General features: G+C 45.9%; 1 protein-coding gene across 1 annotated transcript; it reads right to left on the bottom strand.

The window, feature by feature from the left end:
• Positions 1-3706: 3706 nt before the first annotated feature.
• Positions 3707-197432, bottom strand: ME3 (malic enzyme 3). Its single transcript, XM_065409015.1, has 14 exons — positions 197250-197432; positions 98907-99040; positions 96827-96976; positions 80406-80481; positions 72325-72486; positions 65226-65329; positions 31515-31624; positions 16021-16118; positions 13135-13248; positions 12339-12444; positions 10957-11099; positions 9490-9663; positions 8529-8627; positions 3707-3868 (listed from the first exon to the last, which is right to left on the bottom strand). The coding sequence occupies exons 1-14, from the start codon at positions 197430-197432 to the stop codon at positions 3707-3709; spliced, it is 1815 nt and encodes a 604-aa protein (XP_065265087.1).
• Positions 197433-234239: the final 36807 nt, after the last annotated feature.

Raw genomic sequence — 234239 nt, 5'->3', positions numbered from 1 at the left:
GTAAATAAGAGAGACCCAATGCAGGCCTCCTTTGGGGCTGCAGGGGCTCTTGGACAGCGAATAGCAGTGTTGCATAGCAGGCTAGGACAAGCACTGAAGAGTATCCTATCCAGTTGAAGCTGTAGTGAGGCATGTAGGTGGGCAGGGCTGCAGGACTAACATCCGTAAGGTGCCATGGGATACATAATGGTCACAATTGTTCTGGTCTAGACAGGTTCTTAGCCCGTGCTCATCACCGAGCACTATGCAGGAGTGCATTAACCGCTGTGACTACCCATCTGTCACGTGTTTCTCTCATGCTCTCCACAGGTGGAGAAGTGGCTGGTGTGTTCTGTTTTGGAATTGAGTTTTCTATACAGTGAGACGTTGTGAGGCTCATGGCTTGCTGTCTGAAAGATGGGCGCTCCAACAGCACTATGCCCCTAATGCACAGGTTCAGTCCTGACTAAGCAAAGAACTTGAACACATGAACAGTCCCATTGACATTAATGGGAACCCTCACCTGCTTTGCTGGATTGGTGCCCAAGAGGACAGGCAACACCGCATTAGCTTCCATTTTCAGGTGTAGTCTGCATGCCTGGCTCTCACTGACACATGTCTCGTACGGCATATGCAATTAATTTAAAATATCCTTCAGAAACCATTTGGCATACATGGTTTTTAAAAGAAGGGATGGTGTTGCACTTTTTAAGTAAGCTTTAATTGATTATACAAATGAAACATACACAGTACAGAAACCTGTCATTGCATTACAAAAGCACTGCATGTACAATCACTTACAGGAGCTGTTTAATGCTCTCTAATAAAATGGCCAGCACATTCAGCTTGTCTGAGGTCTTCATAAAGTAACACTAAGAATTACTGAGGCAGTTTAACACAGTTTTACGGACAAAGTAACAATGAAAGGGTTCCATTGGACCTGTACATGGGAAAGCAGAAGAATATTGAGATTAACCTGTCATTATAGCACCTGATGACTGGAGGGGAGAATAAAGACAATGACAAACTCCAGGTGGTGTTTTGGGCTGGAAGTGTGCATTGTTTTGGGAGTGCTTTCTTCTCCTGCTGCTTTAGTCACTGACTGAATTCAAAATGTGGTTTATGTTAGCTCATGAGCAGAGTGGGGTGGGAGCATGCCACCTGGGGTGTTCTGAATGCTCCTCACAGATTGTAGGCACTCATGCAAGGTATGCAAATAGCTCAAAGTAAGGGAGAAAAATCATTAGTGATTTCAGTTCAGATACCGACTCTTGTTTAGAGACGGCTACAACCTCCACCCTCCGTCCCAGTGGGATGCTGAATGTTTTCCTCCAAAATTTGGGGGTGATCAGCTCGGATTCTGGTGCATGCCCATTTCTACATCACTGGAGCTGAAAGTAAAGCTTTTATTGAGCCAAATACTGACTGAGGAGAACCTAAGGTTAAACCCTGAGAAGCACAGTAAAGCTCACTGCTTGCTGAAACGTGAAGTCAATGGACTCAATGTAGAGTCAGACAGTCCTAATGGCTTAGGCCCTGATCCTGCAAAGACTTGCACACACACACTTAACTGTACCCACTGTGAGTAATTGATCCCATTGATGCGAGTGGGACTACTCAGTGTGTAAAGTTAAGTCTGTATGTAAAGCCTTGCGTGACTGGGACCTTAAAGCAACTAGAAAGCGCTCAATTTTGGCTTTACATGTCAGATATGTTGCCAGTTTTCATTTTAACTGATATTTTAATTGGGACAAGAAGTTAGAGGTCTTAGCTAATCAGGAAACAAACATTTACATTGCTGAACTGGTTGCAGCAGTTCAGAGAAAACTATTTGACTGCTGTGATATCAATGGGGATGAATCAGATGTGATCTAACTGGTTCATCAGCGTTGCACATGGCAGCATTGCTGACTTTTGATACGGTCATGCTGAATTTCATTATGTGATGAGTCTGTTTTCAGCCAACCATGATCTAAGACTTTTTGTTTATGCATCAATTAATAACATTTTAAAATAGATCAGATTCTGTTTTCCTTTTTTGTGTGCTAGTCTGAAAATAAACAGATGTCCATCCCTTTGCATTGGCAGTCAGATTTGATGAGGCAAGACTTGTATGGTTAAAGCCTGTATTTAACCCAGCAGCAGAAACATAAACTTGATTTATTGGATATGATGCTTTGGGTGCTATTTTATGTTAAGTAAAAAAAGACCCTATTACTATTCCCTGAGACCTTTCTTGGCCATATTGGAGCCAGGTAAGGAGAATGTGTTAGGAAAATCAAATACTCTTAAATCTGTGGAGTGTAGGATCTTGATTGTCATTATATAGGTTACAGACATTTGATGATATGAACCAATAGAATAAGGCTTTAAATAAACAGAACAAACTTACACAAGGTCGGTGAAGTAATATATTATTGGACCAATGTCTGTTGGTGAAAGAGACAAGCTTTTGAACTACATAGAGCCGTTCTTCAGATGTGGGAAAGCAGAATGTCACAGCTAAATACAAGGTGGAACAGATTGTTTAACGTAAGTAGTTAACACATATTTTAAGAAACCATTCAAGGTGAAGTGGCCCCATTAACATCTCTCAGTCATAGGACAAAAAATGAGGAAGAATTTCTGGACAAATGCACCATGAAACCAACTATATGCCCCATCTTGTATTTAGCTGTGACACTGAGTACCTTTTCCAGACCTGAAGAAGAGCTCTGTGTAGCTCCAAAGCTTGTCTCTTTCACCACAGAAGTTGGTCCAATACAAGATATTACCTTACGCACCTTGGCTCTCCAATATCCTTGGACCAACATGGCTACAACAACACTGCAAAGGACAAACTTGGAACTTCAAGTTATCATCTCTTTCTGTTAGTCTTAAAGGTGCCACAGGACCCTCTGTTGCTTTTTACAGATTCAGACTAACACGGCTACCCCTCTGATACTTGACATCTCTTTAAAAACATCTTCAGGTTGGGCTGATATTATTCCCTTTTAGAGGAATCAATAGGGAAAGGATACTCCTCACTAATACATTCAAACTGATTGTTAAGGGACATATGCAGTGTTGTTGTACCCATGTTGGTCCCAGGATATTAGACACTCAACGTGGAAGATTTTTGAAAGGTCTTCCTAAACTTACAGCAAACTCCATTGGCTCCAGTGCAGCGCCTTCTGATTTCTGCTAGTGTCACTGAAAGGAGACTAGAGCGCCAAAACAGTAGTGATGCCACAGTGCCTTTGATAGCAATTCTTTTTGATTACTAATAAAAATAAAAAAATCACTGCGGCACTCTGTGTAGCAAAGAAATGAAGCTTCAATGACAGTTTTGGCCTCTACCATCATCGCTTTGTAGAAGAGAGCACCCAAGCCAGTAACTTGGGAGCTATGTTTCCTGTGTGATTTGCTACTTTACAATTCATTCTTTTGATACAGAAGTGAGACAATTTGTTTAGAAGAGAATACTGTTTATGCAAGGTCACAGGAGTGCTTTGAAGGAAGGTGGAAACTACGGTGCAGGACTTCTTGGGGTAAGCCTTTAGACATATATGTCTCTGTCACTGCACATGTTGGCTCTGGCCTGTTCCCTAGTCAGGTACTTACAAAGTAAAAAGGCAGCTGCAAGTAAGAAAGTGCTTGTTTCCAGATACAATACAATTTTGCAAGCCTGAAGATTGGCAATGATGGTAACAACCACGGAATATTAAGGAGCAGAGTTTTAAAAAAATTATACATCTTGAATGTGCATGGCTGCTTGTGGCCACCTGTAGTTATCGATAGCAAATGACTCATATTCAGTGCTATAGATGAGGGCTTTGACAAAGGCTTCCTTGTCTTCTGGTTCTGGGTACCAGGAAGCCAGATTATGTTTGTAGGCGTAGTCAACAATCTGCAAAGAAAAAAAACCCAAAACAATAATGAATAGCTCAATCTCTACTGCTATTTCTCCCCAAGACCTGGTCTACACTATGAAGTTCGGTTGACGTAAGCCATCCTGCGTTGACGTAGTTGTGCCTGTATCTACACTTTAATTTGTCTCACACCGATGGAGCCCCATTATGGAGACACGGTAACCCCATCTCCCTGAGCAGTGTTGAGCCAGAGTTGATGTACTGAAGTCGACACAGTGCAAGTGTAGACATTGCATTATCTATATCGGCTCTAGCAGTCCTCCAGCAGCCATCCCACAATGCCTGACACTGACTGCTGTGGTCACAGTTGTGAACTCCACTGCCCAGAGGTCACAGAGACTGAAAGGCCCCTCTCTCTCTCTCTCCCTCCCCTCCACCCCCGCCACCATAAAACCCTGCAAATTTTTGAAATGCCATTTTCTGATTGTCCAGTTTAGCAAGCACACCTAGCAGCTCTCCACTGTTGTGTGCAACTGCCTGGGTGACCAGGCGGGCTACATGCTCCAGACTCGCTCTGGCCAGAAGTAGATGGCAGATCTTGGATCTCCTGAGCCTGCGGGGAGAAGAGCCTGTGCAGACATAGCTACGGACAAGCCATAGAAATGTAGACAGCTACGAGCAGCTTACGCAGAGGACGCAAGAGAAGGGGTATGACAGGGATCAGCAGCAGAGCCGCGAGAAAGTGAAGGAAATGCGGCAGGCCTATCAGAAGGCCAGGGAGGCCAACAATCGATCCAACGCCGAGCCGCAGACCTGCTGCTTTTCCAAAGAGCTACATGCCGTACTTGGTGAAAACCCCACCAGCATCCCATGGATACCTCTGAGGAGCCTAAGACACAGACTCATGGCATGCACAGCGAGGAGGAGGGAAGGAGACTGGGGGACATGCAACCGGGGTTCCAGCTATGTCGCGAGCCAGGACCTGTTTGAGACTCCACCACAGTCAAGTCAGTGCCAGCAATTGAGCATCAGTGAGCCCAATGCAGGGGAAGGAACCTTGGATAAGTGTGTAAATGTATTTCCCAGTACCATGATGTCCCCCAATGTAACAGGCCACAGCTATTGACTTTTCATTAGTTTACTCATCCTAGAAGAGGTAGTGGCACAACAAGGAGAGGTAGAGTTGTTAGCTGCTCTTCATTCCCCTGTAGAGTTAGGCGGGGGAGTGGGGGTTTGTGGAGAGGTTTGTTTATGTACACAGGGATGTTCCTTGAATCTGCCTGAGAGATCTCAATGAAATGTTCATGCTGGTACCCTGCAATCCTCTCCCGAAGGTTTCTAGGGATGGCAGCCTTAGGTCTTCCTCCGCAGCAGAACATTTTCCCACGCCAGTTGGTGATGACTTTGGCAAGCACCATTCCAGTCAAGAGGCTAGTGGCATACGGGCCCGGGCGACTTCAGGACACCAACAGCAGCTGGGCTGTCCATGCGTTTGTTACCCTCAGGAGTGAGATATCAGCTAAGATCACCACCGCCTGTGGAAATTGGTGCCAGTATTCAATGCCACTGCCCTATACTCAGTCCTTCAAGCAATTCCCTTCTTATTTCTCTCGCCCCTGGGGGGCCATGCTCACATGGCTGGTGCCAGTAGCATAGCTAGGGGGGTTCAGGGGAAGCAGCTGCTTCCCCTCAGTAAATTTTTCAAAAGTGGCGCCTGCCGGGCCGCCGCTGGGGTCCTGCAGGCAAGTGGCGGGGCAGCACGGCCGGACTCCGGAGGAGCCATTGTGGGGGACAGCGGGCGCGGCCAGAGGAGCAAAGGGGCCGGCTCCTCGGCCATCGCGCCCCACGCGGCCCCAACATCGCCGCCGCAGCTGCCTCCTGCGGCGGCTCAGGGCTCGACAGCCGAGCGCTCCGCAGTTGGCGGGCAGCTTCCCTCTCCCCGGCAGCAGAAAGGACAACAAGCATGTCTTTTTAAAACTTTAGGGGAACAAGGGAAGGGAGTTCTGAATCTTAATTTTTGCTGTCTGTTGTGACTATTCTGACAACATGCGTGTTTGTTAGGGGTAGCTTGAGGGGTTTCCCCTCCATACGTGCAGGGTGCCTGAGCCAGATATGGAGGAGAAAGAAGAGGACTTAGGGTGACATGTTCAGCAAGATCCAGCAAGCCAGCGCTGCATCAGACCATGAACAGAAGGCCTGGAGGGTGAATACTGCAGGCTGTATGGACAAGGAAAGAATGGACAGGAGACAGGCCCAGGAATCCCAGCAGGAAAAGGAGAGGGAGATGCACCAGGACATAATGGGGCTTCTCTGGCAGCAAACACAGATGCTGCAGCCTCTTGTGGACCTACAGATTCAACAGCCACTCCCTTTGCCATCTATGGAGAACTCCACTAGAGCACCTCCCTACACACAACCCCTTCAACATTCCACGTGGCATCAGGTGCTGTACCTACCTCTGCTACTCCACACCGGGGGACAGTAAGGCCAACCACAGCTTCACATACACTGACCTATGAGAGCCAAGGTTGCTGTATGTGTGTAGCCAAAATGGACATAAATGCATGACAATGGCACCCACCATGGATTTTCCAACTCCAAAATGATTTCCTGTTAATCGGTGGCAATTGGACATTGCAAGTTTCCACAGGGCGGTTGTCACTGGTTTTTCCACTTCAGGGCAGCTCTCATTCTGGTGTCCCTGCGATGGAAGGCTGCAGCAAGCTCAGCACATGGAGCCAGGAATGTGGCCTCCCTTGCACATCGAAAAGTTCTGCCGCGACTGCTCGTCATCCCAAACCTGCCTTATGATGCGATCCCACCTGTTAGTGCTTGTTTCTTGGGCCCAGAAGTGGCGCTTCACTGTCTGCAGCGGCTCTGTGAATGCCACCAACAACCTTGCATTGGTTTTCACTATATCCCATGAAATCTGCCCTCCATGAAATCATCGTGTTCCCTGCTGATGTGGTTCTTTCTGAGGTTCTGCAAATACCGGAGGATCGTGTGTCCGGGGTGCTTGGAACACTCATGACAATAGTGCAGAACTGTGCGGGTTCCATGCTTCTGTCAGAGATGGTGGAGAGCAAGGAGGGCCACGTAGGTTCGTAGGTTGTTTTTTTTTTAAAAAAAGGCACGGAAATTATGGGATAAGGATGACATTACAGGAGGGAGACAGATATACGCTGGGACGTTGTTCCCTTGCTCCCAGTCACCCCTGCATGACTCATTTCTGCCCCATCATGCATTGCCAAAACTTTCCAAAAGACAGTGCACTGGATGGTGGCGAGTTGCACCCTGGAATACCTACCCAGGAGGAGGGAGATTTCATTATCTGAGTTGCACTAAAATGCGGAAGAGAAGACTAACTGTTCAAGATCAGCCAAGACTTCTGTGCTAGAGGCTGCACCACTAGTCTGTGAAGCAAGATGTGCTGTTGTATGTTTTGCACAGAAAGCGAGTGGTGTTTTCTGCTTCATTTTCAAAAATCTATTACTTGATCAGTTGTATATAGCACTTTACAGACTGCCGGATTCTCAAGATACCTCTGGGGGCAGCTAAGTATTAACATCCCATAGCCTGAAAAGGTGAAACTGAGGCATGAGGTAAATTTTCAGTAGTGGTCTCTAAATTGGGGGTACTATAGACACTAAGGCCAAGTTATTCAACCGTGGGTGCCTACATGTACCCATAAATCCGTATTTAATCACTGGCCTTGACTCTTCGCGGAACACTTGCAGCTCCTATTAAGGATGATGGAACACGCCCTGGGTGCTCAGCACCTCTGAAAATCAGGCCACTTATTTAGGTGCCTAAGTTTAGACACCCAAAGTCTGACCATAAGCTCACTGAAATCAGTGAGCTTATTACTTCAGGCATCACTGGATCAGGCCCCCAAAGTCTGCAAATGTTGGCCCTGATTTGCCAAGGTGTTGATCACTCTAAGCTCCCATTGACTAAGAGCAGTTAGGGATGATCTACAACTCTGAAAATCCAGCTGCTTGCACCTGAAGATGGGCCACTTTTAACATTTGGGTCTCAACCATTTGCCCAAATACAGAAAGAACCATTGGAAATCTGGGCTGAAACTCAGGAGTTTGTGAGTACTATTGCTTTGCTCACATCACACAAGAAAGCCACACAACTTAGGACAAGAAACAGAGCATGGAGCTTTAAACCACATGGGATTCATTTTCTTAGCATTATTAAGACTCTCTTCACCTCAACATCCTGATTCAGTATTTACAATGTCAGTAATTTGGAATGGACAAGGAGGCTTCACCGATGTGTGACAGAGGCTAATTTGGAATTAATGTCAGGCACATTGGGAGCCAACTGGGAGTTACACAGCGTGGGGCTACCTGGAATTGTGATTGGCCCATGGCACTGAATCAGCTCTTCCACACCTGAAAGATCTACTCTATCCCGTGGAAAGTCACGGGGGGAGGGGCTGAGAGCAGCGAGCGAAGGTGTGGCCTCGGCTGGAAGAGGCGGGGCTTCGGCCAGAAGAGGCGGGGCAGGGGGCTAACCTCCCCAAGGGGAAGCGTCACCTACCGCCCATGTTTCTGGGTCTAATATAGCCAGTGCATTTATATTGGTAGTCATAACCACATCAAAGATGAGGGCAAGAGAAAAATCCTTGCCAACGTTACGAGAGGTTATATATAAACAAAAACTTCACAAGAATACTCGAATTCTTACTTCAACAGCAATTTTGAAGGACACCTCTCTGATGGTACTCAGGGGAGGATAGAGTCTCCCTTCAGCAAGATGCTCCTCCGTGACCTCTTCAGCAATAGACTAGAATGAAGAGAAGGTAGGTTATAGATGATGTTCTCAATCAAGTACAGCATGCACCCTCTTAAGGCTTTAACAAGGCAGTGCGGAGCTGAGACTTCAGTTGCTACAAGAGCCAGGAGAAGTCCTTGTAATCAAAAGCAAAACCACTCAAAATTCAAATTTGCATACATTTCATTCTGAGCTTGAAAACGCAGCCCTTTCAGCAAAAAACGTGTGCGCGACTAGCTACCATTTTTGAAAGAAGTGAGTCCATTTCTGAGAAAAAGTTGGCTCTGCCTCCCAAACATGCCGCTTGGCTATATGTTATGATCTGAAAACAGACATTTTCCTAAAAATACAGCCTACAACAAAGGCTGAGGAAAATGCAAAGTGGCAAAAATGTCTTTGTGAGAGCTGCTGGCGTGGCGGGGAACCCTGGCTGCTTGCTTTTCCCTCCGCTGACGGGAGCCAGGCATCTCCTGCAGCAAGGGAAAGGCTATGGAATAAATTCAGCTGTTTCAAATATGATCAAAGGCTTTGGGGGATTTTTGTTTTCTTTTGGATTTGTTATTTTTGCCTGTAAGTAAAAATACCCAGGACTCCAGAGGACATGTCCCCTCGCCCCCCCCCCCCAGCTCCCTCCACAGAGGGGAACCAAATACTGGCTCATGCAGAGGACTTCTGTTGGCACAATGGAAGCTCTAGCATCCTGCTGTGTTGGGAAAGTCTGCAGCCTTTTGCTGAGGGGTTGAAGTTCACATGATACACATTGCCCTGGGCCCGTTCCTAGCCAAGGACTTAACTAGACTCCTGGGGCTCAACAAGCCTCATTCAAGCTGCTTTTTTATTTTTTAAAAGCACCAGTTAAATATAGATCTGAAACCTCTGCCGTGGTGAGGAAGATATCATCGGAGATATGCCGGACCCCGCAGGCAATGACTCCCAGCGCCACTCCGGGGAACACGTAGGCATTATTTCCTTGGCCGGGGAAGAAGGTCTGTCCACTGGCCAGGGTTACTTTAGGGAATGGACTCCCACTTGCAAATATGCCTCGGCCCTGTTGAGAGAGACAGACACACACAGATATTGGAGAGGCAATGTCTACAATTGAGGGGATCCCAGAACCCAGCTCTGGGAGTACAGTGACTGTGATAGCAAATTCATTGCTCATTCAGCAACAGCTCCACCACCATTAGGATCTGACTGCTGTTTAAACTGACATACAGTTTGTTTGCAAAAGGGAAAGAGCCATGTGGCATTTAGTTTCCATTTGGCCTGGTACCAGACAACGTCTCATTCTAACCTATTTATCTAGATACATACATGGCTCCTGTCAACACAGTGTCCTGTGATGCAGGAAAATATTCCCATTTTACAGAGGGGAAGGAGATGCGCAGAGATATTTAGGCCCAGATCCTCAAAGGTATTTAGGCTTAACTTCCACTGAAATCAATGGAAGTTAGGAGTCTAAATACCTTTGAGGATCTGGGCCTAAATGACTTACCCAAGGCCCCCCAGAAAGGCTGAGGTAGACCCTAGACTTGAATCCAGATCTCCTGAGTTCCAGTCCAGTGCCTTACCCACTCTCTTTCCCCTTGCCTGATCCAAATCCCAAAGTTGCCTCCCATGAATACCTGAGCTAGGGCCCTCATGCATTTGAGGAGCTCACTGAGGAACACAGCTCTGATGGGCCAGCCTGAGAAGGGAGTTTGGGGTGGGATCAGGGCCTCCCTCCTCTCCACCCAATAAAAAGATTCAACCCCAACAAGGTTGTGTAGCTGGGCCCTGGAGGGGAGGAGGGTCTCTGCATCAGGAACGCCCCCCTCAGCAAATCACCACCATTAACGCTAAGGGTATGTCTCCGCTGTGCCAGTGTAGATGCTTCCTACATCGAAGGGGGTTTTCCATCGATATAGTTAAGAATTCTTCTGTCAACCTAGCTGCAGCCACTCTGTGTGTGTGTGTGTGTGTGTGTGTGTGTGTGTGTGTGTGCACGCGCATGTACCGGGGGTTAGTTCAACCTAACTATGTCGCACAGTGTGCAACATGTTTCACAGCTCTCTGAGGGGGGTAGCTAGGGTCGACCTAATTCTGGGGTGCAGACTAGGCCTGAGAGTTTATGAACGGAAGTTGCCCCCGTGGGACTGATCAACTGCAAGAGCCCCGCAGGCTGCCATTTTACTCGACATGAGCTGTACGTCAGTGGGGCTCTGCCAGGAGGTTACATTCATCTATGACCCACCAAAGAGCCCCCTGATCACTGTAGTACACAGAGGGGTTGCGCTGTGTGTTAAGTCTCTTTGGCTGTTCCACTCAGCTGCTGTGCTGGGAGAGACAGTCGCACATTTACCTCTGTTAGGTGATAGCACTGCTCGGCTGTGCACTCTGCTTTACTCGTGGGGTTACTTAGGGCAAATACGATGGGCCTGTCATTGAAAGACGCCATGTCCTTCAAAATCTTCTCCGTGAAAGCTCCTGCGATGGCGGCTACACCTAAGAAGTGAACAATTAATTCCTGATTCACTCTATGACTTCCAATGGATCGGGCCCATGTTTCCTTAAACCTCAGCTCTTGTTAGTGCTCAGTAAATTGAACTGTATGACTCTGAGGGAGAAGGCCACCCCTTTCCAGAGACCCCATGCAAGTCAGATTTACAGCGACAAAACCACCTTCAGGATAAAGCCCTCCACGCCATCGAGCAGAGGGTCAGCAAACAGCCCAAGCCAAGCGTTTGTCTGGGTTGGCTTTGTGGCTACGCTCAGCACTATCCTTCAGGAGGCCTGGCACTGGTAACTTTGGGGATAGATAGGGCCCTACCAAATTCATGGTCATGAAAAACGCATCATGGATCATGAAATCTGGTGTACCCCTGTGAAATCTGGTCTTCTATGTGCTTTTACCCTATACTATACAGATTTCATGGGGGAGATCAGCGTTTCTGAAATGTGGGGGTGCTGATCCAAAATGGAGTTGCAGGGGGGGTCGCGGTATTGCCGTCCTTACTTCTGCATTGCTGCCTTGAGAGCGGGGCAGCCGGAGAGTGGTGGCTGCTGACTGAGGGCCCAGCTCTGAAGGCAGCAGTGCAGAAGCAAGGGTGGCAATACTATACCAGGCCATCCTTACTTCTGTGCTGCTGCTGGCAACGGCTCTGCCTTCAGAGCTGGGCTACCGGGCAGCAGCCACCGCTCTCCAGCTGCCCAGCTCTGAAGGCAACGCTGCCGCCAGCAGTAGTACAAAAGTAAGTGTGGCAATACCGCAACCCCCTCTACAATAACCTTTGCGATCCCCCCACAGCTCCTTTTTGGGTCAGGACCCCTACAATTACAACACCATGAAATTTCAGATTTAAATAGCTGAAACCTTGAAATTTACAATTTTAAAAATCCTATGACTGTGAAATTGACCAAAATGGGACTTGAATTTGGTAGGGCCACAGGGATATACATGCTCAGCCTCTAGGAGCAGCAGAACTCTGCTTAACTCAAGAGTGCCCCCCCTGTGGCCAATTAAGGGCAGCGCCGATTGGCTCCCAAGGGATCCCTATTCAACAGAAGGAGGGAGCTTGTGCTTCATAGCCTCAAGAGATGGGGCATGCTGGGAAGTAAAGGGAAAAAATGCAGGCAGGGAGGCCTTGGGAGTCGGACTGGACAACAGAGGAGCCCCTGGAACAAAGAAAGAAACCCCCCAAGAACTGGACAAGTGAGACGGAGCTCCCTTTTCCGTGACTCTACCTATAATAGCTGTCGGCTTCACTCTTTGCACTACCTCCTCCAGAGTTCTCATCTGGGGGTGATCTTGGGCAAACATTTCCTTCTCGTGGTTCAGGTGACTCCTCCCCTGCAGGGAAAAAGGAACAAACCAGCCTCTGGCAGGTGAGAAAAGTCTAGATCGATTATTTGCAAAATCTTGTTTGCAAGATTTCAGTGCCTCACCCTATTCTATATTCTGCTATATCGCACTTATCCCTGTAGTATCTGCGCACCTTCCAGTTGTGCATTACGTGACTAACATCTGTCACGTGTGGTTTGTTCTCCCATCCTCTCGCATGGGGGAGGATTGTGTGCAGTGGAGTGGTTTGTGTTGGTAAGTTTCTTTTTTGATGTGCACCTTGCACTTCGTGTGGAAGGCGGTGAGGTTTCTGATGGCCCTTAGTTCGGGTGGAAGTTCATTCCAGTGTCTTGGAGCAAATCTCAAGAAAGCTCTGTCTCCTGGTGAGGAGATTTACAAAGTCCTCTTGGGCCTGAGAAGCAGAGTGGTCCCTGACCCTGCAGCTGTAGGTAACCCCAGAATGTCCAAACGCTGCTGGAAAGGGCATCAAAAACAGGAAAGCAAAGTCTACCCTGCTGTGTATAAGCAAGTGCAGCTCCATTGACTTCAACAGAATTGCAACCACTTACTCCAGGGCTGCCTGTGGCGCACTGGATCTGCTTGCTCTGGGTTAATGAGTCAGGCCCCATTTTACCCTGTGCCTGTTACATTGCATCTATCATGCACCACAGCACAGTAGTGCAACAGAGGCAGACTTACCTTGACAATTAGTCCCTTGGAGTCCACCATCCAGATTTTTTTGATGGCGTCTTCCCTCGAAATTCCTTCCTTTTCCATGGCCATAACGATGAGCTGGGCTATGCCCATGGCAGCCTGAAACCCATAAGCAGAAAGCAAATTCCGATCATTTCCTCAGAGGAACGTGCCTCATTTTGGAGAGCTTTAAAAAGATGACAGTTCCCCCCCCCCACTCCTCCCAAAAAGCACATGGATTGTAAACTCTGTGGGGCAGGGACCCTCTTTTTGTTCTGTACAGCACCTAGCACACCGGGGCCCTGGGCCATGACTCCAATGCACACAGTAATACAAGTCATCATCATCTAGCTGAAACGTGTCAAGAAGGAGGGAGTGATTGATGGCTTCTAACACAGCAGACTGGTCAAAGAGGTTGAAGGTGGAGCATCGCCCTAGGATCTGACCAGGAAGAGGTTGTCTGAGACCTTCGTACTAGCAGTTACTAGTGGAGAGAAGAGGGTAGAAGCCAGACTGGTGCGGCTCCAGGATGAAGCCAGCAGAGAGGAACTCTAGACAACAGTGGTAAATTTGAAATGTTGAGAGGGGAACAGTCCCCTCTTTCTTCCCCCAGTCTCATGATAAAAAAACAAAACAACCCTGACTTGCTGTCTATAGTTCTTGGCATTACGGTTTCACCGAGAGGCCCCACCTGAGAGCTGGGTGGAAAGATGCTGAACACACCCATCTGTCGTGACTGTTAGATTGTAATCTCCATTTTACAGAGGGGCAACTGAAGGGTTAAGTGATTAAGTGATAGGGGGCTGGAGCACATGACTTATGAGGAGAGGCTGAGGGAACTGGAATTGTTTAGTCTGAAGAAGAGAAGAATGAGGGGAGATTTGATAGCTGCTTTTAACTACCTGAAGAGGGGGTTCTAAAGAGGATGGATCTAGACTGTTCTCAGTGGTAGCAGATGACAGAACAAGGAGCAATGGTCTCAAGTTGCAGTGAGGGAGGTTTAGGTTGGACATTAGGAAAAACTTTTTCACTAGGAGGGTGGTGAAGCACTGGAATGGGTTACCTAGGGAGGTGGTGGAATCTCCTTCCTTAGAGGTTTTAAAGGTCAGGCTTGACAAAGCCCTGGCTGGGATGATTTAGTTGGGGATTGGTCCTGCTTTGAGCAGGGGGTTGGACTAGATGACCTCCTGAGGTCCCTTCCAACCCTGATATTCTATGATTCTATGATTTGCCCAAAATCACACAGGCAGTTGGTGACAGGAATTGAATGCAGATCTTACAGGCCGCACGCCAGAGCCTTAACCACTAGCTACCCTCCCTCTCCCTGTTGTGCTAGGCACTGTACACACACAGAAGTAGAGATGGCTTCTGCCTCAAAGGGAAAGTGTGGCTCAACTCTGACAAATGATTGTAAAAGTGGCCTGGGGGAGTTCTGTGTTTGTTGTTCCTCTGTGACGGGCTCAGATTACAAGGAAGAAGATTTTTGTTTTCCCTAACTGCCAGCTTGACAGACATGCCCTGATAGTCCAGCTGGGCTCCTTTCAGTTCATGCATCATCAGTAATAAAGGTTCTGCAGGCCAAATTAAAACCCCATTGACACCTGGGCAGCCTCATGGCATTCAGTGGGTTTGCACGGAGTTGACTGTAACTTAAGTAAACCATTCTGTTGGTGATGCACAAGGAGGAACAGGCTCCAGCTTCATTTCAGATGTGCTGACTTCGAAGGGCTAACAAGCAATGAAGACCACTCCTGGTCAGAAAGGTACACTAAGAGTAGGTTTCCCCTTTGCTTCTCCTTACTGAATTCCAGCCTGGCTGAAGACTTAGGCCCGGATCCACAAAAAGATTTCGGCGGAGCACTGCATGAAAAAAATCACTGGAACAACACTGATCTGCAAAGCCAAGTGAGGCACCCAGGCTCCCTATATAATGCATGGGGAGAGACAGGTGCCTTAGAATGTGACCCCCAAAAGCCAGCATGCTAGGCGAGGAGCTGCCTAAACTAGCCAATGGGAGAAGCCGGCAAGAGGGGTGTGTCCTTAGCCCTGCCCTCTAACGGAGATAGGCACCTGAGATGTTTCTTGTAAGAATGAGTTAGGTGACTGCTTCACACCACACAGAACCGTGGGGGAGGAGAGGAGGTGGTGCCCACCCACTGGAAGATTCTGAAGTGGGCTCCCTCACTCTCTCCAGTTGAAGCTGTTCTATTTTGTATACATAATTAAACAGTGATTGGAGCAGGTGGACTGACCCAGGATCTCCCATGTGGGTGCCCTAACCACTGGACTACAGAATTGTTCTCATCCTTTCTCTGGCCCCGTGACTCTATATATCCATAGCTTTCACAGGACAGACTGAGGGAGCCCCACTTCAGAGTATCCCAGAGCGTAGTGGTTAGCACACTCCCCTGAGAGGGTGGAGGCGCCTGTTCAGATCCTTCCCCACCTCTACCTCAGGAGAGGATAGAATTTTAGGTCTCTCACACCCCAGGTGAGGGCTCTAACCACTGGGCTAGAAATTATAATGTGGTGGCACCTCCTTGATTTTGAATGGGACCTGATCCAATAGGTGCCTCTGAGCACGATTACCAGATTGGGCCCATGGGTGAGACAGGCATTCTTCTGCCTGTCTTCCCCTGCTTTGTGGATTGCTCTTGGAGATAGGCCTCCAGGGACCTGGAGTGGCATGGCAGTGCGCACACAAAGAGTCAGAAACTTAGGCGCCCACAGGGTTCGGCGGCAGCTGAGTGGGACTTTTGTGGATCACAATGGAACCCAAAACTGGGACTTAGGCACCTAAGTTTGTGGATCTGGGCCTTATGCTTCAATTTTTACCCCCTTAAAATGAAGGGACAAACACTGTATTTAGGGCCGAACCCGGGTGAAGCCTACCTCTCCGGCTCCTTGGAAAACAAACTTATGGTCGGAGAGCTTGTTCTTTGTGATTCTTAAGGCTGCGAAGATGCCAGCTACTGCAACAGAGGCAGTACCTGAAAAGAGAACAGAGACACAGTGAGCAAGAGGAGCAAAGGCAGAAGGTGCCATTCACTAAATCCAGCTGCTAGTTGTTTGAGAACTTGCAGGAAACCATCTCTCGGGTACTTATTTGGCCCCCTGTCACTGTAGTAGTATCTGAGCACCTCACAACCTTTAATATATTTATCCTCATAGCCCCTCTGTGAGGCAGGGCAGTGCTATCATCTGTTTTACAGATGGGGAACTGATGTGACGAGAGACTTAGGGTGTGTCTACACTGCAATCAGAGATTGGATTACAGCTTGCGTGGGTATAGCCACACTAGCTTTAATCTAGCTAGACTAGTTTATTATAGCTAAAAATAGCAGTGAAGACGTGGTGGCCTGGGCAGTACACGCCCTCCTGCAACACTGGGTACATACTCATGGTTCTAGCCTGTGCTATTGTGTCTTCACTGCTATTTTTAGCCATGAAAACAACAAGGAGTCTGGTGGCACCTTAAAGACTAACAGATTTATTTGGGCATAAGCTTTCATGGGTAAAAACCTCACTTCTTCAGATGCATAGAGTGAAAGAAGCTAACCCGGGTAGGCCTACTTGGGTAGCAATTGCATCTCCAGTTGCAGTGTAGACATACCCTAACTGACTTGACCAACGTCACCCAGGAAGTCTGTAGCACCGCTGGAAATTGAAGCCAGGTCTCCTGAGTTCCAGGCTACCGTCCTAACCCCTGGACCTCCCTTCTCTCTTCCAATTCCCTTTCAGCTCCCTGCTATTTCTCTTCTCCTTCACTTCCCTCACACTCACTCCTGGCTCAGTGCCCAGCCCGTCTATTAGCCCAGCGCTGGGGAGAAAACTACCACTCCAGAGTCAGCAGGACTGGGTGGTGGCGGGGGGGGGGGGGGGGTAATTAGGTTTAGGGGAGGAATGTATGGGGGGGAAAGGGAGCGTGTCATAAAAAGCACAGATCAGCTAGGCATTGGCTACACTTGGGGCGATGTGTAGGCCGGGTATCCGTAGCTACACACAGCAGTGAAAGGCAGGCTGTGTCCACACTGCGGTGTGTAGCTGCATACAGCAGGGAAAGGCTCCAGCAGCGGGGAGGCAGTGGGACACTACACTGCTAAAATAGCAGTGTTGACATGGGAGGCATGGCCTTGGGCATGTAGAGAGCTGGGTAAGGCATGTGCCCTAGGGTTCTGGCGTGTCTCTACTCGCTGAAGAAGTGCCTTAGTGTCTAGGCTGCCATTTATAGCCACTTACGGGGGTGTGCAGTGACTGTGCCATAAGTGTAGCCATTGCCTTAGATCCACTGGTGTTACAGCCTCAGCCAGATGCTCTGCACCATCCCAGCTGCTTCACCAGGACAGTTCGAAGTTTCCTCCATCTTCCCCTCAAACAGGGTTAGAGTATCTTGGACTGAGTCATTCCCCACCCCCCATGAATCACCAGAAGTGTGTATCTATGGAGTCTGGCCAGGCAAAGGGCCACAGTGGAAAGGAGCCGAGGGAGTTACAGGCTGGTGAGGCGCTTGTGATTGCGACAGACGCAGGGTATATAATATGGAAACACAGGCCCAGAGTTATGTGCAATGTCTTGTGCTGGTGCAAAGGCTTCAATGGATATGGCAGGTCTGCTCCTATGCCCCTCCCCTGCTGGGCAGCCTGGATCTGCCCGAGGGGCCTCCCACTAGCCTCTCCGCTCTCACCATGCACAGTTAAGTAAAGAACCCTCCACACTCCAGGCAGGCTAAATACCCTGTTTCCCCCATGCTTCCAGCAGCTCACATTTTCCTGCCCTTCCTTCCTCAAGTCCAGCCAGGCAGAGTTTTCATCAGCCATAGAGAGGGGGTGAGCCAGCCCAGTGGCTCGCCCTGATGTTAGCGCAGGGGGAAGTGCAGCTTTCACCCCTCCACCCACGCCAAGGAGCTTAATGGAAGATGATGCTAATTAAGGGTGCATGAACGTGAGATACACAACCACCAGATGGCGCTGTACCTATTTCAATGGTAGGAAATCTCCCAGCAAAGATCATCATGGGATTGTGTGTCTGAAGCTTTCTAGTGTTAAGTGGGAGGTGGGGGTGGGGGTCACCAGTGCAAAACGACTGTTATTTCTTCAGTTTGATCCCCCTTCTCTTTCCTCCAGCTTGCACATAAAGCAAGGCTTTGGGGATATGCAATTTAGTGCCTTATCGCCTACCCCCTGCATCTGGTCCACTTCAGGGAGTGGCTGCCTGTGGAGCAGAGAGAACCGCATGCGGTTGTGTTTTTGGAGGTATCAAATTCATGGTAAAGGCACCCAACACTCTGATAATTGCCATAGAAAAGCATATAATAAGCAACTGCTACTATAGAGAAACCCTCTGTGGGGGGGCCTAAGCAAGTTCCCAGGCTATTATAGAGATTCCAGTGTCTTGGCTTTACAGAGCAGGCTAGTTGCTTTCTAAGTAGGCAATAGGGTTGCCAGGCATCCAGTTTTCGACTGGGAGGCCCGGTTGAAAAGGGACCCTGGTGGCTCTGGTCAGCACTGCTGACCGGGCCACTAAAAGTCCGGTCATAGAATCATAGAATATCAGGGTTAGAAGGGACCTCAGGCGGTCATCTAGTCCAACCCCCTGCTCAAAGCAGAACCAATTCCCAACTAAATCATCCCAGCCAGGGCTTTGTCAAGCCTGATCTTAAAAATCTCTAAGGAAGGAGATTCCACCACCTCCCTAGGTAACCGATTCCAGTGCTTCACCACCCTCCTAGTGAAAAAGTTTTTCCTAATATCCAACCTAAACCTCCCCCACTGCAACTTGAGACCATTACTCCTTGTTCTGTCATCTGGTACCACTGAGAACAGTCTAGATCCATCCTCTTTGGAACCCCCTTTCAGGTAGTGGAAAGCAGCTATCAAATCCCCCCTCATTCTTCTCTTCTGCAGACTAAACAATCCCAGTTCCCTCAGCCTCTCCTCATAAGTCATGTGCTCCAGCCAGGGCCGGCTCCAGGGTTTTGGCCGCCCCAAGCAGCCAAACCAAAAAAAAAAAAAAAAAAAAAAAAAGACGCGATTGCGATCTGTGGCGGCAATTCAGCGGGAGGTCCTTCGCTCCGAGCAGGAGCGAGGGACCATCCGCCGAATTGCCGCCGAACAGCTGGACGTGCCGCCCCTCTCCGAAGTGACCGCCCCAAGCACCTGCTTGGTAAGCTGGTGCCTGGAGCCGGCCCTGGCTCCAGCCCCCTAATCATTTTTGTTGCCCTCCGCTGGACTCTTTCCAATTTTTCCACATCCTTCTTGTAGTGTGGGGCCCAAAACTGGACACAGTACTCCAGATGAGGCCTCACCAATGTCAAATAGAGGGGAATGATCACGTCCCTTGATCTGCTGGCAATGCTCCTACTTATACAGCCCAAAATGCCGTTAGCCTTCTTGGCAACAAGAGCACACTGTTGACTCATATCCAGCTTCTTGTCCACTGTAACCCCTAGGTCCTTTTCTGCAGAACTGCTTCCTAGCCATTCGGTCCCTAGTCTGTAACAGTGCATGGGATTCTTCCGTCCTAAGTGCAGGACTCTGCACTTGTCCTTGAACCTCATCAGGTTTCTTTTGGCCCAATCCTCTAATTTGTTTAGGTCCCTCTGTATCCTATCCCTACCCTCCAGCGTATCTACCACTCCTCCCGGAAGCAGCCGGCATGTCCACTCCTAGGCGCGGGGTGGCCATGGGGGCTCCACACGCTGTCCTTGCCCCGAGCACTGGCTCCGCAGCTCCCATGGGCCAGGAACCGTGGCTAATGGGACATGCCGCCTGCTTCTGGGAGTCGCCTCAGGTAAGCGCTGCCCGGAGCCCGCATGCCTCACCCCCTCCCACACCCCAACCCCTTGTCCCACCCCAGATCCTGCACCCCAAACTAGAGCTCTCACCGCCTCCTGCACCCAACCCCCTGCCCCAGCCCAGTGAAAGTGAGCGAGTGTGGTGGAGAGCTAGCGACAGAGAGAGGGCAGATGGAGTGAGTGGGGGCGGGGCCTTGGAGAAGGGGTGGGGCAGGGGCATGGCCTTGGGGCAGGGGTGGGGCAGGGCAAGGGTGTTCGGTTTTCTACAGTCTGAAAGTTGGCAACCTTAATAGGCAATGCTGTTATGTATATGAACGCTGTGTATGTGGGGGGCAGACAACAGAAGGCTGTTGATGAAGAATGATGCTCTATAACACTCGACTGGGATTCAGGAGATCTGGGCTCAAGTTCCTGCTCTGCCACAGACTTCCTGTGTGACCTTAGGCAAGTCACTTAAGGCCTCTGGGCCCCAGGTCCCCACCTGTAATGGTGGGCTGGCATTTTCCTTCCTCTGGTGTTATGCGGATAAATTCAGTTAGGCTGTGATGTGCTCTAATACTCCAGTAGGGATGAGTGTGACATAAGAAACCAGAGAGAAAGACAGTTTATATTTCACAAGAGTAAAGACACACAAAAAAAATCAAAGCAATAGGGATGTGCAAATGTATGACTGGCTATTGGGTGTATTTCATCCTTTCCTCTAGCGTCTTAGGCTAGGTCCCCACTAGAAACCTTTGCCAGTATGGTAATGTCTGTTTGGAGGCCTTGCGATTTCTTTTTAGTGACATTTCTATACCGGCAAAAGCCCTCATATGGACACAGTTATTCTGGCATAAGAGCGTTTCCTGGTCTGTTTAATTTGCTTAGGGAACCCGGTATGAGCAATACCAGGAAAAGCACTTTTTAGCCAGTAAAAGCTGCATCTACACTAGGAGGGTTTACTAGTAGAGCGATACCAGCAAAAAATTTTTAGTTGTGACCTAGTCTAACCTACAGGAGGGAAGAGCTACTGCTACCTAATCAAGATTCTGACTTAGCATAAATATTGAGGTCGCTACACCTCTATGATTCTACCAGTGGCAGAGGCCTGTTTCCAGAGCAAATTGTCCTGTGCTATCACCATAATGTGTGCATCTAGGCATGCAGCTAGGGGCTGGTTACAATGTAATCTATCAGAGGCAACAGTAATTTAAGCATATAATTCCTAGGGATAGCTAGAGTAGACGGATAATTAAATTTCTCAGGCCAGAGTCTCTGAAACCACGAGATCCTCAGATCTGTACCAAAGAGGAACCCCCCATTGTCTGCTCAGAGAACGTCTCTTGCCAGTTTGTTTCCTGATATGGAACTTCTGGATTCAATCTCTTTGAAAGGAAAAAGACACCCACATCTTTAAAGGAATTGCTGTAATTGAATGTCCTGCTCAGAGGGGACTAAAGTTCATCAACTCTGGAAACCGAGGAACCGGAGGATCCTCAGTATGTGGGAAGCGTTTCCTCTTTGTTCCTCCTGTACTAAATCATCATCCCCTGGCCGGCACTGTTTGGAAAACCCAGCGGTCTCTGCCCACCGAGATGCCCATTACCTATGGCAGAGGAGAATAATTAACCCCTTCCTCAGTGCAAACTTTTACACACTCCATGAAGTTTATGGGAATGCAGGGAAACTGTGCCAGCTTCGATGTTGCCTTCCCATGGCGTCACTTCGCTTGGCTTGTTAATGCTTCGGTTTTCTAGTATCCCCTTTGTTCTGCTTGTTCACTGGATTTCAGCAAACCCACGACCAATAGTGGCTCAGCTGCCACTGAGTCACAGAATAGGACTGTTCAGAATTCCTGCCCCAACCTCTTGAGCTAACAGAGAATGCTCCAGTATCTGGCAGCAGTACTGGGCCTATGACCCAGAGATGAACAGATCCAGTTCCATTCAGGACAAAGGTATTCGCAGGCCATTTCATTACAGCGTTTTGACTGCACAAAACTCAAAACACCACAGTGAGGTGGGGCAGAGCAATTGATCTGGGGAGAAGCAATTCTGGCAGGTGCCAGGGCCATGTAGGTCTCCATAGGGCACACAGGACTAGCAGTGATGGAAGCCTGGATATGGCCAGAAAGTGCATGTGGAAGAATATTAGAGAGAGAGAGAGAGAGAAATGAAACTGGAGAAACTCCATATTTCTCTCGGTTCTGGCCCATGTGAAATTGCTTTAAACCCCAGTGGTCATCTAGGGGCCAATAGGGAGTAACCCTTATTGTTGGCTGTGTCTGTGAACCCACATTAAAGCCAGTGAAAACACAACTGGAACATGCTGCAAAAGAGACTTGATTCTTTTTAAACACATGTTATTTAAGCATTGGGGGAGAAGAGTGAATAAGGGGTGCCCTGACTCAGGCTGCTATGTGATGTGCTTTCGAGCAGCCCATATGCCTATGGGACAGGGCGTGCCATTACTCATCCCTCTGCACTTTAGTTGCAGATATGACTGAGCGATGGCCGGACTCTGCTCAGCTTTGCTGTTTATAATAATTCTCCTCTCTCTCCAATGTGTTTCTAATCCTCCTTCCTCTCTCCCCAACTGCAGCTCCCTCCCATTACTCAAGTAACAAAATTACGGTACCTTGGCTCGGGATCAATAGTTATCTTTGAAATTACAATTTCTGCACTTGAAGCAATAAAGCATCTCTGTGGAGAAGGGGAGCTCACAGCTGGTTTCTGTAAGACATTGGCTAATCAATGCGCTAATTCCAAAAGGGCCACAAAGGGAAAAACCTTACCAGAGGCTGTGGCAAGAAAAAGGCCTTCAGCAAGTTGGTCTCTGTTTTCCAAACAGATTGAATGTCATTATTTCAGATAACTACTTCCTGAAGTAATTACTGAATGAGGGCCAGGTTGGCTAGTCTGTTTTTGAGGCGGGGGTGGAGGGAGGTGTGGAGAGAGAAGGGTGAATGTTCATAAATCATGTTGTTCTTCAATCTTGAATGGAAAGCTCAACAGAGTATCACTGAATAGCTGACCAGCCCTCAGAGCCCCTCCTGGGCGTCCAGAGAAAGTGTCAGGAAAAGAAAATGGTGTCGTATGTTTAAAAACAAAGCTGATACAGGTAACCAAAGCCAGTCTAGAAAGAAGAAGCCCAGAGGCCATTTCTGAATATTGTTCTCATTGAGGGCTAAAATACTCAAGGCCTGATTCTCCTCTCACATTGGTGTAAATCGGGAATAACCGCACAAGATGTCAATGGAGTTGCGTTAGTGTAAAACCAGGCAGAGAGGATCACGCCTCTCACAATTATATACAGCAAATTACATCTTCGGGGCGTTGGACAGGCATTAAATAATTAAGCCCAGAAACACCCATGTGGGGAAGGCAAGTATTAACCCAGGTTTGCAAATTGGGGAAAGCAGTTATGGAAAGGTTACACAATGAGTCAGAGGCAGAGATGGGATCAGAGTTCAAGGGAGGGTTAGGTCTAGCACTGATGTCACAATCTTTCCAGCATGACAGACACTAGCGGTTAATTAAGTGACACCCAAAGAATTGGCATGAACCGCGATCCTTTCGTCTTTAACCACAGTCTAGTTCCACTGGGCCCCGACAATACTTTTGGGCAGAATAGTTCCTTTTTGCTTTGAGTCCTGGAGCTGGTCTTTTCCCCCATGGTCCTCTGAACCAGTTACTCTGCTGCGACAGATTAAAGGAGGAGCGGAAGAACCTCCACATTGTGATGGACTGGCGACGGGGCTGATCCTGCCCAGGAGAGTGGCGTGTGGGAGTGGAGGGGCTTTGGGCATCTCAGCAGATGCACCAGGAGACATTGCGGGAGAAGAGAGGTCACCTCTTTGCACGCCTCTGGGCTGTGTTTATATACCTCCCGTACGGGCCCCACGTCTAAGAACACGAGGATAAGCAAGAAGAGAAACTGGAAATACACACCCTAGCCAGCCCAGCAGTAAGCAGCACAGGGAGCAGGGCTGCCACTGTGTCTACTGTAGCAAGTCCAGGGCCTCTAGAAGTACCCAGCTGATGCTCTGCCACACACCATCGCAGAGCCAGTGGGGCAGAACTCAGAGCCACCTGCTCCAAAAGCACAGATCCTACCACCTGAGCTCGGGGGGATCTCTAATAGCTATTAGCTGCATAGGGCCTATGACAAACAATTGAGCAGTTCCAATTCCATCCAACAGGAGCAGTCACTCACACACACGCACGCCACTTCACCACATTATCTTGGCCTTCGGTACAGGTGATACTCCCTAGCAGCCTTTGTATCTCCCTTGACCACAGTGTCCAATGCACCTGGTGGAAGGAGCTGACACTCAGCTGAGCCAAAATTCTAATCACTAAGCCGGGCTCTCCTCCTCCTCCTAGTTCACTCCACCAAAGCCTCTCAAGAATCTGACCCTTAGCAAACATCAGGCACAAGGGAATAGCAAATGCCATTTTAACTGCTTTGTGAAAGGGGCAGCCAAAAATATGCGCTTTTATGGACATGGAGCAAACAAGCCCCAGCTGTGCAGCTTTTCCAAACCTGCCTTCATATTAATCCTCTGCAGCCGTTGCCATTCAGATGGTTATTGGTGAACGGCGAGTAGCCGTCCCAGATGCAATCCAAATACATAATTGAAAGTCAAACATAGCAAAATTATAGCGAGGTGAAGATCTCCGAATATTTTCAGTTTGACCTCCTAATCTCCTCTAAGTGTAACCAGAGTGCTCTTATTCTTCCCAAAGAGGACCTAGATAAAAGGTTAAAAAATAAACCATGAAATGGTATGGAGCCAGTCAGGCCGGGCGATCTAGCAGTACAGTAACGTGCTGACACTCAGAGGATGCTAGTTCAGACCCTTCACTCTCTAGTGTGACAGGTTTGGGACTACTGGAGATGCCGAGCATTTATCACGGTGTGGGTAGAGCTGCTCAGCTCATCAGTGACACGGAAGAGATTAAACCTCCTTCCCTTCAAAGGAAGGCAGAAGCCACTGCTATCCATTGCCCAGCAACCTTGCCGGGGACAAAACTGCAATAGGAGAGTCAGTGCTGAGACCGGGCATCAAACACCTTTTTAACATGTCAAGTTCTTTATATATATTTTTAATATACATAAAAATCTTGTCTCCCCTGGAAAGTGACTTTGTATCATGCACTTCATATGAGGAGCTTAACAGGGAGGCAAATTATGTTGGTCTTTACAGCATGGGCTATAGGAATGGTTCAGAGACAGGGTTAGGAACACTGTCCAGTGAAAGACAAAAGCTGAATACAGTCTCAAATCTGTGCTGGTGTGTATGTGTGGGGGAAAGTGCAATGTTCCATACCCGCTTAATGGATCATACACATTGGGCCAGACCCTCAGCAGGTCTATATCAGTGTCGTTCCACTGAGGTCAAGAGTCTGGTCTACTATGTAAGTGTAACGCCGACAGACCCCAAGTTGTCGGCGGGCGAGTTCAAACCTGGGGCCTCTGGAGCTTAGTGCATGAGCCTCTACCACATGAGCTAAAAGCCAACCGGCTCTTAGCTAAGGCTGTAGAGCAGACTCAATTAATGCTCTCTCTAAGGGCTGGTCTACACTGGGACAGAGGGGGGTTGATCTAAGATACGCAACTTCAGCTACGTGAATAGCGTAGCTGAAGTCGAAGTATCTTAGATCGATTTACCTTGGGTCCTCACGGCGCGGGATCGACGGCCGCGGCTCCCCCGTCGACTGCGCTACCGCCGCTCGCTCCGGTGGAGTTCCGGAGTCAACGGGGAGCGCGTTCGGGGATCGATATATCGCGTCTTAACGAGACGCGATATATCGATCCCCGATAAATCGATTGCTACCCGCCGATACGGCGGGTAGTCTGGACGTACCCTAAGTGCTCTCGGTGCCACTAGAGAGGACAGAACACCACACCCAGGAGGTGTGTGGGTTACATAAGCAGCCCACACAAAAGTCAGTGGGACCTCTGGGTGCATAAGGGATGCAGGAGGGGGAGCTGGTCCTTAGTCAGCAGCAGCAACTGCAAAGTGCTGGAGCCTCGTCTCTCACAGAGCACAGCAGGTCAGAAGGGGCAGGATAATGGAGAATCCCGGCAGAACTGAGAAAAATCTCCCCTTTTGCCTTCCCACGAAGGATGGGAAGGTCCCTACAGGGACATTGCCCTGTTCAGAAGCTGTCCAACAGCACATAGTTTGCTTTGTTTATAGCATTATATCTTCCAGTGCTCTCTTCCTATTCTGCTTCTCTTCCCTCTTAGTTTCCTGTCATAATGACCAATGCATATTCCATGTCAGCTGAAACAACAAAATAAAATACTGTACAGTTCAATCTGCTGAAATTACAGAGCACATTGCCAGACACTAGTCCGAGTCTACTCGGCCTGTGGACCTGTGCCTTCAGCCTGGATCACAGCATGGAGCTCTGGAGTCCAACCCACCCAAACAGTGGAGGGATTCCGACTGGGAGGGCTGCAATAAACACACCTCTCATCTCAACTAAGACCTGGGAGTAGCATTCTCCTATCGTCCAAGGACTATGAGAAGACATAAAGAAGTTCTGAGGAATGAAATGATCCCTGTGCACAGAGTGCATTTCAGTTTCATTGTGCAACTGCTTTATATAAATAGCCAAGATTTTCAGAAGTGGCTAGTGACTTGGGGTTTTCATCCTGAGACACCTTGAAGAGGTCTCATTTGCAGAGGGCGGGTGTGCTGCTCTTTCTGAAAATCAGGCTGGCCATAAGGACACCCAGAAATAGAAGCACCCAAAATCAATTGTCACTTTTGAAAAATCTTAGTAAATATTATTATTCCATCAAAAAACTAATGTAGAGAGAACATCCAAGTTACTCAAAAGTAAGGAAATGCCAAAGTAGGGACAGCCATGCATCCTTATCTCTGCCCCTATGTCTATATGCATGATCTAGTCCCTTAATTACATGATCAAATACTACTTGTCAAGAGCACATCATAATTTTTTTCTGCAATTGTAGATACACTTTGCACAGCAACCTATTCTACTAAGTACTGCTCTGGGCATGGCAGATGATCAGAGCCCACAAAAGTCATCCATACTCTTGATGTGGAGCAAATAAGTGGAGCTACTTGGTCCTGTTCCATGTGACGAGTACCTTTACTGAAGCAAGGGCCCCTGGCAAAATCTGTTCCTTTAATCCATTGGTGTGTAAAGTTTTCCAAGACATGGAAAACTGTGTGCTGGTTGCACAAAAATTTCAGTGGTGTAAGCCAGACCTCCCACATTCAAGTCCACAGAAAGACTTCTATTGGTTTGGTTGGCGCTGGATCATCACACACTTCAGCACACACTTTAGAAGGCTGAGCTGAATGAGACAAAGCTCTCGACTGCACAGTGAACGAGGCATGTGGCCATGTAGCTTTAGAGTTGGGCAGATTTGCATGAGGCAGGGCTCCGATGGGCTCCTGATTAATTCAACAGGTGCTTTCCTCTATATAGTGAGGAGGCAAAAACATACGGAGCCCTGTCTCAATAGTGCACAAGATTCATTCCACTGCAGGAGTTCTGAATTGTCTCCTTTCTCTTCCCCATTGTCTGTGGGTAAGGGAAGTACACAAACCACAGAAGGGTAGGATATTCCTGATGCCTCTCCAGTCAGACATCCTGCTGCTCAGCGCATCCCTGACTTTTCAACGGGGTGAGGGAACAGGCAAAAAATAATCCCTTGTAGCTGAAATCCCAGCTGCTGCCCCATGAATGAACTGAGACTGGGCTGGGAAAGGAGTGATGTCATCATCCCCGGGGAGAAATGAGGAACAGTCCCTGAATGGGGAACTCCCACACAGCCGGGCACTGTGAGCCAGCTCCTGCCTCAGGCCTGGGCTAATGGGTTTCGTAATAAAAACAATCACCTCTTCCCAGTCTGTGATATATACATGGCAAACTTCCCACTCCGCGTTAGCAGTCTGGACAGGGCAGGGGAAGGGTTTTTATCCTCGGAGTCACTCTCACAGTGTTGCGTTAGGATGCTCTCTGAAGGAAGTCAGCATTGTTAACCAAACAATGGTGGGAATTAATCTTTCAAGAGATGGCATCTTTTCTCTCAGACACCCAGGGCCAAAGAAAGGGAGGCCGAAGCGATTCTGAGGGGTGGGATTTATACATTCTTCACACACCTTCAGTATGGGTGTTTGTCAGACCCGCTAATCCTCTCAGATTCCCATTTGGCTGCATTGCCACTACAGAGACTAAGCCGGGACAACCCCGCAGTGTAGATGCAGCCTACTCCAATGGAAGGGGTTTTTCCATGGCTGTACTGCCTCCCAAAACGATGGCAGCTATGGTGACAGAAGCACTCTTCTGTCAACGTAGCTTTGTCTACACTGGGGGTAGCACAGATAGATGGTTTTTTCACACCCTGCCCGACACAGCTATACCAACCTAACTCTTGTGTGTTTACCAGGCCTTAGATTCAAATCCACTTACTGATGGTGAATTTCCCCTGGGACTTTGGCCAATAAGCTTGAACTGGTGCAACTGTAGCCTGGTTGCACCATTTTAGCTAACAGCGTGTTTTTAAATCTGATTTTGTTAAACCCGTGCAAACCCCTGTATGGACACTGTTAAGCTAAATCCATATAAGTCAGGTTCAGGTTGAAGTAAATCTATTCCTTAATGACTTGAGCTAAACTGAAGCAAGAGTGCTTACACACAGGGCCAAGCACTGGTTTAACTAAATCATTTAAAACCCGATTTAAGTTAAATTGGCACAACTTTGAAATGTAGACAAGGCCTGAGCTACAAAGGGATCAGAAGAGGGGGCATAGCAGGAAAAGCAGGAAACAGGAGGGTATACATTAAAGTCAGACTCCCCCTACTTTATCCCACACCTGAGCTTAGGGTGACCAGACAGCAAATGTGAAAAATCAGGACAGGGAGTGGGGGGCAATAGGAGCCTATATAAGAAAAAGACCCCAAAATCGGGACTGTCCTTATAAAATCGGGACATCTGGTCATCCTACCTGCGCTACACCTCTGTGGTATATAGGTTATCCTGGCTTAACTCAGTGGCCAAATTCAGAGGGGTTGGGTAAGGGGATGAGAATTACAAGACAGTATGAGTCCAAGTGAGCGTAACTGAATGTAGAGAGGCCTAGAAGAAGCTTCCTTCAATGCAGTCACATACTTCTGGACTTAAGTATCAGAGGGGTAGCTGTGTTAGTCTGGATCTGTAAAAAGCAATAGAGAGTCCTGTGGCACCTTTAAGACTAACAGATGTATTGGAGCATAAGCTTTCGTGGGTGAATACGTCTGATGAAGTGGGTATGACATGCGTCTGACGAAGTGGGTATGACATGCGTCTGATGAAGTGGGTATGACATGCGTCCATCTCACCCACGAAAGCTTAAGCTCCAATACATCTGTTAGTCTTAAAGGTGCCACAGGACTCTCTATTACTTCTGGACTTGTCCTCCCCGCCTTTTGCTGTCTGACATACAATTAAAAGGCAACCTCATAAACCCCCCAAGACAATGGTTAACTTCCCTGACACATCTCACTGATACCCAAATGATTAATAAGCAGTTGTGTCCTCATCTGCTACAATGCAACCAGCCCCAGCTGTGTGCTTTGCTGGAGGGGAGATCAGGAAGTTTGGAAAGCGGGAAGTGTCTATTGTTTTAGCATGTGGGGATTTTGCCTCTCAGCCAATTTCCTAAGGGCCAGATCTTCAAAGATGCACATGTGCAACTGCACATGCCTAACGGAGGAGCACCAGCCAATACCTGTGCGCTGGCAGAGCCCCGCATGGTCACCCCCAAATCCTGCCGTCCTTCGTAGTGGAACCATGCCAGCAGTGCTCTGGCGAGTTAGATCCAGAGTTTGCTCCCAGGCACTCAACTGTGGGGTCTCCTCAAAGAGGGTGTTAATCCTCTCCCTAGATGGGCTCTCCACACCATCTGCTCTGTCCCCCAGGCTCAGAGCTGCCATGTCCTTTTCATCTCCTCCCTCTCTTCCCTCACACTGACAGTCACCAAATCCTGCCACTCTTCCCTTTGCAAATCTCAAAAAAGTCTGCCCAACCCTCTCTAGCCCCCTCACCAAAACCCTGTGCTCCAACCAAGCCCAGTCCTTCTTCTAATCTCTTTACTAGCTCCACACCTCTTTCCCTCCCTCCCCCCCCCCCCCCCCGCATATCAAATGTAAGTTTTGTCCTGGCTCTCAAGGCCTTGCAAAATTTGGCTCCTGCTTCCTGGTCTGCTCTCACCTCCTTCCTCCGTCACTCCACCCAAGCTGCATGGACCTACCATCCCCTTTTGTGTTCTTCTCCTACTCTTTGTCACTTGGACTTCTTCCCTGTTACTCCACATGTCTCCCTTTCCCAGTCTGACATGTCGCCACAAAATCCCTCCTCAGAACATGGTTCTTCCAGGATGACTGCTCATCCTACCTCTCTCTCCCATACACCTTCATCCCCCAAAGTCCCTCTGGGGGCCTGATCGCTCTTGGACCTTCATTGCTGTGAAGGACCTGTTAGACAGCATTGCAGGATGTTGCTGGAAGGAGTGTGTACATAGATACCTCTGGGAAGCACCTTGTGTAGGGACAGACCTTGTGTGAAACTGGTACTGGCACAACATTTCCTTTCAATCTTTTTCAGACACAGATTAGGACAAGTCCCATTGTTTGTAAATAGCTGATTAAGATCAACCCTCTGAAACTCCTGCGTGTGCCAGTCAGGACTAGAAAAGGAAGAAAAAAGTGAGGAGACAAGAAGGAGAGGAAAAGGGCGGCCAGTTTCTAATGTGATAGGAAGATCCTGCTCTTAACTTGATAGGTGGAAGGGTATTTATCATAGCGACTTAAAACAAACAAAAAATCCCCACATGTGAAACACTGGCAGTGCATCTGTCAAGGAAAGGAAGAGTTTATGCATTTGTTACGGAGACAGAGGGAGGAGGTCTAATGATCTGAGCATCAGACTGGGACACCACCAGCTCTGATACTCACTCCCTTCCACATGTTGAGGAAAACAGGGGGCATTGTGGGCTCTGGGACTGAGACAGGACACGGGTTCTAATCCCGGCTTTGTCACTCTCTCTGTTCTGTGGTTTTGGAAGAGTCACATTAATCCCTCTGGGGAAAATTCTTCTCTTAGTTTCCTTAGTGAATACCCAGAGTTGCTCCATTTAACCTGGATTTACCCCAGTGGGGCTGACTGCAGAAGCTGTATACAAGGAGGAAGCCAACCGGCAAGATAATAGCACAGGGGATTTGCAAGGTTTAGGCTTGCGGAGCATTTGAAGACTAAAAGCCCTACATAACTGCTAAGTATCATTTGTATTGTCTCAACCAGATTGCAGAAAATTAAGTCAACTCACTGAACTAACTAAAGCACTGGGAGAGCACACATGGTACATTTTCTCGCAGTGACAACTGCTGCAGAAATTTGCAGAGCAGCTAGATTACTGGAAATGACAGGCACACTTTTCAAAATACATTACTGGGCTTTGGTTTACATTGTTATTGCTTGTGCGTAAGCTCTATCAGGCTCTGAGGAAATTTGAGCTCAGTATATTTAATGGCCTTCTGAACTCAGTTGCATTTCCCTGTGAATCGGTCAGGATTGCATTGGCACTTACCCTGAATGTCATCGTTGAATGTACAATATCTGTTGCGGTATTTGTTGAGAAGACGGAAAGCGTTGGCATTGGCAAAATCTTCAAACTGGATCAAGCAATTCATGCCATACCTGTAGTTTAAAGGACAATTAGAAGTGGATAAAAACCTCCACAACACAGGAAGAAAAGTATATATCTGCTAAAAAAATTTATAAAGAGAACATGGCTGTATGTACAGAAAATATATATAGAAAAAAGACTAGTGGAGATAACCATCCAAGGAAGTGGTACGTTGAGAGTACCTATGTGAGACATCAAAATCATCCACTCTAATCAGAGGGCTTGTCTCCACTTACTGGGGGATCAGCGCGCGGCAATCGATTCATCAAGGGTCAATTTAGTGGGTCTAGTGAAGACCCGCTAAATCGACCGCTGATTGCTCTCCCATCAACTCCAGTACTCCAATGGAACAAGAAGCATAAGGTAAGTCACCGCAATAGCATGAGGTAAGTAGACACCACAATAAGTTGACCTAAGATATGTCGATTCCAGCTACGTTATTCACTTAGCCCCGTAGTGTAGACCTGTCCAGAGACTTTGCTGCCACTCTAGGGAAATGTATTTTAATTTGCACTGCATCAGGCCCTCCCATCTGAGTATCTCAATGTGCTACAGAAATGACAATGAGTTAAACCTCATAACATCACACCTGGAGATAAAGAAGTTTTCAAGAGGAGGAAACTGAGGAACAGAAAAATTAGGTGACTTCCCAAGGTCACATAAGGAGTCAGTGCAGAAATTGGACCCCGACTTGCTGACTCCATGCCTGTGTTTTAAGCATGAGATTATCCTTCCCATTTGTACTGATTATACAGAAGGAATTATGGTTAAGGCAGAGGAAGCAGGACATCTTAGTTCTATTACCTGGTCTGCCACTGATTCGTCACATAATCCAGGGCAAATCACGTAACCCCTCCTTGCCTCAGTTTCCCCCTGGGGACAACAATATTTTCCTAATGAGGGTATTCTGAGTATCAGTGCATTCATGTTTGTGAATCTGTGGAAGATCCCCAGAGGGAAGGCACTACAGAAGGACTAAGTAGTAGTATTACAAAGTCCCATCCTTAAGGGACATTGAATTTGTATTTGGGATAATGTTAAATACTGAACTGACCAATTTTCAAAGGAGAGTTTGCATGCAAATCTCAGAAAGGGAAGGAAATCAACTTTTGAGCTTGATTCGGGTTATTTCTTTAGAAAGACAGTACCCTGCCTACAAAAGAAATATCAGTTAAAAGAACACCATCAACACCACTTGAAATCTAGGTGCTTGAAAGAAATTATTTCAAAGCTGTTTGCATCACTGCATGCACCAGCCTCTGATCCCCCTACCATTGTGTGATTTGACTACTACATTCTCCTACATTAAAAAATGTTCCTCTCTCCCATGTTGCACTGAAGAAGATTGAAACACAAACAACATGTTATACAAAAATCACAAAGTAAACGAATTAGAGGAAAATACTTCTTTTCCCCTCATCTCTTTCTGTTACAGTCACCCTAGTTGTTACTTGTAGATAATTTTTTTCCAGACAGCAGTATGATTTCAGGTTTATGCATCTCTTTAAACTTTCAACAGTCATCTGACGCCTGTCTTTACTGCTAAACTAGTAAAATAAAAGAGAAAGTGAATAGGGTTGTCTCTCAAATAACCATCATCAGACAACGGGAGTAGCATGAGGATTGAGCAATGCAGCGATTAGCAACCTCAGTGCTGTAGTTATGTCAAAGGAGGCTAAATGGCTGTTGAGGTATTACAAAAATGACCCTCTCTGGGACCTTAAGCAATGCAAAGGCAGCACTTCCATTCATACCTCCCAGCCAGTCTCTCCCTTTTGCCATTGACATTTGACATGAAAAAGTGGGACACCAATGCTTTAAACTAGAAAGTGATACCAGGCGAATCATGCTTTGTTTAAAAGCCAAGATTACAGCCATCAAAAGCTCCATTCACAACTCTCCGAGTGGCTAGGCTCAGGCGCTCTCAGAGTGTCCCAGATTTTTTTTGTGCTACTTTCAATTTCTACCATGTCTGTCGGCAAGGAGACAATGACAAGCACATTTATTGTCCCTATTTACCACTCCATCATGAGAAATTTAATCAGGCTGGTCAGACATGTTTTATAAACCATCTGGCCTCTCTAAGAGGCAGCCTATCAACTTTCTCTCTCCCCACTTCTCCTGCCCCTCAAGAGATGTAGGGTAATATTTGTCAAAAAGTGCATAAATGACTTAGGTACCTGCATCCCATGTCTAAAGTGACTTAGGCACTTAGAAGCCTAAGGCACATTAACTTTCAATGAGACTTAGGCTCTTAAGCACCTACATTTTCTTTGAAAAATTCACTTGTAGTCAGTCTCCTTTTCCACTGGTCTCTTTCTTCCTCTTTTCAGTCCAATACACAGAATTGATCTATAAAAAGCATTGCCCTGTTCTCCATGTCGGTGTTTTTTTCACACCCCTGAGCGACAAAAATTATATCTACAAAAGTGGTAGTGTAGACAAGCCCTTAGTGCATAGCAAGTTGGGGTGTAAATCTACAGTGCTCCTAGCTTGCTGGGCACTAACTGGCTGTGTGGATCCTGCTACCAGGCACTAAACGGTCTGTAATGTGCTTTGGGGTACTGCTTGTGGTGTATTGAAAACTGTAAAAATCACAAGCTGCCACTTTATACCCTGATCCTGCTGACAGGCTAGAGGGCTCTGTAGGGAAGAATCAGGTTGTAGGCAGCCAGCTAGGTGAGTTGTGCCACTCTATTTTACGGAGCAGCCTGCTTTGTTTCTCTCTGTTTTGGGGTTCTTGTGTTTTCTGCATTCTAAACAACAAAGAAGTGTTATGTTGCAACCTTCAAGCATGAGCATTTTATGTTTTTATCTAATGTCTCTGGGTGTTGCTGCTAGTATATCAAAGCACACTAGAGAACTTTTAGTGCACAGGAGCAGGGTCCACACAGCCAGTTAGTGTGCAGCAAGCTAGTGCGCTGTACATTCACACCTTGGTTTGCCATGCACTAAGGCTCTGTGTAAACAAGCCCTAAGTCACTAGTTGGCAGAGCAACAAAGCAAGTCCACATTTCAGATACCTGGGCCTGTGTAATGGTTGTAGTTGGAGACCATATAGCAGGACTGGGTCCTATTCCTATCATTTACACTGACTTACTGTGTGACCTTGGGTAAGTCACCCAGACCAACATTTTCTTACATGGTTGGCTATATCTAGGCACCTATTTACTTAGGTAAAGACTTTTCCCTGGTGCTTGGCACTGTAGTATCCGAGCGCCTCACAGAGAACAGCAGATTTCTCCTCACAACACTGCTGCAAGGGAGGGAAGCATTATTATCCCCCTTTTAGATGAGCAATTGAGCACAGAGCAATTAAGTGAGTTGCTTCAGGTCACACAGGAAGCCAGCCCACTGCCTTAGCCACAAGACCATCCTTCCTTTCACAAAAATCTGTTTTATTAGTTCTAGTGGCCATAATGGGCTAGGAGCTTTCCAAACAGAAGGGAAGGTCCCAGTCCCTGCCTTATAGAGCTCACAATCTAATGAGAGACAGACATTTTCAGAGGTGCTGGACCCCCACAGCTCCCAGGGATTACAGCTGGGGTGGGGGTGCTAAGCACTTCTGATAATCAGGCCCAGGGTGCCTCAGATCAGTCCCCCCCAAAACGGAAAGCAACCAAACTTAGGGGCTGCTTTAGAAAGAATTGTCCTTACTGTCTAGAGCATGGGGGGGGGGGAACCTATGGCCCGTGGGCTGGATCCGGCTCCTTGCTCATTTTCATCCGGCCAGAAGGCCAACGTACAACTCACCTGCCAGGGGGCGGGAGGGGGCTGAGACTCAGGGCTTCCTCCCATGGCAGGGTGAGCTGGTGCTCATGGAGGGACGCTGAGTTTCGGTGCCCCCCTGTGGGGCTGGAGCCGCGAGCGCCGGCTTGCGCCACTGAGGGGGGAAGCCCCGAGCCTCTGCACCCCCCAGCAGGTGAGTTGAACGTGTGTGGCCCGCCATTGATTTTTTTCAGTGGGTCAATGGCCCCTGACACAAAAAAGGTTCCCCACCCCGGTCTAGAGAACTGTTCCGCTGGTGAACGATCGGTTGCCCTCCTTCAGCTATTTTGGCTCACATGTCACTTTCCTACCTCTACTTTGCCAACTTCTGGAATGGATATACTGCCTCAGCCAGAAGAACATGAACCTTTGGGTCATGCTGCCCCCTTTAAAATTATTTCCCAGCTAATAGAGCAGCCATTGGCTGAGATGAGAACGCCCCTGAATTCAGATATTGGGGTATTCCCTGAACATCCTCCTCCCTCTCCCACTCCCTTTATCACACCACCCAAAGAGCTGTGGACTCCATCCCTGGGAATGGCTGGAGAATGCATATTCTATTCTGTTCTCTTTGGGTTCTTAAAATGTGCACCCATCACCGTGCTTTCATAGAGTCTTAGGCCTGGTCTACACTAGGAGTTTATGTCGAATTTAGCACCGTTATATCGAATTAACTCTGCACCCGTCCACACAACGAAGCTATTTAGTTCGACATAGAGGTCTCTTAAATTCGACTTCTGTACTCCTCCCCAACGAGGGGAGTAGCGCTAAATTCGACATGGCCATGTCGAATTAGGCTAGGTGTGGATGGAAATCGACGGTAATAGCTCCGGGAGCTATCCCACAGTGCACCACTCTGTTGACGCTCTGGACAGCAGTCCGAGCTCGGATGCTCTGACCAGCCACACAGGAAAAGCCCCGGGAAAATTTGAATTCCTTTTCCTGTCTGGGCAGTTTGAATCTCATTTCCTGTTTGGACATCGTGGCGAGCTCAGCAGCACTGGCAACGATGCAGAGCTCTCCAGCAGAGATGGCCATGCAATCTCAGAATAGAAAGAGGGCCCCAGCATGGACTGATCGGGAAGTCTTGGATCTGATCGCTGTGTGGGGCGATGAGTCCGTGCTTTCCGAGCTGCGATCGAAAAGACGGAATGCAAAGATCTACGAGAAGATCTCTAAAGCCATGGCAGAGAGAGGATACAGCCGGGATGCAACGCAGTGCCGCGTGAAAATCAAGGAGCTGAGACAAGGCTACCAGAAGACCAAAGAGGCAAACGGACGCTCCGGATCCCAGCCCCAGACATCCCGTTTCTACGAGGCACTGCATTCCATCCTAGGTGCGGCCGCCACCACTACCCCACCACTGACCGTGGACTCTGAGGATGGGATATTGTCGACGGCCGGTTCCTCGGACATGTTAGCGGACGGGGAAGATGAGGAAGGAGATGAGGAGGACGAGGCAGTCGACAGCGCTTACAACGCTGATTTCCCCGACAGCCAGGATCTCTTCATCACCCTTACAGAGATCCCCTACCAACCGTCCCCAGGCGTTAACCCGGACACAGAATCAGGGGAAGGATCAGTCAGTAAGTGTTTTAAACATGTAAACATTTATTTTTAACAGAACAGGAATATTAACAATATTAACAATGGGTTTTTCATAATTACTTTGCCCTAGGCGCTTCACGTTTCAGTCCTTGGCAGTGCAACTACTGAAAAAAAATCTAACAACGTCCGGTTTAGCATGATTGTTTTGCCCTAGGCGCTCTACTGTTTAGTCCCTGCCAGTGCAGCTACAGTAAAATCCGGTCTATATGTCCGGGGATAGAGCAGAAATCCTCCTGGGACATCTCCACGAAGCTCTCCTGGAGGTAATTGGAAAGCCTTTCATCAGGTTCCTGGGGAGAGCGGCCTTATTGGGTCCTCCGTGGTAGGAAACGTTTCCGCGCCAGGAGACAAGCAAGTACTCGGGGATCATAGCCTTGCAGAGCATGGCGGCATACGGCCCTGGTCTTTGCAGGCTTTCCCGAAGCATCCGTTCTTTCTCCGTCTCTGAAATCCTCATCAGAGTGATGTCGCTCATGGTGACCTGCTTTGAATTAGGTAGGGGAATGTTAGTATTGGGACTGCTTGCCTGTTCCTTTACAGAACTGTAACCGGCGGTTTAGAGCCACGCGGTGGAGGCGGGAGAGGAGCAGCATACAGGGATCTTTCCCTGGGACAGCCGCGAGGGGGTGGGACAGGGGCAGAGTTCATGGTTGCCGGATTGCTGGCAGCAGGGACTGGCATTGCTTTGAACGTGAAAGGAGGCCAGTGCTATTATTAAAGTTTTAAGCAGCCACAAGTCTACGGCTTACCATGTCAGCCTGTTACCCAAATTCCGCTGTTCTGTCCCGCTTGTCTGATCTGCACTGCAAGACCCCAGGCACTGAATGCGAAGGCCGAAAATTCGACCTTGTCCTGAGTGCGCATGTGATAGGTGCTGTGCATGGTCTTGTTCACAGAGAAAGACTATGTTCTTTGTTCAACCAAAAATTTATCTTTCTGAGGAATTCACTCCCTTTTTCCCATCCCACAGCTGCGACTGTCTCCCGAAATACCCTGGCATCACAGTCCCAGAGGCTAGTGCAGATTAGGCGTAGGAAGAAGAGGACACGGGAGGACATGTTCTCGGAACTTATGGGCTGCTCCCGAGCCCAGGCAGCCCAGCAGACCCAGTGGAGGGAGAACTTGTTCCAAATGCACCGATCACACATGGAACGGGAGGAGAGGTGGCGGCAGGAAGACCAGCAGGCGACTCAAACGCTGCTTGGACTAATGAGGGAGCAAACGGACACGCTCCGGCGCCTTGTGGATGTTCTGCAGGACCGGAGGCAGGAGGACAGAGCCCCGCTGCAGTCTATCTCTAACCGCCCTCCCCCGCCACAAAGTCCCATACCCCCCTCACCCAAAGTCCCAAGAAGGAGGGGCGGCAGAGTCCGTGAAAACTCTCACTCCACCCCTGCAGACTGCGTTGAAACAACCAGTCCACCAGTGCGGAGCCTGTCATTCCTGGAATTTAGAAGCGTCCTTTGCATCACTACACTACACCCGCTCCCCACCACAGTCTGCGTCCCAGGTTCAACACTTTCCCGCGAAAACAGTAATAAAGAAAACGGTGTTCATTAACAAATTTCAAGTGATTTTATTTTTAAACGTGTGTTGGAAGGTGGGGAACGGGGTGAACGGGGTATTTAACTGGAGAGGATAGTGAACATTAACCGGGTAAAGAAACGGGGGCAGGTTCAGCTTCTCTGTAAACAAACTTAATAGTCACAGGTTACCCTGCTCACTCAGGAACCTAGCTTTCAAAGCTTCCCGGATGCACAGCGCGTCCTGCTGGGCTCTTCTAATCGCCTGGCTGTCTGGCTGGGCGTAATCAGCAGCCAGGCTATTTGCCTCAACCTCCCACCCCGCCATAAAGGTCTCCCCCTTGCTCTCACAGAGATTGTGGAGCACACAGCAAGCTGCAATAACAATGGGGATATTGGTTTCGCTGAGATCAGAGCGAGTCAGTAAGCTTCTCCATCTCCCCTTGAGACGTCCAAAAGCACACTCCACCACCATTCTGCACTTGCTCAGCCGGTAGTTGAAGAGTTCTTTTTCAGTGTCCAGGGCGCCTGTATAGGGCTTCATGAGCCAGGGCATTAGCGGGTAGGCTGGGTCCCCGAGGATGACTATAGGTATCTCCACATCCCCAAGAGTTATTTTGTGGTCCGGGAAGTAAATACCTTCCTGCAGCTGTCTAAACAGACCTGAGTTCCTGAAAACACGAGCGTCATGAACCTTGCCCGGCCATCCGACGTTGATGTTGGTAAAACGTCCCCTATGGTCCACCAGTGCTTGCAGCACCATTGAAAAGTAGCCCTTTCTGTTAATGTACTGGCTGGCCTGGTGGTCCAGTCCCAGGATAGGGATGTGAGTTCCATCTATAGCCCCACCGCAGTTTGGGAATCCCATCGCGGCGAAGCCATCTATGATGACCTCCACGTTTCCCAGGGTCACTACCTTTGAGAGCAGTAGCTCAACGATTGCGTTGGCTACTTGCATCACAACAACCCCCACGGTAGATTTGCCCACGCCAAAGTGGTTCGCGACTGACCGGTAGCTGTCCGGCGTTGCAAGCTTCCAGAGGGCTATGGCCACTCGCTTCTGGACAGTCAGGGCTGCTCGCATCCGGGTGTCCTTGCGCTTCAGGGCAGGGGACAGCAACTCACAAAGTTCAAGGAAAGTTCCCTTACGCATGCGAAAGTTTCGCAGCCACTGTGATTCATCCCAGACCTGCAGCACTATGCAGTCCCACCAGTCCGTGCTTGTTTCCCGGGCCCAGAATCGCAGTTCCACAACATCAACATGACCCATTGCCACCGTGATGTCCTCGGCGCGGGGTCCCGTGCTTTGTGACAGGTCTGTGCCACTCTCAGACTTATAGTTATAACTCAGACGTATAACTTAAGGTTGCCGATCCCTGCTGTAGTATATAGTTTGTGGGATTTTGGTTTAACCTGGCCGGGGAAGCTTGAACAGATGGATGCCAGCATCCAAATTGCCTACCTCCACTCTCAGGTGCCGTAGCCTCCTCGCCTGATTTCTCAGCATCTGCCTCTGGGAAAGGTGGATGATAAGCTGCGAGGTGTTGACAACAGCCATAACTGCAGCGATGGTCGCAGCGGGCTCCATGCTCGCAGTGCTGTGGCGTTCGGGCTGTCACTGACCAGAAAAGTGCGCGAACTGATTTCCCGCCGGCGCTTTCAGGGAGGGAGGGCGGTGGTGACGGTTGTATGACGACAGTTACCCAAAACCACCCTCGACACATTTTTTCCCCCAGAAGGCATTGGGGGCTCGACCCAGAATTCCAATGGGCAGCGGGGACTGCGGGAACTGTGGGATAGCTGCCCACAGTGCACCGCTTCCAATGTCGACGCTTGCCCCGTTAGTGTGGACTCACAAAGTCGAATTACTGTCCTTAGTGTGGACACACACGTTCAACTTTGTAATATCGATTCCACATATTCGATTTAAGTAAAATCGAACTACTCTCGTAGTGTAGACATACCCTTAGATGTTAACATCAGAAGGAATCATTAGATCATCTAGACTGACCTCCTGTATAGCCCTGGCCATAACATTACAGCCAGCTGTCCTTGTACTGAGCCCAACAGTGCTTGTTTGGCTAACACAGACCTTCCAGAAAGGCATCCAGTCTTGATTTGAAGACATCAGGAGATGGAGAATCCACCACTTCCCTCTGCAGTTTGTTCCCCAGAGGTTCATCACCCAAATTTGTGTCTTATTTCTCATTTGAATTTGCATGGATTCAGCTGCCAGCCACTGGTTCTTCTTGTCTCTTTTCCACTAAATTGAAGAGCCCTTTAATACTCAGTGTTTTCTCCCCGTGAAGGTACCCATACACTGTAATCAAGTCGCCTCTCAAGCTTCTTTTTGATAAAATAAACAGATTGAGCGCTTTAAGCATCTCACTATAAGGCGTTTCCTCCAGCCCTCAAATTATTTGTGTGGCTCTTTTCTGCACCCTCTCCAATTTTTCAACGTTCTTTTTAAAATGTGGACACCAGAACTGAAGTCAGTATTATAATTATTTGTATTATCGTATTGCCTAGTAGATGCTGTACAAACACAGAACAAAAAGATGGGCCCTGCCCCAATGGGCTTACAATCTAAGTAACAAGACAAGAGACAGCAGATGGATACAGAAACAAACGGGGGCGTACAAAGAAACAATGAGACAGTATTGGTCAGCAAGCATGATCTCAGCACATCAGCAGCCTAATCATTAAGTTTTCTGTATTCTACTATCAAGCTCACCAAAGAGGTAAAATAACCTTCCTACTCACTACTCCCCTCTTTATGCACCCAAGAGTCACATTGGCTCTTTTTGCCACAGCCTCGCCCTGGGAGCCCACGTTCAGTTGTTTGACCACTGTGACCCCTAAATCTTTTCTAATATCTGGGTGCCTTCCAGCAGTGCAGCAACACAACCAGCATCCACAGTGTTTGGCTTTTCCTCCTCTCTCCAAGAGGAAAGGGGTGTGGATTATTAAAAAACTGCTTTAATAGTTGTTTTTATTGTGCTGTCCTACAGCTACAATTGAGGGGTATTTACTCTAGAGACGACAGAGTCGTCTCTGGAGCTGTAGAACCCAACAGAACTTCTATAGCCTGATGGACCCATCAGGCCTTACTGTAGTAAACCAGCTACTTCTAATCTCATTTGGTCTTCTCTTTGGGGGAAATTGCATTAGCTCTGGTTCAGGTACAGAGTGCTCCACCTTCCCATTATAATCACCTCTCTCCCTCCCTCCCCCCAAACATTAGAGCTTAAGGTTGGATTTTCAAAGGAGCCAAAGGGCTTTGAATTTCAGCGGCAATGAACTGCCTTAGACTTGCCTAAAATATTTAGCTGAATGAAACTAGTTTTCATACCACTTATAAAATGGTTTGTATAATTCAGGGGCGGGCAAACTTTTTGGCCTGAGGGCCACATCGGGTTTCAGAAATTGTATGGAGGGCCGGTTAGGGGAGGCTGTGCCTCCCCAAACAGACAGGCGTGGCCCGGCTCCACCCCCTATCCGACCCCCCCTGCTTCTCGCCCCCTGACGGCCCCCCCCGGGACCCCTGCCCCATCCACCCCTCCTTCTCTCTGTCCCCTGACCGCTCCCAGACCCCCCTGCCCCTAACTGCCCCCCGCCGCCCCATCCAACCCCTCCTCTCATTCCTGACTGCCCCCCCGGATCCCTGCTCCATTCACCCCCCCTGCTCCCTGACCGGCCCCGGAACCCCCACCTCTGACTGCCCCCCGCTGCCCCATCCAACCCCCCCTCTCCTTCCTGACTGCCCCCCCCGAGACCCTGCCCCATCCAACCACCCCTTCTCCCTGACCGCCCCCGGAACCCCTGCCCCCATTCAACACCCCTGTTCCCCACCCTCTGGGACCGCCCCGACCCCTATCCACACTCCTGGCCCCTGACCACCCCCCAAACTCCCCTGCCCTCTATCCAACCCCCCCTGCTCCCTGCCCCTTACCGCGCTGCCTGGAGCACCAGTGGCTGGCAGTGCGGCTGCACCAGGACACGCAGCCGTGCCACCTGGCTGGAGCCAGCCACACACCGTGCAGCACAGAGACCGGGTCAGGCCGGGCTCTGTAGCTGCGCTACCCCAGGAGCTCGCAGCCCTGCTGCCCAGAGCATTGCACCCCTGGCGCAGTGAGCTGAGGGTGTGGGGGAGGGAGGACAGTGGGGGAGGGGCCAGGGGCTAGCCTCCCGGGTCAGGAGCTCAGGGGCCGGGCAGAACGGTCCCGCAGGCCGTAGTTTGCCCACCTCTGGTATAATTACAGCATAATGGGACAAACCAGAACAACAATGGGGAAATACACGGTGTAAACATAGAGTGAAGCACACACAGGGAAAGAGCTTGACACCCATTTCTAACAGGACACATTCTTTTCCTTGCCCTATAAGGTTTCAAAGGGTCTGAGACCATGTTGTTTCAACTGAAATACCTCGCTGATCTTTTTAATTCCCTTCCTAGAGGCCACCAATCCGCTGCCAATTATCTGCACAGTATATTTTGGGGGTGGAGCAGTTACAAGTTCCTTGCACTTTTAATCTTTTCACATCATTGATTCTGGAAGCTACGGAGGAAACATCCAATATCATAATTCCTCCAAAACACTGACCACTGACCAATGCCCCTTCCTCGTAATTGTGAAGCTTCCCAAATTTCTCTCCTCCACTAAAGCTTAGCAGCTAAAAGGGGTAGTCTGCTTCCATGGAATATATTCAAGGAATGAATAACATGGCAAGTATCTGGCAAATATAATTCTCTTATCGATTATCTGCCAAGTGAGTGGTTTTGCACTTGCAAGGGAAAAAGTCATGATCAGCAAAATGCCACATCACCGTTAACATGTGCTGACATTCGCCAGAGCTGAAGAAAAATACCACAATTGGACTGTGTGGTAGGTCTCCTCTTGGCGCAATGCAACTTCAAATACTACACAAACAATGGGATTAGCAAATCTTTAACTAGGCATGCAATTTTTAGACCAAAATACCAGGCAAGTTATTTCCATTAAAACCAGTCTGACCTCTGAATTAACATTAATTGGTTAGGAAAAATGGTGTTCTCGCAATTTGTGCAACCAGCACTTCAAACATCACAATGGTGGGATGGTCTCTATGACTATGGGATCATATTTTCATGAGGATTAATTACTCCTGAACCATTTCTTTTCTGTGTCAGGCACATAAATCTTTTCCTACCACACACATTCCTCTCCAATAGCAGGCAGATGTGATGATACAGGGAAATTGTCTATGTACAGTTATGAATTCTGTTTGAGTCTGAGGGGCTGGTTATGAGTATCTGAGCCAGACTGCAGCCTCCATTTTGAATGTGTGGTTTGTTTTCCTTCCCTGTTGTCCTTTTACTTCCATGTTGAGCTGGAATTCCAAGGGGCAGTAAAACAATAACAAAGGGTTGTTAGCTTAAGTGCTCTCCCATTGAAATGGAACCACTCTAAACAGTGGGCTGGCTCCTATCCAGAAGGATGAGTCTACCCAGGTGGGTTAGTAACTAAGTAATAGATTAGCTGGTAGAGGATTCTGATCACCTGATGGGGCTGATCAGAGTCACTTGACAAAGGGGCTGCTGGGACCCCATTTGAAAATATTTCAGGCTGTGACGACCCCCCCCCCCAACATCCCATGCCACCCTTACTTCTGTGTTGCTGCTGGTGGTGGCGCTGCCTTCAGAGCTGGGCACCCAGCCAGCAGCCGCTGCTCTCGCAATCCCTCCCACAATAGTCTTGCGACTCCCTTTTGGGTCAGGACCCCCAGTCTGAGAAACATTGGACTACAGGTTATAAAAGAGAGGGTCTCTCGACAGCCATTTGAGGGAGAGTGGGATTGATTGGTTGATTGATTTATTCCATATTCTGGAAGAGAAGCCATGTGCAGAAGGGATGAGGAAGGATCCTGACTTCCTGAGAGGATTCTGGCCTACTCCCAAAGAACTCTCCTGAGTGGTGAGGAAACTGAGGCAAGGAAATGTGTATAGGGTTGTCAAGGCTGATTCCTCACTCTGGCACTGCAAGTGCAGAAGGTGGGGGCCTGCAAGGATTTTAAAAATTAATACTTGCCACTCCAGGCTTGTATTAAACTCCCAAGGTTACAGCTCTTCTCTGACCTGGGCTTCATAAACGCTGCCACCAACCAAATGCAAAAAAACCCCTTTGACCCAGGAAGGAGCACTTGGGAATTCCTCCCTGTGGGGTACCCTCAAGCCCTTTCACCCCCACTCCGGGGAAGAGCTGAGAAGAAAACAAAGGAAATTAGCTGTTGCCACCAGCTAATCAAACAGCATAGGCACAAACCTCTTAGGACACAACAATCCAAATCCTGTTCTTAAAAAGGGTAAATTTTATTAAAAAACAAACTGAAAGAAAATACATCTGGATTTTAGGCTTTTGCTAGATTTTTAAAAGAGCAATTCCAAAAATTAAGCACCCAAAATAGCTTTCTTGGAGGTTCAGCTTAAAGGTTACAAGCAAACAAAAGCATCTGGGGTTAGCACAGAGGAGTGCACAAGCCTTAAAAAATAAACAGAAATAAACCTAATCACATCTTTCTAAACATTCCGAATTTACTTAAGGGTTGTTAAAAGTAATTCTAGATATAATCTGATGATTTTCATATTTGATTCAAACTTTACACAGCATTCCTGCTACCTCATCTCTACAGCCCAGAGAGAGCAACCACAGACACAAAGGGAAAGCTTCCTTTCCAATTTTAAAAAGTTCTAGCCTTCCCATTGGCTCTTTTGGTCAGGTGTCCTTTTCTTCACCTGGGGGACTTTTTTAACCCTTGACAGGTAAAGCAAGCAGAGAACAGCCACCAAAAGGGATTTTACAGCTAACTGGCTGGCTGGGTGTCCATAAAGGAGAGCTACCCCCTGCTTCATTTATCACAGGTGTGCTTATTATTTTGCATATATCTATATATTTCTTGTGGTACCTGGGTAAAGAGCAATTGGGTTCTAGAATCCTGGGCAAAGTCTGTCTGTCAGCTTTCACAGTCACATAGCCCTGAAGAGGTAAACTCTAAACCAGAAGTCTCACACCGTTGGTGGGATTCTGGGGAATGCACAAAAGCTGCTAATGAGGCTTGAGGGAGATGGCACTAGAGTATTGGACCGTGGGTTTCCCACTGCGAAGAGGGGTATTAAACATGAGGTCTGTTCCTGGATTGTGTGCCTAGAGGTCCAAAACCAGGGACAGTGCCTGAACTCTGCCCAGCCCCAGCAAGCTGACATATGCAATTCAGCAGTCTGGTGAGTGTCCAACGGGGGGGCTTGATCAGATCTCCTTCCATCTATTTTTATCTTTAACAAACATTTCCTGAGGACAGTGCAAAGAGAGTATGATGCTCCATAAATATTTAATTTCTCTCTATGCCCCTTCAAGTATGGCAGGACAGTGATGGAACGCTGAATCTTTTTTCACCAAGGTATTTTTGAAGGTTCAGAATGGAATCAATATTGCCAACCCCAAATGTTCAAAAATCATGAGTCTGCCCCCCTCCCTCACAAAATCATGAGATTTTAAAAATATTTTCTTTTCCTTTGCCTTCTGGTTTGTGAGATTTCAGGCACTCTCAGGTCACATTTTCAGGCTTTTTCTCTGTAACCATGAGGGCTAGAAACTCAAGAACAACAATGATATCTGAGATTCTCACATACTCACAGGATTCCAGGAACTGGGGCTTTACATAAAACATCCAATATTGCATGACTTACAATAAAATTGCGATAGCTGACACCATTGGAATGATTTTCAAGGACAGGTACTATGCTGAGACTTTCAGAGGATTTTAAGGGATTTAGGTACTCAAATCCCACTGAAATTAAATGAGTTAGACACCTAGTTTACTGGGGCCGCGTTGAAAATCGCACCATTAATGTTTACTGCTCCTTCCTAGCAATACCTTTGTGGCTTTGTTTAATCAGGTCCATCCCGAGCCTGGTCACAATTCTGAGGGTGTTTTCAACACAAATTAGTTTATTTGTGTTTGTCAGAATTTCTGAGGAAAAAATCTCCATTGCTTGACCCGCTCTATTCTGCTTACCTTGTGAGAGCTGCTGTGATCTCACATGCCCCAGGTGAGATATGGTTGCAAGCGTCCATGACTTGCTTTATTATCTGCAGGTGCAGGATGCCTCTAAGAAAAGCAGCTGCCAAATGAGCAGTGTACGGATTTTGAGGATCTGCTCTATTATATTTCAACACTCTTAAGTTTATGACAACAATCAAGAACAGCCAGAGAGAGAGCACCTGCGGCAGCTTCTAGTTAGAAGAGAGTCCTCAGGTCGGTCCAGCTGGCATGTTACCAGCTCTCATACGGCCATTTCAGACCCCCACCTCCCCAGTTATGGCTCCCAGTCTGAGGAAGGATTGGGAATCACATTAGGACTGATTGTTTTCCAGCAGGGGAAAGGCAAGGTGAGTTAGGACAGGCTTCTTCCAGGAATCTCTCCCTACCTACTATTTGTTCCTCTTCTCTGGCATGCTCTCCTGAAGTCCATCTGAAACCCTAGGAAAATGTTCAGTGCCTAAGGAGTTAACCACCCAGAGTTTAGCTATCTTTATCATAAAGCAAAGCTGCAGTACAGGGATCGGCAACCTTTGGCACGCGGTCCGCCAGGTAAGCCCCCTGGCAGGCCGGATAGATTTGTTTATCTGCCGCATCCACAGGTTCGGCCGATCGCAGCTCCCACTGGCCGCAGTTCGCTGTTCCAGGCCAATGGGGGCAGCCGGAAGCGATGGCCGGCACATCCCTCAGCCCGCGCCGCTTCCCGCAGCCCTCATTGGCTTGGAGCGGCAAATCGCGGGCAGTGGGAGCTATGATTGGCCGAACCTGCGGACGCGGCAGGTAAACAAACCGGCCCGGCCCACCAGGGGCTTTCCCTGGTGGGCCGCGTGCCAAAGGTTGCCGATCCCTGCTGTACTATATAGTATGTGGGATTTTGGTTTAACCTGGCTGGGGAAGCTTGAACAGATGGATCCCAGCATCCAAATTGCCTACCTCCATCCAATGGATATGCTGAGCAGATTGTTTATTCCACTCTTCCAGTAAAATGCAGCTTTATTGCTTGACCTTCTAGTTTTGGACTCCAATAGATTCCTGTTCCTCCAGGGCACATTAAAGTGTGTATTTATTGGGACTATCTGCTCTTGTAACTCTCTTTATGTAAAGGCGCCTTTCCAGTTTGTATGAGTAATTTTCATCTTTGCTGGCTGTTAAAAGTTAAGTTTTGGGAGACTGTTTTTGCATTTCTCAGCCCTCCTTCCAAAGAGCAGAAGACAGACTTAAAGGAATTCAGGCACTTTAAGACAGAAATGTAGGTATGAGTAGCAAAAAAACCCAACCCTCCCCCCACTAATATTAAACAAAATTTTCGTTTAAAAGTATTTTGAAAAATGGGCTGTTTTGGAGCTGCAGCTGGAACACTGCCGGACTGGTTTAGTGCTTGAGAACTGGGCAATTATACTGATTGCAAATCGATGAGGCTCGTTTCAGGTGCACATTTTTAAAGTCCATGCTTAGGGCTCTGTCTGAACTTTTGCACATGTGCAGAACACCTGATGTGCACGCACATCTGGGCCGTGTGGGTGGACAAAGCTGTGTGAATTCCCAACTTGGGTACAGATCACCTGAAGAAAATAAGTGTATGAGCACTTCTGAGCATTGGTTTTAGGTCTTCACCTAGCTACAAGAAACATCTGTACAGACCAGAGCTTGTGCACCACTGGGCAAGTCTGATTAAGTGCTGGCAATCCCCAAACACGGTCATGTAAGAGATCGGGAGGTAGATGTGAGCTGAGCACTCATCGAACGAGCCCAAGCCTGTCTATTTCCAGAGCGTGCGGCAAAGCCCAGCTGTTTGAAGAAGACTTCTCACAACAGCAGGAGCCCACGGACTACGGGAATGGCCTGGGGCTTAAAACAATTCCAAGTTTAAGCAGCAAACTCATGGATGGCAGGAGCAGAGGCTACTAAGGACTAAGCCCTAATGGATTCTTAATTCTGTGCTCACCAGCTAGAGCTTTTGGTGAGCAGCACTCTGCAAACTTTGCCATCAGTAACACTCTTATTTCTCAGCCTAAAGCAGATCATCCATGCCAAGTCCCCTGCTATCCATCCATTCATCCCTTGAATACTTATACAGACCTCATTGCTATAGTATGCAAACACCGAAGAGGATGAGGTTCTCTCTCTTCCCCCAATGCCATCAAGAAGCAGGCTTATTATTTGTTTTGTTTTTTTATGAATCAGTGAGATTGAGGGTGCTAAAGCAGCAAGGTCCAGTGGTCACTCTTATCTGTTCTGGCACCGAGTTCCATGTTCCTGGTCCAGCTCCTGTCTCCCATGGTCACAAGCCTCCTCCTATTGGTTGAGTGAACCATTGTTCTGGTGGAATGCAGCTGTTGTAGGAGGTCCTGCTTGCAGCGGATGAGACTGTCTCTCCGGTAACCAAGACTGATGACATGCACATCTGTTAGGTTAGTATATACCATATTATACAAATGCCTGGCAGTTATAAGAGCTGAATGGGCCTATGTTTTTTCCAGAGTTCTGTTCACTCATGCTAAGCTACATCCCACAATCCCTTGCAATAGTGCAATTCAGCATATGGCATAAGCAGATAGGAAACATGTCAAAATCAAGATCCATTCGTTCTACGTCTTAGTACAAGTTAGGGAGGTAGTTTAATGGACTAGTGCCTGGAATGTTAGTATCCAAAACAATGACAAGGAAGGGAGCACACCTTTTGTGTAAGGTGAATTTAACAACACTGCTCAAGATTGTATTGTACTGAGCCTTTCTTCCCGTACTATGCTACTATTGATTTTGAGCAATAAACCTGACTGATATGGGTTATTTGGTCTCTTGAATATATTTCATAATTAACCAAAGTGTAGTCAAGCAAGTGACTATACAATTTACCAACAGGAGTATCAGGACAGTGACCTTGATCTCGACTCTGTTTTCAATGCGGACTCAGAGCAGAGTGATGTATCAGTATGATAGGTTCCTGGTGACTTGTATTGGAAGGTGCTGCGCCTTTCTGAACAAGCTGTAGCTTCCTGAGATCATGGGGTTCTCTGGCTACTTTTCCTAGATAAAGAGGATTGCAATAGTCCAGCCTAGAGGTTACAAATGTGTGGATCACTATGGCCAGGTCTGCAAGCAACTGGATTGGATCCAAACTTCTAGCATGTTTTTTTCCACCTTAACTAACTGGGTGTTCAAGCACAGAATCTAAGAGGGCCTCACACTAGTCCACAGAATTACATGGTGGTGGCTTCAGAGGAGGTTACGTAAGAACCTCCAGCCTGAAAGAAAATGTGCCAAAACGATAGGTGTCAAGAGGGCGAGGTGTTGGTTCACTTCTTGTGGGAATCACAGAAGAAGCAAATCTCTAGAAGGGATCTGAATGCAGAGAATGTGTTTGCTTGGTTCTGTGGCTCTTGCATTGCTGAGCCCAATTCACCCATCCATTTCTATCCTCCATCACTCCTCAAAGCTCTGAAGCTGGTGTTCAGTGAGGCTGTGTTTTCCTGCCATTGCTCCAAAAATGGCACTGAGGCCTAGGAACAGGAAGCTCTTTAACCTAGTCAATCTGTCTGGTTTTAGATAGGCCACAATAAAAGCTAGATAATAATACCGCTCATGCATCTGCATTTGACCAAAAGACCCTAGACTCTCAGCACCATTCCTGGAGTTTGTTCTGCCATTTCTACAATAGAAAGCACAAGTCTGCAAGCGACTAACCTTATTGTTGTTACCCTTGTCCTTCCTCACTCCTTACTCTTACACATAGCATCATGTCTAAAATTAAATTCCAAGCCCTTTGAGGTAGGGACTGTGTCATGGTCTTTACTGGACCTACATAACTAACTAACTATGGTCCAAATTCTGGTTCCATTACTCACATTAAGCAGTATATCTTCTTCCACACTTAGCCCCACTGAAATAATAGATTTTGAGGACAGAAGGGACCATTATGATCATCTAGTCTGACCTCTTGCATGACACAGGCCAAAAACCTCAGCTAGTAATTTCTGCATCCATGGGCATGTTGAGCGAGCTGCTATTCAGCGTGAGGAAGGGTATAAGAATCTGGCTCCTGTTCCATAGTTTCATGTTTTTCTAAGCAAAGGCAACAGTGCAAGTCTGTTTTAACAATTAAACCCCCAAAACTTTAGGAAGTTGTTCTGCTTCTCAGGAGAGAGATATTAGGTGGGCCTCTGTAAGGATTCGTGTTTCGTCTCTCATTGTGTTATTTTCTAACAAAGCTGCACCGATGCTTTGGACAAAGCTAACAAGAAGGGTGCAGAAAACAAGATCTTTACGGATGCACTTTCTGCAGATAGGGATGCACGTCTCTCTTGGAATGTACTCACAAGAAGACGTGTGAATCCCTGAAGCAGCAGGCAGATGTTTTGCTGATGAAGTTGCTTTCAGTTCCTCCAGTAGACAACTTTCTTTGTAATTTCCTAAACAATTTGACCATGCAGCCTGGTTCTTTTATCCACATTTGCATGTATCTCATCAACTTCTTCCAGCCTCATTATAGGTCATGAGATCACGGGGAAAAAATTCCACGAGGCAATGCTCTGAAAAGCACCTGACTGGATAATGTAACTCAAACTTTGGAGGGCCGAGTCCATGGGCTCTGTGTGATGCATTTGCTGCTCAAGGTTGACAAGGCATTCACTGTGAGCAGAAAGCATAAACTATTTCCCCAGAGGCAGGAACAAATGTTACTCAAGTTCCTTGGTGAAAGATTCCTACAGAGGTGGTTTCCAATTTCTCCTTGAATATAACACTTCATAAAAGCTCTCCAAGCCCATTATGGAGAACTGCTTTATGCATTGAGTCCCCACCTTTGGCCTTATATAAAGCCGGGCAAAAGAAGAGGTCTTTTCTCCCTTGCCCTTGATATTCCTCATCTTGTACTTGCCAGTTTCATAATGGGAAGGCCACCTTTCAACCGCCAGCCTTGTCTGTGCCTCACAACAAGCGATCGGCATATAGGCTGAAAATCCACAAAGATTCCTGGGCTGCAGGCACTTGGCTAGAAGTTGGCCACTGAAGAAGAGATGAACAGGATTTCCCCACTCAAAGCTATACCCAGCACTTTGCAGGGGCTGCCAGGTACCAGATCAACAGAATCCACTGCGGAAGATAAAGGCAGCAGCCCGAGAGTCTGCATTTCCCTTGCTTATGAAAGGGAGCTACCCACCATGCTCTGGCAGCATTGTGGTGGCTTGCCAGGCTATCCCACAGGAATGACAGAAGGTGCTGTGGGTAGAGGAAGGGCTGGATCCAGCTGGTATGTTCTAAGAGAGAAAAAGGCAAGTCACTTTCCCCCAGTCCCTTGCAAGTCCTGGATTCCTGCTCAGGGGAGTCCAGCTGAAGAGTTGTCCATCCCCTGAGGCAAGAGTACAGGGATCAGAAAAAAAGACCTTGTGCAAGCTGGAAACAGAGAAGCAGCCAGAAGCTCCAAAAGTGCAGGCACCAGCAGACTGGATCAGGTAGAGAGTTTGTGGGGAGGGGGGAAACGGTGTTCATGCCCAGCCCTTTTACAAGGGTTCACAGTCTAGGCCAAGCTTTGCTGTTGTGGATCCACTAGCTCCCTTCCCACCTGCAACTGGACCAGTAGCCCTTTGGCTGGTAGCTCAAGGGCAGGTGGAGCGCCTGCCTGAGCAGGGCCACACACTAGGATTTGGCTAAGGCATACAAGGGTACATCTACACTGCAATTAAATGCCTGTGGCTGCCCTGTGCCAGCTGACTCGGGCTTGCAGGGCTCAGGCTGCAGGGAACCTTAATTGCGGTGGAGGTGTTTGGGCTCGGGCTGGTGCCTGGGCTCTGGGACCCTTCCCAAGTTTTGTTTTTCCATTGTTCTCACAGCTTTACGTGCTTCTGGCCAAGGGGAGGAAACAATGTGGGCTGCAGGGAGAGAGCTGACAGTCTGGACAGTACGGGGGACAGGTGACAGTGCTATTATTTGTCAAGAGAGGTTGGAATGTTTGTTTGCCCATTTACATCAGACAGACATTGGATTTAAAGAAAAAAAGTCCCTTTCATTTTTATAGCACCTGTCTAGCTAAGAGACTTTCCTTAGGAACAGACAGAGTAGAAAACTGCCTGCAATATTAAAATAAAAGCGGGCGCTAGGGTTTTTATAGCACAGAAACCCGCACAAAAGGCAAAGTTTTACATCTTTGAGGTGATTCACTTACCCTGATGGCATTATTTATCCAGCATCGATAGCCCTGACAAGTGCTTTACAGACATGTAGGAACAGCGGGCAAATCTGTTCGTACCTGTAAATTTGTCTTCTCGTAAAAAGGAAGCCATAGGTCTGGGTTACGGACTGTTGGGTCAGCCACGCTCACAGTGACTCCTGGATGCAGCTCTGTGCCTGGAAGTTTTGGTGCCCAACCACTCCTCCAGAAGAGCCCAGGAACTGCACCATGAGCCCAGTGGTCTGCCTCTGTCTGTGAGATGGAGCTCATTGTGCTCTAATTGCCTTCACTTATTCCAGAATATATATTCCATTCTAATACTGAGCAAGAGTCAGACTGGGTCCATGTCAATGTGAATCCAGGGGCTGGGCCCTAGAGGCATAAAATCTGCTGAGGAGTAAGATAGGGTTATACCAACGAGGGTCTGAAAGGGATAGTGCAGCTAAAATGGGGAACAGCACGTTCTGGGATTGGGAGTGGCCAGGGGATGCAATAGTGCTAGCATGGAGTCCTGGGCACAAACTAACCCTGCCTCATGGCAGAAAACACCAAAGGCAGCAAAGCCACCTGCCCTCCTCCAGACATATCTTTTACCTAGAAAAGCTACAGTAAATCAGGTCTAGCTGTAAATGCACAAGCCAGAAAGCCCCAGTGAAGGATAAAACTGTTGCATTCCAAATCAGTCAAGGTCAAGTACAAAGTGTGAACGCCCATTACCAGAGGGACAGCATAGCAGTAGTGGCTGAAGTTCAGTCCTTAATCAGTAACAGGAAGTCATGCTAGTGGAGCCAGGAGTACAGTATCAGTACTGCTCTCCCACACTCAATATCAGACCCGGCTCAAAAGCAACTCACTCTGATCATGTGAGGAGTTCAGCTCTTTCACTTCATCACAGGGGTCACTCGAAGAAGGTCACTGGAAGGACCACAGGGACATTCCCGTTTAGGATTCCATGGCTGATCTGTCTTGTCTGTTTTGAGAGCCGTGCTGCAGCTTGGTAGTTTCGAAAGAGCTGCTCTGTGCATATTTAAAGCCACTTCACTCCAATTCCAGGTGGACATAGAGGAAATTCAAGCCCCGAGCACCACTGAGGTAGAGATGAGGGATATGCAGCTAGCTCTCTGTGAAACCTGCACATCAAAAACTGAAACTAAGCCAATCTGGCCTTGATTTGAGGAGTTATTACTAAGCCCAAAATGGGGCTGGGTTCACAAAGCAGGATCCATTTATAGCTCTGGCCGAGCATCACGTTGATATTTTCAGTTCAATAAACGATATTAAATGTAAAGTCCAAATAAATAACACAGGGGATACTGTGCTGATTATTTCGCATCATAAAAGCGACCACTGGATTCCCAGTCTGATGCATTAGAGAGCTGCTGAAACCAGAGGAACTTATTGCAGAACATATGCCCAGCTTTCTGCAGGGCACTTGGGACCTTGTCGTTAGCTCTGTACGTGGGTAAACTACGGGGCGGAGCTCAGGGGAAAACAAATCTAGTTCAAACCAAAATGAAAAGAACTACTTAGAGCTACTTTCCCTCTCTTTCCATTCGAATTCCCCAACACTTGGTCTCTGATTGTCTCCTGCACCCTGTCAAATGGAACAGGCTCCTAAAAGAGACAGCTTCTGTTTTCACAATTACCCAGGTAATCAGCTGTGATGGGAAAGGAAAAGGGAGAGAAGTTATGACAGCTTAACGAGGCTTCAGTGACACAATCTGCTGGAGTGTGGAAGTGCCTCTCCCAGGGTCTATACTTTGTTTGCTCAACATCTGTCAGCGAGCGAGCGAGGCTGGCTTTCACAAGGGAGGCTGTTCGCTTTGGGATGGCCCATCCATCAGCACTTCTGGCCATTTGGAATCACGGTAAAACTGTTACTTTACAATGGGACTATGGAAGAGATGATGGGAGGTGGAAGTGGAGTAAGAAAGAAGGAATTCAAGAGAAAGGGAGGAGGAAAAAACGTGACAATCTTTTTAAAACTCCACAGCTCAATCCCAGATCTTGGTTAGGTTTTTTTTTTTTAAGGGAGTTTGCCAATAAAACACATTATTAGTGTGTAGACTGAGTCTCATCACACTGCAAGGGCATCTAACTCTCCACAGCACAAAGAAAATATACCCTGCCACATCAGCACCGCACTCAGGTCTTTAGATTTCGAGCACAGTTTTCTCTGATATGTGGAGATTATGGGCTATTCCTTCTGATAGGATCCCTGGATGAAGCAAGTGAGTTTTTATTCCAGCCTTGAAAATTTACCAGTCCAGGTGCAAAATCTACCCACTCTCCTTTTGCTCCGGTGACTGAAGATAATGTAGATGGGTATATGTTACATGCCCATCATGTAAAATAAACCCTACTCCAATTACTTGCTGTGGGCAAGTAGCATTTTGCAAGGCTGCTTAATCCTAAATCCATGGCCTGAGCTCAGTGGGCCAAATTCTGGCTTCCACTGGGATAATGAGAGCTGCAGATACAAAAATTTGGCCCTTAATAGGAAGTCCTTTCTTGCTTTCTAGGTGAAACAGTAACAAATGGAGGTTTAGACACTGGGAAAATGCAGATAATTCTTCCAGCTGTTTTGAGAAGGGCCTTCATTAATAATTTGGTCTAAAAATGCCCATAAGTCTCATTTTATTGGCAAATACATTAGTGCTAACTGTGGAGCTACTGCTATACCCATCCATTATTCGGTGGCTATTATGAAGCCTTGAGCCTTTGCCTCTGAGTGGAGATGCCTCCAGCCATAGAAATTGGAATAGCATCTGTTTGATTTTATTCATACATTAGAACAATGAATCTTCACTCTATTCGCCTTCCTGTGTTCTGACACATTCCACTTCCTTGACACATGTCGCTGAAGCAGTAGTTACTAGCTGGGACGGGAGGTGCTCCGGCAAAAGAGCTGACCACTGACTTACATGAGAATTTAAAGGACCCTCATAAACTAGATTAAACTTTTTACATGACTAGCATGTCTCCATTTTGGAGAATTCAAGAATTGTTCTTGCAATACCTCTCGATATGAACCAAATTAACCTGGTTAATTAATCATTAGGGACCCAAAAGATCCCCCCAAAATAATCAGACAAGCGCTCCCGTCAGATTGTGGGTTTATTCTCAGATGATTCTCGGATGATTCTGAGAAGTTCTATTCTTATGAATAACAAAAGCCAGAGCCCAGAGTCTGGATTTCAGGGATCAGAGCTTTTCAAATTCAAAGGTCGCTGCACAAGTAGCACTGAGGTTAGCTACAATATGACAGCACTTTCATGCCATTTTCTGCTTCATCTCATGACCTGGATGGAAGTTCAGGGTAACTGTTCAGGTGGTAATCCAAGACCAAATGAATGCATTGCATTCAAGCCTGCTGAATCCAGTTCAGCCTAGAGTTACCACCTTTCCCAACACCAGGGTCTTTGCAATAAAGAATAACTATTAGAACAAGCACTAGAAGAAGTAGTAATAATACAATTCTATAGTGCCTTGCACCCAGGTCTCAAGGCACCTAATGTACACGAATAGATTTGCCCTCCCAATACATCTGCAAAGTAGGTATACCAATCTGGAGATAACCTCTCTGGGTTTCAGGCTGTCTAAGTGATTTGTCCTGGATCCACTGGAAGAGTTGAGAACAGAAGCCAAGGCTCTTGACCCCAGCACCTTGCTCCAATCACTAGACCACACTGCCTGGGCATGTCATTCTGCTGAGTTCCATGGCTGAGTCCCTTCTGCCTTCTCCTCTGGGATTAACCCATCTAACCTCGCCATAGGGAAACAATAGGCAGTCTTTTCCCAACAGCAAGCACAGAAGAGGCATGCTGCCCGGGAGCATATTCTGATGGGTCAGGTGGCAGGCCAGGGCTGGCTAGCTGCCTATCTGTTTTGCCCTGTTCCCAAAATACATCTCGCAGTGGTGTCAGGGTTCATATCCTGCATGTTCAGCAATCTTTGCCATAGACACCACAAACAAAGCCCAGAGCCAGACAAGTGATGGGAGGGAGCCATTATCTAGGTCCTTATACCACTCATCACCATAGAAACCAAGTGTCTCAAGCTGTTGTCGCAGGAGGACCCTGCTGAGCTCTGAATTCTCTCTCCCTGGTCCTGTTGTGGCAGAGGAGAAGAGGAAACTTTAGGAGACATCCTTTCTCCACTGTGTTCATTAGAGGCTGGAGTTCAAATAAGACAGCGTGCCAACAAAATACCAACTGTAAACAATCAGACGACAATTCCCTTCACCTCCCAATTGCTTTCAGTCTCTTGTGATTCCATAGATGTGTTTCTCTACTGCCAGAGTCTTCCAGATTAGACAAGACAGGAATTCCTAATGTCAACACAAGCCACAAAAGATCCAACCTTTTAAAAAGAATAATCAGGCCTTTGTCCATTATAAAGAACAAAAAAGGCATAAGCTCAAATTTTCCCACTCTTTTTTAAGGTTCTCTTTTAAGCATTTCTAATGCACCCCTCGCCGAAGTGATAAGGTTTATCACTAGATAGAGTATTTTTTATCCACAGATCCAGGGGCTTATAAAGCTATGTAATAATTATTAGCCCACGTTGCAGATGGGGAATCTGCAGCCCAGAAGAGGTGAAGGGCCTGGCCTAACGTCACACAGTGAGTCAGTAGCAGAACTGGGAACGGGAACCTGGGGTGAAGTCCTGGCTCCACTGAAGTAAATAACAAAACTCCCATTGACTCAATGAGGCCAGGATTTCACCCCAATTCTCTCAGTCTAGCACCCAATTCCACTGGACCAAGGGCCAGTCACAAAAACTGAGGGTTGCACAGACACTGTCTCTAAAGCAGTCAGCTCCTCCAGGACCTACAGCTGCTGAAGGCACTGACCAGTCCTCACCATTTCCGTCCTTACTGCTCCTCCCCACTCACCTGGGCATGGGGGAAGGGCACTGGTCATTTTTTTTTTTTGGTAGGTGTTGCCCGTAGAACCCTCCAGACCTCCCTTATGAGAGACATAAGCCTACAGTTTGCAGCAGTGCACGCAGAAACAGCCTGCTGAGACGGAGGGAAACCTAATTCATGTAACTGACGTGGTGCCTTTAAATGCAAACAACTGAAACAACAACAGTGTGGAGGGAAGACAAGCAAACATGAAGCACCTCATAAATCACTCTGCAGTCCCTGATTAACATCATCTGTTACTTTAGCAGAGGCAGAAAATGATGCTCAAGAGGTTAGGGCTTTTCCAGTCTGTTTTAAATAGCTGTTTTCTCTCTCTTCCTTCCAATATCCCCTTCAGTGAGTCGAGAGGATTGTCATGTACTTTCACCGTCCCCACCTGGGCACAAGAATGCACTGCAAAGCACATAACCAATAGACTTGAGCGATGGTTCTCAGCTTTTCCCATACCATAACCCTGTGTTACAACAGAATACTATTCGGGATGGCCATCCCCTCCCTCCCAAATAGCCAGAAAGAAAGGAGAGGTGGTCGTGACCTTGAACCTACTGTAAGGATGAGAGTCCAGCGGAGATCAGCCCAATCTGCAAAATCTGAATCCAAATTCCCCAAAGCTCAAGACAAGCAGGTAGGAGACTTTGGAGTGCCACGTGTAAAGCTCCAATCAGGACCTCAACTGCAGAGGTGTTTTTGGTCTGCTGTGCAGGTTCGGGCCCATATCTATAGGTTTAGGGTCCAGTGCTGCAGTCCTTACTCTCGTGAGCAGTCCCAGTGATTTCAATGGGAAATGAGTGAGAGCTACAGGACTGGGCTTCATGCCTATGTATCAAACTCATTCAGTGGAGAGGGCTTACCTCCATTTTGAATGATGGTCCATGAGTTGAGGTATAAACAGAGAAACCCATACTTCCTCAGTTCACAGTGGATCTCCCACTGATGTCAATGGAAGGTTTGCATGAAGATCAAGATAAGGGGAGAATATGGCCTGTATATAGTGTAGGCCTTGCTGGAGCACTAGGCATAACTAACAGTGTGACTCAAAGGCTCTGAACCAGAGTAGGCCTGGCCTTGGCAAAACAACAACACACTAGGTATTCATAGAATCATAGAATAACAGGGTTGGAAGGGACCTCAGGAGGTCATCTAGTCCAACCCCCTGCTCAAAGCAGGACCAATCCCCAACTAAATCATCCCAGCTAGGGATTTGTCAAGCTTGACCTTAAAAACCTCTAAGGAAGGAGATTCCACCACCTCCCTAGGTAACCCATTCCAGTGTGTCACCACTCTCCTAGTGAAAAAGTTTTTCCTAATATCCAACCTAAACCACCCCCACTGCAACTTGAGACCATTACTCCTTGTTTTGTCATCTGCTACCACTGAGAACAGTCTAGATCCATCCTCTTTGGAACCCCCTTTCAGGTAGTTGAAAGCAGCTATCAAATCCTCCGTCATTCTTCTCTTCTGCAGACTAAATAATCCCAGCTCACTCAGCCTCTCCTCATAAGTCATGTGCTCCAGCCCCCTAATAGTTTTTATTGCCCTTTGCTGGACTCTTTCCACATTTTTCCACATCCTTCTTGTAGTGTGGGGCCCAAAACTGGACACAGTACTCCAGATGAGGCCTCACCAATGCTGAATAGAGGGGAATGATCACATCCCTCGATCTGCTGGCAATGCTCCTACTGATACAGCCCAAAATGCTGTTAGCCTTCTTGGCAACAAGGGCACACTGTTGACTCATATCCAGATTCTTATCCACTGTAATCCCCAGGTCCTTTTCTGCAGAACTGCCTCTTAGCCAGTTGGTCCCCAGCCTGTAGCAGTGCATGGGATTCTTCCATCCTAAGTGCAGGACTCTGCACTTGTCCTTGATGAACCTCATCAGATTTCTTTTGGCCCAATCCTCTAATTTGTCTAGGTCTCTCTGTATCCTATCCCTACCCTCCAGCGTATCTACCACTCCTCCCAGTTTAGTGTCATCTGCAAACTTGCAATCCATGCCATCATCCAGATCATTAGTGAAGATATTGAACAAAACTGGCCCCAGGACCCACCCTTGGGGCACTCCGCTTGATACCGGCTGCCAACTAGACTATTAGCTAACACCAAGTAAGCACATTCCTGACTGGAGAGGATGGTACAAAACCACACAGATCTCTCAAGTAACTTGGTAAACACATTCTAACGAGATGGTACAAGAACACGCCGACCCCTCGTCAGATCAGGCTGGCATGACAAGATAATGGATGAGGATGTTTTGTTCAGACTAGCAGGTACAAGGATAAGGAGGGTAACTAAGCCCTGGTCTACACTACGAGTTTAGGTCGAATTTAGCAGCGTTAGACCGATTTAACCCTGCACCCGTCCACATGACGAAGCCATTTTTGTCGACTTAAAGGGCTCTTAAAATCGATTTCTGTACTCCTCCCTGACGAGGGGATTAGTGCTGAAATGGACATCGCCGTGTCGAATTTGGGGTAGTGTGGACTGAATTTGATGGTATTGGACTCCAGGAGCTATCCCAGAGTGCTCCATTGTGACTGTTCTGGACAGCACTCTCAACTCAGATGCACTGGCCAGGTAAACAGGAAAAGCCCCGCGAACTTTTGAATTTCATTTCCTGTTTGGCCAGTGTGGCAAGCTGATCAGCACAGGTGACCGTGCAGAGCTCATCAGCAGAGGTGACCATGGAGTTCCAGAATCGCAAAAGAGCTCCAGCATGGACTGAACGGGAGGTACTGGATCTGATCGCTGTATGGGGAGATGAATCCGTGCTCTCAGAACTCCGTTCCAAAAGACGAAATGCCAAAATATTTGAAAAAATCTCCAAGGGCATGAAGGACAGAGGCTATAACAAGGACCCGCAGCAGTGCTGCGTGAAACTTAAGGAGCTCAGGCAAGCCTACCAAAAAACCAAAGAGGCAAATGGCTGCTCCGGGTCAGACCCCCAGACATGCTGCTTCCATGATGAGCTGCATGCAATTCTAGGGGGTGCCCCCACCACTACCCCACCCCTGTTCATGGACTCCTGCAAGGGTGGAGTCTCACGCAACAGGGATGAGGATTTTGGGGACGAGGAAGATGATGATGATGAGGAGGAGGAGGGTAGCGCAAAACAGGCAAGCAGAGAAACCGTTCTCCCCGACAGCCAGGAACTGTTTATCATCTTGGAGCCAATACCCTCCCAACCCTCCCAAGGTGGGCTCCCGGACCTTGAAGGCAGAGAAGGCACCTCTGGGTGAGTGTACCTTTGTAAATATAATACATGGTTTAAAAGCAAGCGTGTTTAATGATTAATTTGCCCTGAAGACTTGGAGTCACAGACCGCCACTGCAGCCCCTGTGTAACCGCCCGCCCTCCTCCCCAAGTTCCATAGCCTCCTCACCCAGACGCCCAAGAACACAGTGGGGCTCCGGGCACCCAACCACTCCACCCTAGAGGACTGCCCAAGCAACAGAAGGCTAGCATTCAATAAGTTTTGAAGTGCAGTGTGGCCTTGTCCTTCCCTCCTCCCCCACCCCACCTGGTGCTTCCCTCCTACCTCACCCCTCCTGGGCTACCTTGGCAGTTATCCCCCTATTTGTGTGACGAATTAATAAAGAATGCATGATTTTGAAACAACAATGACTTTGTTGCCTCTGCAAGCGGTGATCGAAGGAGGGAGGTCGGTTGGCTTACAGGGAAGTAGAGTGAAACAAGGGGCCGGTTTTCATCAAGGAGAAACAATCAGAACTCTCACACCGTAGCCCGGCCAGTCATGAAACTGGTTTTCAAAGCTTCTCTGATGCGCAGTGCGCCCTGCTGTGCTTTTCTAACTGCCCTGGTGTCTGGCTGCATGTAATCAGCAGCCAGGTGATTTGCCTCAACCTCCCACCCCGCCATAAACATCTCCCCCTTACTCTCACATATATTGTGGAGCACACAGCAAGCAGTAATAACAATGGGAATATTGGTTTCGCTGAGGTCTAACCGAGTCAGTAAACTGCGCCAGCGCGCTTTTAAATGTCCAAATGCACATTCTACCACCATTCTGCACTTGCTCAGCCTATAGTTGAACTGCTCCTTACTATTGTCCAGGGTGCCTGTGTATGGCTTCATGAGCCATGGCATTAAGGGGTAGGCTGGGTCCCCAAGAATAACAATTGGCATTTCAACATCCCCAACGGTTATTTTCTGGTCCGGAAAGTAAGTCCCTTGCTGCAGCCGTTTAAACAGATTGGTGTTCCTGAAGACGCGAGCGTCATGAACCCTTCCTGGCCAGCCCACATGGATGTTGGTGAAACGTCCCTTGTGATCCACAAGTGCTTGCAGCACCATTGAAAAGTACCCCTTGCGGTTTATGTAGTGGGTACCCTGGTGCTCCGGTGCCAAGATAGGAATATGGGTTCCGTCTATCGCCCCACCACAGTTAGGGAATCCCATTGCTGCAAAGCCATCCACTATGACCTGCACGTTTCCCAGAGTCACTACCCTTGATAGCAGCAGCTCAGTGATTGCTTTGGCTACTTGGATCACAGCAGCCCCCACAGTAGATTTGCCCACTCCAAATTGATTCCTGACTGACTGGTAGCTGTCTGGCGTTGCAAGCTTCCACAGGGCTATCGTCACTCGCTTGTGAACTGTGAGGGCTGCTCTCATCTTGGTATTCTTGCGCTTCAGGGCAGGGGACAGCAAGTCACAAAGTTCCATGAAAGTGCCCTTATGCATGCGAAAGTTTCGCAGCCACTGGGAATCATCCCAGACCTGCAACACTATGTGGTCCTACCAGTCTGTGCTTGTTTCTTGGGCCCAGAATCGGCATTCCACGGCATGAGCCTGCCCCATTGCCACCAGGATGTCCAAATTGCCGGGGCCCGTACTTTGAGAGAAGTCTGTGTCCATGTCCTCATCCTCTCGTCATCACGGTGCTGTCGCCTCCTCGCCTGCTTTTGCAGGTTCTGGTTCTGAACATACTGCAGGATAATGCGCGAGGTGTTTACAATGCTCATAACTGCTGTGGTGATCTGAGCGGACTCCATGCTTGCCGTGGTATGGCGTCTGCAGGGGAGCAGGAGAGCAGAGTTGCAGCGGAAGCGGTGGATGACGGAATAGATTTATAGAGAGATGCCACAAGAATAGATATTTATAGAGAACGACGAGAGGACCTGCAAGGTGGATGCATGAGAGCAGGAGAGCAGAGTTGAAGCGGAAGCAGGAGCTCATGACAGCCAACATGGAGAAATTCGCTATCGATCGAAACAAGAGCAGGAGAACAGAGTGGCAGCGGAAGCGGTGGTTGGAAAACCAGTTTTCCAGACCTATTGCACCGTCTGCTGCCAGCAGCACCAGGACACAACAGCGGCAGTGTCTGTTAGCTGAGCTGAGTGGGCTGCACGCTTGCCATGGTATGGCGAGACAAGAGCAGGAGAGCAGAGTGGCAGCAGAGGCGGTGGATGACGATGGTCATATAGAGGACCTGCGAGGTGGATTCATGGCACCAGGAGAGCAAAGTTGCAGCGGAAGCGGTCATTCGATGACGACGGTTAGCAGTCCTACTGCACTGTCTGCTGAAAGCAGTATGGCATCCGCACGGAAAAAAGGCGCGAAACGACTGTCTGCCATTGCTTTCACGGAAGGAGGGGCGATTGACGACATGTACCCAAAACCACCCGCGACAATGTTTTTGCCCCATCAGGCATTGGGAGCTTAACCCAGAATTCCAATGGGCGGCGGAGACTGTGGGAACTGTGGGATAGCTACCCATAGTGCAACGCTCCGAAAGTCAACGCCAACCACGGTACTGTGGATGCACTCTGCCGACTTAATGCGCTTAGTGGGGACACACACAATCGACTGTATAAAATCGCTTCCTAAAAAATCGACTTCTATAAATTCGACCTAATTTCGTTGTGTAGACATACCCTAACGATGTCTGGAGTGAAATACGTAACTCGTTTGTATAAAAGGATAAGTCATCGGAGGGGCAACTTTGTGCCAGCCTAGGGAACAGCGGCATTGTGATGTGCTGACTGAGCAGGTACCATTGCTGCAGGCGTACATGTGTTAGTGTACCTGTAGCTCCTCTGGGGCGCTAGCACCTTGCTTTGTTGACAATAAACCTGCTCGGGCACCTTCACCACTGTACCGAGCCTGTGGTCTTATGAATAATATCGAGATCTGCTGAATGAACATGCTGCCCTGTCTGCTAGTGCAGCTGACACCGGAGCTCCAAGAACAGCAACCCTGGCAGTAGTAACAACGCTGCAGCATCAGCAGCAACATTCCACCGCACCAACAACACAGAGTCACTTTGTTATTAGCAGTCAGGCTCGCACAGTGGGAAAGGGGGCTCCTGCACTATTTCTGCCTTTCTCCTTCCAGTTTCTCTGCCCTAGCTCCTTGGATATTTGTCTATTTTAAATATTTATATGGCCCCCACTACCATGGTATCGGAGCACATCACCATGTTTAATGCATTGCACTACACTGTACAGGAGACATGAGGCACAGACAGACTTAGGCCAGGTCTACACCCAGCCGCTAGTTCGGCGGCTGGGAATCGAAGTTCTGGGTTCGATTTATCACGTCTGGTCTGGACGCGATATATCGATCCCGGAAGCGCTCGCCGTCGACTGCGGTACTCCAGCTCGGCGAGAGGAGTACCGCGGAGTCGACGGGGAGCCTGCCTGCCGCGTGTGGACCGCGTCTGAACCGCGGTAAGTTCGAACTAAGGTATGTCGACTTCAGCTACGTTATTCACGTAGCTGAAGTTGCGTACCTTAGTTCGAATTTGGGGGGTAGTGTAGACCAAGCCTAAGTGACTTGGCCAAGGCCTCACAGGAAATTGAACCTGGGTCCCCAGTCCCAGAGCTAGCACACTAATCACTGGACCATCTTTCCTCCCGGTTAGTGTGTCTCTTCTCTTTTCATTTCTCTGTACTTCTTTCCCTTCCAATTCCACATTCTTTAGCCAGGGAATTCACTCCTAACACCTTCCCTGTTCCACCGCTAAACTAAGCAATATGATAGTTGATGCTTATATGTCTTCAGGCTTTAGGGTTAATACTGATGTGGTTACTGGCAGGCAGGGAAGCTCACACCTCTCAGAGTAAGTCATTTACAGGCTGCTTGCAGATTCAGGCAGACAGCCCCGCATTGAATTACACCCTGTTTACTTTTAGAAGGTTTACTTCACAACCATGACAGCTAGACACTTAACAAAACAAAACAAAAAAAAGAAAAGAAAGCTGAGATCGTGAATCTGCTATGTAGCTCATGTAAATACACCATGGAGACCGGATACAGCCCACAGGGCCCATTTGACACCTCTAGCCTAATGTATGGACAGGAAATGGTTATAGTCAGTCCCCTCTCAGCTCTCTAAAGACATAAATAATTTTGACATGGAGCGTTCGAGCACCCAGGGTCATTTCCAGACCACCCAAGGGTTTGCATTAATGGATTTTTTTTGCTTAGCTATCAATTAAACTAGTGTTTACTTTGAGTGTTTTAACATCTTTTAAATGGAAGCAGCTAAGAGGAGACTCACACAAAGCCCCACTTACTTGTTAGTGACTGCTTGCATAAACTCATCAATCAGTTCATCGTATTGTTTCCCACGGACCCGCTTGTGTTTCAGTCCAATATAGAGTGGATCATTCAGGAGAGCCTAGGACACAAAGCATTCTGTTTATGGCACCTGCTTCTCTGCCAGACAGAGATTTACATCCAAAATGTACATGTGTCTCACATTTATGTCTGCTTCAATCATTATTGATAAACAACAAAACATAGCGGCTGTCCAGTTCCTGGGCACGATGCAAACACAAATCCCTTCCTGAACACCAAATGTAGCTTTAGTTCATGATAAATAAACCCACACCAAGGAGCATCTCACTGTGGAAATACAATCATAGGAACTGAGTGCTTGCTGGACAGCACTGGGAAGCAGAGTCCTCTCTCCACAGGACGAGGAGAGCTCACGCAGTGACAGTGCTTCCTTACGCCACCTTCCTGAAGTGTTTCACTCTTGCCCTGTAAGGCCCAGCTTGTAGGTAGTTCAGTGACCATTGCTCATTCAGTTCTGGGTTTCTTACCTGAGGCTGCTCATGTGGAGTTCACTAGGGACAGTCATGATTTTTGCAACATGGACTCCTCTCCATTAGGAACTAATGAGGCCATCAATCCATTTCATCTAAGCCACCAGATGCTAACAAGCTTTCTATTTTATTAACCTAAGCTGGATTTGAACCAGTGATCTGATTGCAGAGCCCTTTACTCATCTCCTGAACCATTTAGTCCTCAACTTCACCTGTATGTGTTTGCTTGTCTCCTTGATTTTGCTGCCATTTTCTAACTTCAGACTCAGATTTCTATTTCTCAAAGTCTTTTGCAGATATTGGACACAACTGCATACATTCAAGAGACTTACAAAAAACTGTTTTTCCAATCAACCCAACAGGTGCTGAACTGGGACCTGCATCCTATCTATGGCTGATAAGAAGCAGTTGCCTCCAAAAGTGGCGATTCAGCATGGAAAGAAATAACATCCGGGAGAATGTGACAGAAATAGCTGTAGCAGGAGACAGATGGGCCAGCTAGCGGGATGTTTTGAAGGTCTCAGTGAGTCATCAGAAAGAGATCCCACTTCCGCCATGGCCTCAGGAACTGAATCATGGCTATCAGAGGGGGGCATCCTACCAAAGCCTATTGTCCTGTATCTTTGTAAACCTTTGTAAACTGTTGGCAGGTATGCTAAAACTAACTCTGTTTCCAGAGCCACAGAAACCCAGCTGTTTTTCCTTTAGCAGGGAATATGAAAGGGGTTTTCCGTTGATTTTGATTAGGTCTGTTCTTCTATGCCATGGTTCTTTAAAGAGAAGACACATATTTCCATTACTATATAGCACTTGAATACATTTTTAAGTGGTCTATGGCCTGTTGCTGGTTCTCTAAAGTGAGCTACCTGGGCGATTCCAAGTTCTGAAAACCACAGGCTGAGTTGCCCAAGCAGTACATGGAAGTATTCTGTAACGCACTGACCAAGTATCCCAGTAGATGTGGGAAACTTCTGATTTAATAATGTTATCTCCTGCATAAAAATAACAAAACCCATCAATTTATGCCAAATTCAAAAACTCAGCTACATTACCTAGAATCATACATGTCAGCCCTGGGTGTGCATCAACATAGGCTGTGGAGCTGGCATTGGGAGGCAGACCTGAGCCATGGCCTGACCATGTTTGGCCAGGCCAAACCTGAATGTGCATGACTCCATGGGCCAGATTGCAACGCCACTCACTCCAATTTGGCCTGGCCACCACCACAAATCTTCCTGAAATTAATTTGAAAAGGTTGATCTGTATGCTCTGGAGTACCAGAAAGATGGCAGGGAAGTGCTTTTAAATGGATCATTATGCACTAAACACAGACAGAGGCAAGTCGTTTAAAAATTAAATTTATTATTTTTTTCCATGAGAGTGGGATAGCCTTGTGGTTTGAGCACAGACCTGAAAGCCAGGAATGCTTTTCATAAAAAGCCTGAGTACTAACCCAGTGTGGAGAACATGGGGAATATCTGCATTATTTTTATGAAAAGCATTTGTGATTCAGTTTCCCTCTCACTTTTGTATTGTTACCCCCTAGATAGGAAGGGGTTAATGTCTTTCCTGGAACAAGGGATAAGTAATGACGTGACTGTGTGAGAGTCACATAAGGGTTGGTATGAATGGTCTATCAAGAACTGTCAACATGAGAATGGAGCTACCTTGGAGATACAATGGAGACTAACAACCTGACCACTGACTTTTAATGAATGCCGACCAAAGGGGCTTTTTGGATCAGGATGGGTAAATTACTTGTCTGACCCCAGTCCCTCTCCTGCCTGAGCCAGGGGAGCAGGGGAAAGTATCTGGACAAACCATGTGACTGAAATTTGAGACAAACAACTGACTCTGAGGTGTGAGCAGAGTGGAATAAGAATCTTGCTGGCCCAGTGGCCAGTGCAGGGTGATTGAACCCTTGTCCGATATGGAGACCCAGGGTACACTCCCAGAGAGGCTGTACAAAGGCAGAGGGACGGTATGCCCTGTGGATCCAAGACACCCCAATTCTGACACTTACTCCCCTCCTGCTGCTGGCCTGGGGAAGTCACTTAGACCTGAATTTTCCATAATGGCCTTTAATTTGGCTTCCTCAGTTTTTAGGCGGCCCAACCTGAAACACTGGGCCCCACATCTAACGGTGTTGAGAGCCCACAATTCCAAATGAAGCCCATGAGTGCTGAGCACCTCTGAAAAAATCAAGCGGCTGATTAAGGTGCCTAAGCTTGGATTGAGGTGACTATCAAGTTTGAAATTTTTTCCCCACTGGTTTTTCTGTGCCAGCTGCGAATCATATATTCAGATGGCTTATGGTCAAATGAGAAGCAAATACATTTTAAAATAGTTTATTGCGTATTTGACAAGCATTGGCCATAGCAAATATCCACAGGAATTTATTTTAAAAACATATCCTCACAGCTGTCTCTTCTGTCATCAGTAAAATGTTGCATTTCAGCCCTTCTGAGCCAGAGTCATAAGGCAGAAAACTGCAAACAGATGGAGTCCTCCTGTCCTGTTATCGTGTGCAGTAAAGTGTGCAATCTGACAAAACACTGCCATTAATTAAGCCCAAACCACCCAGTGGGGATTCTCCATTTGCTGAAATATAATCACTTCCAAACACACCCAGGGATGTGTCAGTTTCCTTATGCTTTTCACAGGAAAAGTCAGTCTGTATCTGCATGGCTGAAATCTTTTAACTCACCTTATCATGCTGAAAGATGGAGCTGACCCTTCCACTCCCGTTGGCCCAGCTCCAGCTTCGCCTTCCCATCAGTGGAACATGAGGACAGCCAGTGTTTATCTGACCTCATACTATGAGCAAGAGTGCAAGCTGGCAACAGGGCTGGCCCACAACATTTTGGCACCTGAGGCGGGGAGCTCAAATGACGCCTCCATACCCCCTCGCTTGGGTTAAAACTTTGAAAGGTCTCAATTCTGCCTTCTTCCTATTCTACTCCTCTCATGGTACTGCTCTGCTACCTACCTCAATAAAGGAGAACTAACAACTTAAAATGCCTTGTTCAAAAATTTTAAGTAACACATAACTTTCAAACACCTGAACAGCAAATGTAACTTTTCTTGTCTGCATAGTAAACACTGGCATTTTTATCTGTTTGAATAATCAAAGTGGTGCTTTCTGTGCCTTCTTGGTTGCAAAGATTTGAACGGCTTCCTGCTGAAGGTCCACAGTCTGGGCCAGCTCATGCTCTATTGAGATGGTTGCAAGGCCGACCAGCCTCTTCTGTGTCGTTGTGGAGTGTAGATGTGTTTTTATTAACTTCAGCTTGGAGAAGCTGCGTTCTCCACTGGCAACCGTTACAGGAAGTGTTAGAAGTATGCGCAGAGCAACAAAAGCATTTGGAAAGAGGGTGGTCATCTTATTTGTGCACATATATTCCAGAGCAGCCTTTGGAGTTAATCCTACTGAAATGTATCTTGAAAGGGTTTTCAGTTCATCACCTAAATCACTCGCATCAATATTGTGCATGTCATCATGTGTCAACACTGTCTCTAGTGCCCTGCATTGCTGGTGTAGGTCTTCTTCAGGTATAGTGAGGAGTTTTGGAATATCATACAACATCCCAAATATACTGCTGTGTTCCCTGAGCTGCATGAAATGTTCTTCAACTGACTGTATTGCACAATCTAACACCTGGTTAAAGAATTCAACTTTGAATTGTTGTTTGGGGTCTCTTATGGGATTATCCCGTGTCTTGTAACCAAGATGTCTTCTTCTTCGGTGACTCTTGTATTCTTGAATGGGTGGGAAAATAGCTTCAGTGTGAAGTTCCTCTGCCAACTTCTGTGCACTCTTCAGAACGTTTTGAAATCCCTCATCTGACCGGTAAGACTGTAGGTATGACTTTGCTTTGTCCAGTTGTTCCATTGCTCCAGATATATCAAGGTCAACACCTTGGAGTCTCTTGCTTACAACATTTATTTCAAACAGTATGTCATGCCACAACACTAAGCCACACAGAAATTTTAAGCTATGTATGTTTCTGGTGATTCCATTTCCCTCTGCCACTGTTCTCCCATGAACAGTTCCTGTCATAGCATTATCCTCTATAATGGCAACTATGGCATCATCTATCTTCCCAATTTGGTGTTTGATAGGCTTTATCGCCTCCACTCGACTTTCCCATCGTGTGGCACTCAGTGGTTTCGGTGTCAGAGAGGATGTTCCCAGATGTTGCTTTAAAATTTGCCATCGATGAATTGATGCAGAGAAAAATACATAGATGCTTTGAATTACATTAAAAAATTCAGCAGCCTCACTGGAAGCTGATGCTGCATCACTGACCACCAAGTTCAATGAATGAGACCTGCATGGGACAAAAAAATCTCAAGGGTTTAACTCTCGGATCCGTGTCTGCACACCTCTGTTCTTTCCTCTCATGTTGGCATCATTATTGTAGCCCTGACCTCTCATGTCAGCTATCGCAATTCCCGTATCTTCCAGCTTTTTAAGAAGCACATTTGCCATACCAGCTCCTGTAGTATCATCAATGTTAATAAATTCTAGAAAATGCTCTCTGACAGTCACCATTGCAGGGACGTTTTCACTAGGTTCTGTTGTTGTTACAAAACGCACCATTCAAGTCATTTGTTCCATATGGCTGATGTCAGGTGTGCAGTCCAGAATAACAGAGTAATATCTTGTTGACTTCAGATCTGCCACAATCATCTGTTTGACTTTTGTTGCCAGTAACTGAATGATCTCATTTTGAATTGTTTTTCCATGGTAGTGGTGTGTGTACATTTCTTGGATGGTGACTCTTCTTAGATGCTCCTGGAGTACAGCATCAAACTCAGCAATCAACTCCACAATTTTAAGGAAGTTTCCATTGTTTGGCACATACAGCTGATCTGAAGTGCCACACAGTGCTAGGTTTTGGGTAGCAAGCATTCTCACAATGGCAATGAGCCTTTTCAGAACATTTTGCCAGTAAAGAGACTCTGATGCAATCTTCTCTTGATGCTGATCATCTATGGTGGCCTTTAACCTTAGTCTCATCTCAAGCTCTTTCCACCTATGGAATGCTCTCTGGTGATTTGCTGCCTTCTCATGGCATGCCAGATTTCTAGCCAGATTTTCCCAGTCCTTTGTTCCTGTAGAACCCAATGTGGCTGGAACATTAGACTGGAAGAGTTTGCAACAAAAACAGTATGCAGCATTCTGGGTTTTTGAGTACATAAGCCATGGCCTCTCCACTTTGTCACCATTGGGGATTTCACGCCAGTAATGTGTTGGATGGAAACTTCTATTTTCATTGTCTTTGGGGAACATGAAGTTTTTCACTTGCTGTGGCCCATGCAGTACAAGGAAGTCCCTCAGGCTACTGCTCAAGTGGGTCCACAGTCCTGGATCATCTAGACTTAGCAGCAGCTGTTTCTTGCGCCTCCACCACACTCTTCTCTGATCTACACTTTTCTTCTGGAATGTGCATGGTTACATCCATTTGAGATGGAGATATGGATGCTGCAGTAGCTTCCAGGTCACCTGCACTCTGACTAACTGGAAGATCAGGCATCTCCTCACCACTCACATCCTCACCGGGGCCGGAGGGCTCACCATGAACATTTGTGTCTATGTGTCTCAGGAGAGCTCCTTCCTGCTTAGATAGAAAAGCTTCCTTTGCTTTCTTTCTTTTTCTGAATGCTGCCCCAGAGGGGCGTTTTCTTCTTTCACTCATGACTCCTGTTCTGTGCCAGCTATAATGGCTCTCAACACTGTAGCCTGATTTAGGGTGTACTGATAATATTAATTTGGATAATATGGGAATTTAATTTATTAATTTAATTTTAATCAATATTAACAATTATTATTATTATTATTAAAATTAAATAAAATAAAATTAATAAATTAAATTCCCATATTATCCAAATTAATATTATCAGTACACCCTAAATCAGGCTACAACACTCAATTGAAGGGGACAAATAAGCAGGCTGGTAGCAGGACCTGAGTGAGGGAAAATATCAGCGTCTTAAGGTCCTAACTGGCTCCTACTACTTCAGTTGACTGCCTGTTCTCCTCAAGTGGGTTCAGGGAAGCAGCAGGAAACAGGAAGCTCCCTGAGAAGCTGGTGTTAATCAATCCAGGCTCCTGGGGGTGCTAGAGAGGTACATAAGAGGCTCCTCCTCCTCTCTCTCCCTGCAGCTCCTGTTGCTTTCTGTTATTCCCTCTCACCTTTTCTCCTGCCTGCCTGTTATGTCTCTTGTGCCCTCATTCCTCCAGCACAGCACTCCACCATCTCTGTGCATCTAGACCAGAGAGAATACATATGCACCAGCAGCAGACACAATTTTCTGCACTCTGGGTCCTAGTGGCGCCCCTCCACAGTCTGGCACCTGAGGTGGCCGCCTCAGTTCGCCTCATGGTAAGGCCAGCCCTGGCTGGCAACTTCCGTACACTGTTGGGTTAGCTGTCTTCTTATCTTAGGTGTCTTTGACTCTAGCTCCGAATTCAAGGATGGAATCTCTGAGTTAAGAACCCAGCTTTAAATAAAACAGCTATTCTTTTTTTTAAATGCACAAAATAAGCAAGTAATCTTACCTCGTTGTCTGTGCCAACATCAAGCAGGACAGGCAGACACTGTTGTGGGTGAACTCCACCACAGGCTGTGTACAAGGCAAGTTTCCCTACTGGGATCCCCATGCCATAACTTCCTAGATCTCCTAGGCCTAGAATTCGCTCTCCATCTGTCACCACGATGGCCTGCAGATAATGAAGAGCGTCCATTATACAGCTTTGCCAATGCTTTATTTAACATTGTTTGCAGTACCAGCTCCCTAGATTTTTATAACAATGCAGTTTTGTAGCCACAGTACGGGATGGAAGTTTTCCCCCTTCGTAGGTTACTGTACTACTAGTTATCACAAGTCAGCCATGGGGAGATGGCTAGGAGGGCAGCAAAGCATGGTGGAGAACATCAGTGAAGGACTCTGAGCCCTGGTCTGCCCTGCAAACATATGTTGGTATGACTATGTCACTCAGAGGTATGGAGAATCCACACCCCTGAGTGATGCAGTTACGCAGTGTAGACAGCACTATATCGATGGGAGGTGGCGTACCTGTGCCTGCAGGAGAAGCTCTCTCTTTGGCATAGGTTGCATCTTCACTAAGTGCAACAGTGGCGCACGTGCACTGGTGCAGCTCTATAAGTGTAGACAAGCCCTTAGGTCAGCATTTCTCAAACGGGGGTCTGCGTGGGTACTCCAGGGGGTCCGCCAGCCCCACTGATCAACTCCTCCCCCACCCTCCCTCAACTCCTCCCCCTCCCTCCCAGGGCCTCCTGCACGCCGGGAAACAGCTGTTCAGTGGCGTGCAGGAGGCGCTCTGAGAGAGGGGGAGGAGCGGGGATGGGGCGTGCTTTGGGAAGGGTGCGGAATCATGTCCGGGGCCCCTGGCCCCGCTGATCAACTCCTCCCCCGCCCTCCCAGCACCTCCTGCACGCGGCAGAACAGCTCTTCAGCGGCATGCAGGAGGCGCTGAGAGGGACGGGGAGGAGCGAGGATGGGGCATGCTCGGGGGAGGGGGCGGAAAAAGGCGGGGAAGAGGAGGGGCAGGGATGGAGTGGGGGGCGGGAAGAGGTGGGGTGGGGGTGGGGCCTGGGGGGAAGGGGTGGAGTGGGGCCAGGGCCTGAAGCTGAGCAGGGGGCTTGGGAGTCCATGCAAAATTTTAAATCAAAATGGGGGTCCTCGGGTTGCTAATGTTTGAGAACCACTGCTTTAGGTAGTTAGTAATTATCCCCCTCCATGCCCCACCCGCCTTTATCTATTTTATCCACCTATCAGGTCCCTCACTAGCAGTCTTTGAAATGAGCCAATTTTGAAGACATGGGAAGGGAGAGACTGGATTAAAATGATATAAACTTGTTTAATTAAAAAGCCGTGTGATTTAGCTCTTCCTATCTCCCCTCTTTGCTAACGTCATTTTCTGCATCAGCCAATGCTATAAGATCTCACTTGTAATTCTATACTGGGTATATTGATCACTATTCCCTTCACAGAACTGACCCAGACACAGGTCAGCTGGCATTAACCTAATGTTCTCTAATTGTTACAGCCAAGTTCATAAAGAGACTACTTGGCATTCATGTAGTGCCTTTCACCCAAGGATCTCAGAGCACTTTGTTTGTATTCAGAAATTAAGCCTCACAGGCCCGTGACCCGACACCTTGGTCAGTATTATTGTTCCTGTTTTCCAGATGGGGACACTGAGATAGAGAGAGAGGCATAAGTGGCGTGCCTTAAGTCATGGCAGAGCTTGGAATGGATACTTGCTTTCCTGACTCCCATTGCGGTGCCATAACCCCAAGACTATTCTCCCCATCACGTTTTTCTTCTCTCCACTCTTAGGCCTAGCTTGACCTAGCTATGTTGCTCAGAGGTGTGAAAAATTCACCCCCCCTGAGAGATGTAGTGAAGCTGACCTAGGCCCTAGTATAAATACCAGTAGGTCAACAGAAGAATTGTTCTATTGACCTAGTACTGCCTCTTGAGGGGGTGGATTAACTACAGTGATGGAAAAACCCCTTTCATCGCTGTAGCAAGTGTCTACACTATGGTGCTAGAGAGGCCCAGCTGCAGTGCCGTGGTTGTACCACTGTAGCATCTGTAGTATAGACGTAGCCTTACTTTAGTCTTTTCTCTCATCCAGGCATTGACATCTGCACTAGATTTGAGCGTGAGTTAGTCAATTGTCAGGTAACACTAGTATCTGACATGTGTGTAGGCGGTTAGTGTAGACACTTCCCATTCTACCAACTTCCCTTTTTAGCACTACGATGGCAAGCAAATACCTAGGTTGATCCCTAAGGGAATGTCCACTGCACTTATATGTTTATTTGACTGGTGGTTTTGTCTGTTTCTCTGTGACAACCAGGGGGGAAAAAGCGAGGCCAAGATTTTCAAAATTATAAGTTTGAAGTTAAGTAATTTAATCACCAGTCTGAGGTTAAGAGTGTCAAGGACCCAAGGGTTAATTAGGCTCCTATCTTTGCCAATCTTGTTGGGTATATGTGTGTGTGGTGGTGGTGAAAATTAGTAAGAACAGGACAAAATGGCAATTCTGCCTTAATGCAGGAGGAAAGTGCCACAGTGCCAAGAACTGGACTTCCAAACCTGGCCAGGAGCTTCAGGGAACGGAGCATTCAGATCCAGATCATGTGGATTATTCGATTGAGGGTGACTTAAATACCAATCTCTCTTGGATATCAAAGGAGAAGTACATGGTGAAATTGTTTTTATTTACTGATTCACTGACTTAATGCCAAAAGGAGACCCACATGCACTTTTAGAAGAAATAAGAGAATGAAGGATTATAAAATATCTCAACAGATCTCCTTTCTTTGGTGGGGGATAATAAAGGTGGGTTTATTGGCTAGGGCTATTTGCTCGGGCAAACGGGCTTTGTGAACTCAGGGAAAGAACAAATCACGTGATCAACTCTTTTAGTTCAGGAGGAAAATTTATTTTCAAATGTTCTCTTTCAGCATATTTCTGATGATTAAAGGGAGATACCATTGGAGGATTTAAACTTGTGCCATATGGTTTTAGTTTCATTGCTGATGAACGGTCATACACTGTTATTCAATGCACAGTTCTTGCAGTTCTTTTCTCCCCCGAGTTAACCCGTAATTTTAAACTGGAAAAAACAGAACTGCACAGAATTGGCTCATGAAAAATCATGAGATGGGTGAAAGAAATGGCTTGTTTGGCACAATGCATCCATGCATATATTTGTGTTTTGTCTCCCTGCCAAAAACTGCCATACATTTGTGTAATATTGGGTGTACTAAAGTTATCATGAAGTGTATGCTGTGGTTGCTCTTGTGACAATCCCTGAGTAGGTGCCAACTAGGGTTGCCAACTCTCTAATTGCACAAAACCGAACACCCCTGCCCCACCTGCTGTCCAGCCCCTTCCCCGAGGCCCTGCCCCCACTCGCTCCATCCCCCCTCCCTCTGTCGCTTGCTCTCCCACACCCTCACTCACTTTCACTGGGCTGGGGCAGAGGGTTGGGGTGCGGGAGGGGAGTGAGGGCTCTGGCTGGAGGTGGGGGCTCTAGGGTGGGTCTGGGGATGAAGGCTTTGGGGTGTGGGAGAGGGCTCCGGGCTGGGGCAGGGAGCTGGGGTGAGCGGGGGGGGGGTATGGGCTGTAGACTCAGGGTGCGTGCAGGCTCCGGGTGGGGCCAGAAATGAGTGGTTCAGGGTGCGGGACAGGGCTCTGGACTGGGGCAGGGGGTTAGGGTGCAGGGGGGGTGAGGACTCTGGCTGGAGGTGCAGGCTCTGGGGTGGGGCTGGGGATGAGGGGTTTGGGGTGCAGGAGGGGGCTCCGAGCTGGGGCCGAGAGGTTTGGAGTACAGGAGGGGGTGTGGGCTCTGGCTGGGGGTGTGGGCTCTGGGGTGGGGCCGGGGATGAGGGGTTTGGGGTGCAGGAGGGGGCTCCAGGCTGGGGCCGGGGATGAGGGGTTTGGGGTGCAGGAGGGGGATCTGGGCTGGGGCAGGGGGTTGGGGTGGTGAGGGCTCTGGTTGGGGGTGTGGGCTCTGGGGTAGGGCTGGGGATGAGGGGTTTGGGGTGCAGGAGGGGGCTCCAGGCTGGGGCCGGGGATGAGGGGTTTGGGGTGCAGGAGGGGGATCTGGGCTGGGGCAGGGGGTTGGGGTGGTGAGGGCTCTGGTTGGGGGTGTGGGCTCTGGGGTAGGGCTGGGGATGAGGGGTTTGGGTTGCAGGAGGGAACTGGGGCAGGGTGTTGGAGTGGGGTGTGGGCTCCGTGAGGGTGTTTGGGTGTGGGAGGGGATTCCGGGCTGGGGCAGGGGGTTGGGGTGTGGGAGGGGGTGCAGGGTCCCGGTGGCACTTACCATGGCTCCCAGGAAGCAGCCGTCAGGTCCCTGCAGCCCCTAGACACATGGGCAGACAGGGAGGCTCCGCGCGCTGCCTTTGCGCCTACAGGCGCTGCCTCCGCAGCTCCCATTGGTTACGGTTCCCAACCAATGGGAGCTGCAAAGCCGGCCCTCAGGTCAGGGGTAGCGCGTGGAGCCTCCCTGGCCACCCATGTGTCTAGACTCTAGGGACTGCAGGGACCTGGTGGCTGCTTCCGGGAGCCGCATGGACCTAGGGCAGGCAGGCAGCCTGCCTTAGCCCCGAGCGCCCGCCATGCCGCCGACCGGACTTTTAACAGCCCGGTCGGCAGTGCTGACTGGAGCCACAAGGGTCCCTTTTCGACCGCGCAAACCGGATGCCTGGCAACCCTAGTGCCAACTCCTTCCTACCAGGAGTCAGGGTGAAGTTTCAATACAAAATGCATTAAAAATAACAGCAGGGCTGCAGACCTAGCAGAGGTTAAGCAGGGAATGCCATCAAGTCATTACAAGGCCATTGTAGTGGCAAGCCAATCACTAAGGGAAAACAGCACATGTCCTCTCTGCAGTAAATGCATTCATTTTCTTGCATTTGGGGAGATTTTCCTATTTACTTTTCTTTGTGAGTCAACACTAAGTGTTAGCCAGAGCTAGGAAAGCCTCTTTTTGGGTGGGCTCCATCTGTTTTTGGGTGGGCACGCCCTCTTTAACCACACCCGAGGCACACAACTGGCATTGGAAGATGGCAGATGTGGGAATATGGAAAGCAAAGAACACGTGCTTTGATGGCAATTTATGGTGAAACTAATGAAAATTCTCTATGCAGAGATTCTTTGTTTAAAATGCAAGTCATAACTAACCCAATGCATCACGAAACCAATGATATACCTGAGATAATGATATTTTCATCCTGTAGATGGATGACTTAAACTCCACCATAGATTTCCACCACAACTTCAACAACCACTACCCATGAATTAAACTCTCTTGAACACTCCCACACCAGCATCAACTTCCTGGACACCACAATCAGCTTCAACACTGGAACCTTACAGACAACTATATATAAGAAACCTAGGGATCACCCCATCTACCTCATAAATCCAGTAACCACCCCAAACACACCAAGAAATCTTTATTTACAGCCAGGCACTCAGATACCACAGAATATGCTCTGAGGAAAATACAGGCACTCCGGGATATACACTTTAACACACGCAAAACCACCTTCACCAAACAAGGGCACTCCACCAGAGAAGTAGATCACATCATGGAATGGGTCATCCAAATACCCCGAGAGAACCTGCTTCAATACAGAAATAAACCCCCCTCCAATGGCACACCCCTGGTTGTCACCTACCCCCACACTGGAACCCATATGGGGTTTTACCAAACTACAGCCCATGCTCAATGAGGAACCCATCCTGAAAGAAATCTTTCCTGAACCCACTCTCCTGGCCTTCAAACAACTCCCCAGCTGCTTCAAGCTCATCATCAGAAGCAAGCTCCCCACAGACCAGGACACAGCAACTCAAAGCAGCACCAGACCCTGCCAGAACAACAGATGCAAAACTTGCAGACCTCTTTCCACTGTACAATGATCAACACCCCCCACGACACCACTTTCAAGATCCCTGGGACCTGCACTTGCCCATCACAACATGTGGTGTACCTCATCCAGTGCACTAAATGCCCCAATAACAACTATGTGGGTGAAAACAATCACTGCACTCTTGAATGAACTCACACAGGAAATGATAAAAGACAAAAACACTACATCACCTGTGGGTGAACACTTTTCACAAAAAGAACAGGAGTACTTGTGGCACCTTAGAGACTAACATCCAGGACACACCACACGATCCATTGTCTACAGCCAAGCTCTAAGATACAACCGCATTTGCTCCAATCCCTCAGACAGAGACAAGCACCTACAAGATCTCTATCAAGCATTCTTAAAACTACAATACCCACTTGCTGAAGTGAAAAAACAGATTGACAGAGCCAGATGAGTACCCAGAAGTCACCTCCTACAAGACAGGCCCAACAAAGAAAATAACAGAACACCACTAGCTGTCACCTTCAGCCCCCAACTAAAACCTCTCCAGCGCATCATCAAAGATCTACAACCTATCCTGAAAGATGATCCTTCACTCTCACAGATCTTGGGAGACAGACCTGTCCTCGCTTACAGACAACCCCCCCAACCTGAAGCAAATACTCACCAGCAACCACACATCACTGAACAAAAACACTGACCCAGGAACCTATCCTTGCAACAAAGCCCGATGCCAACTCTGTCCACATATCTATTCGAGTGACATCATCATAGGACCTAATCACATCAGCCATACCATCAGGGGCTCGTTCACCTGCACATCTACCAATGTGATATATGCCATTATGTGCCAGCAATGCCCCTCTGCCATGTACATTGGCCAAACCGGACAGTCTCTACGCATGCTCAAATAAATTTGTTAGTCTCTAAGGTGCCACAAGTACTCCTGTTCTTTTTGCGGATACAGACTAACACGGCTGCTACTCTGAAACTTTTCACAAAGCGATCACTTTATATCTGATCTCTCAGTCCTCATCCTTCAAGGAAACCTGCACAACACTTTCAAAAGGGTGAGTCTGGAGCTTAAATTCATAACTTTGCTAGACACTAAAAATCATGGACTGAACAGAGACACTGGATTTATGACCTATTACAACAATGTGTAACCCACTAACCCCTCCTTTTTGTCCTATGACTGCAGCGGTGTTAACAGACCACTTCACCTTGAATGGTCCCTTACAGAGTATGTGCTAAACTGTTTGAGCTTGTATTTAGCTGTGACACTCGGAGTACCTACCTTTCCTAGACCGAAAGAAGAGCTCAGTGTAGCTCGAAAACTTGTCTCTCACCCTAACAAAAGTTGGTCCAATAAAAGATATTACCTCACCCACCTTGTCTTGCTAATAACCAACCAAATCATTTTCCAGAGTCTCAGATCCTGTCTCGTCCAGCTTAGCATACTCAGCAAAGCATGGACATTTTCCTTTAGGTCTTGTATGCCCATTATAGTGGGCAATTTCTTGAATCACAGATTTACCAGGCCAGACTGATGGTGCTGCACCCACTATGCACAGGTGCCATTGACTACACAAGGTGTGAGGCTGAGAATTGGAGAATTGGGTTGGCAGAGTGCAGAATGCAGAAGTTGTGCATGGCTGTATGGATTGGAGAGGAGAAAACTCACCCAAGTTTGCAAAGTGCTTTGGAACAAAAGGAACTATATAGACATAAGCTCAATAGAGCAGCTAGTGTAAAGTTCTTAGTTGTACAGCTCCTAATGAACAAAGCTCAATGAACAGGGCATTTGCCTGTAGTTGAGAAAGGCAGGCTTGTGACTGAACCCTAGGATTAGGACTCAGGATTTCTGAGTTTTTTCCCCAGCTCTGCCACAAATGTCCTTTGTGACCTTGGGTGAGTCACTTAACGTCTCTGTGCCAGTTTCCTCCTTGGCAAAAACGTATTTATCAGCTTCAAAGGGGTGCTTTGAATCTTAATTAAATAATGAATGGAAACCACTTTGAGATCTTTGCAAAGAAAGCCTACAGAAGAACAAAATACTTATGAGTTCTCTTTTGATGTTTTTGTTCCGATGCAAAACTTGAGCTCAGAGGGATAGGCTGCATTTCCTTTTGGAAGCTTCAAACTCTGTTGGATTATTGTGAGAAATGGAAAATATTTGAAAGCTTTTCTCAGCTCCATAAAAAGAAATCAAACATACCTTTATATCTTCTTCAGGCCAGGAGTTTAGCATTGTTGCAATATGGCCTTTGTCATGAATGGTGATAAACAGTCCACTAAGAAATGAAACAAAAACAAACCATGCTATAAAATCAGTAACTACAAGGTAAGAGAGGACAGTAGGTGGGAGCTGATTTACTGAACCCAATCATTAGACACTTATTACTTATTGGTGTGGAAATACTACCCCATTGTTAATATCAATGTTAGGGCTGATCTTATCACCTTTGGGCTTAAAGGCTACATGTTTAGGCCTTTAATGTCACCTATGTTCAACCACCGAGACCAGTTTTGTCACTTTTCCATTTCAGTCTGGCAAGAGTCAGATTTAGCTCAATGGACATTTCCTTAAAATAAGACCTTAAACATAGCAGAGATTGGTAATTCCACTTTTAGACCTTTAATAAGTGCATGGTTTTGGCTACAGAACACATGAGGAGGCAATGTGGCTCAGTGACTGGGGATACGGAGACCTGGGTTCCATTCCAGACTCTGCAAGTCATTTCACCTCCCTGTGCCTCTGTTTACTCACCCACCCGTTGTCTGTTTTGTCTATTTAGACTGTAAACTCTTAGGGGGAGGCTGCATCTCCTTATGTATTTGTCCAGAGCCTAGCACAATGAGCCTCCCAATGCATCTAGGACTGTAGGCGCTTCTGTAATACAAATAATAATAATAATAATGGACTAAATTTCCAAAGGTCTGCACAAGGGGAAAACTGAAAGACATGTGCACTTTTGTTTCACCCCCCCTGCACTGGGTTTTGTAGACACATTAACATGCAGTTTCATTCAATTACCCTGCTTGCAAACACAAACCCCTTGTTTGCCCAGCAAAATCCATTTTAAGTGAGTCAAGGGATGTATGTGCATTCTACGCAGCTCTCCCATTACGTAGTTCCAATGGCTGTGATGCCCAGGGTAAAATTTCAATATTCAAATATTTGCGGTAGTAATGGTGTACACCGTTCATGCTAGGTACCTCCAAAGACAAAGGTAGCCACCTGCCTATTCACTGGGAAATCAGATCAAGATGACAGCATTACCAGACCATCTCTCTTAACAGCTGCTTAGTGTTTTCAGATATAGTGTTTTCTTTGCTGTCTCTCCGAGATGTACTACCCTCTGAAAGTGGTATTTCTAGAATAGCCTCTGCAGTGTTATTCAGAGTAACTGGCTTATGTTGTGATGCCTTTTTTTGAAACACTACTTTACCAGCGATAACGCAGAAAACAGCAGCCTGACGTACCCATTATATATATGGAAAGTAGGTGCCCAATCCTGCAAGGCTTGGTCTATACTGAGCTCCCTCCACTCCTGTTGGCTTCAGGAAATCTTGCAGATTAGAGCCCTTGATTTGGACTGGGTGTAAGAAATTAGAGGCAATATAAAAATGTGCCTATATATATATATATATATATATATATATAATGGATACTTTGCCATATATAAATATATAGATCCATTATATTTTTATTTTTTATTATATATATCAGAAAGCAAAATTTTATATTGCCTCTAATTTCTTACAACCAGTCCAAATCAAGGGCTGTAACCTGCAAGATTTCCTGAAGCCAACAGGAGTGGAGGAAGCTCATCACTTTGTCAGATTTCCATTTCACAACCCTCTCTCTTAGGGCTACAAAATTAAGTCGACTTAAGTTGATGTACAGCCACTCCAGTAATTAAAGTGGTGGTTCACATCCACACTTGCTCCTTCTGCCATCGGTGCGCGTCCTCACCAGGGACACTGACAGCTGGAGCCTGGCAGCTCTGGGGCTGACAGCGGGAGGTGTCAACACCATGTGCTGACAGCCACCCCAGCCCTGACAGCCTGAGCTGTCAGCCAAGCACGGGTCTCAGCTGGTGCTCCGCTGATAGCTTAGACTGTCAGCGCTGGGGAAGGGGAGGGAGGGCACCAGCTGTCAGCGTCACTTGGGGTTGACAGTCAACAGGTGATGTAAATAACTCAGTGTCTACACGGACACTGCGTTGCCCTAAATACGTCGACATAAATGCTACACCTCTTGTGGAGATGGAGTTATTATGTTGGGGAAGCAGTGGACTTACTTTGGCAGAAGCAGCATTCTAGTGTAGACACTGACAAATTAGGTCGACATAAGCCACTTTGCGTCAACCTAACTCTGTAGTGTAGACCAGGCCTTATAATGCTGCAGCCGTGTCGCTGTAGCGCTTAGTGCAGATGCTATCTACGTTGATGGGAAAGCTTCTCCCGTCAGCACAGGTACTCCACATCCTTGAGAGGCGGTAGCTAAGTTGGCAGGAGAAGCCCTCTCATAGCGCTGTTGCACCAGGGATTAGGTTGATACAACTGCGTCGCTCAGGGGCATGGAAAATCCACACCCCTGAGCGACGTAGTTATACTGACATAAGTTTGCAGTATAGACCAAGCCTTACTATCTGTCCCAAATCAGGGAACACATGCTAGGGATAAGTATTATTCTGTAAGACAGTTATAATTAACAACATAGCATCATGAGGGAGCTCTGGAGCCGCTGGAGAAGTAGCTCGGCATTTCTAAGCCACAAAAGCTATTCAGTCCAGGCAAATACAGATCATTTAATGGTTTTGTCTTCCAATATAAAAACATCAGCTACAAAGGAGATATTTTATAGGGCTTTGAAAAACCATCTCCATTCCAAGCCCAGAACACTGCTGCATGAGCAAACCGAACTGGAAAGCAATGATTCATTTGAGAACAATTAAAACAGAAGAGTATACAACTTTTTACAGCCATTAGTTGCTTTTGGCAGCAGACAAAAGGAATTTTGCTGTGCACTAGACTCCTGCTGAGAATCTTGATAAACAGACCATGCTCTTTTAAAACAGAGGAAATACAAAATATAGTGATAATTTCTGTGGTAATCAACACCTGAGCACACAGGAAAACTGGAAATGTAATAAAATTGAATCTATCGGTCCACGTACAATGCTTTTAAACAGTCCCCACTAACCAACAACAAGTTAACCACATACACATAGAATCATAGAAGATTAGGGTTGGAAGAGACCTCAGGAGGTCATCTAGTCCAACCCCCTGCTCAAAGCAGGACCAATTCCCAACTAAATCATCCCAGCCAGGGCTTTGTCAAGCTGGGCCTTAAAAACATCTAAGGATGGAGGTTCCACCACCTCTCTAGGTAACCCATTCCAGAGTTTCACCACCCTCCTAGTGAAATAGTTTTTCCTAATATCCAACCTAGATCTCCCCCACTGCAACTTGAGACCATTGCTCCTTGTTCTGTCATCTGCCACCACTGAGAACAGCCGAGCTCCACCCTCTTTGGAACCCCCCTTCAGGTAGTTGAAGGCTGCTATCAAATCCCCCCTCATTCTTCTCTTCTGCAGACTAAATAAGCCCAGTTCCCTCAGTCTCTCCTCATAAATCATGTGCCCCAGCCTCCTAATAATTTTCATTGCCCTCTGCTGGACTCTTTCCAATTTGTCCACATCCTTTCTGTAGTGGGGAAAAATTGGATGCAGTACTCCAGATGTGGCCTCACCAGTGCCAAATAGAGGAGAATAATCACTTCCCTCGATCTGCTGGCAATGCTCCTACTAATACAGCCCAATATGCCGTTAGCCTTCTTGGCAACAAGGGCACACTGTTGATTCATATCCAGCTTCTCGTCCACTGTAATCCCCAGGTCCTTTTCTGCAGAACTGTCTCTTAGCCAGTTGGTCCCCAGCCTGTAGCAGTGCATGGGATTCTTCTGTCCTAAGTACAAGACTTTGCACTTGTCCTTGTTGAACCTCATCAGATTTCTTTTGGCCCAATCCTCCAATTTGTCTAGGTCACTCTGGACCCTATCCCTACCCTCCAGCGTATCTACCTCTCCCCCCAGCTTAGTGTTATCTGTGAACTTGCTGAGAGTGCAATCCATCCCATCATCCAGATCATTAATGAAGATGTTGAACAAAACCGGCCCCAGAACCCACCCCTGAGGCACTCCGCTTGATACCGGCTGCTAACTAGACATAGAGCCGTTGATCACTACTTGTTGAGCCCGACGATCTAGCCAGCTTTCTATCCACCTTATCCACCATTCATTCAATCCATACTTCTTTAACTTGCTGGCAAGAATACTGTGGGAAACCATTTCAAAAGCTTTGCTAAAGTCAAGGTATATCACGTCCACCACTTTCCCCATATCCACAGAGCTAGTTATCTCATTATAGAAGGCAATTAGGTTGGTCAGGCATGACTTGCCCTTGGTGAATCCATGTTGACTGTTCCTGATCACCTTCCTCTCCTTCAAGTACTTCAAAATGGATTCCTTGAGGATCTGCTCCATGATTTTTCCGGGGAATGAGGTGAGGCTGACCTGTCTGTAGTTCCCCGGATTCTGCTTCTTCCCTTTTTAAAAGATGAGTATGATATTTGTCTTTTTCCAGTCGTCTGGGTCCTCCCCTGATCGCCACGAGTTTTCAAAGATAATGGCCTATGGCTCTGCAATCACATCAGCCAACTCCCTGAGATCATGCAGATCTCCTTCTCTGGCCTATTTCAAAAGCATTAACTGATGCTAATCTCCATTATCAAGATATACAGTAATCAAAAGCATATTCCTTATGATGGTCTTCACATGATTCTGCATGAAAAAGGGACTAGTTGACCAGATTTTAAAAGTACAAATTAGCAATATAACTAAAAAGCATATCCAAAAAAAAAAAAAAAAAAAAAAAGTAAACTGTAGTAAGAATGTATTATTTCATGTATTTAATAGAGACACCATTGTGTTAATTTCTTGGCAAACTTTACATAGATTAGATCATTCATAATTTTTTTTAATAATAAAGCATATAACCTTGAAAATCTCATAGGATCTAATCAGCTATTTAGCCTCTTTAAAATGTCCATCCCTAGACATTATATGTGCCTTTACAGACCAAGAGCCAAATTTAGTGATGAGTCTAATTTGCATGATAACTTGCCACAAATTTAGTATAAAGTGTCCTCTGGGTTTGCACAGGTGTAACTGACTAGCTCTGTCAGTGGAACCCAGCAAACAATTCTGTTGATGACTGCACAAGCAGGAATAGCGTCCAGCTCACATTCTGAGCTGCACCGGCTATGCAGGGACTACAACAGGGAGTGGATATAAGGCAGTGTCATTTTTACAGTCACTTTTCAGAGTAGATGTGACACAGAGAGAGACACAGTTACTTGCTAATGTACTGGGAAATCCTCATATCTAATTAATGCCACCAAACAGTACACAAGAAGTATCTGAGTTACCGAAAGATAAAGTTCACTTAGAAGAAAACATGTAGCCTGAAGAACAGACTCCTGCTTCTGGCGTGCCCTCTATTCTTCTTTGGATTAGGTTTAGATACTTTGTTTCCTGGAAATTAAAAGATAACTATATTCATGCTAGCCTACTTGGCACTTAATGAGAATGAAATTAGTTAACAAAAGGTCAATGACATTGCTCAAACCACTCGGGGGAACTGAGTACAGTGCATGTGCAATTCTTCTGACAGACTCATTTTTTTACTATTAATCTGTCATTCCAAACATATTTCACTATAATGCAATTTGTGGTCCCTTCTCCCCACTCAAAAAATAAAAGAAGTGAATATATAAGTGGCTAGCTAGAAGCCAAACAGGTCATAGGAAACAAAGCTGATTAAAAATTAACTGCGGTAAAATTAACTGAGTCCAGCCAGGATGCACAAACTCTGCAATTATCCCAGCTAAACAATAACCTAAGGAAGGAGCTAGCTTCATGGGAGGTAAGGTCACATGCCTTTCTCCAATATGCAGCACAGAGTGATCCAATCTACACTTGTGACCGGGCTTTGGAGCAGGGCAGTTGGCACTGGTATTGTATTTGGCTGCTTCCTCAACGCTGGTTTCACTCTAGTCTGCTCAGGGATGATGAACGCATATTTAATTCTAACATGCCTCTCACCCATTCAGCCTGCCTAATCCACATGACCTGTATGGAGGACCATGAGATTTTACTCTTTCTTCTTTCCCAGATCTTCCCTCAGAAGATGGTTAGTCTCAGGCCTGGGAGACAGGAGACCTAGGGTCCATTTTTGTCACCAAGACAGGCTTCTCTGTGCCTCAATTCCATGATCTGTGAAATGGGGATAAAAAAGCTAATCTGCCTCACAAGGGCATTTTTCATCCACATGTCTGAGGCAGTCTGTCCCTTTGTACTTACACTTTCCTTTCTGCTTCCGTTCATAGAAGTGCTCTCTGAATAAACTCTGAAGCTAAATTTTTTTGCCTTTGCATTTGGTTACTTATCTCGCTAGCCATCCAAAACATACTGTTATCACTTAATATCTGTTAAGCCTGGACAATGTTCTTGGCACTATACAAGACCTGAAAGGAAGACAGTCCTGGCCCTAAAGAGCTTCCTGCCCAGTAGACCAAACCCAAGAAGACAGGACACACTCCACGCCCGGCAGAGGAAACAACATCGGTTTATTGCTGATTTTTCTAAAAATAATGTTTGAGTGGTTCACTTCTCGTGGGCGTCCTGGAAAGAGCATAGCAGATGTTTGCAAATAAGCATGTTATTTTTCTGCTTTCATTTAATGAGATGCTAGTTTTCCAAAGACAAACTACTAACAAGAATACTGGTTAGGTCATTGGCCTAGGACGTGAGGGAGCTGGGTTCAAGTCTCTGCTCCACCACAGACTTCCTTGGGCAGGTTACTTAGGTGCTCTGTGTCTTGGCTTCTCATCTGTAAAACCGGAATAAGAGCACTGCCCTGTCTCACTGGTGTTTGTGAGACTCCAGCCAGTGGGAAATGCAGAAGCCAAAGCAGGGACTGTTCTATTAAGGGAAGGGGGTAAAATGGGACCCAGCTGGGCCACCCCTTCCCCCAATAACCTCTGGACCCCAAACTGTGCAGGGAGACCCTCTGCCCCAAATCTGGGGACACTAGGATCCCGGTGGTGCCTTCCCTCCCACCCACCATGTGGTCTCGGGGGAAAACTGCAGAGAGGAGCCAGTCAGAGCCCACAGCCAGTAGGGGCAGAAGCAACCAAAGCACCGGGCCTTTTTTCACCTCTGGACATCCCAGTCAAAACTGTTCTCTGGCCTGTGCTGGTTGACTGTTTGCTCCAACCTGCTGCCTTCCCCCCCTCACAGTCCTTTCCCCTGAGATTCACTTCACATCTGCCCCTCTTCTCCCCTGCCCTGTCCCTGTTACCCCTTCCCTTTTCTAACTACCCCCCCAAAACAACCTAACAAACAGCCCCTTCTCCACTGCCCACATAGAACTAACCCGACATTGGCTGCTATCACACTGCTCGCTTTGCTTGTGTGTTCTACCCCTTCCTGCACCCTGGGTCTCTCAGGTCTATTGCGATTGTAAACTCTTCAGGGCTGGGACACCTACTACCGTGTTTGTACAGCGCCTAGCACTGGGGCTCCGAGATGCTACCATAATACACATAGCAATAATAAGTAAACTATATTAAAGATTGTGAGGGGCTCAGATGCCATGGTCATTGGAAACATAAGTACCCAAGATAGACAGGAAAACACAACAAACTCTAAAGCCCCATAAAAGGCCTATTCTCATCTCAGAGGGGAAAAAAGCATGATCAAGTGAGAGAGGAATCAATTTCTATAGTATTATTAAGCATTTCGATTTCAGCTATCGGCATACGTGGTGCTTCTCAGAGGGATGCGGTCCCTGGATCAAGGACCTTACTGTCTAGCTATTGGAACATGAAGAATGCAAAGTGCTTCACACACAAGCAATTAATGGAGCACCTTATCGTACAGCATTAGAGGAGAGAAACTGAGATAACGTGCCTGAGTCTCTAGGTAGCCACTCACACATGCGCAGAGTGAGTGCCAAACACTACCAGATCAAAATGGTCATACAAGGCCCCTGATCCTGCAAACACTTGTGCACATTCAATTGGGTCATCCAGTCTGACCTCCTGTATATCACATACCATTAAATTTCACCATGTGCATAGACCCATTGAAGTCAATTGGGCTGCACACAAAGGCACTGCTCTTCCTGCATACCATGAATTGTAGGACTGGGACCTAAATGACGAACAAGGCAGATAATTATGGTTTATTAAAAACTCTTAAAATTGTGCTCTGTGTCTTTAACTTCTCAGGGGTTTTCTCGGACCTATGTGCAGGCAAGCAGGGGGTTCTGTATGGAAGCATGCAATCAGAGTAATCTTGCAGCCAGCCAGCCTAGAGTAAGGTGGGGAGAGTTGTGCCTCTCTATTTTTTTAAAGGAGCAGCCTGCTTTGTCTCTCTCTGTTTTGTGATTCTTGTGCGATATTGTTCCGGATTCTAAGAAATAAAGTAGTGTTACGTTGCAACCTTCCAGCAGAATATTTTATGCTTTTATCTAACTTCTCAATGTGTCTGCCATAAGCATAATGTGAAGAATCAGTGTTCTATTTTTTTATTTTGAATACAGGGATGGTGCTCAGGTATGACTGCAATGAGGACCTTATAGTAGACAAAAAGTAATTGAACATATCAGATATCAGCAGAGCAATATACATTACAGAAAATAAATGAAAACAGATTTATTTGGGCATAAGCTTTTGTGGGTAAAAAAGCCACTTCTTCAGATGCATGGAGTGAAAATTTTGACGAAAAGACGAAATGACTGAATAAGTGGGTTTTTTACCCACGAAAGCTTATGCCCAAATAAATCTGTTAGTCTTTAAGATGCCACCGGACTCCTCGTTGTTTTTGTGGAAAAAGACTCACACGGCTACCATCAGATACTTGAGAAAATAAACGAATACACCTAAACAATTTTGGCTAAGGGCAGACTGAAATACATCACAATTCAGTGCTACTGTCCAAAAAGGAAGATTGATTCTACAGATCAAACTGCTGACATGCAACAGGCAAATTTCTACATTCACCATTTGACAATTAAAGATAGAAGGTTGAAATCCTGGCCCCAATTAAGTCAATGGACGTTTTGACTTCAGCAGGACCAGGATTTCGCACAGCGGAAGTAAGGAATCTGTGGAAAGCCGTTACTTACAAAATTATGGGCCAGATCCCTGGCTACATCTGAGGACTACACAATGGAGCTCAGAAATGGGCTACGAAGGTGGCTTTAAGCGACTTTTGCTTCTCTGATTCTGGGCTGACTGTGCACCAAGCCTGGTCCAGTACAGTAGATTGCTGGCTGCCAATAGCTGCAAAGGGGCCTATATAGCAGCTGGGGCTTAGCAGGGCATCAGTGATGCCCCAGCCACACCTCCTATCCTGGCCATTGCATAGTGGTGAACTACTTCATCCCTTTCCCTAGCTTTATGGGCCTGGCGGATCCCCCTTCAGGGAATTTGGGGCCATTTTGTACTGGTGATGCAGTACAGAGCAGCTACAGCACAGCCAAGGCTCTGGGCCTTTATGCTTCCAAAATCAAACATGAAACTGACACATTCTGCAGCTTGGGTCTCCAGAGCCTTCTCAGTCAGCCACACCCCTTATTATTATGATTATTCTTTTGTAATCACTGTGGTAACAGGATTAGATGCTCTGATATAAACTTTTAAACTGTTTGGCTCTTTTTGGAAAGCTAGAGTTTGTAACATGCCTCTGTGATATCGTCTTTGGAGACATTATGTTTTAATATGCACGTATTTGTCTAAATATTGTATAATCAATCATCAAACTGGACAAAATCAACATGGTAACTCAGTGATTTTTAGAAGTTTGTTTACATGTAGATGGAAGACTTTTTGGCAATAGTCAGATTTATTTATAATTCAGGGAAATAATAATGTGTGGGTACTAATGAAAAACAAATAATACAATCCAAAGCAAGAGTGATTCTTATTATAGTCAAGTCAGAGACTTATAGGACAAAACCCTACTGTCTGTACATGATAAGCTTTATCCTGAAATAATCCATTTGTGGGAGAGGGAACAGGGCTGCCTTCACTAGTCATGTAAACATTTCTAAAGCTGTCATCACATACTTCAGATGGGAAAACCAGAATTTAATATCAGACCCAGAAGATGCAGTTTCCAAAGTTCATGATAAAAAGCCCCACATGTTTAAACATCCAGGATCCTGAGGGACTGGAAGTAGATATGCAGTACAGAGCATTTAAAATACTGTTTATGAATAAGTAAAGACAATTAAAAAAGCAACAGATTCTCAATACTAATTAGTGCACAAGTATTTCTGATGGAGACCTGGATCCTGCAACTTCTTTGGCATGGGCAGACTCCTTGCACATCCCTGGAGCGCCATTCACCACTTTGGGGTTCTGTGGAGGGGAGAACCCATGGCAGGATCGGGGCCTCTGTCATAACTTTTTGATCCAATTCATAGTTTGCCACATAATTATCAGATTTTTTTTTAAAAAAAATCACCCTAATATAGTACATAAATAAATGAGCCTTTCCCCCAGTTCAGAAATGGAGGGGTTAGCGGCAGGGGCCGAGAGTCACAAACATCACGCAGAGCGCTTGTGAAGCAGCATGGGGGTGGACTGGATGCTCTAAATCCATCTCTAATTCCATTCTAAATTCTGATTAAGGATCGGTAATGAACCACACGGCTGTGTCTGATCACAATTAGTTGCACTTATTCGAGCCTAATCACTCTCACAGGCAGGCTCTGCTACTAAGCAGAAGGGCTTTAACCCAAGTGCTCTCATGTATCCTTTGCCAATCCCAATGGAATGCTTCACATTATGATATTCAACAGTACAGGCCCCTCTTGGGTTTCAAGACTCAATTGAAGGCTTTATTCAGCCTTAATTTTCAGCAATTGTCGTATTTTTAAGTATAACCCTGGGAATGACCCTTGCATTTTAGAGGGCTACATGAGGATTGAGCCACAGAGCTCCTATTAAAGTCAATGTGTGGTTAAAATCTGTGCAATTCTGAAGATTTACAGCCTTTACATATTTGGAGCAACCGCAGCTCCCACTGGTTCACCAGTGCTGACTTGTGAAAAATTAGGCCGACAGTGTCTAGTCTATTGTATGATGGAAATACATAGGTGTGGATGGATCAGAGCCATGCTTCTGGCAAGACCGGAGATGCTGAGGGATCCCATCCACCATCTAATCAGTGTGCAGGTCAAGATTAGACTCATTAGACACTGCCCACGCGTGAAGAGCAGAATGAGCCACAGGTTCAGGCTCAGGGATAGAAGGCTGAGTTCATTCCTCAACCTGTTCTGCAACTGAGACCCCCAATCCCAGCCTCACAGCATGATGGACACCTGGCAATACCTAGGCAATTGAGAATTAGAGAGGGGAAAAGTGTACCAGTTTACCAGCATTAAGCATTGCAAAGGGAGGCAAACTGCTGCCTATGGCCTGTCTTAAGCAGCAGTGTCATAACTGGACTTCATCTATTATAACTGTCAGCACATCCTTTATTTCATTTTACGGGCTCATGCAAAGGTTAAGAGATCAAGTTTGCCTGGGGAAGTTAAACTAAATCCTAGCCTGATTGCATTTCCTTCTCATGCTGAGAAAACTCCACTGAGACCCACACCTACACTTTTCAAATGCACCGCAGGGAGCCCCAAGGATAAATGAAGAACTTGGTCAAAGTGTGACACAGAGAACAAAAAAAGGAAAGAAAAATATTTGTACATCATCAGGGGAATTTGCCTTCAGCTAAATGAAGTCTAATCTGGCACATTCTGTCCTGGCTAAGTGGATACATTTATAAAAATGTCCCAATCTCTATTTTAAATTGCACTTATCAGACACACAAACATTAATGGCTAAATTTTCAAGTCACGTGCCTAAGCTGTGCATGGCTTGCTGTATCCTACGTTTAGCAATTTATCTTCAGGACTCTGCATATCAGGCATAAGACATGAAATGTTTGGAATTATAGCATTAATGACCCTCTGTTCATCCCACTCATAGAATTATATCTGGAAAAGACCTATCAGGGCCTAGCTACTAGCCCCCTGGCTGGCACAAAATCGCTCCCTACACTTTATTTTCTAACGTTTTGTCTGGTCTATTTAAAAAAGCCTCCCAAGACCCTGATGCACCCATCACTTCCTTTGGGAGACTGTTCCACCACTTAACAAATCTCACCCGTAGAAAGATTTTCATGATAATCAATTTATCTTTTCCCTTTCACTTTCATCCCATTACTGCTTGTTATACACCCAGGCACCAACCTAGATATTTCTTCCTCCTCCTTGGTGCTTATCCCACTGTAACTCCTCCTTATATTGAGATGTACAAACATAGACCAGGGCTAAATTAACTGCTCTGATTCTCCTTCCTGAAAGGCTCCTGTACCTCAACCCGTGGCATCTCTTTTCTATTTTCCGTTTCTCTATCAGCCCTCCTCCCACTTCTCCTCCTTCCCGTCTCTGCCTAAATTCTTTACTAACAAAACTGATGCCATCTCACAAGAGCTCTGCTCCCTTCTGTGGCTTCCCTACCCCTCTTCTCCCTGTCCAAAGCCCTCCTGCCTTCATTCCAGTCACAGAGAAATCTCTCCTACTATACACCTCATACCCCACTTGTCCTGCCTCCTTGACTGCATCCCCTTCCACCCTGACACATATCCACCTTCCTTTCGCAGCTGGCACCTTTCCCTTAGCCTGCAAATGCATTCTCTTGCATCCCCTATCCCTGATCAACCCTCGCTTGACCTCCTCGAGCTCCTCCTTTGAACCTACCTAATCAGAAACTGCTTAGGGAATTCCACTGGCCTAATTTCAAAACAACTCTGACATCTGGAGTGAAATCCTGGCCTTCTTCAAGTCAATAGGAGTTTTGCCATTGACTTCGATGGGGCTGGGATTTCACCCCTGTGTTAGGCAGTTAGTTGTGATCTCAAATGTCACGGGGGCATATTCTGCCCCCGAGAGACTAGCGGGTGAGAGAGGAAGATGAAGAGAAGCAGAGAACTTTTTCCTACTGACACAAATAGCTGCACTACATTATACACTATGTGCCGGCCATCCACTTAGGCCTACTTGGCTTTGAGGGAGCATGTGGAAGGTTCCTGAACCTAAGACACAGCACAGACTTCCCTTAGCTAGAAAAACTCTTGAAGATATTGAGTTGCCTAGAAAAAGACCCTATGAGTTTAAATTACAATGTGGGGGAGAAAGGATGGTGACTCTTCCTTTCCCTGTCTCCCTCCTGGTTAACCCAGCTTCCTGCTTTGGGGGTCTATAAAACTATAAAAGGCAGGCCCTCCAGCTCAGTTGGCGAAGAGCTGCCAGAGGAGCAGAACGACTTCCCCTCACTGCTGGAGCTTGGAGCCGACAGAGGCAGCTACAGCGCCAGAGACCCGGAGGAACTACTGGAGCTGCCAGACACCAGGAGCGCTAAGGAGCTGTTGAGGCTGCCACTTGCCGTTTACCCTGCTCCCGTCAAATTTTGAGGGTCCCACTCCCAGTGATTTCAACCGAGAAGTACTGGCCTGCTGCATTGAGCCAAATACTCCGTCATTCCAACCACTTTGCTCCATAAGTTCCTCCACAGGAAAAAGTACTACCACACAATTATAATCAGATCTGAATAAGAATAACAACATAAAATGAATGTTTCTCATGTGAATCTCATCACTGTAAATAATCAAATAGGAATTTTTCTTGTTCGAAGAATGACTATTTGTAAATATGACTTGGGAAAACAACCTTTATCAAAGTCAAAACTGAAATTAGACTGCAGCTCACAGTATATCAGCAGAGAAACAGTATCCTCCGTAAAATAAGAAATCAACTGCAATCAGGGCATTATGGTTTGCCCTTTTCTGCAAAAGCCACAGGCTGGAATCCATAACAGTTCCTTGCCTAAGTTCAACAACAGAAACTCTTTGCAATGGGACACCAGTGCATGAGAGCAGATGTTCTTACCACAGTGGCAAAATAATGTAGGTTTTTAAAAATGAGTTATAGGAAGGGAATTCCTCCAACAGCAACAACTGCACAAAGTCCTGCGTGAGGAAAGACTGCTGCTTTCCCTGAGATAACAAGAGGATTGGGAACAGAACTGAGGACAAGCCAAAGAAATGGTTTAATCTCAGTGTTTGTTGTGTAGACTTTAAATCAAACTACTCAAAGGGGGAGGCAGTGTGGTCTATTAGTGTGACCATAGGGCTGGAGGTCAGGAGCTCCCAGTTCTAACCTTAGTTGGTGAAAAGCCAACAATGTGCTGTGAATAGTGCAACAGTCCTTGTCTCAGAGTGCTCACAGATAGAGATATCCAGGGGGAGGGGCAACTTTAGGTTCTTTTCCCTAATCCCTTAGGACAAGGGTTCTCAAACTTTTGTACTGGTGATCCCTTTCACATAGCAAGCCACTGAGTGCGACCCCCCCTTATACATTAAAACACTTTTAAAAATATTTAACACTATTATAAATGTTGGAGGAAAAGCGGGGTTTGGGAGGGAGGCTGACAGCTCGTGACCCCCCATGTAATAACCTCGCGACACCCCCAGTTTGAGAACCCCTGCCTTAGGACCAGATTGAGGATCTGCCTACACTACAGCAGCACATCAGCTGTAGCATCATAGTGTAGATGCTTCCTACATTGATGGAAGGTTTTTTTCTCTAGATGCAGTTCATCCACCTCACTGAGAGGTGGTAGGAACAATTCTTCTGTCGACCTAGCTGCATCTATACCAGAGGTAGGATCGACCTAACTACTACACTCAGGGCATAAACTTTTCCACAGCCCTGAGCGAGGTGACTAAGTCAATCTAATTTTTAAGGGTAGACCAGGCCTGGGACTTTACGTCTTGTCATGTGTAAGGGGCAGCACACCACAGGTCCTTCTCTTGTTCCCCTGTCCTTCAGGGCAGAGGGGTGGGGATGGGGAAGCAATCTGTTAGCTAGGATGGGCAGCACAGATGACGTCACCTTCTTCACTGCACACTGGTCAGTGAGTTTGGGGGTCAGGAGGGACATTAAGTTTCCCCCCACCCATGGGTGGTGGGTGAAGCTTCCCCTTGGGGAGGTTAGCCCCCTACCCTGCCTCTTCTGACTGAGGCCCCGCCACTGCCCGTCCGCCCCCGGTGGCACAAGGTTTGGTGAGGCTTAGCCTCCCCACGCCTCCATCATGCGCCGCCCATGCCCCCACCTCTGTGCAATGGAGGCAGGGGGAATAGCAATCCCATTCAACCTGCTTTCTCACACACAGAGCAGCGGGCCGGGTAATCCACTTAAGGGAGAAGGGTGGCTTTTCATTTCTGCATGGCATCATAAATACAAATGAATCCTGTCCCTAATCTATTCTTTTTCATATTTTGTGGAAATGGTCTTCAGGCCTCACTCACTCAAGGCCTTCCTCATACAGTACCTTCTGGGTATGTCTACACCGCATCCGGGAGTGAACCTCCCAGCCAGGGTCCACAGACGCGTGGTAGCGGGGCTTGTGCTTGCGCCTTACAAATAGCCCTGCAGATCTTGCTTTGATGTTGAGACTCTCACAGGCTTCAGAGCCTGAGCGCCAGCCCATGCTGCACTGTCTGTACAGTTATTTTCAGAGCAATAGTACAAGCCCTGCTAGCACGAGTCTGCAGATCCAGGCTAGGAGAATCGCTCCCAGATGCAATATAGACATGCCCACAGTGACCTTGGGCCAGTCACATAAAGCCTGCCTCAGTTTCCCCACCCCTTATATAGGGGTCATACTCCTCACCCACCATCACTGGAGGTACAATGAGAGTGAAAATAGAAAGTGATATATTAATTATTATTATTATTATTCCACTCCTTTATTAGATGCAGATATTCTTGTAATACAAGTCTTTAGAGTAAAGCCTATGTTTTTAGCCTAGTGATGCATTTGAGGGATGGAAGAATAAGACACTTTAAAGGAATCTTCACTATTGAACTTTCAGGAAAGCACTAAAACCCTCATAGCTAACAACTATAATTAGAGCATTAGCTAATCAAAATTATTTATTTTTTAAAACTATATTATTACAAGGAATCATGCAGAATATTTCTCCCTAAAAATGCACTTTGCTGTGCAATCCATTGCAGGGCATATGAAACAACACAGGTACTCCGAGTCACCAACAGGTATTTAAAGCCCAAATGTTCCTCAAAGGGCCGTGCTGTCAAAAGAACTTCAGTGCTATGGAGACAGCAGAGGAGAGAAAGGAGGGCAGGGAGTGGAAGGGTGTGGCTTTGGAGTGACATTTGTGGCTAAGTTACACAGACTGTACAGTACTGTTTCAGAACAAAACCACCCTCTGTTCACAGTTTACAGGAAGACAGCAGAGTTACTCCCGGCTAACCAGCTTGTCATTAAAAGCACAACAGCACAAGCTGTCTGACAGCCCATCTTTTGATCAAGAATCAAATTTTATTTTTGCTGGGCCACCCACAGAAATATGGGTGCTCGATACAAAGGAACATTCACATCCAACTAAAGAAGGAAAAAAATAGTCAGTCTACTCACCGTGGCCTTCTGAAAGCTAGACCATACTGCTGACAGGCCAGGCCGACGGTGGGAGTATAAACTATGGGCATGAATCTCTCAATGTCAGAGGTCAGCACTCTGTAGAAAAGCTTCTCGTTTCTGTCTTGCAGTGTCATAAGAATAATGTATCTAAAAAACAAAAAAAGAAAAAAACCAGATACACACATCAAAGAACCTGGGTGTGGACAATTCCACCAATGCCGTGCATGACTGAAGAAGCTAATGGAATCTAGATTCATAATGTCTCACTTGCTAAGAACGCAGGACACTCCCACAAGGGCCAAGTACCAGTCTTTCGATGGGCAGCTCAAGCCTGAGGTTCCAGAGGTACTCAGAATCCATAGCCCCATTACCTTCGACAGGAGAGGTGCATGCTCAGTACCTCTGAAAATCAGAAACTGCAGTATCCTCAGGATCTTCAGGATTTGCAGCATAAACATCGCTAATGAGGAGGATCAGAAGAACTATGCTGAAGGCATGGTTATGAGGGCCAGTGCCAGAATTAATCTATATCTGATTTAAATTTATCAAGTGGTCTGCATGCTATACATATTTTAAGGACTACACATATACAAACTGCAATAGATTCATATTCCTAAAATTCTCCAACCTACCCCCAATAAAATTCCCGCCCATCCACCCACAGTCTTCAACACACATCAGCCTTCAAACCTTACATACCCCAATCAACCTATTCCCTTAGAAAGAGTGTGGGAAGATATCAGTGTTAAAAATGAAGAAGGATAGTTAAATTCCATACCAAAAAAAGAAACACTAAAATAATAATAATTTAAAAAATGAGGTAATAAAAAGAAAAGTTAGGTCACCTCTGTAACCTTAACTTTGCCCACCTGTGCATATGCATCATGACACAGTCTTAGATGATCACATATTATTTTTTGTGTGGGATGTAGGATTCGCTGATGTGCTTGAGCTATGTCAAAACATCTCTCCTATACTCTCTTCTTTCCTGAAAATGATTCCTGGGCTGAGAATGAATTTGTCAAATTTCAGCCACAAAAGTGAAAGTCTGAAAATATTCTAAGCAACTGGAAATGGCCCACTTAGAATGGAAACGTGCAAACTTAACCATACTATGTGTTCAGGGCCTAATCCTGCAAAGTATAGCATGTGGGCAAACTGCTGGGCTCCTCATAGTCATTGCAGTCTGTCTGCATGCTACATAATGCAAGACTGGTGCCTAAGTCTATGATAAAGATGGGCCAATGCTGCTGCAGCAGAAGTGCTAACCCAGAGAGCAGGGTACAATTTGTCTGAATTTCTCAGTTGCCAGGCCAGCAACAGTGATGTAAAAGCAAAACACACAGCCACTGGGGAAAGGAAGCACCTAACATTTTTCCACAGTAACTCTTATGAGTAAGGATACGATTTCGTCACGAAGGTCACAGATTCCGTGACTTTAACGGACCGCTGTGACTTCTTCAGCTTCAGCCCTACCGCCTGCAGCAGTGGGGCTGGAGGAGCTGTCAGCCCATGCCACAGTAGTGAGGCTCCAGCTGTCAGTCGCCCCCAGACAGGTTGTGAGCTTCTGTGAATTTTTGCTTATTGCCCATGACCTGTCTGTGACTTTTACTAAAAATAACCATGACAAAATCTTAACCTTACTTATGAGCAATACTGAAAGTGATGGTGGGTTAGGAATAGGAGGAGAAACAGATGTTTACCACTGCATAGGATTTTTAAATTTCTCTTATCTGCTGGCAGGTTCTTTTTGTTCTTCCATCAGGCATTTTACTGAACATGCTGATAGACAGATAGAGTTAAGTGAATGCACTATGTTAGTGATCATGTTCTGTGTAGTGTCATATCTACCTTGGGAGACAACTGGAGTGAACAGAGGAGACAATGAGCAGGCTAGAATAGACACAACTGGCAAACTGTTAGTTAACAGAGTATCCTTAGGTGGAAGAACAGTGATTCTGAAGAAGGGCTCTGAGCATGTAAGGCTTCAAACTGGGGATCCTCACATCTCCATGCGGGTTGTAAAGACCACAATCCCAGCCAAAAATTGAAAACGGAGGAGGCTTTTTCAACATACTTGTCTAGATCACTGGATTTGGTCTCGTAGCTTTTCATGACACGGAGAACTTGAACATCTTGGCTCAAGAAGCATGGAGGAAGCAGACCATGAATTCCAAGTTGTAGCCTCTCTTCAAGTGTAAAGGCCATCCCCTATGAAGGAAAGGCGAAGGCATATTTAAATAACAGAATATATCACAGTCTGCTCTTACCAGCCACAGTGACCCCTCTTGGAATAATCTGCATAGGAGCCTGTCTTGGTAAAAAAATATCATCCAAGGAACTTGCAAAAGGTGTCCTTCTACATTAAATGCTAAATATCGACTAAACTGTAATTCTACACACATTTATTATGGCAAATAAATAGGTTAGTACAACTGAAAATAAAAAGAAGTAGACACTGATATAGAAATAAAAATAGAAACTTTTATACAGGAGGACCTGAGGTGAGCTCTTCCACAATCGTGTGTGTCTGGCACACTCCTCTGAAGGAGCTAACATCGGACAGAGTTGAAGCTAGGACATGGGACTGGATAGACCATTTCTCTGTTCTAATAGCACCTCTGACCCCTGTTTATACAGTAGTGCACTCCAGATGGATATGCAAAAAATGCATTATAAAACAATGGAAAGAGACTAAGATCTTCTGAGAGCAGTCCAAAAAATATTTCCCAAAAAAGCATGCCTGATATTGCCCAACTAAAACAGGAAGAAAAGTGTATTTTTCTCCTTTGTACTTTTGACATTTAGTCTCCAAACCTGCAAGGCTTCTGAAATAATAGAGAATAAAATCAACCTTGGACATCAGCTCTAAGTCAGTTCTGGGCTGTACAATGAAAATATTGTGGCAAAGCAGGGAAAAGGCTCAAAGCTACTACAAATGTCAAAGTTTAGCTACAATGGATGTCAAAGAAAGAGATAATCACAAGTTCAAGCCATCTATTTCCTACAAATACAGAGGAGTAAAGAGGCCAGCAGAAATTGTTCAGCATTAAAGCAAGGCTTGAAAAACCCACATGCCCAAACAGAATGATCAATTTGGAGAGACTTATTAAGGTTTGGGAACAAAGCAGCTGATTTCATCCCTAGAGGGAAAGGGACAAACCTAGAAACAAAGAAATCCAGTGGCTGCTGCTCCTTTAGAAGAGAACTGGGTATAGTTACTGGCATAGCTATGTCTGTTAGGAGTGTGATTTTTTTAAATCAATATAGTTATGCCGGTAAAAACCCTAGGGTAGACAAAATTATACCCATATAATGTGCTTTATACCAGTATATCTTATTTTGCTTCACTGAACTAGAATATGCTATACTGATATAGGAACTTTTATACTGGAATAATTACATCTACACTAGGATTTGTTTGTTTGGTTTTTTTTTCATTTGTTTTGTTTTTTGCTGCTTTAACTGTAGTTACAGCAGTAAAAGTTTGCAATGTAGGCAAGGCCTCAGTCACACAAGGAGGAGTCTATGGCAAAGCTCGGAATAAAACCCAGGCTGCCAGTCCTCTGGGAGCATTGCTCCAGTAAGGTTATTAGAAGACCTAAAACAGGGATCGGCAACCTTTGGCACGCGGCCCATCAGGGAAATCTGCTAGCGGGCCAGGACGGTTTGTTTACCTGGCCATGGTTCGCTGTTCCAGGCCAATGGGGGCTGCGGGAAGCGGCGGCCAGCACATCTCTCAGCCCATGCCACTTCCCACAGCCCCCATTGGCCTGGAACAGAGAACTGCGGCCAGTGGGAGCTGCGATCGGCCGAACCTGCGGACGAGGCAGGTAAACAAACTGTCCCAGCCTGTCCCAGTGGATTTCCCTGACGGGCCACATGCCAAAGGTTGCTGATCCCTGGCCTAATAGTAGGTCTGTGCAAAGAACCACTTGGTAAAACGGTTCTATGCACTGAGTTAATACAGCATAGAATAAACTTGGAAACAGACAATGTCCCAGATCAAAAGCTTTGATTCACTGAGGTTTTCTGTTTTGTTTTTGAGATTCAAGAGTTGTGCCTAAAAGCCATATTGCATGGGTCATTTTTCTTGTGTTGCTATCATTGGTAAGTAATGTGGCTAGCTACTTCCTAAAAGAGCTCAAACCAATTAACAAGCATTCTGATCATTTTAAAAAACATATGGAAAATGAATCATTGTAGTGGATGGCTATTACTTCATGAAAAATAAAACAAAAACAAATGGGAAAATCCAACCACTAGCAAAGCATAACATTACAAGGAAACTTGTTGGGGGGGGGGGTATTGCTGAAGATTCTAGCTCTAGTTAAGCCTCAGATATTTAGATGATCATGATGGTCCTTCTGACTTAGTCTGTGAGTCTATGTTCACACCCCCTCTTATTTGAGAGGGCATTTAACCAGTAGATAGCAGCTTCTTTGCAACTGAATCCCATTCCCCATTTTCCAAGACGGGGAAAGGAAGATACAAAATGTCAGTTACAGCAAAACTACAGGGCCTGATCCTACTACTACTAAAGTCAATGGAACACTCCTACTGCCTTTAACAGGAGCTGGATCAGGCTGTTGGAGTCTGATCTTATAGGGAGCCAAGTGTTATGTTGAGGGCATGCAGAGACGTTAGATAAAAACATAAAAATGCTCTTGCTGGAAGTTTTCCATGAAACATAACTTTACTTTTTAGACTCCAGAATGATAACACACAAGAACCTCAAAACAGAAAGAGACAAAGCAGGCTGCTCCCCAAAACAGAGAGGCATGTCACCCCTCCTTACTCTAGGCTGTCTGCCTGCTTAGCAGACTCTGATTACACACCTCCTTTCAGAGCCCCCTGACTGCAAACTGGACCAAGAAACCCCAGAGAATTTAAAGTAACGAATCACAATTTTAACAGTTTTCAATACATCCCACTGAGCACCCACAATACCCATTAAAAGTCAATGCCAGATGTAGGTGCTCAGGACCCTCTCCAGATCAAGGCCTTAATTTGCATTGTCCTTCAAAAGCTCTGTATCCTACAATGCAACTAATTCCCACAGTACCTAGCAGTCCAGGGCCTGGTTGGGTGGCAGGACCAGTGATTCTGCTGTTACAGGGAGCCATGGGCCAGTGCTTAGGAAACATAGCACAGAATGGCAATTTCCCTGTCTGATGAGAGCAATGTGATTGGCAATGAACATGGGTGAAATTAATTTACCTTCCCAATCCAATGGGGACAGAATTCATCCTGTAACCCACAAGCAGGTCTGTAGCGATACTGTTCCAGTCTATGGGCTGCAAGAGTGGCCAAAACTCCTCTGCAACTACTATTTGGTCAAGCTTATGGGAAAGCCTTACTGAATGTAATGAACTAAAAACAACTGGGTTCTACGTAGACATTTAATAGGGTTCTATAGATGCTCTTTAAAATCTGTAGAGAATAACATCCTTTCCATAGGTATTTGGACCTATACAATTCTATAGCAAGGCTATACTTAGATTGTAAGCTCTTTGGGGCAGGGACTGTCCTTTTGGTCCATTTGTACAGCACCTAGCACAATGGGTCCTGGTCCATGACTGGAGTACCTAGGTGTTAGTATATACATGCAATAATTAAATAATAATAATAAATCTCTATTAAATTCAAATAATAAATTCAAAGTTTATTGTTTTCTGCTATGGTCAATAGCATTTTCCATAAGGGGCCCCCTCCTCTGACCCCCTCTGCACCAGCCAACTAAAGGTGAGTGCAGAGTACCACTCTATCATGCATGGGAAAGGGGAGGGATGGCGACCATACCTTGCACAGCTCCCGTCACTCCTCAGTCCTTTCCCTGCAGTGCTCTATGGCACTAAAGCTTTAGTGGCACAGAGGGGCTTGCACAAGCCCTCCCTTGCCCTATAGGAATTGTATTTTTTAAATATATATTGCACGAGTGGCGCGTGAGCCCCCCCCCTTCAGGGAGGCTAGCCCCGCGGCCCCGCCCCTTCTACCTGAGCCCCTACTGCCCCCCATCCGCTGGAGCCCCAAGCACTCCCCCACCCCCCATGGTTGGAGGAGCCCCGGTTGAACTGCCCAGGGCCACCTGCCGCCCCCAGCGTTGGGCCGCCTGCAGCGCAGCCACAGCACAGGGCCGCCGGCCGCCCCCAGCACCAGGTTGCCGGCCGCCCCCAGTGTGGGCCCCAGCACTGGGCCACTGGCCTCCAGCGGCAGCTGAGCTCCCATCAGCTTGGGGGAAAGGGCGGAGCATGGGCAGGGCTTGGATTTAGGGGAGGTTTAGCCTCACCTGGCATATTATACCTGCTGCCCATGATATATTATTTGTATAACATGGATCGAAGGAGCATGAAGGACATGGGGATGGGTGCCCTCTGTTTTCTTATATCTTGTGGAGTATTGCCATTTTGATTTTTTAGTAAAAAACTAAAAAAAAAAAAAAAAGACAGTACTCGTTGCTTCTGGATTTTCAGGCGGCTTTACCCAGCATGTTTTGAGATCTCCTCTGAAACCCCAGAAGGATTTCCCATTACACATTCCCACTGATTATTGTTGTGCAAACCTTTTGTTGACCATGATTTACAAATTCCCTTTTAACAGTTTCTCTCTCTGGGTTCAAATCCCACGCTCCTGGTCATCCCTTCTTTACAAACTGGTGCAATAGTTGTTGGTTTCTAATCCAGTCAGACAGTAGTCCTTCCTCTCCCACGGAAACTAGGAACTTTCAAAAATGATCATTTAGCAGCTCAACTTTTCCTTTGCTTTGTTAAGACCTTTAGTACAAATATCGGAGTCTGGGGATTTAACTAGAGAAAGGTCCATTGATCTAATTATGGCATCAAGTGTATTAACTGCCATTGGGGCTGTAATGATATTTATTGCTTTGTGCAAGTTTGATTTATTTGGTTGGGCTACAACCACAGGACCAAATACTGCTCTTGTTTACACCAGTTTCACAGCCGTGCAACTCCAAAGACTTCAGTGCAGTTACTCCTCATTTATGTTGATGTAAATGAGCACAGAATTGGGCCTATAAATTAAAAGAAGGTCCCTGTCCCAAAGTGCTTGCAGGCTAAGGGCTCATCCTGCAAACTCAACACAATTTGCATTTCCATGATCAGGACATCCCTAACATTAGATGCGAAACAATGAAAGAGTGACAAACAGACAGGGGCACAAAGGGCGAAGTACTGATATTCCATGACATTATTGGAAAGTTTGTTTATTTCACATTTTCTTCCGTGTGTTAATTCAGAACCAAAGTGTTTACAAGGTTTTATTTATTGAACCATATGAACAATTTTGTTGTAAAGATCCCAAATCCTCACATTAGCCCTGCAGACCCCAGTGATGGGGTTATGCATGACAATTAGCAGAGAGCTCATTACTATTTCCCATGGGTTGCCAGGCCCCAGGGCACCAATTTTTCCTCACAAAAAACAAACAGATCCATATGTTAGAAATGATAAGAGTTTTGACTCCCTTTAATATCCAGGCAAACAGATTTTCAAAACAGGTCTAGGCAAAACTCCATAAAGAAATAATTACTAGTCCGACTGAATGCTTTTGTAAGGGATCTTCCAACTGTACATATATTTAAAAATACCCTTACTAGTGTATTAGAAGGGGATATTGAGATGTTTTGATAGATGGTTTTTCCAAGGTGACTGTCAGGTAATAAATTATCGTAATTGGTTCTTAGAAAGCTCGAATGTTGGCCTGATTCATTTCCTGTTTCTTCTGAAAAAAGCCCCCAGCATTACCATAGACCTGAGAAATAAAAACAACACTTATAGAGGCTGATCCAATAACTATTCAAGTCCATGGAAACACTTTCATCAGTTTCATTAGTATTAATTCAGGTCCATAGTTGTTTTTCCATAGGAGATTCTCAGAGGGCTTTATAAACACCAGTTCAGTAAGAACCCTCTATACCCCAGTGAGATAGAGAAGTAATACAGTACCCATTTTACAGAATGGGTAAGCTGAGCCTCACGGGCACTCTGGGGTAGAACCTGGAAGATGACAGAAGAGACCTGACACATTATTATTTGTATTACAGTAACAAAGAGGCCCCAGTCAGGATTGGAGCCCCATTGGGCTGGACGCTGTGTATACAGAGTAAGAGACAATCCCAGCCCTAAAGAGCTTAACATCCTAATACACCCACTTGCTGCATCCTGTCATAGAACAATCGGAAGGAAAAGGTAGGCGAGGGTAAGGCAAGCAGTAATGAGACTGTCAGCTTGCATATACCAGCTATGTGCACAGATAGATCTCAGGGAAAGATTCTCCACATAAGACCTCTGAATCCTGCATTGGGAAGTCTCTCAATTCAGAAAGAAAGAAAAAACCCGACCCCAAACATATTGAAACATGAACTGGTGGCTTTCTGGTTCCTAGGCTCACCAAAGCCTCTGGCGGAACAGTTCCAAGCTCAGCCAGTAAGGGGCTCTGTTACACACATTATTACACTACCCCTAACCTTCTGTGGAGTTAGTTTGTGGATAACCAACTTCCTCTAGTAGTGAAATACCACAACATCTCCAGTTTCATTTGCTAGGATCAAAGCTATAATGTTTGAGATCTTCTAGAGCATACGTTGATCACCAGCTGAGGGAGGGAGGCAGGAGATGGAGCTCCCCCTGACCCTATGGTATAGTACTTCATAAGTAGATACATTATGCTATGCATAGAATAACAGAATCACAGAAATGTAGTGCTGGGAGAGACCTTGAGAAGTCATGTAGTCCAGGAACTGTGCTGAGGCTGGACCAAGTAAACGAAGAAAGACCATTCCTGACACGTGTTTGTACAACTTGGTCTTAAAAACCTCCAATGATGGGGATTCCACAACCTTTCTTGGAAGCCTATTCCAGTGCTTAACTACACATCATGTCTTCTTTTGAAACATCAGGCAACAGCCATTGTAAGAGCTCCTCTAACTAGATGGAACATTTCTCAGTTACAGTACAGCAGTCCTTATGATCTTATAAAGTCATGCTGATCCCAAGTACAGTACACACTCCCCCTGGACAAGAAGAATTCTACTTATTGAGGAATGCAAATATAAAATATAAGTATGAAAAACAGCCCCCCATGTTCAGGTCAAACAATCAAACCTGTATCAGCACAAAGATCAAGGCAACATCAAGATTTAAATTTGATCCTGAAATTTTGAATGGAAAGAGTAGAGTTTAAAAAGTCATTATTTGAGCTTGTCTGATAAATGCCTCTGTTATACAGACAGCAGATCATACTTGCATGTTATAGGGATTCAGAACTATTGAGAGTAATAACTTCATTTAGAGATCCTAGACACAACTGGAAAGCTAGCTAGCTAGTTAGCTAGATAGATGAGTTATCTAATTACTGTTAGCACAGGATCAGCACTTTAGTTTTTGGAGGACAAAAGTCTTCATGCTTACAGCACACAACTAATTCACTACAACAGTCATTCTGCCTCTTCTAGGCTTGCCCCTGTTTGAAGCATTTTGAGTTTGCCGTAGTGGTGGCCAGTTGTCGTCCTATGCACTTGGAGAGCATAGATGGAGTCTACTGTAGGTCACTGCTCATGCCATGGTGCCACAGACTAGCTTTATTAATTACTTGTATCACTGAGGTGGTTGGGAGCCCCAGTCCTGGACCAGGATCCCACGGTGCTGCGCACTGTACAAACAGAACAAAAAGGCAGCCTTGCGATACAAGCAGGGATGGGGTGTGTGTGAAATCCTGGCCCCACTGAAGTCAATGATAGTTTTGCTGCTGATTTTAATGGGATCAGGATTTCCCTCACCATGATCATTCCCACATCAGGAATAACTACAACTGCAAAGGACCCCAAATTCAAGGGAAAGTATGGACATGGGGAGACTCCCTTTTCTGACAACATCTCAGTACACTGTAGTGCTCTCTATTCACTGCTGTGAGATCTTGTGCAAGACAGTCTCTGTCCCTCAGTTTCCACAGCTGTAAAATGGGGTCATACTTGCATCCTTCACAGCCCACTGAGGGACATCATTAGTATATACACCTCTACCTCGATATAACGCTGTCCTCGGGAGCCAAAAAATCTTACAGGGTTATAGGTGAAACCGCGTTATATTGAACTTGTTATATCCGCAGGAGTGCGCAGCCCCACCCTCCCGGAGCACTGCTTTACCGCGTTATATCAGAATTCATGTTATATCGGGTCGTGTTATAAAGCACTTTGACATCCTCAGACAAGAGGTGCCACAGAAATGGGAAGCATTAAGTCTCTAGACCCTGCCTGTCCCGTCTTATCTTAAATGTGAAATTCCCTCACATCTTTTAAGTAAAACTAATACACTAATGAAAGTAACCCTAAATACTGTTTTCTCTACGTTATTTAACCACCAACACTCTAAGATGTAGTCAAAGGTGCAAATAGCTATAGATCTCCCCACAGAGATGCCCCCTGATCACCATCCCCCGTTTGACTAATTCACAGGGCCTGTATTGTTCCCTGCCCCCTCCAGTAGTTTATCTACATAGCGAGCTCTTTGGCCTAAGTTCTGTCCAAAATGCCCAGCTAAACACTAGGGCTCTACAAATAAGGAATAATGATCACAATGTGCATGTGGAGAATGTGTAAAATCATTTATGACTGTGCAAATCTGCACTGTAACCAATTAGTTAAGAGACACGCAGCAGTGTGCAGTCTCCCATGGCCCTTAGTGGTATGAGAGGGGCATTTAACATTCCACTCCTTCTACGACACAAGGATGCTCTGCTCATTGTCAGCATCATAGAATATCAGGGCTGGAAGGGACCTCAGGAGGTCATTTAATCCAACCCCCTGCTCAAAGCAGGGCCAATCCCCCAGACAGATTTTTACCCCAGTTCCCTAAATGGCCCCCTCATGGATTGAACTCATAACCCTTGGTTTAGCAGGCCAATGCTCAAACCACTGAGCTATCCCTCCCCCCATTTAAAGCAGCGGTTCTCAACTGGGGGTCCGTGGCTCCCTGGGGGGCAGGGGGTCCATGGGATCCCCACGGCTGAAGTCTAGAGCCCCAACGTCCCCCTCCAGGCAACAGCCACAGAACTGGAGCCCCGAGCCCAGTTGCTGTGGTGAGGCTGCAGCTGGGAGCTGCGGGGTTGCAATCCCGAGCCACATACTAAATCCTCAAGTGCCACAGCAGGGCAGCTGCGGGGAGCCACGGGCTGAAGCCCTGAGCTCTGGTGCCGCGGCGGGGCTGAAGCACTCAAACCCTGCTGCTGCAGTGCGACAGCAGCTGGGAGCTGTGGGGCTGAAGCCCCAAACCCTGGTGCCACGGTGGGGCAGCTGCGGTGAATCGTGGGCTGAAGCCCCGAGCCCCAATGCCACTGCTGGACTGAAGCCGGGAGCTACAGGCTGAAGCTCTGAGCCCCGGTGCTGCCGTGGGGCTGAAGCCGCAGTGCCGCAGGCTGAAGCTGGGAGCTGTGGTTGAAACCCATTGGCCGCGTGCCCCCGCAGGGCTAAAGCTGGGAGCCAGGGCTGAATCTCTGAGACCCAGTGACAGTGCTGAAGCTAGCTGGGGGCTGAAGCCCTGTGGGCTGAAGCCCTGACCCCCAGCGGGGCTGAAGCGGAAGCCCCGGCTTCCTGTGTGGAAGGTGGAGACTCAGACTTCCGGGTCAGCCCCTGGGGTGGGAGTCATCCAGCCTGCAGGTCAGCCTCAAGGACTTCTGGCCCAGCTCTGGCTCTGCCCCCAGAGACTTTGCCTGCGAGGGCTCACTCCTTGGTTTCTGCCTGTGGCCCAGTGAGTCTGATGCCAGCCTGGCAAGTTAGCTAGCTCCCTTTACTGGTCATAAAGGAGCTATTTCAACAGGAGCAGGACAAGTTCCACAGCACAGGGAAAACATTTGTAAGTGCAAACAATAAATATCAGATATGGATAAATTTTTAATGCGACCATCAGCTTTCAAAACAACAAAATCCACAGAGCGATGATAGCGAACTTCCTTCAGCAAGTTCAACCACTATAATGGTTGAAGAACATCAAGAAGGTGATGTGAGTAAGAAACATAAAGCTGCTATTAACCTTGCAAAATTTAGATAATACGAAGTCAGCTATTTGAATTTCGGTTTTATTTGTTCTGGAATTGGAGATATACCTCAGCCACAGTGTGTAATTTGTGCACAAGTATTGTCCAATGAATGTCTGAAACCCTCCAAATTACCGAGGCATTTAATTACAAAACATGACATCTATAAGGATAAGCACCGTTCATTTTTTGAGCGAAAGGCCAAGGAACTGCTTGGTACTAAAGCAGTAATGAAATTCACAACTATTGCAGATAAAAAGCTTTTAAGGTCATACTACATAGTGGTGCAGAAAATTGCTTAAACAAAAAAATCACATACGCTTGCTGAGATTTTGATAATGCCATGTGCTATTGAAATAAATAAGGAAGTGTTTGGAGGGGAGAAGGCCAAGGTACTGACAAAAATACCGACATCAAATGGCTCTGTCAGACGACGGATCATTTCTATGTCAGAAGACACAGTTTCTCAGTGTATCGATCAGCTGCGTGACAATGATTTTGCTGTACAACTAGCTGAATCCACAGACATTTCAAAAATGTCCCATTTACTTGCCTATGTTTGGTATGTGTAGAATAAGGAAATAAAGGAAGACTTTTTGTTTTGCAAAGAGCTCAAGACAACAGCAAAGTCAGGTGACATTTTCAAACTGTTAGATGCTTTAATAATTTCAGCAGAAATCAGCTGGACTAATTGCATTGGGGTCTGCACTCAAGGAGCTGCAGCAATGACCCGAAAGCATTCTGGTGTTGTGCAAAAAATAAAAGCCGTTGCACCTTGCACTATTTGGACACACTGCTTTTTACACCGAGAAGCACTTGGTGCAAAAGATATTGAACCAGGTCTTCACAGTGTTCTGAACACACCTTGTTAATTTCATTAAATCCAGAGCAACAAACTCCAGGTGTTTTGCTGCACTTTGTGAGGAAGTGGGTGCAGAGCACCATTCCTTGCTCATGCACACAGACGTGAGATGGCTGTCTCAAGGCAGAATGCTTGCCTGTATATTTAATTTCAAGGAAGAGTTATGTACTTTCTTAGTCGATAAGAAAATTGAATTTGCCAAAGTGCTGAAAGATGATGTGTGGCTGGCAAAACTGGATTACCTCACAGACATATTCAGTCAAATGAATAAATCGAATAAAACAAAGTACCGAACCAGGATGAACATTGATCATGACATCGTGTGTGCTTGTCAACAACAAGTTTCAGGCTGAGTAAATAAAAAAATAATATTCAGTTTGTTTTTGTGCCTATATTATCCTTTTATGTATATTTTATGTGTGTGTGTGTTTAACTGTATAACAATCCATTTAATACAGCTTTTAATCTATGGGATATGCAGAAAAAACGTTGTTGTGGCACAGGTGGGCCTTGGAGTTTTTGTAGCATTGTCAGGGGGGGCCTCAGAAAGAAAAAGGTTGAGAACCCCTGATTTAGAGCCTCCTTCTGCTCCCACTAGTCAATGGGACATTTACCTGAGCAGGATTAAGCCTTTAGTTTCTTCTACCCTTTGGCACTGGGACTAATTCCTGCCTCCATCTTCCCTTTAGAACAGTGGTCACCAACTGGTCGATCGTGATCTCCGGCCGCTAAAAGTCCAGCGGTGCAGCGGGGCTACCACTAAGACAGACTCCCTGCCTGCCCCGGCCCCACACTGCTCCCAGAAGCGGCCAGTGCACCCCCGCAGCCCCGGGGGAGGAGGAGGCAGGGATCTCTGTGCGCTGCCTGCAAGCACCGCCCCCGCAGAGCCCATTGACCACAGTTCCCTGTTCCCTGCCAATGGGACCTGTGGGGGTGGTGCCGGCAGAGAGGGGCAGCGTGCAGAACCACGTGCCTCCCCAGCACCCCGTACCCCCTCCTGCACCCTGACCCCCTCCCAGAGTCAGCACCCCATACCCTCTCCTGTACCCAAAGACTCTGCCCCACCCTGGAGCCCCCTCCTACACCCAAACTCCCTCCCAGAGCCCGCACCCCACACCCCCTCCTGCACCCCAACACTCTGCCCCATCCCGGAGTCCCCTCCTGCATCCAAACCCACTCCCAGAGCTTGCATCCCTCACCCCTCTTGCACCCCAATCCCTTGTCTCAGGTTCAGCCTAGAGCCCCCTCCCATACTGAGAACCCCTTGGCCCCAGCCCAGAGCCTGCACCTCCCCCACACCCCCCAACCCCCTGTCTCAGCCTGGTGAAAGTCATTGTGGGTGGGGGAGAGCGAGCAACAGAGAGAGGGGGGTGATGGAGTTAGTGGGGCAGAGCTTCAGGGAAGGGGCGGGGCCTCGGGGAAGGAGTGGGGTAGATCCTGGGTTGCCCTTAAATTCAAAAAGAGATCTTGGGTGTAAAAAGGTTGGAGATCACTGCTTTAGAACGAGCTGTGAGAGAGAGGAGCCCTTTGTGCTGTTCTGATTTGGCAGCTGTCCCCGAGCATCTGAACTTCTCTCTTTTCAGCTTGAGGACATTTTTCTTTCTCTTCCCCAGCCTCCCATAAGACTGCACCATGGTTGTCTTCAGCCTGCTGCAATTTTCTTTTCTTTCAAGGCATCAAATGCCCTGCGCCTCTTTTTTTTTTACTGAAGAGTGATAAATGAATAAATAAAGAGAGAAACTATATATGTTACACCAAGATCATCTTTAGTTCTGGAAGGGCGCTAGGCTGGGAAGCAAATCTGCTTCTCAGTTTTAACTTGTGTGTATCTCTCTCTCTCTCTGTTGCTCACTCACACACACTTCCTTCCCAGCCTAGCACCCTTCCAACATTAACGGCCATCTTTGTCCTGACTCCTGGGGGTGTTATTTTGCCAACACATGTTTTGTTCAAATGCTGGACTCAATCCAGACACCTCTATTGACGTCATAAAGGAAAAGAAGCTAGCTTTCTGTGACTGCCCTCTGACCCGAACCATCTTATTCTAGACTTTGGCCTGATATTTTAGTATAGTCCATTTTGATTTCATCCAAAGAAGGATGTCTAAGTACCAATAAAGGTTTCACTTGACCTTTGACTTTTGTAACCCTCATGATTCTTGTATGCCCTCCTCCTGCACCTTGTGTTAATTATCAGCCTTTGCTGTGTTCATTCTAATTACATTGTGTCTAAATTTTATCATATATATATATTATTAGCCAGGATGGTCAGGGATGGTGTCCCTAGCCTCTGTTTGCCAGAAGCTGGGAATAGGCGACGGGATAGATCACTTGATGATTTCCTGTTCTGTTCATTCCCACTGAGGCACCTGGTACTGACCACTGTCGGCAGACAGGATACTGGGCTAGATGGACCTTTGCTCTGACCCAGTATGGCCATTCTTATGTTCTTATTATTCAGCATGATGGGGCCCCCATACAGAATGGGGCCTCTGAGCACTATTGTTATACAAATATTAAACAATGTCTCACACTTCTATTGCACTTTCCTTGCAAGGAGCTCTGAGCATTCCGCAGACATTACTGAGTCCCAATGCCTTCTAATCTTCATGCCTCTCATCATCCACTACACCCATTTCTGCACCCTTTCTATCTCAGCTCTGTCATTTTTCCAGAAGGTCTGATCAGAACTGTACACAGTATTCCAGGTGAGGCCATACCATAAATAGCTTTATAACATTTTTATTGGGAGCATAAGCTTTCGTGGGTAAGAACCTCACTTCTTCAGATGCAAGAAGTGAGGTTCTTACCCACGAAAGCTTATGCTCCCAATACTTCTGTTAGTCTTAAAGGTGCCACAGGACCCTCTGTTGCTTTTTACAGATTCAGACTAACACGGCTACCCCTCTGATACTTAACATTTTTATTATTATTGGATTTGGTAAAATATTCTTTTTTCAAAAAGTGCCCAGAGCACTAGAGAGGTACCTACCACTACAAATCAAATAAATAAATGAAAATAAAGTCTCTGAGATCGTGCAATGAAAAGGGCTAAAAATCTAAGCTATGCATCTCCTCCTCCTCCAATTGTTTTTGATCAAGGACACCAATATAAAACAAAGACTAAGTTCTTCCAAGAACAAGATGGGAAGAAAATGTCTTGCATTGTTCAGTGATGAAACCGACAATAAAAATGCTTTCATGCTGCCAGTTGTCTGATAAACATTTCTATGAAACAAGAATTGTGGCAGAGATTTTATAGAATGTGTATGTCAGTTTGCTTTACCATATGTCGATCAAAACAGCTGAACCGGCTGTTGTTATTAGAAAGCCGTAAATCACCCTTCTGGTAAAGCTTCAAATGGGTTTAATAAAAAGTTTCAATTTTTGATTCCCCTAATAAATGGAGATATACCTATCTCATAGAACTGGAAGGGACCCTGAAAGGTCATTGAGTCCTGCCTTCACTAGCAGGACCAAGTACTGATTTTGCCCCAGACCCCTAAGTGGCCCCCTTAAGGATTGAACTCACAAGCCTGGGTTTAGGGGGGGCCAATGCTCAAACCACTGAGCTATCTCTCCCCCCTGAAATTGGGGATCGGCAACCTTTGGCACGCGGCTCGCCAGGGTAAGCACCCTGGTGGGCCAGGCCGGTTTGTTTACCTGCCGCGTCCGCAGGTTTGGCCGATCGCGGCTCCCACTGGCCGCGGTTTGCTGTCCCAGGCCAGTGGGGGTTGCGGGAAGTGGCACGGGACGAGGGATGTGCTGGCCGTGGCTTCCTTGCCCTAGATGCTATCACCTAAATGCTAACGATATTGTTCTTGGCACAACTGCTGGCTGTCCAGCGCAGCACAGCCATTGCTACAGCCTCTGCCTGCTAAGAGGAAGACTGGCTGAGGCCAACAAAGCAGTTTCCTTCCTCTGGCAATACAACTAGTCATTTTGATTATATCGCAGAGTAAGTCAAGTGATTCAGAGGTGAACCGTGACTATAGCAGGGGAAAACAAAGAGTGTTTATTCAAGGAATCTAGACTAACGTTAAAAATCTTTAATATGACGATCCTGAAAGGGAAATGGCAGAAGCAACGGCACAGGAGCCAGCAAACAGAGCTAAAAACAGGGGAGAGGAGGGGGAGTTCGGGGGAAAGTGTGTGGCTTTTGGTGTGTGTGGGTGGGTGGGTGGGTTCCTTGGCAGGAGCTTAGGAGGGAAGTCTATGATAGCTACAGAGGCAGCAGTGGTAGTGACCAATAGAATGGAAGGGACAATGAAGATGACTGGATGTGGAAGCTGGGGACAGTCTGCCGATGGGGGAAGGGGAAAGGGTTCAATTGCTCAAGGGGCTTGGCTACTTAAAAGGGCCCGGGAGGATGGGATAGTGGCCAGGCTCCTGCCGGGGCCATTTATAGGCACCTCCTGCTGTACTGGGCCGACCGCTGATGTCACCCTGGCCCAGCCCACCAATCAGCAGGTGCCACTGCAAATGCTACAAGATCCCTGCAGCATCAGCACCGGCACATCCCTCGCCCGGCCCCACCTCTCCCCACCCGGCGCCCAGCCACAATGCAATAGCTGCCGTGCACCAGAGGGCAGCCAGGGACCCCCCAGATACAGCTGTGTGGGAGGGCTGGCTCAGAGTCAGCAGGGCTGTCTCTGTGCCTGCTGGCAAGAAACCCTCCATGGGGATATTCCCTGGGGCCAGACAGCTGCTTTCTAGGGGGGGCATTGTCTGTTCTGCCCTGGGGCCCGGAATTGCTGTCAGTGGGCCTATCTGGGGGATGTACATTATCCTGGAGCGAGTATCTGAAAAGTGCTTCGTTTGTATGAAGTGCCGCTTGACAGATCTGATGGAAGGGAAGATCCAAGGTCTGGAGATGCAGGTAGAAACTGTGGTTGAGTTTTGAGGGGGATTTGAATGGATAATGGTGGGAAGGCAAGAGGAGGCTGAAGGGAAAACTCAAGACTTGCAGATGCAAGTTGAACTGGAGAACTGTGAAGATAGACTGCTGGATGAGGAAAGTGGCCAGTGGAAATATGTGACTAAGAGACCCAGGCAGAGGAAAAGACTGCTAATGAAGGAGGAATAGAGATGAAGACCTGGTTTGCTGAATCGGAGAAGCAGCCAGTAACAGAAGGTCGGAGAGCAAGGAAGAAGAGAAAAGCAGCTAGCCCTACAAGAAGAGGGGAAGAGTCAATGAAGATAGCCAGAATTTGGACCCCCAGGAGGATACAGGATGACTTGCAGAAGACTGCAAATGAGAACAAAAGGCAAGAAGACTTCCAGCCAGAAAGAATAAAAGGAGGAAGGCTGGAGAATTGCACCAACACCAGGAAGAGGCAGGTCTACATGACTGGGGAGTCTCTACTAAGAACAGACAGGTCTGTCACCAGAGCTGATCCCAGGCACAGAAGGGTGTGCTGTGCACCAGAGTTGAGATATGGGCTGTGGACCTGAGGCTGAAAGGATCCAAATGGGAGCAGGAAAGAATCCACTGATTGTCCTTCATGTGGGAACAAATGATACGGCTGGATTCTTGCTGGAACATATCCAGGGAGACTATGCCAGACTGAGGAAGACGCTTAAAGAAATGGAGGCGCAGGTGATCTTCAGTGGGATTTACCTGTCCCTAGAGGAGGAGAGTGAAGGCAAGACAAGATTATGACGATCAACAGATGGCTCAGGCAATGGTGCTATAAGGAGGGCTTTGGGATGTTCGACCACTAAGAGGCATTCACCGGACAGAGGATTGTTCTCCTGGGATGGACTCCACTGAGTCACCAGGGAAATAGATTTCTGGCATGGAGGTTGACACAACTGATTAAAAGAACTTTAAACTAGGAATTCAGGGTAGACGGTTGGGAGATGCTCATGTAATCGCCAAGCCTGATTCTAATATTGAGTGGGTGAAAAATCAAGAGGATACAGCAATGGAGAAAAGAAGAACAGAGGGTAGGAGAATGGATATCAAGAAGAACGATAGTGTCATTGGTATTGGCACTAACAGTCAGGTAGGAGATACTGGCAGTAGAATGACTACCTAATCAGCTGAGGAAACTGGGCGAAGTGAAGCAGAAACAACTAAGATGTCTGTACACCAATCAGAGGAGCCCGACTAGCAAACTGGAGGAACTAGAAGTACTGGTGCAGGATGAGAAACCAGACATTATAGGGATAACAGAAACAGGATGGAATAATAGTCATGACTGGAGTACAGGTATTGAAGGGTATGTGCTGTTCAGGAAAGACAGAGGTAAAGGTGATGGAGTAGCATTGTATATTAATGACAAGGTAAACTGTAAAGAAATTAGAAGTGATGGAATGGATGAAACGGTATCTGTTTAGGTCAAAATCACTTTGGGGAAGAAAGCTAACAGAATGTCTACTGGGATAGTGCTTGGGGTCTGTTATAGTCTCCCAGGATCCGATCTGGATATGGATAGAGACACTTTTTATATTTTAATTAAACAAATTCTCCTGGGAATTGTATGATTATAGGAGACATTAATAGGAGGGGCAAGTGCTACTAATAATAGTAGGGCCCAGATATTCCTGGATGTGGTAGCTGACAGATTTCTTCACCAAATAGTCACTGAACCAATAAGAGGCCATTTTAGGTTTAGTATTGGTAAATAGTGAGGACCTCCTAGAAGAACTGGTTGTAGGGGACAATCTTGGTTTGAGGGATCATGAGCTAATTCAGTTTAAGCTAAATAGGTCTGCAACTAGGGTCCTTGATGGAATTACTTAAAGTCAAAGTCGCAGAAACTACCTGAAGCCTGAATCCCAAGCAAGGGGGAAAAATGTGTAGGGAACAGTTGGAGACGAAACTGGATGAACAAGCATCTCAAACAGGTGATTAAGAGAAAGCAGAAGGCCTACAAGGGATGGATCAGCAAGGAAAACTACCTCTTGGAGGTCAGAAAGTGTAGGGGAAAAGTGAGAATTGCCAAAAGCCAAGCAGAGCTGGACCTTGCAAAGGGAATTAAACCAATAGTAAAAGGTTTTTGTGCCATATAAATAAAAAGAAAAGGAAAGAAGTGGGACCGCTAAGCATGGAGAATGGGGTGGAGATTAAAGATAATCTAGACATGGCCCAACAGCTAACCAAATACTTTGCCTCCATTTTTAATAAGGGTAATGAGGAATTTAGGAGTAGTGGCAGGGTGGTTTATGGGAACAAGGATATAGATGTAGAAATTACCACATCCATGGTGGAAGTCAAATTCAAACAGCTTAATGGGAGCAAATCAGAAGGCCTAGATAATCTCCATCCAAGAATATTAAAGAAACCGGCACATGAAATTGTAAGATCAATAGCAATGATTTTTAATGAATCCATAAACTCGGGGGGTCATACCCTATGACTGGAGAATTGCTAATATAGTTCCTATTTTTAAGAATGGGAAAAAAATGATCCAGGAAACTACAGGCCTATTAGTTTGACATCAATTGTATGCAAGGTCTTAGAACAAATTTTGAAAGAGAAAGTAGCTAAGGACATAGAGGCAGGGCCGGTACAACCCATTAGGCGACCTAGGCGGTTGCCTAGGGCGCTACAATTTGGGGGGCGGCGACCGTGGCGGTATTTCGGCGGCGGGACCTTCCACCGCCTCTGTGGGGGGCGGCATTTCGGGGCGGGACCTTCCGCCGCCTAGGGCGGCAGAAAAGCTGGCGGCGCTCCTGCATAGAAGTAAATGATAATTGGGATAAAATACAACATGATTTTACAAAAGGTAGATTGTGCCAGACCAACCTGATCTCTTTCTTTGAGAAAATAACTGATATTCTACACAAAGGAAATGCAGCAGATCTAATCTACGTGGATTTCAGTACGGTATTTGATATAGTTCCATATGAGAAATTATTAGTTAAACTGGAGAAGATGGGGATTAATATGAGAATTGAAAGGTGATAAAGGAACTGGTTAAAGGGGAGACTACAATGGGTCATACTAAAAAATGAACTGTGAGGCTGGAGGAAGATTACTAGTGCAGTTCCTCAGGGATCCATCTTGGGATCAATTTTATTTAGCATTTTCATTCATGACTTTGGCAAAAAAAGTGTGTGCGCTAATAAAATCTGCAGATGACACAAAGTTCAGAGGTATTGCAAATATGGAGGAGGACTGCAATATATAAAAAGATGGCCTTGAAAACTGGAGTAGAAAAAATGGGATGAAATGTAATAGTGCAGAGTGTAAGGTCATGCCCTTAGAGACTAACTAGAATTTTTGCTATAAGCTGGGGACATACTAATTGGAAACTACACCGGAGGAGAAAGACCTGGATGTACTGGTAGGTCCCAGGATAGCTATGAGCCTCCAATGTGATGCGGCTGTGAAAAAGGTTAATGCAATCCTAAAATGCATCAGGCGAGGGATTTCCAGTAGAGATAGGGAAGTGTTATTGCCATTATACAAGGCACTGGTGAGACCTCATCTGGAATACTGCGCGCAATTCTGGTCTCCCATTTTTAATAAAGATTAATTCAAACTGGAACAGGTGAGAGAAGGGCTACTAGAATGATCAGAGGAATGGAGAACCTACCTTATGAGAGGAGACTTAAGGAGCTTAGCTTGTTTAGCCTAACCAAACAAAGGCAGAGAGGAGATATGATTGCTCTATAAATACATCAGAGGGATAAACACCAGGGAGGGAGAGAAGTTATTTAAATTAAGGGCCGATGTTGGCACACAAATAAATGGCTATCTACTGGCCATCAACAAGTTTAGACTTGAAATTAGATGAAGGTTTCTAACCATCAGAGTGAAGTTCTGGAACAGTCTTCCAAGGGAGCAGTGGGGGCAAAAAATCTAACCAGTTTCAAGACTGAGCTTGATAAATTTATGGAGGGGATGATATGATGAGACTGCCTACAGTGGCATGTGGCCCATCTCCGATTGCTAGTAACAAATATCTCCAACGACCAGAGCTGGCACACTAGATGGGCGGGGCTTTGAATTACTACAGTGAATTCTTTTCCAGTTCTCTGGCTGGTGGGTCTTGCCCACATGCACAGGGTCTAACTGATCATCATATGTGGGGTTGGGAAGGAATTTCCCTCTGGGTCATACCGGAAGAGACCCTGGCAGTTTTTCGCCTTCCTCTGCAGCCTGGTGCATAGGTCACTCGCTGGTTTAAACTAGAGTAAATGGTGGATTCTCTGTAACTTTCATATTTAAATCATGATTTGAGGACTTCAGTAACTCAGCCAGAGGTTAGGGGTCTATTTCAGGAGTGGGTGGGTGAGGTTCTGTGGCCTGCAATGTGCAGGAAATCAGACTAGGTGATTATGATGGTCCCTTCAGGCCTTATAGCCCATGAATAGCATTGATTCGATCCATGTGCTGTGTGGCTTCAGCAAACCTCTGTCCATTAATCAAACCCGATAACATGCAATACTCCAATTAATTCTTGGCCTCAGTTGAGCAACTCCCACCTTGCTGAAGTTGCACCAGATGGTGTGCTGTGTTACAATGCCCATTGGGGTCCACAGTAAGTGACAAGGCCAAAATAATTTCTGCTTACGAACTACTATCGAGGATCTGATCCTGGAAGATGCAAAGTGATCATCGCTTCTACCTCTTCAAAGGCAGGTGCTGGAGCTCAGTACATCTCTGCCTCAGACCCCAGAGTTTGGATTTTATTACCTAGGGGCTTGATTCTTCATTGCCCTGCACCTTATGCAGTCAAGGCACTAGTGCAGAGTAGGTGTAAAAGCTACTGATCAGAAAGGTGAAGTTTTGGGCCTACTTAAATGACTTCATAAGGTACAGGGCAATGGAGAATCAGGCCCCAACTAGTCAGCGCTGAAAGGCTAGTGTATGTCCTAGGGAATCTAAAGTTAAAGAGAGGCTGACATGGATCCAAAAGTGCTCGATGGACATGTGATGTAGTATGTACACCGGATAGTTATATTTAATGTGACCTTTACTGCCTTTTGAAGTGAAACTCATATATGACAAATGTGCTGCGTACTAAGCAATTCCCACAAGGCCAAATCCTGCAGCTTCTTACCAGGCCATGAAAGGCTCTACTCCAAACACAGCAGAAGCACTGTGTTGACACTGTCCAATGAGGCCAGGAAGTAGAGGCCAGAGAGCCAGCTCAGATACTTAGGAGAAGGGCATCCTAAGGACGTATATTGATAGACTTCACAGACCCTCATGTCCCAAGAGAGTGAAGAAAGTGAGTGAGAGAGTGTGTTCAGTGTGAAAGAGAGAGGACAGGATGAACAGTGAGGGTGCGCATGGCCAGTGGGTTTGTGAATTGCACACATCCACAACCCCACATGAAGTGGATGGGGGGAATCCAACAGGTGGTAACAGGCTGCCCAGCTGTGCCATACACTGCCTAATGGGAGAACTCCACTGCCCACGTGCCGGTGTGTTTCCTCCTCCTTTGACTTCAGGTTTGCACAGCATCCAGAATTTCATCCCGACAGCAGTTTTATTTTTTATCTTCTTCCATTATGTTTGAGCCATAGTGTACCTTTTACACTCATGGGTTCAAAACCCCAACCCTCTTCATCTCTTCCTTCAAGCATTCCTGGGGACTTCCTTTCAAAGAAAATGCAAGACGTTTAAATGCAAAGTCAGTCCCAGTTTTTAATTCCATAATCAACAACTAACAAGTTAATTTACAGACCAAGAATGGCTATACATGAACTGTAGTAACATCATTCAAATGAGAATAAAATAATCTAATTCCAGGATCTATAAAATCCTGGATATAGGGTGTGGGCCTCCCATGGAAGTCAGTGGAAATGTTGTGCATGTTATAGCAGTAACACAGCATGGGTGTTCCTGTGATGATTTCCTGACGGGGTATTTTTGATTTTTGTAAATATTAGCATGAAATATGCGTGTGTCAGAACCCAAGGAAACAGCATGCATTTAGTGCCAAACCAGCAAGGTCAGCTTTGCTCCTCTTGGACCAAGTATTAAATACATTTCCCTACTTGAACTTGGTTAATATTACAGCTTATCATGCACTAAACTTTATTAAAAACAAAAATATCTGCCACTTAGTCCTCATAATAAACACGCCAGAAATATCTGAAATTTCTCTGTCTTACAAAAGGTACCACAAACAACTAACCAGCATCTACTTTCATCTCAAGATGAGCTTCTGGGTGCAAAGTATGAATTTCACCTAAAACTAGAACTAAGCACCATTTTTGCTTGACAGATTGAGTTAACAGCAAGAAAGTGAATACTATGGGCTTGTTGAACTGGAAGAACAGTGCTTCCCTAACAGTCAAAATTGATATGTAGTCTTGCTCAAAAAATGCCAATTTTCACAGAAGGATAATACAAAGGTGTAATATGAAAGTCTATCCAATTTTGAAGGGTACTGATTGTAATAGGACTGGTGAGAGAAGGTAACAAGTATTTGTAAGGTACAATGTTTAGTGGTATAGTTGTTATTAAAGATGGTTAAAAATTGTTCAACAATGTTTTTAGCTAACAAAAATACCAAAGATGTTGGGCGTTGGCTTTTGGTACTGTGGTGGTTTGGTGTTTTGGGGTGCGGAGGGGTTCTTTTTGAAAAACCAGAAATCGTACACAAATTTTTTTGAAAAAAAGGCAATGCAATTTTTTCTTGTCTTTCTAAATTTTCCTACAGAAGATATTTACCACTTTCCAACCAGCTCTAGTTGTTGTAATAAATCTCTTTTTGAAAGCATTTAACTGTCCAGCCATTGATTGCTATTTAACTATTACATAGAATATCAAAGTTAGAAAGGACCTCAGGAAGTCATCTAGTCCAACCTGCTGCTCAAAGCAGGACCAATAATCCCCAGACAGATTTTTGCCCCAGACCCCTAAATGGCCCCTGTAAGGATTAAACTCCCAACCCTGGGTTTAGCAGGCCAATGCTCAAACCACTGAGCTATCCCTCCCCCCTTCTACTTACAGCCCCCTGGGGGGGGGGTGGTATCTGCTCATCACCACTCTCTCCCCCTTCTCTTCCCCTCCCTCTCCCTCTCCCAGTGTTCCTATGCCGGGAGGGAGCAGGGAGAAATCTGGGCACCACCCCAAGCAGCACTTCCCTGCCAGCCGGGCGCAGTTTCTGACTTTACACCGGCAACACACACCTCTCTGCTACCATATAGCACCGCCCTTGACCCTGGTACCCCTGGGCGATTGCCTGGTGGAGCCCACCCCTAAGGCTGGCCCTGGCTATGGGCTTCAGAGGGAGTGACCAGACCAGGCGACCATGGAGAGATCCAGCCCCTATAACATATAACACCACAGGTGGGCCTGGGATATTATTCCATTGTACTGGCACAAGTGTCATTCCACTGGATTCAGATGAGTTACTCTTGCTTAACATGTGTAAAGAGGAGGAGAATCAGGCCCATAGTCTCTGCCATGAGGCGCTAGAACCAGCTTGGGTAAGAAAACACAAAGCCAGGAGAGATGATATTAAGCAAAGGAGACAGAGGAAGCCTTACATAAAATACAGCTTTGTGCTGAGGACAAGAGTCCAGAATATGTTATCGAAGAAGAGGTGAAGCCATTTCTCTGTCTTTGCAGGGTTATGAGTTAACTGATCATCGGGGTCCATCCAGCAAAGCATGGAGCTCAATGGGATTACTCAAATTCTTGAAGTTAAACACAGGCTTAAATTCTTTGTTGGACTAGTGCCTTGGTTATGGAATGTAAGTAAATGATTACAAACAACGACTTCTTTGTTGTATACTTTGTTTTTAGTAAACACTTAATATGAAACAGTAGTCAGAGTAACATGTACCTTTGTGCATGCAAGAAGCACTGCTACCATGATTAGAAATACACAGAGTGTGTTTTTTCCACCAGAAAAAGGCTGATATGCATGAATAATACTAAAGCTGTTAAGGACCATGCTCAAGTCCCCAGCCAGCTTCTGATGCCCGGTTAAGTCCTTGGTCCTAATTTTCAAAGCAATCAATGGATCAAGCCCTAGCTACACCAAAGGCTGAATTTTGATCTATGAACCACTGTGACAGATGTGTTCTTCTGGGACAAGGCAGATCACAAAGCCCAGGATGAAGCATTTGAGATCTGGGGACAAAGCATTCTCTGTCGAGGGGTGTCCTCAATCTTCCAGAGGAGTGCAGGCAAATCCAAAGTTTGACCATTTTAGGAAACATGGCAAAATCTTCCTCTTTGAAAAACCCTTTTCACCCACAATTCACATATCCTTTTTATTCCCAACTCCCTGCCAATTCTGCCTCCTTCCAAGAAAGACCCCCCTCCTCAAACCAAAAAAACCCTATTCCTAGCAGAGTCTCTACCTCATAAAGGGAGAAGTCCCAGAGACTCCATGAAGTCCATTGGGGACTTTGCTATTGACTTTATGTGGAAGACACTCAGATACCATGATGATGCTGGGCAGTATAACACACTAAGATAGTGCTAGTGTATATCTCATGCACAAAACTTTAAAGCCAACTTAAAAGGGTTTTCTAAAATCTGTGCAGAAAACAGAAGCTGGCAGAGTTGTTTCAAGCATGGTGCAAACTTTGGTCAGCCAGGATCTGTGACTGAAATGATGAAGTTGGTGGTTGCAAAAAGCCACTGCCACACCCTGTATGTCCTGAAAAGAAAGAAGAAGAGAAAAGTGAACTAAGACTTCTTTGTTCCTTAGCTGGAGGGTATGGCTTAGTGGCCAGCCCAACCCTTCTTCCTTCCAAGTTTAGGCAAATACTGAACTCCAGTTGTGAAATCTTGGCTCCACTGAAGTCAAAGGCGGCTCCCACTGACTTCAATGCAGAGTGGATTATAAACAAATTGTGTCCCAGATCTGAGCTATGGCCTTGAACAGGCTCTACTGACTCAGTTGTTTTTGTCATGTAAACGGGTCCTTAGTTATATGGCTGAAATTTTCAAAAGTGACCCTTCAATTTTGGGTGTCTAACGAGATTCCTAGGGACTGGTTTTCAGAGGCACTGAGCATCCAAAAACTCCCCAGGGAGCTGTGTGTGTTTAGTACTTCTAAAATAACAGGCTGGAGATTTCTCAAGTTGGATATCCCCAAATGAGACACCCAAAACCAAAAGTTACTTGGAAAAGCCTCTATTAATGGATTTAATCATTTAATTTAATGGAGAGAACAAACAAACAAACCACAACACACCTTTTCAAATTTAACTAACTAGACTTTTCAACAATTATTTTTAGTTTAGAGGAATAGGAAACATTAATCCGCAGATATGAATAGCCTTGGATACAGATGCATTCAGTTAACATGGTTTTGTCAGCAAATCTTTGATTACTTGGAGCTGTCTTGGAGCCTGGAACAGTGCCAGTGGAGTGCTTGTTTACTGTGTAGGTCAGTCACTAAAAGAGATCCTTCTGCTTCCACCCACTGCCAAATCACTTGGAAAGGTGGCTGATGAAAACAGCTTGCTTTTATTGGTTACAATGCAATTCTTTCAGGCTCTCTCCTCTCAGACATATTGTCAGCACTGTACACAGGCTGGCGCTTCGTGACTTCAGTAATGAAGTCACCATAGAAATGAAATGACAGGCATTTATGACCTCTCAATAGCCTTTCCCGGTTTTGACATAAACTCAGCCTCAGTGTTATTTTGGCAACAACTGGCTTTTTTTGAACACGCTCAAATAGCTGGGCAGTTCAGATGGAATCTTTGCTTAGGCCAAATAAATCTTGTCCCCATTGTAGCCACTGGACTTCAATGGGGCTACAACTTGGCCAATAATAGATGTAGATTTGCTACTGTTACTCAGGCCTGCTTTAGGACCCTGCTGTTTGATTCATTCTGTATTGGCTTGTTTCTACTGTAGAGGGAAGGGCAATGTGACCAGATAGACTATGGAAATAACATTGTTATTCATGGGAAACTAAACACTAAGAACTGAGTAAGATCAAGGAACATCAAGATCTGGCCCCACTAAAAAACAAAACAAAAAACCTACGCTCCAATTATGCAGGTTGGGGTGGGGAGGGATTTTAAATTCATGAATAGGTCAAAAGCTTTTTTTAAATTACAGCCTCTCCTGCATCTGGCTAAATAATGACCTGTTGGGGGGGGGGGAGGGGGGAAGAAGGGGCGACAGGGACAATAATACATTTTTCACAGGAGCTACTTAACAGGGTATGCTGCTATTTAGTTAATATAGGATTTATCCAATTGGAGTAATCATTGGTATAATCATGCCCTCTTGAAGAGTGTCCTCTACAGTCTATAAGTGTCTGTGAGGGAGCAGTTTCCACCTTTCCCAAGGATGCAGCAGTGAATTTGTCTTCACTATCTGTGTGGATTTCAAGTATTCTGTTTCAAGCACAGGGACATAAGAACGGCCATACTGGGTCAGAGCAATGGTCCATGTTGCCCAGAATCCTGTCTCTCAACAGTGGCCAGTACCAGATGCTTCAGAGGGAATGAACAGAACAGGGCAATTACTGAGTGATCCGTCCCCTGTCGTCCAGGCCCAGCTTCTGGCAGTCAGAGGTTTAAGGACACCCAGATCAGGGGGCTGCATCCTTGATCATCCTGGCTAATAGCCACTGCTGGATCTATCCTCCATGAACTTATCTAATTCTTTTTTGAATGCAGTTATACTTTTGGCCTTCACAACATCCCCTAGTGACCAATTCCACAGGTTGACCAAGCTTTGTGTGAAGAAGTACTTCCTTATGTTTGTTTCAAGCCTGCTACCTATTAATTTCATTGGGTGATCCCTGGTTCTTGTGTTATGTGACGGGGTAAACAGCACTTCCCTATTCACTTTCTCCACACCATTCATGATTTTATAGACCTCTGTCATATCCCCTTTTAGTCATTTCTTTTCCAAGATGAACATCCCAGTCTTTTTAATCTCTCCTCATATGGAAGCTGTTCCATATCCCTAATAATTTTTGTTACCCTTCTCTGTACTTTTTTCTAAATTCTAATATATCTTTCTTGAGATGGGGCGACCAGAACTGCATGCAGTATTCATGGTGTGGGCATACCATGGATTTATATAGTGGGATCATGATATTTACTATCTTATTATATATCCCTTTCTTAATGGTTCCTATCCTAACATTCTGTTAGCTTTTTAGACTGCCACTGCACATTGAGTGGATGTTTTCAGAGGATTCCACAATGACTCCACAATCTCTTTCTTCAGTGGTAATAGTTTAGGCCCCATCATTTTGTATGTATATTTGGGATTATGTTTTCCAATGTGCATTACTTTGCATTTTATCAACACTGAATTTCACCTGCCATTTTGTTGCCCAGTCACCCAGTTTTGTGAGACCCCTTTGTAACTCTTCGCAGTCAGCTTTGGACTTAACTATCTTGTGTAACTTTATATTGTCTGCCAGCTTTGTCACCTCACTGTTTACTCCTTTTCCCCAGATCATTGAAGAATATGTTGAACAGCACAGGTCCCAGTACAGATCCTTGGGGACCCCTGCTATTTACCTCTCTGTGAAAACTGACCACTTATTCCTACCCTTTGTTTTCTGTCTTTTAACCAGTTACTGACCCATGAGAGGACATCCAGATAGATGCACCAGCTCATTGTTTCTGTGCTGCTCTCTCCATGGAATACTGCCAGGGCTTCCTCAGCCAGCAGCTCATCCCAGGAAAATCCCGTGGGAAATGAGCCACAGCTAGGGGAGCCTCCATTAAGAAGCCATTATAGCTTTATGCTGTATTAACTCTAGATTTACTGCTGGATGCTGAGGGAACCGTACAAAAAACTCCATTCCACCCCAACCCTCTTCCACACGTGGATTTCCCAGCCTTGCAGGGAGTCAGCAGATCCAGGGATGACACTGATGACAAAGATGCCTCTCAATCCCCTTCAACACAGGAAGACCAACCCCACCTTCACACACACACACACACACACACACACACACACACACACACACACACACACACACACACACACACACACACACACACGTTGGGCCAGAAAAGCATCACTCGATCATCTACTTTGACCTTCTTCAGAACATCTCTAATAAGGTACAGCATTAATAGTGTCAAAATATAGATATATATAATAGCATAGGCAGGGATTTTCAAAGCCATACATTTGAGAATGGGAGTTGGGTGGCTAAGACACCTAGTTGGCTCTGAAAACTCTCCGCTGTAGAGTCTGCCTGTCACTCACAGAGAACACTGGCTAATTTTAAGCCAGTCCTCAGACTTCCTATTCATATCAAAATTCTTTAACAGCTGTAGAAATACCATAATAACAATGGCAGAGAAATCTGTGGAAGGGCATAATGTTAGAGGACATCCTGGCTTGAGTGTCTCCTGTTAACAAGACTTGAGGCACTCTTCCCCTCATGTTTAACAATCCACATGAAGCCAGACCCCCAGTATTGAAGTCAATGGGACTACACACATGTAAGTTAAGCATGTATGCAAATCTTTGCAGGATCAGATTTTCTTCTTTGGACTAATATCTTAATTTTTCTCTTCCTCTGCCACTGCTAACTGAGGTCTACAACATGCTATCCATTTTTAAGCAGAACTCCCCTTTGAAAACAGTGATGAAACACTACCACCACTTAGCACCAGGGCCGCTGAGAGCGGGTTCGGGCCCCGGTGAAATTTTTTTTTCAGGCCCCCCAGCAAGGGCGGACTGGCTAAACAGGGCCGACGAGACGGGGGGGAAGCCGGGCCCCGGGCCCCCTTCCGGACTGCCGGGCCCCGGTAAGGCGACGGGGGGGGGGGGGGGGAAGGGGGGGAAAGCCGGCTCCCCCCCCCCCTCGTCGGCCCTGCTTAGCACTTCTACAGCATTTTACATGTTCAAAAGCCTTTACAAAGTAATTCATCTACCTAAATTCAGGATTAAAAAAAAGTGATCCAGCCCTTTATTGAAACAACTCCACACTGAGTATTTGGACAGAGTTTGTACTGAAGACTTTTAAAATGATTATTTATTATTTGTTTTTGGCAGCACCCATAGCCACAGTACTTTCCAAAGATTCAAAAAAGGATAGTCATTATTCCAAGGAACTCACTAAAGAGACCCAGTCAGACAAAGATTAGGAGGAACGGGGACTACAAATATTAAAGTTGCGTTTCACAGTGTTAAAGCCCCCCCCCCACTATTATTTGTATTATGGCAGCATTTAGGAGTCCCAGTCATGGTCCAGGATCCCATTGTGCTAGGTGCTGTACAAACACAGGACAAAAAAGATGGCCCCTGCCCTGAAGAGTTTACAATTCAAGTTTAAAGCAAGAGCCAACAGGTAGATATGACAATGGAAACATAAGGAAACAATGAGACAATGCTGGTCAGCATGATAGGCAGTGGCCTCAGCACACCCACAACCTAACCATTGGTAATAATTATAAAAATAAAACAATATCAGCTGTATTTTTATAAAAGATACACTTCTGTGCAAGTAGTTTTGCTCTAGGCCATACATTTTCCCTTAAGTACTGCAGAAAAAGTGCCTGGCTGAATTTTTTCTGTAAGAAACAAGCAAATCTCCCCATGGAAGGCTGATTTATTGCTTATTGGCCCATTGAAATGTTAGCATAGGAAATTACTACTACCCCTAAAAGACTACACACAGCCAACTGAGCATGCCGCGCAAACTAGAAACGTTTCTGCTGCAGATCTCAGCAATAGCTGTGGGGAGAGACACAGCTTAGCAAGAGACCAGGCTGAAGAAGACAGATGATGAAAGAATTTTTCCTCCAAGGGGCAGCAAGGCTGCTGAACAAACACTTGGGACTTGTGGGGAGACAGCATGCTTGTTTATCGTTTTTTTTTTTTAAAAAGGGGATCACTGAAGAGAAGAGACTGAATTTTTTCTTGATTCACATGACAAACCTGGCCTGTAATTGGGATGTGTTACCAGTCACAGCTGGTGCTTAATCAGCACAATTTACTTGATCATTATATAATATAATATATGGAGATATACCTATCTCATAGAACTGGAAGGGACCTCAAAAGGTCATTGAGTCCAGCCCCCTGCCTTCACTAGGCAGGACCAAGGACTGATTTTTGCCCCAGATCCCTAAGTGGCCCCTTCAAGGATTGAACTCCCAACCCTGGGTTTAGCAGGCCAATGCTCAAACCACTGAGCTATCCCTCCCCTGTCTAATGAGTAACAGCTACACTCATAATTAAGCAGGTGAACCAGAGAGTAAGGCCTGGCAGAGTAAGCAGAGATGATAGTTACAGGAGGGTAGACTTTTTTCCCCCCTTGGCATTCCCCTCTGATATGGCTTCCCTGCTGGTAAAAGTACTACATATCTGTGCTTTAACCACTGCATGGTCTAGAAGTGTTCAGAGAAAGTCTAGAAAACATGCTGGCTAAATGTTGGTGACTTCCCTACAGTAGGACTCCCACTGCTGAAGCTGGGGACATTCCCAGGAAAAGATTCCAGTGTAGAGGAGGCCTCTCTCTTTTGGATGGGGACACTGGTTTGAGAAGATAGCACTTACCTTAAACAGACTACTGTAAACCTGCACTAGAAGGAAGGCACTGAGTATTGCTATGTATTGCTTTATGTACCATCAGGCTTAGTACCTGGTTATAGTCAGGTGGATGATGGATCTATATAGATACTACTTCTGGCAGGCAATACAAATAAGAAGGGGCATTAAAAAAATCAGAACCCTAAACAAGTGCTGAAAGGGATAATTTAATGGTCCAAGCATCAAGTGTAAAATACCTAGATTCTCGGGAACCACAGGTCTGAATCCCAAGAGAGCTGATATTAGTCACTTATATCTTTCCAATGTAAGTGAATTCAGTGACATGCAGGTCATTGTGTGGGGATCCTTCGGAGGAGACTTTGAGAAGACCGCCAGTCCTGTCCAATCTGCATATATACTAAAGATCCGGTGGCATGTTCATAAGAGCTAGGGTTTGCCCCTATTCAGGAAAATTCCCTCTGACTGTTACGCAGAGCTGCTGGGCAACTGTTTGCTGCTGCTGAAGACATGGTCTTGTGGTTCAAGCAGTGAAGCAGGATTTGGAGGTCGGGGTCAGTTTCTGGCTCTGGTTCTCAGTTCCCCATATATAACTGGGGAATCACACGGCCCTAGATCATAGCGGAGCTGCGAGAATACGTTAACTAATGACTGTGGAGATACTCAAATATTACACTGAGGGCCACATAAGAAGATGATTGATACAGATGTTCTGATTCAGATGGCAGCTGCACTTCAATGCTGCTGCATTTATATACCTTGTGACGCGCTTCGGGATCTTTTGAAATGAACATACCCTACATGCATGTACTGATTGACCTAGATTCTCTCAGTCTCACCTTCCATAAACATTTTACTGAAAATACGGACACACTTAGGCTTCCCAGTGCTGCTGCCACTCAAATGTACAAATAGCATTTCTTGATCTGTCTCTGGAGCATATGATGAGTTTTCAGTTTCACAGCACCAGAGGGATTTTTTCTGGGCTGGAGAAGAGCTACAGCCAAAAATTTAAATATACAGTTTCAACATTTCTATGGCAGTGTACAAAATGTATTCCAGCACATTCCTTTAGGGAGAATGCTAGTTACAGTTGCATAGCACTTTATAGACCAGAGTGGTATTAATTCATTGCCTGATTTTACTTAATAAAACAGTAAGAAAACAACACTTAGAAAGAGGCTAAAAGAATGTTGTCTTTCCTTAACCCTTGGGCCACTGGGGAAGTCATGTGATGATCTGCACTACACAGATTGCAGACAGAAGCTACTCGTGGGTAACAATAGGTCTTCTTTGCCCCAGTCCTGATGGGTGCAGTTTTCAGGAAGTAGGTGCTTGGGGCGGCCAATGGAGAGGGGCGGCATGTCCAGGTCTTCAGCGGCAATTCAGTGGCAGGTCTCTCAGTCCCTCTCGGAGGGAAGGACCGGCTGCCGAATTGCTGCCGAAGAATGAAGCGGTGCGGTAGAGCTGGCTTTATCCTTTTTTTTCTTTTTTTTCTTCGCCGCTTGGGGCAGCAAAAAAGCTGGAGCTTGCCCTGCACTCATGTTAGCTTCATCATCATCATCATCATCACTCCCATAACCACATTGGTCATTGGGGCACCATCATTGATGAGCAATCAACCAATTGTCTCCACCCCTGATGACTGTGTGTGTGCTTGAGTCTCCGCAAAGTCCATTCCTGTCTAGTCTTTTATGTTGTCAATCCATCTCTTCTTCTGTCTACCTCTTCTTCTCTTCCTCTGTACTGTCCCTTGGAGGATGATCTTGGATAGGCCAGATGATCTTGTTACATGGCCGTACCACTTCAGCTTGTGCTTCTTCACGGTCATCAGGAGGTCTTCATATGACCCAGAGCGTTGGGTGATGATGTTGTGGACCTCTTCATTCGTGACGTGGTTGAAGTAGGAGATGCCCAGGATTTTACAGAAGCATCTCATCTCTACTACCTATAGTTTCCATTCAAGTTCTGCCGTAAGGGTCCATGTCTCACACGCATACAGAAAAATGGAGATGACCAATGTGTGCAGCAGTTTCAGTTTGGATTCCAGGGACATGTTCTTATTCCTCCAAATTGGCTTAGCACCACTGAAAAGCCCTCTTAATGCTCATTAAGATGCAGGCTGAAACCTATGGAGGCATCTTAGTTGTGTTGTAGATTAGCTTAAGTTACAACACAGCCAGCTGATTCAACTGAACTAAAACGATGGAAAACCACACCTTTTTTGCCCATGAAGACAAGGCCTTAGAAGCACTACGGCTTTAAGATTATGATTATATATACAGAGAGAGAAAGAGAGAGAATGCATTTTTAGAGCACCGTTTCAAAACTTCCCCTCCACAGCTCCCCATCCATAAGGCTGGAAATATATCACTATATTAGAGACGCCCGTCATCCTTTCCAGAAAAGCTGTATCTGAAGTTACCTTAAGGTAAGGACTTTCATCATAGATTGTTCCCTCCCCCCTCCCGCCCCCCAGTATCTCAGACCAAGTATTTAATCCATTTACTGGGGCTTTCACGCATTCTTCATCATTCTTCCTACCACGTTTATTTGAGAGATTGGGGCAGAGGACAATTTACTCCCTCACAGTCCCTCCATGTTCTTCTCTTTTTTGATCATGGGGTCAAGTGATAAAGCCAGTTCAATGTGGCCCTTTGGGGAGAATCATAGCAAGGCAGTGCAGGACTGGAAAGGACCCCAAGAAGTCATCTAGTCCAGCCCTCTGCACTGAGGCAGGACCAAGTAAACCTAGACCCATCCCTGACAGGTGTTTGTCCAACCTGTTCTTAAAACCACTCCAGTGATGGCGATTCCACAACCTCACGTGGAAGCCCAGTCCAGAGCTCAACTACTCTTACAGTGCTGATTACTTCTTGTCCTACCTTCTGTGGACATGGGGAACAATTGAACACAGTCCTCTTTATAACAGCCCTTAACGTATTTGGAGAATCATTCCCAAAGCCACAGACCTGACACTCGACACAGGGACTCCAGTGGGTCTTTCACACTTTCAGTGTCAGAAGGATGAGCGAGAGCAGGGCTTAGAGGTCAGCAGGTGAAACCTGCCATTTTAACATGGATTCCTGGATACTCCCTGTGATCACTAAAGATCATTCTTTTATTGGGATCATGTCTGTTTCCAGTGTAAGCATCAGCATAGTTGCCAGAGTTCTTTAGAACACAAAGGCACGCTGCAGGAACTGGGATTTTGTTGGTGCTTGTTATTTATTTCAAAAGGGTAAAAAACCCCAAAGCAGCCAGAATTTGGTCCATTATCTTGAATTTTTGATGTCGTAGTCATTTCCGCTGCAACAGACTGTGATATAAACACAGCTTTATAGCTTCCCGAAATAGAACCTGGGCTGCAAGGGAGAGGAGAGTGACTGAAAACACAACAAAACCACAGATGGGGTCAGGTAGAGCAAATGGACCAGAAATATCCTGGCAGATATTTTCCCAACATTGCTTGTTACAAGTAAAGTTTTACTAATTTCCCAATGTGAAGGTTTGCCTTTAGAACAGCCCCAAATCATGATAGCATGCTCACTCTCTACCAAACAGCCCCTTTAAGGGGTCTTCAGTTGTGCACCCAAAAAACTCACTAGTCACTTTTTAAACTGTTTAGCCCATTTTCCAAAATCCTTGACGTTTTTAGACAGATAACCAGGGCCACGTCACCAGGTGAGCATTACCCACAATGTGGGGCTCCTCGGCATAGATCTCCTTATCACACAGAAGGACATTTAGCCATCGCTGCAGTACTGTGCCCATCAACCTGGATCTTGAAGACCCACCATGGTCAGGGATCAGTGGCTGGGAAGTGGGCAGCAGCCTGGGGCAGGAAGGGATGTGTGTTATGAGACATCCCCCTCCCCTGAAAAGCCAGTGGTGAGTCAATGCAGTGCTCCCCTCTGCTCTGAAGGGGAAAAAAATCCCAGTTAAAGACTGGATCTAGGAAAAGCAGAAACTGGAAAAAGCCTCTGTAACATGGTTCCCATGCAGCTGCCCTGTCAGGAAGCTGAGGTGATTCATTAGGGTGACCAGATGTCCCAATTTTATAGGGACAGTCCCGATATTTGGAGCTTTTTCTTACATAGGCACCTATTACCTCCCACCCCCTGTCCCGATTTTTCACACTTGCTATCTGGTCACCCTATAATTCATGAGGAGAGGGGTTGTGGGTAGCAGAGGTGGTGTGTAGACACAATGTCTTCAGGAGACTCATGTGGTTTGGAAGGATCTGTCTGACACTGCCAACGACTAGTGCATGAAGCTCAGTCGCTGTGCACAGCTAGCTTCTTTACTGAACCTGCCAACAAAGCAATGCTGCTGTCAATCAGGGTGGTGGTTTTTGTGAGGTGGGCACCTGTCTGGGGGAACTGGACTGAGATCCTCAGCTCTGCCAGGAGCCTCATTTAATTAATATTGTGACAGAGCACAGAGATCAAAAGGGATTTTTCTTTTTTTTTAATTTTCTCTGAATCCTGAAGAGCTCATCATTTAAGACACTTGGATCCAAGGAAAAAATAACTTGAATTTTCCTAACATAGGAAAGTTATTGCATATTTTTCCCAGCAGCACAGATCTTTGCTTATAGTCCCCTTGACTGCCATCCACTTTCACTGTTCACACCCCAGAACATTTCATATTTATAAAGCGATTTTTTCATTCAGTATTAAAAAAAATCATGCCTTAATTACAGCCAGATGTATACTCAACTCTGTGACAAGGCTTTTCTCTACAAGCTTCACTTATTTTATTCCTGGGTCTGCTGCATATTTCAGGAATGAGTAAAATGCTTGATGAATTCTCCTTCTCTCATCCAGTGTTAATATTTTCAATGTGTTTAAAAAAATCCACATGCATACACACACTTTCCATTTTTTAATTTATTTACATAACTTAACTCCCAGATCTAACCTAGAAAATTCAGGGATAGATTGGAGCCAAAATACATCCATCCACCCACCCAGACCAACTCTCCTGGAGCTCTCACTGAAGCCAGTGGCAAAATTTCAAGGGACTTCAATGGAAGCAAGTTCAGGCCCACAAGAGCCTCATGATTTTTTCATCTCCTTTATTTATGGAGAAGGCAAAAAATCCACCCGTAAATTATTTGTACAAGTCAATGGCAGAGTCTGAGTTAGAATTCAAGAGTTCCAAGCTCCCAGACTGTGTTCAAACTACTACGCTGCTCCATGGTGCCATCATGTCAGAGCTGGTGGGGTTTCTTAGTTAGTTTTATGTTGAACTGGACCCCAACTTTGATTTCTCTCCTGCCATCCAAGTAAATATGCAAGGCTGCCACAGCTGCCTAGATAAATCCCAAATGATCTGATATTTTATGATCCTGAAACACTGGAAAGAGAAAAAATAAAATATTTTTGATTCCTTAAAGTGTGGAGGAAAGCTGGTTCATATTGGGAGTTAAACAGCAATCTTGTTAAAAATCAGCTTTCACCAATACCAATGTTCCTCTTGGTGAAAAGGGCCATTGTTGTGTGAGGGGAGGGGGGAAAGCAGCTGTTTACGGGGCAATTGAGAGACCAGATTGGAGGGGATGTGAATGTCAATGAGCAAAGGGGTGCTGACCTGGGTGCCACATACACTTCTGTGTTTAAATTCTGATCACAGAATGCACTTGCAACTGAGGCACTAACTAACCTCAACTCAGCAGCGGCCAGGGCAAATCTGATATTTTCAGTTGAACTAGTAACACTCACACGAAAGCTAATTCTCTTCGCATTTCATTGTCCCAATTGTGTGCTTCAAGGAGCAAATTCAGCTCCCTCCTCCATGACAGTTCCCTGCCAGCAGAACTAGCCCGACACCACTATGTGGTGGGGGAAGGGGCAAAAGGCATTTGGAGGGAAGCCACACAGAAAATTCCCTGCCAGTACAAATGCCCCTGTGCAGCAGTGAGTGGATGAGGAAATGGGTGTGCGCAGCTACAGGTGTCCCAGCTCTTTGGACCCTCTGGCAGTGGTTCTCATCCGTGGTGGGGGTCTATTGGAGCTATAAAGTCTGGAAAAGCCTCTGCTGACATGGGAAGTGCACCCATTATGGATCCGAATGAACAAAGCCCCAGCACACCACTTTTTCTGGGGGCTGAAGCATAGAGCCATTCCAGCAATTCTCCAGCACCAAGAGAAGCCCCTTATGCCAGCGGTATTCCCCAGGCCTTTGATGTGGCTGGTTCACGGCACTTTATGATGCTGGAGCAGCCAGGCAGGAACCAAGAATCAAGCCCTCAGCCATAAGTATTTGCATGAGGACATCACAATCATGTGCTGCACTAGGGGGAGCTCACTGGAGGAGCGTGTTTAACTGCAGCGCAGCAGCCAGAGTTGGGGGCTGGGTGGGTGTCTCTTCTCTCCTGGACCGGGGAGAAGAGCACAGAGGCAGCCAGCAGGGTTTCGAGCACCACCTCAGGACTCCTGCAATGGAGCTGGAGGAGATGGTTAGGCCAGCAGCTCTCTTCCTTCCCTAGCCTCTCCACAGAGCCAGGGGAAGCAGGTAGGTGCAGCAGGGCCTAGAGTCTCCTGGGATGCTACAGGCAGCTTTTCAGGAGCCTCGGAGGACAAGCTATGTCCTGCTGCCTCAAGCCACCACCTCTTGCTCTGCCAGGGCCCTGGGCTTTGAGTCAGCCTCGCACTCTGGGGCCTGACGACATAACTCTGCTGTGGGAAGGCCGAGCCAGGAGCAGGAAGGCTCCCCAGTAAAAAAGAGCCCATCTTAGCAGAATCTCCCTGGAGCCTGGGTGGACAACAGGTGGCAGCAATGGGGGCAGGAGTCTGTGGGGCTGGAAAAAATCCAGCAAGCAGGGTGGCCTGCAGCCAGGTGTGTGTACACAACCCGGGGCTCTGAACCCCTGCACAGAGGAATGGGGACAGACTAAGGGCTTATCCAGTCCGGTAACACCCTTCGGACAGTGGCCACGCCTGGTGCTTCAGAAGGAGGTCCCATAAATACTGAAGTGGACCAACTGGAAATTGCCTTGCCCATAAAGACAATCTTGACCCAATCTCAGGAAGGTGGTTTATGAACTGAAGCCTCTATTTCTCTTTCGGTGTTTACAGAGCTCTATCGGTTAATGTATTTAACCTCACAACACCCCTAAGAAGTAGGAAAGTGCTAATATCCCCATTTTACAGATGGAGAATTGATGTACAGGGCATATTAAATGACTTGCTCACGGGCATATAGTAGGTCAGTGGCAGAGCCAGGAAATTAACCCAGGGTCGCCTGCGTCCCAGTCCAGTGCTCACTGCCCTAGATCATCCTTCTAACAGGAGACCATGTTATACTTGCTCCATGCATAAAGTTTTATGTCCCCTATCCATTTTAACCTTATCTTGTGTAAATGTATTAGAGATCAATATTATCCATATTGATCTCTAATTGTTTTTTGAATCCTATTGAATTCTTGGCCTGTTGTAATAACTTGAGCCTGACAGACCTGCCAATTGTGAGCTCAACTGTGAGAAAGTGGCTAAAAGTTTATAAAATGTTCTCATCACCTATAACAAATGTGGATGGGAAAAGGTACAAGAGGGAGACATAAGACCAGGTTAATCCGAACAAAAAGGCCCACTGATAACATAACTCAAGGGCGGTTGTTAAGATCACATCTTGTGAGCAAGAGGAGTGGGGGATCGGAAAAAAATGGACCAATGCTGGAAATCAGACCTAATTGGCGAGCAGAATAATGAGAAGATGGGCCCTTTTGGGGTCCTTAAAAAAAAGACTTCACAGGGAATGATCATAATACATGGCTGGGAGATGGGTGAACTGAAAGGAATAAGTTTCATCAGTACGGCTGCCACCCCCATCATTCCCTGGGTTCCCCGGATCCACCATGACATCACTGGACCTTCACTATCCTGTTCCTAAGAGAGATGTCCTGGGCAGAGAGAGGGACCCAGGTGACGTCGCCACCTCCACCAACTTTGGCTAAATACCAACCACCACCCAGGATGTGGGACTCTGGCATGTGCCCTTTTCTTTCCCCCACCTTATTTCTTCTCTTTCCTGCCTTGCTCCCTTTGCCTTACATGTAAGAGAAGAGTCTGGCATTGATAGACAAGACTTTTTTGCAATGCTGCTGTGAGCCTGTAATCAGAAAGGCAGGCCACAACAGCTACGTCTTAAACAGCCCAATGCTGGCACAAGTTTGCCAGCTCTCAACGTGGCTGATACGACTGTGTGGTGGGCCCCGGGGATCTTTAGAAGAGGGGTCGCATGGATTCAGCAACAGAGAGAGAAGCTGCAGCCTCTATCTTTGCTGTTCTTTTCTCTCCCTTAGTGTGTGCTTGGCTTGTTTTGTCTTCTAGGAAATGGGATCCAGCTTTAACAACAACAGTCATAGCAGCTCCAGCCCATCTTGCGAACTTTTCTCATTTCCCCAAAAAGGGTCGTTATTGCCATCTTTAACACCAGCTAAAGGACTGCCAAACCAAAGAGAAAATACAATTAAACAAAAATGGACAGCAGCAGGTAGAGTAACTAAACCTACCTTTATTTTTTTTTTAAAGCCAAACTGATCTGAATTCAGTTGACAGTGTCCAATTTTATAACTTACAACATAGCATCTCCCTCTGTACTGTGAAAAAAGCAAACCACATTCACAGTCCAGTGGTTTCATGTGTTCCCAATAGAGCCATTTAAGGTGCAGAACAAAAGCTGAATGGAGCCAGTTTAGAAAGCAGGGGTGGGGGTGGGGGAGGGGGCGAGAGGGGAATGTACAAATCCTGCAAAATAGTCAGCATGTAAAAATGCAGGTCAGATGATACAAATGACTTTAATTAGGAAAGTGAAACATGTTAATGGAATTGCTCCCTGTCTGGGTTCCATGTCAAAGCGTTTCCGCTTGACTGTCCCAGCAGACGTTTGGGTCTAACAAAGGAGATGAAAAAATGACAGGAAATGTATGCTCTGGGTGTATCTGTGTAAACCTGCTCACAGCAGAGATGTTATTGCAGGCTTCCGTCATCACAAGGGTACAAGAAACAAGAAGGGCCAGACCCCTGATGTTGCGTGACTATTCTTCACGTAAAAGCCCTTCAACAACCTGCATCCGTATCCAATTAAAATCTCTGGCACGTTAGCTTATGGCTTTAGCAACTCTGGAAAGTTGCAGCAATAATATGAACAATGCTATGGCTCAGGGGGTCCGTTTTGATAATGGAAGAACAAACAAGTTGTGTCACTGACTGCTAGGAAATTACTTTTATCCAAAGCACCTGAGCTGGTTTCCAATTGCAGTGGAATGAGCAACTCTCAAATACACCTAAGCAGTGGAGATAAAGGATTTTTCTCTCTCTCTCTCTCTCTCTCTTTTTTTTTTTTTTTTTTTTTGGTTAAAAATAATATTGTTCCTTGAAATCACTTACTGAAATTTTTTTAAAAAAGAACCAAAATATTTCCTTGACATGTCACCGTAATTGAATCAATTACTCCCTGACTTTAATATACCTGTAGTGATAGAAACTGGGTAGTACCCCTTTAAATACTTTGTGAGCCTTCTAGTGACCCTTACTGTCTTCTGTGTTTCAGAAGCCTCCAGACTTGGTGGATGGGTGAGCTAAGGCATAGGTGCTATGGGTATGTCTACACTGCAGCTGGGAGCGAGCCCCCTCAGCCTGGGTAGCCAGACTTGTGTTAGCAAGGCTCACACTAGAGTGCTAAAAACAGCTGTGTGGCTGGTGGAGGTTTGGGTTAGCCACCCAAGTTCAAGCCTTCCTTTCCCCTGGGTCCAACCTCAGGTGGCTAGCCTGAGCCTCTGCCAGTGCCGCAATATCCACACAGCTGTTTTTAGTGTATTAGTGTGAGTCAGTCTCCCTGGGCTGGTTGGCTTTCCCCCAGCTCCAGTGTAAACACACCCTGTAGGGCTGTGCCTAAGGTCCCAGCACCCAGAGTCACATGAGGACATCAGGCTCATCTTTCATATAGATATAAAGAAAAACTCAAAACACATGGTCTGAGTGTAACCAATAGCTTCCTGAATCCTAGACACTGCCAGCTGCATTGGTGGGGCAGGGCAGGGCGGGGCGGGGCGGGGGGAAGGGAGACTGCGGAATATTTAGATCTCCCGAGGAATTCCACCCAACTCCACACATGCTGGCCTGGCGGACAATGTCCTTGAAGAAGGCTTAGCAAACTGTTGACTGCTCTGCTAGCTGGTATGGGAGGGACATCTCTACCTAACTGATAAGTCTAAAAATGTAACTGTAAATGGAGAATCATAATCAAGTGGGTCTGTTTCCAGTGGGGTCGCACAGGGATCAGTTCTTGGCCCTATGCTATTAAACACTTTTATCAGTGACCTGGAAGAAAACATAAAGGCATCACTAAGAAAGTTTGCAGATGACACCAAAATTGGGGAAGTGGTAAACAATGAAGACGACAGGTCACTGGATTGCTTGGTAAGCTGGGCACCAGCAACCAATATGCATTTTAATATGACTTAATGTAAATGTATACACCTAGGAACAAAGAGGTAGACCATACTTACAGGATGAGGGATTCTATTATGAAAAGCAGTGACGCTGAAGATTTGGTGAGATGAGTGGATAATCAGCTAAACATGAGCTCCCAGTGTAATGCGGTCAAAAGAGCTAATGCGATTCTGGGGTGCATAAACAGGGGAATCTCAAATAGGAGAGGTTATTTTACCTCTGTATTTGGCACTGGTGCCACTGCTTCTGGAATACTGTTCTCAGTTCTGGTGCCCACAATTCTAGAAAGATGTTGATAAATTGGAGAGGGTTCAGAGAAGAGCCACCAGAATGATCAAAGGATTATAAAACATGCCTTATAGCGAGAGACTCCAGGAGCTCCATCTATTTAGCTTAATGAAGAGAAAGTTAAGGGGTGATTTGATTACAGTCTATAAGTACCTATCTGGGGAACAAATATTTAATATTGTGCTCTTCAGTCTAGCAGAGAAAGGTATAATGCAATCCAATGGCTGGAGATTGAAGCTAGACAAATTCAGACTGGAAAAAAGGCGCAAATTTTCAATGGTGAGAGTAATTAACCATTGGAACAATTCACCAAGGATCATGGTGGATTTTCTATCACTGACAATTTTTAAACCAAGATTGGATTTTCCTAAAAGATCTGCTCTAGGAATTATTTTGTCTGATGACCTGTGCTCTGAAGGAGGTCAGATTAGATGATCGCAATGGTCCCTTCTGGCCTTGGAATCTATGAAAAAACTGTCTCTCCATCCTGCCCCATTTTAGGAACATACCATTAACAGAGATTCGCAGGGGGAACAGGAATTGTACTTCCCAAAAGAATGTAGGCTGGGGGGACAAGCAGAGGCAGAAGAACCTTTGTGCTCCCCTTGCCCACCCACACTCCCTTCCACAGAGGCTGACCAGACTATGGAGATGAGCATTATTAATTGAAACTGACATTACCCTTAAACAGAGGATTATAGAACAAGGCAAACCAGCGTAGATTTTGTGTTTTTAAACAACATCAGTTATTCCTGAGTGTTTAATTAGGTTTGTAGCTGCCCTGGCCATTAGTTTACAAACAGTGTGTGTGAAAAATATATTCCATATGTCCATATTCCACCGAAGCACTGGAATCTAATACAGATTCTGCCCAGCATGAATGCAGAAGGTACTTGGAGCACACATTTTTTCCAAACCTGGGAGACAAAAGCTACCAACACATTTCTCGGCCTTAAATCTAGCAGATTAATTCTGACAAAAATTTCATTAGTTGGGACATACTTCACCTCCTGCAAAGGGTGAAATGGGCAGAGATGGTAAAAAGTGCTCCTGCGAACTTAGCCAGGCCTGAAGAAATACCAGAGAGATTCCACTGTGGGGAGCTGCAGACCACACCACCCTTCAGTTCACTCAGTGTATAGGAAAATAAATAAAATCAGAACCTAAGACCATCAAGTATGATTTGAAGAAAAGAGTGGCTCCTAGGAGAACGTTTAAACAAATAGCCCAGCGAGCAGGGACCAGAAGAGATGCATATCTACAACTATAGGAACAATCAGACCCATGATCAAGCCACTGGCCAATCCAGTCTTGTATGTGACCCCCAGCAGTGGCCAGTAGCTGATGCTTCAGAGGAATGTGAACCCTTCCCTCCCTCAGGAATGCTCCAAGCTAATTGTGCAAGGCTCTTGAGGGAGGAATTCCTTCCCAACCCCCAGCAGGTGATCAGTTTAGGAATGTGCATTAACTCATTGACAGCCTGGTATTCTAGCCAAGCATTCTCCCTAAATCCTTCAAGTTTACATCAGATCATAGCTAATGGCCAAGAAAACATACATTCACTTAAAACTATAGCACAAGTGGGGAACCACATGACCATGAACAGATGACCTGATTTTACCTGGCAACGGGGGAAAGGGAAAAAATAAAGTAACAACGGCTATTAGCCAGGAGAACTTGAGTTAGTGAGGCAAAGTAGCCAAAGGATTTCTCACTCAAGCCAAGTGCATAACAGCTCAGCACGCAAGCGGAAGCCAGACGCAAGTATTTGGGTCCCAACAATAAACCTTTCACAGAAACGTGCTGGGTACAACATAGAAAGCCATGGATGACTGGAAACAAGTCAGCCATATTCGGAAGGGAAGACGTCACTCCCTAAGCTAGGCCCAACTCAAACATTTAAAATCTAGACTGCCCGTGTGCCTGGGGCTTCCAGGGGTTAGGAAATATATATATATATATATATATATATATGGAGACATACCTATCTCATAGAACTAGAAGGGACCTTGAAAGGTCATTGAGTCCAGTCCCCTGCCTTCACTAGCAGGACCAAGTACTGTCCTTGACAGTTTTTTGTTTGTTTGCCCCAGATCCCTAAATGGCCCCCTCAAGGATTGAACTCACAACCCTGGGTTTAGCAGGCCAATGCTCAAACCACTGAGGGGTGTATGAGGACGCCTGCTTCCCACAAAACTTGAATCCTCAACAAGTAACAGATAAAACAGGATGAGAGCAGGTACAACTTTCCAAATGCCCAGACCTAATGGGAAAAATCCAGCCCTGTCATCAATGGAGTTGTGTCCTCTTGATCCAAAGTCCTGTCTGAAATTGACGGAGTTCTGCTCACTTACACTTTGGCTGACTTTGACCCAATGTGTTATGGTCTCTTTCAGCTTCTTTATGTTTAAGCAAAATTGGGGAGTCCCAAGTCTACCAAGTTTGGTGGATCCTGAGATGGAGGAGAGTATAAAGTAACGGGAGGGGGAACTGGGTCTCTGCAACATTCCCATCCCCCACCAGGCTTCCAGGGGCTGTCTGGAAGTCCCACGGGACTTGGCACAAGATTTGGAACCATAAAGGGAGCCCTGGTTGCCAGTTAGTCCAGCAGCCAAGGAGGACCAGAGCATCCCGAGCAGCCCTGTTCATAGTCATCAGGCTGGCAGCCACCAAAACCTGCTCCTCCATTCTATGCTGGGCAAGTGGCTGCCCAGCTGCAGGGCTGGGACCATGGGCAGCACAACGGTGTGCCAAGTCTATGTAAGCATGAAGGGTAGCCATATACTGTTCCTAGCCCTCCCTGCTCCCTGCCTCACAGACTTTATTGCAGAAACCCAGCGGGTCTACATTGGTCTGAATGAGGTCTCACATGCAGGCAACACATGACAAGATATAGTGGGCAGAGTATACAAACATATTTTCCCTGCTGTTTAGGGAACCTATACTGGAGGAGAGAGATAAGGCAGAGATGAGAGAAAATGATAGGATAAGGCCCCCCAAGATAGAGAGGAATTAGGACAACTGGCTTGTGGCCTACATCAGCTACAATGAGCCCTTTAGAATGAGGGCAGTCCTGAACCCCTCCTTGAGCTGGGATAAAACTGAACAGGAACTATGGCTGGAGTGCATGGTTTGGGAGCACCCTTTCATGGGACCCCACACTGAGAGTGGCTATATACTAGTAAAGTTGGGAAGTGAAAGAGGGGACAGGGCTGGGCTCAAAGCGCTGAAGCCTGACCAGCTGAGGCTTTCTTGCTGGGAAGATAATGAGACAGAAAAGGGTTTTCAAGGATCCTGTAGGTTTCAGCACAAGTGCGGGCATTGTAGAGGTGAGCACGTGTCATTAGGCTGCCCGTGTGTTATGTGCGCTTTCCCTGGGGTCTGGCTCAGCCCAAGACCATGTGCAATGGGGGTTGGGCCAACGTGGCTGACAAAGGCATCATCGCCAATGTCTTAGCCTCCCTGTTAAGAGATTATACCAAGGAAGAGGATGCAATATTTTTGTGGAATGGCTTCGTTCAGGGTTTTAGGCTCCTTTATGAAGGGGAGAGGGTGCATGTCATGGCAAATAACCTCAGATCTGTCCAATGCATGGAGAATATGGCCAGGGACAAGATTCAAAGTCTCACGTGCAAAGAGCAACATTAAGTCACCCTTCCGCCTCCACCAGACCCTTCAGCGGATTTTGACCTCTTGGGCATTTCTTATGATGGCCAGTTTTACATGGACAAAGCAGTGCCCATGGGCTATGCTACTTTGTCTGCCACCTTTGAAAAATGTAGTACAGTGCTGGACTGGGCAGTTAGGAGGCGTGCAGAATGCCAGCAGGTGATGCAATAACTGGACGATTTCTTGTTTGTGGGGAGGGTTAGGTTGGGCAAGTGTGGGTGGCTGCTTCAGGTTTTTCATGAGCTGGTGGATGAATTAGGTGGTCCCCTACTTAATTAAAAAACTGAGGGCCCTGCTACCACATTGATGGCACTGAACTCGACACAGTCCCGGGGCAGTCCTGACTTCTTCGAGACAAACTCACAGAGCTAAATCATCTGGTCATCTGTGTAAGCAGGGCCAAAAAAGGTTTGCCTGGGAGATCTCCAATCAATCACTGGTGGGACATTTGAATTCTGCATGCAAAGTCACAGCCCGTGTTTCACTACTGTGAGCATCAGGTATGGACCATGGGCCACTTTATAAGGGTTACGATGGAAATGGGGGAAGACCTGGCAACTCGGCACAGTTTCCTCACTCACTATAATGGGATGTCCATGTGGAGGGATGTATATATGCTCAATGCTGACCTACAGGTGCACTTGGACACAAGAGGTGTGATAAGTTTCAGTTTGTATTTCAGGGAGTGCTGGTGTGCCCATGAGTGGTCCTGGGAGTGGAAGGAGGCTGGAATTTTGAAGGACATCACATTCCTGGAGTTCTTCCTCATTCTGCTGGCAGTCACCATGAGGGGTGGGGAATTCAGGGAGAAGAGGGTCAGCTTTTGGTGCAGCAATCAAGCAGTTGTCCACCTGGTGAACTCTGAGTCTGCTAAAACTGCCAGGGTAATAAGATCGGTGAAGCCTTTCATTCTTCTCTGCCTCTAATGCAATATTTATTTCACTAGTGCCCAGCTTGTGCCTAGGCTTAACAATGGCATAGTCAGAGCTCTCCCTCGACTGCAGATCAGCAGATTCTGAGCACTAGCACCAGGACCCATGGAAATGCCGAACAGATGTCGGCAGCCCTATGGAATCTTGATTGCTAGAAGCAGTATCCACAGCCCAGGGACCACTTACACTATATACACCTTTTTAGCCTATATAATGGTGTTTGAGGTGTTTCAGGCATTCAGGGAGACCGTGAATCTACCCAGAGCCCGGCCTATACCAGAACCCCAAATTTGGTGGTTCACAGTCTCACTACATAGGCAAGGGCTGGCTCCATCAACAACAGCTAACCAGTTAGCTAGAGTAGCCTTTAATTGCAGGTCTGCAGGTCATCTGGACCCATTGGGGATTCATGGTCCACAGGATGCTGGAGGGCTGGGCCTGGACTGCCAGGACACGAAGTGACATCAGGAAGCCAGTGACCTCACAGTACCATTTGCAGAACATGATCTTAGGGAAAGCTCAGCTGCAGCTCCATATTAATTAACCATATATGCAGTCATACTGAATAGAAAAGTGACCTAATCAAAGCACACACTTTAATCGGGATGGTTCTCATTCAGGAATAGGCATTTTAAACTATGGCCAGATCCTAATCTGTTTGCCAAGTAGCACATAAAACATCCATTATTGCAGCTGCATATGCAATAGAAGTCGCACATTATTCAGTCTAATAGCCAGTCTGCACTATGTATCTGAGATCAAAGTCGGTCCCCTGGTCTTGTCTTCACTTCTATCTTAATTGTAAGGCTATCACCCTTACATTCCTAAGGCAAATGTGACTAACTTTCAAAATTCTCTGAGGCTTTCAAAATCAAGTTTTACAACAGCTTTTCAAAGACTTCAGAGAAAGGGACTAGCTGCCCTTCACAGTTATTGCATCACATGTACAGCAACATTTTGATATACAATGTATGGGATTTCACCTGACAGCCCAGACTTCTAAGTGATTCAAAATTAATTCATGCTGATCCTTATTAGAATGCTTGAAATGTTTTAATGTATCCCACATGAGCACAACAGGACTTTTATTTTCAGGGCAATGATTTAATGCTCACTCCCACATAATGAATGTTCTTTTTGCGGATACAGACTAACACGGCTGCTACTCTGAAACCCACATAATGAAGTAACTGTTTTTAAATGGCTCACTGAGAAAAACTAACAGATATAATTCTTTGGCCCACAGTATTTATGGGAGTTTCTTTACTGATCACTAATACTTCTGAAACAATTCTTATGCAAATAAATGTCAACTGTTTTTGGGCTGGGTTGCCACATGAGCGCTGCCCATCCTTCTAGCCACAGTTAAGGGAACAGTCTCACTTTGGTGTGTGCAATGAGCCTAATTTACAATGGTCAACAGATATGAGGTTTTATTCTGATCTCACTTACAGCAGAGGAAGTTAGGATCAACTCTCATGAAGTCAACAAAATCACAACTGCGTAAAATCAGGCTAAGTGAAAGAAAGAATCAGGTCCACAGACATACCTCCTAATATTTCCAGTGGCTAAAATGGTGCCACTCAGCTTTGGCCCATCCACCCCTCTGTAGATGGAGATGGAAAGGTGGACAGGCCAAACGTGACTGGCGTTGTGACCCCCATACAGCAGGTTGCAAGGCCACTGAGTTTGGGGGCCCTCTCAAATAGGAGGCCACGAGCACATTGCCCTTTTTGCACCTCCCACAGGCAGCCCTGAATGCAGACAATGTTCACTTCAACCGCTGGGGTGGTGGAACAATTTTTTATAGTGGGGGTGCTGAGAGCCATTGAACCAAACTGTAAACCCTGTATATAATGGAAACCACTTCAAGCCAGGGGATGTGGTAGCACCCCTAGATCCAGCACCTATGTTCAACAGGGACAGGGGATTTTGGACATCAAAGCAGGATAGTCCCATGAAACCCAGGACTGGTGGGAGGTTTGCATAGACATCAAGAAAGTTGCATCTACATATGCCAGGCCTCAAGCCTCAATTTGGCCTGATCTGTGTAACTGCTCTTTATGTTCATGTGAGGCCAGCATGTACAGTGGAGGGGAAAACAGACATCTGTTTGGGGAAATAATGCATGTTGAAACAATATTCTTGGTTATTTCTACTCTCTGGTTTCCATGTTAAACCCGTTGACACAAACCATTTTAAACATGAACTGCATTCTGGATACAAATAAATATATGAAGAAAATTTCCCCCACATAAATTCCTCCTTTCACTCTTATGGAATTAAAACATTTTTCAGAAGACCATAATTTTAATTGCATAGGCTGCATTTTTACTGCTGCGTTTCATACCAAACTTCATCTGTTGTGTGTTTTAGAAAAAGGTTATGAAAGCTACAAATTTACTGTGTTCAGTTCTGAGTGCTGCACTTTAGGAAGGACATGGACAAACTGGAGAGTCCAGAGAAGAGCACCAACAATGATAAGTTTTAGAACCTATGAGGAAAGGCTAAAAATCCTGAGAAAAGAAGACAGATGGAGAACCTGATAGTCTTCAATTATGCTAAGGGCTTTTATAAAGAGGACTCTAATCAATTGTTCTCCACGTCCACTGGAGGTAGGACAAGAAGTAATGAGCTTAATCTGCAGCAAAGCAGATTTAGGTTGACTATTAGGAAAAACTTTCTACGGGTAGTTAAGCTCTGGAATAGGCTTCCAAAAGAGGCTGTGGAATCCCCAACACTGGAGGTTTTAAAGAATAGGTTAGACAAACACCTGTCAGGGATGGTGTAGGTATACTTGGTGTGACAGGTTCCTCTCAGGGTGCCACCTGGAATTGAGGTACCACTGAGCCCTCTGACCCACCAGCCTGGGGTCCCTTTCACACTGTGCTGCTGTGACAAGCTGCAGACATGCTCCCGGTCTTACACTTCCACCAGCACACACACATGTAGGGACACACCGAGCTGCAGTTACATGCAGGCTCTCTGACTAGCCACTGCACAAACCAACAGTAGAAAGGCTAAAGCCAAGGTAATTCTCAGCTCATAAGAACATAAGAGCGGCCATACTGGGTCAGACCAAAAATCCACCTAGCCCAGTATTTTATCTTCTGACAGTGGCCAATGCCAGGTGCCCCAGAGGGAATGAACAGAACAGGCAATCATCCAGTGATCCATCCCCGGTCGTCCATTCCCAGCTCTCCAGTCACGGACCCCCTCAGGAGCATAAATCCAAAATTATACCATCTTGTGCTGCACAGGGAACTGTACAGCGTAAGCTCATAGAATTCACACACCCCCCGCCCCGAATGTGGAGAGGAATAGGCAACAGCCTATGCCCCTTGAGCTACAATTTACCACACACTTCACTCCAACTCACTGGTTTAGATAGAGCAAAAACAAGTTTATTAACGCCAAAAGATAGATTTTAAGTGATTATAAGTGACAGCAAACAGATCAAAGAAGATTACCTAGTAAATAAACAAAAATGCAAACTAAGTTTAAGATACTAGAAAGATAGGATATGAATTAGCAAATTCTCACCTGGCTGATGATACAAGCATGCTGCAGATTCTTGAGGGACAAGCTGCACTTACTTTACAGCTTGGAATCCCCAGGTCTTCCATACACAGGCTAGAAATCCCTTTAGCCTGGGTCCACCACTTCCCCCAGTTCAGTCTTTGTTCCTTGGATGTTTCCAGGAGTCTTCTCATGTGGAGTGAAGAGCAACAGATGATGCCACTCCCTCCTTATATAGCTCTAGCATATGGCAGGAAACCTTTGTTTCAAAACTTGGTTCCCAGACTGGTTTGTGGAAAAATACTGACATCCCAAGATGGAGTCCAGAGACATGTGGTCTGGTCACATGCCCTTGCAGTGTTATAGCAGCCATTGCTTACAGGCTGGCCAAAACGTTCACAGGAAGATTAAGTTCTTCCAGGGTCCATTGTCTTTGCTGATGGGCCATCAGCACTGTCTGGCTTCTACATTGTTGTACCAGAAAGGCTAGTCGTGGGTGTCACCCAGAATAAGCATGATTGAAATACAGATACATAGTCAATATTCCTAACTTTAGATACAAAAGTGATACATGCATACACATAGGATAATCATATTCAGCAAATCATAACTTCTCCAATGACACCTCACGTGACCCATCCTGTACACAATGCATGATAATTATGGTATAATCATGTAATAATATCAATATGAAGAATGTGGAGGGCAGTGTCACACTTGGTCCTGCCTCAGCGCACGGGCTGGATGACTTCTCAAGGTCGCTCCCAGCCCTACATTTCTATGATTCCATGATAAATCTAGAGTTGGTGGGAAGTATTGGACTGACAGCCCTGGAAAGTGATGCCTTCTAGCCACAGAAGAGTTACAGAGTGGGCAGCAGCAAAGCAATCTTCCACTACTCCCCAGCCCAAGAAAACACCCAAACCCTTCTATTAGGAGTTTGTTTGGCATGTTGTTGTGTGCTGTCTTGTTGTTAAAGCACTGGGCTGGGAATCAGTAGATCTGAGTCCAATACCAGCCCTAGCGCAGACTTCTTGCGTGACACTGGGCGAGTCACTTAGGCCAAATGTGTTGAAAGTGGCCACTGATTTTGGGCACTCAACTTGAGATACTTTGGACTTAATTAAATAGGAGGTGCAGAGTACCCACAGCTCCCAGTGATTTCAGCTGGCATCAAGTACCACCTGAAAAATCAGGCCCAGATTGTCTGAAGTTGGAGCCCCCCAAAATAAATGGACTGAAAATCACTGGCAGCTTTGGTCTTTTGCTTCTCTGTACTCTAGTTCTTTTTCTATTCAAAGTGGATGAAGATACTTCCCTACCACCCAAGTGAGTTGTGAGGATAAGTTCATTAATGCTTATGAGGCACTCAGATGTTATGAGAATGGGGAGTGGAGCATACAAAGAACCTACATAGATTAGATAGGGGAAGTCCAGCGGCATTAATATAGTAGCATAGCACCTGGAAACTCCATTAGTGGACCAGGATCTCACTGGTGTTACACAATGTACCCTGGGGCGCTTTAGGGGACTTCCTCTTTTTTTTTATGTGAAACTTGTAACTTCAAGAGCTTTGTCCCTAGGAAAGAGGGAAGGAAAATGGAAACAGACGTTCTATTTGGCATAGATTTTAAGAAAATATCACCCAGTGCCAAGAGTTTCAATTTAATGTCTGTCTCCTTTGAAAAAATAAATGTTACAGAACATTAAAATCCTACATTTTACATTTCTTATGCTGCAAAAAAGTATCAATTACTGTCAAACGACATAAAAAGAATCCAACCAGTCATTTTTTTAACTAGTCATATGTCATACATTGTTCTTTAGACTCTTTGCTCGTGACTCAAACACAACCTTCAAGGGTAGACTTGCTCTCCTTGGTCTTTAGGACAGTACTGAAACAATACCCAACTGCCTAATGACTGGACTCCTCCATTACCATGTCTAAACAGTCTGAGGGGCAGCTGCGCTGCTTATTAAAGTAACATTTCTCCCAGCTAGAGGAACATCTCCTCTCAAAAATGAACAAGAAGCTGGGAATGGGCGACAGAGGATGGATCACTTGATGATTATCTGTTCCGTTCATTCCCTCTGGGGCACCTGGCATTGGCCACAGTCGGAAGACAGGATACTGGGCTAGACTGACCTTTGGTTTGACCCAGTGTGGCCGTTCTTATGTTCTTAAGGAACAAACAGCGCTGGGGTATGAAGATAATGGGGCAAGTTCTGTCATCGCTTATGTAGATTCACTTTGTGGGATAAAAAGAAAGTAAATGTAAATCGTGTCCTTAAAAATGAGTCACGTTTCTGAACTCTCATGAGCAACAAAGATTTTTATAAACAAACCAATCAGGAACACACACCCCACCCCTCCAAAAAAACGGATCTGGACACACCAGGCCGAGCAGTCTGACCCCAGTCAGGCAAACTGGACACCCTATGCCCCTGATCCTGCAAGTTCTACACAATCACTCATCCACTTCAGGGGGGCTCCACACAGGTGTATGGGTCTCAAAGTGCAGGATCAGAGTCTGTGCACCCCCATGATCTAATGTCATTCTCATCGGCACCGACTCCGTGGGTGCTCCGGGGCTCAAGCACCCAGGGAAAAAATAGGGGTTGCTCAGAACCCACCAGCTCCAGCTGTTCGGCAGGGCTGCCAATCAGCCGGCAGGAGGTGCTTGGGGGAGAGCAGCCAGCAGAGGGTGGACAGAGGGCCTCAGGGAAGGGGCAGAGCGGTTGCGGGAAGAGGTGGGGAGAGGGCGGGACCTCGAGGGAGGGTACGAAGTGGGAGTGGGAAGAGGTGGAGTGAGAGTGGAGCCTCAGGGAAAGGGTGGAGTGGGGGTGGGGCCTCGAGGCAGTGCGGGGGTGGAGCACCCACCAGGAAAAATACAAGTCAGCGCCTGTGCTCATCCTTCTGCCCCACTTCCCTCCTTTTATCACCTCACTTGCTACCTGTGATCTTAAATTGTGAGTTCTTCACAGCAGGGAACATTTCTCACTATGTGTTTCAATAGCTCTTAGTACAATTGAGCTACAGGCTGCAACCAAACTTAGGGCCCCAGATGCTACTATCACACAAATAATACAATAAACTTATTCTAAGGTATTTAAAGATCATGCCTATCTCCATGTATCTCTAGGTGCTTATCCAAATGGTTATTTACTTCTTCCCCTCTCTGACTTTGCCTCATTTCTTTCCCACCCATCATGATACGGCAACAACAAAATCCCTCTTCTATTTTCCTTCTTCAGAAGAGCTCTGTGGAGCTCAAAGGCTTGTCTCTCTTGCCGACGGAAGTTGGTCCAATAAAAGATATTACCTCACCCACTAAGACATTTTATGAAACTTAGTAAGTAAAAAACCAAAGGTCATTTTTAACTTACAAAATGTTTTCTACAGTCCTTCTTTACCACTCCCCACCGTTTATTACTTCTCAGCTCATATTCGATCTATTCCCAGCTCTGCCATTGATTTGCTGTAAGTCCTTAGACAAATAACTAAGGCCCAGTTATTTTTAAAAACACCACTAATTTTCTGAGTAACAGCCGTGTTAGTCTGTATCCACAAAAAAACCCAGGAGTACTTGTGGCACCTTAGAGACTAACAAATTTATTTGAGCATAAGCTTTCGTGGGCTACAGCCCACTTCTTCGGCTGCATAGAATGGAACATAATATTGAGGAGATATATATACACATACAGAGACAGGTGGGAGTTGTCTTACCAACTCTGAGAGTTGTACCATGTACATTGGCCAAACCGGACAGTCTCTACGCAAAAGAATTAATGGACACAAATCTGACATCAGGAATCATAACATTCAAAAACCAGTAGGAGAACACTTTAACCTGTCTGGTCATTCTATGACCATTCTATGCCTCCGGGTGGCAATTTTGAAACAGAAAAGCTTCAAAAACAAACTCCAACGATAGACTGCTGAGTTGGAATTGATATGCAATCTAGATACAATCAACTTAGGCTTAAATAGGGACTGGGAATGGCTGAGCCATTACAAACATTGAATCTATCTCCCCATGTAAGTATTCTCACACTTGCTTCTTATCAAACTGTCTGTACTGGGCTATCTTGATTATCACTTCAAAAGTTTTTTTTCCTCTTACTTAATTGGCCTCTCAGAGTTCGTAAGACAACTCCCACCTGTCTCTGTATGAGTATATATATCTCCTCAATATTATGTTCCATTCTATGCATCCGAAGAAGTGGGCTGTAGCCCACGAAAGCTTATGCTCAAATAAATTTGTTAGTCTCTAAGGTGCCACAAGTACTCCTGGTTTTTTTTCACTAATTTTCTGTGCCTCAGTTTTTGGTGCCCAACTTAAGTTATCCAGGGTACTTGACTTCAGTGGGAGGAGCCTAATGGTATATCAACACTGCAATACAAGACCCGCTGCATGGCCATGGTTGGGCTGCAAGCTTAAAAACTGCATTGTAGATATTTGAGCTCCAGACTGAGTCCAGGCTCTGAAACCCTGCTCCAGCCTGAGTCCACACATCTACTCTGCAGTTTTTAGCCCTGGAGCCCAAGCCACGCAAGCCCAAGTCAATTGACCCGAGCTCTGAGACTTGGTGCCGTGAGTTTTTTATTGCAGTGTACACATACCCTAAGTAGCTTGGCCCAGGCCACACCGTCAGTCTGCTGCAAACAGAACGTAGACCTCTTGTCTCCGAGCCCTGTGCTCCCACCTCACAGAACTGAAAGCATTCCGGAGATGATTGCCATTTGGAAAACACCTAACTACCACTCCTGTGCCATGTAAAGGGCAAAACTAGGCAACCAGTTACTCCCATCTTAAGTTTGTTTTACTCAAACAAATTACATGTGATACAACAAGACAGCGCAGAATATGAAGGGTAATTTAGTTGGCGTAACATAGTGAAACCCCAAATAAGTTCAAATTTCTCATGTGTTTGCTTTTAATATTGTAATTTGGCCACAGGCATCTTAGTATTGACTTTCCCAGGCCCATCCATCCCAGAACCAAGGCACAGTTAGAACAGAATTTGGAATCCTGAAACTACCAGAAAGAGGCTTGTAATAAGATCCCCTAATAAGGCAAAAGTATGTTCTAGTAGTTCACAAAGCACTAAAATAGCACAATTCCAAGAATGGCACAAATGGCTCCACATTGTACGATAGATATGAACCCTAACACCACAGTCGTATTTTCTCCTCAATATCCAAACTTTGTACCGCATGTAACAGGACTGCTATTAATCAGAGGCATTCGCTTTCCTAATGACAGGGGACTGGGAACAAGGTATTAAGTTTCAGAGATTTCTTCCCTTTCAGGTGCTTCCTTTCTAAATCTAGGGAATAGGGAAAAACAGGTCAGAGGGTGAGTGGAAGGAGGAAGGATACTTTGAGTCATTTTGGCTGGCCAAACTGCATGAACAGAGACAAAATACGTTTAGAAACCATTGATAGCCAACATCTTTACGTAGGCTGGAATGTGTTTTCTAAACAAGTTATGGTACCAGCCACCATAGGCAGCTAAAAATGTTGACGTGGAGTTAGTTTTAACATGGTCCAGGTGGCGTTATGAAAACAGTTCTGCTAAACATGATTCAAAGGCCCAGTGTAGCTTTGGACACAAGCAACATATACAAAGCAACCAGGGTCTTGCTTTAAACTGGAGGTCTCCGAACTAAAAAACAAAACATGTTTTCAAATTTGAAACATTTTGGATGCAAGAGTGTCCCTAACGCAAGGCTACCAAGGAAAAAAGGCTTCTACGGAAAGCCAAGTTACAAATCAGTAGCATCTTCTAATGATTGAATATACACAGTAAGTCATACAGTTTCCTGGCATTTCTGCAAGTCTGTATGGCCACAGATTGTTTTCAGAAAAGCAAACACCATTTGGACTGTTTCTAAAAAGACTATCAAGACACAAAGATCATCTTTGAACCAAAATAGGCACACTGGACCGGCGCTTTAAAAAACCCTCCAAATACCATGCGCTACATCTGTTTATACTTTATCTTTTTAACAGCACTTGCTGGATAGCCTACTTGTTCTGTTCAGGTGAATGAGAAGGATAAAACTAACGGTCTGTGAACTGAGGGGCATGGGACTGAAGAGCAGTATCACTTGTAAAATGGCTAATGTATCTGTGATTTCGTGAAAGTCCTTTCAAAAGGAGAGAACACACAAAACGGAAAGAATTTGTGTCACCCAACCAATTTCCTCCCCTCCATCAGCAGATGTGGATGAAACATAATACATAAAAGATGTGACAGTGATTCTGAACTGATTACCACCAAGGACACAGCCAGCAGGCTTTTCTTCGGGGCTGCCTAATATGATAGGGTTACCATACGTCCGGATTTTCCCAGACATGTCCGGCTTTTTGGTCCTCAAATCCCCGTCCGGGGGGAATTGCCAAAAAGCCAGACATGTCTGGGAAAATAGGGAGGGGTCTTGGGGCTTGGGTCCGGGCTGGAGCCGCTGGGGCCGGAGCCGGAGCCGCTGGGGCCGGCGCCGCTCGACCAGGGCCGGGGCCAGACTGGGCCGTGCTTCCTCGCGCCCCCCCTGCCACCGCCCCAGCCCCAGCCCCAGCCCTAGCCCCAGCCCCAGCTTACCTGCTGCCTCCCTGTTTCAGGCTTCCCACGAACATTTGATTCGCAGGAAGCAGGGGAGGGGGAGAAGCAGGGGGGCGGAGCGTTCAGGGGAGGGGGCGGAGCTGGGGCGGGGACTTTGGGGAAGGGGCGGAGTTGGGGCGGGGTTGGGGCCCCATGGAGTGTCCTCCTTTTTTTTTATTAAAATATGGTAACCCTATAATATGAGACCCATCCCTAATAAGAAAAATAATATGGTTCCCTTTTAAAAGCGGCCTCTATACAGTACATGTGCTCTTTATTTGTATTAGAGAAACTGGATAGGTCTACAAATTAGTGGACTACATTGGCAATGCTCCCCTTCAGCCCCAGCTAAAATCATGGCCCTGTAACTTTCCCTCATAGATGTATCAGATCTTCAAACACCCCTGGACCAGCTCCAGGGTGGCACCGTGTGATGCTATAATTAAAGGTCATGTAAAGGTTTTTAAGTTGAGATAATGACAAAGTTTTACACTCAGTCATAAAACAATTGCTTTAGGCTGGAACTTGTTCCATGAGGCCTTCGTCTCAGGAAAAGAAAAAGTTGAGAAATGTGAAGGAAAAAACCCATGGCAATATTCCAACTTACTAACAAAACTTCCGCCTCCACCAAGAAGTTTGTTTTTGTAAGATCCCACTTCCTTGTGTGTGTATAACGCATCAGTACTACTGCTTGTATTACAGTAGCACCTAAGAGCCCCAGTCATAGGCCAGATCGCATTGTGCAAAGCTCTGTAAAACACAGAACAAAAGAGACAGTCCCTTTCCTAAAGAGCTTACAATCTGTGTTCTGTTTTATTCCTGACTGGGGGGGGAGGAGGGTGTTATTTTATGGAAGATGAGTTTTAACAAAGTTTTAGAGAAAAGTCCAGTTTCCCTTACTGTAAAATATTTGTTATGAAGCAGTTTCTTGATATTGGACTGAAAACTTTTTTTTGAAATACCGATTTAAGATATGCAAATTCAGCTACGCGAATAGCGTAGCTGAATTCGACGTATCGGAGCCGACTTACCCCGCTGTGAGGACGGCGGCAAAATCGACCTCCGCGGCTCCCCGTCGACGGCACTTACTCCTACCTCCGCTGGTGGAGTAAGAGCGTCGATTCGGGGATCGATTGTCGCGTCCCGACGAGACGCGATAATTCGATCCCCGAGAGATCGATTTCTACCCGCCGATTCAGGTGGGTAGTGTAGACCTAGCCTAACTTACACTCTTCTAGGCTCCCCTCTGAACTTAACCCTTTAGCTCCAGTACTCCACGTGTTTTGGATATCACTAAGTAATCAAATATCTCACTTTAAAAATGTAGCTTCTTTGGAAGGAAAAAAAAACCCCTGGTATTTGAAACAGGATAAATGATTATTTTCTAATGTTGACAGAAACACCAGCCTTTGAGGGACTGAGACTAGACTGCTGGTAATATAGTCAGAGCCTCTTCCACCCAGCAGGCTCCCTGCACATTCTCTGCAAGGCTTGTGTGAATGGTGCACATTTTAGGTGAGTTATTTGTGTAAGAGTAAGCTTTCTTTAGGAATTTCAGACTACAAATGAATTGTGATAGAAAATAAGCTGGGGCTGAAGGGGAACATTTCAGCTAAATGCTACCTCTGCTACAGGCAATGAAAAGTGTTAAAATCACCTAGAACCCCACACTGGAACCCCATATGGGGTATCATCAAACAATTGCAACCCATACTCAATGGGGATCCCATCCTGAAATAAATCTTTCCTAACCCCCTCCTTCTGGTCTTCAAACAACCCCCCAACCTCTCCGAGATCAACATCAGAAGCAAGTTCCCCACAGAACAGGACACACCCACTCAAACTGGCACCAGACCCTGCCAGAACAACAGATGCAAAACCTGCAGACATCTCTCCTTTGCTACAATGATCAGCATCCTCCACAACACAACATTTCAAGATCCATGGCTCTTATGCATGCCTATCACAACATGTGGTGCACGAAATGCCCCAATAACAACTATGCTCTTGAATAACCTCACATAGGAAATGATAAAAGACAAAAACACTACATCACCTGTGGGTGAACACTTTTCACAAAGCGATCACACTATATCTGACCTCTCAGTCCTCATCCTCGAAGAAAACCTGCACAACGCTTTCAAAAGATGAGCCAGGAGCTTAAATTCATAACTTTGTTTGACACTAAGGCTTTGTCTGCTACTACAGCCGTGCTGCTAAAAGGCATGCAGTGTAGCCGCTGTTTGTCTGCAGGAGGGAGCTCTCCCACTGACAAAAAACTTCCACCCCCAACGAGCGGCAGGAGCACTCTCCTGACGACAAAGCGCTGTTCACACTTTTCCTCGACAAAACTTTTGTCTTTCGGGGTGTGTGTATTTTTTTAACACCTCTGAATGACAAAAGTTTTGTCGTTCACTTGCCAGTGTAGACAGACTGAAAATCATGCACGGAACAGAGACACTGGATTTATGGCTTATTACAACAATCTATAACCCAGTAACCCCCCTTTTTCGTCCTATGACTGCAGGATGTTAACAGGCCACTTCACCTTGAATGGTCCCTTAGAATATGTGCTAACTATTTATGCTAAACTATCTGTTCTACCTTGTATTTAGCTGTGACGCTGGGAGTACCTGTCCCAGACATGAAGAAGAGCTCGGTGTAGCTCAAAAGCTTGTGTCTCTCACCAACAGAAGTTGATCCAATAAAAGATATTACCTCATTCACGTTGTCTTTCTAGAGAACTAAGTTATTGGCAGAGATGTTCACAGAAACAGAAAAGTTTAAAATCATATTAGGGAATATTTACCGAAAAGGATACTTTGAATTTAAGAAACTCTATCATAAGGAGTCACACTCTCCTAGTCAGAAGACAAACAATGTCCATTCAAAATCAACCAACATCACTTGAATTTTAAATACATACAATGAGTGGCCAAGAACAAATCTACACCCCAAGAATTATTTGTACAGATTATTCAATTAATATATATGAATAATAAATAAGTTTGAAAATAGAAAAGGTCAAACTCCATGGAATAAAATGGGCTATGAATTATCTTCTCAGCTCTCATAGTAATGTAAACAGAGTCAGAATGAGCTCTACCCTGACATCTGGTGGTGAATTGTGGAAAAGGACTTCAGGGGCTGATCTCGGTTGCATGGGCACACCCACACCGCCTAGTATGAAGGGACTGCTTGCCCAAATGGTCACTTTGGCTGCTCTGGGACCCCTAGTCTCTTTGTTATTGGGGCAGGAGTAACAAAGTGTTGTTATCCTGATTATGGAATCAAGGAGAGTAGAACTGTACTTGGCATTTTATGATGGAGGGACTCGCCCTCAACTAAGCAGCACTTGCTAGGCAGGGGACATGGGTTCCAAAGCCCAGTGAACTGAAAGGCAGACTTGGGACAGGTATGTGTACCTGGTAGCATAGGCCCTAAACACCACTTTGACACTCTCTCTCTCTCTTCTCCCCCTCCTCCCCCCCCCCCCACTGTGTAATAACAGAGCTAATTTTGACTCCATTAGGAGTCTTGTTACATGCTGCAGAGCTGAAATCACTGATACCTAGATCTAAGCATCAGACCTACTTTGGGCAATTGGTTCTGAGTGCACCAGCACTGAGGGCCCCCTACTAACAGCTGAAATCACTGAGAGCTGTGTTAAGATGGGGGGCCTGAAGACATATTGGTGAGTGGCTAGCAAGTTGGCTGGCGGAGGGGAGCAGCTAGCAGGATGGCTGGCAGAGAGGCGTGCAGAGGCACGGCTGGCGGGATGGCTAGCAGAGAGGAGCGACTAGCAGGACGGCTGGCGGAGAGGAGTGGCTGGCGGTGAAGACTGTAGCGGAACCCCGCAGAGAGGCATGGCAATCGGCCGTCGACCTGAGCAGTGGAGCATGTAAGCTGCCCCCCATACCTCCCCCCACTTCCACCCAGGCTGGGAGATAAACTCTGCAGATGAACTTCTGAACTCTGGGGGCTGCGCTGACCAAGGACAGAAACTGTGGGTGGGGTGACTGTTGGGTTGCTGGACTTAAGACCCTGAGGGGAAAAGGACACTGCCAAACTTACTTGGGGGTGGGTCTTTTGCTCATGGTTTGTGTTATGAATTCTGTTTGTGGTGTTTCCCCAACATAATGCTGCAATGTTTTGTGTTATGGTTTGTGTTATGAATCCTGTTTGTGATGTTTCCCTCCTTTATTAAAAGGCTTTTGCTACACTCAGACTCTGTGCTTGCGAGAGGGGAAGTATTGCCTCTTAGAGGCGCCCAGGGGGGTTATATGTAATTGTCCCAGGTCACTGGGTGGGGGCTCAAGCCGGTTTTGCATTGTGTTATTGAAACGGAACCCCTAGATACTGAACCCGGCCCTTGTTGCTGCCAACTCTGACGGGTAGAAGGGTTACACTAATAAACATCTAGGAAAGAGTAGCTAGGGAAAAGTACCATCACTTGAACCATGCACGGGAAATGAATGGGATGGTCTTTCCAAGGTTTGAACAGTTTAGACGAAATGCTGTTTTCAGACTAGCCCTTTGTGTAACTAGCTCCCCAAAAGGAATTGCCATTTTATGGTCATATGGCAATCATTCTGATGGGAACTGTTTTTCCAAGAAAATTTAAATTACAAGGAGCACCCACTGGAGAATTCCATTATCCCACTGCTTCCTTTCATGCCCTCTGAGAAAACATCAAAGAAGGAAAGCTCAAGAATAATTTTTATACTTTATTCCTTTAGTCAGTATATGTAGGTAAAACTCTCCCTGGCTTTGCAAGAATCTCCAAGGGAATCAGGACTATGGGAAACCACAAACAAGATCACCCAGCTCCACTGCAGAGTCCCATATAGATCCATTTCCCAAGAAAGTCAGTCACCTTACTTTTCTGCTTATCCTGAACTTGGCAGAAGAGTCCTTTCCTATAGGATGCAATTTAAGTACTGAAGACTCTTGTTCTCCCAAGAGCATTTAACCAGTGTATAATCTGTGATTTAGTCCCTCATGAATCACTAGTGTTGATGTAACTCACAAGAAATTTCATGTAGAAAGAATTTCTTAAGTCTGTGGGTGGGAAATCCCTTCCTCTCGTCCCACAGGGGGCCTCCATTTCATGATTCTTTTTCTGACGTAAACACTGAAATTTTCAACAGTAAAAGTGAGGGGACACTACATTTTGTGTGGAATGTGGGTAGCTTCAGGACTAAAATGAGGGACATTTGAAAACTATTATCAGGCCATAGTGACCGAGGGCACTTCAGATAACCAGAAAGTAGTAATTGGGTGTCTAACATAGTGAACACCAGTGAAAATGAGCTAGGATCTGAGGCTAAGAGAGGGAAAGAACAAGTTAAAAATTACTTAGACAAGTTAGATGTCTTCAGGTCGGCTGGGCCTGATGAAATACATCCTAGAATACTCTAGGAGCTGGCTGAGGAGATATCTGAGCCATTAGCGATTATCTTCAAAAATTCATGGAAGACGGGAGAGATTCCAGAGGCCTGGAAGCAGTGCTTAATTTGTGCCAGAGCTTGCCAGGGCAGAGCCCCAGCACCTCTGGACTTGCCACATCAGTTATGGAAGTAAAAAATTCTTTGAACCCCAGCACCTAATTGCTTGAGATCCGGCACCTCTTTCATTACAAATTAAGCACTCACTGGAAAAGAGCAAATATAGTGCCAATCTACAAAAGGGGGAAATAAGGACAACCCAGGGAATTACAGACCAGTCAGCTTAACTTCAGTACCTGGAAAGACAATGGAGCAAATAATTAAGCAATCAATTTGCGAACACTTGGTGATAAGTAACAGTCAACATGGATTTGTCAAGAACAAATTGTGTCAAACAAACCTAATAGCTTTATTTGACAGAGTAACAAGCCTTGTGGATGGGGGGAAGCGGTAGATGGGGTATATCTTGACTTTAGTAAGGATTTTGATACTGTCTCACATGACCTTCTCATAAACAAACTAGGGAAATATAGCCTAGATGGAGCTACTATAAGGTGGGTGCATAACGGGTTGGAAAACTGTTCTCGGAGAGTAATCATCAGTGGTTCACAGTCATGCTGGAAGGGCATAACGAGTGGGGTCCCGCAGGGATTGGTCCTTGGTCCAGTTCTGTTCAATATCTTCATCAATGATGTAGATAATGGCATGGAGAGTACACTTATAAAGTTTGTGGATGATACCAAGCTGGGAGGGGAAGCAAGTGCTTTGGAGTATAGGATTAAAATTCAAAATGATCTGGACAAACTGGAGAAATGGTCTGAAGTAAATAGGATGAAATTCAATAAGGACAAATGCAAAGTTCTACACGTAGGAAGGAACAATCAATTGCACACATGCAAAATGGGAATACTGGGAATGAGTACTGTAGAAAGGAATCTGGGGGTTATAGTGGACCACTAGCTAAATATGGGTCAACAGTGTAACCCTGTTACAAAAAAGCAAACATAATTCTGACATGTATTAGCAGGAGTGTTGTAAGCAACCCGTGAGAAGTAATTCTTCCGCTCTACTCAGTGCTGATAAGGTCTCAGCTGGCGTATTGTATTCAGTTCTGTGTGCCACATTTCAGCAAAGATGTGGAGAAGTTGGAGAAAGTCCAAAGAAGAGCAACAAAAGCGATTGAAAGTCTAGAAAACATGACTGAAAGAAAGATTGAAAACATTGGGCTTGCTGCAGAAGAGAAGACTGAGATGGTACATAGTATCATAGAATCATAGAAGTGTAGGACTGGAAGGGAGCTTGAGAGGTCATCTTGTCCAGTCCTCTACACTCAAGGCAAAGCTATGTAATAACTAGACTATTCCTGACAGGTGTTTGTCTAACATGTTCTTAAAAACCCTCAATGACGGAGATTCCACAACTTCCCTAGGTAATTTGTTCCAGTGCTTAACTACCCTGACAGGAAGTTTTTCCTAATGTCCAACCTATGCTTCCCTTGCTGCAATTTAAGCCCATTGCTTCTTGTCGTATCCTTAGAGGTTAACAAGAACAATTTTTCTCCCTCCCATGATAATTTTCAAGTACATAAAAGGTCGTTAAAGGAGGAGGGTGAAATTGTAGCAGAGAGATGGGGGGATTGAGGGGGAAGTAACTGACAAGGAGAGTAAGGAAACAAAACATATTTTGTATCTTGTATGAAGAATTAGATGTATCTCTTGCTCTGAAAATAAATTCTACTCTTATTCTCATAAGAAATTCTGCTATTCTTAGTATTTGAATCCTTGACCCAAAAAGCTCACAGAGAAAGTTTAAATCGTTGTCCCTCTTTTATAACAATTAAAAATGAACACATATAGCATTCAGGGATCTCAAAGTGGATTGCAAGGGTGGGTAAAGTATTAATTTGTTTCCCAACTGGAAAATGGGGATACTAAGGCATAGAGAGGTAAAGTGATATTACCAAGGTCAAGCAGTAAGTGAGTGGAAGGATTGGGAATAAAAGTCAGGTCTGCAGATTCCCGCTCCTCCATTCTAACTGCAAGGCCATGTTATCTCATCAGGAGAGTCAGAATCCATAACTCTTTGGCTGCTGCAGAAATCTATCCTATTTACTTAGCTGGCAGAGTGGGAAGAAGAGAGAGGAAAGACAGTAGGTTAAGACAAATACAGTATAGTCCAGATTCTCACGTTCTTGCATTTAGTCAACTACATCTTGGCAAAGCGATTGCAAAGTGGCTGCAAAATACTCCCTGAACAGAATGCTAGCATTACACACCTACTCTGCCTGGGGTAAAATCACCACACAAGAGGCAAGGCAGTGGAGAATCACGACCTTTAGGTCTGATTTATTTTAATCATCATTCAGTGTACCTCACTCAGCAGCAAACTGTGCACTGTGATACTTTATCTCTGATATAAGAGACACTTCGCAAAAATCAAAATTCTGACCAGATGATCCAAAAGGCATCTAAAGAAAAAAATCATGGAAACCAGAGATGTAGATTCCTTAGGCTTTAAGCTTTGTTACTGGAAGTGGGGGTGGTTTTTAAGTGTAAACACACAATTTCTAGCTCTTAGCCCATTTAGTCAGACTTCCCAATGTAATCCAGTGGCCAAAGCAGTCTGATTCACTGAGCATACCAATTCAAATATTATTACCACCACGAGATGTATGAACTTGTGCTATTAAAATATGAGTGTTAAGGGATTGCAACTGGGTTCTAAAGATAAGCACCAACATTGAATTATCATCAGTGATGATACTAGTACAGGCAGCAAACATGCTCATCCAGTGTAGTTTGATAAGTATGTTCTGACACTCATTTGTATTAATATTCTAGTGATCAGCTTAGAGATGACAAGTGAGGCTGAACACTGCCACAGTACCCTACCCTCATGTTTTGTTTTGATTCTGATGACCACTCCTCCACTTCCTATCCTTTTCCCCACTCCACCCCAAAAAAAAGAAAATAGAAAAAAACCAACCTTACCAACTTGCACAAAAGCCAATGAGCATGAGCTCCAGGAACTCATGCTTTCTGATCTGTGATTTCTACCCTTTAAGGATTAGTTTAATACTTAATAAAGTCTACTACCATGCCATCCTGGTACTCAGAATCTGAGACTGATGGCGCAAGAGGGATGACAACTAGAGCTTCAGTGGAGCATCAGGTGTTTTCCAAGTCAGGTGCTGAGTCAAAGGGAGCTTGCCTCGGCAGAGTCCAGCAAATCTTGATCAACCAAACTGTTCTGGGTGATTATTAGCTTAGTTACCTAGTTGTTTGCATCTGGTGACAGAATTGAGGATTTCCCACAGTAAGGAGTTGGGATTATTTTATGGGTAACAGGGCCTGGCTCTGGGCTGCCTGCCCTCTTGACAGAAGAATCTGCTGTCAGAGGAACAAGAGCTAGAAGTATTTTCTGAGTGTCAGTTCATGACACCTTCTAAAGAGGATATGATATATCTATCTTCAAATGTGAAAGACTGTGGACAGTCAGTGCCTCAGAGGGGGCAAATTCTAGGTCAAATATCCAGCCATTGATTCAGATGTCACACTATTGAACCTTCTAGTTGGGGGAAGATAACTACAAAAGTTGCAGCTTGAGCTGTATTGCCACATCTGGATCCTTTAGCTCTACCTGACCCCAGCCCATTTGTTTTTAAGCTCAGGGATGGTACTGAGCCAGCACTGCTGCTGGCATCAGCTGAGGATTTTCTCCCGATGACAGATACAGTCAGGTGTCCATGTGGGTTCTCCCATACCCACGAGGTGCCTTCAGCATCACTGACTATGAAGTGTTGGCCGAACTGGACAGGTCAATAGGGTCAACCAAATGGCTTTGCTCCCACCTTTCTGAAAATGCCCAGCAGGCAGTATTGGGCAATTGCTCACTTGCTTTAAGAGCTCTCATATTCAGTGTACTTTAGGTTCCCAGTCTGCCACCCACATTGTTTAACATGGATGTAGGGACATGGAGGGCTATGACAAAACACAGGAAGTATACAGAGGACACGTTTCCTTTCCCATCTCTTCTGGTTCTTCCTAGAAGCTTACCCACCCCGTGTGCAACAAAGACTGGAAAGTTGGCAAGGGTGATTATGGCTAAGACTCAAATCGCTTGAGATGGAGCTAATGCATGTGAGATTGTGGAAGGTGTGGGGAAGAGATGGCAGAAGTTATGGGCTCCTTAACACCAAACCACAAAAATAATATGTAACAAAAAACTTACAGCGACAAGAACAAAATCATGTATCTGTCCATGCTATTCCCACAGTCCTACTTAACCCCTGATGGTGCTAGGATCTCTGCCTTCAGCCAGGTATAGTCAGTGGTGTCCATGGCTGGCAAGTCAAAGTAGGCCTTCTGGGCCTCTCCACATAAAAAAGGGGCGAGAATGCTGGCCCACTGCTCCTGGGGCCACGCCTCACGCTGAGCAGTCCTTTCGAATGAGAGGAGATATGCCTCTATGTCACCTCCTGATATCATCTTTGGCAGACAACCAGTGGCCCTCAGGGTTCGCGTCCCCTGGGACCCCTGGACCTGGGTGGTGAGGATCTTCAGCTGGTCCACTACCTCTCGCAAGAAGGCACGATCTTGGGTCACCTGGCTCATCAATAATTGATTGGTTTCCTGCTGTAGCCGCATAGACTCCTGTTGTGCCATTGCCTGAACCCGGGTGACCTCCTGCTGGGCTGCCATGGCTTGTACCAGAGCTCTTACCACCTCCTCCATTGTGGTATAAAGCAAACAAACAAACAAAACAAAACAAAACAAAACAAAACAAAATCCAAAACCCCAGTGCACTTTTTTTTTAAACCTCTTCCACCATGCTGTGAACGAAATCCCACCCCTGACACCAGTTGTGACAAAGCTCTGTCCTTGTCTCCGTAGGTCCTGCGTTTCCTGATGGATTTCGCTAGCCTCAGAGGCTCACTGTGACCCTCCACTTAACCATTTTCTCTCTAGAGACAAGGGTCACAGTCTTCTGAGCCATTTTCATCATAAGCCAGCGAGGGAGGTGAGGAGAAGCTATCCTCCCTTGCACAGTCTCTGTTGTCTCCCAGTCTCAGTGATTAATCAGGGGGGCAAAGGGGGGGAGCCCGGGCCCACCCTCTACTCCGGGCTCCAGCCCAGGGACCCTAATAGTATCAGCTATGGTAGCTGACTTTTTAGGAACAGGACACGTACAATTCCCTGGGCTACTTCCCCACAGCAGCCCCCACTTCCTCAAGCTCCACTTCACCCTTACCTCAGGGCCTCCTTCCTTGTGCCTAATATGGTGTGTACAGCTCAGTCTCTCCAACAGCGCAACTTCTCACAGCTCCTGACATGCGCACCCACCTGACTAACTGGGAGGCTTTTAACTAGTTTCAGCCAGCCCCTGATTGGCTTCAGGTGTCCCAATCAACCTAGCATCCTCCCTGCCTTCTGGAAAGCTCTTAATTGGCCCCAAGTGTCTTAATTGACCTGGAGCAGCTGCCATTTACTTATCCTGGTACCAGGGATTTGTTTAACCTGGGGCTAATACACCTCTACCCCGATATAACGCTGTCCTCGGGAGCCAAAAAATCTTACTGCGTTATAGGTGAAACCGCGTTATATCAAACTTGCTTTGATCCGCTGGAGTGCGCAGCCCCGCCCCCCCAAAGCACTGTTTTACTGCGTTATATCCGAATTCGTGTTATATTGGGTCGTATTATATCGGGGTAGAGGTGTATATCTATCTCCCACTACTTTTCTATAGCCATCTGGCCTTGCCCCGTCACAGTAGTCCACGTGGTTAAACATAAAAATAACCAGTCCCTCCTCCTACCAGCCTGCTCTTCATCATGCTGACATTTTCTGTGCGGGGTGTCGGGTGGGGGGGGGGGATGTGCGTACTCCCAGAACAATATCAAAATATACTGGGGATGGGAGAGGTACAAAATCTTGTACAGAACATGGTAACGCTATGCCAAAGCTACTACTTGTGCCATTGTTTTCACATTACCACTGAAATGAGCACAAGAGACCCTTTCTGATCCATGTCTTCTACTCTTTACTCTAATACACACTAGTGCCTATTGCTTAAACTCTTTTTCCTGTATGCATGTGTCTGGTATGTAAGAGAAGGATATATGAATAACATGAAACAGTGAAACATCACACCCCCTTATAAAATACTAAAGAGTAACCACAGAAAACAGACTGGACCATACTAGCGTGGAACTTCAGAGTTGTGATTTCATTTCATTCCTTTAAACCACAGACTTGCAACTATAAGGCTCCAGCAGATATTTTTACTGCGTCAAAGATGCTGATAGTTTGCAGGTCCGTGCAGAAGTCTCACTTATTCTATCACTAACTCTATCTTTGCTGAAGAATCAGAGAGGGTTTTAATTTCAGAGAACAGAGGGAGGAGGGAGTGTCTATTCAGTGCTCAGGATATGAAGACACCAAATACTAGCCGTAGCGTTCTTACCATGGGCCACGCCTTCATAACTGGTGTCTAGATTGTATGTACAGTGTCTATACACTTACATGCCTAAATGCTTAGTTATGCACACAAATATGGGGGGAGGGGGAGGGTGTTGTATGCACATATGCACAGTTTGGGCCCAAGTTACTTTTAGAGGTTTGCCTTGTGACTTGCCTAAGTTATATAAATAGGTGCTCAGCTACTATGTTGTTAAAGGCCATATAAACAGACAGACAGCCTTAGAATATTCCACTGCAGACTAAAATCTGTCATTATGGGCACACAGCTATAGTCCAGGATTCAAGCTAGTTTTCTATTAGAAGCCCAATTTTGACAGTGCAATAGCCTCCCCCCTCAATTTCAATAGCCTCCATCAAAATTTACTTTAAGTTGTCCTTATGATATTTCTCCAGCATGTTCTCTAGTCAGAAGAGAACTGTTGAGCAAAGTTCAAGGTTACTTGGACAAGGCAACTTGAAGATATGAAAAATTAGATTTTTCCAAAAGCCTCTAACTTTGTTTGTCTTGGAAGATCATTGCTCAAACACAGCATGGTGTAGATGCTCCAATTTATTTTGCTCAATTGTCCTCAATGAAAATTCATGACTGAGTATTTTTAGGTAGTCTGGGTTGTTATTTTTAGGGTTATTCCCACCAAGTCTCCGTACCTTTGAACTCTGCTAAAACCTGATGGGAGAGTTCATGAATTTTGGGCTCAATCCTGAAAAGACTACTGGGCTTCAGGATCATGAGCAGCCTCGTTGAGATCCTGCTTGTGGCAATAAGCACTATGTCTAAGTAAATTGCTAAAGAATCGGGCCCTTTTAAGATGAAACCTTTAGACAGCACTCTTCATTTTAAAAAAAAGTTTCCAGCCTTTTTGACCGCAAAAAGCCGTGTAAGTGGAAAGCCATTAACTAACATTGAAAGTTTGTCATGGTAATTCTTTCTTCCAGAAGTTACAGGTTATTCACAGTCCTCCCCAGGAAGTAAATTAAATTAAATGCTAATCCTAAAATTGATGTGACATTAACATTGAGAAGTCAAGCAAGCTAATTAAGAGCATTCATTTCTACAGTACTATTGACTGACTCACATGTAGTATTTACTACTCGTGTCTTCCTGGTTAAATGTAAATAATATATGGCAAGTTACTTTGAATTGGCTGAGTCTCACTTCTCATCTTTAACTGGGCATTAGCCTTTGAGGTTTTTGTATTTAGGCAATTACCTTTCAGATCTGTCTTAATACAGTATATGCTATTGCATTTCCTTTCTGCACCTTTCCTTTCTGAAAGCAAAGCCACGGGACCCCAGAACAGGTTTACACTGTTAAGTACAGGCTTAAGGGCTTTGCTGAATAGGGATGGAATTACGCATGGACTTTTGGGCCTGATCCAAAGCCTTAAAAACTACCGCCAACTTTAGTGCGCTTTGGATCAGGCCTTAAGTGCTTTGCCATAAGGCTCCAATTCAGGAGAGTAAAGCAAGAAGAAAATTGGAACAGTAATTGCTCAGTCTTCATCAAATCCTCCATCACAGCACCCACCCAGCCAGTTGTTTAAGAGGAATCATGTACAGCAATCAATAAGGAGACAGACAGACAGACATCACAGCCAGACTGCCTTCCCACCAGCTTTCAGAGTAAGCTTTCAACTTACGTGAGCTCTCTATTTAAAATATTACTCATTCAATAACACACTCCAGGTACTTATCACAAATATACAGACGTTCACTTCTATAATCTAGCCACAACATAGCTGGAAATGTAATCTAAATGATTAATGAAGTGCTTCGAATGGAAAAGCAAAGGACCCAGTTTTAGTGGCTAGAATTACACCTCTCCCCAGATCAGCGGTTTCTCGCTGCTTGATTCTTTTCCATGTAACCTTTTGGCAACACAACATGAAATGTTTCTCCTCCTTTTATAAACATGAATGACTAGGTGACGCAGCAAAGGAATGCAGCAGCTGATCTGCCTGCTGAAATATTAGTATGTGTTATTCAATGAGCTGAGAATCGCATGCTTCCTTGGTGGAGACTGGAGGCAATACACTAAAGGATCTAGGGTGAGTAAATGGATGATCCAATGGTCAGGGCATTAGCTTTGGGAGAATTGGGTTCAATTTCCTGTTTCGCCACAAATTTCCTGTGTGACCTTGGCCAAGTCATCTACACTCAAGCTGGAGGTGTGATTTGGGCAGAGGTACGTGCTAGCTTTGAGTAAGCTAGCATGCTAAAACAAAAGTGTAGTTGTGGTGGTGCGGGTAGTGGGATGAGCTAGCCCCTTCCCCCCTCCCACAAGCACAATTCTACCAGAGACCCTAAAATTCTTCTATCACTTAGCACAGGGGTGGGCAAACTACAGCCCGGGGGCCGGATCCGGCCCCTCAGGGCTTTGGATCCGGCCCGCGGGATTGCCCCCATGGCGCCGCGGGCCCCGCGCTGCTCTCAGAAGTGGCCGGCACCACGTCCCTGCGGCCCCTGGGCGGGGGGGGGGGGGGTGCAGAGGGCTTCGTGCGTTGCCCTTGCCTCCAGGCACCGCCCCCCACAGCTCCCATTGGCCGGGAATGGGGAACCGCGGCCAATGGGAGCTTCAGGGGAGGTACCTGGAGGCATGGCAAGGGAAGTGCATGTGGAGCCCTCCACCACCACTCCGCCCCCCAGGGCGTGGTGCGGCGTGGGGCCAGGGCAGGCATGCAGGGAGCCTGCCCTGGCCCCGGTGCACACCGCTGCCACCCCAGAGCTGCTTTAGGTAAGCAGCGCCGGGCTGGAGTCTGAATCCCTCCTGCACCCCGCCCCCCAACCCCTGCTCTAAGCCCCCTGCCTGTACCCCTTACCCCTCCTGCACCCTGTCATGGAGTGTGGGGGGGGACACAAGGCTCTGCACCCCCGGCTTCCTGTGATTCACCATGACTCTCAGCCAGCCACTAAAGCAGAAGGTGTTATTGGGGGAATCACTGTTAGTACCTTCTTTAATATCCCTACAAAGGTTTATTTAGACGACAGGAACACAGTCCAAGACAGGTCTTGCAGGCACAGACAACAGGACCCCCTCAGTTAGGTCCATTTTGGGGTCCCAGGGACACCACAGCCCCGTTGGGGGGTCAGAGCCCCGTCTGGGCTCCACTCCATTACCAGCCAGCTCCTGAAAAAACTCCCACTCCCTCCAGCCTCTCTCACCCAGCCTCCCCCGGCTCCTCCCCCAGCCTTTGTCCAGTTTCCCGGGCAGAGGTGTCACCTGGCTCCAACCCCCTTCCTGGGTTCTCACGTTACATGCTCAGGTATCTTCCCTCAAGGCCAGTCTCCCATCCCCCAATGCAGACCGTCCCAGCCAAACTCCCCACTCAGCATTCAAAGACCACATTAAGAACAGTCCCAGTTCGTCACACACCCCAACTCCCTGCCCTGAGCCCCCTCGTACACCCCGCACCCCAACCCCCTGCCCTGAACCCCCTGCCACACCCCACACCCCTCCTGTACCCAACCCCCTGCCCTGAGCCCCCTGCCGCACCTCACACCCCTCCTGTACCTAGCCCCCTGCCGCACCCCACACCCCTCCTGTACCCAACCCCCTGCCCTGAGCCCCCTCCTGCACTCTGCACCCCTTCTGCACCCCAACTCCCTTCCCTGAGCTCTCTCATATACCCCGCACCCCTCCTCTGCCCCAATCCCATGCCCTGAGCCCCTTCCTGCACACCGCACTCCCTCCCACACCCCAACCCCCTGCCCCGGCCCTGCATACAATTTTCCCACCCAGATGTGGCCCTCAGCCCAAAAAATTTGCCCACCCTTGACTTAGCAAGTGTGTAGAAAATAACTCAGTCTGGAACTCCCTATGGACACCAATATAAGTGGGGAGCAGCCACTGGCCTCTCATCAAGATCAAGACATCAAAATTTTTGTCCAGTAAAAAGCAATTTTTGGTTTAGTTTTGTAGTCAGCTCAGATTAAACAAACAAACAAACAAACAAACAAACACCCACTCCCCGAAAACCTTAACATTCACTCCCTTTATTTACCTTCTCTGTGGGAGAAATCTTAAGAGGTGCTGAGCCCCGGCAATGGGAGTTTGAGGTACTGAGCACCTGAATTGTGTTATTCATTGGGCCCTGTGTCTCCGACTCATGTTGCCAAGAATTCCTGCACATCCATACACTGAGAAAAAAATTGCCATACAAAATAACCAACCCCTCCCTGCACCTGGCCAAAGAAGGACCTGAATTCTTGTTAAAAAACAGATTTCTATTAATTAGTTAGACATGAATGTTAGTTTATTTTCAAACTAGGCAGCACAATGGAGCTGTGACCATTGACATCAGCTGAGGAGCTGCCCCCATGTTTTTAAAATATCACTTGCATCTCCCATCTGCCCTCCGTATTTGGTTTGAGGTTTTTTCCTCCAGGGATATTGAAATGGCCGAGAATCTCTGGTCTCCACAGGTATGTCTTGTGGGAATAAGCTGGGGAACAAAGCTATGCAATGCAAAAAAAGATGGTTGAAAACAGCTGATTGCTTATTCAGTTTTATCATAGCATTATTTTGCCCTCTGCAGAGCGCCATTCCTCCCAGGCTCTCAAGACAGGGTGCAGACATCAGTCCTCCAAAAAGCCATGTGAGGTACGTAAACATTGTGACAGTCTTTATACAGTGGGGTAAACTGACGCATGGGGATTAAGTTACTTGCTTGAGTGACTAAAGCTTTGTCTACACTACACACCTTTTAACGACACAGCTGTGCCGCTACAGCTGTGCTGCTAAAAGGTGCGCAGTGTAGCCACTGTTTGTCGGTAAGAGAGAGCTCTCCCTCCGACAAAAAACTTCCACCCCCACTGAGCGGTGGTAGCTTTGTCAGCAGGAGAGCTCTCCCGCCGACAATGCACTGTTCAGGCCGGCACTTTTCGTCACTAAAACTATAGTCGATCGGGGTGTGCTTTTTTCACACCCCTGAATGACAAAAGTTTTACCGATGAAAGTCCAATGTAGACAAGGCTTAGGTCACACAACAAGTCAGTCAAAGCCTGGAAGAGAATTCCTCCAACTGCTGACATGTTGCTCTGCTACCTTATCCAAAATGCTATACATATAGAAAGTATGTAATATAATATATGCATGTGCACATCATAGGCACCGACTCCGTGGGTGCTCTGGGGCTAGAGCACCCACGGGAAAAAAATAGTGGGTGCTGAGCACCCACCGTCAGCCCCTCTACCAGAACCTCCCCCTTCCCCCAGTGCCTCCTGCCCGCCAGCAGGCCCCACAGATCAGCGCCTCCCCTGCCCTCCCAGCGCCTACTGCCCGCCACAGATCAGCTGTTTTATGGCATCTGGAGGTGCTAGGGAGGAGGAGATGGAACTGGCGGGGACGAGGTGGGGCAGGGGTGGAGCAGGGATGGGAAGAAGCAGGGCGGAGGTGGGGCCTTGGGGGAAAGGGGTGGAGTGGGGGCGGGGCCTGGGCAGAGCAGGGGGGGAGCACCCCCCAGCAGAGTAGAAACTTGGCACCTATGGTGCACGCTATAATACGTGAGAACACATATCCATAAGGCTCCTATACCAACGAACCTCACTTCCACCTAAGTATTCTCTTGCCTGTAACCCAGCATTTATAGTTAGCTGTCTCAGAACTATACTGTAAGCACTTTGAATTCAGAAAGGACACACGGTAATTCTCCTTACAAAATGTGAAATGTAGTCTCTAGGGACCTGATACAAAGGGAAAGACCCCCATGACTTCAATGTGCTTTGGAAGGGTTTACGGTAACCAGCCCAGATTTAGAGACCGATCATGGAACATCTTGGGAAAATTAAAACCAGCAGCTACCACCCAAGTGACTATTTTATCAAAGAGACTGAAATTTATGCCTCCCACAAGCACACTTGATGGGACACAAAGACATTGAGAAATGAAGTCGTGGGCTGTATATTGCTTCCTAGAAGAGCCATAAACATGTTTACCCCACCTGCCCTAGTGTTTACAGTCCTGTGAACTGCTCTAATTATCCCCTACCAAAAATGAAGAATTAAAGTCAATTTGTTATTCCCATCGGAATAGACATTCAGAGATCCTTGCTATGCATTACAATCTGCAGTGCAAGCACTGTCATAGTTGCAAGTCAAGTGAGATGAACACGTCCCTGGGAAATCCTAATAAATGCCAGAAGGGTTTTCAGCTTTCCAGGAAGTAAGTCTGCTGGACTCCCATATACTTTATTTCTGGCTTCAATGGGAAGCTCATTTTGTAACTATACTGCAAAGCTGTCGGGCTGCCGGTAGATACGATATTTGACCTTGCACAGAAATCTGAAAGGGGTTTGTGCTAAACAAGATCTAGTTACAGTTGCACCCTCACTGCCAACCTCATTAAGGTTTATCTTTAAACCTTAATTAACTTTTAGCAAGTGGACAATCACAGATGGCACTAACCAAAGCCTGATTGCTGCTTTCCTGCACCTTGTTTCTGAAGTATGTGAATTAGTTTAATTAGCTTCATTTGGAAATTGCATGAGCTAGTGAGTTAAATCCACAAAAGCAGGTCACCCTTAGGTAGACCTTACCAAGTCAGTATGCATTGATCATGAATCCATGCTGGCTTCACATCGATAATTTCATTTGACTGATAAAAATTTGCAAAGCCAGGTCTCAAAGGCATTTGTGTAATTTCCATAGGTAGTGTAGCCTAGAGGATAGAGCACTGGACTGGGACTCAGGAGAACTGGATTCTTGTCCTAGCTCTGCCACTGGCCTTCACCTCTGTGCCTCAGTTTCCCCAGTTTACAGATGGGGATATGATACTGACCTCCTTTGTAAAGTGCTTAAAGATTTACAGAAAAAAGCACTATATAAGAGCTTGGTATTACTATGGGAGAACTCTAGACTGCTACTAACCTTTCCTGGGCTTTTTAAGAAATACTCCTAACTTTTCTCCAATAACTGCTGTGAAAAAATCTGAGTACACTTCCCAGCAGGCCACGGGGCTACTTTCAGTAATGAAAAACTTCATTTAAATAAAGGCCTCCAAATGTTACAGGGAAAACTTACACTCAGAGGGAGATGGGTAGCATTAAATAGATGAAGTTAAGGGACAAGGTACCACAAAGCAGTTTTGTTTTGGTGGTTTTGGCAGTGGCTGTTGAGGCAGCGTGGGCCTGCACAATAAGGATCAGTGAGAGTCAGTCACCAGTGCCAAACCCCATTTTCACCTGCTGAGATTTCAGCTTAAATAACTAAGAAGCTGCAAGTGTGGATAGATATTCCTGTTTCTACCGCAATTCGGTTACAAAGCAAGACTGGGAAGTTTCACATGGCACTGCCCGTAGTTCATACACTGAGCACCAGCAGTGACCCATCTCAAACTGTGTAGCTACTTTTACTCAGAGGGGGCCTGATGTCCATGGAAGTCAATGGAAAGACGCCCAGTGGATAAGCCCATGCTGCCTTTTGGAAGGCAGAGTGCTGGAGTGATCTCTGTGCTGCAGCAAACAAAAAATTCCACCAGATTGTGTTTTCTCACAAAGACTGATCACTAGAAGTTGCTGGCAGAGGCATGTGAAATGAATGGCATCTTACACATCATCTTCTGACACACACTACTGTTATAGTATGATCACGGCAGAGCACACCTGAGGTGGCCTCCCACACCCATGAAGCAGCACACCAGTGGAGAGAGAGGCATGTCTCATGACTCCTCAGTATGGGCCCTGGAGACCCTTCAAAAAGTGAGAATGAATGAGTCCCATAATGCTTTTGAGTGGTGGAGTTTACATTCAAATGTGATTTAGCTGACAGGTGCTTATTAAAAAAAAATCCTATGCAAACAAACAACTCATTAGTGATGATACTGTGGCAGAAGCTGCAAAGTAGAAAACTATTCTAGCTAAGGTCAGCATTAATTTATGATTAGAACATTTTTCTACATCCTCAGGAACCACCGTATGGTTTATTGTAGTTTTTGCACCAATTTCACCTATCAATCAAGCCATCCCCTCCATTAGAGGGTGGGGAAGGGTGAGGAATCTCTCTTAGCATAATACTCACTTACAGACTCACAGAGATTTATTGGAACACTGCAAGTACCAACTCTAGCACATGGGCAGGACTGAACTTCCTGCTGACCCCCCAGTTCAGATCAACAGTAACAAACATGACAACAATTTAACACTAAGATAAAGACACAGCACCATCTATCGGAGGAGGTGCTGTCTACACACATCATTACATTTTTATTAATAAATCATGCTTATTACAGTAAAGCCTACGAGCCAACCCAGTATGGGGCTCCATTGCGCTAGGCAGTGTGTCAATGCAGAGGAGTAGATGATTCCTGCCACAAAGAGCTTTCAATCTAAATAGACAAGACAGACAGAGGGAGGAAGAAGGGGCCTGACACACAAGCAGGATGGCTGTTTAGTCACGAGGAGGGTCAAATAGAAAGGGAAAGAGGGATGAGCGGGACAGGGAGGGGACAAGGACAGTGCAAAGGAGTTAAGTGTGGAGTGAAGCTGAGGTGATAAGATTGAAGACATTCTTTTTCCTTCCCAATCTTCCCTAGAGGTGAGTCCTTCTGAATTCTAAGCCAGTTCTCACTGCCCCGACTCAAAGGATTCAACCTGTAGCAATTCGTCATTCTCCTAGCCATGTTTTTAAAAGAGACCATATTTTAACAATCCCAATCAATGTGAAATATGATTTCATGGCAGATGGTATCTAGACCTTCACAGTACTCAGGTCCTTAATGCGTCCTCGCAGAATTTCCTTGGCTTGGTGAATCTTACAGCAAGGCCCTGAATGTTCCTTTACCATGTTTTTTTTCTGAGGTTTGTCTCTGCAGCAACAGTATACATAGGGCATTATTTTCAGAAAGAGCAGTGTTGTACCTGCAGTTAGCTGTGGGCATAAATGACAGCATGCACCCATTTAATTACCTGAATGCTTCCACAGATCCGAGAGTTTGACATGTATGGTACATTCTCTCATTTGCACAGCAAATTGCAAACAACATTTGCAGTTACAACACTGCACCCGTGACACTGGAGATTGGGCTGAGGCACTTCAAAACAAAACTAAACTAAATTCATAATGAAACAGTCCTCTAGGTGGGGATGTGAAGAGTTATTTGCCTAGGACTGAACCATGCCAATAATTAAAGGGGCTGACAAATATCTAATGCTGCAGAACATAATGCTGCTTTATCTGAAATATCTGTAATACTTCCCTTACAAGCCTTGTTATGCAACATAATAAAGACTTAACTGCGTGTTTTACAAATCTAAATACAGTTAATCTGTTTGGATGAGGGAGAGACAGGCTCGTCAATTCATAGTTTAATCCCGTGGAGAAAAATTCTCGGGGCCATATTGCTGATCACTTACCCATAATAAGCATGTTTATTGCAAACCCATCCTCGTTCCACACACAGAATGGGTCAAAAATGTACAGTCAGGGTGAGGTGAAGTGGAAAATTTTACCCATACAATATAAAAACAATGTTAAGATAGCATCCCTGCTAGGAGTGGTGCCTGAGCACTGCAACACATTTGGATCCCTCGAAGATTATACTGCAACACTGGCTGATGCTACATGCGATGGGAACAAAATCCATGATAAGTAGTGCCTTTAATCCATCCATTCACCAGCAATACGAAAACGAGGAAAAACCCTCTGAGAGAGCACTTTCCTCTGTCTCCCAGTTCATTCAATGCTTTACTCTGTCATATATTAAGTGTGCCCAGAGCCATGCAAAACAGAGAACAAGATGGTTCCTGTCTTGAAGAATTTACAATCCAAAAGTGTTTGCAATCTGGTTAGAGCATAAACATCCAGTGTAGTGACTGTCTTCTTATGTTTTGTACTAAGCTAAGCACTCTGTCAATGCTTAAAAAGATGATACATCATAAAGCAATCGCTCTTGGTTGGAAAGGATGATAAAAATGTTGAGTGCAGTAAATAAAACTATAGGGTGTAGGTTTGGGCTGGGGGCTGGCAGAACCTCTTTCTCTCTCTCTCTCTCTCTCTCTCTCACACACACACACACTCTCTCTCTCTCGCACACACACACACACCCCTACATCATATTTTAGGACTAAATTTAGTTTTTAGCACCTTTCAAAGTACAGAAGGCTTTGCTGTTTCAAACATTCTTAACAAAAAGAAATTACATTGAGGCAACAACATGTCGCCCAAGCATCAAAGATTTTAAAGATAGACATCCTCCCAAAAGTGAGGTTTAAAATGGAAAGGGGCCAGCTTATCTTCTCTGTTGAAGAACATTAAGAACAGAGAGCAGATAAGTTTGCTGTTGTGCTAGCTAAGCCTTCTATTGATGTAGGCCACTCACAGAATGAGAGAGAGAGCGCCCTACTAGTATGAAGTGTTTACCGTCCCCAAAGCCTTAACGGCTTGTCTGACCTGTTTCTATTCATGGCAGTTCTAAAATTAAGCTCCTCCAAAAGATACACAGGTCTGAATAAGGAGTTTGAGTTTTAATAATAGCTCCAATAAAACGGAGTAGCAGTCTAAAAAGCTTCAATTTTTCAGCCTGACTTACCTCCTAGGTTTTGCTTGTATAATATTCCTGGCTTCAAAATCCCCAGCTTAGTTAAAACAATCATTTGTCTTTTAGCTCACTGCTCCCTCTACACTGAATAGAGATAGGACAGTCTGTGATCCCGCATCATCTCTAATCACAGCTGCTTAGCCAAGGTTTCTCTTGCCCAGGGCACCACACAGCACTCAATGTCCAGTGGGGCATTGAAAAGGTGCATTTCAGCTAGAGAGTTGTGGGCCAGTTTTCCAGAGACTGCAGCTGCCCCAGTGCTACCAGTGGTAGAAGCACCAGGGGAGATAGGGCTTCCGCATTTTCAGCACTGTTCTAAAGCGCTGGGCACTGAACCTGCATGGAGCTGAAAATGCCAGAGTCCCATCTGCACTAGTGATTACACTGTTGCTAGCACTAGTGCCTCTGAAGAATGGGTACAACATCTTCTAGTACAGAAAAGGCCCAAGAGGTGCAAGTGGGAGAATTTGTCTTAAGGCAAAAATGCCTTCCTTTGACCAGACCAGGTGTGATGCATTAGGGCCCAGGATGGTGAGTCCCTTCCACACCTTAAGGAGCCAATCATCACTAGGCCTCACTTGTAGGAACCAGAGAAAGGAAAAATATACTGCCATTAGGAACACATTAGGTGTTATAAACAGTCATTCATGTCATTTGCCCCTCTCGGTGACAATGGAAATAACAGTCTATTTGATACACAAGTGTGTTGCTACACCCAAGGGCTCAATGCTGGTCCTCCTGAAATCAATGGGACTTTTGCCATTGCTTTCAATGAGATCAGGATTTGGCCCTAAGATTTGGTTCCGCCTCTTTAAACATGCTATACTTAACTCTCCTCCTTAACCATGATCCTGGATATTGAGGGTTCTGTATACTCCTGGGTATTAGAATAGTCAATATTTTATAAACAGGCGAAAATTCTGCTCTTGGACACTATTGTGTCTCCCACTGATATCAAGGTGCCAGGGACAGAACTTGGCCTTACATCCATGCACCTCAGCAAGCACAAATTCATTGCTTAAATAACCCCAATGCCACCTACCCCAAAACAAGCTGAAACTACTCTACAGTCAGCTACATTCATTGCAGCATAATGACAACTAATTTACTAGTTTGGCTTGCCCTAGGTATTTCATCCCTTATCAAAGGCAAAGTAAAAAATTTAGATGAATCATGTTTAGTCTTCTGCAGATGCCAGAATAACGGGTTTGGGGAGGAGATTACTGCTAACTGGGTCTTTGAAAATCTCCCCCATTATTTTGTTAAAAAAACAACATGCAGGCTTGGAGTTTAAGAAATGCTGTAAAGGTTTAGTAATTTTGCCCTAGTTGGCTCCAAAACAGGAACAAATTAATATCACTGTGAAATCCATGCTGATATTTTTTTTAAAAGAGCTTACATAATTTGACCACATCAGCAAATGAAAGAAAAGCAGAACAGAAACGATGCATGTGGTAATTAAAGATATCAGGATAAGGGTCAAGTTTAATGTCCAAAGTTATCCTATTTAAGGTCTATAAACTCATCTCGCATGTTTAAATCCAATCTGCCTTGAGATCAGTAAATCAAAGTCCAAAAGAAATCTAATGTAGATACCCTCTCATCTCAACATTATATTAAATAGCTATGGAAAAACAAGGGCAGAGTAGGCAGGAAGCAGAAACAAATGGAAAAATAAGTTGACTTCACATAATTAAACTTTTTACTGAAGGCTGCTACATAACTCCTTTTTCCATCATCCTCTGTAATGGATTTAAACTTTTTTATGGGCTGCTCCCACTAAAGAATAAACTTTAACACTGTATTTCTATTAGCAAGTAAGTCCCCAGGAATTGCTATCCCAAGGGCACGTAGGACTAAGGGGTGCTTCTCTCCATAAGCAAGGACTCTGAACATCAGGATCTGAATCCAGAGGGGTCTTGAGCATTCAGTAGCTCATAGGATCAGGCTCTAGGACAGTTCAAGAGTGGAATTAGTCAGGTTTCCCATGCCTTCATTCCAACACATTGTTTGTCTTTTCTTTCGAGTTCCCATCTTCTCCTTATGTAGCCGCAGCAGCTCTGAACCAACCCTACCAGCCAAAATGGTGGCAACATCAGTTAAGAGTTTAATGATGCTTTATGGCTGCCTACAAAGGGGGGCTCCAGAGAAATTCAGTTTGCATTCTTTCCATCCAAAACCAAGTCAGAGTTGCACCTGCTTACACCAGAGCTGCATCTGGCCCAGTGAGCACCAAATCTGTAAGGCACAAAGAACGAGACCGCAGAAGTCAATCTCAGACGTGAGTCTGCCACAAAACCAATGCAATAGCCCAGCCACTGAATCATCAATTACATCGGTATCTTTAAGAGAGGCACTAATGCGTGGCAAATCCAATGACATGTCTAGAACAAAAATAAACAAACAAACACCCCATCCCACCCCCACCTGTGTTCTCAACAGCCACTTGAAAATGAAAATGTTAAAATTCCAGGTGCATCGAACCCAGACTCATTATTTCTATTAATATTTCACTTACCAGTGTATGTTTTACAGCACATAATTCACAGAAGGTCAATGACAATGTTACACAGTATCTGTAATTACTGTGTGCTACTTATTAAGGGCCAGATCCAGAGCCCATGAGAAGCAATACAAAAAAAAATCTCCCATGGTCTTCAACTGGCTTTGGATCAGCTCCTAAGAGAAGAAGCTCTACAGGGACTCACCCCACATACAGAATTCAGAATTCAGCCCAAAGTCTTCCTCAGACATCATGAATCCATCAATTTCCCAGTGAACTCTACTGGTTGTTTGCCACTGACTTCAGGGGGGGCAGGCCCTAATAAAAGGTAATGTTGAATGTGCTATAACACACAGCTAGAGATACATTTAAAGTACAGTATTATGAAAACCGTTATTGCTGCACTTTTCAAATAATAGCTCATGTTGTTTTAAATGTGTTTCTCTTTTACACACACACAACACCTAGATTCAGCCCAGGCACAAAATGACTGAGCCTGGCTTGAAGAGAGCAAACTTTTCTTAAAGAAGAACTGTGGGGGTGGGGTAAAAAGCATAAGAAGTTGCCAAACTAGGGAACCTCTGTACTTTATGGGTTTTCATTTTTACAGTGTAACTTGCTTTCTAACCTGAGATTTCAATTTAAATTCCAGAGATGGTTTTTGGTCTGAGTTACAATTTTGTTCATTATTTTGTTCCAGTTTTTCTGTGTGTGAATTTATTGCCCTGTGAAAGTTGCCCTCTATTCTTATTTATTTGCAAAGGGATAATAATGAGCAAGCGCTTATCAGTCCACAGAACTGGTCCAGCACAAGCAGCAGGAGGACTAGCTTCCTCACACTGGCCTGTCAGAATGATTAAGGCCTAGTCTATGTGTAAAAGTTTTGCCACTATAGCTATACAGGCAAAACCCTCCGAGTGTTGACACAACTTATATCAGCACAAATGTGCTTTCGCTGGTGTAGCTCATACTGGCTCAGCAAGTGAAATAAGCTATCCCAGCACAAGCTTTTTTTGTTGATATAAACGTATCTGACACGAGGGCTTTTGGTAGCACAGAAACATCACAAAATCCCACCCTTAACTAACACTGCTAGGCTAGCAACCATTTCCAGTGTAGTCCCGGCTTAAGCCCTGATATACAAACACGACCTTTAGGGTGAACATGCAGGTCTCTCTCTGACCATTCAGTTCAGTCCAAATTCTTTATTGTTAGGGCATGTTAGGCTCCAAGGCCTAGTGTACATCGGGGATTTGCCCTGACTACAGCCACAGTTGCTGGTCAGCCACCAGGATAGCAGCATAGATGCTCACCCCTAGTGTAGACAAGTCATGCTGCTATTAGCACTTTGAAATGAGGGTAAGCGGCACCAGCTGGACTCCATGAAAATAAGGGTTAGCTAATACTGCTGCAGAGGGCTGCTAAACATTAGCCACCAAAACCTCATTCTCCACTACCGGATTTAAAAGCATCTGAGCGTTGCATTTTGTAAGTTTCATGGCATCAGTGGATTGAGAATCAAACACAAAACACATCACATTCCTCCAGTATTGCAGAGCATTGCATGAAGGGTCCCTGCAGCCACACGTGCATTTTCTTCCATTTTCCTGCGTACGTCAGTAACAAAATGCTAGGATGGTGCCTCTTGAACCAGGCTGCTGAGCAAGTATTTGGGGACAGCATGATCACATGTTATTGAAACATTGACCTTGCTTCCCGCTGTATTAGGATGTGTGCCAGCACATAGAGAGCATCTTTTGTGCTTTGTTCACAGCACCAAAGGACTTCTGAGAATGGATCTGGAACACATCAGAATAAACACAGGCCTGTGAAGCAAAGTATGGATGTAGATACAACTTCTCTGATGTGCGGGGGGAAGGGAGGTGTTGGCTCAAGAGTTGCTATATCAGTAGCCACACCTGTCACTGAGCATAGCTTGGCTTCCTTCACCATTAAAGAACTTTCAGTTAGGGTGCGGACAGTCAAAACACCTTCCAGGCTCGACTATGACAGACCCTGTATGGGTGTGCTAGCGTACGGGAGAGAATAAGGTACAAGACTATTCCTGTCCCCTTGTGCAGGAACTAATCTCATTCCTTATGCCCAAAGTGCATGCAACTAACCTCACCAACTGCACTAGCCTTCCCACAGGGAGACAACTGGGCAGGGCCACAGCCCTGCCTCCTCCTCTGCACCAGCCAAAGATTGCAGTAGAGCTACGCTGGTCTATGCTCCAAGATTCACTATGGTTAAGTCAGGCTCTATGCCCCCAGGAGTTTCTGCTGGAGCAGAGCCTCTCCCCAAACTCATGGTGTCAGATTTCACCGTGTCGCGATCACCGCCATTCTCCCTTCTACACAGCCTCTGTGTTTGTATGGTTTGATACCAGGAACAGACAGCAGGAACGTCCTAATCATTGTGATGGACACTTGAAGGAGAGGCAGCCTCTCAAATGGTCCCAACACATTTTGGACCCTAGAGACAAAGCACAACCCAAAATCGTATATTTCACCCGGAAGTAAAGATGTGACCAGGGCAGATCTCAGAGCACCAACATTATACCCTCCTAGGACCCCAGACTGAAGAGGAGAATGCACCGCATTCATCACCACCTACTTTTCAAGGGTAGCCCCAAGTAGAGAACACTGCAGTGATCCAGCCTGCAAGGGATTATGAGACAGGTAAGTGTTGCAAAGTCTATAGACAGGGAAGTTTACACTCTCCTAGCATGCCTTGGATACACATAAGAAGTACCAGAAGTGGCTGCCAAGTCAAAAGACAGAAGTGCTCACAAGCCAAACCCAGTTCGTGCCTTACGTAAGTTGCTTGTTCATAATACGATAAGCAGCATTTTAGATTGCTGTCGTCAGTTGCTTCCTACATTCAATATCCTTGACTCATCTTCTCTGTCCCAAAATGCTACAATCTGCCCTTAGCAGGAAATATTTGGAAGCGAACTAGAAGCTTCCCATTGTATATGCAGGGCCTTGTATAAACAGTGACAAAGCAGTGGTGGATCCGGAATGAAAGAGATCTCCCAGGATACAGAGGCTAATTCATCCTTACTGTAATGCCAATAAAGTCAATGGAGTTTCACCCAGGATGAATTTGGCCCAGCAATTGCAGAGCTGGAGGAGACATTTCTCTCCATGTCAAATATTAGCAGAGACTCGGCATGCTGCGTGCTCCACTAGCCAGCACCATGGATTATGAATGTATTAGCTCTAGACCAAACAAGGCTTAAAAAGTATAACCTTCTAGGAAACACAACTGCCTCAGGTATTGTTTGTTCCAGTCAGGGTAATCTCCTGGGGTACTGCAGGCTGAGGAATACAGTGATGGAAAAGCAGCCATCTGTTTGGCAGCCAGAAGGGGACTCCTTAAAAATCAAAAGCACAAGCTCAAAACTCTTCCTACACCTAGATCATCAACTGAATAGAAAGGATAGAGACCCTCCCCTCCCCACAGCTCAGAGCATAGATACAGAAGCCTACTGTGATTCAGTCTTAGCACCCACCCAGTCTCAGCACCCATCTTATACCATGCTCATCACCTTGATAGCCGGTCACCTCAATGCCTCATTTTGCCCTACACACACCCATCTTATTATTCTGGCTAATTTTAGGCTTAACCCCTTAAGTGCTGCCTCACCTATTTGGTAGCACCCACGTGGCTCCATGTGCACCAGGTTGTGTCACTGATTCCCAACATTCCAGTGGAATATTAGGGATGGGATACCCAGAAGCACTCAGCCTAACTCTGCACCCAGAGAGTGGATGGAAAAGCTTGAAAGAACACTCTGGCGTTCTAATGATTCGCCAGATTCCAGTGGTACATTCCAATGATGCTGCAGCAGAAACCAGCAGTGAAGGAGTTAATTTCCCTCCCCCTAACTGGGTTCATTCTTAAGTATCCAAACTAGTCAATTTGGTTTTGTATAAGTCCCCAAGATAGACTGCATGAAAAGTCCAAGAGGGCATCAGTGTACAGACAAACTATAATATATTAGCCAGACATAAAAGACCTCCTTCTACCCACTGCATCTGCACTGCAGCTGTCAGAAAAGCATGTTATCTATTCGAGAGGCTGACAGGAACAATAATGCCAATATTCTGCCATCCTCTAAAAAGTGCTCACTTCCAGATCATCATGTCTTTAGTGTTTGCAATGGCACATTTTCAAAGGAAAACATTGATTTGGCTCAAGAGTGGACATTTCAGCAAACTTCATGAGTAATCCCTAAGCTATCAACTGAATAATGCAGAACTTAAGGCAGTTTGGTGCGGGAGGAAAAAATACAATTGATTTTGGAAGCAATAACTTAATTCTTGAGCCTCCACAAATGTGTGGTCCAAGAGGGAGCTGTCTGGCTAATGAGTTTACACCTCTTGCAACTCAATTACCTGGCTAAATGCATTTGCACCCAGGGAGGCACAGCAGGTGGATTCACAACAGCCCTGGAAAAACTGGGGTGAATAGAACACATTTATGGATCAACGCAGCCATAATGTGCAACTGATAATAAGTAACAATCAGTAAACTGTCTTCTTACTTGAATTGCCCCAGTGCCAAAAGGCCCCAGACAAACCCTAGATGGCACAAGGAAGAGGATACAGCACCTGGCCATATGAAGGCTGTGTATCATGAGACAACTCTGGGGAAGAAAGTAGCAGGAAAAGGTGCCTCAGCCTCCTTAATAGAGTTCAAGATCCCCAGAGAAAAGTCTTCATGCTCAGCCAGGCACAGGTCGCACAGGAGTGCAGGTTCACCTCTAAATCTACCCAGCACCACCTTCTCCCCCTTCCGCTGATCACAGATAGGGCAGTCAGAGGAGCCAGGCCCTTTCCAACCCAATCTGTGCTGGCACTGCATTCTACATCCTTGCCACACGGCCCTTGCAAAGGGTCACACTGAAGATGCTACTGAAGTCGGTGTCTGTGACACAGATCACGGTTGCTTTTCTAGGGATAGACAGGCCTTACACCAAAGTGATGCAGGAGTTCTGCATCTTGGACAATGTCCCTTCTATACTGGATACTGTAGCTGTCATACAACCCCTGGAGGGGATCAAGGACAGAAAATACGGGGTATAGAGATACAAGACATAATTAATCCATCAGTGAGATAGCTGTTGGCCATCCAGGAGGGAAAGGCAGTGTTTATGACTGTGTTGGCTATAAATCCAGAATCCCTATGTCCTGCCATTTCCTCCCCTAGAGTCTTTACCCAGCTTACATCCTGAGTAGAAAGCCTCTGCTCTGTGTTGGCAGAAAGGGCTTTTGAGTGTTTAATCAGTAGCTCTTCCTGGAGGGGCATCATTTATGTGACTATGGTGTTGATTTTGGATCTGAGTAGTTAGATTCCTCTTGCTCCCTTATTTTCTAAGCCATTTTTCCCACCACCTCTGCCTGTCCCAAATCCTGGGGATTTGGACACTCTCCAAAGATATCTGAAAATAGACTGTGTTTATACTGTGCATGCAGGCCTCTAACATACATAAAGTGATGACATCTGTATATATCTAGTGGGTGCATCAGCTCAGTCATAAGAATAACCATACTGAGTCAGACTACTGGTCCATCTTGTGCAGTATCCTCTCTTCCAACGGTGGCCAGTGCCATATACTTCAGAAGGAACGAACAGGGCAATTACCAAGTGGTCCATCCCCTATCATCCAATCCCAGCTTCTGGCAGTCGGAGGTTTAGGTACACCTAGAGCATGGGGTTGTGTCCCTGACCATCTTGGCTTATAGCCATTGATAGACCTATCCTCCATGAACTTATCTAATCCTTTTTTTGAACCCAGTTATACTTTTGGCCTTCACAACATCCCTTGGCAAGGAGTTCCACAGGTTGGCTGTCTTATCTGAAGAAGCACTTCCTTATGTTTGTTTTAAACCTGGCGCCTATTAATTTCATTGGGTGAGCCCTGGTTCTTGTGTTATTAAAAGGGGTAAATAACACTTCCCTAGTCATTTTCTACACTCAGTTCATGATTTTATAGACCTCTATCATATCCCTGTCAAGTTCAGAGGAATAATAAGGTTATTTTTGCTCCTCTAAAGAGACAAAACACATGGCTTATCACTTCAATTCAAACAGCACTGGGTTGGTTTAGATTAAAAGTAAAACAAGTTATTAAGAAAAGGAGATAGGACTTTTAGTGAGTTCAAGTATAAAGGATAAAATTAGAAATGGTTACAAGCAAATAAAAGTGAAAAGCACTTTCTAGAGATTAAGATTTAACAAAACTACAGACTTGGTTCAAGGTAAGATTCTTACCACTCTTCTTTCCAACGAGATGTATGACTACACGCTGGGTCAGGATCTCCCACAAAGACAAAGTGCTCAGTATCTTTGTCTTCTTAGGTGAAAGATAACTTGGGGTTCTTTGCCTATCCGTTTTATAGTCCAGTGACCCTTTGAAATGGATTCTTCTGAAGGTTACCCCCCCAAGATAAAGTTCATTCAAGCTGTGAGGAAGGAGACATGGGATCTGGTGGTGAAGGAAGTTCCATGGTGGTTTCTTCCCTCACTGGTGTTTGCTAAAATGCAGATTGATCCGTTCCTGCCCTCTGCCGATGCAAATGAATGGCCACTTGACGTGTGATGTTTTGCTAATTTAGGCCTCATCATTTTGTATGTACAGTTGGGATCATGTTTTCCAATGTGCATTACTTTTTAGTGAGATCCCTTTGTTACTCTTCGCAGTCAGCTTTGGACTTAATTCTCTTGAGTAATTTTGTATCATCTGCAAATTTTGCCACCTCACTGTTCATCCCCTTGAATGGGAGAGGTCCCAGTACAGATCCTCGGGGGACCCCACTACTTACCTTTCTCGATTGTGAGAACTGACCATTTATTTCTATCCTTTGTTTCTTAACTTTTAACCAGTTACTGATCCATGAGAGGACCTTCCCTGTTATCCATGCTTACTTTCCTTAAGAGCCTTTGGTGAGGGCCCATGTCAAAGGCCTTCTCAAAGTCAAGTACACTGTATCGATTGTTTCACCCTTCTCCACATGCTTGTTGACACCTCAAAGAAGTCTAATAGATTAAAGCATGATTTTTCTATAAAACAACACGTTGACTCTTCCCCAACATATCATGTTCATCTATGTGTCTGATAATTCTGTTCTTTCCTATAGTTTTAACCAATTTGCCTGGTACTGAAATTAGGCATACTGGCTTATAATTGCCAGGATCACCTCTGGAGCCCTTTTCAAATGAGTGTTACATTAGCTATCCTCCAGTATCTGGTACAGAGGTTGATTTAAGTGATAGTTACATACCACAGTTAGTAGGTATGCAATTTTGTATTTGAGTTCCTTCAGAACTCTTGGATAAATACACTGGTCCTAGTGACTTATTACAGATTAATTAAACAATTTGTTCCAAAACCTCCTCTATTGACACCTCAGTCTGGGAATCCTCTGAGGGGAAGACTGATGCAAAGAATTCATTTAGCTTCTCCACACTGGCTGGTCTTCTTTGAGTGCTCCTTTAGCACCTCAATGGTCCGGAGGCCCTACCAACTGTTTGGTAGGCTTCCTGCTTCTGATGTACTTAAATAACTTCCCTGTTAGTTTTTCTGTCTTTAGCTAGTTGCTCTTCAGATTCTTTTTTTGCATGCCTAATTATACTTTTACACTTGATTTGCCAGAGTTTATGCTCTCTCTATTTTCCTCAGTAGAATTTGACTTCCATTTTTGTAAAGATGCCTCTTTGCTTCTAACCACCTATATTACTTTGCTGCTTAGTCACAGGGCCTTTTTAAAAAAAATTATTTATGGTATAAATTTAATTTGAGCCTCTATTATGGTGTTTTTAAATTGTCTCCATGCAGTTTGCAGGCATTTCACCCTTGTGACTATTCCTTTTAATTTCCATTTAACTATCTTCTTCATTTTTGTGTAGTTAAATGCTACTATGGAAAATGCAAAAGAAACTCACCAATATGAATGTTAAATTTAATTACGTTACGGATGCTATTACTGAGCAGTTCAACTATATTCACCTCACGGACTAGTTCCTATGCTCCACTTAGGACTAAATCAAGAATTGCCTCTCCCCTTGTGGACTCCATGATTAGCTGCTCCAAGAAGCAGTCATTTATGGTGTCTAGAAATTTTATCTCTGCATCCACTCCTGACGTGACATATATCCACTCAAATATGAGGATAGTTGAAATCCCCCATTATTACTGGATTTTCTGCCTTTGTAGCCTCTCTATCTCCCTGAGCATTTCATAGTCACTATCACCATCCTGGTCAGATGCTCAGTAGTTTATTCCTACTGTTATACTCTTATTATTCAAGCATGGCATTTCTATCCATAGAAATTCTATGGTACAGTAAGAGTCATTTAAGATTTTTACTTTATTTGACTCTGTGCTTTCTTTCACATACAGTGCTACTCCCCCACTAGTGTGACCTACTCTTTCATTCCTATATATTTTGTACCCTAGTCGTCAAGTTGCAGTGGCTCAACAGCATGTGTACCAACCTCAGGGCAGACTGTTAAAAACCAGGGCACAAACCCCAAATTGGCTATGAGTTCTGTACTTAGAACCAACCAATTACAAAGTGCAAACTCATCACACACTATAACAGCCTAAACATGGAGTCACAGACAGTCCCCTTGGGTACTCCAGTCTGTCTTGCCACCCAGGTGAGCATGCCTTTGTGATATATGGTCCCTTACCCAAGGATTACAGCAATATTCAGGTTGCTCCCAATCCTAGAGGACCAGTCACTTACTCCAGGTCAATTGAACTTAAGATCTCACACCAAAGACAACACTTGTAGCCAATCCTGTAATAAACTATATACAGGTTTATTAATAGGAAAATTAAATAGGAGAGTTCTTTACAAGGTTAAAGCAGGCAAACATATACACACACAAATGAGTCCCAATCTTACCTTTCAAAAAGTAATAAAAGCTTCTATGATAAGAAAACTCTATATGTCCTTAGGGCTAACCCAGGCTACGCACTGGGGATCTTTTGCTTATGCCTAGTAATCCTTGCCCACAGAATCCAAGCAGCATAAAGATATAGTTCCTCCTTGTTAGGGCTTTTTATTCCATTCCCTACTTCTCCTTTGAATGGCAAACTCAGCTGGTGGGAGGAATTCATTAAGTCTCATCTTCATGGCGGGAGGGGAGAGAGTAAACAACAAAGGCTACATCTACACTACAGCCGGGATCGACGCTCTGACATCAATCCACCGGCGGTCAATTTAGTGGGTCTAATGAAGACCCGCCAAATCGACAGCAGATCGCTCTCCACTTGACCCCTGTACTTTACCCCCGATGAGAAGAGTAAGGTAAGTCGATGGGAGAGTTTCTCCCATTGACCCCCTGTGGTGTAGACCCCGCGGTAACTCAACCTAACGTACATTGACTCCAGCTACATTATTCACATAGCTGGAGTTGCGTAGCGTAGGTCGACTTACCGTGGTAGTGTAGACATAGCCAAAGTCTTTTGCCCTCTTTAATGTTCCACTCTAGTCCATCTAGTGTTGATGGGCCTTCCTTGACAGGCAGGACATAACACCTTATGTTGGAGATCTGCATTCACACTAATTAGGGCATGTCTACACTTGCCATTTAAAGCGTAAAAATCCCTTTTTTGCACAAAAATTGTGGGAGCGTCTACACTTGCCAATGACTTCTTGCGGTGAAACTCGGAAGCTTCGCCACAAACAGAAAACCACCTCCACGAGAGGGGAACAGTTCTTACCGCTAATCCTTTCGCGGTGATGTGCAAGTGAAGACACATTCTTCCTGTTTAAATAGCTTTTAGCCTCCGGAGGATATCCCACAGTGCCTAGGGTGATCACTCTGGCCACAGCTCTGCTCCTCTAACGCCAGGTAAACAGACGTCCACCCCTCCCCCTGTAAAGCCCTGGGAACTTTGAAACTCCCTTTCCTGTTTTGTTTGCAAGTGCTCATCTGGCCAAGTGACCATGGCTGCTCCATGGGGAAAAAAATTCCCCGCTTGGACCCTACGCTCACTCCCCCTTCCCACAAGACCTATCATCAAAATGGAGAGAGCTGCAGTATGGGATAGCTGCCCTCAGTGCGCTGCTCTCATCGGTGATGGAAGTGCTGCAAATGTAGACACTATCTGACGCCTGTGGAAGTGAGTGAGTACACAAACCAGCGCTTTTCTTTCACTGGTTCCCTATCACCGGTGAAACTGACAGCGCAAAAACTCTGCAAGTGTAGACATAGCCTTAATGTCTCTCTCCTGTCTGGGGATCTACACGGTTATAGAGACTTACAATGCTACTGCTCAAATATTATGTTACAATATGGGATCCAGATGTTATAAATGAGATTAATTCAAAGCATTCAGTAACGTCTAAACACAAATACCTATTTAAACAATACTAACACACAGATGACCCAGACTGGTTCCAGCTATGCCTTTGTCAGTGTTCAGTGGAGATATGGGGAACCTGGCATGAGCTGGTACCTGGTCTGCCAGCGTCACACTGGTATCACCATGTTCCACTGATTATCCTCATTCCACCAGGTATCCACAATGCCTATTATATCAATAACCTCATTTAATGCCAGGTCGTCTAGTTCATCCATCTTAGTATTAAGACTTCTGTATGCAGTGTTGTTGTAGCCATGTTGGTCCCAGGATACTAGAGAGACAAAGTGGGTGCGGTACCATCTTTTGTCGGATCAACTTCTATTGGTGAGAGAGACAAGCTTTTGACATTACATAGAGCTGTACAGCGCTGCATAAATGCAAAAGCTTGTTTCTCTCACTAACAGAAGTTGGTCCAATAAAAGATGGTACCTCACCAACCTGGCCTCTCTATTTAGACTTCTAGCTTTTGTATATAAGCACTTGTACATTTTGTCAATATTCAGTTACTTGCTTTCATGTGTTATATGTAAATGGGACTCTTTTACATTTGACTGTTCCTCACTGCCTCCTACCTGTACTTTACCAACTTCTTTCCTACCCTTTTTACTAGGATATAGAGTTCCCCCTTTACTAAACTCATCCCTGAGGATTTAATCCCGTATGCTCGACCCGTGTGCTCCCCTGCACATCGGCTTTCCCCCAACTCTTAGTTTAAAAAATCCTCTACAACTCTTAATTTTACATGCCAGCAGTCTGGTTCCATTTTTGGCCCATCCTTCTTGTACAGGTTCCTTCTTTCCCACAAGGTTCCCCAGTTTCTAATCAACTTAAAACCCTTTGCCTGATACCATCATCTCATCCACACATTAAGACCCTGAAGTTCTGCCTGTCTTTCTGGCCCTAAGGGTTGAACTGAAAGTATTCCAGAAAATGCTACCATGGAGGTCCTGGACTTTAATCTCTTACCTAGCAGCTTAAATTTGGCCTCCAAGACCGCTCTCCTTCCTTTCCCTGGGTCACTGGTACCTATACATACCAAAACCAGTACGGCTCCTCCCCAGTACAGCACACAAATCTGTTTAAGTGTCTCATGAGATCCACAACCTTTGCACCCAGCAGGCAATTTACCATGTGGTTCTCCTGGTCATCACAAACCCAGCTATCTAGATTTCTAATAATCGAATCCCCCATTACTATTACCTAGCTCAGGGGTTCTCAAACTTCATTGCACCGCAACCCCCTTCTGACAACAAAAATTACTACACGACCCCAGGAGGGAGGACCAAAGCCTGAGCCCACCTGAGCCCTGCTGCCCTGGGTGGGGGGGCCAAGCCCAAGCCCCACTGCCCCAGGCCGCGGGTAGGATGACCAGATAGCAACTGTGAAAAATCGGGACAGGGGGTGGGAGGTAATAGGAGCCCATATAAAATAAAGCCCCAAATATCGGGACTGCCCCTATAAAATCAGTACATCTGGTCACCCTAGCTGGGGGGCCAAAACCAAATGCCAGCCCCAGGCAGGGGGCCTGTAACCTGAGCCCCACCACCCAGTGCTGAAGCCCTTGGGCTTCGGCTTGGGTCCTGGCCGGCTTCAGCCCCGGACCCCAGCAAGCCTAAGACAGCCCTGGCGACCCCATTACAATGGGGTCACGACACACTTTGGGGTCCCGACCCACAGTTTGAAAACCGCTGACCTAGCTCGGCCTCGTATCTGGAGTTCCCTCCCCTTCAGGGCTAACCTCAATGCGAGAGGAGACCATGACATCATCGAGAAGGACAGCTCACAGCCCCAGATATGGGATTGTTTCCCTCTGCTCCAGCTTGCTGTTCTCCTTCCCTGAGACTTTCATCCTCCTTAACAGCACAAAGTCTGTGAGGCTGGTGGGGATACTGCTCTATTGTGTCCCTGAAAGTCTCTTCTATGTACCCTTCTGTCTCCCTTAGCTCCCACAGTGCAGCCACTCTGGCCTCGAGAACCCATACTATGTCTCTGAGGGCCACAAGCTGCTCCTACCATATGCACACATACAGTAACTCCCCACTTAACGTCCTCTCGCTTAACATTGTTTCGATCTTACGTCCCTGCTCAATTACAGAACATGCTCCATTTAAAGTTGTGCAATGCTTCGCTATAAGGTCATTTGGCTGCCTACTTTGTCCACAGCTGGCAGCCCCCAATCAGCTCCTCTACGCCCCCTCCACCCCCAGTGCCTCCCGCCTGCCGGCAGACCCCACAGATCAGCACCTTCCCCCTCCTCCCCCCACCTCCTGCCCGCGGCAATCAGCTGGCTTGCAGCGTTCAGGAGGGAGGAGGGAGGAGCAAGGACTCGGTGCGCAGGCTCCCCCTCCCTCCCCTGCTTCCCGAACGCCGCAAACCAGCTGATTGCCGTGGGCAGGAGGCAGGGGAGGAAGGGGGGAGCCTGAGTCCTCGCTCCTTCCCCCTCCCTCCTGCCCCTGAACGTTGCAAGCCAGCTGATTGCCGCGGGCAGGAGGGAGGGGAGGGAGGGGGGAGGTGCGAGGACACGGCGTGCGCAGTAAAGGGGGAGGAGGGGGGAAGAAGAGGCGGGTTAAGGGTGGGGGCTTGGAGGAAGGGGGGCCGTGGGCGGGCTGAGGGTTGAGCCCCCCGCCCCTGGTGCTTGCAGAGTAGGGGAAGCTGCCGCTGCTGCTGCACAACGTACTTCTCCTAGCCTACAGCACCTTCAGCCTCCTTGCCTGCCTCATTGTCTCCAGTGCCAGTGGGCTGTGCCTGTGTGGGGTAAGGCGGGGGCACCTCCCAACTATTGTACTTTACTGTACCGTATGGCCAAAAAAATTTTCCCTGGAACCTAACCCCCCCATTTACATTCATTCTTATGGGAAACTGGATTCGCTTAACATCGTTTCACTTAAAGTTGCATTTTTCAGGAACATAACTACAACGTTAAGTGAGGAGTTACTGTACATTTCTGGAATGTTGCATTCAAATTTGTTACATTAGTATTGCTACAAACAACTCCAAACACCCTCCCTGTCTTAGAAATACAGCTCAATGTAAATGTATACAGCTAGGAACAAGGAATGTAGGCCATATTTACAGGATGGAGGACTCTACCTGGGAAGCAGTGACTCTGTAAAAGATTAGGGGATTGTGGTGGAGAATCAGCTGAACATGAGCTCCTAGTGTGACACCGTGGCCAAAAGAGCTAATGTGATCCTCGGATGCATAAACGGGGGAATCTCAAATAGGAGTAGAGAGGTTGTTACTTCTGTATTTGGCACTGGTGCAGCCACTGCTGGAATATTGGGTCCAGTTCTGGTGCCCACAATTCAAGAAAGATGTTGATAAATTGAAAAGGGTCTAGAGAAGAGCCACGAAAATGATTAAAGGATTAGAAAACCTGCCTTATAGTGACAGACTCCAGGAGCTCCATCTATTTAGCTTAACAAAGAGAAGGTCAAGAGTGATGATTACAATCTATAAGGACATAAGTCCGGCGCACCCAGGCAATTTAAATGACTGCTTTTGAAAATCCCACCAATGGCTTCTTAGGCAACTTGAGCATGGCTAAAATCCCTTGGGCGTTCAACTACCACTTGAACCCCTAGATAGTGGCCCAAATGGCTATCTGCATCTGCCCAAGCTTTTGAAAATGTTAGCAAATGTGTGTAGACACCATCCCTTATGTGTTTCATGTTCTACTTCTGCCACGTTCAAGGACAGGAAATTAAAAGCTGCTATATCTGCACTTTTTAAAAACCCAGTGACTAATTCCTCTCTCCTCCCCTCCATCTATTTTTGAGGCTTTTCTATCAATTTGAGGGCAGTAACCTCATTGTATTGCCTCAGTAGGCCAAGGGTGCCCTAGCACCTTGAGTGATTTTGGATGGGAGGAAATGCAGTAACATTTACAGAAGGGGAGAACGGCAGCACTTGGAGAGCATAGGATGACACAGGAGTAAGATTGTGAAAATCCCAGCATCTTGTGCGCAGCCGAGCCCGAACTTTCAAATAGCTTGGATGCCGGTCTTGAAATCATGTTTTTAAGCATCCAGCCATGTTGTTCTTTGAAAGTGTCCCTTGTTGTAGGTGTGTCTAAAGCTGGCTGCTCAAATCCTCTGCAGGGTATCCAAAAGAGGCCACTTGAAAATTCCTTGCCATGTGTCTTTCTCCAAAGCCACATAGGAAGTCAGTGACAGAACTGGTAGCAGAACCTAGGCCTCCTGAATCCCAGTCCTCTGCCTTAGCCACAAGACCATCTTTCCTTTGTGCTTGCTGAAAGAGGTTGCAATATGTCCAACTCAGGCAGGATATACTGGCGCACTTTTAAGTCATAAAGATTTGCAAATTGGTGGTAAATATCTATCATAAGGATTTGAGACCCCCAAAAGTTAAAGCTCCAGCCACCACATCCCAAGCTCTAGATATCCTCGACAAATACTTAGAAATAAAATTCTTGGGCTTTGCAGTCTCCCCTGAATATCAGTCGATTCAGGCTATTTTAGGCAAAAGGGCAGGTGTGAGTTTCAAGTTTGAAAGGCCCTCACAGAGAGCCCAGACAACAGCTCCCTTTGTATTAAACCAATAGAGCTCAACCCTTTACACTGGTTACTAAACTAACTCACTCACCATGTGACTCTGCTGCAAAGAGACAATTTTTTGCCCAATGGGGTCCTAAGCCATTAATGTAGACGTCAAACCCCACACCTTAAACGTCACCGGGGAGCTATTAGGCTACCACAGCAGCCAATACAGAGTGTAGAGCACCAAGGTGCTCATTACACAGTACGACACCACATTTCTGCTATCTGAAAATGCAAGAGCATCTGGAAACCTAACCAGACCCCTAACTGCCAAATTCACATAAAAACAGCAGACTCAGACCTGAAAGCAAAGCAGCAGCTATGATTCTTATCACATAGCATTCCGTGATCACAGATAAGTTGGATAAACTGCCTGGAATATCCCACCTCAAATGAAGATAGTTTATTCTTTAGTAATTATAATATTCTGTGCTATGTCCAATAAAGAAATAAAAGCCTGTTCTGAATTACTCAGAAAGAACAAAGTACATAGCTCCAGTTTACTGGAGAGCCATATACAGGTATATATATATATATATAAACTATGGACCATAATGAGCAGATCTTCCCTACCTCACAGGGGTGTTGTAAAGATAAATGCATGAAAGATTGTGAGGCGCTCAGCTCTTATCCTAACAGGGCCATATAAGTACCTAAGATAGAGATAGGCAGAAACATGGAATTTGAAACTGAGGTGTTGCACATTGTAACATATTTCACCACTGACAGAAGTTCTTCTTCTCCCCTTCCTCTGCATGCATCCAAGTACATTAATTCTTAACAAGAGTCTTCCATAGGACTCATGGAAGAAAAAAAACCCTTCACAAAAGGTTTGATTCTTAAGGAAGTACCCAATGGGAGCTTAGCCATTGACTTCAACGGGAGTAGGATCATGTTCTAAAGAAATATCATGTAGAGATGATTTGTACCGGGTGTGCGAGCCATGCCAATTTGAAGCAATACTATATAGCATCATACCAAGTGATTCACTTTCAAAGGTTAAGGTAATCATTATTCAGTAATAATCAATACATGTAATCTCAGTAGCAACACCAGATATTTTGCTCTGCATAAAGTACTATTGCACAAGGCTAGATGACAAGATAGCATCTGAACAAAACATATCTGCAGTGCTTTAGCAGTAGCAATTGATCAGTGTTCATGTATAGCTGACAATGTTCATAATCTTTTCAGCCTCACAGATTTTGCCATAGAGTGATTCAAAATGACGCAGAAGTCCAGAATCCTAATATATAGATAATCTGCAAAGCTGCATATGCAGAACTGCCTTGAGTCATAGTGCTCCTATATATTTGGGGATGCAAAATCATATATATTAAAATAGCACCTGAAGGCCCCGGCCCATTGCACTAGGCACTGTACAAACATTAAAATAAAATATGGTCCCTGCCCCAGATAGTTTACAATCCAAGTACGAGACAAGAGATAATGGGTGGATACAACAGACAGCAGCAGTATAAGGTAACAGACAATTTTGATCAGTACAAAAGTGTTCACAGCACGTTAACTATCTAATCATTGCCAAGTTTAGGGTAGGCATGATTTCTAAAAGAGCTAAAGTATTTTGAATAATTAGTAACAATATTAAGGTAAAAAAACTGAACCCAACGTTGCTGAAACAGACACATTTATATGATTCTCAAATTAAATCTAAAATATGGAGCTGTATGATTCATAGCTAAATTACTTTCAGGTCCTATTTTGGATTCCCTGTGAGTTCTTCCCGAGTAAGGAATGCAGAATAGGATACCCTGCGATTAAGTTGGTCTATGGTTGCTCAAGCAATGGAATCAAGACTTCCTCTTCCACATGGGAAATACTATTTAGGGCATAGAACAGACAGCTATAAACCCATTCAAGAGACGCTTAAAAACCAAACGAAGCCAAAGCAAACAAACTCAAACTTGCTTGTCTTAATGCAAAGAAATAAATGTCTGGTTCTATATCTAACTACCAAGTACTGGGAAATGCATTGCAGTATCCTACCTGTTAGAAATGGTCTTTTAAGGAGCTATCATATTTTCCCCCTACACTAATTTTTGGTTCAATGGAGTTCTTTTGGATAATACACACTCGATTCAGTTAAATGTGTACCTGGCACAAGGGGGCCCCAATCGGGTCGGAGTGTTACCACAATACACACAGAAAGAGAGAAATGGGAGACTGCCCCAGAATGAAAAGGCAAGTGTCTGTGGCCATACCTAGGCCAATCAGAAAGTGAACGGTTCTGAGAGGTGATGGGAGGGAAATTTAAACGCACACCTGGGTTATGTTATTTCACCCAACTCGTGACCCGAGCTGGAACCATTCCCGGGCTACACTCGGGTCATTCTGCGGACAGCTGAGTTCCTGTCCTGTCCGCGGCCGGACCCCACGCACCAATCAAAGCCGCTGCTATAAAAGCCGGCTGCAAGGCCGGGGTTTGATTGGTTAATGGCACGCGGAGGGCCCCCGGCGTGCTCCATCCCATAACAACAATAGCCAAGTAGCCCATAGCCCCTGGGTCTCTAGCTGTGCCCCGAGCACCCGCTCCGGAGGAGTTTGGCACACGTGCTCCCGCGCACGATCCCAGCCGAGCCCGTGGGGCCGCTCTGCAGTGTGGACGCGGTGCAACATCCACGGAGCTCGCCGGGCCAAGCACCCCACGGCCGGGGCGTGGGGCAGGCTCCAGGGCTGGCAAGGCGGGGCACGTACCTTGTTGAGATGGGGGTTCCTGGTGATGTCGTAGCCTCTCTTCTTGGTGGCCTTGGAGGGGGCGCCCCGGGCTTCCCCCGAATGGCAGCCTCTGCTCAGCGGGGGGCTCAGGAGAGGCAGCCACTGGCTCGCCCCCGCCACCCGCAGCAGGCGGCGCCCAGCTCGGTTGCAAAGCGGTATCATCGCCTCGGGAGCCCGGCTCCACCTGGTCGGTGCAAGCCCCAGGCAGAGCGGTCAGCGAGGCAGCTTTCCCCAGGTACCTGCAACGGTGGGGGAGACCTGGGGACCTGCAGAGATGGGGGGCAATCCGGGGGTGGGGGACCTCACCACCAGCTCTGGCCCAGGGGCGGGTCTGGAGCGGGTGCTGCTCGCTGCTGGTTCCCAGGCAGCGCAGGGCTCCGGGCTCATCACCCAGCACCAGCAAGTACCTCAGCTCCTGGAGCGACCCTGCAAAAGCGAAAGCAAACCCAGGAAGCAGATCAAGTAGCAGCTGCAACCCAGGGCCTGGCTGCGGCGGAGGCAGCGCCTTCTCCCAGCCGTCCCCCCACCCCGGACCCGTCAAAGCTCATGCTCGGGAGAGGGAGGGTGATTCCGGCATCTGCTTCTCCAGGGTCACCGGGCTGCCCCCCTGCGCTGGGAGGGACGGAGGAGGTTGGTCCGGTGTGAGAGCAGCCTCCCCAGGATCGTGCAGCTGCTGGGCCACCAGAACAATCACAGCGGGCTCTGTCTTCCCTCCCCCCCTCGTCCCCAAATCTAGCCCCAGGCAGCAGGAGTCTGAGCCTCCCTCCTTCTCCTCCAGCCAGCTGGCAAAGGGGAGAGAGCCTGGAGTACAGGGGCTAGGTTCATTCCCCCTGCGCCACCCAGCCAGGAACCGGAGTGATGGAGCTACCCCCATCCCTTCTCTGCACCCCCTGAGCCAGCAACAGGGAGAGAACATGCGGGAAATGAGGTTTGATTCCCTGTGCCCTGAAAGGCCGCTGCAGAGGTTCAGACGCTCCCACGGTAGCAACAAGGACTTAGGGGGCAGGAGCTCTATAAGCCCCACCATCAAAACAAATAGATCTGGGGTGCCTGGAGGTGTGATCCCTGCAGAGCCGCACAGGAGTGCTGTGCTCACGCCCCCTCTCATCAGAGCGTGCTTATGGGACATGCTGCTGGTGGCATATTACGCAGATTACATACCCAGCAAATAGAGGACAGATAGAAGCTTAGATATGTGGGTACTTTTTATTCAGTACTCAAAATACATTCACCTGCAAAAACCCCAGCACATTTGTCCAAATGTTTTGAATATTAACATTTGAGAGACATACTGGTCTGTTAAACCCATAGATCGAGATTGTACTCAATTTAATAAAGTCACTAGAAATGACACAAGTGTTTTCATGAGACTCTCTGTATAATCAAAAACAACAAGGAGTCCTTGTGGCACCTTAGAGACTAACAAATTTATTTGGGCATAAGCTTTTGAGGGCTAAAACCCACTTCATCAGATGCATGGAGTGAAAAATACAGTAGGCAGGTATAGATATTACAGCACATGAAAAGATGGGAGTTACCTTACCAAGAGCGGGGAGGGGTCAGTGCTAACGAGGCCTATTCAAACAGGGTGGATGTAGCCCATTCCCAACCGTTGACAAGAAGGTGTGAGTATCAGAGGGAAAATTGCTTTTTGTAGTGACCCAGCCACTCCCAGTCTTTATTCAGGCCTAATTTGATGGTGTCCAGTTTGCAAATTAATTCCAGTTCTGCAGTTTCTCGTTGAAGTCTGTTTTTGAAGTTTTTTTGTTGAAGAATGGCCACTTTTAAGTCTGTTATTGAGTGTCCAGGTAAGTGCTCTCCTACTGGTTTTTGAATGTTACAATTCTTGATATCTGACTTGTGTCCATTTATTCTTTTGCGTAGAGATGGTCCAGTTTGGCCAATGTACATGGCAGAGGGGCATTGCTGGCACATGATGGCATATATCACATTGGTAAATGTGCAGGTGAACGAGCCCCTGATGGTATGGCTGATGTGGTTAGGTCCCCTGTTAAACAGAAAGAGCTGAGGACTATATTCTTGTATAATGTCTCTTTAAACAAAAGTTACCTGTGGTAATGATTGTTTTGTTTCTGATATTTACATGGGAAGGATTTGTAAACTTGTTAAAACTCCCCCCCCCCCCCAAAAAGAAAACCCCAACAGCTAAAGCAAGTGGCATATTAAGTAGGGCCAAATTAGTGTGACATTGGGGTCACGGGTTAAAACTGAGAGCTCTTTGCAAATCTAGGGAACATCAGTCCTTTCCCAAAGCCCTCTCACGCAACCTTCAACCATGAACAAGGAGGGAGATTGGGACAAAGGACTGAGGCCTGGTCTACACTACAAAGTTAGGTCGAAATAAGTGGCGTTAGGACAAGTTAATAATGTGTGTGTCTACTCAACCGAGTCCCTTCCGCCAACCTAAAGGGCTTGTAAAATCGACTTCTGTACTCCACCTCCGCGAGAGGTGTAGCGCTTCAGTCGACACCCACACATCGACATGGGGATAGTGTAGACACTGTGCTGTATAATTTGAATGAAAATTGGCCTCCAGGAGGTGTCCGACAGTGCTTTGCTGTGACCACTCTGGAGAGCACTTTCAACTTCACTACACTTCAGCCAGGTACACAGGAAACAGTCGCCCCCTGGTTAAAGCCCCGGGAACTTTTGAATTTTCATTTCCTGTTTGATCGGCGTGGAGAGCTTGTCAGGACAGCCGACAATGGATGATCAAGGCCGCAAACGCGCTCCAGCATGGAGCACACAGGAGGTGGTGGATCTTATTGCTTTGTGGGGAGAAGAGTCTGAGGCAGAGCTCTGAACCAGCAGAAGAAATGCTGACATCTATGCCAAAATCGCGTGGGGCATGGGGAGAAGGGCTACACCAGGGACACACAGCAGTGCCATGTGAAAATAAAGGAGCTTCAGCAAGCGTACCAGAAGACAAGGGAGGCAAACAGTTGCTCTGGTTCTGAGGTACAGACATGCTGCTTCTTGGCGGCGACCCTATCGCTACCCCAAAACGCTCCATGGATACCTCCCAGACTGTCTTAAAAGCTGCAGCACAAGACCTCTTGCCCATGCCTTGTGGCCTTATTCACCACGGTTGTAGCAGCAACCCGACTCTTGCAGTAGCCAGCTCTTCTGCTTAAGTTGTGGCTTGCAGGGAAGTGCATTGAGGGGTGTTTCTTTTATAAAAAGATTTAACCTTGCACCAGACACAATGTATGCACTGTCAATACTACCCTTGTGCTTTGTATTCTTTGCAACTGAAACCTAGTCCGTAGGCGCATCCTCCACGCTGGGACAGAGACTTTCCCAGATTAGAAGGCAGAAAAAGACGACTCGGGAGGACATGTTCAATGAGTTAATGCGTGCCTCCAAGAGTGACAAGACGGAGCTCAGCGCATGGAGGATTACACTGTCCCACAATGACCACGAGGACAGAAGAGCATGCAGGGAACACGAGTGTGTCACGCAGGATGAGATGGTGCAGATTATGAGGGAGCAAACAGACATGTTGAGGCATCTGGTTGAGGTTCAAGAAAGGCAGCTGTATGCTAGAGTCCTGCTGCAGCCTATGGTGAACCTGCTGCCATCGTTGCCAAGTTCCACATCCTCCTCTCCCAAACGTCCTAGGATGTGTGTATGGGGGGGTGTCCAGTATCCCTTGCACTCAACTCCGGGGGAGGGTACAAGGACCAGAAGGCGCCCATTCCCACACCTTTGATTGTTATTGCAGTGCAATTGTAAGCAAGCTGTCCTTGTTTCTCCCTCCTCCCCCCCCCCCCCGCCAGTGTTATCAGCTCTTTTGCCCTAGGTTATCTTACTTTTCTTTGCTGTCTCTCAGTGTTTGTGAGCATAATAAAAATCAATGGATTGAAGAGAAAAGGCTTTTTATTCATTCAACACACTGCAGTTAGCAGGGGCGTAGTTTACAGGGGAGTACATGCAATGAAGGGGACTGCTAGATAAGGAACAACACACATAAGTGTCACATTACTGTGGGTCATTGATGAAACTAGTTTTCAAACTAGACTCAGTGCGCCTCGATGTGGTCTTCTTATTGCCCTGGTGTCTGGCTGCTCAAAATTGGCTGCCAGGTAATCTGCCTCCACCCTCCACCCCGCCAGAAACTTTTCTCCCTTTGTTTCACAGATATTATGGAGCACATAGCAACCACAATGGGTATATTGCTTTCACTAAGGTCTAACCTAGTAAGCAGACTACGCCAGTGGGCTTTTAAACATCCAAAGGCACATTCCACCACCATTCTGCACGTGCTCAACCTATGGTTGAACCGCTCCTTACTGCTGTCCAGGCTGCCTGTGTACGGCTTCATGAGCCATGGGAGCAAGGGTAGGCTGGGTCTCCCAGGATCATGATTGGTATTTCAACATCAGCAATGGTTATTTTGCAGTCTGGAAAGAAAGTTCCTGCTTGCAACTTTCTGAACAGACTGGAGTTCCTAAAGATGTGCGCATCATGCACCTTTCCTGGCCATCCCACGTTGATGACGGTGACATATTTCAATAGAAGTTAGGAGCCTAAATACCTTTGAGGATCTGGACCTTATCCTTTCTGTGAACGGGGGATAACATGCCTTACTTCTCAGGGGTAATGTGAGGACAAATAAGGTAATGGGGACCAAGCCTGTACCTTATCTAGATAGACACATTACCCACTTGAAATTTAAACAATTAAAAAAAAATAGGTTTAGCTCCTACATTCGCCCAGGGGTCCCCTTCTCAATTTCATTGTACAACCCCATTTTCCTGTTTTTAAAACATGTCTCTCTTTCCTGCATTGTTGTGTGAAAGAAACAAACAAAAACACAACCAGGGAAACTGACTAACTCAACAGAGGAAACAGTGGTACTGATTATACACAAAGTGTTGCTCAACTGCACACAAAAAAATGAAAAAAAAAATGAAAAAGAACTGGTTTCTCTCCTTACTTTCCTGCATGTTACTTGTGACAACACTACTGAAACCATTTCCGGACATTACTGATTGGTGGCTCTTTCATTCACTACAGTTTGGAAGATCCTCTGGAACTACAAAGGTAAATGCCACAGAAATAGCTACAAATAAACAAGTCTCAGCGTTCAAAGCAGATCATTCCACATTCAGCCTTGCCAAATTACAAAATAAGATTATACTTGGCTCTGTGCATATATTTTCTCCACTTGCTCTAATAAGCTGAGATATAAAAAAGAACTGTGTAATTACAGAGTTCCTGCTGTAAATTATGTGCTGACACTCTGAGCTCCAGTTCAGCACTGATGTTATTAGTCCCATGGCTGAGATACCAAAAAATACTTTGTATTCCTATAGCAACCTCCCCATCACAGAGAAGTACACTGTACAAATATTTATGAGGCATCTAGATACCACAGAGATGGACAGGTAGAATTTAGCTTCTCTGAGGGAGATGAGTATTGTCATCACTACTTTACAGAGGAGAAACTGAGGCATAGTGAATATCTATGTATCTGGATACTCATAGGGCTCCCAATTAGACTCACAACACCCCTGTGAGGTAGGGAAGTACTGTCATTCTCCATTTACAGATGGGAAACTGAGGCACAGAGAGACTAAGAAACTTGCCCAAGGTGACACTGGCAGCCAGTAGCAGCCAGGGAATTGAAACTGGGTCTCTCAAATTCCTGGCTAGCATCCTAACCACTGGGCCATCCTTCTTCTCTTTAAGGGTAACATTTTCAAATCTGGGGAAGGACCCTAGCTATGACTTGTGGCGCTAGTATTTGAAAAATGCGGCAAAAGTGACCAAGCATTGTGACACAAGAGGTCTGTGGCTGAGCCAGGGAGAGAACCCAAATCTCCTGACTCTTAAGCCTGTACTTCAACCACAAGATCAGCCTTCTTTGGTGCATCACAAAAAAAGCCCAGTCATATATCTACATTTCCCAGGCGGGAGGTGTCCTTGGAGATCCTGCATCACTTTCTCCTCTGTGTACATTCGCTCTTCATGCCTTCCCTTGGGTTTACTCAAAGTCCCTCACTTCTAGACTACCATAGAGTCAATTGACCAGTTGTGGGTGTGCACCTTCAACCAATGGAGACCACACATGCTTTCAAACTCTTCAGAATGCTTTCCTCTGCTCACCAGCATCACCACTATCTTGCTTGGGTTCGGGCTCAGCTTCAGCCAGCTGTTCTTCATCCAAGAGCTGATCTCATCCACGCACTGGCCAGCTCATTGGTAGTGGTGTGGTCATATGTGGTGAAAGATAGGTAGAGCTGTGTCTCATCTGCATATTACTGCCATTTGAGTCCATGTTGTCTGACCAGTTCACCTAGCGGCTGCATGTAGATGTTGAAAAGGACCAGAGAGAGAATTGATCCTTGTGGAACTCTGCAAGGGAAGGGTCTAGTGGTGGAGATGCAGTTTCTCATCACTACTCATTGGGTGCATCCCTCCAGGAAGGACTCAAACCATTGTAGTATTATCCTGGATCCCTGTCACCTCTTTCAGGTGAGGTGGCAGTATCTTATGCTCAGGAGTGCTGAACGCGGTGGACAGGTCCAGGAGGGTGAGAGTGTATGTCTGCCCACTATTTGTTGACCAGAAGAGGTCATCTATCAGTGCCACTAAAGCAATTTCAATTCCATTTCCTGGCCTGAATCCAGATTATGCTAGTTCTAGAATGTTAGCTTCAGTTAGGTGAGTTTGTATTTGGCCTCTGGCTAGCTTCTCAATGAACCTGCTTCTCAGGTTGGATACTGGGCAGGAATTGGCTAGAACCAATGTCTCCAGGGTGGGTTTTGTTAGTGCTGGCTGGACTATTGGGTGTTTGAAAAATCTATGCAAGGGTTGAAAGAAGATCATTTTAATGGCAATAGTGAGGTGAGATGCAGAGAGGAAGTTAAAGTAGTCAAGATGAGAGGAGTCCAAACCATGGAAAACTAGTTAGCAACATTATTCTGTGTAGGGTTGTAAAGCACATACATAGTATCTAAGTCAGGTAAATTAGTTCTACATGGCACTATAAAGGTGGACAGGCTTTGAATTAGTCTAATCTCCTCTTCAAGCCCATTCCACAGCTGAACCCCTTCAGATGAGAACACCTTATTTCCAGCTCTCATTTGCTTTCTCCTTGGCTTTATAAATTGCCTTGTCCCAGAAGAGCTGTCTTAGAGGATGGCGGTCTCGTTGCTGATGTGGCCTGTTGATGGCTTTGAAGATCAGGACCAAGGCCTCAAATGGTCAGTGGAAATGGCCTGAGAGCGAATGGAGGGATCAGAGTACATGTGTGATGTGCTCATAGAGACCCGGCCCATTGAGGAGGTGGGTCGCTATATTCTGCATGAGCAGGAACCTCTGCATGGCTTTCACTTTTAAGCCCAGGTACAGTGCGCTGCAGTAGTCCAGATTGGAGGTGATGAGTACATGGATCACAGTTGTAAGATCATCATCTGGGAGCAAGGGACAAAGTTACCCAGTGCTCTGAAAGTGGAAGAAGGCATTTTTGCCACAGATGTTACTTTGTTGCTTAGCAATGTCAAACAAGACCCTGAGGCTTCATACTCATTGACGAATTGGGGCAGGGAGGGATAACTTAGATAACAGTGAAGGTCAGTGTCTGGACAATTCTTCACAGCTTTTCCCCCTGCCAACCAGCATCACATTGGTTCATTTTGAGTCAGCTGCTGTCCATCCAGATGCTGATCCACTGTAAGCTCTGTGATGTCATGGGTTGTCTACGTACAAAATAGGACATATGACTGGGGGTCATGAGCATATTATTAGCAGCAGAGCCTATGGCAGGGATCGGCAACCTTTGGCACGCAGCCCAACAGGGAAAGCCGCTGGCGGGCTGGGATGGTTTGTTTACCTGCAGCGTCTGCAGGTTCGGCCGATCGCAGCCCCCATTGGCCTGGAACGGCAAACCGCAGCCAGTGGGAACTGCAATCGGCCGAACCTGCGGACGCTGCAGGTAAACAAACCGTCCCGGCCTGCCAGCAGCTTTCCCTGACAGGCCACATGCCAAAGGTCGCCGATCCCTGGCCTATGGTATCTCACCACCTTTAAGGGTGGTCTGATGTAGATCCTGAGAGACTCATAGACAGCAAAGATTAGCAAAGAAGAGCAACATCATGATTGCTTCATTAAGTCTAGCATGACTAGACTTTTCTAAAGTGAATTTTGGTGATAGGAAAAAAGTACCAGATTGACAGCACTAAAAACTGATGGCCTCTATGCACAGGACAAATACATCACAGGCAGCAGTGCAAACTGCCCCACTAATGGGCCTTAAGCACAGGGTTCATAAACAGTTGGGGGCACATAATAGCAGTCTTCAAATACTTGAAAGGCTGCCATGAAAAAGATGCAGAGAAGTTGTTCTCTCTTGCCACAGAAGGCAGGACAAGAAGCAATGGGTTCAAACTACAGCATAGCAGATTTAGATTAAATCTCAGAAAAAAACTTCCTAACTGTAAGAACAGTAGGCCAATGGAACAGACTGCCTAGGGAGGTTGTGGAAGCTCCTTCATTGGAGGTTTTCAAAAAGAAGCTGGATAGCATCTGTCTTGGATGGTTTAGACCCAACAAACCCTGTATCTTGGCAGGGTGGTAGACTAGATGACCTTTGCGGTCCCTATGATTTTATGTCTTGGAGAATCCAGAAAGGATCTTTCTACCTCGCCTTTTTTGCAACTGCATCACATTGCTAAAGTTTTCAGTTTGTGATCCACTATAACCCCCAGACCTTTTCAGCAGTACTACTGCCTAGACAGTTATTCCCCATTTTGTAGCTGGGTGTTTTATTTTTTTTCTTCCCAAGTGTAGTAATTTGCACTTGTCTTCCTCGAATTTAATCTTGTTGATTTCAGACCAGTTTTCCAATTTGTCAAGATCATTTTGAATTCCAATCCTGTCCTCCAAAGTGCATGCAACCCCTCCCAGTTTGGTGTCATCTGCAATACTTTTTTTAAGCATACAGTCCATTATCCAAATAATTAATGACAATATTCAGTAGTACCATCTCCAGGACAGACCCCTGCAGGGAAGGGATAGCTCAGTGGTTTGAGCATTGGCCTCCTTAAACCCAGGGTTGTGAGGTCAATCCTTGAGGGGGCCATTTAGGGAACTGGGGTAAAAATCTTTCTGGGGATTGGTCCTGCTTTGAACAGGGGGTTGGACTAGATGACCTCCTGAGTTCCCTTCCAACCCTGATATTCTATGATTCTATGACCCCCACTAATATACAATTTCCTTGTTTGACATCAAGCCATTGATAACTACTCTGAGTACATTTTTGTGCACCCACTTTATACTAATTTAATCTAGACCACATTTCCCATTGAATTGCACCCTTTCTGTGTCATAGGATAACAGTGCTGGCTAAAATCCCTTTTGACTTCACTCACCCTAAGCTAACATCTCAAGTCACTGCCCTGTATGTGGTTGAATTCTAATTTGGGGTGTCATTTAAAACTGAACTGGAGAATAAACTGCAGGGAACACTCCTGCATTGGCCCAGGGATGGACTAGATGATCTGACTCAGTCTCACATGGAAGGTGCTATGGAACTACAAAGATTAGGTAAGAACTGGAGCTGGTTGAAATATTTGGAAACATTTTTTTTTTTGACCAGAATAAACATTATTACAGAACATTTTTGTTTTGGTTGAACTCATCTGGATAACTAAAACATGTTTTTTCAGTTGAAAATATTCTTAATTTTCAAAAACTAAAATGTTTTTTACTGAAAATAGTTGTTGCAGAACAATTTTTTCAGGTTTGCTTATTTGTTAAAATACCAATTAAAAAAAAACAACTGCTGTCAATAATTTTCACCCTCCATTTCCTGTGAACAATAATGAACATCCTTCGACTAGCTCGAGCAAGACCATCTATTTTTCAGACTATTGCTTCGGCTGTTTGGAATCACTCAGCTGTAGGAAACACTGACGACATAGTGCCTTTCGTGTTGGGGGCAGGGCAGGAAATTCTTGGCTTCTATAGCTACAAACCATGTAGCAAGCCTCCTCCTAATCCTCCCAATGGGCTCTTCCTTTGTGCTCTGAGACACACTGCCTAGGCCTGCGTCAAGTGTTAGACAATTGGGCAACTGTTAAAGGCAAGATGCAGAAGCCCAAAATGAGCAGAACAGCTGCTGTGGGAAGAGAGCAGCTGATAATGAAGAGCAAATTTGCTCCCTGTGTTTGCTCGACAGAAGACGGGGGAGTTGGGGGGAAGGAAAGAAATACTAGTGGGTATTTACCAACCCCTCGATTCATGACACTGGATAGATCTGCAGATCAAGCTGATGTTGTTGGCTCCCAGCCAGATCCCGCAAGGTGCTGAGCACTCTCACCTTATTAAGTCAATGGGAAATGAGGGGTGGGGGTTCAGCAACTCTCAGGACTGGGTCCACTCATTACTCTGCTTCCTAATGTACTTGGAGGTGCACTTTCAGAAGCAGTGAGTGTGTCCTTGTGAATGAATCCAGCGTCAGCATGGGGGGGATGGGCTAGATGACCTCTTGAGGTTCCTTCCAGCCCTACAGGTATAGGATGCTGCAAGTGTGTGATGTATGCTCTCGTTACATGCACACAGTCTGAAAAACACATGAATTAAAGCCCAACTGAACTGACCCAATGCCAATGAAAGGGCTCAACAGCTTCCCCCCAAAATAAACCAAACACCCCCCCCAATCCACCCTTTCATGCATGATGAAACAGGTAGGCCTCACTATGTCAACCAGTTCCAGCTCTGGTGGAGCTGCTGGGGAAGCGAATTCTAGACTCGAGACTACTGACAGCATCCAAGTTCAGAGAACACCCTGCCTTCAGCCCCAGACTGTGGGGTCAGCTTCTACTGAACCACTAGCATGAGGCTAGGGGAGAAGGGTGCTCTATAAACCAGACAGTATCTAAACCCTAAAGAGATCAAGGTCAGGACTTTGATTTGCACCCTGTCTAGCCTGTGTCCATCAATGTATCCGAGTCCCTGACAAAATTATAGAAATCCATATGAGTGCTCAACAACTCGTCCTGAGTTTTCCCTTCTCTATCCAAGATCAGGTAGGAGGAGGAGGAAGATCACAGTAATGCCTAGAACCACCCCATTGTGCTCTACAAACACATAATGAGCTTTTGTCTAAACATACAAGACAGATAAAGATGGGAGGAGAAACAGAGGCACAGAGAGGTGAAGGGACTTGCCTAAGATCACGACACTGCAGGTCAACTGCAGAGCTGGGAATTGAGCCCAAGTCTCCTGAGTCTTACTCCAGTGCTCTAGCCACTACATTAAAAGAAGCACTGGGTTATCGCTTGCCGCAGAGGGCAGGACAAGAGGCAATGGGTTCAAACTACAGCATAGCAGATTTAGATTAAATCCCAGGAAAAAACTTCCTAACTGTAAGAACAGTAGGACAATGGAACAAACCACCTAGGGAGGTGGTGGAAGCTTCTTCACTGGAGGTTTTCCAAAGGAGGCTGGATAGCAACTGTCTTGGATGGTTTAGACTAGGTGACTCTTACGGTCCCTTCTAACGCTATGGTTCTAGGATTCTGCAGAGGCTGATTTCTGAATAGTCTTTAGGTGTGGCTGCAGGAAGAGTCACTGCTGAGACCACTGTGACTACTCATTTATACACACCTGTTTGACACTATCTTGTTCTCCTCTTCTACCCCAACACCATTTGTTGTGTATTGTCAAAATCCTAGCTACTGAGCTTTCAGGGCCCGGGAGCATCTTTGTGTTACATTGGTACAAAGCCTATTGCAATGGAGCCATGATTTCTGATTGTACTACCACAATAGAAATCATCATGATTGATAATAATTGCAATAATCCAAGCTGGAGCTGACAGAGGCACAGAAAACCGTTGTGAGGTCTCTATCCAAAAGAAAAGGCTGTCATAATCTTAATGGGCATAGGATGAATAAAACACTTCTGGATATTGCGGCTATCTAGCATAGACACACGTCTATAAAGGAAGGTATGGACTCAATGCAGGAATTTCTGAGTGAGGTTCTAGGGCTGTCTTATGCAGGAGGTCAGACTAGATCACCACAATGGTCCCTTTTGGTCTTAAAAATCTCTGAATCTGTAGCATGTTCCATAGCACCCCTGAGAGTTAAGTATTATCGTTCCCACATTAAAGATGAGGAGACACAGAGAGATGAAGTGATTTGTCCAAGGTCACACAGTGATGGAGTCAGGAATCGAATCGAATCCATAAGTCCCAACTCTGGCTCCTCTGCTTATCACCCCCGAACTCCCTTTGCCACAATTTACTTCATGGACTTCATCACTAGCGATGTTGTTATTTTAGTGGAAATGGATTTAACCATCATCCAGACAAAAACCATCTGTAGCTGTGCTGTGAATTGCCTTGGCTAGACTTACAGACCCCATTCCTGGCTTTGGCTGGTTGTAAATGATAATGATGATGACTTACTCTTAGGCCTCTTAAAGTGAAGAATGGAATATCCTTATCTACATACTCAGTCATACTGACAAAGTAATCTCTCCTGCACTGTGAGGTCTTAATGGTATCAGTCTTTATTTGTTGGCAGATTTTATTGTTGTTTTACATGTCCTGTCCAAAGTATTACATTAACCCTGAAATGCAAATGTATAATTCCCCAAGTTTGCTACTATCAAAAGCACAGCCACATGGGGCACAGTTCTAGTTTACTCTTTTTATAGATTCAGCTCCTCCATTCATATAATTTATCAGTGTCATGTGGTATTATCACGGTTATCATTCAACCCAACAAACCAGCCATTGAGATTGCCATTGAACTCTGAACTTGTGTCTTGACAATAAGGTTAATATTTCTGGCTCCAGCCCAGAGTTATTGTTCCACATGTAGGTTATTCATTACCATGAATACTGATACCTTCCAAGTCAAGAGATCAGAGATCCCAGCTGACAGATTGTCAGGCAAGTTCCGTCCTATTTCCCTCCTAGATCAGACTCAGATCTTGTCTTGGAAGTAAATAAAAGTTGGTACCTAAGTGTAATACATAAGGAGGGAAAGGGGGCAGAAGAGCAAAGACATCACACTACATAAAATCATACTAGTTCCTATTAAAATAAATGACAATGATCTGAAATTAACAAGTTTCAAATTTCTTGTTAATATCACATTAGTCCTTTGATAGAAATAGGCTCTGAAGCTGCCCCCATTGGAGGCAAGAATTTCATTTCCCCCCCCCTGTTGTTTAAAAATAGATCTTGGCAAAATGCAAGTTTAAGTTTTCATGCCTACACAATAACATCACTGCTTCAGTTATAGGGAGTATATTTTGAATTCCTCGGGCACAGTATTGGTGTAAGAAACAAGTCTTTGAAGAGTAAAAGTAGGTGAATCTTTTCCCCCCTAAATATTGGACAATTTAATGCTAATGAAAGGTGCTAGATCGACAGCAATGAAAACTGAAGTCGTTTATTAATCTATAGTGTACATACCGCACATACAGCAGTAACAGGAGCTGAGTTACCATCCCTCAGCCATGCTGGAACCTGACCTTAAGGGATCATCCCTGAAGCCTTGTCTTCAGAATTTTATCATGTTGGACTGTAACCTTGACAAGCTGAGTTACCTAACACAATGCTGGCCATAAGTCTGCAGACAAGGCCAAGTCCTGTTTAGTATCGGGTCAGCTAGTTATGATTAAAGCCTGGTCCCAGGAAGTTTAGCCACAACTAGCTGAAACAATGCTAAACACAACTTGTCCTTCTGTACCCCTACTGCAATTGAATGGTCAGCATCATCTGTATTAGCTTAGGTCTCCTAGGCCATGTTCTAACATTTTGTACTAAGGACAAGCCTTTAGTGAGAGATGGTAATTCTAGCTCCATACCCACTTTACTTATTGGCCTCCTTGCCGAGCCTGCTTACCAGGGTCTCCAGTTTTTATGAGTGTGTGTGTGAAAAGTTTGGTTTAATTTTTTTAATATTTTTTTTTAGTGCCACAAAGTGAGACACACAACATTTTATCGGGCTGCATAAAAGTGAATATCATGAAAACACATCGGAGAACCAAAGTGAACAATTCCATTTCCTCCCCCATCCCTTTGTGAACCCCATAGCAGTTATCTCTTCATTTTAATAACCCTGTTCTTAGGAGCCAAGCGTTTTCAGTGTTATGCAATGACATATAGGGAATAACTCCAGCCCAATACTATAGCACTTATTCCATTACAGACCTTACAAACAATGTCAGGTCTAAGTATGAATAGCAGCAGCTACAACAGATCAAAAACTGCCACCTATGATAAGGTTTCTGAGTCCCCTAGAATGGTCTATGTAGTTCTGGTTTTTATCACTGACTCTGCGAATATATTTATTTGATGAAGACTTTGGCACCCCATAATAACCAAATCTTAACTAAAGTTCTGCTTTATAACCAACAACCAATAACGGCAAGTTAAATGCCAGCAGTTCCTTCTCAGCATGAAACTGGTGTGTTCAGTTTCCTGTTTCATCATGGCCACCTATTGGTGAGTTCAGTGCATCAGCATTATATCAGAAAGTGTGTTATCTTCAACCTTAGTAGCGAAGGAAGAATATATAGGAAATCTGCAGGTGTTAGCCAATTTACTGAGTGCAGCAGGCTTCCCTCTGGCTTTGTCAGTTCTCCTAGTTGCACATTACACAGCACATCAGAACAACATTGACAAGATACCAAATTGATAATGAAAATAAACAAAGGGAAAGTGAGAAATAGTTTGAAAGGTCACTCAGGTGAAAGAGATTATTCAGTAGGTACAGAAGTTCTGAACTACTGGAATGTTATCATTCCCAGAGCAAATCTCTTCTGAAAACAGCCATGTCTCTGCCATTTAAAGAGATAAGGATGTAATGGCAACACACAAATACTTCAGCGCCACACATTAGAAAAATCAGAGCTGCAAGGCAGTTAAGTGATGTAGTACAACATTGTACTATCTCCTGAATTAAAGCAGAAATGTTATCTTCATGATTCTTCTTCTTATACATCCTTGTAATTAAAACATAGCAAAATCTTGTCCTTAACTAGTCCTGTAACCTCCAAGGAGAAACCATCAGAGAGACTTGGGTCTGACCCTACTTACACTGGCAGAAATCAGGAGTAACTCTTTTAAAGTTAGCACATCATATCCTCAGTTGGTGTAAATCAGTGTAGACTGTGCTGATTTACACCATCTGAGGAGCTGGTCCAATGGAGTAATACACCTCTACCCCGATATAACGCGACCCGATATAACACGCATTCTGATATAACGCGGTAAAGCAGTGCTCCGGGGGGGGGGGGGGGGGCGGGGCTGCACATTCCGGCGGATCAAAGCAAGTTCGATATAAGGTGGTTTCACCTATAACATGGTAAGATTTTTAGGCTCCCAAGGACAGCGTTATATCGAGGTAGAGGTGTACTATACAGCTAAGTTTATCAAGGCAATACCAATATAAAGCATTTTTCTTTTGTGTGTATATATTATTATGGAAACCCCCCCAAACAAAGTCATAGGAAACTGACACACAAACAATATAAATTAAAATAGCAGTAAGGTACACATTGATAAAAGCCAATTAATCCAGTTGAAATGCTGTATCTGTGATTAGGCCAGAAACGAGGAATACTTGTGTTCATCTATTCTTGCTGAGACGATGATAATGCAATCCAGGCAGTGTAGCTTGTGTCACGGAATCTGCTTGTGTGTGTACAGTTGTAGGATTAGGGTTAAGGAGTTTTAATAAAGTATTTTTTATTACTGGCAGACCTGCTTAGCACTGTCTTTTGTAAAGTTTACCTAACATTTTTTCCATTATAACACCATCTTGAATTACTTATAACTTTGCCAAACTTTAACTATTTGGGTGAAATTTCCCATGTTGGGTGTCTGCCCCAGCTTTTACCTAAAATGGTTCTGCTGCTTCTGAGAACAAGTCTAGGTGTTACAGTAGATTGCTTACCAACAGAGGGCATTACAGCATAATAGTATGCTTATGTATAGGGTAATGTCTAGCAATGGAGAGAACACTCCATTCACAAAGTGCTTGATGAGAGAGGACAGCATATGTAGAGGAAGGAATAAAGCCTAAATGTTGCATTGTCTTGAATCTCTCTCTTTTTATGACCCCCGAACATGGTGTCAAAAGTGTGTTGGCTCCTGTTGGTATGTGAAATCAGAAACTAAGAATATTGGGGGTGGGGGGATGGGGGGAGAGAGAGAGAGAGAGAGAGAGAGAAAAGAATAACTGTGTCAGCATACCAGATTCCTGTCCAGGAGCAGATGGACATGTCACATGAAAGGGGATGTGTCTAGGAATTGGACAATCTTTAGATCACACTGGGAAAACTATGACATTGCAATGGAGATGGATAAAAAGGAAAACAAGATAAGACCAGTCACACTATTCGCTTTAATAGAAAAAGGCTCCAACAGCATCTGGTTATGTCAGAACAGACCAGAAGGGCCCATGTAAAATCCTAGAAGTGCTCCAAAAGTTTTCTGAATGCACCAAAAAGTCCTATACAAATGGTATCTTTTCAACAATTGTGATCAAGAACATGGAGAAACAAGAGATCAGTATATTGTCAAACGGTGTAAAATGACTAACTCATGCGATTATCAAATCTTAAAAGATGAACGAGTTCTTGGTAGATTAGTAATAGGGACAAAAGATACAAAAGCTCAAATGAGAATGCTCAGAAAGCCTTCACCAATGCTTCCAAGAGCTATACACATATGCAGAGCTAGCAAACAAGCTCACATCCAAACACAGAGAGTAAATGGAGGAGACACTGAGATAATTCACTAAGTAGCACAGGGAAAGCTGCAAAAAGGAAAGAAAATATATGGCAAGCCATTATTGAATGGAGAAATGCTCTCACTGAAGACCTTAATAGCAGCCTGGTACAATGCTTGATGTCAAGACATATGTATACCTTGGTGCCTGTATCCCAAGCATTACCCAGCAGTTGTGTAAAGAGCGGTGGACAAAAAGGAAGAGAGGCATGCAAAGGCTAAAGCCTACAGCAACTGACAAGCTAAAGACCTCCCAACATCAAACCACCTGCAAGATATACACAAGATGTTGTACAATAGTAAGACGTGAAAAAACAACCCCCCCAAGCCTTCGTTCTCAAACAAGTTAAGAATTAGTGTTAAAAAAAAAGCTGGTATTATGTTATATATATATATATATATATATATATATATATATATATATATATATATATATATATATATATATATATATATATATATATATAATGATATAGACTTTAAGGGAGTACAATAGAATGTTAAATATGTAAGCAGGTTATGGTATTCATGTTTAATTTTACTAGCTGAAATAAATGTGATAAGAGGGACATTATGATAGCTTCCAATAGGGGGTGTTTTTTCAGGATAGTATGCTTATGTATAGGGTAATGTCTAGGAACACAGAATTCTACTTTCAGGACATGCTTAATGAGAGAGGACTGTGTCTGAGGAGGAAGGAATAAAGTCTGAATGTTGCACTATCTTGACTCTTTCTTCTTAGGCTTGAACCCTGAACACTAAGGAAAAAATGTTTTGCCCATGTAAAAAAAAAAAAGGCCAAGTTATAAGCCTCAGTAGAGACTTGTTAGAGTTTGGCAGCTAAATTCTCTGGTGATTCCATCTGCACTGAGCATGCTCCATTGCCGGGATGCAGGGGCTGAGCAGGATTTTACCTGCAATTGCTTCTCTGGGCAACCAGGGGCTCCTGTCTTACCTGTGCCCTTCTAGCTGGCATCCAGGAGAAGGAAATAACCTGACTGGAATTAAGAGGGGGAAAGAGCAAGTTGGGAGAGGGGCCTTGCAAGAGCCAGTGGGATGGATCGGTGCAGAGGGTGAGGGGGACAAGGATGGGGGTTGGGATAAGCCCAGAGGAGGAAAGGCAGGAATCAGGGAGGAGTGTGGGTGTGGATAGGCATAGAAGGGAGGGAAGTGTAAGCTTGGCTTGATATGAGTAATTGGACATCAGTGAGGCCTCATTTCTTGGGAGACAGGATTAGGGAGGTAAATGGATCAAGCAGGCTGAAAACAGAATGTCTGTACTAGCTAAAATAAGGGGGCACACCGAGGGAACCATTTACAATGGACAAGATAACAATGGATAAGATAATTTGGGAATGAAAAGATGAGGTATAGAGTAGGTAGTGCATGGACAGTGTGGGAACACAGCATGCTGTACAGCACTGCTTCCTACAGAGTGACCAAGCCAATCCCCAAACATGTGCTGGAACGTATAGTAAATGCAACATAATGTGTAAATGTACATAAAGGAAGAGATTTGCTGTGGATCTGTGTTACATCCTATACCCACCCCCTACACTGGATTCTAATCAGCTCAGTGTAACTTGGCTGAATGCCAAAAAAAAAAAAAAAAAAGGGAACTTGAGTGATGAGATTGGAGTTGAGCTGGGGAACCAAATGGAAGAGGCCTCGGGGGAACCCCCCTCAGGAATCATAGAAGCAGGACTCCGGGATGGAGGGGTGCAGAGAAGGAGGCGGACAATAACTAGGAGGGCAGGGAAGCAGAGAAGGAGGGAGCAGGAATTAGGATGGTGGGGTGGACAGGTGCAGAGAGGTTCGGAGATCCAGGGTATTCATATTTGTATAACACTTTATATGTTCAAAGCACAGCTTCAATTGAGACCCGAGGATATCAAGTTGAGCATCCATAAAATGAAGCACACACAATTAGTGACCACCCGTGAAAAGTTTGGTTTAAGTGACTTGGCTATCATCACCCGGAACTCTGAGCCAGGCATGGAGTCCAGTTCTCCAGGATAGTATTCAACTGCCTTAACTATGAAACCATCCTCTCTCTTCCTGCAGTTCCCTGCTTCTTTCACTAGTCACTGAATACTATATTCACTATTAAAAACAAAGATTTGATTTTTGATTGTTCCATGGCACTTTTCAGCTGTTAAGAAGAGTTTTGATTTTTTTGGGTTCAGTTACTTCTGTTTGGGTTTTATTGTTTTATTATTGAAATGTTTATAACTAAAGAGTGAAATCAATTCTGGGAAGAGAAAAAGGGAAAAAAAATAACCCAGAGAAGAAAGAAAATATGAGCAAGAGTCCTTTACCCTAGTGAATGTGTTGAAAAACAGTTGTATGTTATTTTGCATACCAGCTGCTCCAACTAGAATGTACAACAAAACTGTTTAGTGTCTTAAAATTAGCCAAACTTCTCCCACGTTTGATCAGACCGTCAGATAAAAAGGTTGACTTCCCCCACCCACTCTCCTTTCCCTAAAGTCTTAAAGGGTTTATTGACAACAGCTTGACATGCATTTTGGAGCCCATGTGAATCAGATTTGTAGAGTATATTACTCACTGCTGAGCAATAGCTAAGAAATTAGGAGCTAAGGAGGTTGTGTGTAGGTGGCCACTGTATACACTATCTTAAATACTGAAGCTTTTTATGGGAGCCGCCAGGATCATCCCTAGTGTTTCGGCAGGGTTGAGGGACGCGGTGTTCCTGCCTTCTGGGCTATTTTTTTACTCCTGGGTGAATGAACTGACAAATCTGTCTCTACATGTAAGAAAATGATTTTTTATTCATTGTGGGAAAGTGAGTGTTACATGGGGGGGGGGGGGGGAAACATGTTTCACATTCTCTCCACATGATGAATTTGAGCTTCATGTGGAGATAAACCAAAAATACCCATGAAAGGGGCTTTGGTTTTTACATTGAGTTTCCACAGGAGACTCCCAGACTTGTTTGTTTGAAATAAGCAGCATAAAAGGAGACCCTGTGCCCATTCCCTGCTGCAATGCAACTGAAGTTTGGATCAGCATTTTCATTCTAAATTCTGATTTTCATGGTTTGTTTTAAAGGTTTCCTCCAGACATAAACTTGACATGTAATATTTTGTACTTTGCCACAGTCTTTCATCTGAGGAGCTCAAAGCGCTGGGGAAGATTAATCAAGTAAACCTCACAACACTCTTGTGGGAAGTAAGCACCAGAACAATTATATCAAGGGGAAAACTGAGGCACTGAGGGTTAGTGTCTTGCCTACAGTCCAAAGGCAGAGAGAGGACTAGTGCACAAGAGTTCTGGTTGCCAGTCCCCTGCTGTAGCCATTTGACTACAATCACTTCCTCCTTGTATTGTTTAAAGATGGCACTTTATATTTTTCCTATTTTGAAAATGTTTAAAACAGAATTGATTCACTTTTTACAAAGTGCCTGTGGCTTATCGTCAGTTCATGCAGCTTTATAATAAAATATAATAAAGTAGCTTCCACTTATATAGAATCATCCTGAATGATCCCAACCCACTTTACAAATGTAAGGTTTGCTTTGCTCACCACAGATATGCAGCCACCTCTGGGGTGACATACAGCAAATATTAACACACTATAGCAAAACAATTAACAGATTAGGGTAGGGCATTTAAAACTAGCATACCCAGTGAAAACTGCAGAGGGAATTTTAAATAGATTGCAATTAAATAGATTGCTGGAATTTGGCGAGAACTTTGTGGAGAACCCTCTCTCTTATTGTTTTGTTTTCCAGCAATTGCCTGGGAATCTTTAATACCCAAGGGTATTAAAGGCAACTAAGACCTTAGTTTTACCTCTCATCCACAAAGAGGTGCCTCCAGCAGCATAGTGGCCCCTGGGGCATTGGTTCAGCACTTTCTCTAGCACTTCAGTGTTCCTTGGACATCTCCCATCCAAGTACTGAGCTGCCCTGGATCTGCTTCATGGTGATATCTTATAGGCTCACAATACAAGGCAGCAGAGTTGCAGGTGAAAATCTGATTCAGGTACCAAGGGAAAGGAATGTAAAGGTCTCAATATTTTTCTGATCATCTCTGCCCAGAAGAACGCTAGTGGTTGAATCATGGGAGGTACAGCAGGCCAGTATGCATTAGCAGAGCTCTGGAGGAAATGCTTAACCCATCTCTTTCTGCATTATGGCATGTCTGGCTCAAGCCTATTATTAATTATTATTATTAATAGTATTATTGCAGTAGTACCCCCTGTGAGCTGTAAAAACATAGAATAAAAGGTGGTTCCTGCCGCCCCAAAACTTACAATCTAATGTACAACAAGATGCACAAGTGGGGATAGCAAAGAAATGGAAGGAATAAGGGAGGGAGGCCAAGTGATAGAAGCATGTTATTGATAGTAACAGTGATAGAAGCATGTGGTTACATTGGCCTGCAATCTTGCAGAACTAGATGGTTTCAAGTCAAATAATTTTAAAAAATGGTAAGAGACAAAACATACAGTAAACGAAACAGTGCTGGGAAGTCTCTACTGGCCAGCAGCCTGCCTGTTATCAGCTGGCAATTTCCTGCAAGCATCACGATACCAGTGGGCCTTGAGGAGGTCTTTGAAGGAGGACAGTGTGATGGTTCTTGGGGTGCCCTAGGCTGTGAGTCACCCTGTTACCCCTGCCTCCAGCATGAGGGACTCTTTCTTGTGGTAGCTGGGTGTCAGCTCCGACACCACCAGCCTTTCAGCCACTCAAGCACTCTTCTCTGGGCTACGTCTGCCCTAACTTTACCTTGCAGGTAAACAATAGGTGTACCTGAGACCTTTGAATTGTTCCCCTGCAATATCCAGCTCCTGACACTGACTAGTCACAGAAATTCCTGATCCTCTGCATCCAAGAGTGCAGTGTACCCCAGTTTTACATTAAACCTCTGCTCCTGTAAACCACACAGCACTTGTGAGCACTTAGAATAAAACAAAAGTAGGTTTATTTCTGTAAGAATAAAGATTTAACTAGAGAAGTGAGGGAAACAAATGGGTACAACACAAAACAAAACCCATAAAACATGAACCTGGGTCTACACTTACCAATAGTTACCTTTCCTGGCTAATAAAGTAGGTTCTCCCCCAAAAGTTCAGTGTTTTACAGAGCTGGCTGGTTTCACAAGAACCAGAATCCAATCATTCATGAAAGTCCCCCACTCCGCAAAGGGTTTCCTCGGTGAATGGATCAAGAAAGCTTCTCCCTCCTCTGGGTTATACTGAAAACAGCCTTTTGTTCCTATTCACGCTCAGGGCAAATCCCTATCTGTGTTAATGTTTCTTTCACACCTCCAAGAGGTTTCAATTGCTCAGTAGTGCCTCTGATGGTTTCCATTGGCAGTTTTGGGAGGGAGCAAGGCTGATCAGCTGAGCCTTGCATTACCTTGCTGGTTGATTAGGGAGGAGTGACAACTCCCTCTTGCTTGGATAGGTCATCCTTGAGGTCCATTACCTCCCATTAATTAATTTCTACTCCAGGTCCACAAAGCAGACTTTCAATGTAAATACATTGTGCCTTAAATATTACCCTACATACATCTCACAATGATTACGAGTCTTGACAAGTTATATGCTTTCTGAAGATACCTTACATGATATCCCTTAAGGATAAGTACCCTGCAAGATATGTGTTTGGTGTGATGAGTTTGTTGGGTCTGAGGTGAATGTTGTTTACAAAGAACAGGGGACCCTTTGCCAAGGGCTTTCTGTGTCACAAACAGGATCGTGACTTTCCAGACCATTTGAGGGAGTCTATTCTATGCTTACAGGATGGCATGGAAGAAAGAGCAGCAGTGCTTATGGGAAAAGCAGTCAGACAGGTGGAGTGGAGGAAGCAGGGGAGATGCAATGAGACTGTATCAGTTACCCTTTCCTTGAGCCCTCAGGTTCACAAAATTAGAGAAAAATCAGACATGAAACTGTTTGTAAACTAAGAACCACCAAAGAGGATCATTGGAGGATAATGGACATTGTGACAAATCTAGAACTAAATCTAGGTTCTAAACTGCACTGTACAACAGACTGCCAGTGATAAACACCGTCATCGCTGGGCACGCGCAGCCACTATAGAGGAATATGATCCATTCCTACTCTGTTTAAGTCAATAGGGGGGTTGGCTGGGGTGAGACTTTTGGTTCTGTGAAAGTGTCCTCTCGCCGGGGCGAAATGGAAGAAAAAGTGCTTGAGCAGCCTTCTGCACACAGTTTCACTTGCCTGCAGAAACGATTTCAAGAGGAGACTGTAGGCCGAGGTGTTTATTTAACAGGTGTGTGTGTGTGTGTGTGTGTGTGTGTGTACTAACCACGTGATGCTTGGAGTCCTCAAGGGGAAAAGCTGTAGCAGCAATAATTATACCTGCACTTACCCAGATCAAAGCTAAGATATGGCTCGTTTGGGAGCCTTAAGGGTCCTGTGTGGAGACTGTTCACAGTGGGCTTATGTGCACCCGCCAAGCATCACATCACAGAGCTTTAACTAATGAATGGTGACAAGCCAGGAATGGAGATTGTGGAGTTACAACATGCCTTGAGTAAGGGGCAGAGCAGAGCTGCACTTCCTCAGAAGGAGACAAGGGACTGAACTGTGATTGAGTCATGATTCAGTCCCAGCTTCTCCTTTGCTCCAGGGGAAAAGTAAAGTGCCAGGCCTCACCTGATGCCGCTTACTTACCCCTCTGAGTCAACCCAGCTGCATTGGCCAGCACATTGAGGGGGGCCACTAATGCTCCAAGACCCCACCTAACTTGCATGGGACCCAAAGTAGCAGCCTGTGACAGCTGTTCTCCCCCTGTGCACAGACTGGTAATGTGGATAAGCCATACAAGGGAATGAAGGGCTGCCTTGCATCCCCTTACTCTCCTCCATAGGTTCAGAAGGGGGCTCACAGTTGACCCCCCTTTGGCTGGAGGAAGGGGCAGAAGAGAAGGTTTTGAATTTGTGGAGTTCTTGATTTGCTGGCCCAAGGAACTGGGACATTCTAATGATTTTTCCATATAACAGGGCCGGGCCTTTAAGCTATGTCACTGGGAGGGCTCAGAGCATGTTTGTTTAAAGTGATGACTAATGATGGAAGAAGACCCTAAAGATCTAAAGTCATAGCAAATGGATGGGCTAAAGGAACAAATGTCCATTGCGAACTATTGTGTTTATCTTTTTAAACCGTCGTGGCACTAAAGGCTGTTGGATCAAAATCTACAAACACACTAGAGCAAAATGCAGCTTAGTTAGATCCTCTCTCCCTCTAGTGGTTGGACTCAAAGACGACTAACAGCCATTAGAGTTGCGCTTAGCTTAGCTCAAGTGATTTAGTTGTGATGCTCTGAGGTTTGATCTCCTCTGATGACCATGGGATCGACATATTTGCAATTATGGATCATTTCGCTGGCTGCATCTCCTTTAGTTATGCAGCATCACCTGTTACTCCCATGCTAAAAAAATACATCTTTTTAACAGACAGATGTTAAAAAGGAGGTCAGACTAGATGATCACAGTGGTCCCTTCTGGCCTTGAGATCTATGAATCTAGCCTGAAAGGGTATTAACTGCTACTACAGCTACCACCCAACCAAATATTTTTAAGCCTCCCTATTATAAACAAATTAAAATCCCCTAAATGTCAGTAGGTCTGGAAATGCACTGTTAGGTGTTGAGCCAATGCCCCCACTGTGGTTTTTTTCCATGTCGGGGCCGGGTGCGGGTATACTGGCTTTTGTAACAGGAAGCGTGTTTAATATTTCATTATGATGAGATGACAATCTAGAACATATGGCCCCTAACAAGCTACGCAACGCAGAGCATTCTAACTCAGAGGGTGCAGCGTCATACCCTGCTCTAATCAGAAAGGGAGGAGTTGATACCATTTGCATACGTTCAGTGCCTATAGAGACAGGCTTCCATATAAATATTCTGACGATGGGAGATATGCTGCGTGAATAAGCACAATGTCTCACATATAAACTACTGAGAGGCCCCAAACCCTTCATCTGTTTTCTGTCCAGCATTCACAAGCAAAATGAATAGCAAGTTTTGAAGTTTAATTTATCACTAAGGCAGCTGTTTAAAAAAAACACCTGTGATTTAATACATTAATATTTAACTTGCCTGTTCTTTACAGTTTCAGAGTGGTAGCCGTGTAAGTCTGTATCAGCAAAAACAACAAGGAGTCCTGGGGCACCTTAGAGACTAACACATTTATTTGGGCAAATTTATTTATAAATGTATTTATTTATTAGTCCATGAAAGCTTATGCCCAAATAAATGTGTTAGTCTCTAAGGTGCCACAAGGACTTCTCATTGTTCTTTTCAGTCTCTCTCCAGGATTAGTGCTTGAATGACTTACAGTATGAAATGACCATATCTATGTTTGTAATTTATTCACTCTAAGATACTTATATGTCCCTCTCTTGCTGTAGTATTGGAGCACCTCACAATCTTTAATGTATTTATGTTCAACACCCCCGTGAGACAGTGGAATACTGTTATCCCCATTTTACAGAGGGAAAACTACAGCACATACAGACTAAGGCCTTGTCTACACTACGAGAGTACTTCGATTTTAGTTAATTCGACTATGTGGAATCGATATTACTAAGTCGAACGTGTGTGTCCACACTAAGGACAGTAATTCGACTTTGTGAGACTTTGTGAGTCCACACTAACGGGGCAAGCGTCGACATTGGAAGCGGTGCACTGTGGGCAGCTATCCCACAGTTCCCGCAGTCCCCCCCTGCCCATTGGAATTCTGGGTCGAGCCCCAAATGCCTTCTGGGTAAAAAAATGTGTCGAGGGTGCTTTTGGGCGCCTGTCGTCATCCGTCCGTCACTCAAGCCCTCCCTCCCTCCCTCCCTGAAAGCGCCGGCGGGAAATCAGTTCGCGCGCTTTTCTGATTACTGACAGCGCGGACGCCACAGCAGTGTGAGCATGGATCCCGCTGCGACCATCGCTGCAGTTGTGGCAGTTCTCAACGCCTCGCAGCTTCTCCTCCACCTGTACCAGAGGCAGCTGCAGATCAATCATGAGAGGAGGCTACGGCACTACCGTGACGGCATGAAGTCGGACACTAGCTCCGACCTCTCTGAGAACATGAGACCCAGCGCCCAGGACATCTCGCTGTCACTGGGTCTTGTTGATACTGTTGAACGGCGGTTCTGGGCCCGTGAAACCAGCACGGAATGGTGGGACCGCATAGTGCTGCAGGTCTGGGATGAATCCCAGTGGCTGCGCAACTTTCGCATGCGGAAGGGGACTTTCCTCGAACTGTGTGAGTTGCTGTCCCCTGCCCTGAAGCGAAAGGACACCCGGATGCGGGCAGCCCTGACTGTCCAGAAGCGAGTGGCCATAGCCCTCTGGAAGCTCGCAACGCCAGACAGCTACCGGTCCGTCGCTAACCAGTTTGGCGTGGGCAAGTCTACCGTGGGGGTTGCTGTTATGCAAGTAGCCAGGGCAATCGTCAAGCTACTGCTATCTAAGGTAGTGACCCTGGGAAACGTGGAGCTCATCAGAGATGGCTTTGCCGAGATGGGATTCCCAAACTGCGGTGGGGCTATAGATGGGACTCACATCCCTATCCTGGCACCGGACCACCAGGCTAGCCAGTACATCAACCGGAAGGGCTACTTTTCCATGGTGCTGCAAGCACTGGTGGACCATCGGGGACGTTTTACCAATATCTACGTTGGATGGCCTGGCAAGGTTCATGACGCTAGGGTGTTCAGGAACTCTGGTCTGTGTAGACGGCTGCAGGAAGGTATTTACTTCCCGGACCACAAAGTAACTGTTGGGGATGTGGAGATGCCTACAGTCATCCTCGGGGACCCTGCATACCCGCTAATGCCCTGGCTCATGAAGCCCTACACTGGCGCACTGGACTCAGGGAAAGAACTATTCAACTACCGGCTCAGCAAGTGCAGAATGGTGGTGGAGTGTGCTTTTGGCCGTCTCAAGGGCAGATGGAGAAGCCTACTCACTCGCTGTGATCTCAGCGAGACCAATATCCCCATTGTGATAGCTGCTTGCTGTGTGCTCCACAATTTGTGTGAGAGCAAGGGGGAGACCTATATGTCGGGGTGGGAGGTTGAGGCAAATAGCCTGGCTTCTGATTACGTCCAGCCAGACAGCAGGGCGATTAGAAGATCACAGCGGGACGCACTGTGCATCAGGGAGGCTTTGAAAGCCAGGTTCCTGACTGAACAGGGTCTCCAGTGACTTTTTACTTTGTGGACAGAGATGCTGAACCTGCCCCCGTTTCTTTACCCAGTTACCGTTGACTATCCTTCCAAGTTACATACCCCCTTCCCCACCTTCCCAACAAATAAAATCTGTTCTGTTCTGTTAATGAAGAAGGTTCTCTTTTTTACTGTTTTCGCGGGAATGTTTTAAACCGGGGACGCAGACTGTGGCGGGGGGCGGGCTTACTGTTTTGATGCAAATGATGCTTCTAAAGTCCGGGAATGACAGGCTCCGCAGTGCTGCATTGGTTGTTTCAACGCAGCCTGCCAGCAGTCCTGGGCGGGACTGGATGTATGTGTCGGCCAAGTGACTTTCTGGCAGGGGGCGGAGGGTAACAGATCCCCTGCTGCGTGGCTCTGTGATCCAGGATAAGGACCGCGGCATAGGATCTCTAACTGCCCTCCCCCGACACAAAGTCACAGATCAATCCCCCTCGCACCCCAGAACAAGAAAACCGCCTCCCAGACTGACCAGGGTAACTGGTGACTGTGCTGTGTATGTGTCCTGATGCTGGACCTGCCCCCGCCTCTGTAGCCTGCTACAGGTGACTGTCCTGTCCAAGTAACAAACCCCTTCCCCCCCTTCAGACAGAATCCCCTCCAAAAGACACTCTCGGAAACAGTACTTAACAGAAACCGATGTTTTATTACGAACCGCACATGAAAAGGGGGGGGGGGGAAGGAAACTTGGACATGGGCTAGTGTGAGATGGGTAGGAAAGGACTTTTCAAACTTTGTGGAACGAGAGCCTTCCAGTGCTGCAGCAGTGTGCAGGGGCCGACTGAAAGTTTTAACGGCCCTTGCCGCCCCTCCTTCTTTGTACTTTTGGTGAGGGGGGTGTGGGACTTGGTGGCGGGGGAGGGCGGTTAGAGATAGACAGCAGCAGTGCTCTGTCCTCCTGCCTCCGGTCTTGCAGAACATCCACTAGGCGCCGGAGCGTCTCCGTTTGCTCCCTCATTAGTCCAAGCAGGGTTTGAGTAGCCTGCTGGTCCTCCTGGCGCCACCTCTCCTCCCGTTCCATGACTGCTCTGTGCATTTGTGACAAGTTCTCCCTCCACTGTGTCGTCTGGGCTGCCTGCTCTCGTGAGCACTCCATAAGTTCATAAAACATGTCTTCACGAGTTTTTCTCTTCCTTCTTCTAATCTGCGCTAGCCTCTGGGAGTGTGATGCCAGGCTGGGTTGGGAGACAGTCGCAGATGTGTCTGTTGGAATGGGAAAAAGGGAGTAAATTCCTGAGACAGATAAATGAAGTTGCTAACAAAGAGCATAGTCTTTCTCTGTGAACAACACCATGCACTGCACCTTTCACATGCGCACTCAGGACAAGGTCGAATTTTCGGCCCTCGCCTTATGTGTCTGGGGTCCTGCAGTTGCGATCAGAGAAGCGTTGCAGGACACCTCTACTTCTGCTGCGGGAAAACATGGTAAGCCGTAGACTTGTGGCAGCTTAAACATGTAATAGTAGCACTGGGCTCCTTTCGCACTGAATGCAAGGCCACTCTCTGCTGGCAGCAATCAGGGAAGCATGAGCTCTGCCCCTGTCCCACCACCTCGCGGCTGTCCCCGGGAAAGATCCCTGTATGCTGCCCCTCTGCCGCCTCCACCGCGTGGCTGTAAAGCAGTCCAAATACTAACATTCCCCTCCCTAATTTAAAGCAGGGCGTCATGTGTGACATAACCCTCATGAGGATCTCGGAGACCGAGAGGGGAAGGATGCTGCGTGAATGCATGCAGAGGCCTGGGCCATATGCCGCCATGCTGTGCCGCGCACTGATCCCCGACTACCTCATGGACTCATGGCGTGGGAACGTGTGCTACCACGGGGGACCAAACAAGATTGCCCTGCCGTTGAACCTCGTGCGCATGCTGGAGCGGTACCTCCAGGAGAGCTATGCGGAGCTATCACAGGAGGACTGTCTGTCCATTCCCGGGCACATTGACCGCCTTTTCCTTTAAGTTGAGCATAACGGACTACAGAGTGGAGGGGCCGTGTTGTGGACTAATCATGAATATCCGGACAGTACTTGATTTTCTATACATAGTTAGTAGAAAAAAGTTTACTAAGCCAACTAAATCATGAACAACAAATTACTGATATAGTTATTATTCCTGTTTTGTTATTAATAAAAGTTTCTATGTTTAACTGAGTGACTGAAAAGCCCATTCTTAACAATATAAATATTCCACTTATGTTAAAATGAAATGTTTAGATGTTTAAAGCACTCACTGCTTGATCCTTCCCCTGATTCGGTGTCCGGGGTAAGGGCTGTGGACGGTTGGTAGGGGATCTCGGTAAGGGTGATGAAGAGCTCCTGGCTGTCGTTGAAATCAGCGGTGCAAGCGCTGTCGACTGCCTCGTCCTCCTCATCTCCTTCCTCATCTTCCCCGTCACCTAACATTTCCGAGGAGGAACCGGCCGTGGACAATATCCCATCCTCGGAGTCCACGGTCAGTGGTGGGGTAGTGGTGGCGGCCGCACCTAGGATGGAATGCAGTGCCTCGTAGAAACGTGATGTGTGGGGCTGGGATCCGGAACGTCGGTTTGCCTCTTTGGTTTTTTGGTAGCCTTGTCTCAGCTCCTTGATTTTCACGCGGCACTGCGTTGCATCCCGGCTGTATCCTCTCTCTGCCATGGCTTTAGAGATCTTCTCATAGATCTTTGCATTCCTTCTTTTGGAGCGCAGCTCTGAAAGCACGGACTCATCGCCCCACACAGCGATGAGATCCAAGACCTCCCGATCAGTCCATGCTGGGGCCCTCTTTCTATTAGATTGCACGGCCAACTCTGCTGGAGAGCTCTGCATCGTTGCTAGTGCTGCTGAGCTCTCCACGCTGTCCAAACAGAAAATGAGATTCAAACTGGCCAGACAGGAAAAGGAATTCAAATTTTCCCGGGGCTTTTCCTGAGTGGCTGGTCAGAGCATCCGAGCTCAGACTGCTGTCCAGAGCGTCAACAGAGTGGTGCACTGTGGGATAGCTCCCGGAGCTATTACCGTCGATTTCCATCCACACCTAGCCTAATTCGATATTGCCATTTCGAATTTAGCGCTACTCCTCTCGTTTTCGAGGATTACAGAAGTCGAATTTAAAAGAGCTCTATTTCGAACTAAGTAGCTTCCTGGTGTGGACGGGTGCAGGGTTAATTCGATGTAACGGCGCTAAATTCGATATAAGCTCCTAGTGTAGACCAGGCCTAAGTGATTTACCCCAACTCACACGGGAAGTCTGTAGCAGAGCAGGGAATTGAAACTGTGTCCCAGGCTAGTGCCCTACCACTGGACCATCCTTCTGCTTAAACTTTTCACATGTTCTTTGGAGCTGGGACTCCAGCTGGGACTTATGTGTTTGTACACTGCCCATCACAATGGGACTCCCAGTGCTACCTCCATACAAGTAAACAACAACAACAACAATCACTGTGGTATTATATAAAACCCTAGATCAATTGCCTGTGGGGAAGGGTACTGCTCAAAGTGATCAAGGACACCACATTCATTGTACAATATAGGCTTTCACTTTCAGAGGTTATAGACGTGCTGCATTTTACAACATGGGCAAATGCATGTGGCAGTGATCAGACATGGGCTTTCAGACAGCATCTTTTGAAGCCACACATGCAAACATAATAAACTGTTTTGACCATAACTCCTCACCAGTATTAACTCTATTCCATACATAAAGTCAGAGTAATCCATGATATATCTGTTGGCTAGGCTTGATCATCCAAAAAATTACTACACAGAAAATTGCAGACTACAGATTACTAATAAAAAAGTTAACAAGACCTGCCCAGTGATTTATACTGATTCTATTTAAAAGGACTTGCTGCTATTCATTGCCTCAGGCCAATAAATATCTGCAGTTACCTGCACATGGCCCATCTCTGAGATGTTCATTAACCACACATCACAAAGGCTATGTTTGAGAAGTGAGTTTGTCTAGACACACTGTGGATATAAAGGGCGGAAGCAGGTTTGGTGTGTCATGCCTACACCCATCAATTCCACAGTTACGTCAATGTCTCTTTTATTTGTACAAGGTCAGCTTTGAAATGTCACTCTTGCTTCCAAAGGAGTTTTCACTTTTAAGTCTAATGAAGGTGCATCAGGTGCCTTTAGAATTTTTTTTATTTGAAGTTACTTTACTTTGGCTGATGGACAAGAGCCATATTTGAAAAGTTTGCTCAGATTTCACATGGCTGGGCACAGTATAAGAATCTAACTCGAGATAACTAGGGTCCAATTTGACTTGGATGGTGCATGATCACCCTTTTTGTTTGCATTCATTTCTCTTAAGTATGAAACCCTATCATTATTCCTCTACAAAACATGCACAGAGACAAGGTCCCTGCCCTGAATCAGATCACGATCCTGCAACTGACTTCTCACAGGTAGGCCTTCCTGCATGCTCCACAAAAAGGTGTAACCTCACAAAGCCAGTTATGGGATCAGGGACGTGGGCAGAAATGATCCACTGGGCCACAGTTCAGAGCAAGAGGCCTGGAGACACTGTCACCAGACACCGGGGGGGAGGTCAGAGGAAGGCTTCACAAAAGGAGTGGCTTTTGAGGAGGGGTTTGGAGGAAGAGAAAGGAGGGTGTTGGAGGCTCAGGAAGCTGTAGGAAGCTTTCAATAATGAAGAGAGGCGCTCAGGATCCCACAGTCCTGACCCCTTGAGGTGAAGAGGGATGTTCTGAGGGGACAGTTGATAAAAAGCAGCTGGAGTGCAGTTGTAAAATTGGCACTAAGTAGTGATGAGTCTCCTCGGTAACTCACAATTTCTTCGGTTTTTCTATTGACCTCAGAATTTTAAAGTAGATATTTTCTCTGAGGCCTCAAAAGCTTATTTTGAAACTGTTAGTTGAGGGGCTGTCTGATGGCATCCAGGTTGCATTAAACACTGAACTTATCAGGTTAACCTGCAAGCATGAACAGGGGCTGCACAGCACTAAACAAATCACTCCACCTATGGGAAGATACTTGTAGTACATATAAAAGCCATTCACTGATGCATGAGGATACATGAGTCTCCTGTTCTGAGGCAACAAACTTGGCAGTGTACAACTGTTCAGCATTCTGACAACAAAGACAACCTACAACGAGCGACCTTACTTCACTTCCAAAGCCTGAGCTGAGAAGCATCATTTGAAGGAGTGCCAGCATCCAATTTCCTGTTGATCTTATTTAATGTGGGCAAGTCTGTACCTCTTAGTGTGTATAGCTACTAACACGACAAGAATAGAGCACTTAGAATGGATGGGGTTGTGGAGGCATCTGGGCAAACTTAAAAAAAATCTCATTAGCAAAGGAGAAACATGAACATACATGTGGAGTAGGTGTTAATGTGCTCGATTGGTCTTTCCTCTGAAGGGCACTAGCTCTTTCCTTCCATTTGAATGGCATATGCCCAGGAACACAACAATAGATGGTGACTGTACAGCTCATGAGATTGACAGTGGAATACAGATATTACTGCAACTCTTTGTCTAGATTTAAAAAGACAACAGGGAACAATAAATATGAGAAAAGGCATTTTTGTAAACTCAGCCCTCCCTTCTCTGCTATTTCCCCTCCTCCATTATGGGTTATATAGTCATTGGGCCAGATTCTGATCTCAGTTACTCAGATGTAAATCTGGAGCACTGCTATGGAATCAGTTGAATTATCCTGGATTTACACCTGTGTAACTCAGATCAGACTCTAGCTCATGGAGAACAGTTTTGCTGCAGAATGAATTAGATGAACATGTATCATCCACATCGGAGAGAACTAGAAAGTGCACTGGTCTGTTTTTCTGTTAGTCTCTGAAACAAAACTCACTTGTGTAATTCTTTTTTAAGGCAAATCTAAATTAGAGGCCCCAACTAAGACTAGAACCAAATTTGTGCTAGGTACTAAAAAACACATAGTAAGAGAGAGTCCCTGCTCCGAAAGCTCACAATGTATATAGACAAAACATGGGAGAAAGGATGTATTATTTCCTCCATTTTACAGTTGAGGAACAAAGAGATAAAGTGACTTGTCCAATATCATATGGGAAAGCTGCAGCAGAACAGGGACTTGAATCAGGGTGTGATGGGACAGTCACCTCTCACTAGTGCCTCCTGCTGGCTGGGTGTGGTGCTGCAATCTTTTCTGCTCCTGGCGCCCCCTGAAGGCTGTTGACCTCACTAGGTGGGTCTTCAGTGGCTCAACCCGCTAACTAAGTCACATAGTTAATAGGTGAATGGATGTAACAAAGATCCAACAAGGACTATCACTGTGCCCTTGTTAGCAACTTCAGCCCTGTCTGAGCTCAGTTCTCAGTCCCCTTCTGGGCTAACTTTAAGTCTACTGCTGCCCTGTTACAGAGCGCTGCCCCCAGGGCTTTCTCCCTGAACACTCTTTGTCTTCACTGGTTCTCGCGGCCCCAGCTCTACAGCCAGGTCATTTCTTAAATTCAGTCCCCTTCTGGGATCACAAAGTCCAACAAATGGGTGGCCCTCTCCAGGGTCTTCAACCCCATCTCTGGGCCTGTTTAAATTCCAGCCCCATTCTTCGGCTTTTCTCAGGGCTTAGGCCACTTCCCCAGGGGCCAGTGGAGGGACTTGGGCCTGCCCACTACCTCAGGTCCCAACCCAGGGACCCTATGAATAGCAGTCATGCACTGCTCCCTTCAGCTCCATCAATTAGCTGCTATGGTTTTCCTTGGGCTTCTTCCCACTTGGTCCCATCACCTTCACCCATTACCTTAGGGTTATAGTCCTTGGGTTCTCTGTCTTATCCATGCTTGAGCAAGGTCTCTCTGAGGCCTCTTTGCCTGGAGAGTTTTTCAGTCTTCCAGCCCTTCCTCATCCTTCTGGTCCCAGACAGCACCTGACTGGCTCAGGCCCTGTAGCTCCTTTTATCGGAGCCTGCTGTGTGGGGATGTAAAGTTCCATGAGAGGGTAAGGGTCACGATGGGACACTTGCCTGGCAATAAATCATGGCCTTATGTAAGGCCCCCTGGTGGTTATATAAGATGAGGCCTTATGTAAGGAATAATTGAACCAATCGGTGTGGGGCTATACATGTGATAAACACATGATTCTCCTTCTTGTCCAATCGGTAGATGTGTAATTATAGCCTAATTGTGTTATGTAATGTTAAGAAAGACTATAAAAGAAAGTTTGTAATAAACAGAGTTCAGTTCAGCTTGCAACCACATTGGTCGTGTGCTTTATCCGCTCCGCATGGGATGCCACACTGCTGCGCTTTGTTTGGCTGCTATCTTGCAGCCTTTCTAGGCAGGCCTGGAGGACCCATCTTCACTACTCCTTTCCTGAGTCAGGGTGTGGTAGGATTGCAAGGCCTCCAGTAGGGGGCCTCAGAGGGCCTGATACACTCTGTCACACAGATTGCTAGAGTCCCAGGTCATTGCCTTAATCACAAGACCATCCTTCCTCTCTTGCTATAACCCATTTTCCTTCATTATTAGTACTTGGATTAAAGCTGTGTGATATATAATGGACATTTATAACTATTTGAAGGACATAAACACTAAAAGTTATTATTTAGTCTAATAAAAGAGATGGAAAATGTAGACTAAATATAAGGAAAAACTTCCTGACAAGGAAATCTATTAGAATATGGAATCATTCCCAAGGGAAGTGGAGGAGGCCCTATCACTGGCACAATTTAAATTAAACTGGACAAAGTGCTAGTAACGGTACAGTCGGGAACAATCTTGCATTGACAGGCAGCTGGACTATATTACCTGGATTACTTTTCACCATGAATTAGTCCTAAAAGTACACTCCAGGGTCCCAGACAAGATTTTTTTTATGCAGATGATTTCTAACAGAACAGTGATCATCAAGTGTGGTCATGGTTCACGTCACCCACGTTGTATGAACAACAGACTTTCCTAGGGATCTGTACTCACTCCAATATATATACAGCTGACCTGGCACCCAGCAGGTCAACTAAGGCAACTAAGATTGTGTACGCTGATACACCTGCCTGGCAATAGCCAGAAGAAGTTTTGAGGATCTAGAGTCTTGCCTGTCATCTAACTGTGACACCTTGGCCAAGTATTTTTCGAAGTGGGGACTTAAATTAAACGCACTAAAGACAGTATCATCTTGTTTCCATCCCACCAGCCGATTAGCTCATCGACAGCTGCAGGTCCTTATGCACAATCAGCCAAACATTTTTGAACCATACCTTATTTATTAGGGATAAAGCTTGACCACTCTGTCCTTTCGACAACACATTGAGGAGACAAAAGCTAAAATCCAGTCAAGAGTTGCTCTGCTCCACAGGGTTGCCGGCAGCTTATGGGGCAGTAGTGCTGTTACCTTATGGACATCTGCCAATGCCCTAATTATTGCACTTGCTGAATACTGGGTGGCAGCATGGGGCTCCAGTTGTCACTGTGGCAAGTTGGACTCAGTGATCAGCTCTGCCCTTTGTATCATCAATGGTGTGGCCCAGAGAACTGCAGTCTCCAACCTTCTGTTTCCTTGCTGGCATTGATCTCCCCGTGATTAAGTATGAAGGCAAGGCCCTTCGCTGCATTACTGTGCATAGCCAACCAGCAAGACAGCTTACTTCACAATTTCATCTCAAAGACACATCAAAAATGCCAGCTGAAGTCAAGACACCCCTTCTCTGAAACAGTTGAGCCTTTCAGACATGCCCTCAGATACGTGGTGCCGGACTATATTTGGATCAATGGAGCATTCCTTGGCAGATAGGTAACTCAGATCTGTGTCCCCAAGTCTCTCTGGATCAGCTCATGTACACCCCTCAGTACTACCATATGAACTGAAAGATCCTTCTTTGTTACAACAGAATACACTGGGGTGGCGAGTGGTTTAACTCACATTTTTATGACTGGGGCTTCTTGAGCTCTCCATCCTGTCCCTGTGGAGCTCAAGAACAAACAGCAAGCCATCTGGTTATGGACTGACCTCTATCATCTCGATGGTGGATGGATGCATTTGATATCACCAAATGATGCTGTCCTGCCAGAGTGGCTACATCACTGACCCAACATCTAATTAATTGTTTGTGCTGTCAAAAGCCATATGCCAGAAGATTACTTTTTTATCTCTAGATTTATTGATTCTATAAGTGTCTGCAGCTATGTATTAAATACCTGCACATGACGGTCTAGTCTTTAACTCAATCCACTAACTTGTGTGAAAACTACAAACTGGTTTTTTTTCTGTAGGATTTTATCTCATGTTATTTAACTCAAATTAGCTAACTCAGGTGAGGAGCACAGCTTTTTTTCCTAGCAAAGACAAGGACTCTGGGACAACAGTTTTTAAATCTAATAGATTAGAGATTACTCCACTGCTCTCAAATATTAAGAATCATTGTAAAATAGTATGTAATGAATGTGTGTATGTGTCTGAGGGAAAGAGAGAGAACCACTGCCCTTTACTGGATAGAATCAGAACTATCAATTGTGAGTCATGAATCCTATACTGCCGATCGCTAATAGAGATCTCCTTTAGTTCAAGTGATAGTAGCCTCTCCTTTTCAGAACCGTAACCTCTAAGCCAGGGGTCGGCAACCTCTGGCACGTGGCTCACCAGGGTAAGCACCCTGGCAGGCCGGGCCGGTTTGTTTACCTGCCGCGTCGGCAGGTTTGGCGGATCGCGGCTCCCACTGGCTGCGGTTCACCGCTCCAGGCCAATGGGGGCTGCGGGAAGCAGCGCGGACCGAGGGATGTGCTGGCCTTGGCTTCCCGCAGCCCCCATTGGCCTGCAGCAGTGAACCGCAGCCAGTGGGAGCCGCGATCAGCTGAACCTGTGGATGTGGCAGTTAAACAAACTGGCCCGGCCCACCAGGGTGCTTACCCTGGCGAGCTGCGTGCCAGAGGTTGCCGACCCCTGCTCTAAGCTGTTTCACTGTTGCTGCTGTGAAATTCTAAGAGGCCACAATGTGAAGCAAGGTATCACCTGTGATGTTCTAAGTGGCTTCACTA

This window comes from Emys orbicularis, chromosome 1, assembly GCF_028017835.1.
Source record: "Emys orbicularis isolate rEmyOrb1 chromosome 1, rEmyOrb1.hap1, whole genome shotgun sequence".
NCBI lineage: Eukaryota > Metazoa > Chordata > Testudines > Emydidae > Emys > Emys orbicularis.
Note: the sequence above shows the minus strand (reverse complement) of the source record. Positions and strands in the feature narration are given on the sequence as shown.

Coding starts and splice junctions, on each gene's coding strand:
- ME3 (XM_065409015.1), bottom strand. CDS start 197,432: ATGATACCGCTTTGCAACCGAGCTGGGCGCCGCCTGCTGCGGGTGGCG. Junction 11,100..12,338: donor GAAGCCGACAGCTATTATAG/GTAGAGTCACGG, acceptor TTCACTTCTTAG/GTGTAGCCGCCATCGCAGGA. Junction 8,628..9,489: donor TCTTCCTCACCACGGCAGAG/GTTTCAGATCTA, acceptor TCTTCATTCTAG/TCTATTGCTGAAGAGGTCAC.